General features: G+C 36.0%; 1 protein-coding gene across 1 annotated transcript; it reads right to left on the reverse strand.

Annotated features, from left to right (window-relative positions):
- Positions 1 to 122,063: 122,063 nt before the first annotated feature.
- DNAH5 (dynein axonemal heavy chain 5) lies at positions 122,064 to 243,278 on the reverse strand. The gene is made up of 80 exons (XM_048939792.1): positions 242,609 to 243,278; positions 241,578 to 241,985; positions 230,732 to 230,866; positions 229,046 to 229,130; positions 227,058 to 227,215; positions 226,239 to 226,460; positions 225,546 to 225,683; positions 224,128 to 224,304; positions 223,670 to 223,783; positions 222,657 to 222,764; positions 221,787 to 221,909; positions 219,849 to 220,064; positions 218,201 to 218,308; positions 217,460 to 217,545; positions 216,401 to 216,722; positions 213,667 to 213,873; positions 212,388 to 212,559; positions 210,973 to 211,118; positions 209,720 to 209,879; positions 208,998 to 209,240; positions 207,990 to 208,180; positions 207,806 to 207,905; positions 206,478 to 206,614; positions 205,650 to 205,851; positions 204,124 to 204,359; positions 201,793 to 202,011; positions 201,036 to 201,098; positions 200,270 to 200,508; positions 199,367 to 199,607; positions 198,677 to 198,876; positions 197,972 to 198,125; positions 197,156 to 197,319; positions 196,357 to 196,513; positions 195,471 to 195,683; positions 194,554 to 194,778; positions 193,193 to 193,365; positions 191,992 to 192,170; positions 190,943 to 191,130; positions 188,913 to 189,107; positions 188,452 to 188,586; positions 187,781 to 187,888; positions 185,312 to 185,465; positions 184,598 to 184,744; positions 183,192 to 183,433; positions 172,289 to 172,465; positions 171,599 to 171,803; positions 170,993 to 171,135; positions 170,160 to 170,294; positions 168,273 to 168,395; positions 166,090 to 166,303; positions 165,283 to 165,506; positions 164,153 to 164,348; positions 161,093 to 161,262; positions 159,698 to 159,828; positions 158,121 to 158,274; positions 157,287 to 157,554; positions 156,127 to 156,358; positions 154,393 to 154,507; positions 153,979 to 154,155; positions 152,958 to 153,161; positions 151,363 to 151,542; positions 150,396 to 150,533; positions 149,667 to 149,802; positions 148,422 to 148,738; positions 147,287 to 147,442; positions 145,550 to 145,732; positions 140,174 to 140,417; positions 138,344 to 138,458; positions 137,867 to 138,057; positions 136,659 to 136,780; positions 135,536 to 135,685; positions 133,402 to 133,647; positions 132,676 to 132,895; positions 131,812 to 132,017; positions 130,686 to 130,889; positions 129,940 to 130,155; positions 127,772 to 127,984; positions 125,625 to 125,777; positions 124,862 to 125,093; positions 122,064 to 123,188 (listed from the first exon to the last, which is right to left on the reverse strand). Exons 2-80 carry the CDS (start codon positions 241,725 to 241,727, stop codon positions 123,037 to 123,039), a joined length of 13,974 nt encoding a protein of 4,657 aa, XP_048795749.1. The 5' UTR covers positions 241,728 to 241,985; positions 242,609 to 243,278; the 3' UTR covers positions 122,064 to 123,036.
- Between the last annotated feature and the right edge of the window lie 19,737 nt (positions 243,279 to 263,015).

Consider the following 263,015-nt stretch of genomic DNA (forward strand, 5'->3'; position numbering starts at 1 on the left):
TGTGAAATATGCCTAAAGTTCACATCACTGGAGTGTGGAAACGTGAACTCACTTCAGAAATGCTGCAGGAGGAGCATGCATGTAGAGCATGAGAGAGACAGCAGTCTTGTTTTAAACAGAACAGTCTTTTGAATAAGGACACTCAGAACATTAATTAAAAATTATTTTTTAAAAATAGTAGAAGGCAGTTAATATGGAATGATTTTATACGTGGGGTTGTTTTTTGGGGGGTGATGGCTCTACCACTAGCTAGATACTCAAAATCTCTGGTAATTTCTGTTTTTTTGAGCTAAAATTTTCATGTCATTCACAATAACTTTTCTTTATTTAATGATTTTCTGCAGTTCTGAAGACTTATTCTTTGTTTTGTTCTTTTCTTTTGAAAAGCAAATAGTCCCAGAAATATTGTGTAGACTAAGAAACACTGGTCACTGCTTCATAGAGAGAGGAAAATGACATTATCAGTGAATCTGCACATTCAGGTAGGTCTGCTTAACTAATGATAGATTTGGGAGAAGTGGAGAATAAAGAGACTGTTTTATTGCCATAAACAATAAGAAAGCAACTCAATACGAAAGTACAGAACATTTGGAAAGGAAAGGGAAGAGGGGAATGGAAAACGAAGGGGAATGGGAAGGAAATGGGGACAGGAATGGGGAAGGAAAGGGAAAGGGAAGATGGAGGCATGGGGAAGGGGACAGGAAAGAGGAAAGGCAAAAGGAAGGAGGAGGGGATGAAAGGCTCAATCAGCACAAGAGATTGGAAATAAACTGCAGAAGTAAACAAACAAAAAAATGTTCAAAGAAAAATTAGTTTCATTCATAGCAAGCTTATATGGTTTATTTTTAGGGAAGATGCAGTAAAGTTAATCAGGAGAAGACAATCTGTTTCATGGTGCAAGTAGGTGAATGCATTGGAGCTATCCCTTAATATAGGAAAGGATCACAGTAGTCAGTGAGCACATTAGCAAAAGAGCATACCTAGAAATAGGTAAAATTATAAGAAGATTGAACTTTGCTTCATTTAATAAAGCTATTATTACAAGGTATCATGATAAAATCTCTATTGCGAACTCATTGATCAAGTTCTGCAGTATACAGTTATTTCTCTAAACTTCTGAATTTTTCTTCATCTTCCAGTTTCTTTACTAGGTTTTCATAATGTTCCATGCATTCCTTCTGTTTTTCTCTTGTATGTGATGACTGTTATCAAAAATCAAAATGGCTGTTATTTGAGTATGCTCCCTCTTCCCAGGACAGTTTCAAGGCTCATTAACTGACAGTTCAGTTATTTCTGGAAAAATTTTAGTATCTGCAATGTCATATAGATATTACTTTACAATTCAACATCAGTGTCTTTTCTGGGATCTGCTTCTCAAAAAATTATATTTTTATTCATAAGATAACAAAAAGAAAAGCTATTTGTTCAGTTTGGTCTTGTTATTTTTTTAATGCTTCATTAATTTGTGAAGTGATGACCTTGACTTTACAACAAGAGTATCATTCAAATACCTGAAACTTTAACAGCTGCTTCCTCTAATTTAAATTCCTCTAATACATGTCCAGAGGGATGTGCATTACTGCCCAGGTAAAGAGAAAAAACAAATACAACATTATAATGCATTCCTGCTCAATGCCATTTTTGTCCAGCTATGCTACATGGTAACTTAGGATTCAATATACAGGCACTGTAGAACTCCGTTTTTAGGAAGAATTAGGAAAAGCAGAGTCACTTTATTGTAGAGATAAAGGCTAAATTCCCATTAAAAGTATTTCATTAATATTTCATCAATATCATGAGCAATCAAAAATTAATCATATCTAAAGGAAAAAAAAAGTACAGTTTTATTCAGTGTACACAGACCACTAATTCCTCAAAACATCTTGGATTTCCAAAATGCTGAAATACTTCTTGAATATATAAGTTACTTATCTACTTAACAGTAAATATTTCATAGGAGAAAACTGAAAATATTGGGTTGGCTCATCTCAGTGTCCATCAGTTCATATTAAGGAATTTTTAACAGTACAAAATATTTTGGACTATGTTAATTTTTTTTAATAACTGGATGTGTAATGATCTTGAAACTCAGGGCACTTCTTAAAGTTTCTTACTTTCCCAAGATTTCTAACACTGGCTTTTGCTTTGTTTGTTTGTTTTCTGTTTTATTGCCTTGGTTGATTTGGTTTGTTCTGTCTTGAAACCCCTGCTTTTGAGTTTTCACTTTTGTTTTTGATTTTTTTTTCATTGGGAATGCAGTTTGTTTTCTTTTGAAGCAGCTCATATATACTTTGAACTGTTGAATGGATGTATTCAAAAATCCACTATGTTAATGCTTGAACATAGTTTATATAACTACACAATTAAGTGAGCCTGGTAGACAGTAGGTAGACAAGCAAAACTAAAGCCAGTTCTCTCCATCTTGTGCTCATAATCCTCTTGTAATTGAGACCAAATGCTGTGCTGATGGATAATGAGGAATAAACAAAAAAGACAGATATCAAAACGAAACAGAAAACCTCAAACAAAACAGTGATCTGTATTGTGAAAATTTGTATTTAACTATCTGGAATGTCTGATATTAGGAAAGTACTTAGGTTGCTCCAAAAGTAATGCCTCCTATTTATTTCCATAAAAACTACAGAAGATACAAAGAACACAATAACACTATTTAATAGAGCAAATTCTTGACTATGAAACACTATTTTTTAAACACAGGCACCACTGTTAGCTATGCATTTTTGCCTGTGATGAACAAGAACCTGCATGCCATGCTCATAAAAATCTGTATGGCCAACCTAAATGTGGCTTGTGCCCCACATTGCTGTGGTCACTGCTGAAACACACCACCCACTGCCTCACTTTGCTCACATCCACTGTTTGGTCTCCATAAACAAGTGTCAGTGGGTTGATTTTTTCTACATGGAGGACTCAAAGACACACTTTTGCTCTATATGCACTTCCATGTCTAATGCCATTGTGTCAGACTGCCCCTCTGTTGGCATTCATCACACAGCAGCAAAATGTGGCATAATACTGGTGGGAAGGTTCAATCTCTACTGCCACAACACCAATGTCTGCCTCATTGTATGCCAACATAATAAAATAGGCAGCCCTACTTTTGAAGCAAGCCCTGTAGCATCAGACTTTCTTAAAATATGGATGCACAGAGATACTGAAATGAAAAAGGTATTCCTCAAGATGCCTTCTGACAAACCTTTAAGGTGGATTTACTGAATGATAAATTTTTACTTTCAGGTATATCACTATTCACTATGAGAAACAGTCCCACATGTGATATGACATTGTGTCAAAAGAATTTACTCTATTAAAGATAACAACTGCAGATATCCATTCTTGCTTCCAAAACATTTTTTTGATCCTTGATTGACCTTTCCATAGTTACTGTGTCTGTATTCTTCTGTGTATCATCAGTGCACCAATATGCAGTGTTTGATTAGGGTGTCAACATGTTTATTTCTCACTTTTTCTGATGTACATCTGTGGGATGTTTACTGACTAAGATTGCATTGTGATATACCCTACCAAAATCCTAGAGATGCTTTTAGAACCATATTCTTCATTAACATTCTCAAGAAAACCATGACCACCAATATAAAAGGATCTTGCTACCAGAGTTTGATTTTTTTCTTTAGAACCTACCTAGTGCCTTTAGGGCTTCAATGCAGCAAGCTGGAAATGATACATGAAATAAAATGTGGAATGCTGGTAACAAATGAGTTTGCTAGGGAAAGAAAAAAAAATTGATTACAAGCATCTTTTAAAAGAAAGAAAGAAAAAAAAAGAATAAAGTGACGGTATTGGGGAATATAAATGAGAACTGAAGAAGTAAATGACAAAGAGACTTACAGCAACTACTATGAAAAAATATTGGAATAGATGACTTATTTTAATAGAAGAATCTGTAATAGGTATCAAAATTTGAATTACTTTACTAGGCATTATCATTCTTTATTACTTAGATTACACTGTAAAAATATAATCCTAGGGTGACACAGTATTATTTAAAAGCATTACTTCTATTGTTATACAGTGGGACCATTGTTCCATATATTCTAGCAAATCCTTTGATATGCAGTTTTCAGAGTAATTTGCATTTGAGTAGAAATGAAACTTCACATTCATTTTCATGTTTAGAAAAATACAGTGTTATAAAACAGACTGAGATGTCCTCTGAAGCTATGAAGAATACCTTCCCACCTACTTTTAAAACAGGGACTGTAAAAGAGAGTGTGTCTGAAAACATACTAGTGAAATATTACATACATGGCAATATCTAAATTTTTGGTGGTACAATGATATGGACGTGCAGTGACAGAGATCTTTAATTGTCTGAGTTAGTTGTCTTTAATCAGGAACATAACTGCTCACTGATGGTTCTGTTGGAGAACAAATCTTATCCACAGATCAGCATTTTTGGATGTTCAAAATCCAGTCATTTAAAAGTATAAATATTGACTTAATTGTCTTGGTTCATCCATAATCCTAAATTGGATTTATTAACATTTTTGTCTTGTTTCTACTGTCTGTGAAACAAGAATAGTAATGATAACCATATTGCATAAACGTGGTAAAATTCATTCAGTACTTAAAAATCATGCATACGGTGTCTATTACCTTAAATTGAGCTCTTACACAGACTCATTCATAGAATCATAGTATCATTGAATGGCTTAGGTTGGATGGGACCTTAAAGATTATCTAGTTCCAACTGCCATAGACAGGGCTGTTCCCCACCAGATCAGCCTGCCCAGGGCCCCATCCAACCTGGCCTTAAATGTCTCCACAGGCAGGTCATCCACAGGTTGTCTGGGCAGCCTATGCCAGTGCCTCACCATCTTCTGAGTAAATAACTTCTTCCTGACATCTATACCATAAATCTCCTCTCTTTTAGTTTAAAATTGTTCTGCCTTGCCCAGTCACTATCTACCCATTTTTTAAAAATTGATTTCTTTCCTGCTTGTAACAAACCAAGGGACCTCAGCCACTCCTTATGTGTCTTGTCTTCCATATCTTCACTGTCTTCAGAGCCCTCCTTTAGACGCTCTGTAATAGTTTTATGTCCTTCCTATACTGTGGCACCCAAATGGCAGCAGATCTCTTTGCAAGGCTTCCTCACCCTTGAGAGAGTCAACAGCTTCTCCTCCTATCCTAGTGTCATTCACGAACTTACATAGTGTATCTACAAGTCCTGTATCTAAGGGGCCCAAAAAATGAGCCCTGCGAAACCCTGCTAATGACTGGCCGCCAGCCTGACGTAGCCTCATTTGCTATGACCCCTCGATCCTGACCTGTCAGACAACCGTTCATCTTGTTATTTATTTGTCTAGTTGTATGCTGGCCATTTTATCCCAAAGGATACCATAATTTATAAGCATATATGGGGTGAAATCATTCTTGGCAGTGACCTTTCCTTAGCAGCTGTGGACGGAGATGTACAGGGGCAACAGCTCTCACTTTTCCCCTGCATAGTATCCCATGATATCAGCATTGCCAGAGTGCCAGCTCTTTTCTTCTAAGAAAGTGGTCTTCATGGCTGTTACATGAAAACTCAGTGCTTTTAAGAAGGAAAAAGCAAATGAGTTTTCCCTTACTTTCATTATCAATCCATATGGTTTGAAATACCTGATTCTCCCAAAATCACATATAAAAATTACTTTAGAAGAATCCACAACAGATTATGAATAACCAGTTAACCAAAGCAATCATACCATATTTATAAAGGTGAAAGTGTTTGGCAATAGAGTTTAACTAGATTTCAGATGTTTTCTGTCATAAAAGCAACATTTTAAGGCAGCTTTGTAAAAGAAGCTGTAGGAAGCACTCATTTGCATGGACTTCTGGGAAAAAACATATTCAAGTTTGACAGTGCTCTACTATTTAGGGCAATGATATATTCATAAAAGAAAAATATTCGCGAGTCCATGTTTTTAAAAATGCTTATATTTTTTTTTCTAACATCAATGAATATATATTTACTATTACACAGATATCCAAAGACAGCAGTCCTGTTTTTCATTTCAGACATATCAAAAAAGATATGGTCAGGCACATTTTCTATCTAGGTCACTGACACGAATGACTCAGTTCTTCATCAAAAGAAAACACTGCTATTTGGTATTTGTCCAAGGGGACATGAAATGGATTTTTAATGTTCAATTCATAGGAGAGACCATTTATACATTTAGAATAAAACTGTATGCTATAATGAAACCTCCTACATACCTAGAAAGAACACATTTTGGTAATGGGTATTGTAGTTAACAAAATACGCAAGTTAGAGATGTAGTCAACAAAATACGTAAAGCGGGGGCTGTCAAGGTCATCAGGCGTAACCAGGCGTAATCTGTGTGGGACCCTTGTGTGGTTAGCGAATACGTGAAAGGGGGGCTGTAACAGTCATCAGCCTCTGCGGGGGCTCCTTGACTCATAAGAAAACCATGATGATACATGGCAAGACAAGACATGCCACATGTCTATTGGACACAGATAACCGTAGCAAGGGTGATTGGTAGCACTGTGATATAAGGGACAACTATAAGAAGAGTGTGTTGCTTGCAATAAACGCCATTTGCCGCTCACCACATTGGTGTCATAAAAGCGTGTGATTTGGCCGGGGCTGTCTGAGCACTTCACGACGGGACATTAATCAGAGGTTGCCGAAGCAAAGGCAACAGGGTATACTATACCCTGAACATGTGAGACAAAAGCACTTCTCCTGTTTTGCAGAGGTGGAAAGGGAAAGATGATTCTAGAAATTTCTTCCCACCTTCAGATGCTGTGGCTTTATGGAGCTACTCTCCTGGCTGCCAAAAGGTGACCACTGGCACAAACTCACCTCTGTTCCTCAAGCAAAGCAACCAAAGCGACATGCAACACCTATGCCCAACTCAGAGCTCTGTTCCTGCCGACCTCCCTGCCTCTGGGAAGGGCAACTGGAGCGAAGACTGTGATACCTGCGAGGGAGACAGAAGAAGGATGAGCTTGAGATTACAGAGACATGAACCAGTCTTTAGATCTTCTTGGGTTGCGTGGTGACCATTTCAGGCCCCAAAGGGATGCAAAGGACTGCAACTTTCATCTTATGTGATCAAATGACTGAGGTAAGTCAAGATAATAAATTGCTTAGCTACAGCAGAGCTGCAGCTTAAAGTGTGGAATTCTGACATTTTCAATTTCAAATGACATTGCTCAGTGCTGTGGTGAGAACCAGTATTCTGCCAGAAAAGAGGTTCTTATATGTCCCTCAGCAATAAATCTTTACACGAGGGAAGTTTAGTACTCTGCTGGGCCTTTCTTTGTATCATCTCAGTGGCTGATTAAACATGTAGGTATACAATGAGACCTGTTTCCAGGAACACTGACCTTTGCATTTATATCCTGCTGGACCCAGCACAGGCTGCATGTGGGAGAGCAGAGCCTGCTGGAAGGCTGCTTCAGGCAGAGGCGCAAATCATGGTGCAGCTCATGTCCATTCTGCCTGAAGGCTGCTGATCCCAGCAGTCACCCCTTTGCTTGCATCTGAACTTCTCTGCTTCAGGGATTTACCAGCTGCTTTGCCTTAGACAGTGAAACAACCTCAAGAGTGTTGGAGTATTGGAGCAGAACAGCAAAGAAGAGAGCTGACTCAAAGAAGAATGTAAAGATATCAAAATATAAGTCGTAATTCAGGGGAGTATCTTCACAGGAACTGCTGATATCTCCCAGTTAAAGACTAAGAAAGGAGGTAAATCATTTACTTAGATTTTAAGTGTTGCATCTTTCGTTGCATTAATGATGAAACGTGATGTAGAATTCACACCTAAAACAAAATTAGGGGACACAGATGGCAATTTTAATCCTGTCTAAAAATAGAAAACAAACACTTAAAATTGAATATTGTATCAGAAACTTCAATATATGGGGCTTTTTGACTAGAGCAAATAGCTTTTGGGGGACACATAAACAGCTCTATATTTAAAAGAAAAGTTTGCTTTGACACAGGAAGGTGATAATTGTGTATTAACAAGTTTTGTTTGACTGAAAATTGTTCCCCCTCACCAAGCCTTTATTCAAAAGTTAACGTAATTCATTACACCTATAACCATCAAGTAAAAAGCAACAGAAAAAAAAGACTTCTCATAGGTCACTGAAAGTGTAAGATAATGAATGGAATAGTTCAGTTTGAATTGGAAAAGCCCAATTCTCCTACAATGAATAGGGACACCTACAGGTAGATTAGGTGCTCAGAGCCCTATCCCATCTGAGAGAGGTTCATCAATATCATCTCCTAATTCCTTCAGTTCTCTAGGGTGAATCTCATCAGGTCCATGGACTCATGAACATTGAGCTGATACTGCTGTTCCCTTACAATGAGTAGGTTTTGGAAGGGACGTTAAAGATCATCCATTTGCACCTTTCTGCCATGTACAAAGACACTTTCCACTAGATCAGGTTGCTCAAATCCCCTTTCAGCCTGACCTTGGACACTACAGGGATGGAGCATCCACAATTTCTCCCAGCAAGCTGTCCCATTGCCTCACCACTCTCACTGTAAATAATTTATTCTTAATGTCTAATCTAAACTATGCCTTTTAGTTTAAAACTGTTCCTCCTTATTCTGTTGCAACACTCTATCGCTACCTGATAAACAGTCCCTTCCTCATTTTTCCTGTAGGCCCCATTAAGTATTAGAAGGCTGCTTAAAGTCTCCCTAGAGCCTTGTCTTCCCTGTGCTGAACAACCTCAATGTTTTCAGCTTCTCTTTGTAGGAGAGACGTTCCATTGCTCCAATTACCTCTGTGTCCCTCCTGTGGACTTGTTCTAACAGGTTCATGTCTTTCTTATGCTGGGGGCCCCAGTCCTGCATACAGCACTCCAGATGAGTTCTCATGGGAGTGGAGCAGAGGGAGAGAATCACTTCCATCAACCTGGTGGCCACACTTTTTTCGATGCAGCCAATGACACAATCAGCTTTCTGAGCTGCAAGCACAATTTACTGGCATATAATAACAACTTTCTGCTTGATTCCAAGCTTACTGAGAACTGAATTCTCACTGTCATAGATTTTTTGTTTAGGACTTACCCAGGGAAACAATTTTCATTCTAAATTCAGTGATTATTTTCCTCATGATGGTTTGTAGATTGAATTCCTTTAGGATAGAGGATATTCTTCTGTTCATCAATTGTCACCCCTTTGGCCATAAGGGTCTTCTGAATTTCATATATCCATTTAGTAGATCTGCATTAATTTGCTGTCTCACTCCAATTTATAGGAGGGAGAGGAGGTTCTTTGATAGCTGTATAGCTGGCATGAGATTAAGAAACAATGGTTTAAATGTTGGTCCGACCAGTTACAAATCTTAATTAGGGTGATGGGGAAGGGAAGAAGGGCAATAGAAAAGATAGGAAAGAAGCAAGGAGTTCTTTACAGGAAGCAAGAGGGAGATAGTCACCACCATGGATCCAGTGTGGTTTGTAGCTCCGTCTTCAGCGGTGGTGGGTCATCAGCATTTCCAGTGGTAGTAGAAATTTATTTATAAGTTCAAAGTGGTTGAATCAGCTCTTTTTGGAGTGACAGCTTCTCGCTTTTGGATCTCAGCAGGAACTCCTTTTGTTCTCAGCTTCTGGGCCTTGCTAGCAGATAAGAGGGAGCAGGGAGGCACCAATTTGTATCTTGCCTTCACAGGATATGATGGTATCATCTCCTCATCTCCCAAGGAAGCTGGAGTTATTTGGTCACAGGCTAGATCTTCTGCCAGTAAACAATCCTGGGCACTCTTTTTCAAAGGCAAACTGCTCCAAACAAATGCTTTCAAGTATAAAATTGTCCACACAGTGATGTTGATTGCCACACGGCAACACCCATCTCTCATCTCCTAGACAAGTCAGTCTTATCACAAGAAATACCTCAGGAAGCAAGCTTTGAGCCACAAATCAAAGAAGGATTCATACATTTGCACGTTAAACGTTTGGACTAGCTGTAACCCATTATTAAGATTGAACATTGTGATCTGCTTATTAATAGCAGATTTTATACCATGCAGTGCTTAACAACATTTAAACCCCTAGCACTACTGGCCTACCCTGAACAGCCTTACTTCCTCTTTCTTTATTCCAGTATTTACTACATACAAATTTACTAGTTTGCGATTTACATATTCATATACAAATTTCTCTGAAAAGAATTAAGGTCATGCATCACAGAATATTTTTTACTATCTTTTTTTAATCACCAAAGGTTCTTTTTAAAGAAAACATACTTCATATGTAGATCTACACTTTCCAGTTTTAATGGGCTATTTGAAAACTGATAGAAATTGTCACGGCAAAGATTTTCCATTATATCATTTTGTTTGTTATATAAGCTTTTTCTGCTGTTACGTGAACAAATGTTTAGCATTTCAGGTGCTACTGTCTAAAATAGATGTTTCTTAATACTAAAATAATTAGTAATGAATTAACAAGTTTAAATATTGGTTACTTGTGATTAAAAATTGGTTTTGTAAAAAATGAAAGTAGCCCAGAACACACTAAGTTGAAACAAAGTATTGCTGCTCTGTTCTACATGTTCATTTCTTAAATGAAGGGATGTGATTGATTAAAATTTTCTCTAGCATCTTTTCTCTTCAACATTGGAGTCTAAAAGGAGTGAAATAATGATTTGTCTACATTTGTTGTTTGGGTTTTTTTTACCTTCAAAGTTGGAAAATAGTTGGTTTTTTTTTTTTTTTTTTTTTTTTTTTTTACTTTATAGAATCATAAAATAAAAGCAGATAACCAAATGATTGTATAAATCTCAATAGGAAGAGGAAATACCTCTCATGAAGGTATTCAGTAAGTTCTTGAATTCACATGAGAAAGGCAGATTTTCCACATATTTACAAGTTAAAAACTATAGAAATGTTCTGTTAAGATAATGGAAAACTGTTTTTCTTTCATTTTAAAAATAGTTTTTAAAAGTTTTCTTATCTGAAAACAAGAAGGGCAAAATCATTTTTACATTAATATAGAAGTGGTAAAAAACTGCTTGATGTAAAATCTTAAGAGTGAAGAGAAAGCAGTCTTCAAAGGCCTGAAAAAATGCTTTCTAGTAACGCCTCTCACAACGTAACTACTAAAAATAATGCAGAAGGTAAATGATGCTTCACTTCAGAAAATCTTTAGTGATATATGAATACAAACTGAAGATATAAATCTGAGCTTGGACTGACAGAGATACGAAGTAACCTGAGCTATATGCTCCACAAAGCCTGCTTTAGAACTGTTGCTGCACCAATTCACGTTTTTGTAAGATAGCTTTTTGCCTCTGCAGAGTCATGAAAGAACTCATGCAGATGAATGAATCTCTTATGATCCAAGTTATTTTCAAGACTCAAAACTCTTGAGAAAAAAAGTAACATTTAAAGAAATACCTCTATCCCCTTTTTCTATTTGTACAGTAGAATTTCAGTCAAAGGAATTTACATGGAAAGACAAGATTGCTGATTGAATTTTTAGCACCATAATTTTTTTTTATATATATTTTTTGTAGTGTTAATTTTATATGTTTTCAGTGATTTGTGGAATGGTTATTGATGAAGAAGGTCTGGTGCATGTCTATGCTTTAGAACATAACTTGATGATTCCATGAAAGATCAGTGATTGTTTTGTGAATTTCAGATTTCCATAACTGAGGAAGAGATACGAGAAGCAATGCCTGACTCCAGAAACTCTCTCTAAATTAGCACTGTGCACATAAGTTTGGGTAATGAATGAAAATAAATATCTACTTCAAAAAGAAAGATGAAAACTTATGTTTCATATTTAGTTCTTAAAATTTTATATTTAACTGTTTCAGTAGTAAAATATCAACTAGATTTTGTTCCCTTTTCAGGAAAAGAGACGAAAAAGTGTCACCATACAGGACTATAAGAGGGAAAGAGCAGTAAGAGCTGGAGCAGAGAGAAATTGATCATAATGTCAGTAACATCATCTTTTTGTACTTTTACCTGAACTACCTGGCAGTAAGTAAAATTAATATTTTTAATCTGAATTATGACGTTACATTAATTTTCTGTACTTGCTGTCAAATTGTAAGAATACTTCTGCGAGGTGACTTCTATATAAATATCTCCCACAATCTGTTCAATTAAATGTTTTTGAATGAAGAGATATTACTAAGGTTTTTAAAGTTTTATAACATTTTCTTCTCAATATAATGACCACATCATTACAACATAGTATGTAATTATATTTGTACTTTAGCTTAGATTCCATGTGCCTGGATGGAATGATTCAATTCCTACTTCATGATTATGCAGTGTCATAAAAATTGAAATAAATATGCTACAAAGCAAAATGTGAATAGCATAAGTTATTACATAGAGAACTCATTCAGTCCAAAGTTGCATAATCATCATATGTTCAGTTTATTACTTCATTTTTTCCTTTTATTACTTCAAGAAATTAGAATAAACTTTACAGGCTCTTAAGCTTCTGATTTATTTTATAATGTAAACTAGACTACAGATCCATAGTCTGTAGATTTCCATTATTAAGCTGTTGACTCTTGGTTTGGAGATTAATTTTTTGAGAAAATACTTATCAGTTGATCACACAATAATGTTGAACTTATATTGTAAGAAGCGAGTCAATAAAGTGAAAAATGATATGAAAGTCACACTTACATTAAAGAACCATAAGAACATTTGGGGTCCCAAATAACCAAAAGAAGTTTAAAAATTAAAAATAATAATAATAATAAAAATACTCTGAAGAGTTCATAGTAAATACTTGTTTCTATACGAAGCAAATTCCTTCTCACTTGAGTGAAGCCTTATCTTGGGCCACATAAAATATATAATTATATAAATATATAATTATATAAATAAATTATATAAATAAAAATATATAAGAGTCAGTGTATATTAAGAAACACTACTTTTCTTTCTCTATATTTTTCTATTAAAATGTTAAAAAAAAAAAAAAGGCAACAAAACCAGTGGAACATTTGACCCCATTTTTATGAAACTAATGCATCAATGTCTAGCTCAATGGAAATGGCTGCAACTACCAGTGAGTTATCAAGGTGTTCATTGGGGATTTTGATGACATTTCTCTGTTGTCACGCTTCATATCTCTGAAAATAGCTGTTCACAAATGTACATACTGCCAGAGAGCAAAGACTATAAAAAGGCATAATTAGGAAGTGAGGGATATTTCTCCCTGGTAAAATAGGGCTTTAAAAAGTCTACTAAAGAGACAAGATCTATTTTTTCTTTGAGTTGAAAGTGTGTTTGCAACTTTACATATATTCCATTTGAAAATTCACAGGTAATGTATATATGTTAACTTAAAATTAAGTTGCAGAATATAACAAAAAAAATATTTTTGAGAAATCTTGAAAACTATTCCCAAATTCCTTTATTGAAAAATATTCAGTTATGCTTTCTGTTTCACTGTTCAAAGGAATGTGTTTAGCTAACATATCAAAATGCATAAAAAATTTGCCTTAATTTGTGTTTGAAATAAAGCTTAAATTATGGAAAACACTGTTATGATTTGGAACACATTATATGTAAGTTGATTTTCAACTTGAAGACATGTTTAATTTATCCACAAAAAAACAATCAAATCCACCAAAAAACACATCACAAAGTATTTTAAATTTTTTGTGAGCTTTTTGAAATATTGATGAGAATTCTGGGCGTTTTTTTATGCAGTTAACTTGTTATGAAGTTATTTTAAGAAAAGACACAAACCCAAATTTAATTATTAAACAAGAAAACTTACACGTCTGCTTAATAATGGAAAATATATGCTTTCACAGTCACAAACACATATAACTAGGTTGATACACTGCTATCAGCAATGACTGCATTTTACTCACCAACTGGCTTAAGCATGTGAAACCTGCATGTATTACATATGGCAATTCAACTGAACGTGTGGTAGGCATGAAAGGCAGAAATTAGCAATGCACCCTCCTTTCTGCAATGTTCCTTTGTTATCTACACCAGTCACACTGAAGCTATGCAGAACTGACTCATTAAAAATATAACTTTAAAAAAACCATAACATAATAATGTTAAAAGTTTACAATCCTTTGTGGTCAAATTATTAGCTCTCCAGAGCCACAAGCAGCCCATGGGCTGGACACATCTTTAAAGTTTAGATACTTGTCACTGAGCTGAACAGACTTCTGCTGAATGTTTTTTCTGGTTGAGTATCACAATTTTTTAAGACAGAATTTTTATTCTATATTATGACAGAAGTGTTTATAATGCCAGTTAACACCTATAAGAAGATGGAATTCTTCCTGTAAGATTAATATTGGTAAGTGGTAAAGTCATCCTTTACATGCTGGAAAATGCTGAAGAGATTTAGAAAAAGTTAAAAACCTAGAAATTCCTAAAAATCCTTCTGTGAAGATTTCAAAAATTCTTATAGACAAGATGACAGCAAGACTTTTTTCCCCTCATTTAGTTGTTCCCCCACCTCTGGGTTCGTTTCACTGCTCGCACAGCGTGGCAGATGTGGATGCTCATTAGTGTCAAATCTGTGCCACTCTCTGTAATAATGCACTACATCCTTACATGTTCTGGTCATGTTCCAGTCATTTTAAGAACTACTTCCTGCTTTTAATGACTTCAACAAGCCACAGATGTGGAGACAGTCTTACTCTTCCATGATATATCTGACATCAAGGTAAGTGGGAATACTGATCTGAGGCAAAGTACCTGCTAGTTTACCTGCTAGTTTTTCTTTCTAGAGCTCAGATTGGAGGGAAATGTAATTTTTCTGATGTAGCCTCATAGAACATCAGGCTGTTTGGTCTTTTTATTACCACAAACTGAGAAAAGCTATCTTGATTGATATAGAGTTATCTTTCACTTGTTAAGATGCAGGAAGTCATTCAGGGCCACCATGGACTGCTATCTGCACTCTATTTGTAATTGAAGATTTGATTAATGATAAGTAGGCTTCAATGAGATTAACAAAAGAAGCAAAGGCCAGCTCCTGGCAAAATTTCAGGTTACTCCTTTGACTGCACCTTTATTTAAAAAAGCCTCATTTTTCATAATAGGAGAACAGATACAATTTTTGCTACACTTAATCATAAAACTCAAGCCATTTGCACTACACTTGAAAGCTTTACACAGTCTAATTTGCAGGTAATGTCATCCACCACCTATAATCATACACAGTGTCCTTGTTCTGTTCATTTCTTGTCATCTTAACACTTCTAATTGGAAAAATCAGATGATTTTCCAGCTTCAACTGCATGAGCCAAAGAAAAAACACTGGCACTGAACAATTTGCGACCCTCCACCAGTAGCTGGAAGCATTGACATCAATTAAAGATTGACATTTCAAAACATTTTTTAACCTCATGAAATCACCTACAAAATTGTTGAAATAAGACTGCATGGTTTTTTACTTTTTAGTTTCATTGCTAAAGGAGAGTGATTTCCAAAGTTCTATACTCTAAAATTCAAATTATCACAGTCACTTCATACTTTAGGAAAATACAAAACAAATGTTTATATATCAATTCTTAAAGCATGGATATTTCGTAAGTGTCTGGGAAATTGAATTCCAGTTTACACGTATCTATAACCATTTGAAATGAACATCATCTCTTACAAACTTTTCCCAAATCTGTATTCTTCAATTGCGTTTGGCGTCATACTGCATATGCAACCTACTGCAGAAAGCATATGAAGATGTATTTAAGAAGGACTTGATACTGAAGATGATTCAATAACTTTAAAAAAATTAAAATGGGATAATATAAGAAGGAAATGTGTTTGCTTTTTTTGTTTTGTTTTGTTTTTAAACCTTTGACCTGCTTGGCAGAAACATCTACCACATTATTTTAATCCAGAGAGTTAACTGAAGTTTGTGAAGGTAAGGAGAACACTCTCTTCTCTTGAGTCATTAGTATTTGAAATTAAATTATTTCAAGTGTGTGAAAATGCCTGAGAAACAGAACATGAAATATAGTGTGAAAACTCGATTGTATTCATAGTCACAAAGAGACTAACATTGCTGTAGTGCTTTTTCTCCGAGTTCAGAGCTTCAAAAAAATCAATTAAGTTTATTTGCTCACATGCTTAACCTCCTTAACTGTTACAATGAATAGTAATTCAAATATGGATTAATTGATGAGTTCTCATACATAATTACAGAGTTTGTATCTTAATGAAAATCACATGTAAAAGTGCAGATACATTTATGATTTTTTTTTCTTTTAAGGTTCTCAGTGATTTTATGATGAACTATCTCGACAGACAGCAAGATAACCATCTTGGTCATGCTTTTGTCCAATATTTTTTCATATATCATATAACAGCTATTTTTTGATCACTACTGTAAAAAAAAAAAAAAAAAAAAAAAAAAAAAAAGTCATTGTCTCCTAACTCCAAAATGAAAAGATTTTTTTTGTTCACAGTGGGTACATGAAATCAAAATCTTCACGGATAACAGTTTAGATCTGAAAGGATCAGCTCTTTATGATACATCTAGCAAATCCTGATTATTTCTCTCCAGTAGGAAAAAGTTACAACACTGGTACAATGCTATTTCCTTTCCAAAAGTGCACAGTTTTTACACAGTCCGATAGTGATAAACAAGAGGAATGGTTTTAAACTACCAGAGGGGAGATTTAGATTTTATGTCAGAAGTTTTTTTCCACTGAGAGGGCAGTGAGGCACTGGCACAGCTGCCCACGGAAGCTTGTGGTGCCCCATCCCCAGCAGTGCTCAAGGTCAGGTCAGATGGGTCTCTGGGTAGCCTGAGCTGGTGTGTGGCAGCCCTGCCCATAGCACGGGGTTGAGGCTGGCAGGGCTTTGAGGTCCCTTCCAACACAAGCCACTCTGATTTCTTTCTGCTTTCTAGAAAGAATGTCCATAAGTCACAAGTATATTTCTTACTTTGTGACCAGTGACTTTACATGGGCCCCCTGTCACTCTCTTTCCCTGTATTAACTATCCTTTTGTCAATAGAGGTAAATAAAATAGATAGACGTTTAGGAATATAAAGTCAGAACTGAAATTTAAACAATACTAGCTATGGCTTCTTTTCCCCCTCTTTGGGTGTGCAGACAGAATCTACAGCTCAGCTGTTTTCTGATCTCATAAGTCTTTTTCTATACATTATCATAACTGTTATTATATAACAATTAATTGTTATTATAAACAATTAAAAGGCTTTAGAAGTTTCACTGCATTAAAAATCACACACCATGTTCATTTTCTTCTGCACAAAGCACAGAAATGGAGAAAGATATTTGCAAAAGGTTTTTCTTTTCAGATTAAATGAAAATTTAAAGTGAACTGTTACTCGATTCCAGAACACAATCAGAAATGTATAGTTTCAGGAAAGGACAATACTAAAAATACAATTATCTTGATCCTCTTGCAGTACTAATAGCACAGGGAGAGTTATATTCTTGATCATAGGTTAGTGACAGACCACAGGTAAGGGCCGTATGAACATCCTTCTGTCGAGCAGTTCTGTATTTATGTAGTAAATAAATCTACTGGCAAGTCCATCAGAACTGCAAATGCTCTGATTTCAGAACGGGAACTCTGTGTGCAAGTTCCAAGGTGAAGCTCCTTTTCTCCTGCAAATCTACCTCCTCAACCAGCTTATGAACACATTTCTAATGACAGTATTGCGACAAGAAGTTAAGTGGTTTTTCACTACCAGTGTTAGAACTCATAATATGTACAGAAAAATAGAAAGGAAACATGAGAACCATTCTTAGATACCACGTAAAAGATTAAGTATTTTAGGAGTTGATCATAAGTATTTCTAATATAAGACATGACAGGTAAAGTGGGAAACTAAGCAGGCATGAATTAGGAACAATGTGTTTGTAATCATATTTTGAAAGAGACTAAGTAAGCATAAAGCAAATTATTTAAACATTATTTTCATTTTAAATGCAAGTAATTTTTAAAAATGCTTATATATTGCAATGAGATTTATAGAAGCAAACATACTAAAAAGGGAAAGACATAAATTACAAAAAACCTGCAAAGATGTCTATTTTGTAGATATATGCATAATCCACTTTAATAATGTAACTTAATCTACATTTTAATATATATGTGAGGAAGAGAAAGCATTCAGTCCAAAAGCATGCGTACAAAACTACAGCAGTGGAAGTGATCATTTTTAAGAAATTAGGATAGGAATATGCCAAATATAAAGAAAGGCCAAGACTCAGAATGAGTCCCTCGTGAAAATATTTCTGGAAGAAAAATATTAGCAAAATTGGAATAAACAGGCCATGGCAGATAAAAACATGTGTTGGCTAACCTGAGCATCTTGCTGCTACAGTGATTAATAAACAATACATTATGTTTTAATGTTTATCAATTCTTCTTAACATCCTTAAAATCTGAGCATTAGAGAGAGCTGATTGTAAGCAGATATCTTTAGTGTTAGAAGTTTAAATCAGACATTTGTCACACATATATAGAGATGATCAGATTTTGACCAGTGAGGAAACTGATTGCTTATGGAATTACTGAAGAACATGAGACAGCCATGGCAAATTACCATTTGCTTACTGATTCTGGCTCACTTAACTGATTCACTAACTCACTTTACTGATTCTGACTCACTTGGTTTAGGGTTGGTGACACACACACACACAAGAAAAGTACAGCATGAGTGACTGAGACAAGAATTGTAGTAACAGAAAGGTAGGTTATTGTTAAGAGGAAAATATGTGTACGTCATGTCTTCAGAGTGCAATAGAATTTTATGTAGTAGACATACAAATGTCTAGGCATGCTATAAGAAACTTGCTTTATTGCTACATTTAAAACTTGCAGGAAGAGAAACCCCAAAGATGTTATTTCTTCTATACTATGTAATAAATATGTTTTTAGCAAAGTATAAAAGACTGAAATGAAACTAAAGTTTTAAAGGAAAACTGATTATCGAGCAGTGAACCTTTGCACTTTAAAGAAAATACAGATAGAAGAGAAATTGCAACTAACAGCAGAAACAAAACAAAGTTATAAAAATAAATGAATCACGGTTGTGGTCTCAGAGCTTTCATTATTATAACCAGATTGTAATGGGACCCTGCTGTTTCCTATCCAATAAAGAATTGATACATAAATTTAAGTACCAGGTTGTCAAAGAAAAGAAGTGCTCATCTGCTCCTGCAGTTTGCATCTATGGGGCACTGATCCCAAGCTCTGTCTGAAGTATAAGAAATAATGTTTGATCAGCTCCTTTGAAAGAAAGTGAGAAGATAAAAATCGCAAATCTTCCAGAGTTATGTGCTTTTTGAAGCACACACTTCTTGAATTCAAGAGTATCAGCATGGCTCCTGGTTTGAAGGGTAGTAATAAAGGTAAACGCAGATCACACTAAGCAATTCTTCTAGATAGTGTTAAATAACCACTTTTCAGAGAGTACACAGGTAAGACTGGGGGAAAAAAAGGAACAAAAAAGTTTTCCAGTACTACTGATTCTTTTCTAGGTTGCTTCAACACAGCAGCGAATTCTATTAAATCATAAAGAAATATCAAGAACAAATGTATGGCCAGAACAACATCCAGTGTTTTTTCTTAAATAAAAGGAGTCTACCCATTGAACATGGAACAGTAGCAAATAGAAATACAAGCATTGTCTCTAATACTTGATTTTTTTAAAAAAAGAAAGACACTAATGTTAGCTTTGGTCAAAGATATGGAAGATTGTGATGTGCTACAGGGTAAAGACCTGCCACATTTAACACTCATGTCAAAAAAAAAAAAAAAAAAAAAAAAAAAAAAAAAAAAAAAAAAAAGAAAAGCAGCACTAGTTATATTGAGGTAGTTTTAAATATCTGGACCACATTCTAGATAGGAATATACAACAATTTTTCTTCTTAATCATCACTGAATATGCTTCAATATTTCAAATCTTTATAATTAAATTGAAAGCTACATGCATACATTTATTTATAAATCAACTAACAATATTCTTAAGGAGCACTTAACTAAAGTGAAAAACAAAACATAAGTGAAAATAATAGACCAGTAGATTTCTTAAATCTATTCAAGATAGTTTATAAAAGGCAAGACTTCTTACAAAAGGAACAGTTTAGATAGGAATAGGTATAGAAGTTAGTATTTGGAGATAACAGATTTAAAGATAAAAGACTAGCCTGTTTTCCCAGTACAAGACTCCTAAAAAATGTGCCTGCTTTATAATGTCTCTATACTATCCTTCATAGAAATGGTTCAGGACCAGCTACTTTCAAGTTTCTATTTGCCCTGAATGCCTAGAATTCCCTGAAACAGTTTCCTACCTTCCCTCCTCAAAATTACTAAAAAAAAAAAAAAAAAATCTTAAAAAAATTTTTAAAAAAATTAGCTTCACAAACAACATGGAATTCACTATTCACCGACTAGAACAACACTGTCAGGAAAACAATCACTTGAGAATTAACATATGCCAATGGATAACAAATGTAGATCTTTGTTTTCCTCAATTTTAGCATTATCTTCAGATTTAAAAACTTTATTCTTATTGTTAAAGCATACTGTAATACTATAATGTGATAGAAAGTACAGCATTAGTAGCACAGAGACACAATCCTAGGCTTCAGTAAATGAGAACAAGCCCAAATACAGCAACTGTGGAGGGAGGGAAGAACAGAAAGGACAGGCAGAAAACTGCTTACCTTCAAAAGACTTCAGGTAAGCAGGGATCTTCAGCAAGATACTTTTAAATCCACTGCCAGCCCTTAAATGAGGTGTGAGAAGGAGGAATCCTGGCTCCACCCCTTCTGGACACTCGGGTACATGGCATGCAGCTGAGCTCACCTGGGTTGGCCCTGCCTTCCATCAGGTGCTCAATGACTGGGGTTGAGCTGTGACACTGCATTTTTGTTACATGTGCATCACTTGCTTTTTGTTATTTTGTTAATACTGTAGTAAGGAGTGACCTCAGTTAATAAAGAGATTTTCCAACAATACTATTTCATTATTACTTTAAGACTTAAAAATCTTACACACAAAAAAAAAAAGTAAAAAAAATAAAATAAAATAAAAAGGTTGAATTGCAGATAACAGTCAGAAGATCATTCCCTATCTGTGTTTTTTTTCCTTAAGATTGACAAAGTGAGGTGTGTTGTGTAAATAAAGATTTGACAAATAAAAAGCCCCTCAGAATCACAGCTTTTATAGAATCTTCAGGATCAAGTGATGATCTCTCTGTAACAAAAATTGCTGTGTTACACAGTATATGACCTCAGCAATTGGCTGAGAGCAAATGTTTGTTCTCATCTTGCCTTAATTTACAGACTCAGCTTTGAATTCAGAACACAGCAAATGCAAACAATACTTTTGTCAGACCTCAAATCATAAGATATGTAGTATACTTTTATATATAGATTATAATTTTTTTTCCACTGCAATCCAAAAAATCATGCTGTCAATCAACTCTTTGCTTTCCAACTGATGCATTAGTATGTTACTTTACTATTTCTATGATATTCCTGTGTTATTAGAAGCCCCAGATAAGCTATTTTCATCCAAGATTTCATTTTTTCAACTGAGAATAGCTTTTCTTGGCAAATTACATTACATCTATTACTGATAAATCTCAGAAATTGCTGCTTAACTTGCTATTAAAATCAGCCTGTCTATATGAAATACAAGGACTAACATTATTGTATACGAGTTCTTTCAGCTTTCTGTTGCTTTTGTTCTTGCAGTCATTGAAGAGTTTTTTCAACATTTCTGATCAATTTAAAAGAAGTTTTTCCTTTTTGCTGATCATTACATGCGTTTGCACTCCTCCAATTTGAGGATTAATGATTTACAATCATTATAACTTATAATGATCATTGTAATTCATAACTGTCCCTTTATTATTTCATTTAAAAAAAAACCTACCCAAATCCTCTTTATTTTTTTTTAAAGCTTGAAATCTGACTTTTGGATACACATTATGACTGTAGCGAAGGACATTTTTCTCAAGATAATAAAAGTTTGAGTGCATATGGTTGCAATCCTTTGGTTAATCCACGTTATTCTAGAAACAATTTTAAAATACATTTTCTTTGTTTTTCACTGGAAAGCAATTTGATGTGGTTTTATTGCATCCCTGTAGGGCATGCAAATGGTCGCGCTTTTATCATTTCTAATAATAATGATACTTTCAACCAAATTCAATGTTGAAAATAAAACATAACCACTACATATTTCTCTACTCTTCTCTGCAAATGTTTAATTGATTAAGATTTGCATTTTCATGAATGAGTGTAAAAATTGGAAATCTGAGAACATACTGCAAGTAGAAGCAACTATTGTGAAATAAAATACTCCAGTTCATATGGAATTATAAATAAATTTAACTCTAAATTTGGACATTAAAAAGATTCCTGCAATATACTTGAATATGTGCAATTTTCTTTAGGAAAATGATCATGTGTGTCTAGTGATTTCACAACTGAATACCCTAGGCAGGTGTGAATACTGTAATTCTACAGCTCTCTGTTTGGACCTAGTATTATGCATATATCAAAATTTTCCTCTTAATACAATACAATTATACCACTAAATCTGTTTACTTTTTAAAAAATAATATCTCTTTCAAATAATTTCCAGCACAGGAATTTTACACGTGCATTTTTCTTTGCTTTTGAAGTCAATAATTTTTTTTAGCATGACTACTGACTATCATCATTGAGCCAAAAAAAAATCTTTTTCCACTGGGAACACTGACAATTTACACTTTCTTGAAATAACTCGTCATTTTTCCCAAATGATTTTTTTTTTTTTTTAATGGGAGATAAGACACTCCAAACATTTTCAAATATCAGAGAATCTAAAGTGGTCATAAAAATATGTAATTTGAAATCAAATATCAAATCAAATAATCAAATATTTGTAATCAAATGGTATTTACAAAAAAATGTGGTAGGAAATCATGTCTCAACATTCTTACATTTGACTGAAAGAAAACCTGTATTTTCAAGTGATATTTGAAAAGCTTTGTTTTGACACAACCACATTATTTTACAGTAGTAATATGTTTCATTGTCAGTGCTGTTAGCTTTACATATATTTATTTTACATATATAACCCATTTTCAAAATAAATTGTTCTTTGGGATGCTTAGAGAAGCATATTGTTCCTTTATTCAGGCAATATGAGCCTGGTTTTGCTAATTTGCCTGGTTCTTGTAGTAGTGGGTGTCACCAGCCACCATAATTTCACATTCACACATTCTTAACCCTTCAACTGTTACGTACCTGAACATGACTAAATGTAGCTCAGAATACCAATTTCTTTATTTTTCTGGGAACAGATGGTGCTTATTGCTATTGTGACACAAACTAGTAACATAAAACACCTGCAAAATATAATAAGAATTGCTTATTTGACAACACTACAATGGTAAATGGAATAAATTTATCCATATAGGAAAAGGGATATCCATTTTCATATTAAAATGTCAGCTGACAAGTGCAAATCCACTGTGCTATCTCAAAGAAGCCATATTTCTGTTACCCTTTAACAGTGAATTGATAAGACTTCTCCAGACTGTTACTCTGCTTGTGAAAAAGTGGAGATTGCTCTACATCAGTAGAACTGTATCTCCACCTGTAGTGGGAAGCCAGAGAGCTCAATCATCAACTCTTTCAGAGTCCTTCCTTGTAAAAACTGTGAAGTATTGGTCTTAGAAAAAAGTACCTTGTTTTTCTTCAATATTCCCCACAGTGTATTAGCTCAGGGGTTTGCAAGTACAGCCACATCCTTTTTGAATAATTCTGTCTCTTGAGGTTTGTTAGGAATCATTTTATCCACTATCTCTAAAACAGTAGCATACAAATTTTTTTCAGAGAAAATGCTCAGACTATCTTCTCTGGAACTTTTTCTGAATCCCTGTTTGTCATTCTGATTGGACAACAGCTTGCTTTTTAAACAAATCCAGGTAGAAACAAGTGGATCTTTTTAATTAAAAAATAATAACTAAAAACAATCTTGTATTGTGTCATTACATTGAGAACATAGGGACAACACAAAATGTGTTTATTTCTGCAACCAACATGCCTTATATAACAATGATATCAGGGTGTTTTTAATTCCAGGGACTGTATACAAATGCTTACTCATTATTATTACAAAATCTTGTTATATTCTGATGCGTTTTGAGAGGGGATGAGTCAGAGGGAACCTGAAAGCAAACTCCATTGTTCTTAACCTATGGAAAGAAAATAAGGCTTTTATAAAATTTGCTTAATAAAACTTGGTATGTTCTAATGGAACTTGATGGGTTTTTTAAGTAATTGAAATGTTCTGTTTGCTTTTTGTGGGATTACACTTGTTTTGATTAAAACTTTAAAACACTGTTCTGATTAAAATATCTTTGTATTTCTAAAGATGGGAGGACCTTTTAGAATAGCATGTTTCCATCTGTTTCTACGTAAATTGAAGCAGTATCTGCAGTAGACCTAAGGTTTATGCCTGCTGTTTTAAAAATGCCATCAGAAGAGGTTCAGCCTACAAGGGCAGAAAAGTATAACCTAGAAAACAATTTCCTCCTCATTTAAAATTCTAAAGTAATTTTCTTGCTTTTGAGGATTATCTTATAAAAAATGAATTTGTGACCACCTTTTCACTACAGGATGGAAGCATTTTGGTCAGAATATATATCATTTTTATATTTATTGTGTGCTACTTAGTGCAACCTGAGTCTTTATGAAATTTGTTGTGTTAAAGCATTGCTTTTAAGGTACGGTGTTTTATTTCTTTATACTTCTTCATGTGAATAAATGAAAACTATGATCTTACTCAAAATTAGTAGAATTGAAAATAGTGTGTGTTTCTCAAATGCATAAAGTACTTAGAATGTTAAGGACTATTTTAAATTCAGTTCTTTATTAAGTTCATAAGGTACACAAAAATCTAGTCTGTCTGAAAAATCCACACTAGATGCATTCCCTTGGCATGGTGTTGACTTTGTTGAAGAGAAATTGAACTTGACTGATTGTCACAGCCACATAAAGATTTTAATGTCAGAGATCCTCAGTATAATAATGCCAAATCTTAATTACCTTTCAGAAATGACACTGTAACTAAAGTAAAAACAATTAGACTGTATTTTCTTGGAACTGTCAGTGTGAACTAATGAGTTTCTAATTTGACTTCAATTACTCCATCAGAAAAAAATATCATATAGCCCATAGAAACAAATGGATTGATTCAAAGTTTCAAGAAAAATATGTAATTAATTCCTTCCTCACTAAGGAGTGTCAACAGAATCTTTTGAACAGGAGTCAGTACTGATGCAAATGAGATCTAATTGGCCCAGTTAAACCAATTTTGTTGCTTTCTGAACAGGGAATGACAGCATGAAATCAAGCAGATGGTTAACACATTTAAAACTTCAAAAAAATCATACAGATTTCTAGGAGGATCTGTTACTGGATTTGTCCAGTTGCAAGTACCTTCAATATACAGTCAGGAAAGTAACATGATTATACTAAAAGCACAATATTATTAGTCCCCTCAGGGAGTTAATTACCCTGATTTATCCAAGAAACTGTAATAATCCCCTTAACGGATGAGTTGCTGTGTTTAACATTGCCATGTGTGTCCAACAAATGCAAGGAATTATAGTATTCTGAAGAAAACAGTAACACAGTTGTCTTCAATATGAATGAAAGGGGGAGTTTTAGAGAATGGGGGTGTTCAGACTTGTACACACATTGCACAATCACATCTGCCATCTTGCTGGACATCTGGCACTTCACACGTTCGTATTTTTTTTTTGCAATCACACCCTTTCTGGTGCATCCTCAGAGGTATTTTCCAAACTGTAGATATCTGAAAGAAATAACGCATGAAGTTTCATTTCTAGAGTTAGTTTAATGCTGCATCCCCAAAGCTGATAATTTGTCTGTATTGCTGCAGGTAAATTCTCAAAGAACAGAATCCAGCAGTGACTGGCACAAAAGCAGAAACATACAAAAGAAGAAGCACACTCAAAACAATAAAATCTTCATTAGCTGAAACCTTACTGTGCCATCTCCATCAGAGAGTTCATAAAAACAGTAAAGAAAATTCTGTGACCCAAAGTTCAACAGCTGTTGGCATTGTGCAGTAGCTTGAGGTAGTATTTACTCAACCACAACCTTTTTCTGCAAAGAAAAATAAGCACAATAACTGTCCTAGCAACTAGAAGAGCGATAACCTATTGAAGAGTAGATTTATTTTTTTTTTCGTGAAGACAGCAAAAAAACAGCAACTGGACAGAATTACTTTGGGCTGTTGCAAAAAGTAAAATTTAGGCACATTTAGTCATTTAGTCACAGTGGAGAACTGCAGCAGCAATCATAATTCTCACCTGAATAGTATTTCATCCAATTTGCTTTTTTAAATGAGATATTAAACAAGTACACCCAGAAGAAAAAGACATGTAAAAATTAAAATATCAAACATTGAGGATAATAACGTTTGCGAGAATTACTAAGTTTGAATTCAGTTTCTTTCAATTGCAGTAGAAACAACAGGGCAAATTTGCCTGAACTCAACTTTCACCAATAGGTTTGAAGGTCATACAGAAGGAAGAGCCTCCTACATACCTTCCTTAGCAAACTCTCTGCTTCAGTAACTCATTCACATTGACATTTTCATCTTTAACAATTCCCAGCTCTGCTGGGAACCTCTTTAGAATGAGAGTGAGTGGTGATATGCAACACTTTTCCCTTCGGGATTTCCTTCACATTAAAACTAAGACAAATCTACTGGCTCTTTGGTCAATTTAATAAAGGGCAGCATTCTATCATTCAGAAGCAGCTCACTCATATCTTCATCTGCCCTCTGACATTAGTATCTCTACGTTAACGTTCAAGACATATGAGCTAATAGCGCAGGCTTCATGTGTGTCATACCAGAAATTTTTCACCTGCCAAATTCAATCACATAAGAATGCTTTTCTTGCTTGAATTTTTACTCTTGTTTGCAGGGTAGAAAGCCTGCTATCAGAGTCTTGGCAGATGTTCTATTGTCTGGAATATACACAAAAAGCAGGAACAGACAAACAGCCCGTCCTTTCTCTCTCTGGCTTTCCCTGGCTGCTGCTCAATGAGAAGAATAAAACAAATGTGATCCACGCTCATTCTGCATAAACAACAAACAACATCCCCTGCGTACAACACAGCATCTCCAAAAGGAATTCACATCACTCAAAGCAGTGTTACAGGACAATGTCTGAGTTGCAGCAACAGCTGCATAACAGAAAGAGTTACAGGTGTTGTTTATGATAAGAGTAAATTCACTTTATGCAATTTTGAGTGTAAGTCTGTTGAAGTCAGAAATGTCTTTCCAAAGATAAATCTAATTAAGATGACATTAATTTCAATTACTATCCCTAGCAAATATTCAAAACCTGTAGCAGGTCAGCATGGAGAAGAAAGTAATGCACACATTTAAAACACTTTTTCTACATTTGTACTCATTGCCACACATCATTGTAACTTCTTCACAAGATTTCTATATGAGAAAGTTCATGGATATAAAGAAGATAATGTTGATCAAGTGATTCACCTTCATTAAAAATAGCAAATGAATTTTGCCAGAAAAAAAAAAAAAAGGAGATACTCCAGTAGAATGTAATACTTCAAAGTGACAGAGGTTAAACACTGGAGGGAATGGAAAGAGAGGCTGCAAAATCCTCTACACAGGAGAATTTTCAAAGATCATTATGCTTAACTGATTTAAAGGGAACTAGCCCTAGTATGGGCTGGAGGTTAAAAAAAAAAAAAAAAGATGGCTTGCTATGAGATTCCATACCTATTCCTGTGATCTCTTTTTCTAGTGAAAATACTAACCAGATTTCAAAGTATGATACAAACTGAAGAAAAGTTCTGAATGAGAAGATTATTTGTGTACAATACCTGAATTTAATTTACTTATTTCAAAGAAAATAGCATGTTTTAGTAACAAAACAAAAAGCCATTAGCAACAGGCATGTGTGGGGTGTTTTTTTTGTCTGTATCTGAATAGAGATTAAATGTCTATACATGAAAAAATATCCGTATATCTCCATAAAAGTTGAAGAGGTGATCATGAAACAGCATGACTGCACTTCAGAAAAGAATTCAAAAATTCATTTCTACTGAAGTTTCCTGAAATGATTATTGAAAGAATACCATACACGACTAACCATTCTGCTTTTTACAATGGCATAACTGCATCAGTAGACAACAGATTTCTGAGTTCACAAAAGGCTTTTTGTTCACAAATCTGCTTTCTGAAGACCATGTGTACAGAGATAATATTTAAATGCAGAGAAAGAAAGAACAAGTAACAGTAAGATCAAGAACAAATTATATCAGGTAAATTTTTTATGTTTGTATCAAGGACAATGGGATTTTTTTCCTATCCTGCACCTTCCAGAATTTCCAGTAAAAATCAAAAATCAAAACTAAAGAAGAAGGGATTGGTACAAATAGAATGAATGTAAACTGTTTTTGTTACCTGCTCACTTAACAAGACTTTTAAGACTTCCTTCCTTTCCTGGATTTTCTGTTCTCCAAAATGGTCAGAGTATTCACTGAAAGAAGAATACAAACCCCCTCTTCAGTTTGTTCACCAGAATTTCTAGCATAAGTTAGTAAATGTAGCAGGACTTGAGATATTGTTATTCTGAAATTGGACTTGAAGTTAAGCATCATTTCACCAGTTTTGATTTTGGTGGTGCAAACATTTTCCAATCAAAATAAGATCAACTTGTTTTATACGGCACCCTCAGGGCAATGATTGTGTATCAGACTGTGTATCAGGATCATGCACATGAACTAAATACATTTTTATGTATGTTGAATCTTGATCTCCTTTTATAACAAAAATTTATACTCAGTGTGAAAGAAATCTTATCAAGTGCATCTACCTCTTAAATGTACACAGCCTTATGAAGGGTTTATTATAAGCTGCAATAGTCTGGCAATAATCTTAAAGATTCATTAGGTGCTCATGATTAAACAGTTTGAACACATCAGTTGATTGCTACTGATTTGCAAGTTTGCAAAGGTTATCATTACAAAATTTTCATCTAAATATTAAACTATTTTACGAGATTTATAGTTAGGGAGGTAAAGTAAGCTTACTCACTAAATGATTTAGTATGTATATTTATTTTTATTTGCACCCCAGTAGTCCACCATATTCAGAATGAATTAGGTGAAATGCTGTCTTGATTTGCAATATTATTCTCATCTGCAGTATGTTCTAAACCTTACAATGAATAGAAGTAGAGTAGATTCAGTGATATGTAGCTTTCAGTTCTAGCAAAGAAAGAAAGCAGAAGTCTTGCACATTTTGCAGGCTCTCATTATCCTCAAAGTTGATCTAATTTATCCACTGCAGATGAAGCAGAAGCCTGACAGAAAAACACAACATTTAATGGTCTAATTATTATAATCACTTCCTAATAACACGGTTTTACAAATTCACCCTTAACTTTCATCATCCTTTGTGCAAATAAATTTGATAGATGAAATGCTGACACAAATCCAAGCCAATGGACCAAACTAAAACCTTTTTAGCAAGAGACGAATTTCCTGCCTGAAATCTAATCTTGGAGAAAAACCTACTTTTTCTTTTTTTTTTTTTTCTTTTTTTTCCAAGATATTGACCTGGAAGTCAAGTGAAGAAAACATACATAAAATTGTAGTCATCACTTTCAGCTGTCTTTTTTTTTTTTTTTTTCCTCACTTGATTCTCTGCATTTTGTGAAAAACTATGGAATAACTTCTCACAGAATAGAGGAACACCATTAACACTAATTTTAAAATCTTCAACCGAAGAAGTTGTACTAGAAATGTAGTAGCGTTATCTTGCAGTCTTTCTGGAGATTTACAGATAATCAGTACAACAACTAGACATGATGTACTTTGGGTATCTGCTTGCATTCTGAAAGTTAGCTACACTGCAGTTTCAACTCTGTCCAGTTTTAACAAAGTAGAGCATTCTGAAATACAAATTCATTTCAATATCTGAGGCAATTCTGCTGAGAAAATGTATTTTGTCATCCACATAACTCTATGGCTGTTCTTGTTCAACATCCCTTCTCCAGAGGTTCCACAGACTAAATCAAGAATTAATTACACTACAGCCATAAAAATATTAAGTTCTTGATTCCAAGCATGGAAATAAATTTATTCTATCTATCCTTGCTGCTAGTGATTTGCATACATAAGAGTTATAGGCACATGCTTTATAATTTCATAACATTTGTATAACAAGATTTGTATTTAGTAAATACAACCTCATGTTGAACTATTATAGTATGGCCTAAATTACTGTGTAATGAAGGAGTCTAGAAAAAAATAATCTTTTTTAACCTTTCTATATTGTGCATCCATTTGCACTATTGTTACTATAAGTATTGATAGTATGAAAAATGACATTGATTTCTAGGAAAAATAAACAGCAACAACAAAAAAACCAACCAGATATACATCTGTTGAGTTTTTCACTACCTAAAACAGAAGAGGAGCATACTATTCATAACAAGGAGGAAAGAGCCAGACTAATGGGGAAGAATAATGGTTAAAAAAAAAACCTAAAAACCATTTTTTAAGGAAAAAGCTGAAGAAATCATGAGGTAAAAGGGCAATCAAAGGTGCTGATAGACAACCTGCCCTTTTCTTCAAAAAGTTACTCTTGACTTTGACTAGACAAGTTTTAGCAGTCTACGAGGTTGTCTTGCTCAGAAAACGTTTTCAGGGAGACAAGAAAGCAATTACACTGGTTTCCAAGATAAGCAAATAGTTCTGTTATTTATACATCTGACATTTCTGTAAGATGGGTTTCTGTAAGACTGGTGACCAGAAATACGAAAAAAAAAAAAAAAAAAAAAAAAAAAAAAAAAAAAAAAAACAAGCAAGGAACACAACAACCTAGCTCTAAATATTATTTGTTTTGCTTGAATTCTCTAAGCTTATCAAGAAAATGCCAACTTCCAGCTTTTCTTGACAGAAAGATTAGTTCTCAAATCTTTTCCATTCACGGAATAACTGGGGACTTAGACTAAGATATTTTCTGTGCAATACATAATATTTAAAAGAAATAAAGAAATAAAGAAAAAATATATTCGTGAATTTTCTGATTTACAGAAGTCAGTGAATAAAGAGTATTGCCTTAGGGTTAACATAACACACACAAAGCAGAATTTGCGCTTGCTTCGAAACACCATTCACACAATAGATTTGCTAACCTGCAGTCTGGACATATTTGAAGGAATTCAGTCACAGCACCTTACAGCTCTGCTTCTCAGTTCCAAGATACATATTCTCAGAAGGGGAAAAAATTATTTCCAATGTCATAATTTGCAGCTGTTGATCATATTTTTCTAAACATTCTAGACATAAGCCTAGAATTGGTTGCTACATAATACATTAAAAGAGTTTGTCCTAGAATTGCATTCAGCAGTTTTATCCCACCAAAAGAGTTTAATGAAGGACAAACAATGGAGAAAATTCTTACAGAAGGAAAGTTAGAAAGCTGTTACTGAGTAATGCAGTACTAACCAAAGTAAGTAAACTTCTTTACCCAATCAAAAGGTAAATTTCAAATCATAAAATCTACGGTATCCTGTGATTGAATTTAGACAAATTACACACTCTAGTAAAACTTAATTGGTGTAGATCACTTAGTAACAGAAAGTTACAGTGCTTCAATAGAGAAAAGAAAGAAAGGAAAAGAAAGGAAAAGAGAAAAGATTAAGTACCTTGATTCTTAACACAGAAATAGTGCTAAGAAATTATACTTTGGTGTCAGAAGGCACTGAGGTCCCTGATAGTTCGAAAGAATTTTTGCCACCAGGTGTGCCCCCTTCAGTTCATCTAGAAGCTTTCCTCAACATCTTATTAACAGAGTGAAAGCACATCACTCCAAGAACAACATCTGCAGCCACAAAGTCTGAATATACAGAAAGTGACTAGGAGAAGGGTGGTTGAGTACTGAACTTGAGCATGCTGATCATTTATGGCATGAGAAACCAGTAGTAAACACAGAATGAAGCAAGTGCATGCCAGTGGTCTCACTATGCTTTGGCAATACAAGTGAGAAAATCAGCAATCTCTGCAAACACATCATTAAATGTATAAAAAAATGTGCTAAATATGTGTGGTTTTTTTTAGAAGGAAAAACAATAAAATTGAAAGGAAATGACATGATCACCAAAAAACCTTTACTCATTAACAGCAAATTGTGAGAATTTCTTGAAAATGACCATGCTAAGGAGGTGAGCAAACATGGGACAGGTGCATCACGTATCCAAGTCTATTTTGTTCTCTCTTGTTAGTTGCTACCAGGCAGTTGGGTTTTTTATTTTTTTATGCCTGTGGTTGTGAGGGAGGCCAAATTCCAACTCCACCACTATTAATTAGAACTACTAGTTAATTAATATGTACTTGCATGTTGTATCTGCGGTATTAGTGAGATTGACTGAGTTGTGAAGGCACTTGATACCTCTCAGAGGTGTTACCAATGATAATCCATCCACACTGAATTTTGAAAACATTTGTAATTCAGTCTATGTGCCTACATGTTTTTTTTAAAAGTTGTTTCTGGAAACCAGTAGGGCTTCTTCTCTCCTTCATGTGTCCTAAAGACAGGCAGAAATTTGGGAAATTGATACTGATTGGTCACAGATGGAAACCACATGGAAAAAAAGGGCTATGATATATAGCTGACAAATTCTTTCACCCAAGTAGAGATTTCTCTGGCATACAAGTTTACACTTATTTGAAGTAAAATCAGAAAGGCATTTGTGCAGTTATATGAATGGTGACATTTTTTAAGATATGGGGATACTTCCAGTTCATTTGTAGCCTAAGAATATTCCACTTTCATGAGTGTGACTAACCCATGTTCAATTAATGAACAGCTCAAGGAGAGCTATTAGCTACTAAACCTGAAATCTCTGTTTCCCACTCTGTCCTCCTGTCTCTTCCTTTTATTTCCCCAGCTGAGCCCCTGTAATGGAAACAAACGTGTTAATTTGCTGTACAGAGCTTCCAGTTTTAGTCTCATGCTACTCAGCACAATACTTCAGCCTCAACATAAGAAAAGTTGCATCAGCATTCAGAAGTCTTTTGTTCTGAATGCATGCAGACAGTAGCAAAACTATCCTGTGATCATCAGGACCTCAACCCTTAGAATCCTTCAGCACTCCAAAATGTTACTGTTAGAGGTTATACATTGCCACATTACACATGTGACAGCATGCGGTGTGAACCCAACCTGAAGTCATATATATCCACCAGAAGCAAAGACAAGTTCTGAACCTAAACGGAGAGTATGAGGAAACATGGAACTCATTTTATCTGATCATTTACCAAAGGAGCACTTTTTCTGGATTTGTCAGGGCTTTATATGAGAGCGTACTTTCCAAATAAGCTGCTGGCAAAATGGGCTAATCTGCAGGTGCCTTTAACCTCCTGTGCTCCAGCAGTAATTGTGATGTTGTATACACCTTATTTTACAAAGGCCAGGGTACAAATTCAGCACTAACTGTCTCCTGGTTATGCCAGTTTATTCACAATCAGCTGCATATTTTGCTCTGACTGCATAAAGGGCACAGTCATCAGAATGCATGATTACCGTAATGATTTTGTGGAGTGCTGTAGTCCATTAGGATAATTGGAAGCACATCCATATTCAAACATGCTTTCCTTGGCTAGACAATATTCTTCACAGCATTTAAGAAAAACGAACAGTACTGTCCCTATCACACGCTCTTATTCAGTGACTGGAAGAGGATCAGACAAGACACTGTGTGCTTTGACCTCACATATCAGGGATGGAACAGAGTATTTTATCAGTAAATTTATCTTGCAAGATGTAAAGCATTGAAGAAAGATTATGCCATAAAATAATCCATTATTATGCAAACTACCTTAACATAATTATAAAATAGGTTAAGACAATGTATAGCCAACTGCCAGAACACTGCCAGCATCACATAACTCACTAATAACACTGTAAAGATTACAGAATCACAGCATTGTAAGGATTGTAAGGGACCTCTAGTGATCATTGAGTCCAAATCAAATTTGGTCTGGAGCCAGAAAATCCAAGCAGCAAGCTAAGGAGGAAGATGTTTATCATCAAGGTAGTGCCACTATATCCCATTTATCCCTCTTAATCAAGGATAAATTACTAATGGAAGTATTTTTAAAATTATATTACTCATTTAAAATGTGTTCCTCACTCTCTTCTGCTTTTATAAACTATTTTTGCCACAAGGAGAAAGTGAAGATAAATTTCTATTACATTGATCTTCCCTCAGAACAACCAGACTACCTGTGGAGCAACACCTGCTGCATTGGCTCAGGTTGTGCAGAACATGTTATCTCCTAAACATTGCAGTGACTATTTCCCTGATAGAAACAAGAAACATGATAGCTTAGCTGGCTTCATATGATAATAAATGTTCCATTCAGTGCTTCAAGATGTTAGGAGGAGGTACTGCTAGCTGTGTTTTCTCAGTTCTTCCTTAGTCCAACACTACTACGAGTTAACATTAGCATGCACCTAACATAGAAACTAATAATCTTTACTGCAGTACAGATCACTTCCTAAGGCTGATACATTTCTTGAGACAGCAAGATGACAAAGCACTTGCTTTTAGAACTGAATATTCTTCTTCTGCTATTGGAGTCAGTGTTAACACTGACCCTTGACTAGGGATTCAGTCAAACTAAAAGACTCCTCAAGCAGTAGTTTCCACTGGATTTTATTATCTCAACAACATAAATGGTCCACAGTGATCCAGGCAATCTGTTCATATTCCTTCCAGCTCTATGACTTTTTTGTACCAGCTGCTTGGGCTGTTATGCTTAAAGATTTTGAAATCATTGGACATACATCCTTAGATTTCTTTCCAACATACATATTGGATTTAATTATATTAGTGGCTTCAGATCTGAAATCAACCATCAAGGAGTTAATTTAATACAGTCTTTGAAATCTGATTAAATACCATATATTCCTGGTTGGTTTTGTTTTTTAATTTGTGTTGTAGCAGAAAACTCAATGTCACTTAAATTTTACAATTGCTACCCATGATCATTATAAATAGGATATAAGCAGTTTGTAAATTTATCTGGAATCCAAGGTATCCTACGTACAAAATAAAATAGCCAACAAATAATTTAGTGCAGAAATTTTCATGCAGCTAACCATCATAGCACTCAGTTACTAGACCAGATGGGATGCAATAGCAGCAAAATAACACGTTGTTTTTAAGAAAATCAATGAATGTATTCAAAACATAGTAACTACAGAAAAAGAACTGGAGTTAATGGATAGGCCACTCTCTTGAGGACTGTGACTAAAATATGAAATGATATAATTCTGAATTTCTGATGATTGTACTGGAAGACTAGTAGTATTAACAATTTATCAGGCAGGGGGTGGGAGAACTGTCTGTATGAATCCTTCTTTGGTTTTTGGCTCAAAGCTTGCTTTCTGAGGTATTTCTTGTAATAAGACTCTAGGAGACAAGAGATGGGTGTTGCTGTGTGGCAATCAACATCACTGTGTGGACAATTTTACATTTGAAAGCATTTCTTTGGAGCTGTTTACCTTCGGAAGATAGTGCTTAGGACTGTTTACTGGCGGATGATGTAGCCTGTGACCAAATAACTCCTGTTTGCTGTAGGAGAGTGGGGGATGATGCCATCGTATCCTGTGAAGGCAAGATACAGGGCACTTCCCTGCTCCCTCTTATCTGCTGGCAAGGTCAGGAAGATAGGAACAAAGGAGTTTCTTGCTGAGATCGGAGAACCAGAAGCTGCCACTCCAAGGAGACCTGACTCAACCACTTTGGATTTGAGCTGTCACTCCAAAGAGAGCTGACTCGACCACTTTGAAAGCATTGAAAAGGGGCCATTATCGCCATGGTCACTGTTGTTGTCGTCAACATAACAATGCCGATGACCCATCACTACTGAAAATCAAGGACTGAATCATCTAAACATTTATTCTGAGGGAATAATGCTGACTATTGCCCTATGAAGGATTTACATTACTACACTGCTACTGGATTTAAAGAACAGCAACTCTAAAAGAATGGAGAACAATGCAATGCATCGCTCACCACTGCTCAAGTAGCATGAAGCTTATGGGAGCAATAGATCGCTGAAAGTTCATTATGTTGTCCATGGTGAAATGCTAACATCAGACAGCCATATGTTGCAATAAAAAGTCTCAGAGCCAACAAGTGCTGAACAAAACAGTGGAGACACAGAGCTATATCACAGTGTGTCGCCAGATCAGAGACATCTCGCACCTGCAATCTTGAAAGTCAGGACAGGACAGAATAACTACATCACTGGGTAAATTACACTACGCCAGACGGCCATAAAGGAACACTTTCTCTCCTTTCCGAATCCTCTCCTCCCTTCTGTTCCCTTGGGCAAGTTTAGCATTATTTTTTACATAAAACTCCAACTGTTTTATGTAATATACAGCAACAAAACAAGTTTCTCCTCTTATTAGAATATATGGGCCTCAGACATTAGAAAAGAATGAAAACTCCATTGTTGACAAAAGTATATGCATTTACTGTGGTGGACTCAGACACAGGGCAAAGTTTCAAACTATCCACAAGAAGAAAGGTGCGTTTACAACAAGCCCAGCTGCTCTCTGTTAGCTGTATTACTCCTATATATATATATATCCCTATTTTAATCACAGGAGTTCACAAAGATCCTCTTAAAAAATCATTAACACTCTTCACACAGTAGAAGTTGTATTTTTTTTTTTTTACCTATTTCAGATACAAGGACCTATTCATAATCTTCCTATTTCATATTTGCAAATGGTTTTGCTGTTTTTGAAGTAGCAGTGTCAGAGATAGAAACTGTACTTATAAGAAAGGCAGCAATATATTTACTGATATTGTTTTCCATCTTGGGACTTGAGTAATGCCTTGGGCATCTCATTGTCTGCCCAAGCAAGGCCTTGGGCAGAACAGCAAGGCAGAAGAAAGGAGTTGGGTGGGCAGTAATGCTGTCACAGACACCATTTCTGCTTGGGTAATGTACTGCTTGCTAATAAGTAAATTAAATCTTTGCCAAAACAAGGAAGATAAAATAACTGATGAGGTTGCTACATAAAATAAATATCCAACATTTCATGTCAAGTTTTAACATGTCTTAGCAATTAACTAATAAAATAGAGGTGTAGCTACTGAAGTTTTGAAAAGTACTTGTCCTAAGTGAGCATATAAGCCATTGATTTCTGAATTAGGATAAAACCAACACATTTTCACTTAAGTAATTGGCATAGCCATCAAGGTATAGACAACTGCCTATGAGATTTGACATAATTATATTCTAAGAACCACAACTGGTAACAACAGGTCTTTGGGAACATCTAGTCCAATTCCATACTATAGACACTTAGAAGTGAAAATTATTTTCCACTTATGCTAAGATCTCTACCTATTTAGTCAGAACTTAACAACAGATAAGAGCTATAGAAGTACATGAGATAATCAATGCTCTAATATCAGAATAAAAAAAAAAAAAAAGGAACATAGATTTATAAAAGGAAATTTGGGACAGAAGCAGACAGAATAATACCGTATCTAATAATAATAATAATAATGTGATCTAATGTTAGTAGAATAATGCATGTGAATTTATATTTGTACACATGGCGGAAAAGTTCATTACAGCCTCTAATTTACTGCATAATGCATTTTCATGTGATCTATTGAAATACTGATTCAAGTTCCACAGCAGATTTCAATGGGCAACTATCAAGTAATTTCCTTCTCCATGAAGTTGAATCTGTGATACTTTTCTGGAAATAAGTAGGATAAAATGATTTTTTTTCTTAACTTTAAAACTGTAAGTATGATTTATTAGAATTTGTAATTTTTATATATTCACTTTTTTCTTTCCAGGTTATTAACATCATCAGTTTGAATTTCCTATGTTGTAAACTTGTAAAAAAGTGATGCAGACAACATGTAGAAACTATACAGTGTTTTTCCATTTTCAAAACAGAACTCATGTGATTTTAATTTAACAGGGTAAGAAAATCCATCTTTTAGCTTAAATGAAGTGGAATTATTACTACTATTATGCTTAGTACTCAGAGTAATCCCCAGGCAATTTAACTTCTAAAATTTCACTGTTTAGGAAAATTCCACGGGCATCAATACAGAGCACAGCACTTATGATGAACATTAAATTAACAACTTTTGAAGACAGCAAATGCAAAACATGAAAATATAAGTATGTAATTTGTGGATTAATCAAAGGTAATTTATGCTGAAAGTCATTCTACACAGTAGCTTTCCAGCTGATAGTGGAACCTGCTGTATACTTAGGAAAATTGCTGACATTTGCCAACAAAAGCCAGGAGAAAGGCTCTGCACTGCTATTTTATAGTACAGCCAAACCAATCTAGCAGGCAGCTGCCATGTGAAGTGGTGCTGCAGCCCCCTCACTCTTCCAGGTTCCCACCAGGAACACATCCCCCTTTCATTGCACTCACATGAGTACTAAGCTGACTGTGTGGCAAATTAATCCCAGAAGCTAAACTGTGGAGACCTAACCCTTCAAAATATATATATATTTTTTTTCCATTTAGTTCCATGGCACCAGCTCTGCATAGGATTAGATGAGCATTATTGCTGACATTAGAGAAAGAACAGAAATACAGTTTGCAAAGACAGAAGGTGGAAGCAGAACTGCTCGTGCAAATGAAGGACAGCAAACAAATCATATTATTTACAGCATGAGTTACCATCAGAACAAAATTTTGACAGCCTTCTTATGCAATGCTGTAAAAAAATCCTACCCGTAGCCACCAAAGCCTGTTGTACTGCTACACCACTTAATTACCACAAGAAAACATAACCCTCTCCTCTTGAGAAAATTACAGTGGTTGCATTTTGTTAATGACCTTTGTAAGTATTGGGAAGATTGTCCAGGTGACAAAACACAGATTTTCAGATGGGTGAAAACTGAAGCTGGCACCTAATCCTCTTCTTTGTACAGAGGTTCAAGATCTAGAGCAAAATACCATTAGTTTGTTTACAAAATGAATATTCTTTATGGAATAAACAAACCAATAATAAATATGTTGTTTTCAGGAAAATAATAATTTAATGTCAGAAACCAAGTTTTATACAGCAAACTGTTTTTATTAGAAAAAGATGAAGGAACTCACAGGAGAAAAAAAAAAAAAAAAAAAAAAAAGAGTGGAATTACATTGAAGAGTACTGTAGCCCTTAACCTTTTCTCGACATTCTGTTTGCTCTTAATCACCCATAAGTTCACTTAATATAAGAACCATGTTTTCTTAAATATCATCATGCATTATCCTAGGGGTGAAGATAAAAAGCTACCCTCTTAAACAAACTGAAATCGGCACTCTGGCATTTGTACAGTATGTCAGATATTTGGAGAAGTCAAACACTACCTTTCATCTCTACCTGTCAGCCTTGTAAAGTACTGTTGTCACTGAAAAGATGTTTCTAGGACGAATACAATTCAAAAAGAAAGAATGAAATTATCTTGAAATATGAGAAGACCAACTGATAATTAGATATTTTTTAAGCTTGACAGTGTTGCCTCTGACTTCAGCATGGTATGTAAAAGACACAGGGCATGCACAGCTGTCTCAGGCACAGCTCTGCTGGTCCAAGGTGCTGGGCAATGCAGAAATCAGCCTTTGCTCACACTCATGCACAATAGGTGCCTCATGGCAATTCCTGTTCATCCACTTGTTTGTTGTTCTTGAGCATTAGTTCAATCATTAAACTGACTGGCTACGTTTAAACTGCAGCAGCTGGGGAGGTTTCTGTTCATCCGCTGAGACAGAATTGTAAATGAGCAAAAGAAGAGAAACAATGTGCTGGCTTGCACCGATTACACAGCGCAGTTTGCCTGTCAGACACCAGATGATTTGCCCTGTTAAGTACTCATTAAATTATGCAGAGGGACTTCATGAAAGGAAACCCAACTTGACAAAGAATCTGTACACAGTACTTAAAAAAATGCCACCTAATTCCCACATACAGCAAAGAATTTAACATTCGTCTCTTCTATGCACTTTCCTGTGTCAGTGATCTCCTTACCAGGCAGACCATGGCCATTTATGTGTTTACAGAATAAAAAATGATGTGGAAAGTATTCTTGAATACCATAAACAATTGTGTATAATATTAAAGCAACAGAAGATAATAAGGCAATCTAAGGGATAACAATTTCTTTCATTTCTTCTTTAATCACAAGAATATGTATACAGGAAATATATCACCTGATAGTTAAATCGCTCTGCATTTAACTAGCTATAGAGTTGCTTTTATTCTTCCTTCAGTTATCTGAGAGTTTTATATTGAACTTCAAAATAAAGCTGCAAAGGAAATGTTTTAAAGCCAACTTTTACGGATGCATTAACACATCTTACTAACATAAGTTCATAGAATTTCTTAACTGCTACTGACACAAATGGCTAAAGGCAAGGAAGCCAACTTCTTACTATTCATCCAATATTGTAATTTGAATATTCAATATTGAACCTTGACTACCTCTTGCAAGGAACAACTGTTTTTCCTTTCAGCCCTCCGTAGCTTTGCCTCAGAGCTCTACCAGACACCCCAGCTCTCGCTACCAATTCCTTGGGGAATGCTGAATTAATATAGATGAAAAGTTGAAAAGAACACTTGACAAACGTAGCACTTTTTCTCTTGCAGACCCTTACAGCTATTATTCCATATGGCCGCCTGTTGCAGTTTGAAATATATTTTCTTTTGCTACAGTCAGAAGTGCATATAGTAAAATAGGTACTGATAGTGTTCTTAGTTTGTTGCCTAATTTTGCATTGAAATTTGCTGTCTAGTTCTGTAAATAGCTACTCTGAGTAGCTATTTCATATATTATATACATTCATGAATAATAAAAAAAGGAATTTTAGCTATCTAAATAAAACTAATATTCAATGTCAATAATTGCCTACAAGATTTCAAGTAGTTCCAGAAAGTGATATCATGCTATAAGGATATATAATTGTATCTTCACAACATCTGAAACGCCATATGTCCCATACAGAAGGGGTTTCATTGCAGTTTTCTCTATTTTTCCCAACCTCTATATTGTTGGAATGGAGGAGCACGAGAAGGAATGGGCTTTTAGATTAATTTTGTAGCGGTATGTCTTAGGGCATCCCCTGATGTATCGAGTTTCTTCCTTTTATTATTTTAGCGTTCCTCTTGCAAATCATTCAGACACTTTCCACCATTAGAAGAGTAACCTTTATCTTTTATAGAGTAATGCTGCACAAATCAGAGTACAAGCAGCAGTCAAACACTGCATTGACATTTAGGAAGCAAATGATGCCACTGGGGAGAAAAGGGCCTCACAGCAGGAATAATGCTGCTGAAGTATTTCTAAGATTTTTTAGTTCTATTTCTAGATTTTTTTGTAGCTAATGGCTAGTCCTGTCCCAGGGCATGGTTACCTAGATCATGGTTAAATAAATCTGAGCTAATTAACACCCTTGATATCACTCCACAGCACACTGGTGTTTGATGCACCATCACATCAGATTTACCAGTCACTTGACAGGAGAAGCTATTTTCTTTTTTTTATAATTAGTTCATTTCTCAGAAATGAGATTCAGAACAGGCAAATATGCAAGCCAAGAGAAAAATGCCTCTAACATGTAACTGTTAGTACAAGCAGTATAATTCCTACATTGTCAGAGGTTTATAACCAAGACCAAAGGCATTTGCTCACAGATGTCTCCTCCTATTGAATAATGAGGAGTCAAAGGATGTGACACACATGTTCACACTTCCCATGTAAAAAAGCAATAAACTCCACCCCCCATGCAATTTTATTTAATGTTTCTTATATTTCATACAATATATGAAAATGTAATCTATACGACCTGCTGATAGGAGTGCCAGTACTTCACCAAATTTTATATTCAGGACAGCCTTCCATCTCAGTCAATGTGGAAAGTCCTCCTTGGGAACTCACAGCATAAAGTTCATGTAAAAGTTAGCTTTTTATCATTTGGTCCTTGGCAGTTAAAGAACTATCATCAAAATCTGTGAACATTCAAAAGCTCAGTAGTCATGAAGCAGTCTTGAAAATATATATTACTTCAAGACTATTAGTCAATTAAAAAAAATAATTAAAAGCAGGTCTAGTAGAATGATAAATCATTTACCTGACATTGAATAAAAATTGATAATGAACGTGGATTTTTTAGAAACATATTTCCATTATCTTCAACTTGCTACATATATGGACATGTGAAGCAAACCTTGGGCAACCTGTAACTGTATTTGCAAATCAGTTGTCTATACCCCCCCTTTTTTTTTAAGAGACTTTGGTGAAAGGTGGCAAAGAATCAGACTTCAGAAAAAGACTCTTATTTTACAACCAGCAATATGTCTCACTTTTATTTCTAAAAGTGAAGAATTTCAGAGAAACCTGTCCCTAGCAAGAGCTTGTTTGACATCAAGTATACCAAATGGAGTCATCTCCGGTTAGATACATCCAGAGATTTCGAGTTCTAAAAAAGGCAAGATTGTTAGAAAAATCTTGTTGGACAGATCCTATTTTGAGAAAAGGGGGGGGGGGGGGGGGGGGAAGAGATGAAAGGACTTTTGTCTTGTTTTGGATTGTTTTTTGATTGTTTGTTTGTTTGGATACACTGTATTGTGACTTAACCCAGCAGGCACCTGGCTAAGTATCACACAGTTCACTCCCTTCTCCCCAGTGAAAAAAGCAAAAAAAAAAGCTTAAACTCCTAGGTTAAGGACAGTTGAATAAGGACAGAAATTGAACGAAAATAGCAATAATGGTTATAGGATATACAAAACAAGTGATGCAATCCACAGTTGCTCACCAACCACCAAGCAGTGTCCAGCCAATTCCTGAGCAGTGCTAGCCTCTCTCAAGCAACTCATTCCAGTTCTATTGTTCAGCATGATGCCATATGGTATGAAATATTCCTTTGCCAGTTTATGTTCTGGTTCTGTCCCCTCCCTCTCCTTGTGCCCTTCCAGCCTGCCCACTGGCAGGGCATTGTGAGAGGATGAAAAGTCCTTTACTTTAAGTACTGCACAGCAACAAATAAAACACTGGTGTGTTATCAATATTGTTTTTTCTCCTAACCAAAAATACAGCACTATGCCAGCTAGTAGAAAGAAAATGGAAATGAATCCCAGCCAAAACCAGGACTCTGTTGTCATATGGTTACACAGATAAATTGTATTTTTCTGATGCACCTATGAAAAGCTTGAGAACTGAAAATCTCAAATGGCTATGTTTACTACTTTACTATACTGAGCTGTCATTCCACCCAGTTTTTGCAGGCCTATATTAGAGCTTTCATGCACAAAAATAACGAGTCCCTCCCTACACACACAAAAATCACCTCACTAAAAGTCACACACAGGAAGTCACAGACTGCCTCCAACATCTAAGACAGAAAGACATCTTGTATCAAGTAAAAAAGTCACTCCAAATCACATTAGAATATGGCTAGAATGTTCCTGGAAAGGAACATTACTTAAACAAGCACTAGGAGTGACAGCAAGCTGAGGTTTTTATTCACTGCTTTCCACAAACTCTTCTGTCACCAAAGTTAAAACCATGAACTACATGAAGTACAAATGACATGATTTCCTAAGGATGAGTGCCTAAACCTCTGCATGAGAAAAGATTCAATATTTTTTTCAAGATCTCTATTTGAATAAAACATATATCCAAATCTTCTGAGAGGCAAAAGAATGTTAGATACAACAGCTGTGGGTGTGCCTTATGAAATATAAAAAATGGCATTCAACCTTCCCCAGCTGCTGTTTTCACATCAAAATGGTTAATTTCCATGACCTTTTTATGTATTTGGAGAGAAAGGTGAAAAAGCCTACATGCATTGCTCTTACAAACATCTGTCAAAACCTAGGTCCTCACTCCATGAAAATTCAGTGAATTTTTCAATATGTGATCTCATCAGTAAGGAATAAAACTCAGGACATTTGCTGCAATCTCAGTAATGAAATGACAGTAACTGCAGAAAGCATACTTGTTTCTATACCTTATTAAAGTCGAAATCCGGAGCTGACGTACCACAATAAGCTCTTGACAAGTGATGAAATTGCAAGGATGCACTAGCCAAGGAATCATCCATGTTTGCTTCATTATCCCAGGGATGATGGCTGTCATGACTAGATCACTTTGTTCTCCCATCAAACTGAGTGGCAGTGGGATGTCTTGCTCCATTTCTGGGAGACATACAGACTGGGAATACCTGCAAGTTGAGCTGAGAAAATATTATATGTTACAAAGATGGAAATGACACTTTTGTAACTTTTCCAAGAAAGTATTTGTATTTCGTCAGAAAATAAGTGTAATGTGATTCATTGTTCTGAGAAGATTTACTTCACCAGTACACAAGAAACGGCTATAACAACTGTATCTCTGGGTCGACAGGCTCAGGGTCAAGATGGAGGAGTAGGATACTTCTTTCACCGTTCAGCAAGACCTGTTTATGCTTCACAGAATTGGAACCATCCATCACCCTGCTTCTAAATGCAAGCCCACAGACAACATTGCTAAAAGTAACAATAGTATTTAGCCCAGAGTTTATAAAACAACTTCTTCCTTGCAACACTTGCTAGAATTCATAAGTAATTCAAGAAAATGAAGACAAGTCCTAAAATTAACTTGCCACTTAATGTTAAGCCACTGTGATGGGTAAAGAGTTCAAAATTGGCTCAGATGAATTGACATGAAATAGTTCTCGCCTTGATCTACCCTTTTAAATACAGGTGTGTCTTCAGAGTTAGAATCCTCCTGTAGCCAGTCAATGGAGACAGGGATATTGATGCTGAATCATGCCATCATAAAACAAATGAAGTGAAACTCTTTCTGAAGGTGTGTTTCTTTCTTTATCAAGTAGCAGATCCTAGATGACTTTCTTAACACTAGACAATTAATTTTGCACAGAAATTGTTTTGCTTTCTAAACCTAGTCCAAGAAGGATGCATTAGATATTAGATAGTAGGCAGTTAAGGCAGCTTTCCAATAAACTGAGATGGTACTGAAAAAGGAGAATTTTAAAATACTTTCAAAGTTTCTTCTGTGTAGCTCATTAAGTTGAGAAGCACTGATATTTACATTAATGTGGGGTTTTTTGTTTTTCCTGTGGGTACCCTAAGGTGTCTGTCTTACAGTTGTACTGTAGTGTTAAATCACCTTATCATCTTGTATGATGAAATGAGTGGCTCGTTAGACAAGGAGAGAGCTTTGGAAATGATCTGCCTTTACTTTTCTAGAACTTTCAACACCATCTCCATTAGGATTCCCATGGAGAAGCTGATAATTATGAACTGAATTTACAGACAGTGAATTAGATTGAAAAAGGTCTGAACTGCACAGTTTAGAGGGTGATGACTGTCAGTAGGTGCCATTTTTTCTGCTTGGAGGAGTTTAGTGACTCACCTTTGCTTCATCTGCACTTCCATGTCAGATGCCATTCTGTCAGACTGCTCCTCTGCTGCCATCTGCAACAAAATGTAATGGAATATTCATGGGAAGATTCAAATTACTGCCATACCACCAACATCCACCTCTGACATCATGGGCCAACATGACAAAATAGGAGGCATTACTCTTGAAGTGGCCTTGTATTTAAGCTTCTTAAGGCCAGCTAATAGGTGTTACAGCAGTGAGGTGTGAGTCATTTCTCAGTTATACAGATAGTAAAGCATAAAAATTAGCCCAGTGTAGCTTTCTGCAAAGAGCTCCCTGTTGAATTTGGTAGGAGAACAAAAACTGTGTAAACCTCCAGCAGTTTCCAGCAGACCATTCACCAAGCATCAATGAATGTCAGAGGGTGCCATTTTTTCTGCATGGAGGAATTCAGTGACACACCTCTGCTTCATTTGCACTCCCATGCCAGATGCCATTCTGTCAGACTGCCCGTCTGCTTCTGTCTGTCACACAGCAACAAAATTTGACGGAATATTGGTGGAAAGGTTCAGCCTCTACTGTCATACCACCAGTGTGTATCTACGATGTGTGGCCCGATGTAATAAAATAGGAGGCACTACTTTCAGAGCAGCCCTCATAGGTTTATCTATAGAGATTCAATGGGAAAGACATCACATGATAACTTGGTGCCTCACTATTTTCATTGGTATATTACTGTTTGCAATTTTCTTTAGAAATCACACATAATACCTCACTGTACATGTATGATGTCTCATCCTTTGAGCTGCAGATTCATTAAGACATTACTCCTATGCCATCAAACGGCCACCACAGTTTACGTGCTTTTTTAACCCTGCATGCACTGCGTAGTGACAGAACACAGTGACAACCCACATCTTATCCGTTGGCTAAGATTTGACAAATTGTACAGGTCAAAACTCAGGGAACTCTGTGTGTTCCCCAAGAAAGCTAATATGTTGCTAATGAACATCACATTATAAGATCCTGATCTCAGGTCAGGAGTCACAGAAATAACAATTACAAGACCATATTAATTACCTTCATTTTAAATGCAGTGTCATCACTGCCAATAGTAATACACAATACAGCAGCATAAAACAACTTCCACCTAGAAAGTGCTTTCCTTTTTGCATTCTTTCTAGTATACCATTTTCTTAATATTGCGTTACCTTAGTTGGTACCTAGGTAGTATTTCATTCTTGTCAGATATTTAATCTCATTCATTAGAACATATTTCTTACTTGAATTTTATCCAGTAATATTGTCATCATCGTAAGGTTTTTGGATCTGTCATCTATTATTCATTGAGTATTAACTACTCTCCACTGACAGGAGTCAACAGGAGAAAGTATCCATTGAATATTACAGACACCATCCTTCAAAAAATTAAAATTAAAACAAAAACAGAAAAAGAAGAAGAAGAAAAGAAAGCTCAAAAAAGTAGACAACACTCTTCATTGCCATTTATCATAAATCTTTTGAATCTAAAATCTTACAACAGAAACCATTTGTTTTGTGAGTGGGACTGGGTAGAAGTTGAATATATGCACCAAATGAAAATACTTGCAGTGCTAATTAGTTGATATTACTTCCTGTGTTTCTGTGATCTGAAGCCTCTGATATTTCCTCCCAGACTGTAAACTCTAACTTGAAGGGTATATTTCTTCCTTAGCATTCTACTTAATGTGAATATAGTCCTTAGGATTTCCAGATTCTATTTGATGAATGCAACTAGGATATTGTCATATGACTGTAAGGTCACCTGACAAAGTTCCGGGAATAAGTAGACACATTTTGAAGTGCTAAATGCCCGGGTAGCTGGATTCTACTACCAATTATCTTGCCAGGACACTTTTCCTATGAGGCAGATATGAACAAGCTGGTGAGAAAAGGCGACATTATTCACCTCTGAGTTTATGAGTCTCAGTATATACACTTTTCATGTCATAAAACTCCAGAAGTACTTATACAAACACATACGGTGATATGAAACTCAGCTAATTTCTAGTTTTATAGCGAGACTAAATATAATGGGATGCAAATGACTTACTATATGCAGTGACTGAATCATGAAAACAGCTGCTCAGGACTCTAACTCATTAAAGAGTCATCTCCATGGGAAATTGAGCAGGCTGAAAGTAAGCTGCCAAGAAGTCAGGAATCAGGTCCCTGAACAGTGAGATTTACAAAGAAACAGAGAGCCTTAGCAGAAGCCTCCTGTCCCTCCAACAGCACCAGGCAGCAGCATGCCAACAAAACTGAGAAGCAAGCAAGTCAGTTTCTCCCAAGAGCAGAGACAGAAATCGGTGTGTTCCCATCAAAACATTTTGTCAGATTCAGAATACATTTTTCTTATGGAATTTTTTCAATGATTCTTCCTAAAGTGTCAGGCTATTAATAAATCTCCCAACTGCACCTTCAGGGTCTTCATGACAGCAAAACCCAAAAAGTCGTTATTGTAGTTATTCCTTTTTCTTCTGTTTTCTTCCTTCCTGGATTTTGATGTTGAAAGAGCACTATTCTATGTAAAATGATTCATTAATATTAATCAGAAGAAATAGATGGTGAAGGAGAGCGCAGTTAATGATTGCTTAAAGAAGGTTCTATTTTATATGAAAATTGAATTATTTTATTATAAGTTGCTAAAACTATAATTAATTTTCATAAAAACTGTCAAGATGTGTTGACTTTGCAGTTTTTTATTAGAGAACAAGGAATAGAGACTGTGACAATGGTCTATTCAATGTCAAATTGTGTTTTTTTTTTCTGAGAAACAAAATTTTAATATATATACTCTCATGAAAATACAGTGGTGTCCAAAACTTAGGTCAGTCCTGAAAATGTTCTTGACTTTTTACTGATGGAAAAAGCGACATATAGCTAATTACATGACAAATGATTTGATCACTTTCTTGCATTATAATTAAATAGCTACGTCCCTAAGAATGCTCTCTGAATTATGAAAGTACTGTGGCTAAGGGCCTAGAATCCCCGCACAGTCTATGACCATCCTAAAAACATAATATTAATTGCAATAATATTTTACTCTGGAGATAATTAAGACCCTTGGGAGCTTCTTTCATGTGTTACATAAGTAAGCTCCAAATACTGATGACTGAGTTGAATAATCAATGTGAGTTGATAAATACCTTTCTTTCCCTCCATTTCCAAGCATGGGAATAGAGATAAATTAAGACATTGGCCAACAATACCTTGCAAACATTTCAAAGGTCAAGACAAAAAAGCTTAATTTGAAGTTATATTTTTTGTACTGACTGCAGGGATCATCACATGGATCCACTGCAAAGACAAGAATTAAATAGTGGATTACACTTCCTTCTACAAAGTGAACCAAAAGAAAATTTTCATCATTTCAGAAAAGGCAAAACAGTATCAAAAAGAAACAGAACAAGGCAGCAGAAAATATACAGAGTTGTATTTCCAATTCCCTTAAAAGAGTGGCCTTTTGGAAATGTCAAGTATTAGATGAAAAGCTAAACAGCAGGAGATATTTTTTTACCCTGTCTACTACCATTCAAAGTCAAATTATGAGCCATCAACCCATATTGCAGGTACAATTAGTGTGCAAATACTCTCCTCATGCAACTTCTATGGCCCTACTAAGGGTAAGTCCTTTTTATTACTGCACATGGAAAAGAGTGGTCATTTACATTGTCACACACAATAAACCTGTTCTTACCGAGGAATTAACCTGAATAAAGCACGTGCAATGATGTACAGCTAGAAGGGAAAGACACATCAAATGCCTAATTAGAACGAAGTCTATTTCTAAAGCTCTTCTCAGCAGTGAATAAATTCAGCAAAAAAAATCTGTTTATAGATGGTAATTATTCCTGGACCAGAAAATAGGAAGAATTTCTGGCAGCAATTTCCACCAAGATTCATAATTTCATTGCTGACAGAAAATAATTAAAGAAGAAATAAGAGTCTACAATTTATGGTATGTTTATAAAGAGTTAAAATTTGCAGAAAAAGAAAAAATACAGATGTAAAGAGAAGGAATGAAATGCATGGATGAGTTTAAGGAAAACATAACAAGAAGGACAACTCTCAGTTTGTTATAGTACTGTAAAAAGATAACTCTCAGACATCCAGGCTAAAAATATAGTTGCACTGCCACGGAACACGCAAGCTATGCTCATATTTTGAAAACTCTATTTCTTTTATTTCACACCACTCATTTTGAAAGCCAAAATATAATTTCTATGCCATGCACAATTTTTGCAGAGCAGTGAGGGAATATTAAGGAAAGACTCACACTTGCATGGGTGTTTCATTGCTCATTAGGATTTTTTCCAGTTTAATAACAACAAATTATCTTTCAGAAATTTCAGCATTGCAAAGTCATCTTATAAATCTTTCATTATCTATCAGTTGAAATCTTATACTGATTAGACGTGGTAGAAGCATAAATGGAAGCAGTTCAAATCAGTTTAGCTCAGCTCAAATCAGAAAAATTCAAGTTCACAAGGTCACCTGACCTTAGAATAAAATAACAAAAGAGGAATAACCTTAGGATGGGATGATTTTTTACAGTTACTTTCAAGTACAGAAGTAGAACAGAATAGAGCAGTTCAGCTGGAAAGGATCTTCAAAGGTATCTAGCACAGCTGCCTGATCTCTTCAGAGTAAACCAGAAGTTAAAATATACTTGTGAGGACGTTGTCCTAACACCACTTAAACACTGACAGTCATGGAGCATCAACCACCTCTCTCAGAATCCTGCTACATAATTGGACCACCCTCAAGATAAAAAAAAAAAACAAAAAATAAACAACAACAAACCACATTGCTAATGCCCAGTCTGAACCAGCTGCTCTATGTCTATTTGGCTCCCAGTCTGTGCCTGTGTCCAGCACTACTCCATCTCAGGTACTGATAGTATGGTATTTGAAAAGATGCCAGATAGGACATATCATACTAGGACTGTCTATATTTTGCACACAGTCCCTTTCACTGCCCTGAGAAGAAATTTGGAAGCTACGTTAAGCAGTCAAATCTAGGAACTTTATCTAAATTCCGTTTGACTCCCAAAGCTGTTTGCTCCAGATGTAAATCAAAATCCCTCTGTTCCCTGCAGGTGTCAAATTTCCCATTAGTTGTCAAAATGTACTGAGGGAGAAAATACTTTTGCATGAAGTGAGTGATATTTATCCATTGTATTCCCATGGAATATGTTAGGAAACAAGTGCACAATAAACATCATCAATTTCTGATTATAGTCCTAACTAATTCTGCCACTACATGAGGTACTTCTTATATCATTATGTGAGATGCATCTGATTAATGCAGCAGTAAATAAACAAGCAAATAAAACATGGAGAAAAATGCCTTATTGCTTCAGACAATTTTGCGTTTTTGAGCTAACCTAAGCAAAGACATTTTTCATTCAGTGTTTTGACTATAAGAACTGGTAATTTCATCTCCTTAGAATTTAAAAATTAGAAAAAAAAATTCTTACAGAAACATAATTTTATTCAGATCTTTCTGTTCAGGAACTGAATGCAGCATGAAACATTAAAACCATCGAGCTATTTAAACCATCTTAATCTACAAGAATTGAAGGAAACAACTTCTTGGTTTCAAATTCATTCTGCCAAGCCTCACCAGAGTTGAATTCTTCTTCTAGAAGCTGATCAGCAGAATTCTTAACTAAACTGATTCTAGTGCATTCATTTATTTTTTACATTTTACCAGAAGCAATGAAAATGGATGAAGGAAAAAACAAAAACCACAAAAAAAAAAATCAAACATAACCATTTTTGCTTTTTGAAGCTTCAGAATCAAGTTAAATTAATAACCAGAGATGAATTTTCTCTGTGCAAAAAGAAACACTTGCGTAAACACATTGCAGAATTTCACAGTTCTGGAGAAGTCATTTATTTCTCCTAAGGCACTACGAGATATTTATAAAACCACTTCAAGCAAGAAAACTCTGTCATTTAGGTTTTAGCTTTAGATATACTCTAACCAGTGACGATTTGAAGCTCTATGTACCAACATTTTGATTTTCAGTAGTACAAAAGCATTATATATTTCAGTGTCTCTGGAGTCTTTTTGCATTGAAATACAGCAATACAAGACTGGAAAGCAAGCAAGTAGAGAGTGCTTTTGCTGGTTTATAGTCTTTATTGCCAATCTGACTTCTGCAGGGAAAGATAGGTGTGATGATTGACAGTTTTAATGGTACATTAGTATCTCTACCACATGCTCAAAGTGTTCAGAAGCTGACCTACCATTCAAATAAAAGACTAGTTTTCTTTCCTTTTCTGAATGGTAAAAACATTCACAAGGGCTGTGCAGTAGCTACACAACAAAGCACAGTGTTGATACTGTATCTTGTTTCAAATTTTCTGTTAAAATTAAGTTCAACAGTATTGTGCATTATCTTTTTCATGTGCATCTTACCTAGAAACGGTCCTTTACCTCTTTAGATTTATACTCTGATGTTCCTTTAAGAATTTTATTACCCATAAGAGTACATTCTATTTCTTAACTGAAACAACAAAGTTATGTCAATTCTTACTAAAATTCTCAGAGAATCATAGAAAAATGTAGTTAAACATATAGCAGAGTATGCATCCAAGTACATTAAAGGTTATATTACATTTGCAAGCATACTTCTGATTACGTGATTCTCTGCTTATCTGCTCTATTAGTGGTAAAATGCATCTCTATACTCAATTCATTTCATCTTGATAAAATAACAAGATGATTCACACATTCACACATGATTCAGGTTTGGGTGATAACCCAGTTAAAGGAGACAGGAAAATATCAGTGATGTTTAACCAGATTTGGGTACTTATTTTAAAGAGGTGCTTTTAGACTTAGGAAGGGTTTCAGAATCATGTGACCTAGTAATATGAAGATAAACTACGTTTGTATGTAGAACATACATAGCAGTAATGGAAAGGAAAGCAGGATCAACTTCTGAAAGTAGTTAATACGAATAGATTCAAATAAGCACGTACTTATTTCCATTTTTATAAAACTGATCATTAAACATGCACTGAATGTGAAGCAAGTGGTGTCTGAATAATATAACATGTAATAAAATGTTTATTACATTTTCTATATTGTTGTTAAATTCAAACCCACCAATATTTAAATGTGGTGTTAATGCACACTGATAGGAAGGACCAACAGCTATTATTCTACAAATTATAGTAAAAATTCAAAAAACTGATAAAATATATCCTCTTAAAACTGTTGCAAGTAAAGCTTATATCTAAAATGAATGTGTATACAGTTTTCCTTCTGATGGCTACAAACAAAAGGTACAGCCCAGCTGAGAAACCCAGCTGAGAGAACATTCAGATCACAGGGGAATATCTTTTTCCAGAGTGACAACACTCTTTTCAAGTCAATCTGAGCAGAGAGCAATCAGTTGACAATGGGCCAGAGAATAAGGACAGTCTACAGAGTGACGCTCTCAACAGGAGGTGTGATAGTAGAGGTTCCACTGAATGATCCTCTGGAGACTTTCATGCTGCGAGTTACATACTGATTACATACTGATTTTTCTGAGAGAAAAACTTGAATTTTTTAATTTTGTATTTAAAGAAAGCCAGAGGAATCTCATCTAAAATAAATACTAGAATGAACATAGCAACCCTATAGTAATCCTATGACTAATATGCATTAAATACATTTGAAACTTGACAGCAAGAGACAGAATGTCGAGTAAGTTGAATTTATAACCTTTGCTTATTGATAAAAAAAAAAATTAAAATCACATTTACACAAAAGTTAAATTATACTTTTCAAGAACAGAGTAACAGTAGTTACCTCATAATGGATTTCGGTCTAAAAGCACAATACAGATGGCTTATGCGAACCATGTGATCACCATGGTGGAGCTTTTCATGCTTCTATAATCTGTCAAGGTAAATCAGTTTTATTTTAGCAATAACTTTTCAAACTTTGGAAAAATAAAATTTCTATTGAAAGACTAGTAGACCACAAATAAACCTTCACCCCACTTAATTGTCTTACTGAAACCAAGAGGAACTCAGCATAGGCAAGGAGAAGAACATGCCTCTGGTAACCAGTTAACATAAACTTTGCACACAGGCAAGGCAGTGTAGGACGTTATCGTAATTCAAAAGAGTGTTGATTTTCTTTTCATAAGTCAGGTTTCACAGCCAGTTCATGCCTCCCATAGTGCAGTATAGGAGACAGAGAAAATTGCCAAGATGAAGAGGTCCAGCTATTACAGCAGGGTGCAGAGGCTTCTCCTAGGACAACACAAGACATAAGAAGAGATTCCCTTTTTGCAGAAAAAATAGAGTGATTTGAACAACCCTAGTAATAAATACCTCTTTTTGGTTTGTTGGTTGAAGCAAAAATTAAGTATAAAAATTTGTAAAAAGCATAAAATGTTAGTTTAAATGAAATGACAGTTCTCAGAATGATAAAACTTGTGTTAAAATTTCCCAGCTCACTCATTGTTATTGTGATATTTTATTTGACCCCAGAGTATTATTTAGTGATAGAATTTAGATTGCTTTTAATAAAACATCACATAGGATGACTAATTAGTTGACTGATTATAAACAGATAAGATTGCTTTGCCAATAAATAAAAGCCATGGGAAAATTTTGTCTCAGTAGGCTTATTTTAAAAATCTGAAGCCATAAATGGCTTAGTACAATTAATAATAGCTTTCTGCAGCCAGTCTACATAAAAATAATAATAATCATATGAATAAATAAATAGAATTAAAAAACATACCACCTCTCAGTACATCAAAGACACTCAGAGACACTAAAAGCTAAGCCAGAAGAAGAGATCCACTGGTAAATATGGTATTTTCACTGTTATCTGTAGAGCAAGCAGCATACTGCATGTAGATAAGTCACAAGATCATTTATTGAAAGATGATTTTCTGTAAAGCAGAAGACAGTGCTGAGACAAACTGACAGCTGGTCGGTACAATTCCAGTATGGACAGAAATTGTGTATTTTGACAGCAATTTAGGTACACTTATACACTGATAAATTTGAAGTGCTCAGAAAGTAAAGTTGTCATTAAACAGTACTCCCAAAAGGCATTTCCCCCTCCTTTTTGCAAGCTTTCACACTTCTGGTCTGTAATGTGAGCTAAATGAAGCAGTCCAACCAAATAGTGATTGATAACAGAATGGCAAACGTAATACTTCAGATTTAAGAAAGCCATGCCAGACTTCAAGTTCAGGAATACCAAGCTCTGTACAGAATAGGACTTGATAAACATGTCTCATTATTAGTGTGCTTTATTAATATAAAATAACCGCATCATGACCACTTTGAAAATTATGGGAAAAAGATAACAATAAAACAATGCAAAAATGTGGTCTGAAAAGACATTACTTTCAGCAAAGGACAGTAAATTTGTTCACACGCCATACATTCGATTTTGAGGACTGTAAGAAGACAATACTGAGAAGTTTTGAAAATGAATTTTCAAAAGTGGAAGAATGAGTATAAAATTGGAATTAAGGTTTTTGACTTCAAATAAACCAGAAATTTAGAGATTAGTCCAGCTGAAGTTCAGAAACTTAAGCCTTGTACATGGAGATAGAAGCACAGTACACAGTTGCAGCATATGAGAGTGTGGCAATAGGCTCAGCTACTCAGGCAAAATACTGGAGTTATTCAGTATCAACCATTTGGAGCAAGAACATTTTCTTTCCCATCATTAGTTTAGATTGTCTCCTCATCAGCACAGGCCACAGGAAACATTTTATAGTCATATCCAACTTGATTATATTTCTGTGCTAAAGTAACCTTCCTAGTTCCTTTAAAATATAAGCAAAATCATGCTATAGTTTCGTTCACCCGTGCTTCACCTGGACCACACAGTTCCTCACAAATTGCACAGGACCAGCCTTATGGCATGGTTGTGAGCTCTACTTATAAACAGCTTCTGCACATCACAGCTGTTCCTCTCAGCTTCTGAGTGAGCCTCCTTTCTTACTCAAATACAAGTCAATCTTCATATAATGTAAATCTCTGAACATATTTAAGCAATCCCTACACAAGGTTCTGCTTAGCTTTCTAAATATTACCAAATGGGTATTTACTGAGCTCTTCCATAATCTCTTTCAGTTTCTTAAATATTTTAATGAAATTAACATTTTGGTAATATTTGTGTGCATAGTCTTCAAAGGTAACAGTTTTGGGCATACTTATACTAAACACATCATTCACATTCTAGGATTTCTATATCGAAGTAAGTTTTGATCTGATTCTTTACCTGTTCTGGCGGAAATAACACTAAAATTTCAGCTTTACTATGATCTAGCTTTTAATCTCCTAACAAACATTCCTGTAAGCATGCATTTTGTCATGGCTGAAATTTATGAATCTGTTTGAGTTTTTAGCCCCCATCATTTTAAAACCACTGATAACCTGTGGAATAAAAATTAGAATATGACAAGACTATATTAGGAGGGCTACGGTGAAAGTAATGCCTCCTGTATTACTATGTTGGCCCACAAAGTCAGAGATACATGGTGGTGGTATGGCAGTAGAGGTTGAACCTTCCCACCGATATTCCATTCCATTTTGTTGCTGTGTGATGGATGGCAGCAGAGGAGCAGCCTGACAGAATGGTGTCTGACATGAAAGTGTCACCAAGTGGTACTGTTCATCTCAACAAGCTTTTGAGCAATAATTAAATTTTGATTTTTGATTCCTCCCTAACACCAGAAAACACAATACAACAAAACAAACCCCACATATAGATCCACATGCTACCTGCAAATTACATGCTTTACTACTAAATTATTTTGCTTTGATTCCCACATTTTACTGTAACATTTTGAATTCACTTTACCAATAGTAGAACCAGGATATCATCAGTTATTAGCAATTTCATCTAGTTTGTCACTGACTGATTATAGCTTTTCCTATAGTCTTCCCATTTTATACCTGAAGAAGTTCAGATTTTTATTCTGTCACTACCTAGTTACATTTTAAAGAGATGTTTTTTAAATTTATTTATTACAATTCAAAAAAAAAAAAATAAAGTAAAAAGCTAAAAACTTTTGCCTGCAGATTGGATATTCCTAGTGTCTGAAATCCAACCTTACAATCCTCAAAGGAAAAACGGGATATCAGTACATTAAAGAAAGCCCTAAATATTATTCAGAGTAGATGTTCCAATGCTGGCATTTAAAATGCAGTTTCCTGTGTACATACAGAAGTTGAACTGGCTATTTTGAACTATTATTGAGAAATTTTAAAACTTGGCCATAAAGAATAGTTCCTTAGATCCATTGTGTCCCCATCAGAGACACATGATTTAGCAACAGCCTCCATTCTGCTTTTGCGTCATTGAGTAGTTTGGAAAAAGAAAAATCATGGTCACTCCTAACACAACTTTTTATTTTGAAATACCCATTTAAGCATTCATAGGTTTGTCTGTTTACCTAATGAAGTCATATGTGTTCTAAAATAAAATGCATGGTCTATTTTCATAAATATTTAAGAAACCAATGATAAAAGTTTGGAGACACATATTACTATTTATCTTTCTCACTCTGTTCCCAAGTGCCAGAACATGAAATTTAGACAGCTTTGGAAAAAAGGCTATGGCAAATATACACAGACTGAGAATGTAGTTTCCCTGGCAACAAAAAGATCCGAGAACAACTCATTCCTTCAGGTTGCAATTCAGTTTATGAGCTTCCACATCTGCTTGCATAGGAATGAGGCACCTGGGATTACATTTCTAGAATGATGAGTGAGAAATTAGAGAACAATAGACATCACAGAGCTAATTTTGTGCTGTAATGGAAATGAGTCCTGTGATGTTCATTGTCATGGACCACCCAGAACATCTGAGGACACTAGAATTCATGCCCTGATTAAGCATCCAGCCTTTTACATACTTACCTTGGCAGGAGAGGAGGCAAGAGCTGTGAGAACCAAAGAGGATGCTCTCCTGCTTTGCACTAATAAGAGTTAATGGACTATTTTGTTAAACAAAACATATGCATTCCTTCCTACTAAGAAAGAATACAAACCAGAGGAAGGAGGAAATATAGCAAGTCAGATGGTGATTAGGCACTTCTGCTTGCTATTTCAAAGAATAACAGGTGCAAAAAAGAAAAAACTAATTTGCTAAACAATTTCACTTAACTTTCAAAATGTGCAGAATTACTTCTACTCTCCAGGCTTGGATTGAGGGAATTTACAGTGGTAGGATAATTTTACTTCCTAATGTCTTCTCTGTAAATACCCAGTGTTTGCATTCATTCACTATATGCAAACAATTTGTATGGATACCATCACTCCCTATGGCCTATTTTATTCAGCCCATCATCCACGGGAAAACTACAACAGCTAGGCTGCAATTAGTACATTTGAGAAGTAAGTGAGCTTTCAAAACTTGCATTCAACACTTTTTACTCGGCAGCCACATGGTACTATACCAGTTCAACTGACTGAAATTGTTTGTGTCATTGTTACAAAGATTATTACATAGGTCACTCCGAAAGTAATGCCTCCTATTGATTTCCATGGAAACTACATCTGATGCAAAGAGCACAACAACACTATTTGACAGAGAAAATTCTCAGCTATAAGACATTATCTATCTACCTAGTCATCACCATGTACAAGAGCTTGCATGTCATACTCGTAAAAATCTGCACAAGCAGAGGTGAGCCCACTGCTACACTGCGCTCACACCGTTTGGTCTCCATATGTGATCACCAAGTCTCAAGGAATGTCAGTGGGTGTCATTTTTCCTGCATGGAGGAATTCATACTGCATACACACTTCCATGTCAGAAGTCATTTTGTCACACTGCCCTTCTGCTACCATTTGTCACAAAGCAAGAAATGGAATGTAATATTAGTGGGAATCTAAACCTCTACTGCCATACCACCAACATTCACCTCTGATGTTGTGGGCCAACATCATAAAATAGAAGGCATTTCTTTTGGAGCAGCACTTGTGTTACAGATGAATGTTGTGGATAAAACAACGTCTAAAGTTTTATTCTTGTTTTTTGTTGTTGTCATCATTTTTGTTTTGTTTCTAAGAACTTCTAATATTCTCTCATGAGTTAAAATGAAAGCATGAATGAATGCAATATTGCTGCTTTACCCACTAAACTTGTTCCATTCATGTCTAAATACCCCTGTTGTAGATTTCTAATGCTCAAAAATGTGCTGTAAGCTATTATACATATAACTGGAATAATCCATAGAATCTGTCTTGTGAAGAAAGTCACCAGTAGTTGCTTGCTATGGCATGGTTCTTTTCAATCTATAAGATAACATTTTTCTAAGTGTTTTTTAAATGCAAGGCTCAAGAGTACTCAAGAAAGCATAGGAAATATTTATTTACTACTCCTTTAGAACTTTATTATCTATTTTTCTGACATAGCCATGAAGTCACTCTACCAAACAGGGAAAAAAGAAAAATAAAGTATCAATTTTACAATCTGATTTAATGTTGTTGTGAAATTAATTCAGTGGCATTTCATCAGTCACAGTTTTTCACCTTTTGTATACTTGGACCTAATGAAAATTTCAAACTTTTCAAAGAGCATTAAATGCATTCAACGTTGAAGTATCAATAACCAGATAATTTTCAGGTGAAGTCCTTCTCTTAAACCTCTCATGTGAGCACTTCATCTGTGACCCCTCTTATCACAGCACGACTGTACTTGTAGCAGCCTGATACTGTGCTTCTTTTCATGCAGGTAGAACATTCTCCACAAAGACCCACAGCATATTCACATGAAGGTGAGTACAAAGGGGTCTTTGTTTCCATATTCATTAACACAACTTAAACTCATGTAATCAAAAGTGCAGCTTCCTATTGCATAGACTATGTATCAGATTTAGGAGAACCAAGAAAAGAGGTATTTCATCTAACATGTATTTATTTATTTATTTTTAATTATAATCACTTCACATTGTACAGCAAATTTCCCTGTACCTTTTCAGGTTTTCAGTCTCCAGAGCCTGTTTCACAGAACAGTGTAACTCATGACAGTCTGTGGGGAAAGCTGTATTTAAACTGATTCCTGAGACATGTTTCATCAAAAGCAGAATGTGAAGTGGAAATAAACCCTGCGTTTTAGTTTGTTTTTTAAAATTTCTCACCTGCCTGTGTTCAACTATCAGTCCTTCTGGAGGTTTCATCCTCCCAGCAACTTAGGAGTAGATCCTTGTTTCATATATCACCACCACTGTGAGAAAACCTTCCATCAGATATCCTCTATTAACTTCCACACATCCACACTATAAACTACACTTCTTTATACTGTGCAAAATAAGTAACTAAAATTGTAACCCTCATAATTTCTACAGCAGCAGAACAAAGTTACAAATGTTCAGGCATTCTTGCTAAAATATCTTTCAATCCAGAACTGACTTTCCCAAATTTGCTCTGTTAGCCTTTTCAAAAAAGCAGGCCCCTAAAGTCTGCAGTCTCCTACACTGAGCCCTCTTACCCACCTGCCACTTAATTACTATTTTATACTATGGTTATGGGTAAATTTTGATCAAAATTTAAATCTCTGTTCTTTATTTTTCTTCTTTGTAAATCCCACTTCAGAGCTATGCTTTCCAAAAATGCAGACTAAATTAAAAGCAGAAAAGAAAGGGATTCTTAATAGGATGCTACTTAAGTCCGATACCCTGTCTTAATGTTATGCTCTACAAATGAAGGAACATGTAAGGCACAGAAGTTCACAGTGCTTGAGCTAAGGGTAAGGGTGTACTCAAAAATATATCTAAGTCTGGATGCATGTGTTAAGACACATGGAAAAATAATCTTGTAAGACTAGACAAAAAAAAAGTCTGCTATTCAATGCATTGACTTTTCATCAAATCTGAAATAGAAACTGGGAAACATGGATTGAGAAGAACTGTTCAGAGCTTAATTTGATTATACTAATTAATCTAGGAGAAAATATTACTAGCACCAGCAGTAAAGAGAATAAATATTAGTAAGAGCACCAATTGTAAGCTTCATAGAACATTGGACATATAGGGACAGAATTGCATGGGGAACACCAAGGGCTAAATTGAAGGTGAGAAGAATGAAAAGCTATTACAAAATCAATAGCATTAGGACGGCAAGACATTTTCTCTAGATGTTGCTTTGCTAGTAGAGAAAGCATTCCATGCCCCTCAAACTTGGAAGTAAGTCATATATGAATACAGTTGGAACAAAAATAATTTACAGTCCTACTCCAAGCTGCATTTATCAAGCACTGGGCTGCTCTGTGGGGACTCTTAAATAACCCTGATCAAAAAGGTTTGCTTAACTTTATAGTGCCTTTTCTCATGACTCTTCAGTAATTTCCCCCTGTTGCCCAATCTTGTTCCAAGTACAGAGCAAACCTCTGTTAAACACTTCCATACTGGCACCAGTTCTGCTGATTTTCTGTCATAATCTGCTATTTATTATAAGATTGCCCTATTGCTATTAATTCTGTTAAGCTAGTACCCTACATACACTTTGTTCTCTATGGTATCCTGCTATTTTCATGGCACTACATTGTCAGTAGTACCATAAGTCAAGGTGGACCATCTGCATATGCATCATTCTCCTTTTGTAATATGTAGCAGTCTGAAACTTCTCATGTCTTGTTAGTGATGCCACAGGTCAAGGTTAGTCATCTGCATGCAAACCCTAATTCATGAATTCATTGAATATATGAATTTCAGAAGCCAATAAAGGCATGCATTTCAGTTTCAAGGCATCTCTCCATATGCATCCCTTGAAAACTGGGATTTAAAGGTCAAAAATGCAGGAGATGTTTGTGAAAAATATTTACTTGTTGATAAGTGGGTGTTTAGAACATTAGTTATAGCCTTCTGCAGGTGATGTCAACAGATTTAGCACCTCAGTGTTGCTACTCCAGCTATTTTTTATCTTCCAACAGATTGAGCTACTTTAATCTAGTAAAAAAAAATAGTTTCCTTCTTAAATGCAACTTTCTTTAGTTATACCCAGTATAAAGATTCATCTAATGCAAAAATACATCCACATTCTTTTGAATAGGGGATGTATCAAGCATCGTTGGTTTGCAGCATTTTGATCTAAATGTTGTGGCGGTTGCTAACATTTCGGTACCTATAGCAGGATTTAAGTGTGAGCTAGTTACCGTAAAATTGTCTTAATCTCAGCTGCAAATAACTTTTTAAATCACAAACTGAAAATTCTATTCCTATTACTTAAAGGCAGAGTTATCTATTGCAGACACCATACATGCCAAAAACTATGCAAGCTGCCTTAACAGCTAGAATTGCTGCAGTAAGATTTTACGTTTGAGTAGACAAATACCTTCTTTCAAAGTATATCTTCAATTTCTTCAATATACTTTTTGTTTGAATTTCAAGTTGTGGGATAACATTAGAACCCCTTCTTTGGCAAGTCTATTTAGTCCTTGTTACTCAGGAAAGTTCAAGGTGCAGCAAATGAACTCCATCAACTAAACAGCTATGAAGAACATGAATATTCCAGACCTCTTATCAATCACAAAGTTTTCTTGAATGCTCAAATGTGCAGTATCTAAGATCTTACTTTCCAAGAATGCAAAATCTAGAACATTCTCACTACTGTTTTCCAGAACACAAGGAGAGCAAGAAAGGAGGGGGAAATCCACCTCAGAAGACTGAATTTTAGGCTCTTAATGGACATTTTCTGGTAGTATTTCTTTATTGGTGGATATAATTTATAAATATTTATTAGATACCTTCCCTCCACTCTCATTTAATCTCCCCACAGATATTTGTTGTACCTTTTCATACCTTAAAAAGTATTTTTTTTATTTTCCTAACATGATGAATTACATAACCATTAGCATGTTTATTATACTGTAATACTGTTTGTCTTCTCTTGTTAAATAAGGTTGTGACTTGGCAGCTGGAAGGAACCTGCATTTTAGCTTTGCAGAATTGCTGGTACACTGGATTTGGTTAAAATCCCTATAAAAGGAGGAGAGAACAACTTCCTTGAGATTAGCTAAGCATAGGTAACCAAAACTTTGAAAGAATAGACTGAGGAAGCAGGGAGAGAGAAGAAAGGACAGACAGTGTCAGCCCAATCATAGAATCATATCACAGAATGGATTGGGTTGGAAGGGACCTCAAGGACCATCAAGCTACAACCCTACTGCTGCAGGCAGGCCCACCAACCTCCACATTTAATGCTGGACCAAGTAAGTTCATGTAACACTAGCAAAAAAAAAAAAAAAAAATTTAGAAGCTCATATCAAAGGTTATAAATACCAATTTACAGCTATGAAAACAGACCTGCAACATTACACTAAACACATAGGCAGTCATCCCTAGAGTTTGTGAAGTTGTCTCTTGTGCCTGCCTTTAAAATATTTTGCTTTGAGCGCTACATAGATCAGCTTCTGTAAGTTTTCACTGTGGAAGCTTCCTTGCTGGGAGTGTAGTCTCACTTTACAGATTCATAAAGAGCATACCTAGTAAATACTGACATCTTTACGCATTTGTGAATCCTTCCAGCTAAAATGCACTGCTCATGATTCAGTGAGATCAATTACTACTGCAAGCATCGCTAAGTCAGGAGAACTCACCACATCACACACAGAAAATGAGCCTTTGATACTGCATTCAACTCTAAATACTCTGTCTAAAATCCAAAGAATAAATAATATTATTTTACACTTGCACTTATACTGCCATTATAGAGAAAAAGTCACATTTGTTTACACACTGAGTTCATCATTTCCCACATCTTATAAAATCAAAATAGTTCTGTGTTTCGGGTTATGAATACAGTTAAAAGATTTTTCAACAGAAATTGCACACTCCTATACGACAAAGCCCTAAGGAGAACTTTTGAGAACACAGATGGTAAATTTAAAAACTGCTTCATTATTACTAGTTTTAACTATCTGGCCAAATGGTCCCTGTCATGGCTATTAATCAAGGTAGGAATGGTGCAATTACATAAGGGTTGGTTACAGGTGAAAATTTTTCTTTATTATTATTTTTACTTCAAATTCTGCAAGTGGTCATGTATCACTGTCTAATTATGTGATTTTAGGGACCTGTGAGCATCCCAGCCTTAGGGAATGGAATTAGAAGACCAAATGATTTATTTCGTGGTTCATCACTATGCATACTGTTTTCAGTGCATCTCTATGAAAAAAATGCAAAACCCAACTTTAATAGAAAAGTATACCTAAAATAATTTCTAAAGGGACAAGAATACCACTTAAATCAGATGAAGAAAAATCTAAAATAAGACCTCAAACCTTAAACTTCACCGAGGTACTGGTTCAAAGCAATTTATTAGTGGCAATCTCTCCAAAAGAAGATAAGATCATACTAAAAGGCAAAAATGAAAATATGTCACAGAAAAATCATATGAGAGAAAATAGTTATATGTAGCTGCTTTTGCAATAAAAACATTGTCTAAAACATATTGCAGTAGTAAAGAAAAACTTGAAAAATCCATAGAAAGGTACTGATAGACTAATTCAAGGAATCTCACGGTTCTCATAATTCTTTGAGATCTCTTTACAAGAAAGTTGCTTGATCTCTCAATGATACTGCTAGTGATCTTTCTTCTTAAATGTAGAAGTCATAGAAATACTTTTCCTTCCTTTTTTGAAACACAAACTATGCCCATTACTGATCAGAATGCACTTTTATTCCCAAACTCCTCGTACAAAATGGTTTAAAAACTGTTTCAGAAACAAAGCATAAACAATATTCCAAATAACCTAGATGATTTATTAGCTTAACTACCCAAAGTTAATCAAATTAGGAAGACAAAACATGGAGGGTTTTTTGCTGTGGAAGATATTAATGGTTGTATTTTCTTCTTGCGTACATAAATATACTGCCTATTAGAAACTTCTTTCTTACTCAGATATATTTCAGTCATAACGCAGTACAGAAGTTCTTTCCAGGACTGAAACTGCATTTTCACTTTAAGTTCTTATGCATAGGAATATTACACATAATATACATTTATATATATATATATATTTAATATGTATGCATATTACATTTATTATATATATATATATTACATATTATTATATATATAACATACATACATATGTAATATACATATTGAGCAGGAACATAGACTATGACACGTCAATCACTTTACTTCAGGACAAATGATCTAGATTGATTCTCTTCCACATGGATTTATTTAAATTGCCAGCAACATAATTTCTAAGAGTGTTCATAGAATTTTGAAAATCGAATCTCATTCATATAGAAAGCAAACCTGAAACTTGAATATTAAGTGAAATGAATATTCATGTACTCACTCATTTCTCTACTTTCTAGAAAAGCTATCTTATTTGTCTTATTCATAGCTTCTCTTCTAGACAATGAACCAAGATTTTTGACATCCCACTTATTGAAAAAGATATTTTACACTTTACAAACTTTTATTTTAAATTGTAATTGTCATTACATCATTTCTGTAGGATTAAGATCATTGTTCTATATGTAGTAATATTTCATTTGTTCTACATAAACACTTACTGATTTCTGATTTCTTGTGCCCCATGTTTGCACAAAGCTTTTATTACATACACCATGGGCACAGGAAAATTCCAGTGCATTTGTTCCATCAGATCAGTAACTAGTTCAGTGGTAGAATTACACTAAATGAGAGAATAGGGTATATTGATGTCTAATCGTTAGACAGGAAACAAGCCTGAAGATGCCCAGAGAGAATCTACTGCACAGCATCCAGATCTGCTCTGTTCAGGTGAATTATTTGACAATTCTTTATAGAACAGTTGCTGAAAACTACCCAGAGTTATTAAGCAGAGCAAACACCAACCAGTCTTCTATTGGCTTTTTTTGTTTGTTTATTGTTTTCCCTACTCTGCAGACAAGAAAAAAGAAGCTACAGCCTTTCAGGTGAACTAGATGGCAATCGAACGGAAAACATCTACTTAATACAGTGTCCTAGGCACAAGCATGGTTAATTTTACATGTAGTAGGAATCTGTAGGAAAGAAGCAGAAAGGGCTCTTATTAACTTTCTTGTTTCTTGTTTTATAGAAAGATAGATTTAGATCAAAACACATCTAACAAAAACAGAGCTAACGTAATTTTGCTTCATTATTTTAGCAGGTAGGTTTGAGCTGAAGCAGACGGAATTCTTTCCTTTGTCTTAATGATTTTCTTAAAAAAGCTTTCAATGTTAAAAAGAAAAAAAAAAGTGACTCACATAATAGCTTGATAGGAATAGGAACAAAAATATGTATGTGAGATTCAGGCTGGTTTCCTCTTCTGCCAAAAATTATTAGAATCTTCATTTTCAACTTCTCAGGAAACCTTCTGGCTCATTTTTACTGGTAACATTGTTAAATATTATGTGAGCATCTGATCAGTAAGTATCTGGACTAATCCAAGTTTCCCACGTCCCTAAGAGATCCTCTAACCATCAAACTAGATCACACTCATTTTTACCTTTCAGAAATAAGCATCTTATGAAACAAGGTAAAAATCTGATAGATCAAAAGAACAACACTGTACTAAAAGCAGAATAGCACAGACAAACAGAAGTATCCTTGGAGTCAGGATATTCTTTTACAATTAGGTATATTGCTGCCTACAGAAAGAAAAATAAATTAAATCTCCCATAACCTAGAAGCAATGCTGCAATTTCCTAGAATTAGTGAGAAGTGGCAGTAGCTGCCTAAAGATGTTTTTCCTTATACTCAAAACCATTTGGCAAATTTAATCACATCTTGCATTTAATTCTAGGATGAAAAAGTACTCATGTCCTAGGAGCACAGTTGAACACATTCATTCTAGATCTTGACAAGAATGATGACTGCTGAGATGGGAGTCTTTTACTTACTCGGCAATGTCAGGTATCTCAGAATCCATCCTAGACGTTGCACAGCCAACGAAGGATAAAAAGTTCTCAGACAAAAAGCAATGCAGCAGTGCCTAGGAATATGCCTACACAACCCACTACATGTAACAAGTTATCTTTAACCAGACTGAGTTGTGGCAAAAAATGATGTCTCTAGCATCATATTTCCAGTTGTCCAGTCCTCCAAGCTGCCTATTTTCAGTGGCACTTGAGAAAACTTGTTTTTTCTTCTTCATGGCATATAAACTTTCTATATAAAAGTTACAGCTGAAGTCAGTCAGAACATAGGACTCGTAGGCCAAATTCTCAAAGTTTCTTTGCAGGTTCCATTTCCTAGAAGACCCGTATGCTGAAGGAAGCTCATCCCTTCTTTGTTTCAAAGATTTCAATAGATTAAGTCAGTCAGAAAAAAAATATTAATCAAAACAAACCATATTATTCACAAAACACCTGGTTCTATTCCAAATGGATATTTTTCCATATTTTTGTCATAGTATTATTTCAAGCTGTTTGTAAGGCATCTTTACAAATACTCCCATTGGGCATTGAATAATTGAATGTAATAGCATAAAAAAAAAAAAAGAATAGTGAAATAATTAAGCCACGTACTCTTCTAGAAAGAAAAATTTTGGATTGCCTCAATTTGGAAGAAATGTATTTTGTTTATTCTCTAATTTCAATTTAGAATTCATTTAGAAAACCTCCTATGTTTTAGAAAATTGAAACAATTTTCTATCCTCCCATTATTATCATTCCATATTTCCAGTAGGTTCATGAAAAGCTTCAGAAACAATCTAAATCACTTTGCAGTTTGCAAAGGATTATTTTTCTATCTGTTAGTCTTTGTCCTTATACAACCTTTCTTTTAGAATATGCAGTGTTATAAACAGTCAAAGGAAACACCATAGGCAAAAGCTGTTCAACCTAAAAAAAGAATGTTCTCACACAATGGGAAGCTCTGTTGCTTATATATAATACAAACTGTTGCTTATGCATAATATGACATTGCACTCAGAAAACTTTAAATTTGTCCGCATTTAAGTGATACATTATTGATTATATTTTGAAAATTAAAAATTGCACAACATGCAAGTGAATGTGTGAAGACCATCAATGACCCTCCTATACAGAATATCAGGAAACATGGAATGTATGATGTACTAATGTTAATGAGGATAAAAGCAGGAGAAATAAAAAGATCATTGACCCTAGGGCCATGAATAGCTTTCTCATTGCTACAAAATAGTGCTTTGTAATGGCAGCTGTTTGGTAACTAGAATGGAAAAGCACAAAAGAGTAGTACCTTCTGAAACTCATACTGCTGTTCCATTGCCACATTAAGAAAGATTTTTAGACCTTCTAAAAGCATTTTCTATGCTCTTCAATAGGTGGCTGTAAAGAAGGTGAATATGATTCAGAAACAGAAAAGTCTTTAAAATTATTGCTAATTAAGAGATCTCAGATCAAAACAATGACCAATGTTTCTATTCCTTATCTGTTAACAAGAAATAAATTCTCCCTCATTTAATGAAACAGCACACTAATGAGCAGCAAAAGCCTTGCCTAGCAAGATTGTAGACAAAATTATGTATTCATAAAGTTAAAAAAAAATCTTTGTCATTCAGTGAATTATTAGTAATGGAAGTAAAATTCACAGAACTAAACAAATGTTGCTTGGCAGGCAATTCGAGAGTCCACACTCCTAATCACAGTTGGTTTATGCCCAAATGAAGTCAGCTGAGGCCTTGAATAGCAGTCTTTGAAAAGTTCTAAGAACAAGATATCAACATCTATTCCACTGCAGTACTAGTCCACAAGTGCAAATATTCTTTCCAAGTGTCCAACTTAAACACTCCAACTTGCAACTTGAAGCTATTACTTCTTGGTTACATCTGTCTCTAAAGAGGAGAGTTTGCATTCATCACTTATGCTACACTTTGAAGAAGCTGTGGGGTTTTCTTCTCTAGACTAAACAAGCTTATATATCTCAGCCTCTTCTCATTGGAATGAGTCTTAGGCTTTAAACGATGGACCCTTCTCTCCTATGGAAGACGAAGACCAAAAATTGACCGTGTAGGCCAGGTGTCTTCACCACTAATGAGTAGAGATGAATAAATCTCTTCAATTCTACTAGTCGCAAGGAAATCCACTGAGTGTTTTTCCCTCATTCAGATGAGAATGCATTGCTGATTTATATTAGGCTTGTCATTTGCAACTATCTACAGGTCCTTTTCACCAGGGCTATCTATCATCCAGTGCCTTATACTACTGCATGGGATTGTTCCATCCCAAGGACAGACTTTTTCATATCTTATGTGTTTAAATTAACAGTATCTGTAGGCTCAAGACACAAATTTCCCAACATCCTTCTGGACTGAAGTTGTACTTTTTGATGTGTCAGTTATTTCCTCTTACTTGCTGTCCTTCACAGATCTGATATTTGTTCAGTCTGTCTCGTGACCAAAGTCAATGATGAAGATACCAAACAACTTTGGTGTCAGTGCTGAGCCCCGGAGCACTCTGCTTCCAGCATCCAGATGGATGCTCACGCGTTGATTACTACATTTTAAACACAAATATCCTGTCAGCATTCAGTCCTCTTAATTTCCAGTTCATATTTTCTCAGCTTCCAAGAGAAAATGCTGTGGCAGATGGTCTAACTAAAATTAAGGTATGTCACACATCCCTCTCTTTCTGCTTCCCCTTCCTCACTTCATTGTAGGAAGCAATTACATCAAGCATGATTTAGCCTTCATAAATCCATTCTGACTACTCTTGATGGTCTGTTTGCTTAAGCAGCCAAAATTTAGACAGCTCTTAAAAGGATGTGAAACTACTTTGTGCAGAAGCTTACTAAAAGAGGGATGAATTTGCCAATCATTGACAAAGTATGGACAATTCAGACAATTCTAAACACTAAGGACAGATATCTAAACCATGAAATCTGTAATGGTATGTGGCTATTAATACAGAATTGTTAAAATGTATATCACCTGAGAGAATACTTTACTACTAATTAAGTTTTATAGCACACCATAATTCTAATGACTCATGGCTCAATTACAAGGAAGAGCATTTGCTAACACAGGTATTTACTCATGCTAATTCCATGGCTCAGCATAGAATCAGAGATCATTTATCACTGCTATTAATTACAAGTTTGATTCTCTCTTTCTACCCTAAAACTCTGTCTTAAAACACAGATTCATACATGTTGCTGTATGGAAGTAATGCTTTTCAGATGAACACCCCTGCTGAAATTCCTAGATTACATCATCTAGTCCATACGATTGCACACATTCTTCTGCAGCCAAAGCTATTTTGTTTTAAGCTAGAAGATATTCCCTATAAGGCTACTCCTTCTCCTGTAATACTGATGTTAATGAGTAACAATTAGAAAGCAGATATTCAAGTACAACTTTTAGTAAACTTGCTGAATTTACAATCAAAACTTGCTAGTTTATGCAACTCCATGGGCTGTTCAGAGATTTTTGATTGATTTCATAGTGCAAGTCCTCTACCATTTTCATTTTCTGCTCTGATCCACAGTAGAGGCTGAATAGAATCAGGACTATATCATAAGACAGATCTCTGTGATAAACTGAGATACTGAGTTTTTTGAAAACATCTTGACTATTACCTTGATTATGCCACGTATGTACATACGTCTCTACAGCACACTGGTATATCTCTCTGGCAGCTGATTAAAGGGGAAAGAAAACACAGAATTACAGCAGCTGCAACTAACAGAAAGCTTTACAGAATGGATTCTGGAAGCCTAGCAAAGCAGGAAATTATATTCCAGAAACATCTGTACACTTGATTTCTAAAATGCATCAAAATTGACCACGAAATAATATTTTTACTTTTTTAGTGGAGAAAATTTTCTATCTCTGAATTTGATAACTCCTTTACAAAATCCAGAAATAACATTTTCTAATCATCTTTAATTACAATTTAAAAATATAGTTTCACTGAGCAAGACTTTGGCAATCCATTTGCAGTGATGTTACAGCGTGCCACTCTGAACAGGATATAAGAAACAAAATTAACACAGGAGTGGAGGGATTAAGAGTAACAAATAAAATCTGAGTAAGAGTTGTAATGAAAAGGATTAAGATAGGAAATCATCCAGAGCTGGAAAATGTATTTCAAATATTTGTGCTCTTTCAAAGACATGCAAACGACTAAAACCTAAGTGAAAGAGCAAAGAGGAAATAGTTTCACTGGTTTTAGGTGAATACAGTCTCTAGCAAAAAGCTTACTCTGGAGAAATTTGCCTGCCAAATGCACATTCTAACATTTGGTTAAACTATGTGAGTGGAATGCAAAACATTCTATATCAATTATTAGTCTGACAATTACTATTTAGATAGCAAGATTTATATTTCTGTGACCTTTAGCAAAGCCCTAATTACATTGGGAAATCAGAAAAATAATAGGAATTACCATTAAGAACTCAGCTGTGATGATAACACTGTTTAGAAATTTAGACAATAATAATGCAACCATTTGTCTTACTGATGCTAGCACATATCTTTAATATAATTGTTGTCATTTAAATGAGTTATCAACATTAGGTTATTAAACTTTCTATTCAAACAATAAAAAGGCACTACGCAAATAAGTACTTTCAGATTTTCCAATGGAAAAGGACACAGATAACTACTCTGAACCAGATTCTCAAACTGAACAAATGCTTTTAGATATTTTTTTCCCAATTGATGGAAGTAACATTCACATCTCAATCTTTCTCTCTTCTCTCAGATCTCTCACCAAAAAATTTCAAAATCAGACGGAAAACCTAATGAGAAAAATATATTTCTTCTACACCTTTCAAACAACTGGTATATTCCACTACAAGAAACAGTGGAAAAAGAGTCTTACCTGTGTTTCATGGAAGAGATAAGAACACTATTTCCTAGTTATCACAGTGCCAGTGTCCATTCCTTCCACAGTATTATTCTGCCTTGTTCACCCACAGTTTACAAAAGACAATGATATGTAAGAAGGTTTTTGTATCACCTCTCATTCAATTAGATTTGAAAATTTTCCTACAGTAATATCACTCAGACTCACTTCTCAACTCAAATGCACTTAACTGAATTGAAAAGAATTACTGTCATTGAATAGATATTTCTTTAGAACAACTGCAAGTTGTACCTGCATAGGTCTGTGAATATTGTTTCAGAAAAAATGTGTTCTAGTCACACTAATCTTTTTCAAACCTCATGGCCATACAAAGGACTTGCGTATTTATTTGGCAAAAATGGCTTTATAAACTTGTTAGCTGGGATTACTTAAACTTTCAAATTCATTGCAAGTATGACTGACATAAGGACCTGGACTATTTAATTTTCTATTCTGTTATCAGACCTTCACAAAAACTGTTCTTCCTCAAGTTAGCAAAATTCATGTATCTAAGTTTTTTTTTTGGAGTATAATGGTTATACATACCAGGACAAGACATTCTTACTTCTCACCAGAATGTGTGTTATTGCACTTCTATCCTGTGAGTCCAGTTAAGCACTCACAGGATAGAAGTAAGGAGAGGCTGAAAGAGCTGGATCTTTTTAGCCTGGAAGATCAAGGGCTCAGCAAGGGTCTTATCAATGCTTACAAGTATCTGAAGAGAGGATGTTAGGGAGCTGGAGCCAGTCTGTTCTCATTGTTGTGTTGTGAGAGGACAAAAAAAGACAATGGGCACAAACAGGAATGGGAAATACATGAAATTCCCATCTGAACATATGAAAGCACTTTTTTACTATGAGGGTGTTCAAAATTGTACAGTTATTTATCTGTTCTTCTTTACGGAAAATCTTAGAAAACAGCTGCCCAAACTCTAGCTTACAACTCAAACTGCAGCTGGCATTTTGACATGGAAAAAAATAATTTTAGAACAAAGTGTGATCAAAATCAATCTTTATTCTATTTTACAAAAAATCACGATTGTAGTCTCAAAATACATGCCATAGAATCATTTAGCAAATTTTTGTAATTAGTAGCTTAGCATTTTGAGTCCTTAGTTACTAAGTAATACATTATATTTCATAACAGCAGATCAAAATTTGAAGACACTTAGGTCATATAATAAACTTATTTCTATCCATAAATCCTTGTCAACTTAAGACAAACAGCTTCACAGATCCTCCTTAATATATTAATATATTCCAATTCCAGCATCTAAAGTAAATTCCTATGCTTCCAATTTCTGCTCTCTTACCTCAGCAGGCAGTAGAAATTCAAGTTACCAAAAAGATAAAATAAATTTTATCTTGACCCTATAGTATGTTTCACCTAATACATCAAAAATAAATGAGCTTTAAATATGTACGATATTAAGGAAAACATCTAGGCCTTTACACTTAAGAGGAGAAGCACCAGCTGTTATTTATTGTCCAGTTTTTAATTTAGTATAGAGGTGCAGTTAAATACTTCCACGTAATTGAAAGGAGATTGCTTCTATGCTGTAGTAAAAAGCATCATGTAGGGGGAGATGATATACTTTTTTTAAAGTAGACTATAAGCAAGCCCACAAAAGCATTTTGAAGTACTGACCTAATACTTGATTGTTTTCATATTTATAAAACATAGTGCAGCAGAAGCTCTTGCGTCATCTCTCACATGGATGCATTCTCATGTGAGGGCATCATACCTAATTCATTAAACACAAATGAAAGCTATAACAAAAACTCAAAGCTACTGACTTGGTAGGTGACTAACAAGTGATTCTGAGTATGCTTGCATTTAGGAGTCTTACTTTATAGATCTGATATTTAATTAAGACAGTTTATTATCATTATCTTATGTAAAACAAAATAGCTGTAATATTTACTAATATGCAATTGCCTATGTGCACATGTATTCATACTCAAATATGCAGTCAGAAAATTACGTTCAAATGTGCTCAGCAGTTCTAGAAAATGAGCTAGAGTATACCTCAGTTTTTCAGAAAAATGAACGTTTAAGTATCCCCAGTACCACAGTGACGAAGTGCTACATTTTCCCACTCTTAAATAGCTGGTTAGTGAAAGTATTTTGAAGGCAATTCAAAAAAATCTATCTAGTTGCCTCACTTCAAAATCATAATAAATATCACATTAAAAGTCATTGTGAGAAGAAAAAAAGAAGATAAATAAAAGATAAAATAATGTATGTCATTTCCAATGCTGTACAGAATTGAATGAGACTGACACAGTTAAGATCTGCTGTGGCATTTTCTTTTTAATATTCAAATTTGGGGTTGAAATTAACTGCAATTTCTTGGTACTTAGATTTCAGCAATTTCTTAATAAAAGAATTTTCCTCTGCCTATTTTATTTAATCAGACCTTTTAAAAGAAAATTTCTATGTATAATTTTTCCTATCGTCAGCATTGAAAAACAAAGCACTTTGCTTCCTGAACTTTCTACCATAAAACAAGATTTAAAGCAAACAAATCAAACGAAAAAAAGAATTACTTAAAAAACACAAACATAGCATGTGAAATACCACAGCATTTACTGTCTGTCATAAAGTTTTATATGTGCACACCTTATTTCTCTCTCCTTACCTATACTTGAAAATAGCTGGTGTACTAAATGTTTAACAGTGACAGAAGACAATCCATTAGTTCAGAAGATTCCATTAAGTCAAATTATGGTTATCATCTATTCCAGAAACTTTTCTAATTTTGCTTATGATTCTTTAAAATGCATCAACTCTATATTTAAATGAAAATAAAAATACTAAGTACTAAGAATTCATTTTTACTGTCTGGAAAAAGGTGAGGGAAGTCCAGGAAAGCAAACCTAAGAACAAGGTTTCTACAGAGGCAGGTAGATAAAGTAGACACACTATATAGTAGAGTGCTAGAAAGTCTCTTTCTTGCCGATCAATCTAATTAGCACTTTACGCTAATGCACTAACAAACAATGTAGATAGATAAAAATTCCATGACATCTGCTTTACGTATTTGAACAGAACATTTTGAAAGTAAAGAGAAGAATTTAAATTCCAGGTAAGAACCCTGGGCCATAGATTGCTCAGGTGGAGAGAAATAATAAACAAAAAGTGCAAGAGCATTTTTTTTTTATGTTTAAAATAGAGGCATTACTAAATATTTTAATTTTAATATACATCTTTGTCTTGAATTCAAATTGTCATAGTAGAAAGATCAGCTAAGGACACGGAAGCTTGCAAGTTTGGGGCTTTATTTCTGAATTCTGTAGGAAAAGAACAAAAATTTATTTCCAGAAATCAAAGTAGAAACTTATTACATAATACTAGAACTTAAAAAAAATTCTATCCTCATTTGAGCAAAAATAGAAAAACATCTGGCAGCTGATCATTATACTTTCCTTGAAATTCATAACCCTGCAGTAAAATTCATAATCTCTGCATTAGAAGTTAAAATCATCACAGTGTATCTGTGTTTCCTACGTGGAAATATCTAACACTACAGTACAGTTAAAGTAGCTTTCCTTAACACACTATCGTACACGCTAATCTACAAGGGCTGTTCCGAAAGTGATACCTTGTAATTTATGATGCTGGCTCAATGACAGAGGCAGATGGTGGTGGTATGGCAGTAGGGGTTAAACCTTCCTGCCAATTCCTGTTCCATTATGTTGGTATGCATCAGATGGCAGCAGAGGGGCAGTCTGAAAAATGGCATCTGATGTGGAAGCGCGTATGAAGCAAAGGTGTGTCACTGAATTCCTCCATGCAGAAAAAATGGCACCCACCGACATTCATCGACATTTGCTGAATATTTATGGAAACCAAACAGTGGATGTGAGCACAGTGGTGGGTGGTAAGTTTCTGCAGTGGCAACAATGTCAGCGGGCCACAACTGCTGGTGCAGATTATTACTCACTCAACAGGGAGGCTCTTGCTCATTGCAGCAAAAATGTATATCAAATAGTGGTAACACTTGAAAAGTAGTGTTTTATAGCTGAGAATTTGCTCTGTCAAATAGTATTATTGTACTCTTTGTTATTTGTTGTTATAGTTTCCAAGGAAATAAATAAGAGGCATTACTTTTGGAATGACCTATATATATATATTAATATTCATTGCTGGAGCTTCACATACCTTCTCCTAATAAATGTATATGAGCCTTTATAGGGAGAATTGTGGTACTGTGATCTACAGAATGGAAGCAGAAATATCAGAAAGGATCACAAGCATGACTTCCTAAAATGACAGTAGAAGCAGCTGATGACAGAAATAAATGCTTTAGTATAACCCTTCTGCAGGAGGTACTGATGTGTTAACCACACTTCCATAACACACAGATATGCTCACATTATGAGGATACAGAAGCTTACAGGATGCCATTCAAATCACTGATACATGAAGAGCTTACAGACAGGCTTGCAAACTAAAATGCTAGTGCACAGTAATATTCAGTGGGAAATAGGCAGTTAGTCTTTTTTTTTTTTCAGCTGTGATTCACTTCATAAAAAACATGAAATTTGCAGGCCAGATATACCCAAGAATGTTATAGTTGCTGCAAAAATAGTGTACAGGCTTGAAAAACATCTGCATTTAAGTCCTGAAAGTTATTAATTTGTTAGTAGGCAGCTTATGTGACAGAGTAAGATATGTCCGTGCTGAGTTACAGTTTCTATTTGAATTCTGTTGAACACTAGCCTGACATTGTCTAAAAAATCTACTATATTGCATTGCAGTCACCCTACCTGGAAATTCACTGAAGGAATAAAACTAAGATGCATCTGGGACCATCAGCTTCATTACTGGCCCACCTCCAAGAAACAATTTATTCTGTCATCTGGACTAGTCAGTAGGCAAAATAAAGAAACTAAAATTAGTGGAACTATTATTTCTCAGGCTCAGCATGCAACATCAAGAAGACATTTGACTAGCATTTTTAAGGTAGAAGACCCAGAAAACTAAAGGCACTGAGCCTCATCTCTGTGCCTGGAAAAAATCATGGAGTAGATCTTCCTTGGAGAGATATTAAGGTAAATGAGAGATAAGGTGATTCAAGACAGCCAGCATGGCTTCACCATGTGCAATTTTTTTAATCAGAGTGGTGAGGAACTGGAACAGGTTGCCCAGAGAAGTTGCAGATGCCCCATCTTTGGAAGGCCAGGTTGGGTGGGATTCTGGGCAGTCTGATCCAGTGAATGGCAACCCTACCCACAGAGGGAGGGCTGGAATTAAATGATCTTTCAACCTATGTCATTCTATTGTCATTCTATGTCATCATATCTCAAAGCATAACTATTCTGCACCAGGGGCAGACACTAATGCAACTTAAAAGGATGTGAAAGAAAGAGGAACAAAAGGGGCCAATGTCAAAGCTCAAACTTAGAAAAGCAAGTCGTGAGAGAGCAGCTTCCTTCAAGATTTAAAGTTCAGTTCAAGTTCAGCCAGACATTTCAATGACTAAAAAACTTTGATAAAATATAATTTTACCAATACTATGACACTTAAAATAGATTGTACTAGAAATTCAGAGTATCAGTCACCTGAGTAGAACATCTTTAGGCAATGTGAAGACTGAAGAGCTTACACGCCTGTTTCAGGTGAGGTTGGTGTCAGCAGTCCAGATTAAAATATCAACCCTAAAAAAGCAAAACATGATAATGTGCTGCAGAGTCCCAAACATATCAAAATAACTGCATTTTTTTCTGAAAAAAATGAAAAAAGATGACACACCAAACATCCAAAAAATGAAAGATGGAAAACATGCTTGAAATCAAGTGACAGAAACATCCAGGAATGTATTTTCCAATGCATCAAGGAAAGAAAAGGAAACACTATTTTTACAGTGTGACTGACAGACTGAGTTTCTATAACACTGAATTTGATGAAGTAGTAGGACTAGCAGAGGCAGAACCAAACTATGGAGTTTTAAATGAGTAGTGGTGGAAATGCAGTCCTGGGAGGCCTTGCCACAGAAAATAAGAAACTTTAGGGTATTTGCTTACACCTATTAACAGTCTGAGTTTCATAATTTGTCACAATTTCTGAAATTCAGAAACCTTTTTTGACTCACTTTAATCTCCATGTCCAATTTGAACCAATAGCCTTTTCCATAATTCCCTGACTAATGGACCCTCTAACACTTGATTGCAGGCTCAGGTAGGTCCATAATTCTGCATCTATCCAGCGTGCTATTTTTAGTAAAACTTATAAGATTTACGCAGTTCTCCGTCATAGCGTTGGCACTAGAATCATGCGAAATAAGAGTCTGACTGACAGCCCAACCATTTAATCACAGAAAAATGTTCATGCACAACGAATTTTGTGCATTTGACGAATAGATGAATAATGTTTACCTCTTTCCTCCATGCATGACATTATCACAAGCTGCAGTAAAACATAAGAATATCAGTAAGGTTTTATCAGTAAGCATAGCAGAAGGGGGAAAAAATCCCAAAGCTTTAGACAGTAATTTATGGAGGACTGAATGCACAGAGTACATTTCATAAAACATCAAACTAATGACATAAATAAAGTTTGTACTGCAACAGAGATTCCATGAATAGGGAAAAGCAGTAAATGAAGGCATTCTGTTCTTGTTTCCATGCAATAAAATCTTGTGTTAACAGACTTTCAGCCATTATCCAGAAATACAAGGTCTCTTATTCAAATATAATGTTCAAAGAAAGCATCCATAACCTAAATAAAATAGTCACTTTATTAAATTATAAGACTTTTTCCACCTACTATACAGAAAAGAATAGGGACAAATGAAAATCCCATTAAAATATCTCATTCACTGATCAAAGAAACTATATCTGAGTAGTAATAAAAATTTCCTCTACTGCATCAATCTGCAGTCTGTTATATTTCAGCTATCAAGATTCAGGTCTTGAATATGAATACATTACACAGATGGACCTCTCTTTTTGTTCTAAAGTACAGTGTACTAAGGATGCTTATATTACATGATAGAATAACGCTGTAGACGTCTCTTCCAAAAAAAAAAAAAAAAGTAACAGTAGATGTCAATTTAAACATACTCCACTTATACTGGACATGATTTGCTTCATTCAATACCTGTTTTTTGAATGCAATCCTACAAGAACTTGTAATAAAATCTAAGCTTTTACAAAAATTATTGCCATACCTCCTTGTATTTACAGTGCTTGAAAAGTCAATATAAAGTAAAATCAGTTTTTGGTTTTTTTTAAAATAATATTGGTTATACAGAGAAATTGCTGTAATTTAATCTGAGGGTTAAAGAGATTTTACTTTCCACAGTACTTGTTACCATTTTGTCAACAGTTTAAGGGCTAGCTCAGCTGTTAACTCTTTAACTTCCAGTGCACTACATGATGTTACGATACCAATAACCAAAAACCATAAAACCACGACACATCTGCACAACAATTCAAAGCAGAGGTCTGTAGAGATGCTAATCAGAACTTCAAGGATTAATATAGTGCCACTCCTGCATGTTGCTGGCATTCTGACAGATGTCTCCACTTTTTGACATAACAAAATTGTGTACTATATTTCAGTACTATTAAATGAACAGATGTGTCCACATAACAGTTTAGAGGAAGACACTTGGTAGAAAGAAGAGCTTACATCCTTGTGTTAGTAGTCCTTTTATTCTTGAGCAGTTAATTCTGAGTCCTTTTCAGGCTTTGCTTTCCACACTGGAGGGCATAAATAGCCAATTACGCTATTTTTTATTTCCACAGTTCTCTAGCAAATGCCACGAGAGAGTGTTATTTTCATATCGCACTCCTAACTCTTTGTAACTTGATAATCTGGAGAGCCATAGAAGTAGAAATAGGGTTTGCTACAGGATCTGCCATCATTTTGGTTCTCCACCTGTCTTAGAAGTCATATAAATTGTGAGTAGACAGTATTCTTTTCTTCTGTGTGTTATCAATCAATTCAGACACCAGTACAGTTTGTTTAAGCATGTTTTAAATATAATGATTAATTTCATAACGTCTGAAGAAGACAAATCCAACTTCTCTCTCATTTTTCTTTATGGCCAAGGGACATAACAGTCTTCTCATTCTCTGTCACCAAAAAAACCAAGGATCCCGTCAGTATCATTTGATAACAATCTAACTTATTACTCTTCATGTTTGTAACCTCATGTATGTCAAATAATTTGATTTCATGTTCACATATAATATATCCAAATTTCAGCATAATTATACAAAACCCCCCACCAATTTCAAAAGGAAAGAGTTCTCCCAATAAATATGAAGAGAAAATAAAAATAAAAGCAATTCATGCTTTTTTTCCCCAAGTATTTCAGCACCTGAAGTACTTGCAGTGTTTGATGTTCATGCAGTATCACAGCTGTTCCCATACAGGGTAATGTATAATTTTTCTGGAAGAGGATTGTCAAGGCTGACTGCATAAACCTTGAAATATTGTTCCCTTAGGTTATAAATTTCTGCAAATCCAAAGCATGAAACTCTTCAGAAGAAAAGGGAAAAAAATCAGAACTGTAAGCTGCATTAGTAGCCAGGGAAACAATTGTCTGACAGTAGTCCAGTCAGAAATGCAGCCTGGAACTAAACTGTCCATTAGAAACTTGACACTTCTCAAGTACTTCTTACTTTGTATCAGTGACCTCCAGATATTAATATTAATGCCAATTAATACTAGAACCACAGAACTGGGAAGGACCTTTAAGATCATCTAGACCGACTGTTCTCCTACCAATAATCTGTTGGAAATCAAACCATGGTAAAAATAACAGGTCTGTCCAAAAATCAGAAGTCAGAGAGTTGTTTGAAAGTAGACATCTATTTAAAAAGAACTTAGCAATCATCCAAGATATGAGGAAAATGAAGGAAGAACAGCCCTTACATGGCCCAGTTCCATATTCCCAGAGCATCACAGGAGTACAGAAGCAACCTTGGAAAGTATGACACCACTGGAGATTTTCTGCTTATTTCAAAGTCAATTTGCTTGGTTTCACTTAAGTCACTTAAAGCTGTTAACCCATGTATTAGTAAGTTTCTGAGTATGCTACAATGGACCTAACCTCTGGAAAGGTCCAGTTATAAAAAAGCTCTGTTTGGTCTGTTGATTGGGCTTTGTGGATAGGGGGTACTGTGGGTATCGAATACAGTTATCCAGAAGCTTTCTTTCCTAGAGAATAAAGGAAACCTGTCTACTAGGTCAAATACTTCTAGAAAACCTACTTGTCTTGGCTTCAGCTGGGACAGAGCTGATTTTTTTCTCTACAGTGTCTGGTACAGTGCTATGTTGTCACTTAAGGAGTAAAGCAGTGTTGATAACACATCGATGATTTAGCTGCCTCTCAGCAGTGCTGCACAGAGCCAAGGACATTTCAGTCATCCTGCCATCAAAGGGCTGAGGGATACAAGGAGCTGGGAGGGAACAGAGCCAGGACAGCTGACACAAATTTGCCCAAGGTATATTCCATACCATATAACACCATATGAAAAAACCTTGAAAATTAGTGAGGTGGGCAGTAATTGCTTGGGGACTGGTTGATGGGCTCAGTGGGTGGTGAGCAACTGCATATCCATCACTTGTTTTGTGTACACATACACAGGATGCTCCAAAAGTAATGCCTCCTATTTTATGATGTTGGTCCATGACAACAGGGGTAGACAGTGGTGGTGTGGCAGTAGATGCTAAACCTTTCCACCAATATTTTGTTCCATCTTGTTGCAGTGCGACAGATGGCAGTAGAGTGGCAATCTGACAGAATGCTGTCTGATACAAAGTTTTGTCAATGACTTTCTTCAAGCAGAAAAAGTTGCATCTACTGATGTTCATCAGTACTTGCTGACATTTGTGGAAACCAAACAGTGGATGTGAGCACAGTTAGGCAGCAGATGGTGCATTTCAGCAGGAGCAGCAGTGACATGAATGATGAGCCACATTCTGGATTGCCATGCAAGCCTGTGTTGATTACTGGTGAAATGCATAACACATGTTGGTAACTATGCTGAAAAACACTGTTTAGTAGCTGAAAGTATCTTCTATCAAATAGTTTCACTTTGATCTTTGCATCTGTTATAGGTTCCATGGAAGTAAATAGGAGGCATTACTTTCACGGTGACTTACATGTGAGAATATATATTATCATTACCATTATCTTTTTTTTTTCTCTTTCTCTTCTGTCTTAGCAAATAATTTTCATCTCAGCTCATAAGTTCTACTTCACTGGGTTTTGGGGCTGTTTTATTTTTCCAGTTCTCATGAGAGGTGAGCAAACAACTGTGTGGTGCTTAGCTGCCTACCACGTTATACCACCACTTGTAAACTATTCTTTCTTCATTTATTCCCATTACACAATATTGTCCTTTTCTACCTTCATTTTTCTGATCACAAGAGCAAAGTATATATGTTTGCATCCATATATTCACACTCATTTATCTCTTCTTGTCCTCAGATTACTGAAGATTTGCCAATATCTGCATCAGAACAGTAGAACTGGCCTCTTTGGGAAGAACTTCACATGTTTGGTGTTTTTTTCTTTTGTTGCTGAGGTTTTTTCATTATTATTCTCCTCTGTGTGCCAATTATTACTGGTAACATCTGTAAACAAAAGTTTTAGGCCATAGCATATTTCTGCATAACAGAATGCCACTTTTAAGCATGCCAGAAGTGAAGGTGGCATTTTAAATGACTAAGGTCAAGTTTTACACACAGAATTATACACCTAAAAATTGGTGGCTGGTGAGGGATCATAAGAACAATTGTCTCCCAGAGACAGTTTGTTTTTCTTCAATCAGCTTCCTATGCGTATTCTCCCACTCAAAATTTGTTCATTACACTTCAAAAATTGATCAAATTCATTAACAGAAATGGACACAGCTGAGAAAGAACTGAACAACAAAGTAGACAGAAAAGAATCTTGGAAAAAAAACGGAATAGAATAAAGGATCAGAAGTGGCAGTGATCCAAAGGCAAAGAAAAAGATATCCCACTACTTTTTTTTTTTTTTTTTTTTCCACAGAACAGACAAGATTCAGATGGAAATAAATAAATTTAAAGACCAAGAAGGTACAGCACTGCTTTAGCAAAGAAAGTAGTCATTGTGATTCCATGGAGAGACGAGCAGTTACAGAATGAGGATCCAGAATAAAAGCTTCAAGCAAGAAGGCAGTGGAGACCATGGTATGACAAGTATCTAACATACTCACTTCCTATTAGAGTCCTTTTTCCACAGATGCAAAGGGACTATGCAGTCATCCTGACAGGACAGAAGATTAAAGAAATCTCTTTCTATAAATAATGCAGTCAGAATTTTGCTATTTCAGCTTTTGCCATCAAGACTTTAAACAGATTTTCTACAGATGATTGGCAGTGGATCTGAGTGCTTTCTAGAGAGCTGTAGTATGCAGAAGGGTATCTGATATTATCAGTGTGAACTGTTACAGAACCTGGAATATTCTCTCAGATCAAGTTCTTGACTCTTTGAGCATTCCAATATTTTTTTTATATCTGTATTTTAATTTAGCATATTAGAAAATTGGAATGGGCAAAAATTGTGATGTGAATCCCTTCAGAACACTATGATCTTTCAAATGGGCATGATATGTCTATAATACTGGGTACTACAAGGAAAAGTGCCATAGAAAAGTCTATGTAAAGACCGGCTTTACAGCAGAATCTACAAATATTGAACTATAAACAAACTTAAAAATGAACCAACAAAATTTTCTATATAGCTTTCTTGATCCACTGTAACTGTTCAAAAAGACAAGGGGATGACTAACAGTAGAGAGTTAGTCTTCAACAGTTTCTTCAATGTATTTAGACTTCAAGACTGAAACCCAGTCAACATCACAAATTGAAAGACATTTTTTGTCTCAACCTAACTATGGAATCTTGAAGGTATTCCAAAGGTACATTCAGTTATATCACTCTGCTTAATGCTCTGCAAGATAAAAAAGTTCTTCTAACTTCATACCTACAGTTCGTTTGAAAAATGTATCCTTTATTATTCTTTTTTCCTTTTCTTTATTAGAAGTTTCATTCAACTCCCATTTTCTCTCCCTCAGCAATCACAATTGCACATCAGAAGTACAATTATTTCAAAAGCTCACATGCTGTGGCACTTTAAAAGAACATAGATGAAATGATTTGCCATTTAAAAGACTGAAACAGCTATCAAATATAAAGGGTAAAATCCAACTGTCATTTCTTTTCTAAGTTGTTATTATACCCAGCACATAAATGTCCAGTAGTTCATAGCTGCAGGACAGCCCATTAAAATAACTCAGAAATTTTTTTTCCACCTGATAATAATCAGTACAACCTCAGTTCTCAGAGGTGACAAGGAGTAAGGCACATCATCCCCAGAGCTCACCTCTGCTGATTTGACATGATCTGATAGTCTCCGTTAATTATTGAATGATGCAATACTTTTTACATATCAGTTAGCCACCCACATTTCTGCTCCATAGTAAAATTCTGGTCTGCCCAGTAGATTATCTATTAACTTTACTATCCATTGCTACAATTTTGCATGCAACCTTACACTGGTTGTGTCTGTGACCAAGAACTAAGCACATCCACTCTAAAACATGACTGGTTTCCCTGATATTTATCTAAACCTAAAAGAAGAAAGTAATCTCTTTACATTTCTCACTTAACAGGAAGACTATCTTCATCATCAACAGCTGACTAAATGGCTTAAACTTTTGGCAGGTGTTGCATACACATTTGAAATTAATTTAGAGCATTCTCTAACGCATCAAATGTAAATGTAGTAAGGTATAACATTTAATGTTCTAAATGTAGAACTCTGATTAGGGAGAGATGAGTAACTGACCATGGAAAAGTCTAACAAGTAACGTGAAAGGATGGACCTTATATTAAGCTTTCTCTTTAAAAAGAATTTAATCTCATGAAAGTGTGTCTTAGATGCCACACTTGCAGTTAAAGACTTCAAAGAAATAATTTCTCCTCTAAAAAGTGTCTAAAACATTTAGAAGTTGTTAAAAATATGCCTTCCTGACTTTAACCTGCACATGCTATGCTGAATTTGCTGTCTGAATTCCCTTAACCCATATTGCATGAGAGCTAAATCTAAGGGAAAAGAAAGAGACACAAAAACACCCTTAGATTATCAAATCCCAAGGTTCAGTTGATGCAAGGCTGACCAAGCTGCCCCAGACACTGGCAGTTTCAGCCATAACAAAAAACCTCACCTCAAGGCATGGCCAGGAAATTTCTTGGTCTTAAACACAAATGAAATCCCTACTGGACTGTAATGAAAATGTTTAAAAGATTTTTTTTTTTAAAATTAAAAATAGCCTATTCTGTTGTTAATTTCTATTTTCCTTTTCTAGATAGAAATTGGCCTGTCATTCATTCTTTGAGATAACATAGGAAAAAAATGAATTGAATAAGCAAATTAAAATACCAGGTTATACAAAAGTATCATATTGTCCTTCACTGCAATTAGGTAATGCACCTATGCTTATTTTTTCATCAAATAGCTAAAAGAAATAGTTGCAGCCAAACATATCTTGTATAGAACAAAGATGATATAATACAAATTTCCTGTATTTCCTGTATGTTGGGCATTTATAATTATGGAACATTTTTAACATTCTAAAATTTATGAGATCAGTAATTTTAAGCCTGCAAAGTATATTTATTTGGCATATAATAGGACTAAGTTATACAGTTATTGAATATTGAAACACTGTTTTACGAGGTAGCTACCTATCTACTATTTTTCCATATTATGCTGTTCAATAGTAATAGCAATTCAAAGTTGGATCTGTTGCTCAGAATAGCCTCATTCTATTTTCTAAAGATCATAAAATGCTTATTAAGCATTTATTAAGCATTATCAAGCAAATATGGAGAATCAAAAAGCTTTTGCCTCAGGGAGCTTTGCCTTCTTTTTGATCAACAAAATTAGTTTCTCTTTACTTTTTCTTCTCTTTTCGTAAAACTATGTGGCTATGCTGGTAGTTAAAGAGTTATCTCTTAATACATATATATATATAGTGCCTGGGCATTTTTCAATTGAATGCCTCAAATACATTCTTCAGCAATGTAAGTGTAAATTAAATTTTGAAGATCTAAAATCAAGTGCAAAAATTAGGGGATAATAAAGGCCTCTTATGTTCTTTATCTCTCCAGGCCCAGTCAGTAATGACCATTAATAAGTCCCTTTCACTCTAAATGCTTATAAAAAGCCTTCTTCATCATTTCCATTTTGCAAAACAGCTACCTATTTTTCCCCCTGTAGCTCTGAAAAACCATCACAAGGAATCTGATTCACAAAGTACTTAAAGAATTATCTAAGATCAAATATTACGAAGAATAAAATCAAATTAGTAGCTATTCAGCTTTCTTCCTTGGTTGAGAGAACTTTTTGAATGTCAAAAATGTAAGCTTCTCCTTTAGTTTCCCTTTCAAAATTGGACTTACATACCAGGGGAAAAAAAATAATAACATTATATAAATAACGGAATGAGTTTTTTAATGTATAGTACCAAGAAAATGAACTCCAATAAATAATGATCCCGAAGTTTTACAATTCAACTAGTATCAGCAGATGCCAAGTCACAGGTTATAAAATGACATTAATTTATCATAGAGGTGCTCACAAAAGAGGCATAATGAAATGAATGCTTTGCAATCATGAAGAAGTATCAGTGTAATCAATTGTTAGCTATTTCTAATAAATTCTAATTTGAAACAACTGTAATCTATTCCTGAACTATTCACAATGCATATCTTTACATACACTTTTACTAAAATTCATCACCAAGTGAATTATCATTGTAACACTATGTGAAACACAAGTAATTACAGCAACAACAAGGTAAAGATTTATGAGATGTTGAATTTAGGAAATGGCATTCTAACATTACGTTATAACCAATAGACACACAACAGATAAATAGCATATGAACTGCCCAGGGAAATGTATGCAGGAACAGAAATGAAATCAATTATACTTTAATTCCTAAGGGAACATCAATTTCAAATTTGATAGAAAGACTCATGTAGGTTGCTCTGAAACCTACAATGAATAGAAACTACAATGGATACGAAGAGTACAATAACACTACTTGACAGAACACATTCTCAGCTACAAAGCACTCTTTTTCAATATAGTCAGCACCGTGAGCTATGCACTTCACCAGCCATGAACAAGAGTGTACAAAGCACTCGTCAAAATCTTAGGATGCTCCAGAATGTGGCTTGTGATTCACACCGCTGTTGCCACTGCTGAAACACACCACCCACCACCTCAGTGTGCTTACATCAGCAAGCATCAATGAATATCAGTGGGTGCCATTTTTTCCTCAAGGAGGAATCAATGATATGCCACACTTTCAAGTCAGACACTATTTTGTCAGACTGTCCCTCTGTTGCTTCTGTCACAAGGCAATGAAATGCAATGGAATGTTGATAGGAAGGTTCAACCTCTACTGCCATACCACCAAGGGCCAACATCATAAAATAGGAGGCATTCATTCTGGAGCAGCTCTCATAGAAAAAAAACCTCAACCTCTGATTTACAGCAGGCTGTGCTTAAGAACGAAAGCAACTAATACAAAACTAACCAGGAGTTTCTTGCATCACAGACATTACTAGAACAAAATTTCTAACTGAATTAGTAGTGGCGAGCATAGTGTTACAACACAGTTTTAAGGCTGATATGCTAATAATTCTCAGAAAAGGACAGCTACTTCTCTAATAATCCCCAGGCTAGTTTGAGTCTTAATCTCTCCTCAATTCTTTCAGTGGTAAAACTAAATTTAATGTTAAAAATTATCCGTGTTTCATTTCTTACGAATATTTGCATACAAGAAGGATCAGCATTTGTATACTCTCTGGCTAACATTTTGTTTGCAAGTATTTTGATGGAAAGAAAAACTGAAAGGTCAAGTTGTTTATAAATAAGGAAGCTATTAATTTCAGCTAACTCCTCGTAACAGAGTGGGTGAACTTTCTTTACAAATATAGTGTTAGTCTTATCTCATTTTAGGTCACTGATTTAATAAGTCATAAACATGCACTTGGTCACTAACATATCATCTGAAGAACAGAAGTGCTGCAGACAGTGCAGCAAAGACCAGTAACAATACCCAACCTCTCTAGAAAAATAGAAATACTCTAACCACAATTACTCTCAGATCTCTCCATTATGTGTCTGCATGCTCATTGTTCCCATCTTCAGTGACCAAGACTGGTAACATCAATGGAAAATCTCCAGCATCTTTTTCCAGAGATATCTGGAGGAACTTTTCCAGTGTACACAAAACAGCAAGCTTTTTTTTTAATCAAGAGAAATAAAGCCCGTAGGAAAGTATTTGAGAATAATATGCTAGTCAGTAATTTTCAGCTATACAATTAACTGGATTTTACACAGACTAAACCTGAAATAATCTTAACACTTTCAGTGTGCACAATCTCATAATTAATGTTTTGATCAAAATTAGGATATGGTATTAGTAAGACTGGCACCAGTCTGCAGTTGCTTGTAGATCTGGCAAACTTGCACACCCTGCTGAACTTTAGAAAACAATCTTTTCCAAAATTTATGTCTAAGGTACATTTTAGCAGGTCACCTGTCCTGTGCTGAGTGATGCATTGCTAAAACCAAAACAACACAGATGGTGCTTCAAGAAGAAAGAAAGTGTTAAACCTCTTTGAAGAGGTTAGCAGAGCTGGCAAGGATGAACAAGCAAGAGGAATACCCGTGAGTCTAGAGGTGACAGAAAAGAGAGAAAATGTATTTCACAGTGTGAGTTAAGCCAGGTGTAAATTAGTGGGACAAGAAAATAGATGAAAGACACAACTTACCTTGTGAAAAAGTAGAGAACAACATTTTTGTTGTTTTGTGTGTTTTACTCTCCCTTCAGTAATAAACTTTCAAAAGATGCACTGAATCCATTGTCATAGAAAACAGTACTTCTTTCTGCACTTTATTTGCCTACCCCTTTCAATAATTTAAGTCTAACTAAATTTTCTGCTGCATTACTTTATTATTCTGAACGCTGAGATGCTTCAGTGACACCTCTAACACTATTAGGATGTGCAAGAACTAGCATGTAGCTACAGAAGTCATGTTCATGAAAGACAGAAAGCTGAAAATAACTGTATCTTCAGCTTCTGCAGCCATCAAAAACAGATATCAGATCCAAATTTAATGAATTACAACATCTGATGGAATGTCAATAATACTTTTCCGTTTCACCTGGAAACACCTTTCCTTCTGTAACCTAAGGTCATAAGTACATTTTGCAAAGACAGATCACATGGACAATTTAGAATTGATAGGTAATTGAATAAGAGCACACACATTCTTACACCTTTAGTTATTTCTAAATTACACATTTACTGAGCCTAGTAAAATTTTCCTTGCAACCACACGAATGACCCTCGATTTCATACTAGCCAGTTCAATCTAATTTCTAGTAACCTACTCCTTAAAAACATTTAATTAATCATGTCTAAAATTCAGTTATTTTATTTATACATGAGTTCTCTAAATTTTTAGGTAAAAAGTCTGATTAATCTATTTCTACTTATCTTTTACTCCCTAGTATGGTCGACCTGCAGTTCTTAAGGATTTCTGACTGGATGACCTTGGAAGTCCCTTTTAATTGTAATGATTCTATAATTCTAAACCATGAGCAGATCTGCCACACTCTGTCTTCAGCAGATACCATGTCTTTACACTGGCACCAAACAAAACAAGTTATATAATAGTTTTAATTTCATCCAGTTTGAACTACTATTTTTTTTTTCAAATGAAATGAGTCATTGAAATTTCACTGATTCTGATCTTTTTTTTTCATCCAGACAATGAGTTATATTTCAGCAAATTACGGATGAGTCTGATATAAAGATTAGTTATATAAAGCCAGTGTTTGTTGTTATATATAGTAGTTATATATAGTTACTATATTTGTTGTTTTCCATTCATCCACCACCACGTAACAGAATCTAAATGTAGCTACTACAAGAAATATAATTTCATATGCTTGTAAATAATACTTCTGCTCAAAATGTGATTCATTAAGTAACAACAAAAAATTTAATGTCTAGCAAAAGCTTTTAAAAGTTATTTGCTGCTGGACACCAGTATTGCCATACTTCAAATTAAAGTCTGGGAATTTTACAAGGAATTGATGAAATATAAATATTCAAGAACTTTGAGAAGGCAGATTATCATCCTGTTTTGCAAACCAATGAAAAGAAATTATTCCTCATAAACATTGAGCCTTCCTGCATTTAGCATATGCTGAAGACTTAGAAAGACTTCATAACACACACATCTTCTCACGTCACACGTGGGAATAATGAAGAAGCTTCTCGTGTATATCTACCTCATGGATCAAAATCCATTTATTGCATTTCATGCCAAGTTATATAACCCTTCATATCGTACATAAAAACTGGTAGGAACGAATATTTCAATTTCAATGAAATATTTCAGTGTCAATTTATTGACAACACTGAGCGCTGCAAAGAGCCAGAGCATGCAACTGAGTGACCATTTCTTATTCAGTCATATAATCTATAAGCTTTTCAGTGCTAATAAGGCCTAAGGCAAAACACTACTCAAAAGGTCAAAACCACTACTTTGTGTAGCATGCTAGCAAGACAGGTTTAAAAAAAGAAGTTAAACTTAATGATGATGTGATAGTGTAACTCCAAGCATGCGTCTTACACTAGCTTATCTGAGGAAGATCTTCATTCCATTTTAGTTAGCTACTTGTAGCTTAGTCGTGTATCAACAATCTAGTTACAAGCAAGATCAAAACAGGTAGCTTAGCCCAGGCTTAATAAACAAAATGTCTGTGGTTCGGCCAGATGAGCTTCTTAGAAGATAGATGCAAGACATTCCTTCCTCCCAGAACTTCTGAAAAATGAGAGCTCTTTACAAAAACTCTGCCAGGACAGTCGAGGCATCAGTACAGAATAAATATTTGGTGCGTTCTATAAATTGCATATAAGTAGTTGAATACATGATCTAAAACATACTCTAGTTAAGACATAGAAAACCTTGAAGGAATGTCAAAGTGATACTGAATTTATAATTTTGACACTCAGTTGTGAAGATCAGTTTGTATCCTCTCTCTTCTCTTCTCCATACTTGTACATACAATGTAGCCAAAGCTACCAAGCTTCATGCTCTTTTTTAAAAAAAAAAAAAAACAAATGGAAATATCTCTCTCCTTCAGCAACTGCCAAAGCTGCATTGAGAATTACATCTCCCAATATACGAAAAGTTGAGCTACATGAGTGAGTTTACCTCTTTGACACGTAATAAAAAAGTCTTTAGAAGCAGTTCACATAACTCCAGGGCCCACATTTCAAGTTTTTTGTGCCTTTACTGCAATACCAAGGTCAGCATTACTTTTTTTATTCCATAAATCCCTTTGCCAGCTTGAATGAACACTGAAAGTTTTTATATCCTACAGTATTATCATGACACCAGGGACTTCTTTTACTCTTAACTAAGCTCAACCTGGCAACATGACTAAGCACCATTTTCATTAATTTGCATAAATATGCAAGATTTTCTATGATCTATTCCGAGTGTCAGTGAAGACACTGGGACTCTTGATAACCAGCTATGATTCTGATGACTTAGTCAAATCTGGTATAACCATCTCTATCACAGAGAATGATGATGCATGGCAGAGGTCCATGTGATACAGTCACATCTGCTACCATTCTGGCTTTTTTTTTTTTGTCAGTTTGGGTTCTGTGCTGACACACATTTAACATTACATTAGAAATAACTTCAATATGTATACTCTGAATGATGCAGGTTTGTGGAAATTATACCCATCTATTTTATGGCTTGACCAAAGGCAAAAGTAAAATTTATTGTGCCCATTTTTCTTACAGGTTAGAGTTTGAAATTCACAGATTTTGAATTTGTCACAAAATGGCTATGACTAGTTTGCTGTAATGAGATTCCTTCAGGAAACTTCATCTATGACTTCTTTTTTCATAATAGCACTAGCAGTAATGCAGGACACATACCTTTCATTCCCTGAATAATTTAATCTCCTAGTACAGACTTGTACTTGCCACTCAGTAGCAATGCCTACTTATAACTGAAAATGCATCAGCCTTTTTTTCAATTAAATGAAGGTTCTGCATACCAAGGTAGGAATAGGAGGAGGAGTGAGTGGAAGAGGAAAAATACTAAGATGTAAGGGAGCTACAGTAACTGTTGTGCATACTTTCCTTTTCCATTTCATATGGCTGTCAGAAAAGACAAAGTTGCAGGAAACTTCATAGTGAGTAGGATAAAGTCCAAGCATCTTTTTTATGCATCAGCCAGCACATCAATTTATAGTGAGTTTGGCATTGTATTGTTTGAATAGGCTCTTATGTTACAGATAAATATTCTGTGTTTGTAGTATGAGGCAGTCTATGAAGAGAGATTTATTTCCTCTTTCAGTGAAAAATGTCCAACTAAAGCTCATCATTCACCATTTAAATGGCCACCAGCCACTAACTAAAAACTAGCCCATTTGATCAGAGGGTTGTAGCTTACTGATATGCTGTCATATTTCATGGTGGCTGCAGACTGAAAAATAGAAAGAAAATACAGGGCTCACAAGAGGGCTTTTGACAGTTGCTGCCATGAAATGCTTTCATTTGTCACAGTGACAGTGAACAAGACAACACTGACTGAAAAAGAGTACATGAGAATACAGCTGGCTTCAGCTAACTTCCAGTGAGCCCTGATATGCAAGCAACTGAATGCTGTAGGTTATCTGCATTTTCTTGATTGGTTATCAATACTCATATTGATTATTCATATTTTCAGAACTATTAATGTATCTCAGATGCTGCAGACATGCATAAAAGCAATGGATACAGTCCCAGTTTCATTAATATATGCCTACATAAATTTTTTAATCACAGCAGTTTTTATTTTGTCTTCATTATTTCCCAGGTACAACAAAGTCTTCCATGTTTTCCTCTACTATTCTAAGACAAGATTTAAAAAAAAAAAAAAAAAAAATTCATACTGCATTTCTAAGAAAAATCTTTCCCATTCTACTTCAATAACATTATATTCCTACTCCTGAAATCATTTCTAATGTAATTTATTCTCCAGATAATACTTAAATCAATGAAAGCATTAAACGAGTTACAAGCCTACAATCTAAACGTGAAAAAACCACCTTATTATCTGAAATCATTGTTGCATCATGCTATCTGCAGTATATATACAAGACTTCATATCACTTTGTGTCAGAAAAAAACATACAGTTATTGTAGCCCTTACATTTTCAGTAATAAATGCTGGTGAAAAATAGGTCAACACGACAATGCCCAATAGATGTATTTTGAGAACAGTGTTTTTAGTTATTATCCACTATCATGTTAACATCACTGCTAATTCTATTGAAAGTTAAAAAGGAAAGAACTATGCCAAGCTATATGATTTTCCACTTAGATGTGGTGATGGGGAATGATTATCCTACCAGTATCACAATTTATTTCAGGTTTCTCAGTAGGAGTGCAAAATAGTATTTATTAGAGACCCTCAGTATTTGAACTCCCTGAGATTATTATGGTCCTGAATGAACAAGGAGCTACTTTCTTTACGTACTTCATAGGCTGCAAATCATTTGCCAAGCCAGAAATATTGCAGACAAAAATAAAATAAAGTGGGCAGAGGGGAAAAAAAAAAAAAAAAAGGAAAAAAAAAAAAAAAGAAGAGTAGAGCAGCACAGCACACTATCAAGTTAGATCTCCACTGGAACTCTGCACATCCTCTACATGAGTATCTCTAACAGACCTTGCTCACCTAGTCATGGCCCTGAACTTCAACTTCAATCTATATAGCCACGAAATCTCATACTTGGTGTACAATTAAGCTTTAGTTTTAGTAAATAGAATGACAACTGAAAATATCACAGTTCATGTTAATAATACCCTGTTTATAAGTTCTCTTGAACTCCCTCAGATCTCACCCCAAGCTTCCCAATATGTGAAGGAGTCAGAGCCAGGTTCTCCCTCCAGGAAGCTAATCCACAGAAGGCTAACGTACAAGTGTTTGATGTCACTGGCCTAAACAACTTTCCAAATTATCGTCATTATTCCACCAATGTAAAAATGTGACCGTTTTATCTCTTCACACATTTGCACCTCATGTTCCCATTTCCTCAAATGATTTTACTTTTCATCTTCTATACCTGTATCTCCCACACATTCATCAGAAACTATTTGCTCTGTACTCTCCATTTGCTTGGGTCATTCACTGTGTTAGAATAGTTTTCTATTCTAAACAGGGAGAAAATGGGGAATAATTTCTCCATTTCAATAAACACTTCAGAGAAAGCCATTTTAGAATATCAAATTGTTCCCAAGAGCACAGACCACTTTTCCCTCAAATAAAATCTGATTTAGTAAAGGGACTGGAATTATCTTTAATAATTTTATTTAGTAGATGATATATAGCAAAAAGAAAGAGAAAAAAGCTACATGATCAATTTCTGAGTATATCTTGCTTCCATAAAGAAACTGGGCTTGGTGTCACTTTACTATGTGAAATGGCTTTTCTTCACATTCAGCAAAGCTCTCTCAATACAGAGTCCCAGAAGAGTATAATATGAATTCAGCCTTCTTCGGTCATGTTACTCATAACCTGAGGGCATTTTCTTTTAAATAGTGTCAAAATCCAATAACTCTAATAAAAGGTGTAAATTCCCAGTACAAATTAATGTGAAATTTAAAACTCCCACACACAAAATAGCTAATAATACTATACTGCAAGTTATGATCCATTACCCAGAGTCTATCATTAGTCAATATCTCAATGTGACTATGGTGCCTTTTTCACTCATGGTTACGTGATGAAAAGCACATACAATTCTTTGAGATTTCTCATCCTCAAATTTAATGCAAGTAGATCTCAAGAGAGAATTGTGACCTGGCTTATGGAATTATCTTTGCAAATAAAAGGCAAATTCAAAGCAGGTAAAGGGCTTCATGCTACTAAAGCAATTGAACACAGCCAGTTAACTCCACAGAGCAGCCAATGTCCTAGTTCTTAAGGTGCCTTCCCAGTGAGCTGCTTGAATTGTAGCCCTTGCCTTGATGGTTGAGGACCTGCCTGCAACAGCACAGACTGATTCTACATTTTGCAATGTCAGAGGACCATGAGGACCATTGGCTCACTCGAGCTAGGAATATGGGCTCTATCCAGGAGGGTCAAGCAGGGCCTGGCAGCCAGAGTCTATCCCAGCTCCCCAGAGATGAGCAGGGCAACTCCAGCTTGATCACCTCCTTGGGGATGGGCAAATTGCACGTGGGAGTCCCATACGCACGTGGGAGTCCCATACGCACGTGGGAGTCCCATACGCACGTGGGAGTCCCATACGCACGTGGGAGTCCCATACGCACGTGGGAGTCCCATACGCACGTGGGAGTCCCATACGCACGTGGGAGTCCCATACGCACGTGGGAGTCCCATACGCACGTGGGAGTCCCATACGCACGTGGGAGTCCCATACGCACGTGGGAGTCCCATACGCACGTGGGAGTCCCATACGCACGTGGGAGTCCCATACGCACGTGGGAGTCCCATACGCACGTGGGAGTCCCATACGCACGTGGGAGTCCCATACGCACGTGGGAGTCCCATACGCACGTGGGAGTCCCATACGCACGTGGGAGTCCCATACGCACGTGGGAGTCCCATACGCACGTGGGAGTCCCATACGCACGTGGGAGTCCCATACGCACGTGGGAGTCCCATTGGGGCCCATCAGGTCAATAAGCCCATCAGGCACAGGAAGGGCTGTAAAGCAGCTACAAGAAGCAAAAGTTGTGTCCAAAAAGCAGCACCCTGAGGAATGCATCCAGCTTTCTTCACAGCAGATCTTGGTCAACCCTCTTTGGACACAACAAGGAAAGTCCTAGATGCCATGGCATCCCAAGTTGTAGCATTCTCCTTCTTTGGCAAACACAAGCAACACTACAGTGCAAGAAGTCATATTGCTACTGGCTTCAGCAGAAGATAGTTCCAAGACCTTGAGAAAATCAAGAATCCTTTTCAGCAGTTTCCTGTTACTGTCTCTCCTTTATTCTCACGAATATTTATCATTTTCAAGGTGTTAAGTTTTATCTCTACTGGCTGGTAGTTACTGAAAAAAAATCCACTTTTATCTTTTGAAATAGTAATGTTATCTTTTAAGTGATAGCTTTAAAATTTTTCCATGATTGTATGTGTATGAATTTTCTAATGCCTTATTACAAGTGATGCCATCATAAACTTTGGCTTTGTCAGAAATATCATAATAAATACATTATTTTCTTGTATAAACTGTAGAAAGATTTGTTTTGATTACTACAAATTACTCATATTCCTTCTATATACTTTCTGTCTATTCCTTATTCTCTTGTTTAAATCTATATTTACTTTTAAATATGTTAAATTCATTCACAGTTCCTGGCTTTTGCACAAGACATAAATCATTAAGTTCAACTGCATGTTGCAGATGACACCATAAATAAGCCACATTGTGGTGCTTTGCATTCTTTATGTATTTCCACCTTCCAGTCACATTTCTGCCGCTACTCCTTTGGTAGTACCATAGCACAGTATAACTGCTTTCTCTTCTTTTTTTTTTTTTTTTTTTTCTTCAATCTTCTCATTAAGCTATTTTATAGGAAATTGGATATAACACAACTGCTAGCAGCAGCAAAGCCTGTTTTTACTTGCCTTATTCACAGGAAGTCATCCATGAGAAGAGTAGTAGGATGGACTTGAAACACAGGGTAAGAGTTATTCAGAAGCATGCCATGGTAAGTTTCTTTCTGTACAGAAATTACCCTAAATTCTGAATTTGCTACAGTGTAAATGGATCCCAACTTTATCTATTGCCTATTCACAAGAAGATGCTATTTATTTCACAAAACTGCAGATAGTCTTTTGATGTTCATGGAAAGCAAAAAACACACTTCTTTTCCATAGGATTATAATCCTCGTATTTTAGATGATTACAATTAAATAATGATCTCCCAGTATTCCTCCAGGCCTCCCAGTTCCTAGAAAACTTTACCCAAATTTACTGAAAAGATCATAATATAGAGATTACTTTTCTCAAGTATGGAACTATTAAAAGAAAACTCCCAAAACGTTACACGACTAAGTACAACTTCAAAACAGATCCAAAAACTTTCACATGCCAAAGCTAGATATCTGATACGCAGTGCCAGTTCATATCATCTCAGCACTCAACCATGAGCTTCAAGACTGTGAATACAGCTTCGGTTTGTAATAAGCAGGGGTCACATTTCTCACTTTCAAAACATCATAATTCAGATTTCTCAAATTTTACCCCTGGAAAATTAAGCAAGTGTCATCACCTTCCTACAGTTACCTAACATCGGTTTATGTCCGTGCTTTGTTTGCTTTTTTAACAATTTGGCCCATTCTTGGTATCATTAGCAGTGTTGTTCAAAAATTTCAAGTACTTCATTCTCAGAAATGAACTACATAGATCTAAGCAATGGCATGCAGCTGACAGCAAATGGAAATTGCTTCACTAGACTTTGCTCTGTACCATAATATTTACCTAGTTACTATGCTTTCTTTGTCATCAACATATCCTCTGCATACGAATAAAAAACTAATATAACTCTAAGAAATAATCCAAAGCACATTGCGTTTTCCTGCTTGTTGTTAGCTACAGAATAAAAAAATAATTACTGTCCATGATTTATTTTATGTTTATACAAGTGTTCAAGGAAGGTTTAGATCTTGTGTTGAAGGACACGGCTTAGTGAGAACTACTGGTGATAGATGGACAGTGACTAGATGATCTTGCAGATCTCTTCCAATCTTCGTGATTCTATGATTCTGTTAGTGAATTATAACATCTTTTTCTTTCCTTACTCTAGTGTTAGTTTTCTGCTTTAAAATACATATTCCTCATTTCTTCTGTTACGTGAAAATTGCAAAGTTTCAATATGTTGTTTTCAAAAGATAAATAAATACGTACTCTCTTATTTTATAGAATGAACAGCTTTTGCTTAAGCCTCACCCAAACCTATTATTCTGCATTAGTGTGTAGCATTGATACAAGGGGATAATCACCATCAGCCGAAAGCATGACGCTTACTACCTATTAGTGTTCCTCTTTAGCTTCAGCAACGCGACAAAGATATTCTTAATTACTGGCTCAAAAATACAGCATTCAGATCAGCTAGTCTGGGTGTTCCAGAGGTGAACGTGTGCCTGTTTAATGAGCAGAAATATTTAACCGGGAGCTTAATGCTTATAGAGAGATTTCATTCATTTTGGTTGGTTTGTTGAACTAAACATATATAAACCTTGAGGTTAAATTTTGAAACAAAAATCCACATGGTTCAGTAGACAATACTGTACCTATTAAAATTGCATAAGCAATTTCTTCAGTTTTTAACTAGCTTTTCTATTTTAATGTTTTATTAGTACTGAATGAAAGCCAGCAATTTCTTCTCTATTGGTTGTTCATTTCTGTTGCAACAAATTACACATCTATCCATCTGAAATGATGGTGCAGCTGTTAGAGATACAAATCTCCATTTTAACTCTAAATTCGCATAGTGAAAACCATCAGAAATTCAGTCAACCCATATTCTGAGGTAGCAATAGCAGCCATTGGTGGAACTCAGACACATTGTCCCTCATTTAACACCCTAGTGCATTAAACCTTTCCATACTCCTCTTCTTCTCTCCTTTAGAATCTCTACAATTCATTTAAATATTTTCTAGGAAATAACAATTTACCAACTAACAAAAGCTACTTTGCAAGTTTTTAATATCAACACTCAGACAGCTACTCACATATATGGAACCTAATCACAGCTTTTGTTACTCAATCACAGCACTAACCATCAGTTTTTTAAAATCTGTCTCGTTCCTGATTTCATAATTAGCGATGCTCATGATAGCTTAATGCAAATACTGTAAAGAGCTGGTAATACAACTATCACAAACCTTCCTTTGATTCTTGTGTCAGTTGAGGCCACCATGGCAAATAAATACTTAGTATATGCATCATCGTTCAGTGACACAAACAGCAAGAGGCACATAGCAGCAGCACTTAATTTTCATTACTGCACACACCATTACTCACTCAGTTTGTCACAGTTGCATCTAAGCCTTCAAATTTGCAAACTTGCCTTTCCCACCGTACACTTATTGCCATTTGTTATCAGTTCAGCTTTATTCGGCAACCCTCAACACCAGCTAATTACTTACACTACTCACTGTTACATACAATGAGTTAAACTAAATCAAAACTGCTATCTCTAAATTATTGTACAGCCTTAACACTTAAATATTGGTAACACATTAAGAATAGATTGCAGATAGCACTTTAAAGTTTGCTGTTTTAAATAAAACATTATCTGCGTTCTCGAAGGTGACAGTCTTTGTTTTTCACTTGCTGCTCACTTCAAAAAATTCTAGTCATCTAATAAGAACTTCTGCAACACGTTCACATTATTTGACTTGTCCTGTCTTTCATCATTTCTTTTATGCACAGTTGTAAATGTGTATATGCTTCACCAATAAACTAGACTTTTCTCCAGTGAAAACTCCTGGACATCATTCTGAAGAATGATTAATCTAAAAATAAAAAAAAACATGAAATATTACAAATTATTTAGCACTAATTAAGTAAGAAAGTTTTTACTATACAAATAAGGATTAACAGTGTTTCTATAGAAAAAAAAATGGAACTGATATATCAGTTGTACTTGAAAGCAATTCTGCAAATAACTGAAACTTCACATAGGAATGTGAAAAGGTGGGAATGGCCACTCATAGGGCAAGCTAATGCATATATTAAGAGCAAGGAAAGAAGAGTACAATGACAATGAAATCCTATAAGAAAAAGTTACATGTATTATATTCACGTCAAATGCAGCAACTATGAAGTTAGGACCAATGCTTACTTCATTCCCTTAAAACGTCACCAATTCAAATATTATTGAAATTAATAGCAAAAAAAGTTTTAATCCCATACATAGAGTGCTCAAACTAAAGCTATTTTAGAATTGATCCTTTCCATCAAGTTCTTTTTTTCCAGAAGTCTGATGTACAAATCTGGCTTGTGTTTCACCGGTGCTGCCATGAAGTGACAGTGCAATATTACGTTATCGTAACTTCAGAAATCATTTGATTGAGATTGCTACACACACACACACTTTATAATTTCAACTTTTTTTTGTATTGTAATGCTCAGATTTCCCTCACTTCCCAGCCTCCCGAATTTGAACACTTCACTCAGATGTGTGTTAGTGGGTTACAAGATGTCAGCTGCCAGCATACTTTGCTGGTAGTAATATCAGGCAGTTGATTTATATGAACAAGATGATTAGAACTGATTAGAATCCACTTGGACTCATTTCACTGTTTTTTGTTTGCTTCTTTTAAGATTGTTGTTACAACTTTCTACTACAATCTCTGTAAAGTTATGGTTGTTCCATACAAACATAAGGACAGTAAAATAACTGAAATAACTGGCCACAGTTAGCCATAAACTATGGAGAGAAATTATTGGCTAAATCGAGTAAAAAAAACTAAATTCTAGGGACACCAAGACAAGTTCAAACAGAGCAAGCCTGGCATCTCCAGAGAGAGAAAGCCTCACTTTTGAGATGTAACATATACAATAATGAGCCTGTGTCCTGTTGCTATCAAGCGCATCACTGTATTAATGAATTATGGAATCAAAATACATATGAACAAAGAAACTACAGTAATCCTTCCATGCAATACAATCATTTAATATCTCTGATCAGACCTGATTTCTAGAGCAGAGTTCGCTTTCGGCATCCACACCAAGGCTACACGAGCCAAATAATGTTATAAAAAACATTAAATTTAATTTCCAGTTTTGGAGTAAGTCTCCAAAAAAAAAAAAAAAAAATTGAGGTCAAAAGACTACAGTCAAGATGGTGAGCACTATAAACAGTTTATATTGCACATGTGGCTAGTAGTAGGATGGTCTGGAGACAGTAACGAGTGCCTGTGTAAGAGAAGCTTTTAAATCCAGCCACATCAGAGCAATAATCCCTATCTTCGGTCTACTACTTACTACACTACTACACTTACAGCTGTGAAACCAAGTACCAGCAAAGTTTTGAACTTCCTTTGACCTAGTGAAATAAATCATACTGCTGTTATGACTCTCTGAGGAGCCACTTCTGTTGCATGACATGCAGCCAAAACTAAATCCTCACAGGACAAATAATTTCTAGATACTACCATCACTGAAGTGCTGATTAAAATCTCGTGCTTTAAAATAAGCCAATAAATAAATAGATATTTATTCTGTCAGTTTGTAAACCATTAGAGGTCCTCAAGTGGGAAAAATTACTCATTTACAGAATCACTAAATAATGCACCTGTAGGATCCAAACTTGCTATTATCTAACCAATCTGTACAAAATTGAGAAATTAATACAGCAACTTCATGTTTTTGAAGGACAAATAGAAATGAAGTAAAAAAATACATAATCAGCATTTGTCTGGAATTTATCACTGCAGAGAAGTATTAGTCAAATTAGTCAAAGTTTTCATATTAATAAAATACTTTAAATCTTTCCTGCCATTGCTGAAATACATCTTTTTCAAGAACAATTAGATTTAACCATTGTTTGAATAAAGAGGAAATTATTATTTTTTTTCAAATAAAGAGGAAAATATTAACACAAATTGATTGATGAAGTTTCCCATCAGTACTTAATAGGAATTTTTTTTTATCCTCAGAAGATTAAGCATTTTCTTTCAATAAATGAAATTATATCAAGTCTCTAGAATACAAACTTTCCCAGCTTTAGGCTTGACATTCTGTTTTATTGCCACAGAGGATGATGATTACTTCTTCATCTTCAAATGTAATTAAAAAGCAGTCAAAGTTCTTTAAAGTAAAGATGACATTTCCTAAAGGCTTTATTTACTCTGCTCTATTCCTCTGCCCTCTCATCAGTCCCTCACTGCAGCTGGACTCATGCAGTCTGTGCAGGATCTTTAGCTTGCGTAGCATCCAAACTTGCTATAACCTTTCCCATCTCTTCCACATACAGTTCTTTTGTAATACAAAATACTTCTGATTGGCTATTTAATTAAACAGATATCACTTGCCTGTTATTCACATCCCAAAAATTGAAACCCTGTCTTTCCCCACCACTTTCCCCCTTCCAGAACCTCAAATACGTTAATTGTAAACCTGTCAAGCTGCCTTTCTTCTTCCCTGCTTACTGTGGGGTCTTCTTTGGTTAGCATTTGAATTCAAATTTTTTCCTATCCCAACTTATCTCACAATATGCAGTGCTGAATGTTCAGTTCTGACATTGAACCTGCATCTCCACTACTTATGGCTGTAATTATTAAGGTGTCAATGAATATTAAATAATAGGCTGCATCTCTTCAACTTTTCATCATATTTCTGATAGAGTTCACACAGTGGTGAAAGGTTTGTTTTCTCAGTTACTTAGCTGCACAATAGATCATTTATATGCTCACTAAATAGCCAAGCTTGATTTAATTCATGCTGCAGTCCATTTCACACCTTGTTGAACTCTCTTCTGCCTATCATTAGAAAAGAGTTCTCTCATTAATTTGACTCGGACTGCTGAAATATTTTGCTTAACATGTCACCTAGTATTACTTAGAACAAATAAATTAATTTGTTGTAAAATCTTATGACCAATAATGTGTCATACATTAAAAGAATGACAAGTTATGCTTCACTTTCAAATAATTATCAGTTCAACTTGATTGTAGGCTTTTGAATTAGCGATCCTGTAGTGATATTTAACCACAAATAACTAACATGCAAATAATGAATATTTTACCTGTTTCTAATTTCATTTTCTTTCATATGTTCCCAGCAGTTTTTAAGATTTTGAGACTTCAGGAGAGTAGAGGTGGAAGGACAGACAAGTACAGGCATCTTTTTGTGTTAGATGCACTAGCAATTATAGATTTTTAAAAATAAGCAGTAGTATAATACTATGCTTTGCAAAATTGTAGCCATTTTGGATTATAACTCGGAAGATCTGGGCTCACATATCAGCTTAATCATGCTTTTACTGCAAAGACAGAGGTAATTTATCTTTAGCATTCCTCACTGTTTTCCTTGCTGCATTTCATGCTTATTACTTCATATTAGTTTTGGAAGATAAAGACAATCACCAACAAGAAACTGTGCTGTTGAAGGAAAGCTTTTAAAACATAACATAGTTTTTACAGACTCTACCACAGATACAGAGAAGGAATACCTACTTCCTAAAATGTTGGTCTTTTGTCCTATTACTAAACCAAGCATAAACACAGTTATGATTTTGAACTGTATTCATGCTCGCTGGAAACTGAGCATGAAACACTCAAAAGATAGAAGAACTGCAATATCTAAGAAGGCTGATTCCAGACTCTTGGCCTCACACATTTGGGTGCAACTTCATTACATCATTTTATATTCCTTTGGCACAGGGTATGCCCTTCAGCAGAGGATTAAGATGCGGAAGCCCAGAACACACTCATTGGAAACAGTGCAAATAGGGTATGTCCAACTTGAAGCCCACAGGCTGCATGCAGCCTGGCATAGCTCAGTGTGGCCCACCACATCACGGCAACCAATCTGCTCTGCCAAGCAGCCCAGCCCAGCCTCAGACACATAGTCATTGCTCAGCAACAACTGAACACTGATGCTCTATTACCACTGTTTCAGCTGAAATCAAAGCAGGAGGAGGACGTTGTGGAATCCTGAGTCAAGTTATGTCAAATAATCGTATGCATTTGGATACGCTGGCTAAACACAGTCTTATGAACAGTGAAAAATATGCAACTGTGCTGTTTAGATTAAGGAATTTGAGAAATGTTTCAAAATTACTGAAAAAACATTAATTTATATTTGTGACTCCATTTCAGCAGAAATAAACACATTAGCTACACATTTTCGAATAGATTGTATGGAGCTGCAATCAGATGTTCAACTAAAAACTTGATCGTGTCCCTTTACGAGGCTGTTATAAGATCTCTCTTAACAGAGAAAGATATATCTCACTTCACAACCGGCCTTGTTCAAGTCATCACTTTTCGGCAGTACTCACATTTGTGAACAAATATTGTTAAGGATAAAGTACAGGAAGAGTAAAGTTTTAATAAAAAAATCTCTGACAAACATCTTGACAGCTCACTAAGAATGGCAACAACTGAGCTAGACTACTGCGTTAGTCTCACAAAAACAGGGTCAAGTATCTCACTAATTTTACGTTTTTGTTGCTTTCTTTTTTATATATATTAACAGTTCATGTAAGTCTTGTTACTTACATATGTTAACTGTATGTTTTACATGGGCTGCTCTGAAAGTAGTGCCTCATATTTCATTATCTTGCCCCACAGTGTTAGAGGCAGCCATTGGTGATATGGTTAAAACTTCACACTTACATTCTATTCCTTTTTTTTTCCCCCCCATGTGACAGATGGCGGCCAAGTGGCAGTCTGACAAAAATGGCATCTGATATGGAAGGTCATGAGACAAAGGTGCAGAATTTAGTTCCACCATGCAGAAAAATTTTCACCTACTGACATTCATTGATGTTTGATGAACAATTACAGAGAACAGGCAGTGGATGTGAGCACAGGGAGGCAATAGGTGGTAAGTTTCAGCAGGGGTGACAGCAACAGTGTGTCATCACCTCTGGTGCAGATTTTGACAAGTATGGCATGCAGGATCTTGTTTGCGGCTGGCAAAAAATGCATAGCTAATGGTGGTGACTGCTGAAAAAATAGTGTTTTGTAGCTGAGAAATTGCTCTATCAAATAGTGTTATTGTACTCATTATATTTGTTGCAGTTTCCATGGAAATAAAGAGGAGGCACTACTTTCACCACAACCTACATATATGCTGCCTAAAATAATTGCTCTTCATCCACACACCACACTTCTCCCAGCAAGCTCTTTAGACATTGTTTCAACATTATAACGTGGTTATCAACAGAGGAACTTCTTGAGGCAGTACACTGAAGAAGGTGCTTTAAAAATCACATTGGACTTGTTTAATATGTGCAAAAAGGATTAATAACTGAAAAAACAACTGCAAATAAAGATGTTGTAGACATTTAAATGTATTGAGTACATAGTGATTTGGCAACAGATTTATCATCTTCACTCTACTGGTGAAAGTGCTTACTACTGTAAGTCTAAGCTACAGGTCATAAACAAAGCTTTTTGGTCTGATGAAAAACAAGTACATCCCAAATTGATCTGAATTTATGACACCTGTTCACTTTATAGCAATTTTCAATACTATGAGCTATCATCACCAGCAGGACTCATAGAGGAACAGAAATTTGTCAGATAGTGGGACCTTACTCACACCCCCTTTCACTTCCATAACAAAAAATTCTGGCTCAGCATTGAGGGAAGTTGGCAGATCACATCAGCCTGAGCAGCACCATTTTGAGCACTGCACTTCTTCCCTGATTAAGCAACCAACATTCACACAAGCTTCTGCCAGTCTGGCACCAAGTGAATGCACTCCACATTATATATTTATCAGTGTTCTTTCTATTCACCAGCTAACATTAAATGTAATAGTCTGAGAAATGTATCACTCAGTAAGCAGTACTAGTTAGACATAATAACAGTCCAACCATTAAGCAACATGCTCAGTATCACTCAGGCAATGATTTCTGTGGATAGCACCTACTATATAAATTCCAAATTTTAATTTTTACAGAGCTTCTGCTGTGGGAAATTTAATAGAAAATCTGCACAAATTTGGAATAACAAATGTGGTCTTACTGTAATATTATCAATTTATACAGATGATTTGTCTAACGATGCAACTCTGACAGACACTGATTAACACAAAGACAAAAATGATACTGATTGTCCTTCAATTGCACCATTTCAGATCAAGCAAACAGACACTACATTAGTCATAAAATAAACAAATTGCTAAGCATATCTCCTAAAACAGTTCAGTATTAACAGAAATGTAATATTACAGTTCTAGAAAGTAAATCCCAATACACTGATTTTCTCGGAAAGACCTGGATTTCAAGCTTACAGTCATAGCTTCTGAATGCATAAAGTAAAGTGTACAGCAAAATATATCAAAAAACAACAAAAATTGACCTCAGAGATATATGAATTGATCCTCATGAATGCTCTTGGTCAGATTCTGTTTTTCTTAGAATCAAGCAAAACAAAACAAATCCTGGTAGAAAACAATCCTGTAACTCATATTTCAAGGTATTTATGAAAACCCTAATGGACGATACTTAGACTACATTATCCATAAAAACAAAAAAACTTAGAAAAGTCTTTTACTTTTAAACTGGTTAGTAAGTTCACATACATTTAAACTCTGCTTCTTCAGTAAAACACACTGGTTTTCTTGTTTTGTTAAATGAAATATATTCAAGTGGAATAGGAGTTGACTTTTTCTTTCTTCCTTCATATTCCTACTTCGTTCTGTATGTTGTCCTTAAAACCTAGTCTCACAGTCAACAGAGGAATATCTGACTAATAAGTCTCCCACCTGATCGGGGAAATAAAAAGCCCTGGAGCAACACATTGTGTGATTGTTATGATTGTACCAGAACTAAAGCACCGTTCAGGACAATCCTATAACACTTTCACATGTTCCTTTAAAAATAAAAAAAAATAAAAAAGGGGGGGAAACTAGTACCTGTTGGTGTTGTTATTACATACTACGGCAATGTAATTAGTGTTTCTGTCTACCACTAATGTACTAGGGTAACTAGAGGAAATTCCTTTTTCCTGATGTAAAAATTGAGTAAAGTCCCAAGAAAAATCAACTGTAAAAAAATTCTGGTTCTCCATTGTTGCAAAAGGAAGCTTTCTAATATTTCAGTTTCCACTACCACACTGCAGGACAATGGGTCACCATATAAGAGCAGATCAAACTTGTTACCAGGAGATTTCAAATAGCTCTACAATCACTGGTGAAATATAATACAAGAAGTCTTCCACTGATTCTGTAAGGAAATACCCTGATTCTGTAAGGGAGGCCTCTGGATGGAATATTAATTCTATAAAACTGCAACCCCTCTGGATACCAGTGCAACAATCATGACACAGCTTGACAGCTAAACCATTTTTATCTGTCTTCCAGATGGATAGTGGAGGGAAGCAGTGCCAGGAGATGAGATCTCCCTTAACTGCAAAGCAGTACTATAAGATGGAGAGTTGGGAAACAGATGTTTTCCATTCATATTCTAAGTTGAAGTTTTAGAATTATCTCTAGTGCTTGTTGTACAATACTATACCACATCTTATGGAAAGAAAATGTTAACTGTCCTAAAGAATGCCAAATGTAAAAAAAAAAAAAAGCTGTCATAAACTTATATGCATTGCGAGAAAGCATTTATATCTCTTTGCACAAGACTTTCTCACAAAACAGCTTCCCAAAAACTAGACATGTCCAGGGAACCACCTGCTGTATTTCTCAAACACTACAAAAGAATTGAAGAGGATTAGGAGAGAATACCATTAATTAATAGTTTAATCTCAAAGTGCATAACTGTAACACACTACCTCAGCATGTAATCTTTTCCCATACATTTCACTTCCTGGTGTAAAGGGAGCGAAGTGTGTTGTATATGCAACATACTTCTCAAAACTATGAACTGTACTCCACAGGGAAAGGGTTCAGGGTACATCAGGTGATCAGCATTGTGCTTCTCATTCTTCAGACACAGATCCCTTCTAGTAAGTCTTTAAAATATAAATAAAGGAAAATTTTATGCTACACAGGCTAAATAATTTTGGTAGCAGATTTACTGTATACACATCTCTTTGCAACATCAAATATTTATTTGCAATATCTGATATTGTAATGAGTTAAGTTATAATAAAGAGAACATCCATAAAATTACAGAATCACTTAACAGAAATCTTAATTTTCTGTTTATTTTATTTCTAGCTGTCAGGAATAAATGCAGCTCAGCTCAAATTAGTGGATGCAGTCTCAAATCCATTCAATAGCTGACTTCATTGTATTACTTCCCATCATGCTGTTACACTTAGTAATAGCACTACCTTTGCAGCAGAACTCTTGTCCAAATAAAGCTTCACTTTGCCTCAGTTGCTAATGATTCTGCGAAAGAACTGCATAGAATATTTGAATTGGAAAAGACATTTAAAAATCACCTAGTCAAACTCTGCTTCAGCAAACAGGGACACCTACAGCTAGATCAAGTTTCCCAGAGCCCCATCCAGCCTGATACTGAATGTCTTCAAGGATAGGGTTTCTACCACCTCTCTGGACAACCTGTTCCAGTGTCTCACCATTATAAAAAAACTTCTTCCTCATATCCAACCTAAATCTCCTCTCTTTCTGTTTGAAACCATTTCCCCTTGTGCTATCACAACAGATCCTGCTGTAGAATCTGTCCCCTTCTCTCTTATAGCCCCCCTTTAGATACTGAAATGCCACTATAAGGTCTCCTCAGAGCCTTCTCTTCTTCAGGCTGAACAGCCCCAGCTCTTCCAGCCTGTAAATTTATTTGGCTTAGTCTGATCCTCAATAGAGAAAACAATATTTTCTTTTTTTTCTGAGGGGAGGAAGTGGCTAGAACATTGTACAGTCTTTGCCTTAAGCTGTCTTAATATGAGCTCCATAAAAGCCAGGTACTGGGAGCCTCAAGTGATGTTAATTTTGGTAAGCATTTCCTATCAAGCACTGACTATACCATCGTCATTTCTTTTCAACTGGAATTCTAAGTAAGCTCTTTAAGTTAAGTTGCATCTTCACATTTTCCAATTTTCTAAGAAATGTCACCTCTTTGTTTACAGGACCTTTGCATTTACTGAGTGCATAAAAGAGTGTATTTTTAAACCCACCTTTGGAAATCCATTTTTTTTTTTCCACATGCACCATGATAACAGACTCACACTTGTTATGGTTCCTTCTAAGCTTAGGCCTAATTTGAGAAAAAATGTTATAATGTAGAAGTTATATATCAAATTATACCTCTCAAATCTAAAGGTCACATTGTACCATTTTAATGAACTTCTAAGCCTAAAGCAAATAGGAAACAAACAGTGGATATCAGATATTCACTGTTTAATAACTATTCTCAGATGACCATGGTGTCTTTCCAATGTGATCACTGTACCACCATGTGTTCATTATACATCTGGCACAGGACAGCACACTCGCACAGCTGACACTGCCTTCATTTCAATTCCTTTGCTGATACCCTCTTATTTCTAGCTAATTTTATACTGGCATTTCTATTGTAAAATTTTGAGATTGTGCAAACAGATGAGTCTTTGCCCTGTTGTATATTTAAAATGGTCTGGGCTAAAAACACTGTTCTCCCTGACATGCTTATGCATTCTGACTCCACTTCCTATTGTAAGCTGCTACTCTTTTATTTTACATCCTCTCTTTATGAAGAGGTCTCTAATAATTCAGAGGTAAATCAGTATTCACAGAAGCCTTAACTAAAAGGAAGGTTGCAAGCATGAAATCTTTTCTGCTGATAGGAAGTTCTTGGACTCCTTAAACTTTCTGTGGGCTGAATCCATCTCTGCTGAGCCTGTCTCTGTAGAGCAGTCAGAACTCATCCACATCAGCACTTGACAGTGCAGATCAGCATCTCTCATCTCTGAGCTGCTTCATCTCTATACCACATTCTGTTTTGGATCCATCTGGAATATCTTAAGGCACTTTCTCTGTCAGCAAGATATTCAAGATGACAAAATTCAGTTTTTTGCTCAAGCATGCTCTGAGCTGCAAATGCTGTGGGATGTGGCTGACTCAGAAATTCAGTGCTCAAAAAACTCGTGAGAAAACAATCAGCACAATATTTCTTTTTTCTCATTTGTAGGTTGCATTAGCTATTTCTCATAATAAAAGACCATTTGATCAAACATCAATGATAGAATACAACACAAGAAGTGGAAGAGGATGCAACACACTAGCATCTACCAATGATATATTCTTAGTTTGTTTTCATCTCAGTTCTGTGAGAAACAACTCTTTAGCTCTTAAAACTTGCTTGGCTCAAAACATTTCTCAGAAGCTTGGTGTTGGGCACCTGCATGTCCTTTAGCTGAAAGCATCCCTTTGAGTGCACCTGTGAGAACATAGCCTGATAGAGGTTCTTTAGTCTAGTCAGCTGTGGCAGGTTACTACTTAACCTGCCTGACTGCATAGTATCAGTTAAAATGGTTAAAGGATCACTGCTTCATTGCTTTAGACATTTTAGACTGACATGCATAAGCTCACCGCATGTAGTGGCAAAGTTGAGGACACTGCAGTATTGAATATTGCCCAGATTTACCCCTTTCCCCTGCTTTCTTCCCAGTGCACCTCATCATAATTGACTGTGCCTCATTTGGTTAATTACTCATGATTTTGCCATTGCTAGAAAAATTAAAACATTATAGGGATTTCTCCAACACAGAAAACTGTATTTAAAATACCTCTTCTAATCAAGCAGCAATTATGTTATCCCGTACTACCACTATGAGCAGGTTGACCCAGCCAGTCATGTTCTGGCAAAGACAGAGGAAAAAATACATAGCAACAGTAACTACTCCATAGAAACAACAGCTGTAGAACAAAAGGAAAACGCACAGAAAGATTTTGAATGCTTATACTTGGCCATTTCACTGCTTTGGCTTCTATCATTTCAGCAAAAAAGATTCTAGGGGAAAAAAAGGTTTTGACTGAAACAATAGACACATTAATTTTATTAAAAGTATTTAAAAAAAAAAGAAAGAAAAGGTTAAAATTGTAAAGCCAGATGATAGTCAATTGGGAAACCAGCCAGGGACAGGTTATCTAAGAGAAACAAAGAGATGCAATGCTTATCACTGGTTCTGAATTGAAACTGCAAAATAGCAGCCAACCCTTCAGGGTGGCTAATAAGCCGGAAATGAACTTTAATGATTTTTATTTTTTTTTTTTATTAATGCCAGTACATGAGGGAGTACATTTATATACTGTTAAGTCAGATCTCTACTTTTCTGTTAATACTAGTTCACGAGTCACTGGCACAAAGCCAAACTTTGCAATAGAACCCTACAGCTGTTGGAAAAGACTCTTCTTGCTTCTAATCCCCTTTGCTGCTATTGTTTCCTCCTTTCTACATCTGTTTTTGTATCTTTTGCATCTGTTAGATATCTTATTCTCTGTTCCCATATCCTACACCAGTAAGTTTTCAATCCCTTCTCTTCTTCCCCTCCTCCCACTTGCCTATAACCGTACCCTGGATCTTCCTAAGGTTGCTCTCTGCCTCCTCTGTATGCCAGTAATAGCTTTACTCCCCAGTCTTTTACTCCCCCCAAATTTTTCTATTTCTTGATATACTCAGCTGCCCTCCTCTCAGCGGATACCTTTGCCCTCCTGCACATAAGCCAAGGTAAACTTTAAGAGTGCAGGTCCCCACAGATTATTGTCACCATCTGTCCTGAAGTCCATTGTCACAGAGGCCCCAAGGAGCAAGAAGAAATCATTGTGGATAAAGTGGCTTCAGTTGGAAAGAAATGTAGCTAATTGCCAAATTGCATTCTCAAGCAAAGCAGCTCAGAGATTTTCTGTGAAGCTTAAGACTGACAGTGTATCCAACATTTCATCAAATACACAATTCCCACTCAGGCATTCCCTATCTTCTGTGAACAACAGCACTCAATATGCATATTTCCTTATAGTCTGGCACTTCTTCAGGAATTTCTGTCTTCTTTTAAGAAAATGCAGCTTTTCTGATGTTAGTAGTGGGTTTCAGCACATAGTGCTCAAGAGGCTGTACAGCTTAAACCAGCATCTCTTTACTTCTACTTAGTGTCCATTCCAGATGGAACCATTTGCAGGTACATTGCACTAATTTGGGCTTTGCATTTTTTATTGCTGCCTTTAGTTTTCATTAAAAATAGTGTTACAGCTAGACAGATTATCATGGCAAAAATGGGAAAAGAAACAAACAGGGAAGGAATGCTCACCTGTGCCCAAAGATCAAGATCCACAGGAAAGACTCTAAAGAGAAGGGAATCTCCAGAAAGAGACCCTTCCCCAGTGGCAGTCAGCCCTTAAATAGTGTCTAGGAGAGGTGCAGCCAGGTTCCACCACTTCTGGCTGAATTGCCTTCACCTGTGCTCCGTGGATGATTCAGTCCTTGCCTCAGGTGATCAATCAGTGGTTCAGGCTGTGACTCAACAGTTCCCATACAGATAGTTAAAGAGTAAATTTGTCTTGCAGAATTTCTGATAGACAAATTGCTCATTTGTTATGCCCCTTCAAAGATAAGCTAAAACTCAGCCATACTATGTTGATTTGAAAATCCTATGGTATATTTTTTTATTGATGCAAATGGATATCCCTTGGCTGGGTTTCTGTTTATATATTCCCAGAAAACAGAAGATGCATGTTTGTGTACGGCCTTACTGAACGTATTACCTGTTTTCATGGATGTTATGATCAGGAAATTTCTGTTTTAAAAAACACTGCCATATGCCTTTTCAAGCACTCATTCAGGAGATGGTTACATCAAGGGTTTTGCCACCTGTTTTTCTTTTTTAAATAGTAGCATGAGGGCATAAAGTCATTAAGAATCCTCAACCTCTCTTCATTTAAAGTGTTACTTCATTTCCTTTCACACTGCCAAATCATGTCAGTAAAGAAAGGGGAATGGCAGGAATGTGTAATCCTGACATTTTGCTTTAAAAATGAGATTTCATACTAACTATGCTGTATGGAAAACAACATTACCCAGAGGTTTAGAAGAACAGTAATTCAAGGAATCCTCCCAGACTACTATCTACAAAAACAGGGGGGTTATTTCCGCTTCAATATTTTTCTCCAGAATGTTTTGTTCTAGTATTTGAAGGAATGCACAATATTTTCAAGTTCTTTTTAATTTTGGAGGGTGGTGCTTTTATAAAAACTCAGTTAATGAATTTTGTTAGATAAGGAATAAATCTGTGTTTATAACACAGTTCTGCCCTAATTAGTTAGCTTCACAAAAATTTACATATAATTCAAAGAAACAACAGCAGAGGCCTGAACCATGTGTTTGATTCACTCAGTAAAAGTCCTGTGAGCAGAGGTGCTCATGGAACACAAACCCCAAGATTTTATTCTTTTTTTCTCATTTTTTATTGTTATTGTTCAGCTAAAACAGCAAATTCCAGAAGTCAAAAGGTGTAGCATTATAGACAAATCTTTGTGCAGACAAGTTCTCCTGAACAAATTAATAATGAAAGTTATTAATAGCCAGACAAGATGTTACAGAAGCCATGTCCAACCTACAGCCTGGCCTGACCCTGTGGCCACATCCTGTGACCTTTCAGAGGGTTGCTCCAAAAGTAACGCCCCCCATTTTTTTTATGATATTTGTCCACAACATCAGACCTGGATGTTGGTGGTATGGCAGTTGGGACTGAATCTTCCCACCAATATTCCATTCCATTTTGTTGCCATGTGATGGATGGCAGCAGAGGAGCAGTCTGATAGAATGGCATTTAATATGAAAGTGCTTATGAAGCAAAGGTCACTGAATTCCTCCACTATGAAATAATGATACCCACTGTATTCATTAATTCATTACCACTTGTTGAATGTTTATGGCAACCGAACAGTGGAGGTGAACACAGTGAGGCAGTGAGTGGTGCATTTCAACAGTGGCAACAGTGACAGCAAGTCACCTCAGTTGGCACAGATTTTAAAGAGTTTGTTCACTGCTGGCATGGTGCTGACTATGTTGAAAAATAGTGCTTCGTACCTGAGAATTTGCTCTACCAAATAGTGTTGTTATGCTCTTTGTATATGCTGTAGTTTCCATGGAAATAAATAGGAGGCATTACATTAAAAGACAGATCTGTGTGCTACATTGCTATACAGAATTATATCCTTTGGAAAACACCTCTAAGGTTATCAAGTCTGACCGCTAACCAAGCACTGCCAGGTTACTATTAAATCATGCCTCGAAGCAACCCACGTGTGTGTCTTTTAAATACCTCCAGGGAGCAGCAGTGTGCATATGGCAGCACCAGCTCCATTTTGGGTAAGAAGAAGACATTATCTATGGGCCTCCAAGCCTCACAGAGTCACTCAGCAGGATGCAGAAACAAGTCAGAGTGAGCCAGGCTCTGTCAGTGACCCAATAAAAGCAGTGAGGGCCATGCAATCAAAATCTATCTCCTGGTGATGTGATAGCCTCACTCTCAGTGATACCATTTGGGTTGGTACTAAGGTCATCAAGCCCAGTCAGAAACCTAGAACTGCCAAGTCTACCATTAAATCAGACGTCCAACCCATGGCCCTGGACAGCCAGTGACATAGCCCTAAAAGCTTTAAACATTATTATGTGATTTTTTGTGATATTTCTCATGAGTCAGCTGCACGTAGCACAAACATGAAGTGTGCAGATGACAAAAGAACACTGCGGAGTGGAGGGCAGAGTGCAGTGCTAACCCCACTTCTCACACTGCCACACACATCAGTTGAATCAAAACCTGCGTGTGCCACACATTATATGCCCTTATGCTAATTGGCAGGTAAAAAATCATCACGTTTTTTGTATATTTGCAACTCCATTTTCATTCAACATAAATAAGTTACCTGTATATTTTGAAATGGAATATACAGAGCTGCAATCAGACATTGAACTCAAAGAAAAAAAAGTATCATGTCACTTTACCAGATTTTTATAAGACCTCTCTTATCAGAGAAAGATATCTCTCTCTCTTCACAGTCACTCCTTACTCATGTCATTGCTTTTGGCAACATTTGTGAATAACTATTTTCAGGGATGAACTACAGGAAGAGTAAAATTTCATCAAACATCTCTGATGAATACCTTGAGAGCTCACTAAGAATTGTAACCACTTCCATCAAACCAGACACTGATGCATTAGTTTCAAAAACAAGGTCAAATATTCTGCTAGTTTTATGCTTTTGTTGCTCTCTTTTTATGTTTTAATTAAAAAAAGTATAAAAAATAAGTTTTGTTGTTTGTATACATTAACTATATTATATATTTTAAATGCAGCCCAAGACAATTCTTTACTCAATGCAACCTGGGCAAGCCAAAATGTTGGACATCCATGCCTTATAGCTTAGTATTGCCACCTATTGGTCAGCAAGTGACATTTTTTTGTTTTTACCCTCTCTCCAAAGCCTTCCTTCTATAAAATTACACACCAGAGACCAAGTCGGAGTGTTCTGATAGCATAAAATCCCTGAGATGATGGAAAGCTGCTCACTTCCAAGAATAAAACACATTTTATACGGAATATCCCTCTTCATCATATTCTTGAAACTAAAGACTGTTTCACAGAATATGCACTGCAACAAACTGAACACTTGAGCCCCTTATTGACTCAGCCCTGAGAAACATCACCAGCTAGATATGCCTGCTCTAAAGGATAGCTATTCTCTCGCTTGGGTACTCTGGTACTTACTCTGTAATTAATGACATTATCTCCAACACCAGTGTATTTATACGCATCAAAAGCTGAAGACATCATGTTGCAATCACACTACACTTGTCTCGTCTGTTGTTCCTATTTTCCATTTGCCAGCAAAATTGATTTCAGACAATAATCCCTACGATATTTCTTACAATATTAAAAATTGTATGTGGTGTTCCAAACTTAACTATGGAAAGATAAAGCAACTACATTGTCAATGATTATTCAGTGCCCTGTTATTCAGGGCACTTTCATCAATGTTAGATTAAAAAGAAATCTCTTGCTGTATTATGAATAATGCCAACGTGATTTGAAATCAGCCTCATGTAACAAAACCCCAACTTGGGCCACAAGAAATGATTTTCTACACAGCATTTGAGAGATACACAAACAAAATAGTTAATGATTTTTATCACAAACACAGCTCCCTTAAACTTGGTTGAGATTAACTTGAGGGGATTTGAACATGGGTGCACATGACTTTTACAGAGTGAAGAAACCACTTCTCTCAATATAATATGGTACACATAACCATTCAGTCTTATTTATTATGTTTTAAGCAGAAAGTGCCCATACAGAAACATCAAGCCTGGGAATTAATTTTGATCAAAAGAGAATATACATTGAAATGTGCCTCTTGACATTACGTTTCTAAACAAGCAAGCATGCAGTCAGTTGTGGTGGTGTTCAGGGTTATTTAAAATGATTTTTGGAAAATAATACAGATCTTTCATTTGATTCCTGTATTTCTGTGCATACTTAAAACCACAGTTTTGAGGAATTCTTTCTTGTGAGCTACACTTATCTACATATTTGGTCACAGTTTGAGACTTACAGGATTCTTCTTTTGTATTATTGACACTGACTCTCACATCACTTCCACATTCTCAAATCTTAGATCACCAGATCTTTAGTATGTAGTTGCTTATTTTTAAGCACAGATATTATTTTGTCAAAAATAAATAATATACACACCTTTTCTCACATTAAAAAAAAAAATTAAAACATCATAACCTTATGAACACAGAAATTCCATATGTTCCTTTTCTGAATCACCATCAAAGGAATTATAGCATCGTGGACTTTCTCAGTGTTCAGAAAAAATGTTCCAGGCAGGGGAAAAGCAAAAGACAACATTTATCCTCTGTTGTGCGTGCAGTAATTCAGTAATAACAACAATGCTTGCATTACTGGTATCTTTTAAGTAAGGCTGCTCCCTCCAACGCAACAGAAGTTAAACACTGCGCTAGTCTTGTGACGCGCAGTCTTCAAAGCTGTATCTTCAAAAGTAAATTTGAAACCTTAAATACCAGGCAGTAGTAATTAAACTTGGTGTTTTACTTCTTTAGAGAATGCACCTTCACAAATATTTGCAATAACCTAACATTAAACAGCAGTTTCACAGACCATATTTAATATTGCATCACCTTAGATTTGGCCAACTAATTTTTACTGGGACTCTATCTTAAGCCTCAGAGGTCATTAATTCTTGCCTTATAGCATCACACATCTCTAACTCAACAAATTTCATCAGACACAGAGGATGAACTTTTCAGCCTCCTCAATAAGCCAATATATATGTTTTCCTGATCAGATGGAGGTTGAATCTGTTCCATAAATAAATACAGCAATAAGCTCCACTTTCCACAGACAATTCCCTAAGCTACTCAGCAATCGCTTCTACATGAATACCAAGAGTTCAGTTTAAAAAATAAGTGAAGAAAAAAAAAAGCCATTTGAGAGAAGGTCATCTACCCAGCATTTCAATCTTTTTAAAACATACAATTTGAATACATATATTCTGATATTTATGCAGCTGCGCACCCTACACTTGGATAGTATCAGTTCCATGTTGTTGTGTATCATGAAGTACAAGCATCTTGTTCTCCAGATGCAAGCTGTTGCTGGTGCTATGGTAATCCCAGGGAAAGCTGATTTTGTGATGAATACAGACAGGCTTTTCTGAACTGTCTGGTTCTACTGAATAGCAAGGCAAGCATTCACAAGCATCCCTAAGCAAAGACCGAAATGTTAAAAAGGTGTTGGGAAAGAAAGGAAAATTTCTGAGGGGGACTGATCTGTCAGATGATATTTGTCATGGAATAAAAGAAAAACTCACTGTTGAGCCCAGTGTTAGCCAGAATTAAGAGTACTCATGGAAGATGACATCTGCATGGCTGGCAAGCACAGTTGCCTCAAGCATAGGGGCAGATGCAATCATCTGTGGCAGAAGCTTGCTGAAAGCCAGAGAAAACAAAAAGCTTTTATCAATAAGTGGAACCCAAATCCAAGCAGTAGAAGAAACAGTAGAACTTGATAGCAGAGAGAAATGGAAGAGAAAGTTATTCAGGTTGGACTACAAACCTCTGAACTCAGAAGACAGCATGTTTTAGAAAGTGATAATTTTTCTAACAGTAGTCTTTCACATTTGCTGCTTTAAATGCAGCACTTTAACACTCTTCCCTAGGCACCAATGACAAATGCAGAAAGCCGTTTGTCTATGAAATAAAACCAAGTTAATGGCATGGAAAACACCAGTTTTCTAGGTTAGGTTACTCTGATCTTAACCCAACAACTTAATAGGCTTTACATTTCCAGCTACCTGCATGAAGCTGTAAGTACTACGTACTTTTTTATTTCTCAGGGAAAAAAAGCTTGTTTTTCTGCACTGCTTTGCTGACACCTAGTGAGTGAGCCTCTGCTCCAACAGCTCTGGGCACATGAGCCCCCCAAAAAGAGATGGTGACAGAACAGCCTCTCTTTGCATTCTCCTTGCAGTGAAATGTATTTAAACGGCCCCAACTAAGATTCAGCAATGTGCTGAGTCATGCATCAACTCACTGCAGAAGACTGCAATGCTGATTATGTTGATAAGAGATGAAAAATATGGAAGTGTGTTAAAGAGGAGAAAGAGAAAAGAAGCACACTGAAAATAAGTAACAGTAGAAGTTCTCTCCTTGCAGCCTAAATGCCTTTTACAAGGATGACTGACCCAAGGCAACCCATCACTGGTTGGGACTTGGGTCTTTTCCTGCCTCACGTATTTAACTGGGATATTTCATTGCCCGTAACTTTTGGTTATTAGCTCCTTTGTTGTATGTTTTTGTGTATGTAAAATATGAACTATAAGCAACTGCTTATTAATGTTTCAAAGTTATTTCCACTCTAATCCTATCATTATAATAGTATAAGCATGACATTTGATCCTTGGCTGAGCTTGAAAGAAAAGCAAGTTTGTCCGCTTCATTGAAGCTGCTTAATATTCCTGGGGGATGGCACGAGTTGGATGTCACAGCATTTCCCGGGGCTGAGGAATCCAGCTCACCACAAACACACAAACTAACATTTTTAAATACAGCGCTCCTGTTTTAAGTAGAAATTGATGAACTTAATCAAAGTGCTAACGATCTGGGATAGCAGTGATGAATAAGAGGGCATCTCACTTTTCAGAAAATGGCTCAAGTGAGTGACAACCATATTACAAGACTCACACTTTTCTGGGTGCTTAGAAACACCTGCTCTAAACTTTCAAGGATAACAAGTCAGGGTAAATGAGCCTGAACTCTCAGATAGATAGACAAGTAAAAGACATCTCCAAAACAGCATTACATCTTTCACAGTTTCATCAACAGCAAGTACCCTAAGGACTGAACAGGCCAAATATGAGTACAACACAACAGAGAACACACATGAGAAGGTGCCCATGGAGGGAGTGGATGTACTTCTATGTCTGCATAGCTGAAACTACCTACATCAGCACTGCTGAAGTCCTTCCTCAACAGCTTGGTATTGGCCACAGTGCTTCAGCCAGTCAGAATGAATCCTGCATATAAATGGGAAGCACAGACATTTCGCTTCTATCTCCAAGGCACAATGATATATTTCACCTTTATTTGTGAAAACATTCAGGCTCATAATCCACTGCACAACTCAACAAAATCACTATCATCAAAAGCCAATTTAAAAACACTCAATTTTTACACTGGTATATATTTTTCTTTTAATTAAAAATATTCCTTTATTCAGAAATTTGTTACGGAAAACAAATTTTCCTCTACTTATTTCATATTTGAATGGTTTAAATTCAATAAAATATTCTACTTGGGGCAGTCACACATGACTTTTTGTAATTAAAGAAACCTGCAGAGAATCTCTTTGGCTGGTTTCTATCATGCATAAGACACAGCTCTGGATAAATTAATTCTCAGCACTTCTCCTGTAGTAATCACACTCTTCTTTAATAGTTTTTTCCTTCCAACAATAAACACGAAAACAGTGCCTGTAGATGATTACAAAGACAAATAACTTTTAATTGCTACTAAAGGAAACTCATTCAGGTTTGTATGAATGTAAATACCTTAATGCCATCTTATAATCACGTATATTCAGTAATGTTGGTTAATCCTGAGATTGAACACAGGCAAATATCAAATCAGATGAACACCTCCATTAGACAAACTGAATCACATTCAGATTTTTTCTTTCACACATTATTATTTTTCATACATCACTTTAACAGCCTGAGCCACAAAAGGTTATTGAAAAAAAAAGGACCATTTAATACGTCATTCACTGAACTCTCTATTAACAGTAATCAATCCATCCAAAATTATTAGTCACTTCTGCTTTCACCCTTCACCACAATAATTACAGTTTAAATACTATAATCAAGGAAATAAAATATCCCCATTGGGGAAAAAAAAAAAGAAAAGAAAAGAAAAACCAGATAAAGCAAGAGAGCAGAGGGCAAACAAGATTATTTTATCAGATAAGTTCAGGCATATGGCTTTTTTTTTTTTTTTTTTTTTTTCCCAAAAGCTTCCACCTCTGAGCATTAACCTTATTTAACTGAATGACTGAAACTTCTCTCTACTCAGTACCTATTTCGATTGTCTTGATCCCTCCTCAGCCCCTATCTCCCTTTCACACAAAGAACATTCTCTTCTTGAGAAAAAGTACAGAGATGGTTTTTATTGACTGCCCCAGTGCCACAGCTTGCATAGTAAAACCCACAAGATGTGATAACGTGGACCATATCCCCGAACTAATTATAAAAATATTAGTGCTGTTCCTGTTTTTCACTGTCAGAGCTTTTGCTAATACCAACATCAAAAATACATGGAACATATCTGATTTCCATATTCCCAATGGACAGGTGCGAGAAAAAGAAACAAAATCAGTGTGTTTTACTAGAGTGAGAACTGCATCCAAAATCCAGATGCCCCCACCTTAGGATATACACTGTGAAATCCTGCTACTTTCTGTATAGCCATCACCACTGTGACTCTACCATCCAATCAAGTCATCAAGACAATTTAGAATGGTAATAGAGTTCTTGAAGGTTTGGTACAATCACTGGAAGCAATGTTTATCTTAAAGTTTCTGATACATTTTTTGAGAAAAACAGAAGTACTCTATACATGTCTAATATCCAGATCTTCATACTCACTATATCCACAGCTACCAACCATGGTTAGAAGTAATAGATCTAGAGAAAATATTTCTGAAAATAAAACTAATTGAGTAAATAGAATGTACAATAAAATATTGTGGTGATTTTGATCCCTTCTACTTCTTCTCAGACTTTTTTTCCTTCCTCATTACAAGAATTCATTCAGTCCCATGAAAATGTACTGCCCTGCACATAAAGTACTATTTTGAGACAGCCTCTGGCTGTACTGGATTGCAAACACCAAACACAAGGATTGGATGATATTTCCATGGCCTGATTTTCCATCTGGTCATTTGTGTGTTATAGAGAACAGAAACAACTGCATATCCAGAGCAAACAACTAGCTCATGAAGCACTACTTTTTTTTTTTTTTTTTTTTTTCCTCTCATAAGGATTTATTTTCTATTGCATTTTGTCATAGACCCTTCTCTTCTAAAAATTCTCCTAATTTCATTCAAGCAATATCTTTATTGGTCTTTCCCAAGTAAAGATTACAATGCAGAATTTGGAGAACTAAATGAGAAAAATAAGCATGAAGTGATTTCTTATTCTTCATAAGAATTGTTTCTTTGTTGGGTCACCTTTTTCCAAAATGATAGAATAACTTAAAAATATTTAAAAGTAAAACTCAACATGTTTCTGTCTACTCTGATACATATTTTTGAGCTTGATTATTCCTCAATAGAATGTCAAGAAGAAATGTGAACCAACTTATTTTAAGTGTGAAATGAAGTAAACATTTTTTTCTTTAAAGGCACAAAGTCATTTCAATTTTGACTGCAATAATTTTTTATTGTCTGCACGTTTTCTGCAAAACATCTCAATCGAAACAATATTGATTTATGTAAGTTAATACAAAAGAAATTGATTTTTATGTATGATGACTTAGGAAGGGGAGAATTTTTGAACACGTTTTATTTCACAAAGCATTTCTTAGACACTCTTTTTATAATCTTATACAAGAGCTAACAGGTTTCACCATTTCTCATTATTTACTTTCCTAGTAAATATTGATCAGATTAGCAAGGAAACTGACAGATTTGGTTTGGAAATATTGGTGGGGGGTGAATAGTTGGTCTGGGTGATATTGGAGATCTTTTTCCAACCTTAGTGATTCTATGATTTCTTACAGCACCTTTCCCAAACCAATCTAATAGATGAGTCCATAGCAATACAGTAGATCTGATGTCATGCCAAAAAGATGGATTTGCAAGGCAGAGTAATCTGTTGAAGACAACCAGTATACGCACAGGTCAGTGATTGCCAGGCAAGCCCATTGCATTGAAGCAGATCCAAGGTCAAGTCAGAAAGCCAAAAGAGTAGGTGAGGGGCAAGGTCTGGACCACAGATATGGGCACAGGCACAGCTGCAGTGTAGCTGCAATTCAGCTCCTTGATGTGGACCAAGTACACAGACTAAGTCCTTGGTATAGACCAAGGGCAAGAACTTCACTTTAACAGCTTCCACTTGCAAGGAGAGGCAGCCTTCAGTGAGACTTCCTACCAGATCTTCAGTTGTACCAAATTGTACACAAGCCCAGGCCACAAAGCCCCTCAGAGAGCAGGAGTATGCACTCAGCCTAGACATGATCCTGCATTTCAAAAGAGCTTCTCATAAAACCTTTCCATCCTTATCTTTTTTTGTTTGTTTGTTTGCAGGTACCTAAAAAGTTGATGCCAAACCTTATAAGAAATGGAGGTAGGAGAATAGAAATAACAGTAACTGCTTCACTGATCTATCAGCCTTCGGCATAACTAGTATCACCAACACATATTCATTTGGGGAACTTCCCTAATCCCCATGTAAGCGTCATAGAAAATACCACAAAAAAAAAAAAAAAAAAGCACGTGAAGTTCATTCACTGACAATTACTTTGTGGTTTGACATCATCACACAGTATTTCTTATCTTCTTTACATTACTAAATGGTACAAAAAAATCATGATCTGAGATGTGTCATTTGAAATAGAAATGACTTGAATATTCTTAATGTAGATGATCTGCACAAGAATATTGTGTATCTTTGAAGGAGAAGAAGGACTTGGTGAAAGACATGAGTTTATGGTAAGTTAGAACACTGATGAGCAGTCAGAGGACTTCCTGGAAACTAAGTAGAGGTAACAACATTTCTCTTTGAAAATAGATTTCTATGTGGACCTATCTAGATGAAATGCAAAAAGTCTGCAGCAGACACATAAAAACTTCTTCCCCTCCAGCACATACTTATAAGTCAAGAACCAGGTAATGAGGAATTCCAGCAGCTGTCAAATGTTATACCATGCATTTGTTCTCCAAAATTAGTGGAACAGATGCAACATTATTTCATTTTTACTTTCCGTATTTAGACAGCAAGCAAACTATAAACAATCAGCCACAAGTCAATCATGGAATGTCATCATGAAGAATATTAACTAGTACAAGTGATCAACTCAACTTAGTTTTTCAGAGTGGAATAAATTGACAAATAATGCATTTAGTTGCTTAAAGGTAAGCCTTGATACAACCATAATTAAGCACCAAAAGATAACTATGTTCAAGTCAATCTTTATTCAAGGTGAAATAAAGCACACAGTAGTGAGATATTTATCATTAAAAGACAGATATCAAAGAGGTGCTTGAATCAGTTTAATAAATTATTATTACTCTAAGTATTAGCCTACGTAAGCCTGTTGCACAAGTTCACTGAGAATGATTAACTAAAATTACCATAATGGAGTCTACGACTTAGTAAATACATTTTAATAAAGTGATCCATCCTATATCTAATTGATACAAACATTTAAAATCAGAAAAAAATACTCAGAAACCTTTTTTTGAACACTATTTGACATCACAGAGAAGTGCTACCCCACGCAGTACCCAGTGCTCTGGAGGCTGAAGCGTCCTAAGATCCACAGCAGCAATGTAATTCACATCTGTTCGAATAGCCTTCTTGTAGACTGGACACGAATATAGACGTGGATCTTTTGAAGCTGAGATGACAGAAAAGATGTAGAAGAAAATCAAACTGGGTTATAAAAACAGGATCTTAGCAGACTGGGCACAAGGAAATTAAAAAAAAAAACACCAAAGAAAAAAATTTTACTTGATTCTCACATTGTTCACCACCATGCTATTGCCAATGAAGGCTACATACTACTTGAAATTCTGGGAGATTTAGGATTTAATGTCAGCCACCAGTAACAGGATATAGCAAGAAATGTATATGGACACTCTAGCCTGATTAGCACAATTACTAGTTCAACCTGTCCACTGAATATTAGGTATTAATAATATATTATTATTGTGTTAAAAAAAAAAAAAAAAAAAAAAAAGGAAAAACAGTGAACAATTTGTTTTGAAATGCGTTTAGTATTTCAGAGTATGCATCACTGTCTTCTTCACTTAGGAATCAGAACAATAGTCTAGTCTTGCTTAGTATCTCAGAGCTCATTACTTGGTACAATGGCTGCTTTCACAGTGATTATGTCTCTTATAAAATATTGCCTACACAAAACCCTGGCAAAATATCATGTAAGCAAGCTCTGCTTCTGGAGATGGAATACTTTTCAACAGAAGCTTCCAATTTTAGACTCAATATTGGGTATTCCCGACCTACTGCATGTTTCTCTTCAATGGCCCTTTCTATTTTACACACATATGCCACAAAAGCAAACATTAATCTAAATCATACATATCCACAAAACAATTTTTTTGTTGTCCTTTGGCCTCCTAATTTCCTTTCAGTTCCTACAGCCCTTTTCTGCCTCAAATGCCAAAATGTGTGATATTCCATCATATCCCTCCACTGCTTCCTTACCTGTCTTAACTCAGCATAGCTCAGTCCAGGAAAAAAAAAAAAGTATAATTTTATATATAAACAGTACACATATAAGACATTATTTATAAATACTTTAAATGTGTGATACACATTATATATACATACATCTATGTTGTGTATACATATATTTATACATATATTGATATATATGAAAAACTTGTATATTACATTGGCTTTTAGTGTATGGGAAAGGTTACTTGTGTTGGGGTTACAGAGGCTAAAGAGTTTGTACACATAAACTTTGATTCAAACATCTTCTCAATCTAGGAGCTGCATTCTGCAAATATCCAGATTTCTGATCTTTAAGCTATCATATAAACTGTTTACCAATTACTTCAAAATATCAGTGAGAAAATAGACTAACTCACTCCAGTGCCACACAATACCCAAATAATCTGAGAAAAGTAAGCAACAGTATCTCCAAAGTTGTATATTAATAGCACCACTAGCATGTACATCAATGTTAAAATTATTAATTTCTACTGGGAATTAAGACCTTTAGTCACAATGGAAGACTGAAAGCAAGCATGTTTGTCATGAGGCAAAGAACAGTTGATCTGCAATATGTTTTAGAAGTTCTTAATGCAATTAATCTATCTAAATATTAGGGCAAGAAGTACTCATTATTTATTATCAAGAAAGTCAATAGCTTGCTTTTTGTGGAAGACTAAGAAGTCTCCCTTGTTCAAAAAGACTCAAGATGTTTACATGAATGGGATACAGCCTGACGAAATTCCTAATGCCCAAGAGTCTTTCATGCCATTGAAATAAAAGGGTGACAATGAAGTCTATCAAATTAATGTCTTCTGCGATACAGCTACTTACTGTTATTCTCTGCATATATCCTTATAACCGGCATCATCTCGAAGAGCACCTTGGGCTTAGATTCAGTCAGTCTCATGTTTTTTCTGTCCCAGCTAGCTCCTTCCAAATACAGCCCATACACGTAGACACCTTCCACAGGAGGGCTTGTGATATCATCCTTCATCCATTTAGTAACCTCATTGCACAGCACTACACTGTCCAGAGCCCATCCTTTGTTAGCCCTTGTTATTTCCTGCCCAAAACAGATAGAACTATGATCTATGCTGATGAACATAGATACTTACTGTTCTCTTTTAAAGCAAAAAGTGGCTCACTTGCTAAACTGTGCTGACAAAACACAATCACTAAATCCACAGAAACACGTACAGTAATAAATGCTCCAAAGTTCATACTTGACAAGTATAAATAAATAAAATTCAGCTATTGAATTGCAGAAGTGTAAAAAAAAATAAAAGAGGAAAAGAAGTTCATGAGATATGAGACATTAATTATCCACTCTAACCTAATAATATTGTAAGGCAGTGTCTACATACATAAGGCCAGACTCAAGGTAGGAAAAATAAATTAACATACAAGCTGTAGATAATGAAAAAGCATGTGGCAGAATAACACTCAGAAAGTCTTAAACAGTCAAGCATTCTTATGTCTTCCTGGTTGATAAGATAGAGTCATGCGCATAACTCAGCATTCAACACAGCCGTATATATATAAAAAATAAAAAGTATATCTAATAACACAGAGTGAGACTTTAAACACTGTTTACCTGTCTCATTGCAGTTAAAAATCCTTGAGGATTAAAAAAACCTGTTATCCAGAAGCAGTTTGGTCGGCCTTCAAAAATCCAACTGTAAAACTGGTTGTTTCTTTCTAGAAGTTCAGTAAACCAGAAACCAAGTGTACTGGAAGCCCAAGATGCCTAAAAAATAATAAACAACATGTTCATTTTCTAATCTTGTTCAGCAGTTTTAAAACATCATATTCAAGTCAATAGAATGCGACTCTTCACAAGGTAGTAAACAACGTGATATTAGTAAAGCATATTTAAAGTTCATTTCTCATAAGTTAACTTTTAGTCTGATAGTTGCCTCATACAGAAACCTGAAGAAAATTCTTGTTCTGCTCAAATTCATGGCTAGTATCCCATTTAGATATGCTTAATGCTCCCAGAGATAATTGTCTATTTTAAGACATTTTTGCAAAATTAGATAACTGTGAGAACTAGAAAGAATCATTGCCTTTCTAAAGTCAGAGTCAGTGCCTCAAGTTATTAGGATTTCTGCTGAACCTATTTGGTTTTTTTTCTGAAAAAAAAAAAAAAAAAAAAAAAAGGTAAGGAAAATTGAGCTTATACTATGGAAAGATTTGTGATTATTTCTCTCTTTGAGTAGTCCTATTGTACTTGTGCTGTGAAGCATCTATTATGCTCTATGTTTTGTACCATGAAAACACTTAGTTAATAAAAACAAAGCAAAACAAACCTCTCTACGTTTATTTCCATCAGTTGCTATTAACAGCTCTCGTTCTCCTTGAAAACAATTTATATTTCCGATTTGTAAGTGAGAGAGTGGAATAATCTAATTACATTCTTTAAATCAAAGAGAGCTGTCAGAATTCAACCCATGGGCTGAAGACAAATGTAATACAATGAAATCTTTTAAATTAAAAAACTTAATTGCTTTTAAAGAAAAATTAGCTGGATGGCTGGTTAATGTTTTCAAATATAATCAAATATTCACACTAAAATACACAAGTGGAAGGATTCTTCCATTATTCTAGCAGTTAACTAATTCAAAGGAAGCCCAATTCTATCTGAAGTTAGGGGAGCACATTTATGTCCATTAAACAAGTCTATTGAGCTGTCCAGTGAGTATGAATTTCTCAATATATAAAAAAATTACAGTAAGCAGCTTAATAAAACCCAATGCCACTTGTATCCATCAGACACTCTTTCCTCTGAGACAGATAGCACTTTATTTTATTCTGTATCAGTGTATAATTATTACAGAATATTTAATTTTACCTCAGTTTCAAGGTACCAGGACAGCTAGCCTAGCACAATGCTAGAATATGAAAATCAATTTAATTGATCTTAATTGATGTTGCAGTAAACACCACTTCAATATCAACCATACCAAACCAAGCAAAATGACATGATCAAGACTTTGCAAGTCTTCAGAAGGGCCATGACAATGGGTAAGGGACTGGAGCATCTATCATATGAGAAAAGCTGAGAGAGCTGGGACTGTATAACATGCAGAGGAGAAGGCTCAGGGGAGATACTGTCAATGCTCATGAAGAGAGAATGAAGGTTACAGAGTTCAGACTCTTCACAGTGAAAGGACAATAGGCACAATACAAAACATGAAAACCTTCCTTTTAGATTTAAGAAATCTTTTTTTCCTCAGTGAGGGTGATTGAACACCAGAATACAAAATGGATAGAAAGGCTGTAGATTTCATTCTTGGAGAATCCTATGATACGTTCTCTAGTCCTGCTTAAAGTAGTGTGATTGGACTAGACTATCTCCAGAGGTCCTTTCCAACTTCTACTAGTCTGTCCTAATCTCAAAGAATAGCAACACTGTACTCCATCAGTGTGGGTGCTATTTTTGAAAATCTATCATTACATTTAACGTTATACTCTTCTCTCTAGCCTTCTAACCACCAACAAGCAATAGTTTGTCAAAATGGGAAATGCCTGTATCTCCCACACGCATTTCTGGTTTTATAAATTAAAGAGGACTTGCTTTGACTATGTTTATTTTTGCCCAAATTCTATCCCAGCAGTTGCACAATATCCTAATTAACATGTACACTTGTGTTTAAAACACATTATATGTGTTATTATATGTCTAGAAGGTTATAATAATTTCCTCTAACAAAAAAAAAAAAAAAAAAGATGTGCACTTACTTTTTTCCAGCTTGCAGGAATCCTCCCATCATACATGCAGTCTAAAGCATCCCTCAGATTTTCACTCATAACAATTGTCCCATCAATGGCAAGTTTTAGATCAGTCAGAGTGCTTCTTACTAATGAAATAACTCTCTGCATTTGTTCAATCTCCTGTCGCAAAAATATGTTCACAGGCTGAAAAGGTCCCATGTTCTTCAGTTTCTCTTTTACCTATAAGTAGTAAACCAAAGATTCTTCAACAGAAATAAAAGCCAAGGGTGTATATATGTCCAGGTCAGGCATCGAAACAATTTTTAAAATATAATACTAAAGAAGTTAAACAGTCAGCTTGGTATATTTCTCAAGTGCTCTGCAAGACAGAAATACAGCATTTGTTCTAAGTAAAATCTATGATACTGAGACTGGTCGTAGTTTTAGTTTGAATTATGATTCAGTCTCTATATAATTCTATAAGCTAAGGTAATTTAAGCAGCATTTAGGCCATATTTCATCTCAAGAACTTCAACTTTAATGCCAACAGGTAATTTCCATGGTTCACTCTGTACAAACCAATCAAGAGTGATTACCCCAGCCACTCTGCATCAGAATATCAGCACTATTTATCAGCAGTGTCTGGGAACTATTACAAAGGCAGGCAATCTTGTATTCTAATAAAAAGTGCTGATATATTTTTATCAAAAGTGAAAATTTAACAATTTAATAACAAGAGATAACAATAACAATAGATATTTTTTAATTTATATGGCCTTCTACTCTGCACTTGTGCGGTTCCATTTGGAGTTCAGGCCCAGAGCCCCCAAGACAAGAAAGACGCAGAGTTGTTGGAATGAGCCCATGGAATGAGCATTCAAAACCAGATTGGACAGGGCCCTGAGTTGCCTGATATAGCTGGTGGCAACAATGCCCGTGCAAGAGGTTGGAACTAAATAATCTTTTTGGTCTCTTTGAACTACAGCTATTCTTTGACTATATGATTCTATTTGTGAGGTAGGTAAAAAAAAAATTACATACCAGTTTATTCAGATTTTGCTACACATATATTCCAAAACAACAACAAAAAAAGGAATTCATATAGTTATTGACAAATGAAATATTTTTGTATTTCACATTCACTTTGATTACTATAAATTACATTTGAATTTGTCACTTTAACCCTAGTTTACAACAGAATCAGGATCACAGCTGATCCTCCCCAAAAGATTTTTCTAAGGCTAAGTTTACTTATATAATGACAACGTATAAAATACACCTTTATTAACTGTCATATCTGGAGATGATAAAAAGAAGCTGAAGAGAGATGGGCTAACAGCTACCAGGAAATTTAGCCTATCATTATAGCAATACAATTCTGAGAAGCTTACAGTCTTCTGCAGATCTCAGACTTCTGGTTCGGTAACTATGGCCTTTCGGAAAATCACAAAATTCAGACTTCTAGGAAGACTATAGTTCAGAACCCTCAGCAAGTACAAACCTTTGAGAAACTGCTAAATAGTTATTCAAAATTCAGATAAATCATCTTCTCAGACAAAGTACATTAATATAATTATATCATTTGAGTGAAGGGAGGCTACGTAACTAATAATGGGCTACAGAAAATATATAGCAGTGTGGGTACCTAAAGAGAGTATTTGAAAAGCTATTACTATGAAAAAAAAAAAAAAGAAAGCTGTCAGACTGTACAAGTCTCCTTGCTCCTTCTTCAAAGAAAACAACAACAACAACAACAAAATCAAATCCTTTTGCTGAAAAGTGAAACAACCTAAAACTACCTACATGTTGTAAGCAGAATCCCAGAATCATACATGTATTAATGTCGTAACACTTCTAGAAGCATAAGTACACTTGTAACCTACTACAATGTCAACAACCTTACCTGAAACACTAATGACTCATTCTACCCTCCCTAGTGCAAATGACAACTTGAGCATTAAGTGGTTTCATATTTTTGAAAAGCTCTTTAAAAAAAGTCTTCAGTCCATACTTAGTGACTTCATTATAGATGTTAAGTATCTGGTCAGACCACTATGAAATATGTTTTTAAAGTATAGTCTGGATGAATGAGTATAAACACATTTTTAGAACATCCAATATAACTTTTTTTTTTTTTTTAAATTCATACAAAGTAAGATATAGCAAATGTCTTTGACAGAATTTCAATAACTCACTTCAAACGGTACATAATCAGCAGGAAGCTTTCCCAGCATATCATCAGCTAGTCTGGCTACAACTGCCTCTCGGGTTTCACCTCCTCCACCAGAGCTGTCCTTTGGCTGAATACTGAGGATGACGTCCAATATATCTTTGGACAGTTTACTTTCATAAGTGATATCAGCATTGGGGTGCAAACCAAATACCTCTGGTGTGTCATAAGCAGGAAGACTCTATAAAGTGAAAAATAAAAAGAGCACAACTAGAGATAGATTTATATACTAATTATATTCTAAAAAAAAAAAAAAAAAAAAAAGGTCAATTAAGAGAATAGATTTCTTCAAATGGACTTACTGCAAATATCTTGCTTTGAGCTATTTGTTATGTCACAGTTCAAGTCACACTAAAGTTAACAATAAATTCAGGTTTTACCTCCATACAGTATTTTAATAGTCACCTTGTTCTGCCATATCTCAACATTGTTTCTGTGAGGATGTACTCAATGTCTGAACTCCATTCTATACTCTCTTTAATAACTGTATCCTTTTCAGTACATCCCTCCAGCAAATCACAGAAAAGAGTATTGATGCAATGATAGCAATAACTACTGCTCACACAAACAGATAAGCAAACAGTTAGAAGGCAACAAAGAGTCTGTGGAGACAGAATACATAACTCAGAAGACAAAATTCCAGAACTCAGGAACTTGTGAGAAACTTAAGGGAAACTTTTTCTTCCTGTTAAGCAGCTTTCATTTACCAACCTGTATATATTGAAGGTATTGATCCACCATAGTACATTTGGGTATGCCATATCCTTTGTAGAAGCAGAATTCTTGACTGAACATTTTTTCATTGAACCAGACCTTAACAAAGGTGTTCATCAGCCTTTTGTCATAGTCATCTGTCACACGGCCACCATACTGGATCTCACCTATCATGTAACAAACAGTACTCCAGGAAATCCCCTACAACCAGACAGAAAGAATTGACTTCAGCTAATCCTCTTCTCTCTTGTTTACATCTCCCTTAGTATGATCATCTGATACAGTAAATCTTGCATTTCTGTCCCTTATGGAAGATAAGTATTTTCTTACTACTATTGTGTTATTATAACACTGTGTCTGCAGAACACCCTCAAGGATTTCATAGAATCATGGAACGGCTTGGGTTGGAAGGGACCTCAAGGATCATGAAGCTCCAACCCCTCTGGCGCAGGCTGAGCCACCAATCCCCATATCGAGTACTAGACCAGATTTCTCAAAATGGAATACCTTGACAACTAACTCAAATGCTCTTGTGGCACCTGAGAAAGAGGGATATAACTACACTCCCATCATGCTTTCAGGTTCTTTCGAAAGGTTAATTGCAAAGTGATCTGCCATATATCTCTCTCTATATAACTGACAATATGAAAGTGAGGAAAGTAAGAAGTTCTATGCTACCAGTAAAGGCAACCGTCTGCTTCATTATGCTGCCAAAATAGCTTGGAGAAGTCGAATCAGTTTGAGTAAAAACACTGACTCAGACAAAAAAGTATAAAAGTGGATTGTTTTTAACTATCTGATATAGACAGCATTGAAAAGGAGATCTATATTTTTATTTTTATATTATGCTTGTGAAGTTTTAGAAAGAGAAGGCTTGGAGCGTTGTTTTTTGTTTCTGTTTTGTTTAAATATACAGTATTGTGAATTGTACATGCACGTATTTAAAAGTCTAATTTAAACCTCCTGTGCTGCAAGCATGTATATTTGAAATACTGAATATTTGTGGAAATTAAATAATAATTTAAAATTGTGCTTGAGTTTCAGTTATTGGAAACTATGTAATACATTCTACTATTGAAAATATTCATGGCATTAATCTACCTTCGCCAGAAATGTTAATTACCTTCTTGGAATCTGTGCCATCCAAGTGGTTTTGAATGAACTGCACAGTGGCATTGAAATCAGCTTGGTTAAACTCATAGGGTATATTCCAACCCAGAGATCCAAATTTGCGTCTTTCTTGAATAGTGGAGTGTAGAAAAGCTACAGCATACAGCATCGCTTTCCACTGTACCATGTCACTGACATCTAGCAAATCTTGGCTGACACCTATTGGTTATAAATGAGTTTTATAAGAAGGAATAGTATTTTAAAAAGTACTTCAAATCAGTACTAAAACATCAATCCTAGAGATATTTAGTTGGCTATCTGCATCACCCAGGAGAAAATTACTGTCCTACATATTGTTCTATGCCGGAGATTTTTCATTCCAATAGCACAAATTAAAACAGTACTATAAATTAGTCCAGACAAAAAGAGTAAGCTTAAGAAAACAAACAATTTACTACTAGTTGAATCCACATTAAGTTGCTTTCTCTGAAGACTCTTTAAATACAGACCTTTATTGAATGCAGTAAAGAGCACTTAATTGCCAGCAAAGAAATCGTGTTGCTTTTCTGCCAAAATACACAAGGAGATTAAAAATTTAAACATTCAGAACTGTGTAGCAGCCAATATTTGAGAACAGAAAAGGTAATTCCTTGCTTTGCTATCTATATAGTTCTGGTATCAGAACTTCAGTAGATCCTCTCTTCCTTCTAATTTTCACAATTTCTAGCTCAAAGAATCAAGACATGTCCTGATATTGTTGTGATCAGTTCCTCATAGTTGTTTCCAGGCACTACCAGTGGCTATTGAGTGACCACATACTAACTGTGAAGAGTCCAAAAATAACCAAAATTTAATTTTGAATCACTCCAGCACTCACCACTGTATGTTCTCTTTAGTCCAGCTCTCAGCCCTTGTGGTGGTTCATTGGTAAATTTAATACACATTTGGAGCAGGCTGATGGGGAACTGTTCGTGGATTTCAGTTGTCATCCATAGTCGAAAGCCTTCGTGGACAGTCTCTGCCTCTATTATTGTGTCCATCAACTCCTCCAAAAAGTCAAGTCCAAGGTGGCAGTTCTGCAAAAGTGCCCAACCTCCCTAGTTTAAAATGGCAGAATCAATATATTATCAACAGTGTTTGCACACTAAAAGCACTGAAATCAATCTTGGTTTATGAAGTAGGTTAAGAACAAAGACAATGTATCTTAATCAAATCAGAACAGAGTATAAGCACTCTACGTGTTTATGAAAGAAATTAAAGGAAGAAATTCTCCACAGCCAGTTTTGCCTGATGACGAAAATGTAAAATTCATGCAGTTCATGAATTCATGAACAATTCAAATATGCTCATCAGTCAAGAACTGGCACCAAAAATTCCATTTTGTATAAAACAATCATGTCTGCACAAAATCAAGAAGTTTATTATGTTCAATTAAGTGAATGTGAAAAGAAAGTTCAATTGCTGAGGATGTGTATTTATGCAAATAAATACAGTTTCTTAAACCAGTATTAACTACACAACAAAAATCTTTGTTTTATGGCAAGAGTTTCAGTTGATAAGTTTCCAAAAAAGCATTCAGATATTTGTCATATTTGTCTCTTACATGAGCCATTGTCTGCTGCAGAAGTTTACGAGCATGGATTTCTTGCCCCTGGCCCATGGAAACATAACGTGTCTCTGTCTTCAGCCTTTTTCCCAAAGCAATGATGGAGTCTGTTGGATCAGAGCCCATGGAAAGAAAGCATATGAGAGGAACACGTGGATCTGACTCTTCCCATGTCTTCTCCAAGTCCAAGATGACTCCTTCTGCATATTTCTCCCCCATAGTGTCAACAACATATTTTCTTGCCTATATTAAAAAGGGTAAATTTACCATACTACATAATCACTTAATATCCTTTTCTTCCCAGTGCAAATACAACTGCTATGTGTGCTGAAGAACAAATGATGTAAAATTTATATAGGCCTTACTCTACATAAAAAAGTATAAAATATAGAATGCTATACTGTATACATTTTAATAGCAGAAATAAAAACACGCAACTAATCTGTTTTATTTGTTAACATTCCACGCTGTCTTTGAAAGTTCTCGCAGCTTTATAAAATCACTTAAAACTTACTAAATAAATATTCTATTGTGTATATCTCCATGCATTGTTATATATATATATATAATATATCACATATAATACCTACATATATTACAGACTAATAAAAAAATAACCTTGACAAATAGGGTTTAAATATTTGAAGATCCTATTTTAGGGAACAGATAAAAAAACATAATAAAAAATAAAAAAGCTAAGCCTCAAAGTCATTAGGTCTTTCCCACCTTTATGCTTAAACAAATTATAAATAAATGGTAATAATGGTGAAAAAATCAAGAAGAAGTAAGAAGATCACCTCTGTTATACCCTATTTATTTACTGCAAAAAAAAACACATTATTCTTCCTTTACAAAATGTAAAAGACTTTCTAAAACAGCTTCAGATAATCTTTCTTGTATGCTTTCCCAATACATTGCTTGTCTCTTAGAGTAATCTTCCAATTAATACTTAGAATCATAGAATGGTTTGGGTTGGAAGGGATCTTTAAGATCCTGTAGTTCCAACCCCCTGCTATGGGCAGGCACACCACTCACTAGACCAGGTTGCTCAAAGCCCCATCCATCCTGGCCTTCAATGCTTCCAGGGAGGGGGCACTCACAGCACACAACCTTACTGGGCAACCTGTTCCAGTGTCTCAACACCCTTACAGCAAAAAATGTCTTTTTGATATCTAGTCTAATGTAAGACTTCTGTGTTACTTCCCAGAAAAACATATTTAGCATTTGATAATTTATTAGTTTTCATAAAACAATTGTAAGATGAAAAGATATCTTGCCCCTATTAGCAGAACTGAGGAAGAGCTAATTTTGCTTGACTAGTTTCAGATTCACTGCACGCATCTAAGACATTCATTACACAGCATCGCTTAGCCTTTCATTGACTATCCCAATAAATGATGAGCCTTTCTTTTAATTCAGTTGCAATGTCTAAAGGTTTGCATCCATAAAATGAATAGCACATTATTAGTGATGTATTCTGACTTCAGTAAATTACCAGTCATCACTCTGAAATTATCAGCAGTTGCATAATTTTTATTCTTCTGCACTGGAGCAACACAAAGACTCCTAGAATAGTCTCCTAGAACCTGACTTTAAAAAAAAAAAAAAGTTTTATTATTTTTTTAAGATTTAATTTTACATTTATCTCTTTTCTAAATAGATTATTTGAAATTAAAAATTTTGAACAGACACTAACATGGATTTTTTTAAGGTTGGTCTTACAATTGTTCCATGCAAGAACTGATTCCTCAGTTCAATTATTTTCATGTTATGTTTTTCCTCAGTCAATAAAGTAATGAAAAGATTTTATTTCAGCCTAATAAGAGGACACTTCTACAATACCAGTGAGTAATATTAGCAAGAACAGTTAAGAATAAAGCCTGAATTGATAAGTGATAAACACATCAGCTTCCAGATGAAATCCCATATCCATACTAAACTATATCAGAATCATTTTGAGAACTTGTAAAAAATGCATAGGTTATCTGTCTGATAAGATTTTCAGAAAATTCAGTGCAAAGGTCCATTAGAAAAATTCCTTTTAAGTATTAAATAAAAAGGTACTGAATTTAAATTCTTTAACTATTATCTAGCAACACCTGGATAGATTATGCTGGCCGTATAAATGTACCTGAGCAATGGTCCTGTCAGGGCATAAAGATCTGATAAGAAGAAGATGTCTGAAGCAATCCAGGGTTTGACCATAGCCACAAGGAACTGGTTCTTCTTCGGGATTCTCTTTATCAAACCAGATTTTCCACTCTTTCTCTGCTCTAGAAATCTGTAGTTACACCAGCAAAGGCGTAAATGTCATATACAAGTCATATAACAAACACTGCAAGCTCGCAAGCTTTTAGTGAGGGTCAAAGATGCTTAATCCACACACAAAGTATTTATCAGCGTTATTCACAGATTTAGTATGGTTATTAAGAAAAGAGAGGACAAGCTTTCAGCTTTTCAGTACAAAACTTCACAATGCAACAGTATCTTTCTAAGCATTCATATTCTGAAAAGAAGGGCTACTGCTAAGTACTTTCCTCTAATGAAATAACTACATACAAAGATCAGAAAGCAGATAGCTTGATTGGTAGCTTTGAGAACACTAGGTACATATCTACTCCCCACAGTACAGAAGGTATTATTCACATGTAATACTTTCAATTTACTTACTCCACTTTATTAAGTGGAATAAGTAAATTGCAAGTATTATATGTGAAAAGGACTACAGTACTACAACAATAGTACTTTACTACCACACTTAGTATCATCACGGCTCTTCAAGGTGCATATAACCAGTAAAATACTGGAACAAACATAAAGCATAGTTTAAGAAAGCAAGACAGGGATGCAAGAAATTCTAATACTCTTGAGGAAGAAGAGTCAAATTCAAATGTGAATTGGATAATGGCAAGTTTAAAGATGTATAACTATAGTGTGTGAAAGCTTCTATTTTTTTTCAGTTTTCCTGTGTTGGTTTTGTTTTGTAACTGTTTTTTGCCTGTTGTTATAGTTTTGGTTTTGGGGGAGGGGATTGTTCAGTGGTGGCTTTTTTTTTTTTTTTTGGTGCTACTTCTCATTTTCTTATTTTTAAGTCTTTTTATACTGTTTGCTTAGCAGTCAGGGCCAAAACTAATTACACTGAAGCCATCGTTTTCATTCTGTTTACAAAATAAACCAGTTTCTCTCTCTATGTCTTGATCATTATCAAATAATCATCCCCAAACAACAGATTATTTTAAAAAGCTTTTGCTTACTCGGTCAAGAATATCTGAAAATTGGCTAAGTTTACTAAGCTCCACTAAATTCAGCCAAGTCATATCCAGGATCCATTTAGCTGGTTTGGGAGGACAAGCTTTAAGGTCCAGGGAAGCACCACCTGAAAGAAAAAAAAAGAAAAAGGAGCAGAAAATTTGGAACACACATAAGGTAGATACCACAAGACAATTTCACATGACTTCCTGTCCTCCAGTCTGGAGATATACTTTATAATATAGGATACTCATCAATAAATTTCTGAGTAAGCTTGAGTTTACAGAGGAAAAAGCTCTTTTTCTAATACTTTTCTTCAAACATTTATTGCTGTAGAAAACGTGATGATTTATTCAGTATGTGTATTTGCGTTCCTTGGAATTCCAGTCAAATTAAAAGAAAGCAACACAAATAAAAATGAGGTTACAGGGATTAACCATCAGTAAGTCAAGCCAACTTTGGTGAAATACAGTCTGCAGTATGGTTAACTTACACAAATTTGGTTTTCTTTGTACCTTAATCTTTGTTTCTTTCATTAAGATTTACTTAGACATGTCCTTGTACAACGTGCTTGAAAATAAACATTATCTGAGAAATACATATTTGAGAAATTAAGATTTTCTGAAGATTCAACATGAAAAAAGTAACAGTTCTAATCCATAAATAAATGTTGCCTAGAAAATTAAGAGCATATTAGAAACCCATGGAAAAAAAGTATGAAGCCACTCCACAATTTTCACCGCAGGTACCCTGTTTGCATGCCATGAAGACTAATGCCATGAATGTGTCATGTTCAGCGAGGTCAGATATTCTTTTAAACTGTTAGTTTTGCTTTTGTTTCTTTTTTGCTTGCTTGTCAGCTCACAGTTACCAAATAAATAAAAGGTTAGTATAATTATTTTTCAAAGTAAAATCACATACATGGTGGTATTTGAACAGCAGACATAAGTATCAGCTGAATGATAGTTATCAATTTTTCTTTTAAATTTCCATGATTCTCATAGCTAAACATCAAAATTTTATGTGCCCCTATAAATTAGAACTACCATATGAAACTGTCTGCCACTAGTACAGAATGATAAGCACGTATTCCTTTGCTTGACTGACTTCTCACGTTCAAAAAGGAAGCACTAGGCTAGGAGACACAATCACAGCTCATAAATTTTCTGCAATAATATATATACTCCACTTAAAACTGTTCTGTAGTTTCAACCTTTAATAAGCGTCAGAAATTCTTCATGCTTCACTCTGTTTCTTTGTATATCAATCTTCAAAGTAAGTAATAATGTGAAAAGAAATTTGTGCTCCTCATAGAGTCCTCGGGCTGCATATTTGAACACTTCGTATGTCATATGTTCGATAATATTAGTAATCCTCTTGCTAGTTATAGGGCTTTTGGCAGACCTGTTGGAAAAAAGATCTGTGGTTGAATGTCAATTTGGATAGACCTTACTAAAGAGAATGCTATGTAGAAGAGAAAAAGGCATAGCTCAAAATTCTGAAATATCAGACAGCAAATTAGCAACAACTTTCAGACTGAAGGAACAACAAAAAAAAGATTTCAGTTCCTATGAAGTCATTCCACATAACTGAAAATCAGCACAGTATAATGTTTCCTAATAATTTAATAGCTAATCTATTACACCTCCGTGAATGGATAAGTATGAACAATACTTGTTAGCAAAATTACCTGGCTAGGGAGCTGTCAAAAAGCCCCAAAAACTGTCGAAGTGAAGTCTGATACATCACATTGACCATGCTCATCTCAGTAATTAGGAAGTACAAGATGCTACCTCGAGTTGCAACTGAAGAATAGAAAACATGTTTTCAATGTAGAAAGCTTTAAACTCTACAACAAAAACACTGAGTTTAAGAATACATGTAATCTGAAGGTCTTTGAGTTGCTCCGCTCTTTACTGGCCAGAAAAACACTATATTAAGTTAATCTTCATTTATGCATGCACAAAACAAAATCTTTACTGTAATTAATGCATACCATATAAAGTTCAGTTTACAAATATGAGCATATTTAGAGAAAAACTAGTTGTTGGGATATTCCGTTAAATGTTTGATTATAAAAAGTATGATAGTTTCAAGAACTGCTTGAGCATTCAAACCAGTTTCTCTTACAGAATTTTATAAGAACCATAAAAAAGCCAAATGGATTAAATTGATTTAACTTACCCAGCACTGATTTAAATTACTTTTAGAAGCCATTTGGTTTTAAATACAAAGATTTTACAAAAACCACAATGATTTCTGCTACATTAACTGTACCATTTTATACATTTCCTAAAATCCAAGTATAACATTCCAGATAGCACCTTGTTTCATGTTTTCACCTGCCAGTTAAAAGCCAAAAGACTGATGAAATGTGTTGACAATAATTCCTTAAGGGTCTAAAAAAATATATCAACAAAACAGACACAAAGCATTTACCTTTATACTGCTCCCTAAAACAGTGCTGTTTTGAACTCAACCGTACAGTTACTCAAATACCCTAAAGACTACTTTCACTGACAGTCCATAAAAAGTGTCAACATTTTCACAGTTGAGAGAGAACAATCAAGCCATCCAAGTTTCTTCTGCAGTAGATTAGAAAGACAGGTACCTTCCTATAAGGAGCAGCAGGAAGTTTGGGGAGAGAATAGATGATTCAAATTTATAAAAATTTGACATGAAGTATAACATTGATTATTTTGTCCACCATAACTCAATACACCATTTCCTAGATACATTTTGCTTACAGGAAAACACAAGTGCTTCCCATCCATTATGGTCATCCTGATTTCACCCGGTCATTTCTCTTACTCTAGGTATTGCTCTTTTAATCATATGCTCCAGCCATTTCCCTTCTATCACTACCTTCATAGAATCACAGAATCATAGAATAGCCTGGGTTGAACAGGATGCCAAAGATCATCTAGTTTCAAGCCTCCTGCCATGGGCAGGGTTGCCAACCACCAGACCAGGCTGCCCAGAGCCACATCCAGCCTGGTCTTCAGTGCATGCTGGCATCCTTGGATTCCTTGTGGAATGCATCCACAACCTCCCTGGGCAACCTGTTCCAATGCATCACCACCCTCTGTGTGAGGAACTTCTTCCTAATACTTAATCTAAATCTCCCCTGTCTGAGATTAGAACCATTCCCCCTTGTCCTTTCACTATCCACCCTCATAAACAGCTGTTCCTCCTCCTGTTTATATGCTCCCTTCAAGTATTGGAAGACCACAGCAGGTCTCCCCAGAGCATTCTCTTCTCCAAGCTAAAGAAGCCCACTTCCCTCAAGCTTTCCTCAGAGGAGAGGTGCTCCAGCCCTCTGATCATCTTAGTGGCCCTCCTCTGGACCCATTCCAAAAGATCCACATCTTTCTTGTGCGGGGGGCCCCAGGCCTGGATGCAGTACTCCAGATGGGGCCTCACAGAAGCTGAGTAGAGAAGGACAATCACCCCCCTCTCCCTGCTGGCCACTCCTTTTTTAATGCAGCCCAGGATACAGTTGGCAAAACCTTGCACTCACCAGGTCTGTATTCTTCACGAGCTGAATTTATCTGTACCTCTGTTTCAGCAGAATTTTGCAGTTTCTGTGTTACCTCCTCAGCTGTCTTTTTAGTATTATTCAGTACAATTATTAAACTGTCATCATCTGCCAGAGAACCCTTAGTGCTTGTAAGTCGGAATAGAAGGTTATCTTCCAGCTCTTTCATCCTCCTTCTGTTTAAAGTCACGTCTTCCATAAGATCTGTTCTTTCTTTCTCTAATTCCTGTTGAAATACATGGTAATAATTGGAAAACAGAAAAGAAATCAAAAGCAAAATATGACAAGGTACTTAGTTCTAAAAGCGCTATTCCAACTGAAATAGTGGATGTCTAGAATAACTGCACTAACATAGAAAGAATTCCAGTTATATTTCTGACAGTAGGTCTATTGCCATCTTTCCAAACTTTCTATGTAGATACGCATTAACAGATCATTCCAACAAGCAGGATGGAGAATGCTGATGTCCTAACAGATCTATGAGTCCAAGAAATTAATTGCTTTTCTTCTATTTCTAATGAAGACAGGTGCAAACATCTTTCTAAAACCATCCTTTGAATTCACTCAATCTAATGCTGTCTTCAGTTATGCCCTGTTTTTCAATTACTATATTGTAAATATAGTCTGTTCAACAAGGATCTTTCTTATCAACTAATCAAGCATCAAAGCTTTCCAGCACATCTAAAATACTTCTCCATCAGACAGGAATAACATTAGTCTCAATAAAATGCTTTACTATTTAAGAAAAGAAAGAATATAAAGCTCAAATTGAATTTTTTGCTACATTTATTTAGCTTGTTACTTTTAGTAAACACAAGTAAAGTCATGCGTATACTTTGTTTTCCAGAAGTCATATTTAAAAGTTAAATATATGTTGACCAACAGCTTTACATAAAGGCAAAAAGAAAAGCTGCTTAAAACGTTCAAAAAAATGTTCAGAGATACAATGACTTTTAGATTATTCTTCTGTCTCTCTTAAAATAAAATTTAAAAAAAAAAAAAAACTTTTTAAATATAAATTCCTCAGAAAGAAAAATACTCCATTGAAACAACATATATGTTTCAATACAATGAGGTAAGAAGGATGAAAAATGTGAAAGGAAGGGTAAGGGCCTTTCAGAAATAAATATGAATCTCTGCCCAGTTATCAATAATTACTGAGAAAGATGATAGAGATATTAGCTACGTCTAAAGAATAAGTCTCCTGCACTGTTTACAAAGGGCTGGTGGATGTTTTCAAAGTTGGAGACCGTGTTCACTCCACCTTTGCCAAGTCCATCCAAGCACTGCATTTAGGCTGCTGCTTCTTCCAAGCAGGTATAAAACCAGGATATGAAATCCTACCTTATAAAGTGCCAGAGGCATCATGAACCTGAGACCTTAGCAAGGCTTACAAACAATTTTTGACTCTACCATTCCAATAGCCTTCATTTAAACACAAGTGCTACATACTTTTTTCTGCTTCCTGAACTTACAGTATTCTCACTCCTACATTCTGCTTGACATTCCTAAATATTTGAAGGATTTTGTTTTTTGAAAGTAAATTCTTTAATCTTAAAAAGGAAATTAAAAAATATATATTCTAAAAATAAATAAATATTAATCTCATTATCATATTTAGTTCTTTTTCTTGTCACTGTGCAAAAGGTCCAATGAAACATATCACCACCAGGTAGAAAAGATTTACTGGGACTGTTGTCATAGAGTAATGTAAATATCAAACAGTGTAACAGATGTAGAAATAAATTCAATGATTCTGACAAAAGCAGATAAAAGACAAAAAAACCTGCTATTAACTTAGTTTCAATCATCTGATGTCTAATGGAAATGAAAAAAAAAAAAGCAGGTAGCAATTACAAGCAAGAGAAGAATTATTTCAGCTTCATGAAGCAGAAACAGTTTTTTAAAGTATAGCATTAAAAGAAGGTTAGCATTCAATTAAATAATTATGCTGAAAAACCAGACAAATTAAATTTCATGTTGCACTGAGTGCAACTGAAAAGGTTAAATATATTTTAGAGTGCAACATATTTAAACAAAAGAAAGCTGTTTTCCTTGCAAGAAGAGCCCAAGAAACATATTTGATACAAAATGATCAAAATAAAGCAAATGAAGCAATACTGGATTTTGAAGTGAAAATCCATTCATTAAGCTTTCAAAATACTTTGTGCAGATCAGAAAGAATACACATGAGAAAGTTTTCTGCAAATCTTCAGATATTTCTAGTTGTAGTATCTGGAATGCAAAAAAGCAAGCCATGTTGCTAAACTGAAGGAACTTGCACCAAAGAAGCTATTTCAAATCCAGTGTTGTCTAAGTGCTTTCAGATGTTGATGTCACTTTACAAGCTTCACCAAGGAATGTTAGTTCTTAAAATTATGTATCAAAAGCTGCTAAATAGCTTTCATGGCTGCCACAAAACTATTCACAAGTGCAAAAATTTTCATCAACTGTGTGCCCTTCCCCACCACAAATCTAGAAATATCAGTGTAAAAATGTACACAGCTTCAAATATTTCTAACTCTATTATAACTATTATAATTCTATTACTAACCTGTCATAACTATTTCTAGCATGCTAAATAAGAAATTTCTTTTGCAAGTTACATAGCGACCAATGTAGTAAAGAAAACAATCATATAACTAAAACAGTATAAGTCACATATCATTCAGACATGTATCAAGTCTCTCAAAGCCAAATGTTCTAAGAAATGAAGATTAACTAAAATTAACTTAAGTAACTTCACAGAAATACCAGCTACCCATTGACAAGCTTAGCTCATATCTTACAGACTGGTTTAACACTCTGAAGGAAAAGAAGAAATCAGCATCAGTATACTTCCTGGTAATCAATACTCTTTTAAATGTATGACACACAGATTCTACCAATGGGCATGCCAGAAAGCAAATAAATTAAAAATCACACTTGGCAGAAACCCTCTATTCCTCACATCTACAGGTCATTTGTTCTCAGGGCAGATCAGTATTAGAGACAGTGTAATGGGAAGAAAAAGATCTACATGTGCATGCCGAAGAACAGTAACTCTCCTCCATTTTGCTGGCTGTGCTAAAGTCACGGTGAACAAAACATTCATTGCTTTCCCCTCCTACACAGAGTCATTCTCACTGAATAATGCAATAGGTCTGGGTTAGGCATAATCTGCCTTCAATAATTGGTGGCTGCCTTTCTGCTTGATGTCCCTCATGTACTTAGAAGAAGATTCCAGGGGTATTTGTTCCATAACTTACCCAAGTACTGAAGTGAGGCTGACCTGCATGTGGTTATTAGGATATACCTTGCTCTTCTTGCAGACAGCTGGAGTCACTAAGAATTGCTCCTGAAGTTGCAGCCTTTCAAAAATGATAGAGACCAGAATCCAATGGCATTAGCCAGATCTCACAGCACCCTAAGTAACACCTCATCTGATCCCACAGACTTGGGTATGTCTAATGAGCTTAAGAGATCCTTAAAGCTATCTTCGACAGTGAATACTGCTCGATTCTTAAGAGACTGCTAATAGATTTGGGGACCTAAGAGGCCTGCTGGCAAATCTTACCTGTGGAAACTGAGGCAAAAAAGACACTGAGTTCCTCAGCTTTCTCTACAGCCCCTGCCACTGGGTTCGCTGACCCATGGAAGAATGGCACCAAATTTTTAAGTCTGTGCTCTGCTGCTGATGTACTTACAGAGACTTTTCTTGTTCTTCACCTCACTCATTAGTTTAAGGTCCTGCTGAATTTTAGCTTTCCTAACTTCATTCCTACATGTACAGGTAATGCCACTGATTTCATCTTCACAGTACTTCTTTTTTATGTCTGAGCTCAGTCAAGAGTTCTTATGTTCAGCTGTGCTGGCCTTCTGCTATGCTTGCTTTAGTGTGTTGGAGAAGAACGAGTATATAATGGAATTATTCAGCATTCAGACTGCCAAATTAAACACAATGAAAATACTGTGGGGAAAACAAAATGCCAACAACTCAACAACAATTCTGATAGTACAGTAGGCAGTGACTCTTAACCACTCTATAAAAACAAAGATATTTTCATTTCAGAGCTCTCAGCTTGTAGAACAGACCACTAGAATGGGCTCACTGATTCCTTTTCAGTGATTATTTTTATTGGCAGAAAAAGATGAAAAAACATATGCCTTCTGATGTGCATTTGCCTGAGTGATCAAAAAGAAACTGTGATAACTGAAGGAATCTGCTAATAAAACAACTGTCATTCTGAGGAGTATGTTGTGTTGCAGGACTCAGAAGTAAAGTTTGGCCATAAGTATTTGTGTACATACACATCATGGGATGTTTCAGATGGTGATAATGCCATTACATAGTGAGTTGACAATCTGTCGCTGGTTGAAGTGAATCTAATAGAGCAATGAAGCTGTCTGACAAAATGCTAGCTTTCACAGAATAAATATTGTTTCTCTTATGAGCAATATGGACTGATCAGGGAGGAAATGTAACTACTTCACATTAACAAGGAAACTCAAGCCATTAAGTAGGAAAGTCTTCTATCAAAAAATAAAATAAAATAAAATAAAATAAAATAAAATAGAATAAAATAGAATAGAATAGAATAGAATAGAATAGAATAGAATAGAATAAAATAAAATAAAATAAAATAAAATAAAATAAAATAAAATAAAATAAAATAAAATAAAATAAACAACCATAAGACCCCAATAGCTTCCGAAGTGCAGGAATGCATTCCTCTCCAGAGAAAGTAAACTGGAACCACTGCCAAAATTTTAGTAAATGTGGTCATAGATTCATAGTGTTATAGATGCATAATATCTCTTTTGATCTAACACCAGTTGACTTTATAGTCTGAGAGATTAAGTGTCCAGTAATTTTAAAGATACCAACCAGCATTCAGAGCCACTGGTGGTACATTTATTGGTACTGCCATTCTGAACTTGGAATTGTTTGATTATTATAGCTGCATTTTCAAATTAACTACTGAGCTCATTTCTTCTCAAAATAAGGAAGTAAACTATGTCCCTTGCAACAGTTTATGTTGTCATGAGCTCCACAGTATTTAGATGGATAGATAAGAGTTTCTGTTCTGGATCATTTTCCTTTTCCTTTTCACAGATCATGCTCATCATGTTATATGTCAGCAAGGCAGGAAAAATAAAATAAAGTATCATTGCAACAACAACAACAACAACAACAAAAAAAAAAGTCATTTTTTTCCAACCCAACTTTTAAACCATTCTAAATAGGCTATATTAACATCACAACAGAGAGAGATAGAAAGTTACTCTACAAACTGGGAAGAGGAACAAACTAAAATGAAAGTGAATTCTTCCAGAGGTAAACACATAAAGTAAGGAGAAAGTAATTATTTCTTTTACCTGTTTCTCAGTCAGAATGACTCTACCCAAGAGTTGATTTTCAAGACCTTTCATGGTCACAGTAAAGTCAATGATGGAAGTTCGAGCACTAATTTCAGGAGAGTAACCTGGATTTGGCAGTTTTGTAGTAATGTAAAGTCTGAAGCCATTCATCACATCTACTTCTTTGTCACCAACTTTCACCTTAAGAAAAGTACGAAAAAGAAGTCTTGAGACATCAAGGGCCAGTACACATTCTTTCAGTCACCACTTGTAGAAACAAATGTATTTTTCTATTCAAAAGCACAAACATACAGCTTAAAATTACAGGTCTGATGCAACGAATTTGTTGAAAATATCCATTAAACACTTTAACTGATAGGTTAACATATTCTGTCAATTCTGATTGAGACATCCCAAACTGAGAGCACAAAAGCAAGCAAATGGGAATGTTGGTACTTTCTCCACTTAAAAGTTACCATAAACAAAGGGATAAGAAGCAGTATAGGTTAAATGTCTTAATTATATGTTAACTTAAACTCTACTTTGCATCACAGAATCACAGAATCACAGAATCACAGAATTGTAGGGGTTGGAAGGGACCTCCAGAGATCATCGAGTCCAACCCCCCTGCCAAAGCAGGTTCCCTACACCAGGTAGCACAGGTAGGCATCCAGGCAGGTCTTGAATGTCTCCAGAGAAGCAGACTCCACCACCTCCCTGGGCAGCCTGTTCCAGTGCTCCGTCACCTCACTGTAAAGAAGTTCTTGCGCATGTTTGTGCGGAACTTCCTATGCTCCAGTTTCTGGCCGTTTCCCCTTGTCCTGTCTCCACTCACCACTGAAAAGAGTCCGGCCTCGCCATTCTGCCCCCCACACCTTAGATATTTATAGACCTGGATCAGGTCCCCTCTCAGTCTCCTTTTCTCAAGGCTGAACAGACCCAGTTCACTCAGCCTTTCCTCATAGGGGAGATGCTCCAGGCCCTTCACCATCTTCGTGGCCCTCCGCTGGACTCTTTCCAAGAGATCCCTGTCTTTTTTGTACTGGGGAGCCCAGAACTGGACGCAGTACTCCAGATGAGGTCTTACCAGGGCAGAGTAGAGGGGGAGGATCACCTCCTTTGACCTGCTGGCCACGCTCTTTTTAATGCACCCCAGTAATCCATTGGCGTTTTTGGCCACAAGGGCACACTGCTGGCTCATGGCCAACCTGTCGTCCACCAGGACACCCAGGTCCCTTTCCGCAGAACTCCCCTCCAGCAGGTCATCCCCCAACCTGTACTGGTGCATGCAATTATTCCTCCCCAGATGCAAGACTCTACACTTGCTTTTGTTAAACCTCATCCGGTTTCTTTCTGCCCAGCTCTCCAGCCTATCCAGGTCTTGCTGAATGGCAGCACAGCCTTCAGGCGTGTCAGCCAATCCTCCCAACTTCGTATCATCGGCAAACTTGCTGAGGGTGGCCATTATCCCCTCATCAAGGTCATTGATGAAGACGTTGAACAAGACCGGACCCAGCACAGACCCCTGAGGAACACCGCTAGTTATAGGCCTCCAACCGGACTCTGCACCACCAACGACGACCCTCTGTGCTCTGCCAGTCAGCCAGTTCTCAACCCACCTCACTGAATAACATCACTGTTAATCAAGCGTTAATGACTTTTAACATTTTAGATGCATATCTTTAACAGCTGTTATTTTGTGGAGGACAGAGAGGACACTGCTTCCAGTTGTTTGATCATTTGTTTTGTTTTTACCTTATTGGTGGAACCAGATTTAATGAAATTTCTTTCGAAAATATTATCTAATGCTGGGTCAAGCTCTTCACCAACATCTTCTATCAAAAGAGGTCTTCCAAGAGAAAGGCTGTCTTCTAAATGATTTCTAAAATACTTGTGATTCAAAGAAGTGATCTAAAAATAGAATCATGGAGATATATGGTAAGTTTTGTCCAGAAGCCAAACATTTAGCCTGTTTTACATTTAAAGATTATTTAATTTTATTCAGATAAATTACTGACAACAAGAGTCCTATAGCTTAATCAAGGCAAAGACTGTGACTCTGAGAGAAGATAAGTTTAAATGTATTATATTTTCAAATGCCACTGAATGCAAACTATTAATTTTCAACTGCAGGAGTAAAACAACACTCAGTATGTAAAGTTTCGATATCCTACAAGTGCAATGAGACCAGAAATTCACAGCATCTCCTGTTAGCCACAGCCTTAGTTGGTTGCCAACTATATCCTGGGCTGCATTAAAAAAGGAGTGGCCAGCAGGGAGAGGGGGGTGATTGTCCTGCTCTACTCTGCTTCTGTAAGGCTCCATCTGGAGTACTGCGTCCAGGCCTGGGGCCCCCCGCACAAGAAGGATGTGGATCTTTTGGAATGGGTCCAGAGGAGGGCCACTAAGATGATCAGAGGGCTGGAGCACCTCTCCTCTGAGGAAAGCTTGAGGAAGCATATAAACAGGAGGGGAAACAGTTGTTTACTAGGGTGGATAGTGAAAGGATAAGGGGGAATAGTTCTAATCTCAGACAGGGGAGGTTTAGGTTAGGTATTAGGAGGAAGTTCCTCACACAGAGGGTGATGATGCACTGGAACAGGTTGCCCAAGGAGGTTGTGGATGCCCCATCCCTGAAGGCTTTCAAGGCCAGGCTGGATGTGGCTCTGGGCAGCCTGGTCTGGTGGTTGGCACCTCTAGCAAGGTGGTTGAAACTAGATGATCACTGTGGTCCTTATCAACCCAGGCCATTTTATGATTCTATGATATTTCTCAAGATGTCCTTTCTCACATAAAAACTGCTTTTTAATTATTATTTGAATCACAGATTTGCCACATTTTGTCAGCTGAGAGTTTCTAGAGGCTATGAAATCACAAGCATTCCTATTACCTGAAGTTCATTTTTGCCTTCCTTGTTCTTAAGCCAAATTTTACCCTGTGCCTGTGGATCAATTAATAAAGGATAACGAGATGCTTTAGTGACAATGATTCCGTTCTGTATGGATAAGTCATCATTTGGTAATCCTTGCAGGCTCCATTCACTAATAGTAGGAGCATCAGTCAACATTTCTATGAGGTTCAGGTTGTTACCAAAGGGAATTCTCCGGGTTTTCATTTCCTTTTGCCAGTCATTTAATAGCAGATTGCGGAACTCTTCATTAAAAGGACCAGAGTAGGATAGAAATGCTGTAGCCAACAGAACATCACCTGAAAAAAGAAAAGAAAGTGAAGCAAAAAGAAAGGGAAAAAAGAAAAGGAAATAAATAAAGAAGAAATAAATATAAATTTTCAAATTCTATTCTTGATGGAGATTCTTCCTTCTCAAGTTTTTAATGTTTTTGATGGTAAGTGGAGGAATGTACTTTGGCTCATGCAGATGACACATGAGCTTCTTTCCCCAGGATCGTTATATAATAAAGCAATGATACATTCCACTAGATAACATATTTACACTTTTATTTACATGCACCTTTTCAGTGCAACTCTAGGAATCAAGAGAAGAATATGTTAATACAACATATTATATTGTTTTTATGTGGCAAGGTTTTGATAGCAGGGAGTTGCAGGGACAGCCACATACCCAGAAACAGACAGTTAAACTGGCTCCAACAGCTCCATTGCCACTGCATTTCCAAGTGTTTATTTATAAAATTAAAAATTACTTCCACGAAATAGAAGTTTCATTAACATTAATAACTGCATTTAAAATTACTGACTTCTATAGTTAGAAGTCAGTATGACTTAACATTAGTGTTCATTTTCTCCACATATATCCTCTTATACAGATTGTACTTGTGCTTCCTAACACATCACTCTATGGACTACTAACTACAAACATCAGTCAAGTTAAAATACCAGTGTCACAAGTATGTACTGCATCTTATGCAAGTAACATCTTCTGCATAGCATAAATAGACTATTGTATTGTAGGATTTAAACAAACTTCAGCCTGATTACAGACTTCTCCTAGCTGTGTTTAAACAAGAAAATTAATAACAATTGCCTCAATTTTTGCAATGAGAAATTTGAACTACAAAGGAAACATTTGAAATTCCAAATGTTTTTAGTTTCACTACACATTACAAGTAAATCAACTAATTTACTTCCAAGATCAAGGACATGAACAAATGCTTACCCACTAGCCTCTTGGTTTGCAAGGCAAATTCTTTACTCTGTTTTGTCCATCTATCTTTTTCACCTGCTAGACCACTTATTAGACTTGAAGCTGTTTGCATTTTATGCCGGCAACGATCAGCATCTTCAAGCAAAGCCTATAAAAAACCATAAGCCAAGAAATACATTTTTCAGCTATGTATCTGATAGGCCAGAAAAATCTCTAAATCTAATGAATCCAGTATAACAACAGCATAACAATTTATTTTTAATTACATATCATATCACTTTATAGATTTGGAGGGAAAGTGACAGGGAAAAAGAACATCAAAACTCACTAGAAATACCTGCCATAAATATGGTTCAACCTTAGTATATCTCCTCATAACTTTCATGTTGGCACATATATTAAAGCATGGGTGATAAAGCCTATTAACTACTAGTTATGGGAAAATCTGCCCTGCATTTCAAATACATTATACTTTTATATCATATATTAATGAAACTTGATGTTACAGTACTGGACACTAAAATAGCACAAATAAAATACTTCTTGAAGGGGTGGGGACAGGAAGAGGAGGAGGAGGGGAGAGAGGGATCCAGAGAGGAAGTACCCAACCACTCTTTTCCACTGTCTATCAATGCTTTTTCCAAGGAATAATGAAGAGTTATGAGGGAATACATTATGTTTTGCTCAAAGCATGGGTGGCAGCCATCTGTAACAGTCTCTTTTCTGCAACGATACGCTCACCTGTTTTTCTCTCATGGCTTTTTCATACTCTGCCTGTACAATATCTAATTCTTCTTGCTTTGCACTCAGTTCTTCTTGAGCATTCTGCAGATCCAACATAGCAGTGGTTAGGCGGTTCTCCTGGATTGCTAAATTAGCCTGTGAAGCAAATAAATAAAATAAATACATTCCCACATAAAACATCTCAAAGCATTTGCCAAAGAGAGTTTCATTGCACTGTATTTCAAAATCAATAGAGATTTCATGATTCATTAAAACCTTTTATTTCATTTCTATAATAAACTAACTCCTTGCAGGGAGCTGCAGTTAATTGCTCTAATGTAAATTAGAAAAACAAATAAAAAAATTTCAGGGCAAACCAGCCATTTCCCAACAAAGTTTGGTCTGAACTGGCCTTTAGAAAGACCAGTGTCACCAAAAGCTTATGCCTAGTCTAATGAAAGATACTAGCACTAGCAACAATTCTTCCTTCACTCTAGGTCACCTCCATTACACCCCCATTTTGACATATATTCAAAATCATGCCTGACCATGTTCTTTCTGACTTTCATTCTTACCTTCCAATGACTAGTTAGGCCTGTTTTCCCCTAAATAACACTGATGAGTAAAGTCTCTGTACAGACTCTTTATGAATTAAAATGCTGAACATTAAAAGAACTAGATCCTGAGTTTTTTTCTTAAGATAAAGCAATTGCAACTGTGAATTAAACTAGATGGCGACTTCAGCCCTTCAGTTCAGGAGCCCAGAGGCATAAAACTGCATAATCTATTTAACAATCTTTACAGCCTACGAAAAGTAGTACATTTGATGCATATTTCACTGTAGAGTTACTATTTTCAACATAATAAATTCCTATAGAGGCATGCACCAATTTGAATAAGACAACTGATGTTTCCAGTAGATTAAATCCTCAGTTGCACTTGGGTAGGGAGGAGAATGAGCAAAAGTGTGTATGTCGCTTTTTACCTTTAAGGGTAATACTTCTTTGTTGATGGAAAAAAATACAGCCATAGCTTTGGTCCACGAGCAAAGCCCAGCAACATTCCCACATACTCTCTTAGCTGTCTCAATGTTGTAGTCCATCATTTCAAAATAAGGGCTCAAAAGCTCTACTACTTCCTCATTAATGGTGTCCTTCGGAAATTGCTAAAAAAAACATATGCAATATACAAGTAATACAAGCAAACTACACAAATATGTATTTTAGTGCAAACAAAACACTACCAGAATCAGAAATGTTAATTAAAAACAGCTAATATAAAGTTGTCTATCTTGTGCATATCTGGGAGATTTCCAAAGACATTCTACTCTATTCTGTTTTCTCATAAAATTGAAAGAGTTCATTTCTGATCGTCTTTATCTTATCTGTTAATGTTACACAAACTAGCAGTCAAGTATGAAATATCACTGAGATTCTCTTTGAAATTCCATTTCCTTTAATACTGAATAAATAAAAATCTTCTAAAGGAGAGGATTAACGGGCAAACATTCTATGAGATAGTCCTTTCAAAGAGTAGCCAGCTTCCCCTTAAATTACCTTATCTCATTAGTAGTACAATGTGTTTCAATTTTAATTGTTTTGACAGTTTATTTTTTTTTAAACAATGCCTTTTCTATGTTCATCCCCATAGCTTCCAACTTTATACTAGAAATTTTGACCAACAGATATTCTACTCAATTATCTATTTTCAAAGATTTATTTACAAAGTATAATAAAAGTATATCCTTGAAACTGAAAAATAGCTGTTCTCTGTGCATAAACAATAAAACCTTGAAGACTTTCAGTAAACAAAGATCCTGACATGAGTAGATGCAACAATGAACATCGTATAAATAGTATCCATGGTACTATGAACCAAACCAGTTTGTATGGTCAGGCCATTCATCTGTGATTTTCCACTGGACCAGAAACAGTGTGATCATAAATGTAGAACTGTACTGCTATTTTATAGAGATGTTTTAACCAAAATATACACTTCAAGATGAGAACATCATTTCTCCAAATGAAGAAATCAGGTTATTATGTTCAGTGGTACAGTACAACATAAGAAATTCTCAGAGTAGATTAATACTAATATTAGTAGTTTAAAACATGGACCAGTGTAGATTTATTCACCAAATACTCATTTCATTTCTACAGACATGATACAAAGCTGAAAATCTCAAATTTCAAAAAATTCTGATTTTATCTATCCTAATAATCACTGATTTTGTGTATGCCACTAAACATGTTACAATGCTCAACAGGTAGGAAAAAAAAAATCTTGATTAGCTCTAAACAAAGGCAAGTAATAGCTGTTCAAATGCTTAAAGCTTTGAATCATTTGTCACTGAAGTTAATTTCATTTCCTTACTTAGGAGAAGCTATAACTGACTTATGACCTGATTTTCCCACATGGATTTGAGTTCTATTTCATTATATCATACATTTAAGCCCTTGACATTTCAGATTTCTTGCGTACCTGATTTCTCTTCCAAATTGTTCTCCTAGGAACACTAAAGAAAATACATTTCCCTATTGTCTTAAGGTTAAAATGACACAAAGCAGGTTATACAAATACCTGTAGGTTCTGTAAAAAGTTCCCTGCTGTCATCAGTTTCAAAGATTCTTGCCATGATGGGGTGGTACAGCTCTTTTCCTGATCAATTTTTACACTGTTCAATTTTCGTTGGAAAAGCAGTAACACACAGTCCATGATACGCATAATAAGGTGAGGAGGTCGACCAAGTGTTCGAACTGTGGCAATATCTGCAGGCTTTATAGTCTACAAAATTAAAACAAAAGAAAATACTGTTGTTATTTATTAAACATGGGAAAAGGTCACCAACAGCATTAATCCACTTCAGAAGAAGAAACTTACTCTTCCTGATTTAAAATAATTTTATCTCTCAGAAGCATGAAACTGTACAGATCCTTCAACTATAATTTGACTACTACCTCATAGCACCTGCTAGGAAACAGCAGCTCAGCCACCTCACAGCAGCACCTAAATTCTTAAAATGACTCCAACCTAGGAAGACAGAAATATTCTGAAATTTTATATTCTTTTTCTATTTTAACGCAAACCTATTCACACAGGAAACTCAGTCTAGAAAGGAAAATGCATTCTGTTGATAATTGGTAAGTGCATCTCTGCAACTTCTACTTTATTGTTCTGGACAAATTCCTGACGTGGAAGTGAGCCTTTGAGAAAATTAAATAAATCATAATAGTGTATGAAACCTTTGTCTTATTATATATGGCAAAGTCAGTCAAGGGTGCAAATCTAACACCATAACTTGTACATTTGGTTATTGACACATTATCAACCAACAGCACAAAATATATCAACCGGAGTTTCAATTGAAAATTAAAATTGTCCATTTGCTGAACAACTGATTGCCCATTTTGGATTTGGCATTTGGGTGGAAAAAGATAAACAAAACTAAACCTAAACAAACTCCAGATAGATGTATCTATTTGTATACATCTTCTGCCAATCAAGGAGTTACACAGAACATCTGAAACCTTACATGTTTCAAAGGAGCACATTTTCTTGGGTGGAAAAAATGTTATACTCAGTCCGAAGTTTTAGTACCAACCTGTAAGGCTGCTTCTGCCTCTTCCAAAGCAGGCTTAGCAGCTTCTAACTTTTCTTCAGCAATGGCTTTGTCAACTGAGATGCTGTCCACAATAGCCTGGGCTTTGTCTTTCACTTTCTGAACTTCAGCCTTCACCTTCTCAGCAGCCTGTGCTTTTACAGTAACTTCCTTCAATACCTACGGAGAAAATTCACTAACAACATATTAAAGAAAATATCTCACTGAAAGAATTTATATTTTCATTGTAATATTTGATCTGTTGAATTCAATTTTCAGAACCAGAATGATTTTTAAAAAAGATGGTTTTGCTGTCACCTTTTTAAGCTTCTATTATCTCTTCTTTTCCCACAGCCTAACCTCCTCTTACACACACACACAAAATTAAGTGCAATATACTTTAATGTTTGTACATACCATGTCAGCTTTTTCATTAGCAATCTGAAGTTCTTTTTCTTTTATCTCCAGCTCTTTGCTTAGAGCAGCCACTGACACAGAGGCCTCTTTCAACTTTTCCAGCCCAGTATTAACTCTGGAGTTAAAAAAGAAAAAATAAAAATAGTAGTACATAATTCCTTTTAGAATTTACATTTTCCTTTCCAAAACATTTCATTGGTAGAATGAATCAGATGGATTTAATACCAAAATCTGTCCTACACAAAAAAAAAAAAAAAAAAAAAAAAATTCTTCAGAAACTTCCACATACATTTCTGTTGTTTTCAGAATCAAGAAAGTAAACAATAAACAATTCTCTCAAAAAAAAAAGAACATATGACATGAAATATTCCACACTTTAACTCAAAGTGAATGCATTCATTATTACATTCAAATCCTAAATTTTGGCTCCATTTATGTCAATGACCCTGCTGAGCTCCAACCTGATACTCTCATAGGACTGATTCATAGCAGAAAGCATTTTGGGATCACTAGAATCCTAAGAATTTTTGAGAAATCCTGAGATTTCTCAAATCACTATTTCTTGTTTGAAGAGGATATTAAAAAAGTTAATAAAATCAAAACATCAAAATCAAGACCAAACAAGAGAGATTAACAGGAAAATAGCACTAAGTTAACACTTCTCTCATTAACTTCTCTCATTAACATGCCTTCAAAAAGTGTTTGTTTGGTTTTTTTTCTATCAAAATCTAAGTACTCGTATACAGGCTCTTCAAAGAAGTTTATCTGTAATCTAGGGAAACACACATTTCGAACTGCAGAGTCAGAAAGAATGACAAATGTAGCAACTTCAAAGTCTAAGCAGGACAGGAACAGGTTAAAAATACGTAACAGATAAAGAATAACATATGCTAAAGCCCTTCAGTTTATGCAATTAAGGTGAAGTGAAACAAATTTATGAGTATGGAATAATCTGGTGCACTTCAGAATGTGTAAGGGTGGATTAGATATCTCCCATTTTATAAGTCTTCATTGATACCATGAAGATTATGAACTCAATTTGACTTCTAAAACAGTGTTTCAAAGTGAAATAAATTAGTCTGAGTATTTCTTTAAGGCTTTTAGAATTTTGTGCTGGTCTTTCACAATCAAGAAGATAGGTTTTCTTAAGGGTGATGCCAACTGATACAATTTCACATTCTATTTGAGTATTTCTCATATATCATTATATCTGCAAATAGATTGTAGCTTAATAAAGCATTTGAAAAGCATAATTAATATATCAAAAACGCCTAAAAATCCATAAGCAAAGTTTCAATAATCACATAGTTACACTATGTGATGACAAAACCGAAAATGCCAGGGTTCTTTTTTACCTGTTCATATCAGAAAAATACAACTGTTCAGCAGGAAAACAGAAGTTGTTCTCAGGTAAACTGAATTTTATTGTGAATTTGTTATCAAATAACATGCAAATATCTTCTTTTATTCATTAAAAATACACGTTAATAATTTATATTCATATCTTTCCACCACCATGTTCTTCAGTGCATCACTACCCTTCAGTCTTCAAGTTACGTGTCAAGAGCACCTCTAATATTTGTTCAAGTAACATCTTTATACTATTTTAGGAAACTTCAAAGAAAACTTTTGCTATGCAATGAGACCAGGCAGGCATTGAAATAAATACACCAGAATATATCTATCTGAGGGAGAAAACAACAAAAAGACAGCAGTAAACTGAGTAGTATATACCTGTTGGCAAATATCTGCAATTCTGCACGTTTTTCTTCATATGTAGTTTTATAACCTTGAATAAAAGACAGATAGGATTTGGGAGTCACATGTGTAGAACGTCTATATCTTTGAAAGTAATCAGAACACTTCTCTGCCACTCCATCCTGGAATGAGCCCATACACTGCACAATTTCTCTCTTTGTCTCAGCGGTGCAGTCCATATCATATGAAGACAGGAAATGTTCAGATACTTAGAAAAAGAAGAAAAGCATAAATGTAAGTAAATCTTCAGGAAGTACGTTTAGTTTATAAACTAAGCAATCAATATGCACACTACCTATCATGACAAGCAGAAGTGTTTCACCTAACTTAAATCTTCATTTGCTCTAAGTAATTGATCTGTTCACCACTTATGCATATTTAGCTCAATATGTGTCTAAACTTTAAACAGCATTACATTTTTAACATTTCTCCATCCAATATTTTGTCATTTATACGATAGTATTGATTACACCAAGTAATAGCTCCAGAGAAGAGAATACCTCTGGAAATAAAGTCTTCATACTAAAGTTATTGAGGATATAAGATTCATCTTATCATTGTCTTCTATAAATTTAATTTTGAACATAAGGAAGAATTACCAGTCAATTTATTGATAGCTATGACATGGGAAATGCTTTTACATTGCATGAGTGAGATACAATGCCAAGCTCACATAGCTTCTAAAACTCTAGTCTTCCTCAATCTGCACCAGCAGATTCTTAAATTATTCCATACATATCTGCAAAAAATGTATGGCCAAGGATCTGGTACCCTTTAATTTCCAAAATGTGCATCTACTTCTCTGTGAACCTGCCCAATTGCTAGCTACCACGAATTGGGTAACCACAGCCTCTCTCTGTCTCATCACAGGCATTGTCACCAAGTGTCTTTGGTGGTATTTTGCTTTCTTTAATAATGCTTTCAGTCATTTTTAAGGAGAATTTTTCTTCTTCATATCTTTTCTTCTGTCAAAAGCATTTCAGCAGCATAATATAGCAAGAAGAAAACACCAATACCTAATTTATTCTGCCAGTGTGCTGGCAAAACAAGCTTTGTTTGCATTCAAAGCATTTAGAAGAACTTAATGACCATGAATCTCAGAATTAAATAACTGCAGAGAAAAAACCTACACCTACCAGCCACTAGAGCATCCTTAGGCCATCGGCTGAACCAATCTATAGTGCATCCAGAAATGAGGGCAGGGAACTTTAAGGCCCTGTTTCGGAACTTTTCACCTACTGGTGAAAAGCAAAGAACTACATGAAGGTTCTGACAGACTCGAGTCATGAAGTAGTCATACAAAATTTCACTGGTTGGAGGTCTACGTGGATGTTCCTTCTTGAAGGTTGTTATGAGGTCACTCAGGATTTCATCTATTTCATCACGAGCAAATAAGTTTGACACCTTTGAGAAAAGAGAAGGTTTTTTTCACGTTGTAGAAGATGACCCAAAGGAGAATATATAAACATATGATTGATTTAATACATAGCCTTTCAGGAAAGAACACTCATTTCAGATACAGAAGTTCTTAGGACCCAACCCACTTTTTTTTTTACACAAGAACATTTTTCTGAAGTGACTCTGTTAAAAACACTGAAATCAAACTTGCTGTAAAGTAAAATCTGTTCTTCCACGTGAAAATAAAGCAAAAATAAAAATAAAATAAAATACAAACAAAAAAAGCCATCCTACCCATTCTAAACACATTTTCCATATAAAAACTAACTGCAAATTAATGAGATTTTTAATCTCATATAGTTTTGATAAGCATCAGTGATGTTCCCTAAGTTGTAAAAATTTTTTTTAAATTGTTATCATGTTCTGCAGTTTATCAACACTTAGGAGGGTCTGACAAGACAATTTCTTTGTATGGTATGATGATGTGCATTCATTAAAATAGATTCTGTTATTTTGCTTCAGAATTATAAAATTTAAAAAGCAATGAGAAAGATCATAAGAATGTATCCTACCTCTCCTGATGATAGAACATTATTCAAGTATTCCAAGAAAGACTCATCTTTGACCTCATTGTCTGTAAAGAGAAAACATATGCCCTTTCCCTGCAATCCTGAAGTTCTGTAAAGAAGTTTCAGATCTTCCATCAAGTTTGAAGTATTGTAAGATCTACAGAAGAAGAGTCATGTTAATCTTCACTCCCTTTAAAACAGGTTTCTGGGTAAAACAAAAATAACTGGAAAACTTAAATAAGAAATAATTTCTTGGAACACTGGTGGATAGATACCACCTACAGATACAGTACAGTGCAAGGTACTGTATAGAAACAGAGTGTAAAGATAACTTTACACTGTCAATATTACTGGCCACCATAGAAAATAAAAATTCACAGAAAATCAATCGAATTTAGCCAGTATGAAAGATTTTCATGACTTTACACTTCAGGCCAGGCATGTCTAACCCGCAGCCCACGGGCTGCATACACAGCTCAGTTTACAATGTGGCCCTCACCCCCTTCTGCTGCATCATCATGGTGGTGGTTCTGCCCTGCCAAGTAGCCCGGCCTGGACACAGGACACAAGGAAGTCACAGTGCAGTGCTGACAAATAATATGGCAGTGGAAGGAAATCGAGTCAGTTTTCAAATACTACAATTTTAAAAGACATTATATGCAGAAATATGCCACCAAATCCGACGCATATCAAGGAATGGTTCATAAAGACAAAATAGCAGAGCTGATAAAAGTGCGTAATCTCAACAAAATATTTTATAAAATAAGTTAAAACTCAAAAGGACTGTTATAAAAGCTAGTTAGGTGATGGCAAATCTGATTGCGAAAAAAAATCAAATCAGTCACCATTTCCTGATGCTGAGTTTATTAAGCAATACGGCTCAACTTGACATTTTTATTACAGGCATTGATAACAAATACGACACTGTAGAAATGGCTTCTTTGGCACCACTGAAAGACATAACTAAATCTCCTGATTTGTAAAAAGCAGTAAAAAAAAATAATTTAAAGCAATTTTCTTTAACCTTTGTCATCATATCTGGTATAGCTACTGATGGTGTCCCAGTGATGGTTGATAAAAAAAAAAAAAAAAGAAAGACTTATGACACAATTACTACCAATACCTTGCATTTCATGAAATATCACTGAATCAAACATCAAGAAGATCTACACGCAAAAACTTCAAAAATAGATAATGTCATGCCAATCGTCACCAAAACTGTGAATTATGTAAAGTCCAAAGGGCGAATCATTGCCAGAAACATCACACAAGCATAGTTTTATGCTTTTTGTTGCTGGTTTTTTTTTTTAACATTCTAATTAAAAAACCATTAAAAAATAAACTCTGTTACTTATATACATTAAATTTATTATATATTTTACATGTGGCCCAAGGCAATTTCTGTTTGCTCAGTGTAGCCCAGGCAAGCCAAAACGTTGGATAACCATGCTCTAGGCAATAGCCCTTGCCCTATGTTGTGCTTATTCTTTCTTCCACTGCAGAGACTGGGAGCACGTTTTATTTATAGGAGAACTTCAGTGAGTAAGTACTTAGTTGCTTAAATTTTAGTTTACACTTACCGAGTTAACATGATCTGGAATGTATCATAGCCGGCTATGAATGATGCTAGTCTTGTCAAGCTCTGCTTTCCAGAGCCACCAACTCCAACTAAAAGAGCATTTCCACGAGGAGTACGAATCACTCGAGAAATCTGTATAAGTCATTTATTAAATTCATTAATCATCGTATCATTAATCTGTATACAGTCATTTATTGCTGAAATGTGTAATGGTTACACACCCAAAAATCTAGTGCTACTGCAATAATAGAATTATACTAGAAATGCAGAACAAACCAAAATTTTAAGTTTGCATTAAAGGATTCTATACTACTATCAATATACCTATGAGCATTTTCACTTTGAAATATTTTCTGTAAACCTTCCAACAACAACCACTTTATTCCATCACTGCAAACTTTCAGTTATCAACAGAACTGCACTTCATACTTCCAAAAAGCACAAACAAACCTCAGCAGTGACAGGCTACAATAGTATGAAAGATCATTAAAATTGGAAACTAAATTATAGTTTCCCTCATACAATACCCCTGGACCACTTCAAGTAAGTGGTCTGTAAGACTCTAGCCTTCTTTGTTGTAGCCAGACAGATAAGTTGTACCACGACTAGTAAACTCAGGAAGAAATGCACACTTTGCAGTAAGTAAAAATATGGCCTTTACAATCAAGCTTCTTATCAGCATAAATATTTGTTAACCATGGAAAATTCCACAAATAGATCCCCCTCTCTTTCTTTCTTTCTTCCGAAAAGAAGAAAAAGAAAAAGAAGAGGAGAGAAGAGGAGAGAAGAGGAAAAAAAGAAGAAAAAAGGAAGAAAAAAGAAGAAAAAAAAAAAGAAGGAAAAAGAAAAAAGAAGAAAAAACAAGAAAAACCTGCTTCTCTTTTGTAAGAAGTTTATTCTATGTGAACAATCCTCTCAAGCTGAACTGTACTAAAAATTATGGTCAAGTTTAGTCTATCCTCAAAGGAATTTTAAAAGAAGTGAGCATATCGGGGATCTACAAAGGAAGTTTGGAATACATTTATTCCTACTTATACTCCTTCATCAGCAGCCAATTATGTCCTAATTTGATTTTTATTTCACTCATTCCAAAGAGAGGAAAGGCTCTCAGAAGAATTAATAAGAAGAAACATTGAAAAATAGTTAGGATACTTTGGAACATGACTTCACTAGACATGAAAGACGGAATTTTTCCATCTGAGGAAGAGCTGAGTTTTTAATATTTGGTCAGAAGGTGAAACACAAAATAGCAAAAAATGACCTGCTTCAATAATACAAGTAATTTACCTTGATTTGTGCATACCTTCATTCATTTTGAAACACAATTGAATTCATTTGTGCTGAAGACAAGTGAAAAACAGCAACAGCAATAATGAATTGCAAAGCAAGATTGTACCTTTACTAAATGAACCATGGCATCCTCAAAGAAAACCATGTCCATTCCAGTGCCACGGACATTCTCATTGTATGTTTGTAAAAACGTATTTAAACGATTCCGTAGCTGACGAAAGCAGTAAACTGGCTCATAAATTTTGGGAATCCTTACATCAACTTCTGATTTTTCTCCTAGAACAAAAAGCGCGTAATGAAACCTCAGCAGATCAAATGACTGACGGCGTTACAGTGTAGCTACAATGAGCAAGGGAAGTTAACTGAAGGACTCTGAGTATTCAAAACTAGTTTTACTATACATAATATTTCATATTAGATATACATATGACAGTACTGTGTATACTTTCCTATACAGAACAGCAGTCCTTCTTTCTCTGCCTCCAAAACCTGAATAGTGAAAATCTGAAAATAACATCGATGCTAGAAGCAACAGTCGCAATGGAGAATAAAGGTAAATAAATATTGCAGTTAAAAATTGCAAATATTTTTTTTTTTTTTGTAAAAGAAATATATTCTAAGCCGATAAAATCGTTTCAGTGGTTAAAAAAATTTACTAATAAAATGAATCATTTAAGCACTCAAAGAAATGTACGTTCACTGTGAAAAAGCATATGCTTGCTTCAGCAAGGGATCTGAAAACCACATAGTGCTTTCGACACTTTCCAGTCCAGAGAAAAGGAGGAAATTGCAGTATCTCCCATATCCATTCATAAGCATCAATCATGCCTATAGGAGACCAGCCTTTCACTAAACAAAATTGTTACAGCAAATAGGATCACAGAATGGCTGAGTGACTTCTGAAGGCCATCTGGTGAAAAACCTAGCTCAGTTAGGGCCACTTCAAACCCAGGAGGCATGTCTAGACAGCTTTTCAGCATCTGAATATTAGAATAATCCAGATGTAAATAAGTTTCTTAAAAGCTGAATGAGACTTTTAAACAACTTACTCAGATATTTGATAAGGAACTAATAGGGAATACAGCAAGGAGTTAAACAGTAGTGATGTTTTTACATTTTTGAACCATTTAAGAGAATGATGCCAGTTTAATCCTGTTCCTGCAGTTTTATTATTGATGACAAAAGACAGCATGGTCAAGTACCAGACCTAAGAAAGGGCAGACATTTAAATTATTTACAGAGGTAGCAACGGAAATATATTGTTTTAAACTCTTCTCTAGCTCAAAGATTCAGAATTATAACTACTAAATTGCAACATCAAAACTTATTGATAAAAAACACATTTGAACAGCTTGAGGGTTGGTAGAACTCTAGTACCTCTAACGACTTTTGTGAAGCAAAGGTCTGAAGGTTGATGTTTGGATTACTTCATCTCAGGTCTCTCAGGGATTAATATGTTGCAGTAGTACAAACCAAATAAACATGGGGCATGTATGTCAACTTACCTCCAGTCTGAGCACATAATTCAAAGTTGATGTTAGATGAATATTCTATGCATTTAAGAGCTCAGAAACCTGATTCTTGCTGTTATATTTCATAATAATGAGCAATACTAAATTCCATTACAGGGACAATTAAAACAAAATAACCATTTTTATGCTTATCTCGTAGAGTCAAAACAGGGAGAGGTTCTCTAGACTGCCAAACATATTGAAGACAAAACACACCCTTTCTAAACAGAGGCCCTCTACTTTGTATTTTCATGAAATTTCATTCCAGATGGAGTATTACTCAGGCAGGTACAGTTAAATAGTAACAAAAGCTAGTCTGAGAAATACATACTTCTTTTCACATTCATTTTTCAGATTAATGTAATACTTTCTAGTTTAAATTTCCATATTAAAAGTCACTCTTCAGTCACTCAGTATGTATTCTGATTTACATTTCAGTCTTCTTTGCATTCTCAGTTTCCATGTAATTTAAAGACATATTTAGCTACTTTCTCACACCAGATCGATTTCTACTAGTTTTGGGCCCCTCACAAAAAACATTGAGGCCCTGGAGTGGGTACAAAGAAGGGCAACAAAGCTGGTGAGGGGTCTGGAGCATAGGCCTTATGAAGAGCGGCTGAAGGAGCTGGGAATGTTCAGCCTGGAGAAGAGGAAGCTCAGGGGAGACCTTATTGCTCTCTATAACTTCCTGAAGGGAGGTTGTAGTGAGCAGGGGGTCGGCCTCTTCTCTCGTGTAACTAGCGATAGAACTAGAGGGAATGGCTTCAAGCTGCACCAGGGGAGATTTAGGCTGGATGTTAGGAAATACTGCTTTTCTGAAAGAGTGGTCAGGCACTGGAATGGGCTGCCCAGGGAGGTGGTGGAGTCACCAATCCTGAAGGTGTTCAAGGAACGTGATAGGTGATAGGTGGATGGTTGGACAGGATGATGTTGTAGGTGTTTTCCAACCTCACCAGTTATGCCAACCTTTTGCAGCTTCCACTACCCATCAATACAATGACATGAACAGATAACTGAATCATCCAACAGTTTAATGACTTTCACCAAATCCCCCCAAAATCTGTTTTCTGTTCTTTTTTTATCTACTGAGAAGTATTCCTGGGTTATTTAGCTAGCCGGGTCTGCTGCAAAATTTTTATTTAAAATAAACGAGAACATTGTTATAAACCAGACGCATAATCCAAGAGCTTTTACTAGTATTCCGGAGATTCTGAAATAATACTGATTCATTACAAAATAATATATTGCGTACTTTTAAAAAAGTACTGGGTAAGCTCAGTGCTACTATTCATACACCACATCTCTGTGTTAGCTATAGTGCTATGTTTTATCTAATACTGCAACTCAACTCAAATCATGCAACACCTTCACCATTTTAGAATAAACAATTCATATTTGTTATTTGCCAGTTTTACTCACTTTGATGGAAATGGAAACAAGACCCTTCTATACAGATTATCTGAATACAAATATGGACTTAAAATCCCCTGAGCATGTTCCAAAAATTGGTAATATCCAGTAATAAATGTAATATCTATCTTCAAAGTCACTGGACAAGACAGCCGCACTCAAAGTATAACCTTACTTGTGCATTTTTTAAATTCTATCCTTTTCCCCACTCCGGCCACCACAATGACTACCAGAGCCCATCTTACCAGTTCTTTGAGGTACATCCCTTAGGAAGTCAACAAAGAATGCATCAATTTCAGGATTCAACAAAGTTGTCTTTCCTTCGAATTCCTCCTCAATGAGTTTTGCCACAGCTGCGTCAAACCACTTTACATCTTCCAAGGTTGTGAAACGATCAGCAATAACACTCTTACATTCATGCTTCCACAATTTTATTAATACCTTTTTAGAAAACAAACAAACAAAAAAAATCTCCATGATTTCAATCAGGTAAGGCTTGCCAGTAAAATTATGTCAAGTCAGATCTGATATTTAAATTCATATAATGAGATTTTGAACAATACTCACATGTAAAATCACATTTGGGCTGCTTATTTTTGATTTTGGAAATTAAAATCAATTCTAACAATCAAATTGTAGATACAGTAGGAGGCAGGAGCTTGCTTATTCAACAACTAGGAAATTACACTAAATATTAAGTGACTGCATAGCCCAGATATAAAACATTTTTTCTGTGATTACCATAACCATTGCTTTTCCAGAATTTCATGTTTCACTGCTCAAAAAACTGAATTAATTTTCCTTAAAATACTTGAAGAAGAAATGATGCATAAAGTATTTTATTTTTCTGAAGGAAAGGTGAGTTATGAGAAAAAAAAAAAAAAAAAAAAGAATCGCTATGACTTGTTATTTCCTCTTGCTTTTAAGTTGAAAGCCAGAAGTTAGTTGTTAGACAAGTATTAGGCAGTGATTGCCAGCCATAGGATACCAGTGAGGGAGAGGATAAATGTTTATTTTTTAATGAAGATATATGCCTTTTCAATGAATTAAAACAAAAGTGAGTTGTTTGTCATAATTTTCTTTGTTCCCTGCTTTTAAATAAGCATTATTCATTTTAAATAAGCATTAGTCAGCAACAATACAAGCAGACAGAAGCTAAGCCTCTTCTGTCAAAAAAGTTTAACTTATAGTCAGGAAATGAAGTTTTCATTTTAAGTGGCACTGTAAAAGCCGGACAAAAATATTCCCTCCAAAAAGCTGAAAAACGTTTTTCAATCAAAAATAATTTTTTTCTAATGTAATTTTAATGCCATCTAATTATACACTACCTAATTATGCACTAACTTTGACAAAATCACTGATGTGCTGCACTTACCTTTGGTTCATTGATCACTTCTGATGTAGCGTTCAGCATTCCCTGCCAAATTCTTGAGAGATCTCGAAGGTTGAAGACATAATGGAACTTGGCGGGTGTGGGCAGCATTTTCAGCTTGGTAACCTGCCACAGCCTGCGGGTCAGCGGTACTAGCTTGGATACTGTTTCTTTTACATCTTCTGAAAATCCTCGCTCACTACAATAGTGCCCTTCTCCAATTACACCTTTGGAAAAGAAAATTGCCAAATGACAGGTTTTCTAAAATTCATTACCGCAACATCAAGGGCTATGATCTTTTCAAGCATATCTGTTCCTTTTTATTTCCTTTTTTTCTTTTTCTTTTTTTTTTTTTTTTTAACCCCTTTCTTTCTCTCATCTTGATTCAGTTGGTGTTGCAGAATCTTGTGCCACAAACACACCAGATATTTAGCTCTTACAAAGCATTTGTATAGTGAATCACTTCACTGAGAGCACTGTGATCCTGTCTTTTTCTGAAAGTCTGGTCATTAGCACCTTGCTCTTAACACCAATAGCACCTTTGCAATTCTCCAGCATTGTCACCAAAACAAGGAGCAGCCTTCATGCCATTTCTTCTTAACTCTGGCATACAAATAGATTCTGAGGTCTAACAATTTACAGATAATTAAGTTGCAGGTGCAGAGGGATTACTGAAGGAAAAATGTGCTGGTAAGCAAATTAGAGAGCGATTAAGTTTTAGTGTTAATAATAATGTTTATACATAGAGGAGTGGGAAAAAAAACTAATATTTTCAAAAATCATACGGATACAAAGCTAATTTTTCTTTACCAAAAATTTTGTCAATAGAAGAATTAGAAGGCAGAGTACAGTTGAACACAGAAAACTGTCTCTTGAGTCTCTGTGGAATGTCATTGCGACCTCCCCCAGGATGGATCATGGCAGCCAAAAACTGAATGTCCACAATGTTGGTAAATTCTCCAGGCTTTTCCAGATTATACAGTCCATTTTGTTCCATGAGCTGCCTAACTATCTCATTAGTGACCTGTAAAATAAGCAGGCAGTATGTAACAGAACACAAAAAAAGGGAATAGAAAACATACTTCTGTGCTTGAATGTCCCAATATAGAATATAAATATTATTTTCTCTCTAAAGCTCCCACTTTTGTGTTTGTTTGTTTCTGTAGAAAAATGCACTGCTGCAAATAATTTAGACAGTACTTTTCACTGATAATACCTATGAAGAATAATCCTGGTGGAAGAAAAGAATTCCTAATTTAAAATTAATCATTCATATCTCAGTTCAGTCTCACTGGAACACTGCATGATTTCCAACATAACAGTATTGAAAACAGTTTCAATACTTCTCCCTTTTAACATAAAATTTCCAGTTTTCACAAGCTCAACCTCATGTATCTTTACATGTTGCATCTGATACCAAGTATTTTGACGAAACTTCCATGTGCAACAACAGCAAATGGTTTTTCAAGCTGCAAACGTTGGATTACTTCCATAAAAAGCAATGGAAGATTCTTTTTATCAGATATAGATGAGGCCCCCTTCTTAATCCTATAGAGAGTTTACTATGGGAGTATTTTTCTCTAGAAATTCTAACATTAGTTTCCAATGCATTAAACTTCAGAAGTACCTTATCAATGCAGACAATGATTACTTCAGTTTTTTTCAAAAGCAGATGGTTGTGTGTCACAATATTTTAATTATCACCTACACAGTCATGATTTGTGTTCCAAGAGGTTTTTTTGTCTAACTGAAGGTTTTCAATTTTATGAGCAATAAATGAATATCATTAAAAACAATTCTAAAATCATACAGCCATATTTCAAGGAATACCCAACCATCTAAGTGAGCCTCCCCAGGGCTCAGTTCTAGTTCCAGTTTTTATCAGTGATCTGGATGCAGGATTAGAGCAAATCCTCAACAAATTTGCTGATATTAAACTGGGAGGTGCTATTAACTCTCCGAGGTAACCAGAGGCCTTGCAGAGAGACCTAGACAGGTTGGAACACTGGGTGACTAGCAACAGCATGAACTACAATAATGGAAAATGACAAGTTTTACACCTGGGACAGAGTAATGCCAGATTCAGGCACAGACAGGAGATGAGTGGCTGGAAGGCAGCTCAGCAGGAAGAAATCAGGAGGTGCTGGTGACAGCAGCTCAGCATGAGCCAGCAGTGTGCCCTGGCAGCCAAGGGGCAAGCTGCATTCCAGTGTGCATAAATAAGAGCAAAAGCAGCCAGCCAGAAGAGATGATTCTCCCACTGTGTTTACTGTTGGTGTGGCCTTGACAATGCTATTGAATATTGTGTGTAGTTGTGGCCACCACAATATAAACAGGATGTTAAGATCCTTTAAAGTGCCCAGAGGAGGACACCAGAGCTGGTAATGAGGCTGAAGGCATCATCTGTGAGGAGACCCTGAGGACATTACGCTATCCAGTCTGGAGGACAGGAGGCTCAGAGGTGACCTCACTGCTCCTTGCAGCTCCCTGAGGAGGAGAAGCAGAGGGAGGTACCAGGCTCTGCTCCTGGTCAATGATGGCAAAAAGGGAAGGGCACAGGGCTGCTAAGACAAGATTCAGACTGTGCACTAGAAACATTTTTTTTTAATCAAGAGGGTGGTCAAATGCTCAAACAGGCTTCCTAGAGAGGTGTCTGTCAGTGCTCAAGAGGTATTTGGATAATGCTCTCAGTAATATGCTTTAACTTTCAGTGAGCCCTGTTGATATCAAGCAGTTGGTCTAAGTGATCTTTGAAGGTCCCTTGCAACTGAACCGTTCCATTTTATTTTAGCTGCTTATTTAGTCAGTATATTTATTCTACTTTAGTTTACGAAAACATAGAGCTGCATGTGTTCTTTAAAAATACCATTTAAAAATCAAGTGTACGTACCTAGTTTACACCCCATTGGCTGACTGAACAGGCATTTTGCACTGAAAGAAAGAAAGGAAGAAAACAGCCTTTCCCATCTTATTTTCTCTTTCACAAAACTAACCTGATCTCCCCATTCATTTATTACGGGCATATTCACATCATCAATGAAGACTGTCATCTTTTTGCCTGCAGGTGGACCATATGTTGTGCCCATGCGCTTGTCCATGTAACTTTCTATTGTGCGCTGTTAAGAAACAATTATCAGAAAAATTACAAAGAGCCACACTTTTTCATATGAGTCACTCATTTAACCACATTACAGGTAATTATATAGTATGTGTAACTCTTGTAACACAGAGTTTTACAAAGGAGAATTTATACAGCACTAAGTGCTGTTGGTAATAGCAGTAATCCAACAGGAACACCTGAAATATCATGCTATACCATGAGGTTGGTATAAAATATTCCAAATATTAAGTTTAGACAACTGTGCCTCAGTTTTGTAATTTTGAAACCACCTCAAATTATTTTCCAGTTTCAAACTTGTCAGTTTGCTGAGCCTCTCAATTTTAGAATGGTACTTTAACACATAATTAACACACTTGTTTGAGACTAATGCAAATAAAAGAGAATCCATGAGGCTTAATTTTGTGTATACAAACAGTGAAATGCACTGAGAGATGTTTCAATTTCAGTGATGCTAATGAGGATCATAAAGTGTATGCAATATCTTCATCTACATTTGTATTCTACTGAACTATTTTATAGTCCATGTAGTTGAGGAAGACCTTAGATAATCATTGCATCCACTTGAGGTTTAAGAGAAGAGTATTCATCTTGAGATGAAGGGGAAAGCAAAGGAGGAGAAGTGGAGAGGAAAAGCATAGAAGGGCAGTCATGCTCATCTGTTTGAGATGTCATGCCAAAGCTTCCAATTCTGAAATTCAGTTTTTTTAATGCTAGTTGGGCAGTATGAGCTCCACCAAAGCTTTTAGCACTACTTTTTGACTTATTCGACTGAATAATGCAAAATATAAAACTTTTAATGAATTTTAAGAATCTTTTATTGTGATACATATTCATTTTATCTATCCTCTGTCAGTTCAACCACCTGCTAGCTAGCATCTGTAAATACTGAGAATAACAAATTAAATATCTGTTAATATTGCAAGATCAAACTAATAATCTGTCAGGTCTGACAGAAGCGATTCTTAATGACCTTTCCAGTAGACATCAATACACTACATAAAATCATAAGGTGATAATTATATTCATACATGTAAACTGAATAGACTTAATGAAATAATTTTATTTTTTTTAGAAGCATGCTTGCCACCACTATTTTTTTCAGCTTCTCACCATGAAGCCAGCTTACAGATGACACCTCAGGCTCAGGGACAGGACTTATGCTTACAGCACAGACAGTGCTTAAGCTAGGCAAACAGAACTATATAATAAACATTCACTAGATATATGCAGATAGTAGGTTAAGGAATCTTGAAATAAATCTAAGTAGCTCAGCAGAAATTTGGAGAGGCAGTACAATTCAGGATTTAAGTATTCACGGCTCTGTTTAGAGCAGCTGTGCTGCATGTGTTACTTTTTAATGAGTAACGTAATTTACTTCAAATTGCAGACAGCACAGACTTTATGACAGATTGTTGCGGGTAGCACTTACTTTACACATGGGTTTTAGTGAAATCTAAGGAAAGTCGCTGACAGCTCTACCCAATTAGTGAGAACCACTACATCTGATGTAAAATCATTAAGCATGGTGAAGCAAATAATAGGCATGTAATAGTCTAAGAATAGCTCAACAACTAGTGAGACGGTTTACAGAAGTCTTTCAAATCAAGCGCCTTGTCCATCTGAGTAGGTAATTTTTTGTTTCTGTGCTCATTTGCAGCTAAATAACCACTTTCAGAATTATCTTGCCAAAAAATTCTCAATACCTCAATTAATCTCTGAATCCAGTCACATACTATTGGAGAGCGAATGACTACTATACCTGGAAAATTAATGGAGTAGTTGCAGAAGAAAAATTCAAACTCTTAGCCATGTGGCTTTCGGGGTTATATTTCGACATAAAACATTTTATGATAACAGTCTTTGCAGTTCCTTGCTCACCAATTAGTAGAACAGCCTAGACAAAGACAACAAGGAAGTAAGATAACACATAAGAGCGGTGTATTTTGGCAAAGCCTCACTAATTCCACATATCTTCTCAACAAAGAACATGTGGAAGCAAAATAGCTAACATTTCATAGGCCTTTGCAGGCCTCAATTGTTCACCTTTGGCAGCAAATGGTCTTGTCACTCACTACAATTTAAAGAACAAAGAAGGAGATTAAAAAAAAATGATGTACTGTCTAGAGTCTCATCATTTGAACCACTTCAGTCACTGGTGTTATTTACCGTATCCTCCTTATTTGACAGTTTTAGTAATGAAAGAGTTTTATTCTTTAAAAAAATGTCTATGAATTCTGTCATTGACCCGTCTGGACAGAGTTCCTAGCAATTGAGCCTGGTGCTCTGCTACTCTGTGCTCTCTTCTGAACCACTTCTGTTCCACCATGGCTAGACTGCATTCCCATTATTTCTGGAATAGGAGGGATGGATGGCTGGAGGGATGGGTAGTGAGAAGCTACAAAAGGCTGAGAGCAGTGAGAGTAATAGAATTCAAGTATATTCACATGAATACAGCTCCAGAATCACGATTATGGTTTTTTATCACAAAAATGATGTTCTTCCTGTTCAGTAATTTCCTATTTCTCTCCTGATTCAAAAACTCCACCATGCATACTATTAGCAGTATTTAGATGTGAAATGCAGATGAAGTACCTTGCCCTGTTTAGCAATGGTTTCAATAAGGAAATCCATTCTCACGTTGTCAACATTTGGCACAAGAATGGAGCTATACTCTGGCGTGCTGCTACTAGGATATACATACTCTTCAACACGTGTATTCCAGTGCATCCAATTACCTAATAGGAAAGAACTAAAGTTAATGTTTATAAAAACTAGATATTTTCACTTATTTTCTATCAATTTGATTTCTCTGTCAGTTCCTCTTAAGTAGAATATTCTCACTCCATAAATACAAATTATCTGTCTCACTACTCTCAGACCCCTGAGAGAAGCAACAAGATCCACTGTTCCAGCTGTTTCCTAAAATTATGACAAGAACATGATTTTCCAGCTTGACTATTTATTCACTTGATAATTCATTCACACAGCCCATGTAGCTTTCTGTAGCAATATTTCCACATTATAATTTGTCAAAGGGAATAGAAAAAAAGCTTTATACAATATCACCAACATAAAGTGCAACTGTAAAACAAAAAACAAGGTAACTTACAAAAAATATATCTAAATTAATAATTGAAAAGCAAAATTTAAAAAAGAAATTCTAAGTTCTACCCCGAAGTACTCAAGTGGGTAACTAACCATCAGATGCCACATAATAATCAAATATGGTATTTTCACTGCCTTCTGGAATACAGGGAAGATCAAGCTTTACTGTTGCACAGTTTCGAAGCCAGTGCTCCATTTTGCATCTGTCTTCCAGTTCTAGTAATGCTCCTATGCTCCACATAAGAGAGAAGATATACAGCCTTTCCAAGTATTTTGCAGTCAGTTCCGCACCTTGCTCCTGAAGGATTAAGTTAATTTTTTATTATCAATAGCCTTAAAATTCTGCTTGATAATCACTAGAAACAGTAGGTTAGAAGCCTTCAGTCATGTTTAAATTTAATGATGTCTTCATCAACAAATAGACTGAATAATTATCTAGTGGACTACAAAATAGAGAAAACGATCCAGCAAATATCCCTTTTAACGACCCATTACACTGTTTGATCTGTTTAAATTCTAGTTTATAATCCAGTAACATCTCTTTGGAAAATAAAAAACACCCCAAAGGAAAGCTGCTGATGCATGCTTTGTGTGAAAACCAAATTGAAATGTGAAAAGCAGGCACAGGCTTACTCTTGCTTTAAAATGAAAGAAAATATTCCTAACAACCTGTACTTTCATTAATACTCCAAGAATCCAAAAAAATCTCCTTTCTATATAACTCCATGACTTAAATTTTTTTCCGTTAGATTACGAAAATATAAAAAATCTACACTACTTTACCTTAGGTGGGATAAGGCCCTGCATCATATTAATGCTCTGCATAATCACAAAGGCTTCCAGCATCTCCGTCTTGCTTTGCAGAGACTGAATGCTAAAGCGATATAAGTCTGGGAATGATGAAGAGTACAGCCCACGTAGAATTTCAGCTTCTTGAAAAGAACGCCTTTTCAAAAACCCCTGCATAGCAAGAAAATAAATGTTATTTCAAACGCAAGATAATAAAGTCAATCTCTACTAATTCAAAAAGTCCTACAAACATGGGAAATTGATATCTCTTGGGGAAAGTTGATTTCTCTTGTTGTAGGGCTCAGATTCCCTGCCTTTTGGGCAGAGTTTGGCAAGCAGAAGGTGGATGTGGAAATAAATAACTCCTACTGGATGTGGATAGAGAAGCATAAAAAGCATTCACTGTTTTAAACAGCAAAAAAAAAATTCTTTCAAATATATATATATTTAAATCACAACAGCTGTGATTAAACTCCGCAAAGAAAGAATATGCATTTAACAGAAGTTTCATTTTTTCTGCACAATGTTAGCCTTTAGCTGTGATAGAGAGAGCCTCAGAAACATCTGGAAGTTGGAAAGAAAAAGGCTGCATTTCAGGGAGGATGTCTGCTGAGTGTCCATAAACTTATGCTGCGTGCTTGACTATTAATAGTATTTTTATTGTGCATCCCCATATATGTTAAAGTGGGTAAACAAAATATAATTAAAACTGCTTTATAAGGTCACAGAATGGTATCTGTGCTTTAATGCCTTTAGCTTAAAGTCACGACCTGCTTCTTAGAGTTACTCTGAAGTCTTCCCTCACCTGGGTGGTAGAATTCTTTCTTATTTCCCATCAGTTTATTTCCTATATAGAATACACATTTTTAAAAACACTTGCAGGTGCTTCTCCAAAATTCATACTAAATGTTGGAACAAATTGAAATAGAGGAAATGCTATTTCAACATGGCTTTTTTGGTGCGCCTATGGTGTTACACTGAAACAGGGTTCTAGGGCACTTCTGGAGTTTTAGTGTATTGAGATTCTCAAAACTCAGCTGGATATCCTTTGCAATCCACTTCAGCTGATCTTTTTTGAAGTAGGCTCAACTACATGGTCTCCAGTGACCCTTTCCAACCTCACCTATTTATGCACTTCTGTGATTCTCTTTCACCTGTCTACTTTCATTATTTTCTGAAACTCAATTTTTCACTGCCCAAAGTAAATAACTTATTACAAATAGGTAGATGCATGAAAAAGCTTTCTGGAAACAGGTAGATGGAAAACAAAGAGCTAAAGATTAAATGGCAGCACTTTTTAAAACAGGTAACTGGAACTTGACCAGTTGACCAGAAGATACTAAGACACAAAAGCTGATAAAATATTGTTTTTTGAAGAGGTAGATGACTTTGATCAATTTGTAAAATCTGCTTTAAAGTATATTAGACAAGACTACCAATGTAAAATGTTTTAGATCGCTTTCAGCAGTTGCTTATGCATTTATATTTAGGTATTTATAAATTATGACAGAAAATCTAAATATATACAATGCTTTCTTGAGCTACCCATATTTTTTTTAATTAATTTTCAAAGTTCTTCTGTTCTTCAACCAATATTGCGTTTCTTTCTGCATCTGAAAAGTAGGAACTAAAGAAAGAAAATTCCACTTAATTCTGTTGGAAAAATCAGTAAATCCTTTATTAAAAAGAAAGAGAGAAAGAAAGAAAACAGCTTCATGTTTCCCTTTGTTCGTAGCTGCCATTGAAACAAAAGATTGAATTAGTGAAACTTCCTTTGTTCAACACTTAGTCCAACACAACTTCATTTAGTTTCTGTACCACTCTGAAATGATGAGGTAAACCAGGTCTGATAAAGCAGAATATAATGCCCATTTTCTTTGTTTTTGCTGTATTTTCTGATGAATCCACAGCTCAGTTTAAACTGAAACATTCTATGAGTGTTGTGTGCAAATAAACAGGAGAGAATACCAATGTATGGAGGCAGAGCTGTGCAATCCTAACATCAATACGCCTTAGGCAGTGTTGTAAGTATAGAGAAACTGGAATCTCACGGGAACCACTGTCCTAGATGCATAATTTTCACTTACACTTTTCCAAACAGCCATATGAATTTAAAAAAATAAAACAATTAAAAAGCACAGTGTTGCAGTAATATACATAAGGCACTTGGGTTCTCTGCATTTGTTTGTCTTGGTAAAAATTGAGGAACAGTCATGTATAACCAAGATGTTATAATTGCAATATAATCAAAAGAGTATGGCAAAGCAAACAGGATCACAAAAGAGAATAAGTAGAAGAGCTTACCCTTGGGTTGAGCTCACTAGAAGATATCAAAGAGGAGGATCTCCAGAAGAGATCCTTCCCCTCTGGTAGCCAGCTCTTAAATAGGTCCAGGAGGGGTGGAGCCTGGCTCCACCCCTTCCGGCAGCACAGGTGAATTGCCTTCACCTGTGCTCCTCTGGCTGACTCATGGCTCACCTCAGGTGATCAATCAGAGGTTCAGGCCGTGACTCAGCAGTTCCCATACACTCCACCCCTTCACGGCGTGAACCAATGATCAGGTTAACAAAAGGGTAAGCTTTCCCTAATACAGAGATCCGGTATATCGCGACGCTTATACAATTTTATCGCGACGTATGTTGGTACAGTTCAAGACAAGTGATGATTAGTGGATGTCCATACTCTTCTATGGGCCAGTGCTCGATGATGTGCCTGGAGGCATGAGGTCCTGAGGTGCAAGTCCATTCTATGTTCCATCAGTCCCATGCAGACCATCACCGGGTGTTGTACGTGATCTAACAGCAACACTGGAACGCTTGATGGCATTTTGTTCCTTCCGGTGGTCCTGAAGGCTCACAGACTCACGGGGAGTAATACAGATGTTTTACAGGTACCAGGAGGGGAAGGTCTGCTCTCCAGGGCAAGATACAGGCCGTATTTCTGTCTTGGGTCAACACTTCCGCTTGTACTGGGGCACGTCCTGGCCGCCTGTACCACACCTTTTTGCCGGATATCTGCGGCTGCATAACGATATCAGGCACCAAAGGAGGTGTCCTGATCTGCCATAGGGACATGATGGGGGTCCCTTTAGCAATAAAGATCGGAGTGTTGACCATAATATCAGTAGGCCATGTACCTATTACTGGAGGGACTACTGAGCCTCCCACCTCCAATAGTCTCCCCCAAGGTGCAAGTAGGCCACACCACTTGGGTCCTACCTGCACCTTCCAGGGCCATTTTATTTTATGGGTACCTGGCTCTAAGTTTTCAGGGGCAGGGAGCAGAAGATTATTTTCATTACCAATTTGGGGTCTTACCTGATGATCAGTGCCCGTAATTTGGATCCTAAGCGGGGTGGCCCATGTCGTCTGCAACATTCTCAGGGCACTGGGTCTGCCATCTCGAGGTCTTTCATTCAGGTCCCGCAGGGTTTCATACAGTCTTTTTGTCCACCCCTGCAAGGACTGGGAGTCTGTCTTCAGGGCAGCCTTAAGAATACCATTATAACGTTCGATGAGGCCTGCCCCTGTTGGATTATATGGCAGGTGGAATCGCCATTCGATGTTATTTTCTTCTGCCCAGCGCTGTATCGTTGCACCAGTAAAATGAGTCCCTTGGTCGCTCTCGATGACTTGAGGTGTCCCGTAGGCAGACATCAGTTTAGTGAGTGCCTTGATGGTATATGCCTGGTTTGCTTTCGGTACTGGATAGGCCTGCAGTAGCCCACTTGCAGTGTCGACACAGGTCAGGGCATATCTTGCCCCTTCGGAACGAGGAAGGGGCCCGATGTAATCGACCTGCCATCGCTGGAGAGGATTGTGTCCCCTAGCAAGATGGGCTGTTGTTTCGGGCAACGATCTCGGTCTCATCTTGGAGCAAGCGTCGCAATCCTGGCATGCCTGGACGATATCAGATAGTTGTATGGGCAGCCCCCATGCTTTAGCAGCTGCCCACATTGTCTTTTGTCCAGCATGCCGTAGCTTCTGATGTAGCCAGCGGGCGATGTTCTCAGATGGTGAATTCTCAATCCATCGAACTCGGGCCAATGTGTCGGCTTCATCGTTTCCCGGTGACTGTAGGGGCTGATGACCAGAAACATGGTAGACACGTACAGTCCTGTGTTTGACCGTATTCCATATATCTAACCACATGTCTTTGCCCCAGATCGGTCGGGCGTGGATAGTCCATTCCTGGGTGGCCCACTGTGCAATCCAGAGAGTGAGCCCCCGGTACACAGCCCAACTATCTGTGCAGATGTTCAGGATACCATCACCGGGTTCCTTGGTTATAACCATCCACACGGCTCGCAGTTCTGCCCATTGGCTGCTCTGACCATCCCCCTCATCGAACCAGATTGTCTCGGTGGAAGGATGGTATGCTATTGCTCTCCACTTGCTCGGGTTGCCCTTGCTGGACCCATCTGTGTACCAGGCATCTTCAGGGATAGGATATTTTCCCTCCTGAATGGGACTCTTCTCTGGTGGAGCGACCAGTATTTCTTTTGGTGCATCACTGTGATATGTAACTGGGCCTAGGATCTTCTGAAGTTCTTCTTTCAAGGGGGATGAAGACAGACTGCTCCTTTGGCTGAGATAGGCGACCCATCGTGCCACTGTTTGTGCTTGGGCCACCCCTGTCTTAGGAAGGTGGGTCAGATCCTTCACCCACCCCTGAATTGGCAGAGTGGTCTTGACTATAACTGCAGCTGTCTGAGTTATTGGCTCTACTGCCTGTAATGCCGAATAGGCAGCCAATAACTGTTTTTCAATCATACTGTATCTTTCTTCTGCTCCGTGCCAAACCTGAGACCAGAAACCAATGGGGGTCCGAACAGAACTCTGGCGCTGCCACAGGCCCCAACCGAAGCCGTCTTGAGTAACATGAACGTCCAACTCGGCTGGGAGGGTAGGATCGAATATACCCAATGCCTGGGCTTGTTTAACTGCCAGTTTTGCTTGTTGGAAAGCATCCTGTTCGGCTTTCCCCCAGTCCCATAGCTGCCCCTTTTTTGTGAGTCTGTATAGTGGCCTTAGCAGCTGCGCTAGGTGAGGTATAAAGGAACGCCAATAACCCAATATACCTAGAAACTCTTGCAGCTGCTTTGATGTTGTAGGGACTGGAAATGCCTGAACCTTATCTATAACAGCACTGGGTAGCACTTTGGTCTTTCCTGACCAAACCACCCCCAGGAATTTTACGGACAGGCCTGGACCTTGCACCTTTTGGGGATTTATAGCCCATCCCCTTTGTTGCAAATAGGCAGTTAATGAATCAGCTGCCTGTCCTACTACCTCCAGTGAGTCGGATGTCAACAGGAGATCATCAATATAATGATATAGGTTAACATCATCAGGTTTTCTCCAGTCAGCCAGGTCACGCGCCACTAGATTATGACAATACGTTGGTGAATGCACGTACCCCTGTGGCAGGACCTGAAAGGTCCACTGCCTGCCTCCCCACGTAAACGCGAACTGATCTTGCGATTCCTCAGCAATTGGGATACTGAAGAATGCATTTGCTAGATCTAGGACACAATGATAGGTTTTTATCTCCCTACTCAATGTGTCCATTAGGGAAGCAATATTGGGTACGGCCGCATGAATAGGCGGCGTGACCTTATTTAATTCTCTGTAATCTACTGTCATCCTCCATGTGCCATCCGACTTTCGCACTGGCCATATGGGGGAGTTATACGGGCTGTGTGCAGGTCTTATAATGCCCACTTTTCTAATTCCTGCACCGTTCTCGATATTTCATCTTGCCCACCCGGGAGTCTATACTGTCTAACATTTGTAATCCGGCGCGGTTTTGGCAGGCAAACAGGCTCATGTTTCGCATGGCCTCTTAATATTGCCTGCACCGCCCGGATACTGATACATCTTTGTCGAAGTCTGAACTCTCCCACAGTTGTTTGGAGAGCCAGACCCCATAGAATGTCTATGCCCAGGATGTATTCTTGGACTGGGGCAATAGACACCTTGTACTCCCGGGGTGGGAGACGCCCAACCCCCAATTTTAACCATGTTTGGGTGACAGGAATAGTCTGTCCCCCAAAACCACCAATCATCACTCTGTCGCCATGAAATTTTCCTGGATCTCCATAGATAATTGATGTTTCTGCTCCAGTATCCACTAATGCCATAACTCTCTGAATATTTTTTCGGGACCAATAAATTGTTAATTCTACATAGGGCCTCCGGTCCCGTCTGGAGGCCCTACGGGGACTAACACCCCTCGTCACTGCATGAATTGTGCTAGGGCCAGTTCTTTTGCTTCTGATGGCTCAGGCATTGTGGCCCGAGACACCTGAGGTGGCTTCTTTTTCCTGTTTGGAACAATAAAATCTTCTAGGTTCCATGTTGTTGTTGGAACCCTTTCTATAGCTCTTACCCTGGATTTCTTAGGGTAGCTCTGGAATTTTTGATTGTCCTTTAGTTGTCTCCAGAGCTGGAGAAGGACGTGATTGGGCTGGCGGTCGATCTTAGCAAATTGGACCCCAGCCCGAATTAAATCATTAAACATTTGTTTTCGGGATACCCTTATGGGTCCCGATCGAGGAGCTCGAGTAGCCGGCATTCTGGTTTTATTTACCGGCAGGACCTCTGCTTCCTCCAAAAACCGAATATTGCGCCTAGTCCGCAGGCGTTCTGTTTCTCCCAAATCGGCAACTAACTGGGCAACCTGCTGGACTACGGCTTCTGATGCTACAAGGGGATTTAATATTGAAACTAAGGTACCGTACAGATGGGAGGGAGCTTGTTGTAGAATTAAATCTCTCATCCCTGCTGAAAATTTAACCATATCAGGGCCATCAAATGTATCTTCATAGATGGCCTCTCTTACACCCAGTTCACGGATATAGTTCTGAAGGTCCTCCATGGAGGACCACATACCTGTATGTAACGGTATGTCTGATTTATTCGGCCATACCATACGGCAGGCCGCCATTAACCATTCCAGTATGGAATGGTTTTCATCACGATATTGATTGCCCACGTATAACCTTTGCCTAAGAGCAGGATGGACAGTCATGGTGGCCAACTTAGATATTTCTGGGCCATTCACCACGACACTTTCTGCCCCAGAATCCCACAGTCTCAATAACCAAGCCGGCACACTTTCTCTGGGCTTCTGCCGAAATCGTTGTACTAAGTCCATTAATTCTGTTGCTGTGTATGGCCGAGCTGTCACATGTAAATGAGTGTGGGCAGGGGGCCATTGATCAGGCGGCACCCCTGCCGGTCTGTCCTGTACTTTTTTTGTTTTTTGGGTTATCACAGGACGGACCTCCAATGGATCAGTTTGAATTGGACATTCAAGGTCTGATTTGGATTTCTTGTTGTCCTGATCAACGAAGTCTGTTGATTCAGGAGCCTGGTCATCATTTATTGAAATATTACGAATTTGGCTTACAGGAAGATGTAGAATTGGCTTCTTCCCCGTTAAAACGCCAAGTTCGTGCTCTAACTTTTCAATGCGATCTTTCAAAAGTTGATTTTCGGTTTCTAAAGTATTATTTCTTGAGTCCGCATGATTTAAAGCGGTTAATAGTGGCCATGCCACCATGGAGGCAGCCAATTGTCTTTCTTTGGTGATGAGAATGTCCTTGCCAAGTCCTTGAAAATAGTCTGCCATGCGATATGGGGAGAGATTGCCCATAACACGTAAGGGACCCCATTTTTCAATGATGGCAGCTAACTCGTAATAGGGCGATCCCTCAAACCCTGGGATCTGCCCTGGAATCATTTTCTCTAGGGGAGTATTGTTCTCCCCCTTGACCCATTTATAGAAATTCCACAGGAAAGACATGTTAATTTTAGTATATTCAGCCTGCCTGGCTCGCCAAACGTATAACCAAGATGTTATAATTGCAATATAATCAAAAGAGTATGGCAAAGCAAACAGGATCACAAAAGAGAATAAGTAGAAGAGCTTACCCTTGGGTTGAGCTCACTAGAAGATATCAAAGAGGAGGATCTCCAGAAGAGATCCTTCCCCTCTGGTAGCCAGCTCTTAAATAGGTCCAGGAGGGGTGGAGCCTGGCTCCACCCCTTCCGGCAGCACAGGTGAATTGCCTTCACCTGTGCTCCTCTGGCTGACTCATGGCTCACCTCAGGTGATCAATCAGAGGTTCAGGCCGTGACTCAGCAGTTCCCATACAAGTCAAATTATTAGAAAACTTACCAAAAAGTATTTTTTTTTTCCCCAATAAGAATGCAAACATTTTGGTCTTGGTAAAAAATATATATATATACATATATATATATATATATATAAAATAAATCATTGATGATTGTCAAGTGTTGCAACAACTTGACAGCTAGATTCTTATGACTTCATATGAAGAGAAAGGAGAACAGCTCCTAGACACTACCAGACAGAATGGTGGAGATCATAAACAGGCTGGAAAGCAGAAAAAATGAATATTTCCTGTTGTTCCCAATCTTTGAGCACTGCAAAGCAAATATATTTCTGAAATCATGGTGAAAATTTTGTAGAAATCTGCTCTCGCCTTAGTTTTACTAGCAAAATAACAGTTTCTTCTGTCTTTTTGTTGTTGTTGGAATAAAAAAAATGAATACCCCAAAATTTTAGGTCAGAACGCTAGAGGTATTTTACTCAGGTAGAAAAAAATAATGTATTAAAATAACTAGGAAAGAATATTTGATTGCATCACTAATCTGACAAGGGCAAAAAAAAAAAAAAAAAAAAAATCAAGAAAAAGATCCAGACATTCTTTCTTTTGCTTCTGGTTGAATTTCACTAGGTGAACAGGATTGTAATTGCCTAGCTATAATATTCATTTGCAGTTTTTAGCTAGAGTTTGTATTACAGGTTGGTGTGAACCTTACTGAATTATCAAGTCTTCTCAACTCTTCCCAGAACTTCACCAGACTCATGCTCAGGACACACCTTCCCCAGGGGCTTCACCATCTCCTACTCCCTGAAGAGCACCAGGCTTTGTCTGCTGCTCAGGACCTGAACTGATAGATACACCCTCTCTTGGTTTCTGTTTGCACTGAAACCTTCTATATGTTAAGAACAGCTGATCCAGGCAGTACCAGAGACCATCTCCTGGGGCACATCAACTTTTCCTTGACTGCCAGACAAATCAGGAAGTTATAAGCAAGGAACCCTGTCAAAGACAGCTAGTAAGACTTACGTGCATAAGGAGTTTTATGGGTTAAAAAGACAAGAAATCTGAGAATGTAGAGTAGGACCTCTAAAATTTGAAATGTCTGAAAATTAATACAAAGCCAACTGTATTTGTTTCTGACTAGTTAAGTAGCATTGCTTAGATGAGCCTTAATTAAATTTTCCACAGGTATTCTCTACTTGAATTGGAAAATAAAAGAGTGAAGGAGATTATAAAACTCATTTTAAAAGTGATAAACAACTTCTTGAAAATGAGAACAGCAAAATTCAGCCCCTGAACTCACAGTAACCCATTAAGGTTTGTTGTTTTGAATCTGCAAACAGGGAGTAAATTATATTCTATTTTCTTAAACAGGAAGACTACATTATTCCTAGCTTAAAATTAAAGTTGAAAGTCCAGGATGAAGAAATGTTAATTTAGGATTATACAGAAGAGAAGTACATTAAATTGGTTTTCAAAAGAAGCTAATTAAGTAGCTCTCATTATGAGAACAGGAATTACTCTTAGAAGAAAGAAAGTTTCAATTTCTGATATTCATGAAACATTTCATGTTTTATCAAAGCACAAATCACCTAAAATTTTGGGAAATTCATTTTTTTATTGCAACAAAAATACCATCAATAAGACTGCCTAAATATGACAAAAAATGAAGATAAATAAATATTTATTTTAATTTAATGAAAGAAGCAAAAAGTATTAATCCTGAGAAGCTTAGTTTATGGATAAATTTCTAAGACAATAAATGGTTTTATAATAAAAATAAAAGTAACTTGAAAACTTTTTTTTTCTTTACTCCTATTGTCTCCACCATTTCAGAAAACTGGAGTTCAATGTTGAAAGTTCTGTTGAGAGATACTACTGGGCAACATTATGTTGATTCTTGTCAACTCTTGTATTTCATCAAGTCTTTAACCAAGACATTTATGCTCAAGTCTCTAAATGTGTCATTCACTATACTGATATCATTACTAGTGGTCAGTCAAGATGAGGATTTTTTTTCTTTTTTTTTTATGAGCTTTGGCCATGTGGAAGACAACATGAACAAGAAAAAACCTTTATAAATCAGATTGAAATGTGAATATGTTATACACTGTTCTTCCCTCTAAAACACATCTGTAACATGTTCTGTTTTCCTAACAGTACCATTGGACACAAAACTGCAGAGAGAGAGCATAATCACTGCTTGCTTTTATTTTTTCTTAAACATTTTGCTTCCAGGAATATTAAACTGACAATTTAACAGGTAAGAATACACATTTAAAAACCAAAATTTGTAAATCCTGCGTTGACTTTGTTTATGGTTCTAAATGCCAACTGCAGTCAAGTTTATGAAATATCAAGAGAACCTCTATTTTCTTGAGGACTGCAAGATTCCTGAACTAGCCTATTGGCTCTTTATTTTTCCTTGCTCTGAAATTATAGCAGGAGCTGCTACAAAGTTGATATTTTGACACTGGAGTTGCTCTTCAACTGCATAGAATACCTTGAATTGCAAATCTGTTGAGATGTGAAACATGCAAGTTTTTAAAAGTGTAGTATGTTGACTATGTTCTGAAAAAAATCCATCTTTGTACCTCCATAAACTCTGCTATTTTAAATTCTCAGATATAAATTTATACAGTACAAAAGCTGTTTCATATCTAACCACAAAATTAAGTCCTAAAGTAACAGCAGTGAACTGCTGAATGCTAGAAATAAAGCTTTCCATACATAAGCAAATATAATTATTTGCTACTGTACCTCAAGGATAGGGCTCCAGTTGAGAACTGATGAGCTCATGAATACCATCCCATTCCTTGAGACTGTTGCTGGAGAAGCATTATCAATATTGTGAGGTTCAAAGACTATTTTACAATTTGGTGCCATAGGTATACGATCTCCATTTGCAAGTGTTAGAGTCCTGTTGTCATCCAAGACAGAATTAAGGTTCTCAATCCAAATAGCATCAACTGGACCATCAAGAACTATCCAGATGTGGTCACCTGCAGTCCAAAATGATTGACAAAAATGCCTATGAAAGAAGTTTCAGTTTCTTTCAAGGATCAGTTTCTTCTGTCTTTAAATATATTTTTGCACTAATTCTGAATTCATGAACACAGCCACAATCTCATCTTTAAATACAATTTCCATTCGCATTACTCACTTTCAATTAAGTACTTCATTTTTGTCACCTTACCATAATAATTATCCTTTGCTCAGTATATAAAGCGTCATAAGCATAATTCATCAGTCTGTAATAGCCTGAAACACAGTTTTATGGATTCAATCTTCAGTTTAATAATAAACTGAGTTTATTTCAACTTACAGAAAGCAACATAAAGATAGAAACAATAGACCTATTTTAAACCAACATTCATCTGTTTCCGACATGCTAGTGAGATTAAATGAAAGAAACACTTGAAAAGCCACTCTCTCAAGTAGCACGCTTAGTTTCCTATCTAATGGATGTCAATCAAGATTCTTGTTTTTTATACTTATGCTTATGAACATGACCCTGTTCCCTTTGAAGTTTCTCAAAAGTTTCCATTTAGTACTGGAAATGTATCTCAGCACCTGCATGTGTCTCCTAGGAGGAAACAAGACCCTGTTTGCATGACTTAAATACTGGGCAACACTCTTGCCCTGGCAGCTCCCTTGGCTTCCAGCTCCCCACCTCTTAGGTTTCCAGCCCTGCTGGGCATTTCCAGATGGCTCTGTAGTCAGAGATCATTCCAATGTCATCTGCCTCAGAGTCCTTACTTCCTAAGCCTAGGTGCTGTATTGCTAGGCACAAACCAAGATGGTTCAGGCTAAGTAACCTCCTCACCTCTGAGCCAAATACCTTTGTGCAGGTTTCTCAGGCATGAGATGTTTGGGAGTTCTATGATATGTGCAGGGCTACCAGATATGACACTACCAAAGGAAATTCACACCCTTCTGTTATGGCAGTTTGAGACCAGGTAAAAATGCTGACAGCACCAAAATTTTGTCACAATTCATTGCTGGGGGAGAAGATTTTGATCCTTCACTTTTCTTTTGTGAAAGAGCCTATCATGTCAAAGAAAGGGATCAGCAAATTCTGTGAAACAGTATTTGCTCTCCACAGTTTGAACATAAAGCATTTAGAATGGAGAATTTTCAAGTACAATTACACTTTTTTGTCATACCTTTCTTGGCTCTTAATGTTTTCCTCCAGAGAGAGGAAAATATTCCATCTGTCCAATCATTTGTTGCTACATCAAGACGACCAAACATCTGCGGTGCTGTTATAGCTTTAGGATTCATTCTCATTTCACGATGTGGCTGTCCACAATCTAGGCAAGCACATCACCAGTTAGTTTTGGTATTTATACTCAGTAGGCAGAGAACTTTTAAAAATTCAAAAGCTTTACATCCAAATGGATAGTTTAATAAGTATTCAGCATTATAAGAAATGGTGTACTTATTTGCTAACGTTCGTAGCTGGAAAAAACTGATAGAAGTAGCAGCTATTTTATAATGCAGATGAAGACAATGTCTTGTTAACTGTGTTCAAAAAGGAAAAGGGCTAAGTACTTATGATGATGAGAAGCTTTGAGCATTACCTCAGCTGAATCTGTGAGACACTTCAACCACTTGTTCCAGCTGCCTACCCAGACAGCACTGCTCTCAGTGTCACTAGAATAAAAATTTCTGATGTATGCAAAACTGGATCTGTATGTTATATGACTTTGAATGTCAGTGAGGTGTTTTTAAAAGATACCACCACAATACTATTTAGATTCACAATATATTGAAATTAATTTTTCCATTAACTTATCCTCACAGTGATATAATTTAGGCTTTCTATAAAGAATCAAAGCAAAATGTTACAACATTTTATAGTAAAAGTGCTCACATACCTGTCATGGCTTTCATCAAAATGTGGATACAAGCAGTTTTTCCTGAACCACTGGGCCCTAAAGTCATCAATCCATGTCTTACTCTCTGAGTTTCAAAAAGTTGGATAACTTTCAGTTTCCAAGGAGGATGACAAACAAGTCCAGCATCCTCCACCTACAGATAGCATCAGAAATACAAAACACCGCTATTTCAGTCCACAGTATATCTTGATATTTTATAAATATTTCATCAAAGAAGACTCTGTAAAGTGTTTGCATATATAACAGCTATTTGGAAAAAGAAATTATTTGGTGTTCAAATTTGTATTCAATACAGTAAGCTCTGATAAAGTATTATCTTTTTCTAGCTCTATGAGAGTTACTCTATCGTTTTAAGAAAAGGCAGGAACTTTAGAGACGCTCTTGCTAGCAATGTCTTTCATAGCTACTTAGTGTCATTCACTTACCTCTCAGAAAGGTTTTTTTTTTATTATTGTTGACATTTCTAATTATAAAGTTCTTTAAGTGTCTACAATACCCAAAAGTTCTTCTCCAAAAAAATTTGTTAGATATTTATCAGTGTACAGAGAGACCTTTGATAAACTTCTTCACATGATCCTTCTGAGAAAAGATGTGATGTTTTCCCATTTTTTACTAGTTACAAGCTTAAATAAGTTATCTCACTACAATGACATTACTATTACTTGTGAAAGTGACTTAGCTGGAAATGAGTAAGAGAAAAATTGGAACAATTTCTAAAGGATTCAGACCACTGTATATGTCTTTGACCAAGTAAAAAAAAATTCTTAAAACTCACGATCATATCATACAATTGAAATTCCCAAAATAACAATTATAATTTATTTTAAAAATAATTCCTGTGTTTAAAATATGCTCCAAATATGTTCCAATTTCAGAAAATGTTATCAGTAAAAAAAGCAGTAACCTTTTATTAAGAGTTGGGTGGGGGTTTTTTGAGTTTTTTTATTTCTCTTCTTTACTGTTACATAATTATCTGAGGAATTCTTCAAATTCTGGAGGAATGTTCAATAAATCTGATTGTGTAAGTGTTCATACTTCATTAACCTTTTCTATTCCCACTGATGTTCTTATGCTAATCCTATCAGTGTTTCAAAAGATCTAATGAAAACCAAAATAGAAGAAATGCCATTTTCCTTAAGCTCATGTTCTCTGTTAGACTTCATACAACCATTAAATCCAGATTCACGTAAAGGCAAATGTACACAGACATGTTTTCCAAACTGATCACCACAAATGATTCACACAGAAAACACAAGCTGTCACAATCACAATTCAGTGACATCTGTTAGAATAAGACTAATAATTACGTGCCAAGAAATATTTATTAGAGGTGGCTTATTGAAACGTCCACACCTCGTGAGTGAGAGAAGGCAAATAGTCCTGGTGGAGTTTGCCCTGGGAAATCCATTCCATGATAGTCCCCTAAGTGGCATGACCTGTGACCTTAGCTGTTAGCAAACACCAGGAGAACCTGGTATGCCAACTCTAAGGAAAAAATAACATGGATTGTGAAGCAGAGTGGAGGTCCCGTGGCCAAATGTGATCATTCTGCAGGGATGGAGACTTGATGATACTGATGGAGCTGATCAATTATCTTATTTCTCTCAGCCAGCCCCAAGCCAGCAGTTTTCCACCCTTTGGTCAAAAACAGGTTATCTGGGTTAATTTTGTAAAACAAAGGTATGTTTGACTAGAGTCACTCAAGCTCCACCTTAAAGTAAGAAAATAGTATAAAAATGGCTTAAGAGAGAAGGATTTCGGGGGAAGATACCGTCACTGGTAAGTCAGCAAGACCACAGTTGATTTTTGGGACCAGCTGACAGGCTGGACCTCTCTTTCCCCTCATAGGGATTTCTACTGGATGAGATCTGCACACTCAGCAACATCAAGTGCTTCTGTGGGAAACTTAGAGGTCTCTATAGAGTTATTCAATAATTTAGCACAATTGCAGTCAGCTGTATTATTTGTGATCTTGGTTAATCTCACATGTTTTGCAGGCAATGTGTTTGTCATTGCCAATCCAAAAGAATTTATAATCTGGTGATTTATCAAACCGGACTAATAACTGATCTAGCAGGAGAGTTCTCGTCCGGTGTGGCTAAATGCCTTAAAAGCAGTTGTGAGAGCCCATTTAGAATAATTGGCAGTGCATTATTTGTGAATCCTTAACAGCAGTAACTCATATATTGAATTAGATCAGATTTATACTACTGAATTGGACAGCGCTCAGAATCTAAGCTAAGCTGCCACTCTGATATCTGAGGATGAGCTGGAAAGCAAGGGGGTTTATTTTCTGCCAAACTTCTTTGCCTTTTCACACAACACATGCCAATGGTAAAGATTGACAGAAAAGCTTACTATTACTGGATACATTCAAAACCAGTTATGTTCTTAGACAAGTCATCATGCTAGCAACACCACAAAAGTATAAATCAACAGAAATATTACCTGTTTGTCAATGGCAGCTTCCAGTTCAGGATAGCTTTCTTTATCAAGATGGATATCTGGAAATAGATCTTCAATTAAACTCAGGAATAAGGGTTCATCTTCATCAATCTAGTGAAAGTCAAAAGAAAAAAAAAAAAAATTAAAACCTATTTTACTTTTCCAAGCATCTTGGAAGACAACCCTTAACCCCTGTGGGTTGAAGAAATATTTCTAAATGTAAGGAACCACCTATGGTAACCCTCCAAGTGGTAGACGTACTAGCAGAACACAATAGAAAGAGATCATGACACTTCCAATAATCAAAAGTTATTGAAAAGAGATTTCATTAACAATTTAAATCAGATGAAATGGTACTCATTAGTACAAATAACATTGTTTTAAAAGAATGATTAAATACAAGAAGCAGAAAACATTAGGCCAAAACTTCCATAGAGGCTCTTACACACTCCTATTTGGTAATGTATTTCTGTAGGTGCAGTGGAAATATGTTTACTACAAAAAATCTGAACAGGCCAAGTTATACAGGGAATGCAACATTTCCAAGATAGCATCAGAGTAAAAGGCCATAGGCAATATTCCAGTGAACACCTGAACAGATTTAAACTGTGTTTCCCAAAAATAAATGGCTCTGAAGTACAGGCTAGTTAACTTACCAGATCCTCAGAGCTTACCAGTTTAGACAGGTTCATGTCTCTCAGCACACGCATAACTATGGTAGATTCAGTATCTGAAGGATTTGCTCTTTTTGCTGCTCCTAATGTGCGTAGCACTGACAATATATTCCGTAAGCCAAAATCATAATGCACCTAGAAGATACAGAAAGTTTGGAAAAATTTTCTCCTAGTTTGTAGGGATGAAACAATTCTTTTTTTTATCATTTAAGGTATAACAAGTGATACATGCAGCACAAATGTCTCCTAACATCTGCTGTGGGTTACTCACAACAGATTCTCAGCACCTCACAGTCACTCCTTTAGGGGGATGTCAAAAAGAACTGGAATGCTAAAAGTGAGAAAATTTTAAGGTTGAGATAAAGGCATATTAATAGGTAAATACACAAATTAATACTAATAATTTGTGTCACTATTTATAATTTTTCCTAAAGATAATTCTTTCCTCAAATGAAAATCACCTGCTTTGATAGCTGTTCTTCACAGAGCTTGTACAACGTAAAGAATTTCCTTGCCAACACAACATTAGCAATAAAACCACAACTAGCCAATTTGACACGAATTATAATTTGATGATCAGGAACCATCATGGCCACTGAACGGAAGTTGATCTTCAAGTTTTCAGGAAGTTCTTGCCGTCCAGCATATCCTGGATTCTGGAGAAAATAACAATTTTTGAAGTTAATTGCATCTTGCACAAGTTGAAACAACAACAAAGGAACGTATTATCTGATTAGACAATGGGTGTCCAACATTTTGGCTTACCTGGGCTGCATTGAGAGAAGAGTAATTATCCTGGTCCGCATATAAAATATATAAAAGTTAATGTATATAAATAATGAAACTTATTTCATTTTTTATATTTTTACAAAAACATTTTATTTTAAAAGAAGGAAAGAAAAAATATAAAACTAGTGGAATACTTGACCTTGTTTTTGCAAAACTAACGCATCAGTGTCTGGTTTGATGGAAGTGGTTGCAATTATCAGTAAATTCTCAAGGTTCTCATCAGAGATTTCTGATCTAACATTTATTTTTGTGCTTCATCTTTGAAAACAGTTCATAAATGGATGTGCTGCCAAAAAGTGATTACATGAATAAGATATGATTGAAGTGAGGGGTATTTTTCTCTGGTAAGAGAGGCCTTACAAAAGTCTGGTAAAGAGACACGATCAAATTTTTCTTTGAGTTGAATGTCTGATTGCAACTTTATACATTTCATTTGAAAATTTGAAGGTAATGTATTTATGTTAACTGAAACTGGAGTTGCAAATATACCAAAAAATTGATGATTTTTTTTTTTTTCCAGATTTGTTTACCAAAACAGAAAGCACAGCTGCATATTTTCTACTGTACAAAGGACAGTCTTCGATTTTCATGTTCTGGGATAAATTTTCCTTTTGATTCCATAAATGACTTGACTTCATTTTGCAAATCACAAAATCTTTTTTTTTTTTTTTTTTCTTTTCTTTTACCTTTACTTAGCCACCTTACTTCAGAAAAGTAAAGGATGTCTCCATGATCAGCTTCCAAACTTTTAAGGATCTCCTGAAATAGGCAGTGATTTAACCCCTTGGACTTCATGAAATTCACAGATTTGATGACAATTTGCAAAAACGTTAATCCAATACACGTTGCAAAACTATTTAAAATCATATTTTATACTTCCTCTGAGCTTTTGAAGATGTAAGAGTGCTCTGGATGTTTCTTCCACAGTGAATGTGTTAACTTATTAAATTACATTAAGAAATGACAGAAACCCAAGTTTAATAATTAAATAAAAAAACTTACATATCTGCTTAACAACAAAAAACACGTGTCTGCACAGGTGTAGATGTTATTGAAATATTATTATTGCTAACCACTGTGTTTTATTTGTCAAAGTCATGAAAAATATCACAGAAGAAGTTTACAATCTTGCGTGGTCACATTACTGGTTGTCCAGGGCCGCAGGAGGCAGCCAGTGGGCTATGGGTTAGACACACTTAGATTAAACAAAAGTCACTTTCAAGCTTTAAATTACATGGAAAAAGTGAATTATCAGGCAGATTGACCATCATATCCCTACAGCATTTTAGTCACTTTATATCCACAAGGTATGAAAGATGTTATACCCAAACACTCCAAATCTAGATTTCACATGTCTTACAAGTCCTGTTTTGACTGGTTATGTCCAACTAAATCTCTACGGTCATTTTTCTACATTTGTAATAAAATACATATTTCGGGAACACAAATGTAGCATTCAGAAGTTATGGGACACTTAGATAACTTGTCTTTATAAGAATGGCTACTGTAGCAAATCAATTTCTTAACTGAAGATGTTTGATGTCAGTGAGAAGACTGAGTAAACTGTCTTTGTTGTAATACTTACTCCTCAAATTGTCACTGAGTACAAAGAGCTGACTGAGTTAGAAAGTGCAGGTAACATACCAGTTTAGAGACAATCATACAATTATCACTGGTGTTTACAAACCTACTGAATACATACCATAGTAAGAAAGATGCCAAATTCCGGGTTCATTTCCACATTATCTCCATCAGTAAAAACAAAGCTTTTCTTATGCTCTTTCTTGCATGTCAACACAATTGCAATTTGCTGTGCAGCTACTGATAGTACTGGTAAATCAATACGATTGAATTCATCAAAGCAACCCCAGGAGCCAGATTGAGCAAGACCTTCAAAGAAAAGAGCAACTAAGTATTTGTCCAGCATGTTGGTAATCCTTTTTTCCTGAGCTCCTCTGCTCAGGAAAAAAAAAATTCTGTTGAGACATTGGGGAAAGGAAAAGCAAGAATATACAAATTTTCAAAAATCTATAAGCCCTTCTTGGACACAACATGATTAGATCTCTGCTTCTTCTATCAGTATCTTCAAGGTTTTCCTGTTCCTCTCTACCCAAAGAAAATCCCTGTAATAAATCTTTGAAAATATGACAGGATATTAATAGCTTATTTTTCAGATTAAAATAAACAGCAAAGTCAGTTTCATTCAGAAAAAAAGCTGAGGGTCATTCTGTGCCAATGTTCCATTCTTCCTCAGGTATAATCAGGAGTTGCAACAAGAAAACAGTAAAGGACCTCCACATGATCTCTAACATGTCATCTGCAACCACTGATGGATATCACCTTTTGGTGCCTTCTTGTATCTATCTACCATCAGTAAGGTATGCCAACACTTGATTTAAACATATATACTGCTACTCATTCATTTCTTTCAAATGACAAGAACTTTGACATTTGTAAGGAGAAAAAAAAATTGAAATCAGAAACCAACACATTCTATTAGTACACAGCTTTTTCTTTTTGTATTGATAGTCCTCCTTGATTATTTTAAAGATATTTATATATCCTTTCATAAGCTGTCTAATCTTTTCAGACTTTTCTATTTCTTGGAGTGTTGCAATGGTATTTTACATTAACAAGGTATTCATTACTTGCAGTTATTAAAAGGCAGAGAATTAACTGCTGATTACATATTGATCTTGATTTATAAAGCCATTCTGTGAGCATTTGTAACTCATATAGTCCACATCTTACCTTTGAAGATCCTCCCAAGTCCTCGGAAATCCATCTGATCTGAACAGTTGAAGACAACTACATATTTACCAAGGCACCGTCCCATATCTTTGATGGTTTCAGTTTTTCCAGTTCCTGCAGGCCCCACAGGTGCTCCACCCATATTCATGCCTAAAGCTTGAGCCAGAGTGATGTAACATCTAGAAGGAAACAAGCAATTATTACCTAAAGGACTGAAACATATGGTTTTCTGTGCAGTGCCAGAGGCTCTTACTCAAGTGTGTCATATGAGGAAGGCTTTGTTGATGGAGATGAGGAAGTGCAAAAATGCATGTGAATATGATTTAAATCAATCAGAAGAAAAACCATGATGTGAGTAGTATTACGATTAGTCTCCTCAAATATAAAGTGGAATATGCAGAATGAAAGAAAAAATTACAGAAAATCTCCATAATCCATTTGGATAGCTTAGTTCCTAGGTTACTCAAGCTGATGCAGCTCTTAACTATGTTATACTGTGGAGTACAATAATGAAAGAGAGCTATTTTTGTTTTGCTATCCATCTTTAAAATTTGATCATACAATGCATCTCATTTTCACAAACAAAACCTATGTGATGTAATAAAACATGTTCTATCAATTATATATAAATAGAAGCTCTAGAATTTGCTATGTTGTTTAAAAATATTTTCTTCAAATCTCTTATTTTGTTACTGTTTATTTATAATCACTTTGTGTTATTAGTTAGATGAGTGGATCTTTCCTTTAATAGTCTTGCAATTACTGCTATATCCTTCTAGATCAAAAACCTGCAATATACTGCAGCTGAATGAAATTAATTTCCCTGTTTATTCTTACTTAGCTATTACCATTAGCTTGCTTGTAAACACACACCTTTGTCCTCTATCTGCATATTGTATCTGTCGGATGTATCTGACACACAGTTTTATTAGTTACATGAGGATCATAGTCTCATGCATCATATGCATGGGAAACATAAGCTTGTGGCAGAAATAAATCTTATTATACATATAAACAGAAATATTCCTTATTATACCACACAGAAACAAAAATATTAATGCAAATTTATTGGCTTCAGTAAGACTGTGATGGATAAACTCTGCAGAGATCCATTTTGCATCCAGAAAGTATGACTGAGTCGCTCATGTAAAAGACCAGATTTGGAGTCAAAGAAAAAAGGAATAAAATCAGTCTTTGTCACCTGTCTGTAAGAGGTGTGATGACAAGCCTGTCAGTACAGCCCAAGAATTCATTCTGGTATGTGAAACCCACATCAGTGATATTAATCATCATTTTATCATCATCTTCATTAAAATAAAATCTACACTGTTTCAGCCACTCAAAGTCTGTAGGACTCTTAATATGCATGCAAACCTTAAAAAAGAAAAAGAGGAAAAAGACAAGACTGGTGCAACATTTACTCTTGCATTTGTGTTATCTAAGTAGTACTGTAAAGGTAGCACTACAAGCACATTGGAAGGCAAAGTATATCCTAGTAACACAAGAATTGTGGAGACCTTACTTTGATTATTACCACAAACATTCTTGAAGTGTTACTGCTGTCTCTGAAACTACACTAAAGCAAAGGAAATAGCAAAGTACAAAATCTACAGTTCAACTCACACAATCAATCTTCAACTCTATCATTTTATTTTTACATCTGAGGAAATATAATATGACTTGCTGCTTTATGTAAAAACACAAAAGTCATTCTGTACGCAAAATGGAAGAAAATGGTATTTCAAGACAATGTGATACTGTGAAGACATTAGTCAAGAAATTCAACAGAGCTGGAAGGTGTTCAAAATTGACCAACTGTAAAGTAACTAAAAATGATACTTTTCATAAGATCGCTGTTAAGATGATTTGAAGTCGAAACAACTGGTCCTATTTTGGCACCTACCTATCAGCAGTGGGTAAAAAAAATCAGTAATCCCTTCCTCAGACAACATAATTTCAGTCAAATCCAGAGCTTCCTATAGAGAAAAGGCATGCCAGTCTAGATTTTGAATGTTTAAGGAGTAAATGCCTTCATTTTCCTAATTTTAGTATCCTGTGGCAGCATGAAAAGGTGTGAAGTGAATAAATAAATCCCTAAGTAATAAGATATTCTATTGAAACTAGAACAGAGACGACAGCAGCTTCAACCAACTTCAAGCCTTCTTCTGTTATTATAACACTACCTATTCTGTTTATTCCTTCAGAATCACAATGTAGCCCACATAAAGGATGATTACTTTCAACACAGTATACAAGAAATTTTTTTAACTGACCACACAACAGCAGCATCTAACTTAGATTGGCCAAGACAGAACATCATAAAATTCTTCTATTGCTGGGGCAGACCACAACACAAAATTTCCTATAGAGAAGCTGTGACACAGATTGAATAAACTCCAACATTTCTGTAAGACTCAAGTCACAACATCATTACAGTCCTTACAGAAATTATTTGGCTTAACAGGCAGGCATTCATTTGTCACAGCTGTGCTGTCTACTTGACATTTCATACTGTTTTACATGGCTACCACCTCATAACCCAGTACATTTTTCAGTGCTTACCAGACCATCGAAGATGTCCCTCTGATGCACGTGAATAGTGATCAATGTCTCATATTTAATTCGTTCGACTGGGTTAAGGTCTTTTGTTGTCATATCTATCAATGTGTTTAGAAGATCCAGGAAAAACTGGTTTGTCTTTCGCATAATTTTTTTATCATACCTGGCATTAGTCAAAGCTTCTTCTGAGTCTCTTGTCCAAATCATTTGGATTCCCAACAACCCAACCTTAGGAAATATAAAATGGTATGCTTCATCTTTTCACTTTCCTCTTAAATGAACATTCACAGACACAGATAGTAATAAGAAGAAATCGTTCTATTTGTATAAAATTATTTTTCTATGCTTCCTTTTAGAAGTCACAGAATCCACGCATTTAAAAGTTCCAACTCCATTTATAAACATCTATACAAGCCTGCAGTTCAGACTCAGAGACACAGCCTATCAAGCAACGGTAATACAACTGTTCAATATAATTTACATCATAATGTATAATAGCCAATAGGTTATCAGAACAATTAATGTTTCAATTTAAAATATTTCTTTAGTAATTCAGTAACTTTTAATTCCTTCTCTAATCACGTTCCTGATCACAAGTGAAGAAGCTTTTCCTGAATTTATAAACAAACATACAATCCTACCACTTGTCCCTTAGTAGTTATTAAGTGTGAAAAGAAGTAGCATTAGCTCTATTGCATTAATTTACTGTATTCAGCCTTTTTTTTTTTTAATCAGGAGCTTCAGCATAAGTTTTAATCTTTTGTTTTCAGATATCTAAATTGGAATTCAAAAGATTGCACTGATTAATTTATATGTCAGTTTCGAATCCAGCTGCAATCTTAATTTCAAAGAGAAGAAAATCCCACCAATGTACAAATCTATATATGAGCAATTTTTCATTGATATAACAGTGATTTTACCTGGGCTGGGTAGGTAGAAAGAAATTCAATCAGTTGGAAACTAGTTTCCTGGATATGCATAGCTGCCTGGCGAATAACATGGTGCAGTGATAGCTGAGACTCCTTCAACAGAGAATTGAGCCAAACTTCCACATTACCTTCAGCCATTACAGGTCTACTCAGCTCAACAGTCTCACCCTCTCGCGAACTAATTGACAATATACGATCATATATCTAATAAAAGCAAGAAAAAAACAATTTGTGATTAATAGACTGATTATTACGTCTATTACAACTGGTTTTCATGCTAGCATTTCATTAAATTTATTTAGATACATACAAAATTATACCAATCTATTAAGCAAAATGTGAACACAATAAAACTATTGCTTTAAGTATGAATAAAGGCTTTAAACAAAACATTGCCATCTAAAGGAGACAAACCTCAGTACACTGCTAACACTCAAATTTCACTTCATTTCAATGAAGACACTCATTTTCCAGTAAGAAGAGAAGGAAACCTCTCCCTATTAGTGCATATCCTAACAAAAGATGCAGACTTAAAATAAAAAACAATGGAAACATGGAAGTTAAGGAACATGGACAACCAAAAGAATTTCATGCATGGGGAGGTAGCAAATGTCTAAGGAAATACGTATATACACAGGAAAATAAAACCTGTACTGCAATCTATTCTTTTCATACAGCGTAAGAAAATTGTTCTTCAAACAACATTTTTCCAGGCAATCTAAGCATACAAATATGCTTATAAAACATCCTCTCTGGTGAGCTTCTGATTCTAGCCTATATTAAGCCACAGAAGACAATTCAGCTTGCTATTTAACAGATATCATGCATTGTTTAACAATCTGAAAGAATGCAACTTCAAGGTTTGGGGAGTACACACCCTTTCATGGAACTTAACAGTTTTAATGTTGTCAAAGACATTCAGCAGATGTGCTTGTATAGTGTGAGAATCTGATGCCTGGCCAAGAATTTCTAATAGGGCAGGATCTGATACAAAGAAGAATCGTGGAAATAGGAGGCGCTTCTTCTCCAGGTACCTGCATTTAAAAATATTTGTTAGGAGGAGAAGGAGTAGACAGAAAATGAATTAGGTTATTTTATACATCTTTTTCTTTTTAAATGTGGTATTTCTCACTATGCATTATTGCTTTTATTTTTTTAATTTGTGGTAGCAATAGCAATTCTTATCCATCATACCTCCATTTTAAGCACCTGCTTGAAGACTACTCTTTTAGTACCAGAAATAATTTCACTGAAACCTTTGCTGCTTTCTATAATGTAAACACTACTAAAATGAAAAGAAATTATTATGAAGCTAGTGTTTTTAATTTAGGTCAGTTACTTGCTGCTTAGTTGTCTTATTCTGAATTTCTCCTAGACCTGTGAAGGATCTGGAAAGATATTCAAACTTAGACTGTGCCTGCTGGATTGAAACCAGACACAGCTTTGATGTCATCAGAGAAAGACAGTGACAGCTTAGTCACTAATCAAATACTTAGCAGTAAGGTACTGGCAGTATCTTTGGAAGACTTGCATCAGCCTGCTACCTTGTTTACTCAGTTCAACTGAATTCATAGTGAAATAAAAACAGGATCTTTATGAAGTCCATGGGACTTGATCTTTTGCTAGTTACACAATTTACAAACATTCCCTTGAGACTGCTATTGTAGTAATCTTACCCTGTGAGTGATTTCTGACAGATTTCAAGCTGTTCTAGTAAATGTGGTAGTAACTGTCCCATGATTTCATCTCCAATGCAGCACTGAACAACATTAGGTGCTTCATGAGCTCTAGTCATGATCCTTACCCAGGATTTATCAATGTTAGAGAAACGCTTTGCTTCCTGTTTAAATATAGAGAGATGAAGAAATGGAGGAAGGAAAAAAAAAAAGAAAAGGAAAAATGAACCTTCTGGAAGAATTGGCACCAGTAATCCTCTCACAAGTAATCACAAGAGTCCAGTCCCAAAGATTTTTCAGCTTAGAAAAACAAATCTGCTTGCATAATAGAATTTATTTTATACTTCACTGACAAACCTGATATCCGCTTTCAAACATTCTTAGAGAAAAACATAGAAAATGTCTTATTCTGGAGAATGCACGCTCCAAATTTGAAGACTTTTTCTAAAAACTACATTAATTTTAATTCAAAAAGCAATGTAGAAAAGTTTAAGATTCCTAGCAAAACTGCAAGTAGTACTGGGCTAGTGACAAATATTACTAGATTAACCTAATACTAGTACTAGGCACAACACTTACACAAGTACTGGTTAATAATTTAACAGTCTAGAAATAAAGAGATCAACCTGAGGACCTTTTATTATTCTTTCTAAGGCAATATTTTGGTAGGAATTTGTTACCTAATGTCTTACTAAGTCTAATTTTGCTAACCATTAAGACAGTGAAGCATAAGTTACTTCATTCATTATGACATCATAGTTACATTTTATTCTTAAGATACAGAAGCTCAAACTGAAAAAATGCAGATCTGAAAACCTTTGGAAGCTGCTTTGCTATGTCACCACCAACAAAAACAGCTTCTAAATAAATCCACAGGTTCTGCACAGTTATCCAGTTCTCAATGATATCTGTCGTGTTGGAAAGATAGTGCACCCATTTCTGAATCTGTGTCTTGAAGGGCGTGTTGTATCTAAAATAAATAAAAGCAACTTGTTTTAATTTAAGAAGGAAACAAGTCTCTTAGAAGCCAGCACAGTCCTCAAACATGACAAGGAGGAATATTCTTGCCATTTTTATTTTTGTCAGGATCTGTGTTCCTTGTTTTATCAAGGGGCTTTGACTTTCTGCACTAGGTAATATGTAGATCATTTTAATAGGGATTTTCAGTACCCTCAGAAAAAAATCTTTGTAAAAGAGGAGGTGGCCTCACTGGGGCAAAATAGCAATGCCTGTAATCCCAACAGGACCCCTGCCACAACAGGACAGTGCTCCCTTTTATGTCTGTCTCTACTCTTGCATCCATGGAAACTGTTCAACTAATTAGTGAGGAAATCTGAATAATCATTTAAAAATATTTTAATGCAGGAATATCGACAATGAGAAGTAGCCCATGAACAGCTCAAGAACAAGAAAGCTTTTAGTTTTTATCTAGATGTTTACTTTCCTTCCCCTTTGTGAAATAAAGCCTCTTGCTTGTATTTATAACTCACACATACAAGTAGACTCTGCTCTTCTTGTTACCTGTTACTCATGAGAGAGCCAAGAATCATCAAGCTGTCCTCCATGGTAGCAATTGTTTCTGATATGCTGTCTCCTCTTAAAAGAAGTTCCCCACGGGTTTTAAAGTTTGCAAAGACAAATGTTCTGTTGTCCCATTCAGCTATCACTTGTTTTAACTTCTGTTCAATGTCTCTTTCCTTCACAGCACTTATGCAGATATCCTTTTAAATAAAAAGAATGTCAAAACAAGTTATAAACTATTCAGTTCTTTGGCATCCGAATCCAACTGTTATTTCCTTTAACCCTAGTTAGGCTGAAGAGCAACTATTTAAGTGGAGACCCCTTCCAACCCAAGCCATTCTATGATTCTAAGTGGGAAGATCTAAAGACATGAGAACACCATAGCTAATAATCCATGTATCAATTCACAATATGGTAAAGTTAGTGTAGTTACTAGAATGATATAATGATTATTTTCATACCTCTAATATTGTAAACCATCCTCATTAATGAATTAACTGTGAGCCACACTACATGTTTTATACAGGGTTTACACTACAATATGCGTCATTATTTTACACAGAAAACTTTACTGACTGCATATTTCTATGCTCTTTCTTTGCAGTGTTTTCCCTCTTAATAGTGCTACTCAGATATCTTTCTGAGCACACTGTTTAGTTTCATGCATCCATTTCTCTTCCTTCTAAATACCTCTATTTCCTCCTTATATTTGAGTAGAGGAGCCTCCATAAAATTCTTCAGTCTCAGTGTTTCACCTTCTACAACAAAGTTGTGTTCAGTGAGTTCTGTTATCTGCTTCCAGTGCCGAGGCATCATTGCCTTACTTGACATGCGTTCCAGCAACGGGCAACATTCACAGAGGTCTTCAATAGTCTTCTTTAGGCCAAAAAAGGCCGGCCACTCCTTTACACCACGAGGAAGCTTATGACATCTACATTAAAAAATCCAAGCTTTTTCACATATATTCAGATATCCCACTTCCCACTTAACCATCATACTGTTTTAACAGTAGATGACTTATCAGGTTCCCTGTATTTTGAGGATTTTGTATGTAACTAAATCTGCTACCAAATTATTTTGCTGACCAATAACTGAATACTCACAGGCTCGATCTAAGGAGTGTATTGCATAATTCTATTGAAGGTCCAAGTGAACCACCAAATACAATTGAATCATTTTATATCTTGATTTCATCTTTTGGTGAGGTTCATGATAAGGACTGCTCTAGTCTCTTGCAAAAACTCTGTTCCTCTAGTTTTGTAGCAAATATATTCTAGCTACTTCAGGCATCTCAGGTAAATCTCTACCTCTCATGATTAATAATGTTAAAAGAAACAAGGTAAATTTCCTTTATGAACAGAATAAACTGCATAAACTTTAACGTATGTTCAAATGAAGAGAAGAAAAAATATATATCCAAAGCTCTCTAACAAGCAATAATCAAATAATCCTCATTATTTAGAGCATATTCTAGCTTCCTTAATTTAGGAAATTAGTAATGAATATATTTTTTCAATTAAAATTAATAGTGCTATTACATTTAAGAAGTAAAAAAAAAAATTTAGCCATCTTTTCACAGAACCAGTTTCTCACCTGTTCTGAAATTCCGTAAGTTCACCACTAATTTTTCCAACATCCAATTCTGACCAAAGAATATCATAGTACCCACTGACTGTGTCAAGAACACTATTATATAGACTATAGAGTTTCTGTAACAGATTCAGTTGCTTCTTTATTTCAAGTAGCTGAGGATATTGTGTAGCAGGCAAACCAAAAAGATCTTCTCCATCAGTGTAAGTAATGTATTTCCGAAAGAGATTATCAAATCGATTCTAAAGAGAGAGAGAGAAATGAAATGTATTTAAGTAACTAAATATTCAAAATCTGGCATTATGCTTAGAGGTGCATTGTGGAAAAAGGAGAACAACTAGAAGTCATCATTACAGGAACATAAATTAGCCCAGTATAAATAAATATTTGAACAGGAGAACCAGACAGTATTTTGTTTTAAGGGAAGAAGAACAAACAGAAATGGGCAAAAATGCAGATGTGAAAAAGACACAATAATAAACACAAGAACAGCTTATAACCAAATACACTTAATTTGAGAATAGGCTCAGCTCCGGACATCTGTATGTAGTTACTGTTACTCAGGTCTTAAAAACATAGTTTTAATCAGCTTGAAAATGCATGGAAAAAATGTTACCTTAGCTTTCATTACACTAAAATAGTTTTGACCGATCAGTAACCCTATGTACCAACAAAAATTAGTTCAACTAATTCCCAGTTCATTCTCAGAGCCTTCAGTTGTTAGTTTATTTGCATTAAGCAGTAAGAAAAATCTTAGAATTAATAGTACCTGAAACATGGTAAGCCTGTCACTGGCTTCCTGAGGCTCTAAACCAACCACTAGCGGCCCACTCTGAAAAGAATGGATATATATGAAATTAGAGCGAGTTTAGAGGAGGGGGAGAGGGAAGGACATCAAATTAAACAACAATGCTGATTTGAAATGCAAACATTTTTGGTGTTGCAAGACCTCATACTTACATCAGGTAACAACTGATCTGACAGATGACAGAATTACTAAAACAACCATTTTATTTTCATTAAATAAAAGCAATTTGCTTTCTTTTAATATAGAAGTTTTATTAATACTGGAAAAGGTAGACAGTACCAGAAAAGATAGGCAGTAGTAGCTCCTTTTTCAAGAATAAATATTAGTTAAAAGACTGGTTTGGCTTGACATATTCTGCTGAGAAGGAACATAAGAGTTGAAGTCACTTGTATTAACATTCCCTGCCAGAAATCTCTTCTTACATTCTAATTTAATTTCTCTTAAATTCCAACTTTTATATTTGCACATGGTAACAAGCTATGTATTAGGAACTTTATATGTCTCCAACCTTTCAGAGCTGATTACCAGCATAAATTTCAGTCACACACAAAAAATAACATAATCTTGTCCTGCATTGAAACTCAGCTACCACATTAACAAGAATAAGCATAGTTTTCAGATAGTAGAGAATCATCATGCTATTTAGTCAACTCCACAATCTTTCCAAGCTTCCACTGCTCTTCAAAAGCTCCTCTAATCCAATATCGCAAACTCTTACCTGTTCATAATCTGAATAGAACTGTGCACAGTCTTCAGTAAAAGTCTTCAGAGAGCTAATAAGCTCTCCTCTGAACTTTGGCTGCAAAGCAATGAGCTCATTCTGCACTTCATTTGCTCGGAGCAGCAGCTTTTCCCAAGTATAGTGCAAAGTATCCACCTTCTCTGACTCTTCCTTAGTCACAAGGAGATCATACTTGTTTAATATAGCATAGGATTCCTGTCAGAAGGTTGGATCAAGATAAACAAAACAGTTGCAGATGCTAATTGTACACATTTAAGTGCTAACATTTTAAATACTTAAGAGTACAGAAAAATATTTGCTAGAAAGAAAATTTGTTCTTTTTATTATAGTATTGGCACAATCTGGCAAGACAATACCCAACTTGAAGAAATATAAAAAGAAAAAAAATACCTACCTCTCCTTCACTTCTAACCTTCCCACAGACTCTGTGAAGGCTGGCTTCTTCTCCCAAGTAACTAGCAATAGGACAAGAGGGAATAGCCTCAAGTTGCATCATGGGAGGTTCAGGATGGATATTAGGAAAAATTTCTTCAAAAGAGTGGTCAGGCATAGGAACAGGCTGCCCAGGGTGTGCCTGGAGGTGTTCAGGAAATGTGTGGATGTGGTACTAAGGAACACAGTTTAGAGGGTAATATTGGTGGTAGGTGGATGGTTAACTAGATAATCTTAGAGGTCTTTTCCAACCTTAATGATTTTGTGATTCTATTATTTTGCTTTTTTATCTTTGCTCCAGTGTCCTACATCTCCCCAAAAACAATTTCCAGTTAAAGTACTTCTCAATTTTACAGGTTTTAGTTTTATTTTAATAGGAATATTATTCAGATCCATGTCTTCCATTGTACATCATGACCCAATCTGGATATTTATTACATGATGTAAGCCATGAGAAAACAACTAACCAGAGGCCTGCAAATTAGCAAAGAAAACAAGCATCTGTCCATATGGATACTGAAGCCTCACTTTTTGTTTTCAACAACAAAGCATCAATAAATCATTTCAAAAGTTACAAAAAAGTAATATGTAGCAACAGATTCAAACATTAAAACTGTTCTTCATTCATAGAAACACAGAATCACAGAATGGTTTGAGTTGGATTGGTGCATTAAAAATCATCTAGTTCCAACCCCCTGCCATAGGCACAGACATTTCTCTCTAAGTCAGGTTGATCAAAGCCCTGTCCAAACCACATCAAATGATGGAGCATCCAGAAATTCTACAGACAACCTGTTCCAATGTCTCACCATTGTCATCACTGAAGATTTTTTCCTTATTCCCAATCCAAATGTCTCTTTCAGTTCAAAACCATTGCTCCTTGTCCTGGCATTACAAGACCCAGTAAAAGTAATTCTCATTACTATAAATTTATTTAATGTTCCCTTCACTTATTATGAATTAGTTCAGCAATTGAATTTTGTGGGCTAGCAGTTTCATTTGAATTTTTTTCTGAAAAGAATTATTTCTTTATATGTTTATGTTTAATATGTTTACATTTTTCAGTTTGATCAACTTGCAAACAAATTATCAACATGAAATCAGAACTATCTGCCCACCTCTGTGCGGAAAATGGTTAAACTGTTCCAAAAATCTGACCCATGACTTCTTGTGCCTACAGAATCCAAGAAGCTGTCTGCAGAATTGGAAGTTTAGGAATCCTTGACTACCAAAGCTCATTGCCTAGGCTCATGGTAAGAGCAAACCACGACAGTTCTCAGAACTTCTAAAACGTCAGCTCCCAAGAGATTCCATTAACAATTCCATTGATAGTTCTAGCTGTGGATGTGCTTCTCCTTTTACCTACTAGTCCCCTACTTTGCTCCTTCATGGAACTATGGAGACCTTCACAAGGCTGAGTGATTCACTACTTCTTTGTAATGAAATACAGAAGGGCTCTAAGCTGATTTTTAATTCTTTGCACATAGAACATTTCATAAATTTCCTCAGGTCAGAGAAAATCAGGTGAAGAAACAGCTGTGAGAAATTTGTCTGGGAGCAAGATGTCAGTTTTGCATTTCCAAAGCAGAATTTTGTGTTGATCTACTTTAATTAAAAATAATAATAATAATAATCAACACAAACAATATAAATATGAGTAACCAGGAACTATCACGTGTCTTGGCAAAAAAATTTCCTCTGAATATCTAGTTAATCCTGCATTTTGCCAAACTACAATATTCTACAGAAATAGCAAGTCTGCAACCCAGCATTAACGCACCTGAAATCATGTTTTCAATGTGCGCTAAGTACCAACGCAGAAAACAAATACTGTGCAGAAACATTACCCAGAAATGCAACATTCTTTTTAACTACCTCAATGGGTCCAACTTGAGAGTCTATGGAAATCTGTAATTCTCTGATGTCTTTTAGTGCAGACATGGCTGTTCTTATGTCATCCAGATCCTCAATGCGACGATTTAACTTCCTGTCAGTTTCCTCTATAAAAGTGAAAATTGTTTCCATCTCTGTTCTGTACTTCTTATTGCAATGATGACCCAAAACACTCATCCAGTCTTTGATTTCTGCTCTCAGTGCTAGTTTCAGATCAGCTGAAAACAGTGAACATTTATAGTTATTTCAATATTTTAGATATTTTTTAAGATGTACTTTTAATCTTATTTCAACATGTATTCTTTTCACTCCTTGTTCTGTTTTTGCTTTTTTTTTTTCAGTCTAATTTTCCATGCAAACAGAAGATGAAATTATTTTGACACCTTTGAGTAATTTATAGGATTACCTGCAATTCAGGATTGTTTTCCTCATAACCTTCTCAAAATACATCATCTTTCCAGTAGGAAGCTGGACTCCACATTTCTCTCATTTTGTTGATATAGCATTACATACATTTTTGTCCCAAAAACTACTAATAAATTCATTAATAGTCTTATCAATGTCTAAAACTTTTCAAAAATAAACTTTAAAAAAATCAGGGGCGAATGCAGGGTAGAATCAAAAAGTCTGACTATAGAAGCTGAAGCTGATATTTAATGAAACCGTTATATCCACCAAATGGATACTTTTTTAAAGATTCCATTGCATCAGTGGAACCAAGGACCAAAATGTAGAGAAACTTGAAATCTTGCTGAGTTCCTAAGCACTACATAACATTTTAGCTGGATATAAATTCAACTCTGTTACAGCTAGATGTTCATTCACTGTGCATATTTCACTAGTGCTTCCTCCTTTTTACACAGTATCTCTTTCCATGCTTATCTCTTATACCTGATGGTATTTTCAATCTATAAAATATCAGACTCACCCTATCTCCATCGAGTTTTAATAGCCAAGTTTTACATGTAACAAAAGACATTTGTTTGATACTTCCTCCTAATGAAGAAGCCATTTTGCTCTCTCAGATTTGTCATTCACTGTAAATCAGCTGCATATATTTCTTACATTCCATCATAGTTCCTGTCGTATCCGTTATAGCAATATGAAATGCTTATGTGATATGGAAACTGAGCTAGAGAAAAGTAAAGATGCTGGGCTTCCACAGCAAAAAGGGAATCAGTAACAACATGTATGCATCGCTTAATTAACTGTATTAAATAGACAACTCTCAAAATATATATACTTATTGAAGCCAATGACATAAGAATGAATAAACTCTACTATCCACTCCATAAGTGAACAGAAATGTCCAGGTAGGGGAAGAAACATCAAATGATCCTTGCAATACCCTGCTTAATGTATTTTTGTATGCATTTACATCCAAACAATACAGCCACTCCACATTTCTGCTTCATATCTTTAACCTAGCTCACTCATCCACAACTAAACATCATTTCTCCTCCCAGAAAGTATAATACTCTAGAAAGAAGTGGAAAGTTGAACTTTACCAGTGTACAGTGCAATAGCTCCCACACAGATGTATTCAGGCTCAGAACTGACTTTCATCTCCAAGTCTTTGACAAGTAGAATTTGAGATTCCAATTCAGAGAGTAATGGGTTTCCCATCATGAATTTTTCAATGGTCTTCTCCTTGTCTCTCTGCCATATATGGTGGTAACAACTAAAACTCTCCATAGCTGTAAGAACTTCCTGAAACACATTACAAGTTCACAAAAAGATTAGCAAACCACACATCACACATAATTTCTTAGTGTATTAAGCATTCATTCATAAGAGGAGCAGGTTTACCTCATCCTAGTAAAACAGAAGGCTGCTGGTAAACTTATGCTAAAGTAGGCTCATCAGCAATCATAATCCTTAGCACTGTTTGCTAGCCACAGTCAGTTTGTCTAATCAGTTAAAGTATTTTACAGTAAAGTGATTCTTCAGTCACTAACAACTTCTATATGAATAAAACTGTATTTAACACATTCGTGCAATTACTACCATTTCTATATTAAATATGCAGACCCAACTACAGTTAAGATATATTTCATGGTGTTTTAGTAATTGTAGATATGTTTTCAGACAGACTTAAACATTAAATAATATGCAAAATCTCATGCATCTTTGAACACTGAGAACACGTTACCCAACATTACTTTCAAAGCAGAACTGTAAATTTGCAACACATCTGCCATCCACCACTCTACACTTTCTCATTCATACGCTTAACCAGGGCTTTCAATGCCTATCCTTTTTCCCCCAAAGATATTAAAATCGGTACATTTATATGCTTTAGACAGTAACTTAAATTATCATCCCTATTGTCTTACCTTTTTTGTAGAATTAATAGCAGTGGTGAGTAAAGATACCAGTTTAATAATTTCTTTGTTATTTGAAACACTCTTGAAGTAGTTCTTGCTCTGCACTGATTCAGACAAACTGAGAGATGCTGTATCTGACGCCCCATCTCCAAAGGCAAAGTCAAATACAAAAGCAGGTTTAGTACAAATTGCTACCAGCAAAAATAAAGACTTTTTCAATAAGCATATATTTTAAAATTGTGTTTACTAATCGAAAAGACAACTAGAAATCTAGGAGGCCAATGTATTTACCACACATTCACAAACTTTTCCACTGTTGGTAAATTTGCTTCATCCAGGCTCTTTGTGAAATTTGAAACAAGTTCCTCCCTAATTTTTCAAGTGTAATCTTCCTCTTTTCCACCCAAAACATTTTTCTAACAAAACTAACTCATTTTTGTCTAAACACTCTGGTTAATTGATCATTTTAAATAGAAATTAACATTAAATCCTAGCAGATTATTTTGAAAGGGTTAGGCCTGAAAATAAAAGAATAACAGATATATAATAAAAGATAAGCAGAATGTCCTTTAGCTAGGAAATACCCACAGGATTGAAGTTTTCAGAAATTCATATTGCATCTCAAGCAAGAGAAAATCTTGGTTTTGAAAAACTAATTTAATTCCTCATGCAGTTCAAAGATTACTTACCTACTTCTTAGATATACTAGAGGATGTTACCCTAAAAACATTCTATATACTTTTCAATTACCTGAAGTACAAAGTAGAAAAATTAATTTGGTTTGATTCTAAAAAATCAGATAGGAAAAAAAAAACAGAAACCTAAGACAAAAGTATCATAAATTTGCTTAACTGAATGTCTTTGATAACTTAATTATGTTAAAAAAATGTTAAAAGAATGTTAACACAATTTTAAAGATCATCTTGAGATGCCAAGTCACAAACCACACTGGGAAATCACAAAAGATTTTGTGCAATGGCAGTGACTACAATTGTTTTCCAAATTCACTCAAAATTTCTGCTGTGCCGCCAAAGCTGGCAAACTAACAGTTTCCCACACACTCCAAGTAGAATCCAAAGCAGGACAACTCTGAATTTTACAACAAAATCTCCTTACTCAAATTCCCACAAGAAAATATCTTCATGCCACCTTAATTGCTATACGTAGGAAAAGCTCTGGCATTGTTGCATCCTAGTTCTTCTCCAAGGTGGATTAAAATCTGTGAAGTCTTTATTCCCTTGCTTTTGATGTATTTTAGGTCTAAATCCTTTTACACATACTGTATAAATCACATTTACCTAAAACTCAAATTGAGCGATATCAGAGCTTATCATTACCATGCATGTTTTTCATTCCAATCTCTTTCATTCCATCTTCAGAATCACTGTCTCCACTCTCACACTGCAACATAGCTAATTTTCTCTCTAATAGTTCTTTCTGTGGAAGAAATAAAAGTTCGTTTTCCATTTGCAGTAGTTTTTAAACCTTAATTTTGTATTAAGGACAGTTATAAAGACAAACCTTGGATATTCTCTCCTTACTCCACTGCCCAACTCCTTTCATTACTTTCACAATACTGTCTACAGCTTTGTTAAGCGTTTGCTGTACCTCATCCAAAGAAGGTTTCATGACAATATTAGGGATAGACAGGTTAATGCTAGTCTTAATGATAGGATGAGCACTTGTTTTCTTCTTAGAGGCATCGTGATTTTCTAAATGAAAGAAAATAACAGCAACAAAAAAAGTTGTTCACATTTATTTCAAGACCTCCATCTAGGGTTTATGATTATATAAACCATTTCCTACAGCACAATATTGAGTAATGAGTGTAATTTCTTAAAGAAAAAGTCATGAGTAGTTTACAAGATGTATTGGTTAAGTCCATAGTAGCACAAGCAAAAACTAAGTGCCGTCTTATTTTTGTTCATGAAACTCCTTGTTAACTTGTTCTCTGCAGCTAAGCTCAATTCAACAGAAAACCTTGTTACCTGGCCTGTACTCACAGACAGCATATTAAATTGGGCAAGAAAACTCCACTCTTCATATTGTTTGGTTTATGTTCCATAGAGACCAAAACCAAATGCCCTTATTTTTATTTCTTATAAGTAACAAAAAAATACTTCAAAAGAGTACATCATCATAATCTATAGAAAGATCTGAAAACAGTTAGTAAGAGAAAGACAAAACACTCTCTTGTCTTTTTTTTTATAGTTTTATGTAAAAGTCAAGGTCAAACAGGTAAACTTAAATGTCAAGTCCAGCTCCAAATATACTAACCAGTTCCAGAACATAGGGTCTGTCCTAAAAGAAACTTTATCAAAATGATACTTTTCTGTGTTTACAGGGGAAAAAAATATCCTCTGGAGAAATACTGTGTTATCAACTGTGATTTAACAAGACAGCTCGCTTAGGCTTGTCTTCCCTTCTCTTACTTATCTGGCTCTTTTTATGATATAGTTCTTCAATACTACATTTACATATATCTTTCCATAGGCTAAATAAGCAGGCAAAGTACTGCAATATGGCTACCTGGGAGGCTGATCACGGAAGACGCATGGACACGCTTCCGTATGTTCTCCAGAGTATTTCGAGTGAGTTTCAGAAGGGCATCAACATTACAACCATTGAAGTAAGAAAGTAGTTCATTGGCTTCTTCCTCTAATATTTCTGTATCTTGTCTCTTTTTCTTTGCCGACGGAGAGAGTCCAGCCCATATCTCAATTGAATTGTTGGAGGAAGTCAGGCTTTTTGATCTTCTTTCCTCCTCTGTTGCTAAAACATCATAAATCAAGTTAGTTAAATCTATGTAGGAGAACTGAAGACACAATAAAGCAGCACTTCCATAGGTGTGTGAAACATAGGTAAGTCTTACAGAAGTGCAAATAATACTCATTTGTCATCTGTACCTATATGTGCTGGTCCTTTTATTTCTAACTACCTTCTCTACTCAGTTCAAACTGGAGTAACAATCTTTCTTGCTTTCTCTAGGAAGTCCAGCACTTAATCAAGGCCTGTAAGTAGCTGTTTCCAATTTATCAATATTTGAACATGAAAGTTAGACTGACAACACTGTCCTATTTCGCAGATGATTGTTAGGTGATCCATCATTAGATGATCCATAAAGCAGAAGTCTTTAGACATCATATATTGATGGATACTACAGCCAGCTGAGATACAGCATTCCCCCCTCTACATTCCCAACAATATCGACCACGCACAAGAATAAGCACAGAGGAGCAGTACAATCTTACCTGTGCTTTTTCCCCTTCTTTCACCAGTGGAAACAACTGACTTCTCATCTTTTTTGACCTGTACCTCTGTGTCCAGTAACATGTTAATCAGCTCATTAGCCGCTTCTTCCACCAGTGAGCTTTTAAAATGTAAAGTCTGGGAACCTTTCATACAGAGCTCCTATTTATCAGATCAAAACAAACATATATTCTTATGGTTCCTGGTTTTTATTTCTCCTTCACAATCATAGCATCCTTTATTAGCACAAATTTCAAGGCTTCACATTTGTGAAAAACACAATCAGTGTACAACATTATTTTAAAATCTGTTCTGATTTTTATTTCCTATTTCTATTTAGTTGTTGATTTTTTGTTGTCCCAAATAAAACATCATAAACGTATTATAAAATTGCTGTGACTTGTCTCCTAAATCACACAACTAATCCAGAGTTGCTATTATGAATTAATGTTTACAATACGTAACTGTGTTAAAGGGCTCTCAAAAGCAAGTACTGCTTAATTTTCTTATTTTTCCAAGGTAGGCATGGGAGACATTAACCTTTCATTTGATCATTTCTATTTTGCAATATTTGGCTGTGCCACAGGGAGTATTAGCCAACTGTATTTTCCTTTTACACTCAGATAGGAGATAAAATCCATCCAAGGTTGAATTCATGAATGGAATAAGCACAAAAATTATTAACTGTGTGAAGGGAAAAAAAAAGTGAGATTTAACAAAATTCAGAAATATTTTTTTTGATGGTGCAAATGAAGTGGCATTTCCCAGAATACTTTCACTCTGGTACTTCTGAGCATATTTTGCATATACAAACTCAAGACAGCTTCAGATTTTGAAAGATATTCAGTACACAATCATTTCCATAGTATTTACTCTCCCAGGAAACCAAGTGCACTTATTATGGAGTTATTCTCAAGCATCAGACAGGCAATTCTGTTATGTAAGGGCACTAACAAGCAAAAATGACCAAAAAAATACTATCACAAAAGAAAAGAACTTGAGAGGTATTAAAGCATAGAAGAAATATCATGCAGAAGTTGGCTTGACATTAATAAAGTGAGGAAAGAATGCCTCAGCTCAGATATCATAGCATTTTGTATTTTTGTTCCTATTTAATGTTCCAGTGAAAAAAACAACTGCAGATGTCCTTTATCCATTTTCCCACCAATGCTGCAATTATTATATCTCATTTAGAAAAGGAAAATATGTTAATTTGAAATATTAAACACTTCTTTACGAAAATCTTATCTATAACCTTAGTCTTTTGGAGAAATTCCTCACAGCTCAGTGGTTCATCTTCTGGCAATTTACAGAGCGGCACACTACTCATTTCTTGAAGGACAGCATCAATACGAAATTCAATCAAGTCATTCACTCTATCAAGCAATAACTCCAGTTCAGCTTTTGAGGCAAAGAGAAGATTCAAAACAAGCTTAAAAGTTTGAAATAACAGTTTTGCAGAGCCCTGATTAAATTCATACTCAAACAAGATAACATATTCAATTTCATATTAATTTTACATCTTATCCATTTTATTTCAAACACCTAAACTTACATGGCAAGGTTCACCAGTGGACTCACAACTAGTGTTTTGCACAATATATGCTCATCTAGTATATTCTGTACATATTCTAAAAGACAGTAGGCAAAAATTGCACACAAATATATAAGATTAACTTGAAATATATGCATTTCAAACACAAACGGAAAAAAATAAAGACATCAAAACTCAACTGAGGCATTCCAGGAATACTACTCCTATAGCGTGAATAAATTACCACTTAGAGAACCCAATAGCAACAGAAATTTTTGATAAATAAAATGACCATCCTTCAAAAAATGTTAGAAACCAAATAATAGTTAAAGGACACCAATAACTAGAATTTTCAGTTTTATACCAATTCGCTTTCAATGCTGAAATTGAAATAACAGCAAGGTGCCTCTTCCAGACTCAAACGACTTATGTTTTTCAAAATTAAATTGAGTGTAATGTCAGGCTAGCATCTGAAATGCATTTTAATTTGCCATTTCAACTAAAGAAAACTTCCGCTATGACCTACATCATTTTAAAAAACAATCTAAGTTGATGTAATAATAGAGATTAAGCAAAAGGAATTTAGCAGCTTCAGAAACAATACATATCAGTGCAATCTTACTAACAGAATAAAAGCTCATCTGTTTTCTAAAGCATGCACATCTTTTGGGGAAACAACATCAGTGTTAAAGAGACTCATTTAAAAAAAAGAAAATGTAATAGGAAAAGCTATTGAGCAGTAACAGTGCCAACTCAGGGAAGATATTATTTCTTGAGAATTTTTATTGAAGAAACACAAGGATAGACTACAAAAAGTCTGAAACCTTGATATTATTAAAAAAAAAAGAGGTATCTTTCTCTGATGTAAGAATATACAGGAACTTCTGCATCCTACCTTATGCTTGGTTAAACCCTACTGCCATCTCATTCACATTAGTAAAAAATTTCAAACAGATGTCAGAAAATAAAAAAATAAAGATTTTTTTTTAGAAGCAGAGTTTACATGAAGTAAAGGAGACAGGTGAATATTCTAATTACAATTAAGCAAAAATCATATAAATGGCAGTAGGCTTAATAATGAAATTTGCATTTGTACAGAAACAAGCAGAAATTACTGAAAGAGGCAAATGACTTACCTAGCTTGCTAAAAATTGTATCAATATATTTCTCAATATTCAATGATGTCCAGGTCAGTAACATCAGACCTGGCTGGATAGCATCATCTATATTTGCTAACCAAGGGATCATCAATTGTTCAACAGGGTGTTTTATTTTTAGTTTAATTCTTTTATACTCTGCTAGCATCATCTGAAACAAACAGAGGATTAAAGCATTTTAATACACAGTGTTCTAAACCTCTTCAAATACATACATTCATCGTGACTTAAGACATAAAATTATTCCACATTACTGAAATTAGTGAGAAATAATAAAATTCTTCGGATTTTTTCCATTATTTTTGGCACAAGTTCAAGGTTTGCTGCTTTTTACAATAGTGGAATTACTAATTCATAGGGAAATTCACCTTTTCTGATATAAAGAAGGATTTTTTTGTAAATATCTTACTCCCTAAGTGGACGTTGCCAGAGAAAAAAAATCCCAAGGAAAAAGTCATCTAAGTTAACTTTTCAGCGGTTTTATTAGAGCTGTCTTAAAAGAGCTTCAATATGGTGTTTAGTTTTAAAGGCCTCTTTAACCCACTGATCTATTTTCACATTTTGGAAGAAAATACCCTTGTAATAGCTTTATGATGTAACATGACACTTTTATCTCATTTCAGAATCAAGTAGCCCTTTGAAACTCTATTTTTCCAGACATGCTTTATCTTTGAATCTTTGTCTTCACTCATCTAGAACTTTGTCTGTTCACAGGGAGACAAAATGACCCAAAAGAATTATAGAATGAGAGAAGAGGAAGCTTTAGCTGCTCTATTTTAATCTCCTCTACAGACATTTATGTCTAACACTGATGCAGGAACTACGTTGTTACACGATGTCTGCCGGATCTTTTGAACTTTTTTAAAGCACGCCATCTGCTAACTATTCTCTTAAAACCAAGTGTATTGTTTGACTTGGAGTCAACGATAATTGACTCCATTGTTGGATGAGAGATAAACTGATTATCATTTAGAAAGCTAGCAATGGAGTGAGGCATCTTGTAAGTTCCTTTCCCTCCCCCTCTTCACCTCTTTCCCAAATTCTGCAGTACTTTCCTAAACCTGTGCAACTTTTAAGCAACTTCACAGAACATGCAAAGCCTGGAAATTCATTTTAAAAATGTCTTAAGAAAGAAAAGAAAAAAAACCCAACTTGTCAATATTGTCTTAATATTGATCTTTTTTTAACTCTCATGTGTATAGAGCCAAGTTATTTTAACATATGCCATACATACATAAAACAACTAAAATGAACCCACCTGCAAATTGTGGACAATATTCTTATACCAGTCTCTCTTCTGTTGAATAGCACTTGCAAATGGTGGGATATCAAGGCACATGTGAGCCATGCAATCTGTTTCTCTAATTAAAGTTAATATTTGAGGGTCAAAATTCACAAATAACTCTCCTGTTTCTGGAGATTTTACCAAGAGAGCTGTCTGAAGTCTTGTTTTAGTTAATTCAATCTGCAGGAAACAAAGTCATCAATCCTGATAAGACAAGCTAATACAACAAAACACTTTGATTTGGAGGTAAATATCAATTTGGTACAAAGAGATAATAAAATCAGGTATTGCTGACAATCAAGATTGATATGGCGAATCAAAAATAAAACTGTTGATGCAATCTGTATGCACTCAAAAACCTAACAGTGAAATGAACTTTCATCATCTGACAGACATTTTTTCTGTTGGGTTCCTGGATACCCTAAGTCCCATTCCATAAGGAAACATTAGATTCAAAACCATAGAGATTTTGACTTCAGTTCTCCTAAGTCTCATTTTCATAAAACTTAATGCACATTTTGAAAGCTGCGCACCTCCTTGATGAATTGAACTTAGACTTGGATAATTTCTTTAGACTTCTTTTATAACTGATACCTGGTTTCTCCTTTAGCTTCTTTTCCATTGTCTAACAGTTATATAACTCTGCAATCTTAACAGCTTTATAATCCCTAATTATATCAAACTTTCTGGCAATTTGTGACCAAAAAAAAAAAAGATTAAAATTCACATTTGTCATAATTCTTTTATTCTTAAAAGGGAAATCTAGTCACACTATAGATTTAGCTGTTTCATTTGAATACAACAATATCATTTGTTCTCCAGGTAACTAGAGGGGAGAAGATTCTTAAGAAGATCACTCATGGAAAATTTGGCTGACATCAGTCATTTCTTCCTGTTATGCCTGTTTTCAAGTTGTCCTTTTGCTGACATAACTTCAGCTCATTGTTCACTTCTCAAATGTCATGCATCACTTTACTTTTAGTTGGAGATTGTTTTAAAGTAACAGTTTCACAACCCATTGCTTTTTTCCATGCACTTCATCCTTCTTTTTGTAATTCCCTGAAACTTTGCATCCTCTTTCCATGTCTAAAATACAGTGGACAATACTCCTTGCTTCAACAGTTTCATATGTTACAATGCAATTTTACACAATTTTCAAGTTAACATCAAATGTTGTAAACAAAGTTGTCACGTTCTACCCACTGACAGCCAGTTACTCTGTACAACTGCCTCAAATGGCAACTGACTTTTTTCTCAAAATGTTCATCACCAGATCTTACTCAATTCTTCTCTGGGCTTTGGAAACTCATTAATCTTACTTTCACTTTCTTCCTCTCCCATTTACGTTTGTAAACGTGGGGCTTTTTTTTTAGGCAGTTCTCATTACTAAGATGTTACTCACTGTTAACAAAAATCAGGGGTATGTTAAATGCAAGAATCTTACACTGTCATAGTACTATAGTAAATTTCACATCTTCTATTAGTTTAATATGTCCGAGTAGAATTATGCATAGTATGAAAATTATGGCTTTAAAACTTCTGCAGTAAAAAGAAGCAGATAAACAAAATGGTTGGTATTCACAAAAGGTTAAAAAATAAAAAAAAAAGAAAAAGAAAGAGCCACTAAACCTATCTATTTCCACTGAATAGAAGGATAAAAATTAGTATGCCACAGCCCCATTTCTACTGCATTTGTATTCTACGTATGACACTTGCCCATCTCACATTTTATTTTTGTTCAGGAGCAGAGCATGAGCTCCACCTTGTGTTCTCTGATATTTATGTCTACATCAGTCTGTACTTCAAAGCCTCAAAAAGAGACTACTGAGTAGGCAAGCACTATTTCAGGAGAAAGCCCCATGCTTTTTTTTTTGCATGTATTAGATTGGACAAGAGACAGCAGAAGCTTCTGGCCTCAGATCTTCTTGTCTAAGACTAATTTTGAGAAAACTGATATTTATCAGCCTCAGAGTTCTTCATATTTTACATAAGATGGAGTTGAGCTCCAAGAACAAGTAGCTGCATTGATAACTGAGCCAGAACCTTCAAGAGAGTTTTTAGGAGATTTTGACTCCTTTCTTTTGATATTTAAGAGTCTGAGGCCAATTTTTCTACAGTGTGATTTTGCCAAGGCAACAGAGAAACTGCAGGAGAAAAACGTGTGTATAGCACAGTAGAAACTTGCAGAAATTTCAAAGCTAGAAAGTAGTGTCTGAAGAAGCCACCTGATAATATGAAGGCAGTCAGAGGTTCTACATACAAAAACCAAGAAATCGAATTGGTCAAATGAGATTTAGAAGTTAAGGCAAACCGTGTTTTCTGAAGAATATTATACTACAGTGTTCTACTTGAACAGATGTTTGATAGGAAGTAAATTGGTACAAAATACATTTGCATACTTAATATCTTATTAATTCTATGAGATGCTCTATTAGTTGAGACTGGATGCTTTTTATACACATGCCCACACTGAGGGCAAATGTGGATTATCACTTTAAAACATAAGAATCATACTTTTAAAGCCAGCTAAGCATACTTGACTATTAACCAGAGATTTCTTCGAACTGCTGCTACCCAGTGTTTTAGTGATGCCTAGCACAATCAGAATCCAGTCTGGTCTGCAAACCTAGATTGTACTGATCTACCATCAACAAAAACCTAGCATATTTTTAAAGAGAAATATTTTAATCAAGATCAGCTATTTTACCTGCTGAAGCCATCCCCTGTGATAGATCACCTCAAATTCCATAAGAACTCTTGCTACTTTGTTGTAGTTGTGGATTATGCGCTTGCCATCCGGCGTTTGCAGAACAGCTGGCTGCTGCTGGAAAGAATCCATGGGCTGCTGGATCCTATGGAATAGGTGGCGTGCCCACAAGATCTTACCAGCTATTGGAGGCAGATTACGAGCCAGTGGAGGATCCTGCTTCTGCTTACTGTAGAGTTTACAGACTGCTTCTATGTCATATCCATAGTTTTGAAGGATTTTCTGATACTTTTCATTAATGCCAAGATTAGGGATTTGTAATCTGATTAGAAAAATAATAATTAGAACAATCACTGAAAAAATCAGAAATTCTTCTCATGTGTTGTTGGAACTTTTTCCCAGACAACCTTGCATTCATTTGAAAATAACTACTTTAGTAGCAGATTTTCCACTAAAGCTTGAACAAATACTGTCACAACTTGATTTCAAGCAACCAAGATTTAGGCCAGATGATAGAAGTTCCCAAGTAAGCCTACACATTTTCCATTTTGCCACTGTTTTCAAACACTGAACTAAAATTATGTGCAAACTGTAACCAATCTGCCACTAGCTGTCTATTCTACTAAGCAGAATATTGTTAAAAAAAAAAATTGGTGCAAGAAAAATTGAGACTGCTTTGAAATAATCTGAATTTATCAAGACAAATTTTAACATTTCCTAATATAAGCATTCTAACAGATTAGTTTCGTTATTCAAGAAGAAAACTAAGGTAAATATGCTAACAGAACAAAGTTTTCCCATACATATGATAGTTTTAAAACATGAAGTCCATTCATTACATTTCTGATAAATAAAAATATATGGTTTTTTTTTTTTTATTAATCTACATAACTGAACAGACATCCCTTACCAGAGCTGAGCAGTTGATGGAGTGGAGATTAAATTGATTTTGCTTTGTATTTAAGGAGATACCTGTTCTATTTCCTGCTTTCTCACCATTCTCAAAGTATCATTTCCATTTTCTGGCAGAATTCCAACAAAGTAAATAGGACATAGTACCTTTCAAATTTCTTCAACATACACAGCGCTCTTTCAGTGTTCATAATATTTTCAAAGGTGTTGTCCATAAAAGTCTTTAACTGATCCTGAAGGAGAGCAAATAATTCTATAGTAGACATAAGGCACGTACCTCAAATATACCAGGTGTGATTTTACATGATTTATAATGTATTATATTGGAACAAAGTTTAAGTGAAAGTTACTCAGTGAGTATCAGTTTTCACTCTTTCCCATCCATTTCAAACAAAATACAGTCAACTTTCAAGGCATTTCCTTCCACTGTTCCCTCTGTAGCTATGCAACCAGAAAAGGCTTTTGAACCATCAAAGGTTCCACCATACTGGAACCCTAAAAGAATGCTGGCTTAACTCTTGGGCAGACAAAGCCAGTGAAGTGTTTCATTTAAATTTGCACTTAAACCCCTACACATTTCTTCTATCACTTTGTGAAATCAGAACAAAGGGAAAGTTAATTGTCTAAGCCATTTGTACTGTGTATTTCCATTCAACCAACTAAATCAAGCATTTTTATGTCAGTCTTCCCACTATTACATTCAAATAGAATAACAAGAAACCCTTGCCTATTCCCTGGTTAAATGCTGGATAATAACCAGCATTCAAGTTATTTCTCAATTTCAGAATAGAAATCTTCAGATTTCCATAATTTTTCTGTGGTAACTCAGAGGTACTATTTTTTTCAGGAATTGTTAGTAAATTCAATTTTTTGATTGATAAAACCTACATGTAGATCATTTATCTCTTTGCAAAACTCTTCATAGTCTCGGTCAAAATCAGCCTTCCGTTGATCCAAGAAATTGTAATCCTTTTTCTTCATGATGTCAACAATATTCTAAATAGTTTTACAGAAAAACAGAATTATCACCATAAAATTGTCCCAAGAAACACATTAAAATATTTATGAATTTTTATGAGTTGTGCATACTTACATTTTAACTTAGTCATTAGTTATCTTTATTTGATGAGCAATATAAGCAAAAGACATAAATGACATACTTGCAGGAAACAATCTAGAGCAATGGCCATATGAATTCTAGTTTTTTTTTAATTTACTTTTGCTTTAAGTCAATTAGAATTGGCAGGATATTCAGACTTCCACTCCATAAAAGGCATTTGTTACCCACTGCTTCCCATTAAACATTTTCTCATGCAGGAGATCATTAGATTTATTTCAAAATTAACAGTTTATTTTCATAATAGTATTTTCCATGTCTCTAACTCATTTAATAGAAAAACAGACTATTTAAAAATCACAGTAAGATGCAGCATGCTAATAGCCCATGTCTTATCATTCCTTCCTTCACATAGCTGCTGTTCGCTCTAATGAAAGCACATCTTAATCAGCATCTCCCATGAGCTGTACACACATTTAAAGATTTCTGATAATGAATCACTGCTCAGGTTGCTAGTAGTTTACTAGCAACTATAAAGTTCAACACATGTTCAGCACAGCAGACTTCTACCACTTTACCATAAGCCAACTGAGCCTCAATTTTATTACTTTGCTGTAAAGAAATATCCCAGGAAAAAAATTAAAAAAAAAAAAGAAAAAAAAAAAAAGGGTAATAAGATAAGTAACTTAAAAAGAAAAAGCCTAAATTTGGATAACTTTCCAGAGCAAACAAGCTATATCATTTCTTCCCCTCCCTCACCCTAAAAATCTATGACTTAACACTTTGTTTCTTTCATGAAACACAAAGCTATTGGCAATGCTCTAGATGAGTAGAATTTTACATAAATTTAATGATCTGCTTTGCTGAAATAAAGCTATTTCTTTAATGAAATGGAGTAAATCTGAGAATCCAAGTTGTTTTTCTTTCTGTTTGTTAAAAATAACTTATTTCAAGAAATCAAAATTTGTTTGCAGAAATGCATCATTGAAACTGGACTGGCTGTGATTTCACTTCAAGCTGTAAGGAAAATCTGACTGCAGCAACAGCCTCCAGAGTAACAGAACTGGCCTCTATGGCAGGCAATGACCAGGTGCCCCATGAGCAATGGGCCAGAGATGAAGTGGTCACAGTACACTTTCATAGCCAACAAAACACTGTTAAAGAGAAAAATGTTGTATATCTCACTTTTTTGTCTGATCATAACACAAAACTAGGGCACCAATTACTCTTCTTATAAATTCTTCCTATTTCATTGATTTTTCAATCAACTTTGATTTTAAAACAGCTCCTTCACAGGGCCACCTGCCCTTTTTCACATCCCAGTAATATTGTAATTCACATTACAATATTAACTATTTCCTAGCAATTTTAGCACTGCTTGCAGAATTATTTTCTCTCTTGATAAATGCTGATTTTCAAAATTATTTAACGTTTCAATTTCAAGTCAGATTGACATGATATCCAAAAGTTACTATGTACCTCATATTTTGTGATCATTTCTTCCAAACCTTCTATCTTAGACTCTTGTAGAACTGAGTAGGTTTTCATAGTATTGAAAATATCTATTATCTTTACCAGACGTCGGTTAAAGGTTTCAAATTTTCCAAAGATATACACCTCACTGAAATCAAACTGTCTTTCAGCTGAATTTTGCTCCAGAGTTTTCTTCATGTTACGAAAGCAATTTTGATACTCCTAAAAATGAAGAAGTTCAAAGAAGAATTTCAAGCATGTAAAAAACAACATTGCTAACAGGTAGAATAAAATTTATGCAGACAGATATGATCTCCTCTAATTCAACAGTAAGTAGAATTTTGATCAGTAAACAAACATTGCAACAGTACTATTTTGGGGTCACACATTTCATCAAATGAATAAACTGCATAGATGTATTTGTGCACTCCATCCTTAGTCAGTGTGGTATTTTCTTCCCTTCCTTTTAAAACAGGACATGGATCTACTGACCATCTAACATGATAAACCAGATTTCAGTTTTCAGAGACTGAAAATAATGATTATGTATTCAGCACTTTTACTAAGTAAATGTATTTCCAACATCACTTTTCAGAATAAATCCCTTCTGAAGCTGAAACGCTATTCCACTGCAACTTAAATTTTCCATTCTGCTTCATTAGCTGAGCACAAACTTAACTCCAAACCTGTTAAAATTAAATTATTCTCAAATTAAATAGGCAACAAACTTGCTGGAAATGGTTCTTTCAAGAGTAGTACTTCAAATACAAGCTCCATTATTTTCTATCAAATATACGTATCAATAATCACAACTGACAGGTATTAATACAAAGGACTCAGATTTTTATTGATTTTATGAAAGCTTTTGGACTTGGTAATTATCAAAACCTAATCCCTCAACATATTTTAATCCCCAGATGAAAAATCTGTTACATATTAATAGAAATATACACGTTTACAGTTTGTTCTGATGGTAAGAAGTCATAAATTTATATTAATTTTTTCAATAACTATGAAAGACCTGTTGCTTCAGAAAGGTGTTGGGATAAAATTCTGTATTTATAAATGCATGTTATTATCAAGAAATGAAAAAGTAATAACAGAGAAAACCTGTTGTGAGCCTTCTGATACCTATAGGGAGGTTATTGAAAAGACAAAGCTAGTCTCTTTCCAGTAGAGTACAGACAGTGGCCATGAGACAGTGTGCAAACTGAAGCAGAAGAGGTGTTCTGACTGGTTGTTAAGGAGAAAATCCTTCACTCAAAGGAGAGTCAAGCAGTGGAAGATGTTGCCCAGAAAGGCTATGCAGAATCCAGCCTTGGAAAATTTCAAAGGCAGGACTGAAGAAAGTCCTAGACTACCACATTTGAACTCATACTTGCCTCTGCCTTGGCTTAGAGTAAGAGATCAGATTAGAAAACTGCTGAGGACCCTTTCAACCTGAATTAGCTAAATTCTAAAGGGTAAAAAAAAAATCCCCAAATGATCATGGAATTGTTTTTAAAAAAAAGTGTAGCCTATATTCCCAATAAGTCTAGTCAACGCAAACAGCCAGATTTTTGTTTGTTACATCATCCTTTCTAAAGCCTGTTGATTTGTCTTCAGAAAACATTTAGCACAGCGAGGCTCTCTATTTTCATTTCTATTACATATATGAGAATAAGCTTTCTAGAGAAACTCAGATATAAAAAAACAAGTAGACATCATTTAAGAAGCATAGTTAAGTTAGCTTAAGTATGGAAATCTGTGTTTCCAGAAAATAATCAGATACTGGACTAACTTTTCCATTAGCTCTAACAAAAACAACCCAGTGTCAAAGGACATTTTTCAGTTGCTTCATTTTCCTTCATGATAACATTCCTTACTTGTATAAAATTAACAGTTTTGCTAATCATGCACACTTAGATCTCAGTCAATATTCTGCTTTTCTCCTGCCCTACCTACCTGTTTAAGCCGAATGGCTGCACGTAGTTTTTCCATAACTCTGTCTGGAGGCTGATTCCAGATGGTGGCAGTATCATTGTTAGTGATATAAGATTTACATGCTGTGATCATCTGAGTGGTGACCTAAAAGCAGTTTTAACCTTGTGAAAAATCACTTCAAGACAAAGCACTTCTTACCCTCTTCTTACCCTTCTTTCAGTCTCATTCCACACCTCTTACTCCACTGGCCTAAGACCTGCAAATTAGCAACGCCAAACACCATCAACACAAACCACATGCCTTCCTTGCAGGGTTCAGCCTGTAGATTACTGCGCTTCCATAGTGTCACTGGTTAGCTACATGCATCCATCCTAAACCTGAACACCTTGTAACAACCTTAAAATGGCATTGAGAGTAAAACTTTTCAAGATTTTGACATTTCTGAAACAAAAGATAAACCAAGGGTCCATGGGACCATGAAAATAACAAGTTGTCTCTCCAACTCTAGTTTATTCTGCAAGCAATCTAAAGAAGGTGGGAATATAAAGGTTATGTTAACATAAGCACTTTTGCAAAGCATTGTTTGTTGTAGGAAAAATCATTTTAATAAAAAAGTTCCTCAAATCTACTCATGTCAGGGTTGATACTAGCCCTGATATTCAAGTAGCATGAGATGATTCTTACAATTCCATATTATTCCTAGTGAAATAAGTTCTAACTTCAAAGAAAATTTATCATTATTCCCAAATCTCTCTACATTCAAAAAATAGCATTATACTGACCAATAGAAGAGCTCTTTAATCGCTTTTTCCTTTTGTATTCTCTCTCTCATTCAACCAACAACAACAACAACAAAAAAAAAGTGACAATTTTCACACTGTCTGCACCTACCTTCACAAACAATGAGGAAATCTTTTCAGAGGTATTGTAATACAGTGAGACACTCTGAATCATTTTAATTGCATTTATAAGTCCTGGAATGGCATCCACCATGGACACCTGCAAAGACACACACAGTATTTGAACTTAGCAAAATATTTCTGTTACCATACATTAGCTCAGCATCTATTTAGAGAGTCCAGGATAGTTATAAACACAGTATTTCTAATGTGTCTGACTCTTGTTTCTCTGGGCTTCTCCTGCAGTGAATCCTGTCCTACCCTCACCTCCTCTACAAGTCCAATTTGGGGAAAATAATTTTGACGTCAGCTTGGCTAGAAGAACTCCAGCCAGTGAGATAAACATGATAGTGACAAGGGCCTATTTCAAATTTGCAACATTGCATTAAGCCTCACGGCCTCTCAACGACTGAACAATTTCCTTACAGTACTGGTATTTATAACAAAATCTGCAATGGGGAGGACAGTGGAGATAAAATTCAACAGGCCCTGCTCAGTGCCAGTAGTAAGCATGTCTACTTGTGCTTTGTTCTGTATCTTTAACACACCAATCTTTCATTAGTGAACCTCCAATGCTGGACTCGGAATCACCAATGCAAAATAGTTTTATCATTATGCCACAATGGGAAATAAACGGACTGCACTGTGAGTCTGTACCAATAAGCCATAAACTGCCCTATAAATGTTAGCCTAAGCATAACCTGTACACCAACACAAAGAGAAAAACATAACCATCATCTTCTACAAAGTGTTTTGTTGTTTGTTTGTTTTTTTTAATTGTCAAATATTTCACTTGATCCCATAGCACAGAATCCAGTTTCATCATTAGACTGAAATCTTTTATAATCATTTCAGCCAACTTTCAGCATATCTGAACAGTCTCAAACTGAATATGCATAACTAAACTGCTAACTATGCAATTTATAGACTGATTCTATAAATGACAGACTGTTCATTTCAGTTGGCTCCAGAGATTAATGATGAGATTGTAAATGTTTTGCTTACAGGGTCCATGTTGTACAATGGGTCACAATGTTTTTCCAGGGAATAGAGATATCTCACATTATCTTTAGCTTCATTTACTGCATCTGTGATGCGAATGTCCAGCACTCTCCAATTCTAAGAACAGAAAGTTTGAAGAATAATAATTTTAAATAACATATTTCAAATACTATTTTGACCATGAAATTTTGAGATTATCCTTTTTCGTCAATAACCTTTAAATTAGTTCAAAAGCACAGATCTTGCACTTTAGACAAAGGGGATTTCCAGTCGTTTGCAAGAAATTAAACTAGATTTATACTTTGTATATTTAAAGTGAGGAATATGTAAGACAGAGGAAAACAAAAGTCAAAGATACTTCAGTATTTTGTTCACCAGCAATATTATATACATTACCAAATTGAAGTAGGTTACACAGAAAATTTCTAGTCTTTACATCTGTCATAATTCAAAACAGAAACCTTCAGCAGCTTGGATTTAGCAGCAGTGAGCACCCCAAGCACTGCTTTCACATCTGGGCTCTTCAGCTGGTCCATAAGGTAGTTGAATTTAGACAATCTTTTTTTCCAGTAATCAAGCTCTGCTCGTGGTCCAAGGTTGTCAGCTTCCTTCCTCAACTGGTCATTTTCTGCAAGAATCTTTTATCATACAGTATTATTAGTGATTGACACTAATACTTTTATCTGTATGGATAGTGTGGCTTAATTCATGATTTAATTCCCAGTATTAACTCCTGTGATAAATCACCTAGCCTAGCCACCACCTAATATACTCAGGCCTTTATTTTACCTTTTTTTTACCTTTAATTTTGTCTAGCCTTCTTTTGTTTTGAGTTTTGAGTTTGAGTTTTGAGTTTCAAGTATTTCAAGAATGCTGGTACAGAAATTTTCTGCAAATAATCTACAAAGCTGGTTTCATAGTATGATTTTGACCATTAAATCTACTAGGAATTAAAAACCTATTTCTTGGCTAAGGTGAATCCTTCTAGTAGTCCATTTGTTCCAAGAGTATATTACAAAGTAGAGAGGAACCTCAGTAACCATAATATAACCACAGTCAGAATATTTTCTCTAATGCAGTATGGACAGATGGAAATTACAGTAAATGCTGAAGTATTAATAGGAAGGAGCATAATTACTGTGATCCTTATCTAGTGGGTACCACTATCATTACTCTGCTTTTCTACTTTTCTCCACCATCAACTGTTTCCCATTTCCAGAGAGATGGCATTGGTTTAAAAGGACCTTTAGTTTGACTCAGTAATAGTAGTTCTTACAATAATTTGTTTGTAAAAATGATGAAGCTACAGTCGTAAGAGGAAATGCAAATTCAAGTCCCTTTGAAAACAAGACAACATGAGAACATATATATTATATATTAACATATATATATTAATAAGTTATTATAAGCTTAAGTATAAATAAGGCTCTGCTTGCACATATCTCTCATTGTAGAAAAGGCTTTCCTTTCCCCAAAAAAGCAGAAAATAACTAGGACTTTTATATATGCATATACAAATAACTCTAACTTCTACTTATTAATTTTATCAGCACTTGTAAAAAGTACACTGACCTTACAGTATTTTAAACCATGTGAAGAGGTTTCATCAATGCATGGATGAAGCAATTAGTAATAACAGGGAACTAAGCCTCCAAATAAAACTGTACTTTCCATATAAAAATGGATGGAAAAAGCTCTTTGTAATATTATGATTTAGAAAAGAAAGCACACAAAACACACCAAAAATAACTTAAGATAAAGGTATCAATCACATTTATCTTTATAGAAAGGTAGATAGCTATATGCCAAAAGGATTAACTTCAACATCTGCTAATATGCATATCAGTCATATTTCACCTCTGTCCAGTGTATTATTTACCTGCTGAATCTGTTTGGTCCATCCTTTCATGCAGACTTCTATTCTCTCAAGATCTTCTGTGCTGTTAGCAACCATCAGATAATCTGCAGGTCCTTTCAGATTCTTCAGATCATAAGTTTCACATTTCTTCAGACTGATCTACAACACAAGTTAAGGAACTCCAAAATGCTGAAATATTTGTGACAAATAATCCAGGAACTTTGCACAAAGACTGATTTTCTTACTTGGGGTATCTTGTTTCATCTTCCCACTTCAATTTAAAGCAAACTGTTTTGAGCCTAGAACTGAACTCCAGAATCTGAACAACTCACCAACCCAGCAGCTGTGCTTCCTTGTCATTTCCTTCAAAAAGACTTAACAGTTGAAGTAACTGTTTGTTTTATGTTAATTGTCTTGGTATAAGAAAGGCCACCAAAGAACTGAATAGCTCAAAGGAACTGGCACCAGAATGAAAAAAAAACCAGAAGCAGCTGCAGAATTGTTAAAACCATAAACTTTCACAGATGCTAAAGCCACAGATCCACGTATATCAAGTTGTTGATGACAACAAGCAATATTTAGAAACACTGTTTCTTTTCACCAGCTTAACAAAAGCAATTTTACAAGTATTCTACAAAAACAGTAAATTTAAGAACTACAGACCAAGACATTCCACAGCTAGCTTGTTTCCCAGCTGCTGCTTGAATATATTACCTTCTCCAGCAGACTTTGCTGAGTTCCTGAGAGCACACTAACAAACGATTCAATGGAAGTGAGGAACTCTTTCTTAATATTGTCATTTTGTTGATGTTCACCAAGTCCAACCCAGCCATAATCCGTAATTCGTAAGGCTGGAATGAAGATTTCTAATATCAGCTGCTCAACACTTTTTAGTAAGCCATCTCGGCCTACATCCATCATATTAAAATTTACTTCCTGTAAAAGACATAAAATAAATATTAAAATGGAAAACAACATTTTGTTTTTTTTTCCCAGTCCTACAGCCTAAGCATCTCAAAAATTACAAGTATGTGTGAGTGCACTACTATTTCATGCAATAACAAGAATTCTTCTTAGCACGGCCTGTGAGATTTGCAGAGGGTCACAGTTTGTCATAAAAACTTCCAAAATATAATTTTATAAGAGACCTCTCTCACCAATAAAAAGTTGTTTGTGTATAACTTATTTATACACTCATAAAAATAAAAGCATTTTTGTTTGCTTAATGTAGAATCCAGTACTGCTTTAAAAACTTGATACTTAGGTGACCAGTTACTTTTCATCATCTTGCACGATCACAAATTGTCATAGCGTTATTTCATCACAATGATATACTTCAAATTGCTGCCACTGCACAATGTCAGCTTTCCCATTCCCCTCCATTTTGCCCTGCATTTCATGTAGCCAAACTGTCCTTTTGCTCATTTCACCATGTAAAAGGCTGTCAACTTATGTGCTGAGAGTAAATACCCCAAGATGAAAAATAATTTTCAACAAGATTACATACAAAGAACAGTAGTCACTAACTCTCACCTGATAGATATTCTCAGCTGTGATGGCTTTCAGAACACTAGATCTAATGAAGAAAACACATACACCAGTTAAAGCAACTTCCTTCCCCTCTGTCACAAATACTTTAGGTTTCTTCTTCTTTGTCAAGTGAGAATTAATTCCTGGAAAGCTAAAATGCTCTGTAGGTTGAAATAAAACAAATATTTAATAAACACTTATCATTTATTCAAAGAAAAACTTTCTAAATTATGTATCTATGAGTCCCAGTTCCTTGGTGCTTCACCACAACTTCCCAGTGAATGCACACAGCACCGAGAGTCTCAGAGCACCATTAGAATTATTTCATCTCATTTTGTCATTTTCGTATCAAAAGCCTTTTCTTCCTATTCATTTATTTGTTTTCTGCTCACTCTAATAAAAGGTTCAGGGTCAAGGTGCTCTTGCATAGCAATCCCTCTCTATCATGTAGTTGAAGATAACGCTCTATTGCTTAAAATAAAATAAAAAAATCAGCAAATATTGTTTACCTCAAATGAGCTGTTATCAACAGTCCATCCTTAAGAAAATGCAGACCTAAGTCTAATGCAGAAAAAAATAGGAGCATTTCTGGAAACAAGGAGTGTCATGCCACAGAATATTCTTGGGGGAAAAAATAAATGAGGGAGCTACAAAGGGCTTTCCTGACCTTTCTTATTCCCCAAACATGAATATGCTGCTCACAGGTTTACACTGTTGGTAACAATTGTAAAGAGTCACCAAGAAGTAGCAGTGTCTTTTCTTAAATTGTCTGGGTTTTGACCACATTATTTGTTTGTTAATGGTTTTCCAGCATTGCCTCAGAGAAAAATTCACATGTGCACACACATGCATATATTTTTCAGTGAACCACTGTAATAATAAAAAGATTTTTAAAAACAGTTGTTGGTATCTGTAATTAAAGGAAAATAGTCAACCAAGGCAAAATGTAACAGTGCCACTCCACCTTTCTTGTTCAGTCATATGATCTGAGTGGCAGAGATCCCCCATTTTGGATCACATGCCCATACATCTGTCCCCTCACTTCTGTTCATATAATCTTCCTCTTTCCCTTCTCCTGAAGAAGTTTCTTCTTTACTTTGCAAGTACATCGCCTAAATAGTTTTGACTTGGAGATTTTTACAAATTTGATTTATTGTTAATTAACACAAACTTTCACAATCCTTGCACTTCAGTAATTTCAAAGGCCAGACCATCAACAGTAATTCATTTTCAGGACATCTCCGTGATGTATAAAGATACAGTAGATAATCTGTGATGTCTTAAGAAGAGATGCGCTGTTACTGAAAACAGTGTTAGAAGCCGTTGAGCCACAAACTAAAAGTCACACTCAAAACATTGCAAAAATGTGATCAGGTGCGTCTCTCAGGCAAACACAGACATATTGAGAACTTCAGCAATCAGGATGGCTTCCATATATTCAAAGACAGATCTCTAAAATAAAAAATAGATACTTCACACCCTGGAAGAGCTGACTCTCCTCAACTCTTCGGAAGTACTTCCGAAGAGCTTCCTTAGGCTTTCCCTGAGATGGGTTTCATTCATAGCTGTTCCCAAAGATGTGCCAAATTTAAGCAGAACTGGCTCCAGCACAGACCAGCACTGAGAGAAGTCTGTTCCAGATTACTCTGTGTTTGGTTATTGTAGAGCCAGAACTATCCTTCCTTCTCATAGCAAGGAATGGGCACAGTTAGGTATCTGAACTCTTTTCCTGCAACAGTGTTAACGTCAGCTATGTCTTTTCTTGTACATCCAGGGTAAACAAGCGAGGCTCTAAAGACCCACATAGAAGTGCACTAATAAGCCCTAGTAATTCATCAGTCCTTATTTCATGAGCAAGGACAGGTATTCCTGAGTGACCAAACTTGACTCGCTTTAAGCCCCAATAAATAAAAACATCAGCTTTTTTTTTTAATTTGCACACCTGCTCAGAAGAAACACAACATGTTTCAGTAAACCCTATGTAGCTTTACCCGTATCAGTTGCCTCCACATCTTGATAGTAGAACATCAGATGGCGCAGACCTCCTGGGTCCAAGAATTTGTCAATGCGCTCTATCTGTTTGAGATGACGTGAAAGTATTTATGCCTGGCATATCCACTACAAAAATTTTACATGATCAAATTTTTAACAAAAAGTGCTTATAAATACATATCACATTACCAGTGCCTACTACTAACATTACATCAGGATCAGTTACTGCCTTTTCGAAGAAAAAAAAAAAGGAGCAAGTTTTTTCCTTCAGTAGCACACACTACTTAAGCATTTTGATTTTTTTTCTCTCTGCTGAACATAGTTCAGTATAGTCAGGCCACACTCCTATTTATTGAAACCACTTATGCACATACTGCATGCCATCTCTCAGAGGGCATTTCTCCATTTGTCAAAGTGCAGCAGCAACTCACTGAAGTCCTTCCCCCATTTTATTCTTGCCATCATTCAGCTAAACAGCTGAAAACAGAGAGCATACATTCCATAACATAGCAACAGAGAAAGCCCATGTTTATTTATACTTTAAGCATCATGCCAATTTTGCAGTTCTCCATCAACCTCAGGCTGTCATCAGTCTTCCTTGAACTATACATTGGTAGTGCAGTCCAGGAATCTCATGTATAGGCTACACAGAACTTGGAAGAAAGTTAATTGCTCTATGTTCAGGAAATTTTGGCTGAACCCTCCAGGAAGGTCAGAACAACTAATAAAATTGTTAAACAAAGTGTAATAGCTTTACTCAAGAATATTTTCCAAGTATAATAGCTGGAAATATTTTCTTCATTGATAATTATTCTCAGGCAATAAAATTTTTCAGGAAATCCACCCAGAGATAAAATGCCAAAAGGTTGAAACAAGTTCTGTGCTTTAACTTGAGACAGTGTTCAGCACAGCTCATTATCCTGTCTCATACAGAATCACAGAATTGTTGGAAAGGACCTTATTAGGTTAAGCTCGTTTTTTGCCAATAATAGCTCTGCTCATCCAAAGCCTTGCCGAAGCTGAGTCTCAAAAGTCTCCAAGGACAGAACTACTTGGGTAACCTACTACCATGCCAATTTACATTCCTGGTGAAGAAGGATCTCTAAGTTGCACAACCTGCAATTTGTGGCTATTGCCCCTAGTTACATGTTCTGCCACTGCTGAGAACAGTTCAGCTCCATCTGTAACTACTCTTCAAACAATTGCAGGCAACCACTTGACAGCCTTTCAATCACTTGCTCTTGCTCTTCTCATACTTCACACGCTTTATGTCCCTGACCATCTTTGTAGTCTTCCACTGGATCTTTCAGTATATTCATACTGAAATCAGAATATCTACATTTTAAAACTTTTATTTATTTTCAAATCACAAAATATATGCATCTCCAATGCATATAATACTTACCTAGTAACAACACAAACACTTATGTCTTTAGTGGGATCGCTAGCCAGCCTATTTTGTCAAGTCGTTTTCCACTGATTTAATTCCCTAAACTAGTTCACAGTATAGTCTCACAAATGCTTGTAGCAGTCTAGTGAAAACAACATTAATATGCAGCCTAGCACAGACAGCACTCCCCTGCATCTGTGAAACCACAGTCTGGCAACTATCTCACTAAGTATTCAATGGTGGCATCAATTTTAAAGCACCCTCTGATCTTCACTTAGCAAATTAATCAGATTACCTGATTACCATCAAGAATAGCTTCTTCTATTTCTGCTTTGTCGAGATTCACACAAGTGGCAACAATATCCAGTAAGTAATCATGCCTGTCATCCAGTCGAGCACGCTTAGCTTCCCTTTCCTCCTTCAGCTTTTGCTGTTATAAAACACAAAGTGTTTTGAATTACTCAAAAATCACGATTTTGAAGACAAATATAAGGAAAATCTTGGAATTTATTTTAAAAATGAACAGTATTGCATCTTCCATACTTGTGGTTTAAAATTTTAGGCACTTAAATTTTTAGAAGCAGACTGTTGCAATTTTGCATATGATTTCCTGAGTTCTATTATCATATTTATCATAACATTTTTATCACTGGCCTTTTATACAGTATTACTTATTTGTTGAAAGCCTCTCTAGGGGGGAAAAAAAATGGTATTTTATAAGTACAGCTCCATTACCCTGCTAGTCATCTTCAATACAATTCAAGCTTTTGGCTTTTCGGTCTATTGACATAGCACCACCAAATCAACACAGGATTGTGACCCGTATTTGTTACTTGTGGAAGATATCATAAGTGTTTACCAACAAAGATAAACGCTGCTGGAGGAAGCTAAGATTTCATGCATTATCTCTTAATATAATTAGAACAAGCAACAAGCCTCAAGGTACTCAAGTGTTTATAAATGTGCTTAACTATTGCTATTATACCATACTTCAGGCAGTATACCTACTCTTCTAATTAAATTGAATTCCCATATGAAGACACCTCATTATATTGCAGACAAAATAGCCTTCTGGAATAGTTACTGCTACTATTGTGCTTGTGGATTACAAGATTTAATATAATTTCATTTTCAAAAAAAAAATTTAGAATTAAGTTCCATTGGTATTAAGTTCAATCTTTATTTCCTTGGTGACTGTCAAAAATCTAGTAACTGTAAGGAGTATGCACAAGTGACTTATCTACAGGCTTTTACAGAGTTAATAGGACCTGCATAGCACACTTTATACCATTAAGTAAATTTCTTTGTTACTTCCTGAAGGAATTTTCAGATATTTGCTAAACACATAACTGCTAGGATATCTGCATAAACACTGAATGTACTGGAAATGTTTCTCCAGGTTAATGACAAATATACAAATAGCATTTCTCACACAGATATGCCTGAAGAATGCGTAGTACATTAATTTGTATACATATTTTATGTTTTTTTAGCTGTGTTTTAGATGTAGGCCTTGCCTATATCTCAGAGAAGGAATGAAATTTTTCTGCTAATTAGATACAAAAAGCAACCTTTTTTGGCCAAATCTGTTCACAAGAGCTTAGCTATTTCAACAGCTTCAGCACAACTGGCTGTGCACCTTGAGCATGGAAAAATATAAGCACTAAGCCAATTAGTTTCTCTTTAATTCACAAAAACTTATTTGTATTTTGCTCAAAATACAGTCAGATTAATTTTTGTACTCTGCAATGTTTTCAGTACAGAGTTCCAGATACACTGCAGCAAATAGAATTCATCATACACAGGTTATCAGTTCCCCCATAGGCATAAACTTTCATATGCTTACAGCCTCCACTCCTCCTCCAAGCTGCTGTTTATGAGCTAAAATCATGAGCATCTTCTCAAACTAGAAAATCATGTCTTGGTATTAATTGCAGTTCTTTCAACGTTTTCTAATTCAATCCTATAATTGCAGTCTCCCAAGTCCTACAGCATTTCTTTTAACTGTTGTATATAGGAGTTCACATAGAATTAAACAATATATGATGTCTGAGAATTTTTTAATACATCATAAATCTCTAAAAGACCAATTAACCTTCCCTAGAGAATACAGGCAATTACGAACAAGATAGTAAAGCTACAGTTCTCAACAGTCTAAGACAAACTTGCACTTATCATGTGTCGCTTCTGTAAGGCATTTGCATTGTTCTGGTGGATATCTCCCTACTTGATGTTAGTTACATGCATTTTTTCCCTGATAAATTTTTTTCCCTGATAATTTTCTACAATACAGTTCAAGAACACACAGTCTGTCTGTCATGCTTCCATATCTTGATGCTCACCATCAAATTCCCTCGGTTGCAGAGCCCACACTTGCTTTGTTGTCAAATGCAGCAAGAAAATGTTTACTGTACTATATTGTACTAAAACTCTGGTGATTTTATAGCACTGAAGCAATCAGGACAAGATTTAGGTATCAATACTACAAACACATGAAAGGGTGTTCTGAAATTAATGCCTACTATTTCACGATGTTGGCCCACAATGTCAGAGGCAGATATTGGTAGTAAGGCAGAAGAGACTGAACCTTCCCACCAATATTCCATTACATTTTGTTATCAGGACAAACGGCAGTAGAGGGACAGTCTGACAGAATGGCATACGACATGGAAGTGCAGATGGAGCAAAGGCATGTCACTGAATTCCTCCATGCAAAAAAAGTAGCGCCAATGAACATTTATGGAGCCAAACAATGGATGCAAGAGCACTGAGGCTGTGGGTGGTGCATTTCAGCAGTGGCAACAGCAACAGTGGATCACTTCCCCTGGAGCAGATTTTTGTGAGTGTGGCACGCAGGTTTCTGTTCATGGTTGATGAAAAATCATAGCTAACGGTTGTAACTATGTTGAAAAATAGGGTTTTGCAGCTAAGAATTTGCTTTATCAAACAGTGTTTCAAACACTGTTATTGTGCTCTCTGTATCTGTTGTAGCTTCCAAGGAAATAAATAGCAAGCATTACTTTCGAAGCAATCAATGTACAAATACCTGAGCACAAACCTGCCTTTCCAAACAAACTGTGCAACTAAGCCTCGGTTGATATCATACCAATTAAATTATCAGACTGGCTGATCCATTTACAAGACTAGACAAACAAGAGAACACCTATCTTTGACATACACCTATCCCAAATGCTATACCTTGCTTTAAAAAACAAAGTCTAATTAGAGTGTTTTATGAAATTAATACCATCCACTTACACTGTTTTAAAACAGACATTAAAACAGACCCTCTACCCCAATTTAAGCATTTACTCAAGCTGCATGGTTACTAGTCTGGACCTAATCCACAGTTCTGTTTTCCTTACCTTTATAACTCTGCCAATGCTCTGCTTCCAAAGTTGCTTTCTTCCAGCTCTAAACATTGTACTATCTGATATAAACATCTATTTTCAACATAAGCCTTAAACTATGATACAAGATTCTTCATTCATCATTTTCCACTCTCCCCCCAGCCTTTTGTTCATATTTCTTTCATTCCTGTTCTGTAGGAACACCAAAAAACACCTAGAAAATACAGTAGACCTAAAAGGTTAACAATTACTAAGATTAGCACTGCATCTTTTTTTTTTTCCCCTCAATTTAGTTCTAACATGCATTTAAGTTACTTGAAGACTGAACTGAGAAACTAGAGAATATACTGCCTGCGGATCTGCAGTTGAAAACCACTGCTACCAACCTAGTGTTGTTAAGGTGATATTGTTTGTATATAAACACCACTTAATACAATTCATCATGCTCAAGGGCAACATAACCATTTGCTAAAGTCAATATCTGATTTGTGTTCAGGCTTCTTAAGTAATCCTCATGTCAACAGACATCTCTGTTTCCTTGTCACAGGCGATTGTTTAAATATATAGCAACAGCAGTCAAGCAGCTTTCAAATAGCTATTACCTACAGACTACGAAACTACCAAATTTTTATTCATAGTTTTTATACAAGCACACTCAGTCTCAATTATTTTTCAGTTGCACAGTGGGTGCTTAATGAAAATATTTTTCTTCAGCAATGAATATTGGGTTTTTTCTTCTCAAAATCACTTCAATTTTTTCCACTTCAGTGACAGAATCCAAATCCGATGTCATGAAAATTCCAAGCAAAACAAGATAATCATCCAATATGAGAAACAAGAAGGCCCTTTTTTTTTTTTTTTTTTTCCTAACAGCTATTTCAGGCTTAAAACGCTTCTAAATATTTTTCCCCCTACTGATATCAGTGTGAATCACATTTACAATCGTTCAACAGCCTCCTTATTGATAAAATTTTCATGAATAAAAGCCATTTTCCTTGCATTACCTGAATTTCTTTGCAATTTTCCTCATCTACTACAGTCAAACCAGATTTATATATTGATAGATACATAGACATATTTGAAAGAGAAAGATCTAAAAGAAATGCACTTTGTGTAAAATTAAACATTCATTCTCTGAACTCTTTATGGTCTCTCTTAATATTAAAGATGTTATTAAATATTATACAATGAATTGCTTCCTGGATATATTTGAGATCACTGAAGAATTATTTTATTTTGCGTGTGATTTCTAATGTAAAAAAGTCAGCCCAACAGTCTGAACTTGCATCAAGAGAAGTTATCCCAAGAAAAACATCTCTCAAAGAAGAACCTAAGAAAGTAGAGATTTTCATAAAATGATGTAAGGTCATAGCAGCTACCTTAAAGAAACAAACAAACAAACAAAAAACATTAGGATATTTGTATATAATCCAGTCTCCTACACAACAAAAGTACAATTAGAGAGGGGTAGCCGAGACAAGTATGCAGTTGAGTTTTGAATAGATCCAAGGATGGAGATTTTACAATTTCTCCAGTGGTATCTGACCATCCAACATGAAGACCATTCTCATACATCTAACTGGAATTTCCTCTATTTCAGCTTTCATCTTGTTGACTCATATTACCTTGCATGTTCATTAAAAGCCCAGCTGTGTCTGCACTCTGCCTTTAAAGGTAGACTGGAATACAATCTCCCTTACTCCTTTCTTCCTAGTGCAGAACAAAGCCAGTTCTCTCAACATCTTCTCATATATCATATACTCCTGTATCCTGGTCATGACACACTGCCAAACTTGCTCTATCAACCTGTTGGCTGTTTCACCCCAGCCTGTGGCACCTTTGCTGCAAGGTGCATTATTGGCTCATGTTCAAGGCAAGTCCTTCTCTGTAAACCTGGCATATAGCAAGCTGGCCACTAACATGTACTGTCATACAAGATCATTCCATCCTTGCAGGACTTAGTATTTGCTTATGTTAAATTTCTTGAGGTTTCTCTAAATCTATTCTCAAGCCTGTCCAGCAGCCATGCTCTTTGGTACATCACCCCCCTCCAGTTTGATACCATCAGAGTCACAGCGTGCTCTGTCCCATAATTAAATTAACTTTCAAAGGCACTAAACAATATGAGCCTCAGTATCATCCCTGAGAGTTCACTAGTAACTGGCCATCAGCTTGGCTTTGGTACCACCTGCATGCCAGCCAATTTTCTACCTAAATTAGCTCAGACAATTAGCACTTAAATCACCAGTTTGACTTTAAGGATGCTAAGGGATACCACATCAGACACCTTGCTAGACTTAAGACAAATAACAACTGTTGCCTTCCCTTTGTCCTTACAGCCAATAATCCTGTCACAGAAAATAATCAGGTTGGTTGTACAGGATATGACACTTGGAAATCTCTTTCAGTGGTTGGCAGTCATCATTTTGGTTCTCCATGTCCTATCGTGTCTTTCAGAACATTCAGTTCTCATATTAGCTGATACATTATGAAAGTTCATTTGACTGTGCCAAGATTTTTTTGATTGTGTTACAATGCAGGACTCCAGCAGCAACTTTTCTTTCATTAGGGGTAATTAGCTGCCATCTCGTGGTTGAAAGCCCTAAGTGCACATTACATTTATGCTGTTTTTTCAAAGACCACAAAACAGAGCCACGGTAACATTTGAAAACTGAAATACAAAGTTGTCTTTTATGGAGATGATTACTTATAAATCCCAGATGATTATCTACACTGAATAAAAGTAGAGGAACCTAAAGAAAAGCATATCATTCTCTGCTGTTCTATTTTAATATAACTGCAATGAAAGAAATCAAAGCTCATAGTAGACTTTCTTAATGCACTTGAGCTTCTTTAAAAGTTGAACAAATGGAGTTTTCAATACTTTTAATTGAGACAAGGAATTCTAAGCTGCTTTGTTGACCAAAACTAAAGCTCCAACATATTCAATCGATCATTGCTGAAAAATACAATTTCTACTGAGTAAGAATATCTCTTCAACCTATTTGTTTGATGAGATAAAAGATATGCCTAAGGCAAATAATGTCATCTTGCTGCTGAACAGGATAATTTAACTATCATGTAGGAAGTCCAAATGTAATTCCGTTTTGCTTTATGCAAGACATTAGCTCTCCAGGCTCTGTTTGCCTGTTTCCTGCACTGTTAGGAAAATAAAACTCAATTTAAAACGCAGCAAAAAATACTGAATATATAAACAGGCAGAAACACATAAATAGCCAAAATAAATTAATTAACCTTCTGTTTACAGGGATAGGATGTTTGGGTCTTACCAAATAATTACTAACTCAAACTAACTATCAGATTGGCAGCCATTACAGTGGAGATATTTCATAGAATAACAGCATTCTGAGGAACAGATGGATTTCAGTTCAAGTAGCCATGCAAAGTAATACATTTTCCATTTTGAACAGCTACAGAATCTCTCACTCTCTCTGTCATTTCCCACTATCAGTTATTTGGATATTGTACCCATCATGTTCTTCAAACACCCCTAACATTGCTCAAATGTCCTTGCTACCTCAAACAGAACTGTCTAATAAGAAGGATAAATCCTCAACACATAATTTAAGACTGAGAGAGAAACAAGGTCTGAATTCATTGGAAGCTGGAGACACAGCTAAAATTGAGTGGCTGTGAAAGAAGCAAGTTTAGGATCTCTGACCCTTGAGAAAGTGGGCCAGAGGGGAGTTTTTAAAACCATCCTGAGGAAAAGCTCGTAGCCATTGAAAAGCATGTGGTTTCAATCAGTATACTCATTTGGATAAAATGTCAGAAGCCTTGCATCCTCAATGCATGTCACAGAGCAGAGGCTGCCACTTGCCAAAGCAGGAGTCATACCAAGAGGCAGGAAGAGAACAGGTGGAAGAAAACAGAAAATTGAATAGAAATCCTAAAGAAGTGCACATCAGCTTCTACCTAAGTGTAAGAAGTTCTATAGGACAAAGTTAGAGGAACTGGAATCCAATCACTAACTTGAGATGTTCTATAAGAGCAATAAAGTTTAACATAAAGAAGGTATTATTGGAACACTGCATCATGTACATCAATGTATTTACAAAATGAGAAGGATGAAAAAGCTTACATCAGTGTAAAAGAGCTCATGTTCAAACAGACAGTAAGTTAAAGGCCAATGAAGTCAAGTTTCAACAATTATTATTAAATAGACATTATATGGAATATTGATAGTAGCAATCATAGGAACCCCTATGGCAGGAAGCAGTATCAGCAGGCAACTTCAGGAGTCTTCACGTATACTAGGGAAACATCACATTACTTCAAAAAAAGGAAACACTGAAAATAAAACGGTAAAGACAAGCTATCAAACAAATAAAATGCTTGTAGACAACATGCAAACACGTACTAGAAATGCAGAGCAACTGCATAGCTTCTGCCAGAAACACTTGAAGTGTAAGTAAACCAGCACAGATAAATAACAGTAAAAGCAAAGAGGACAACCTCCCACACTGAAGTGACATATAACCTGCATCAGTATCAGAGGACTTATAAAATGAACCTATTCAGTCTTGCAAGCTGAATGAGAAAATCTGACTAGGTAAAATAACAGGCATTATAATCAGAGAATTAAGTGCCAGGCAATTGATTTTATTTCCCAAGAAGAAGTGAACAAGATTTTTGAAAAAGGGAGAAACATCTATAACGATCTGGTGAGTTTCATTGAAGGGGTTAATAAGCATTCATGTAAACAAGATTGATCTAAATGACCTGGATTTGCAAAAAGCTTTCAGAAAGATCCATTGTCAAACGATTTTAAGAAGAGCATAAGGGAAACGATCCTTCAGGGAAAGAAATTGATTAAATGGTAGAAGAGGATAGGAATAAAATGAAGAGCAAGTCCTTACATAAGCAAGAGATAACCAGCAGAGTTTTCCAGGCGACTGCATTGTTCAAAGCACTTGCATGGGAAAGGGGAAAGCTGTAAGAACAAAGCCTTAGATGAAACTAAGTTATTTGAGGAACTACCACAAAGAATTATACAGCCTTTCAAGACTGAACAACTCTGTCAACTTCTTAACTGGTGACACAGAAGCTGTAGTTCTGTATTCCCAAAGACTGCTTTGTCTTTATGCCATGTGGGGTCAACAATTCAATGCTAAGAGGTGCTGTTGGTGTGTATTTTCTAGAAAGCCATGAAACGTTTCCTTTCCACCATTTGGAGAATTTCAGTATTTTAAGCAAAGTATTTCACTATTTTATTGTAAAGAAGTGCTAATTATCTGTGTAGCATGTAGTGTTAAGCCAAGTAGCATTTCTGTTCTATCTGCTTCATGTTTGGAGTTAACATTCTCTCCAATGGACTTTCAACAGGCCATACAAACCTGAACAATCGTGTCTTACAGAAATGTTGCTTACAGAAATCTGTACATCCAAGACATCATCCGTACATCCAAGAGCTGAAGAACTGGTATGGCTGTGTTTTGGGTCATATCTTTGCTCTACAACTATTTAAGCATCTCACAATCTAAAAGAGTTAACCACTCTTTGTAGCTCTGAGTATGGATCTCCAAGACTTAACATTGGATAATTTGTTATTGCTTCTCTCCCATTTAAGTCTAAGTTGGCATCAAATCTATAAAATACAGATGATTCCTGCAGACACGTTTCCAAAAGTAAAAACTTGTCTGATTTTTTGCTACTATTCAACTCACGTAAGATAATACAAAAGTTGATATATAACAGCTTGTGAGTAGCTTGCTATTAACAATAAAATGCCCATTTGAATAGTTTGTTTTTCATGGAATTACCAACAAAAACCACTTAAAAGCACACATTTTTGCCTGGTTATCAGTGGCAACCAGACAAGACCATTTGATTCTGGCCAGGCAACTCAGACTTAATTGCCAGCACTAGAAGCTCAGACAAGTGCACACAGAAGTAAAATAATTTAATCAATGGAATTTTTATGTCCCTTTCATATGCAATACCAACACCCTGATGTTGTTAATTACTTGTGCTGAATTCAGGCTTTTCGACTGCATGCACTCAGCAGTACTTCTGCACTACAATCAAAAGTTGTTCAGACACAGCTGAACTAAATTGAGCTAAGTTTTTAGAAACTCCACTCACAGCTGCACTAAGATCACAAGGGTAACTCCCATGACCTATGGGTCACAAGACAATTGTATCTTATGCTTCCAGGGACAGATCATCCACTACCTCTCTGGGCAAACTGTTGCAGTGCCTTACCAACCTCACAGTATTTAATTTCTTCCAGATAACTAGTCTAAACCTACCCTCTTCCAGTTTAAAGTTATTTCCCCTCATCCTGCTGTGATGTGCTCTTATAAAAAGCCTCTCCCCAGCTTTCCTGTAGGCCCCTTCAGGTACTGGAAGGCTCCTGTAAGGTTCCCCAGAGCCTTCTCTTCTCCAGGTGGAAGAGCTACAGCTCCCTCAGCCTATCCCCATACAAAAGTGCTCCAGCCCTCTGATCATCTTTGTGGTCCTCCTCTGGACCCACTCCAACAGCTCCACGTCCTTCTTTTGTTAGGGGCCCCAGAACTGGATGCAGTAGTCCAGGTGGGGTCTCATGAGAGCAGAGAGACAGAATCAACTCCCACAGAGAGAGAAATAAGTAAAAAAATATTTATTTTTATTGCATATTTAAAGATAAGGTCTGTCTTTTCACACATTTTTTTTTCTTTCCACTTTCCATAGCTGAAACTGTCTCTCCTAGTGTCTTTGCCTATGTTCTCAGAAAGACACATATCATGCAGCTTTCTTCCCTGTTCAGTTGCTGAATATGGTATTATTCTTAGGAATTACAAGCTATGTTATAACTGCTGAAACATAGGTCTGAACAAAGGTCTCCATCCCATTAAGGTATTAAATGTTAAATATGATCAGACTGCACACTGAAGTAAAAACAAAAAATGACTATAAAATTACACAGCTAGATATCCATGAAAGCAAAAAGAAAATGAGACAGTCCAATTTTCAGCTGAATAAAGGTATGATCAAAATGTAACTTTTTAATAGCTTATCTTGAGATATTTGCAATTGTATAGAAACATTAGCCAGTTGGTGTTTGGATTCATCCTGGAGTTATTGTAAAAATTAACTGAGGTGTATTTGTATAGCTGTATACTTGTATAGCTACGGGAATCTAAGGGAATCCAACCATCCCTCAACATTGGGAACTTCATGCATACACTTCAAGTACTGGAAGGCACCAGCGAGGTCTCCCCAGAGCCTTCTCTTCTCCAAGCTAAACAAGACCAACTCTCTCAAGCTTTTTCCATAGGAGAGGTGCTCTACATCATATTCTCTTTTCCCAGCAGCCCCCCAAAGCATCCCCTTCCCCTTTTCCAGTGAGAGCTACAGCTTAAGTCTTCCCATGCCTGAAGTCTCATCACCAGCTATTGCCAACAGCTGCCCACGAGAAATTTTGTCTGGTTTGCTTGGGAATTTTATTACAGAGTAGCTTCTCAGAGAGATGGCACGACGGAAGTCACCTCTTCTGACCTTCTTTTATCAAACCACAGCTATCTCGGCAAACACAAGCAGGTATCTAGCAGCTGCTAAGCTATAAGGAACGAGCACAAGAGAGCAGAACACACGCGATACGTACAGTCCTACCGGGACGCAAACTTCATTTTCCACTTCAGAAGCTGCAGCGTCCCCCTCACCAGCATGACCTCCCCCCTACACGCTGCGCCCCGGGGCCGCTCACGGGATCCCGTTTGTTTCCCTCCTCGTCTTCGCCCCTCAGCCGCCGGCCCCACCACATGGCAGAGTCCGCCCCTAGCCCCGCACCTGCACCTCCTTGCCACTCTCCAGCTGCGCCGTGGCCGAGCCGGCAGCCTCGTGACGGCAGCCCGACGCCGCGGGGGTCTGCGGCCCGAGACGGCGCCGGACCGAGGGGGAAGCGGCAGTGCCCAGCCGCCGCTGCCCCGCCGCCGCCATCTCCCGCCGCCGTTGCTATAGCAAGGGGTCCTGCCGCCGCCGCCGCCCCCTGCCGACCCCAGAGGACCGCAGCTCCGCGATGGGCGGGCTTGGGGCTGCCGTCGCTGTGTGCCGGTGCCGCTTTCCCGGCTGTGCTGCTATGGTAGAGTCGCAACAGCGGTACAGATGCTCAGGAGCCCCACGGCGAGCCTGCCGGGGAAGTAGCTTCGTGGATTCCTCGTGAACCCCTCACGGGCAGTGCTTGTACTGGAGCGTTCTCTGGAACGAGAGAGACCTGATTTAGTCGCAGTAATAAATCCTGCTAAAAGCCTATGCGAGGTGCAGCCTTAGCACCTGAGACATAGCAAAAAGCTCCCCATCTTTTAACATTGTATCTTCAGTGACTACCAAAAATGTGCGTTTCTGCAGTCTCACAGCTGCCATTACAGAAGTTAAGTAAGGAACTGGGAAGCTAGCAGCTTCAAACACTGCCCTTCTGTTGCACAACAAAAAAGCAAGGAAATGTAGCATGCTTGGATACCACACGAACATAAAACCTTTCTCCTAACTGGGTAACACACTGAGTTCTGCCCTCCTAAACGGCTGGAGGATCAAGTTATCAGGTTTCTCTCCCATAATCTACCAGTGAAAATAAAGATCTCTGACACACAGTTACACAGAGCAATCTGTTAATTGCCTATCTATAAGCCAAACTTGTTTGTAAACAAAGAGGCAGCCAAGGAGGTCTCCATCCCCTCAACATCTTAACAGGATGAAGAAGTTAGGATGATACACTACAGGAAATACACAACAGTACAGAAAGCTATGAAAGATTAAATATACATGAACAGCAGACTAATTATGTGCAACCTGACACTGAGGCATTAACAGCTTTTGCTCACCTGGAATCCAGGTCCACACAACAGCTGAAAACTAAGAGTGAAGAGCAGACAATAGATTCATGAGCAGCAAAAACTGAAGCTCTTTTAGAAATTGGTAAGAAACACAAGCCTAAACCTGAGGCTGATATTTCACCATCTCTCCTGCTCCTTGTGATGCAGCTGAGGACTCGGGAGCCTCCTGCTCATTTTTTGGTGGAAATGTGCATACACAGGGCTGCAGCAGACTCAGCATTTAGGAATGAGTGAGTCAAGACAATCTTTAACAGGAATTTCCAGCTTGCTCTTAAAAATTTTAGGAAGGTAGGGACTACACAAACTGCCCAGAGAGCCTGAAGCAGTTCTCATTTTGTTGATTTCATTAGTTTGCTACTAACATCAATTATTCCTTCAGAGTAGACATTTCATCATATTTTCTTCAGTGACTAGTATCTTCCTAGTCATAATTTTTAGCATGTTGTTGTAAGTTAACTCTGAGAGGACAGCTAAGTCCTACCTAGCTCTTCTCTCATTTCCTTCCCATGGAAAATGTTGTTTTCTCTCTACGTCCTTTTTCTCCTGGACAGAAGCTGACTAATTTCACCAAGTCATGCTTGATCATGTTGGAAAGAGATAATTGGAAATAGGTGAAAAATGCTTAACCACATTGAAGGCTTATAAGAAGAACCCCAAGAGGAGAGATCCCCAGAAAGAGATCCTTTTTCCACTGGCAGTCAGCCCTTAAATGGGTCTAGGAGAGATGCAGCCATGCTCCACCCCTTCCGGTCACACAGCTGAATTGCCTTCACCTGTGCTCCCAAGGCTGACTCGATCCTTATTTCAGGTGATCAATCAGTGGTTCAGGCTGTAATTCAACATTTCTCATACACACATTTTTTTAACAGCTGCTGGCATTCATCATAGTAATATTGTCTAGATTGTATCTCTCTCATTTCTTAAAAGTATGTTATATATATGTAATGAAATTTGTGTTGGAAGGTTTGCTATAAATCAGTTTCCACTAGCTGAATACATGCCCGTCAAGCAGCTAAACTGTCAGGGAAGATAGCTGGCTTGATTGGACCCACATTCTTTTTGAAAAATCGGGGTGATATATTTTCTTTGTCTTGTCCCTTGAACTGCTAGAAAATGGTAGCATAATAATTTGTTCTAGTAACACTGAGAACTCTTCTTCTCTTATTCCTAAAGAAATTTACTGTGCCTGACATTTTTTAAGTCCCTGAGATTCTACCTTTCTTTACCAATATTTCTCAAAAATAAAAAAAAATAATACCTGATCTTGTTTTGGAGATTATTCTCAGTAAAAAGCATATTTCAATTCCTAGGTTTTGTTTCTTTGTTTGCTTCAGTGTTCATGTGTATGATTTTTTTTGTAAGGCAGGGTTTTTGTTTGTTTGTTTGTTTGTTGAGGGGGAAATTGATTTTTTGTAATAGCTCTAAATTATGTAAATATTTCACAATATTTCTTGAATGTGATGCTGTTCTGTTCTGACTGTATTCTTACATCTTCTTATTACAGACTTGTCATTCGCAGCAATTTATAAAGACCAAAGAAAAAGGCACTAAATATTGTGGTGTTCCCTAAGCCACTCACTTGTTGCAGTATACTCTGCTCATTCTGCATTACTCCTTTTTTTATTTTCTCTCTCCTTGGTTTGCTCATTATAACATTTCCATATTTTGCACTCCTCCTTATCACTAATGTTTTCTCTATAATTTTTTTTGTAACTCTTGGGACAAACATATCATAGTCTCCTCATTGAGACTAATATCAATAATGGTACTGAAGATTCCACTGTAATACGGAATCACAGAAGTGCTGAAGCTGGAGAGGACCTGTGGAGCCCCTCTCAAAGCAGGTCAACAAGAACAGATTGCCCAGGACCATATTCAGCTGAGGTTTTAATATCTCTATTAGTGGAGACTTATCAAAATATTTTAGCAACCTGTTTTACCTTCATAGTATATTTTTTCCTGTATTTGAGCAGAATTTTCTGTATTTGAATTGCTTCTGATCCTGTTCCTGGTCACCACTAAAATGAGCCTGCTCATGTCCATCTCCGTTTGAATTTATCTAGCCATACTTTATCAGACTACCTGTGAAGATCTTAGAGGAGACAATCCCATAACTAAAGTGGGAGAGTAGAATCAAGATAAACAACAACCACTGCTCCTTTCTCATCCAGTCAGCTATTCATGTCATTGTAAATTGGATGCCAGGTTGTTTTTCTTTGCACAGTGCTGATGCTTACAAAAACAGAAATCTATTTTACTGAGATAATTATTACCACACATTTCTATAAGTGAAGATTACTGTGCACGTTTTACAGATGTTACCTACAGAAAAGCTTTAAGCATGGAAATATTTTTTGTTCCAATTTTAATTTCTAGGAAAAAAAACAACGTTCCAGATGTTGCTTTACTAATTCTGAGTTGAATGAAAGAGTTGTTCAGACATCATCACTTGCTCATGTGTCAAACTCAAGACAGCCTTTGGCATATTTAAATCTACCAAGCTTTCAAGATACTCAAGACTTTCAAATCTTATCCTGTTTTTCATTACCCTTTTACTTGAATCCAGCGAAGTAAAAAAGAACTGATCAATTTGTTTGCTTCTATCTGGAGCCGTGAAAAAATAAAATCAGAATAATCGTAGTTTTCAAGTTTTTATATAAAACGACCACTAGAGGGAGAGGTAATCCCAAACACTGGAATACATCTAATCCTAGCTAGAAAAGGCTCTAAATCCTAGTCTGCTGTCACCATGACCACAAATCCAAAATCTACTTTTTCCTTTACAGTACAAGTGTTCAATTACAATGGCTTTTCTGTCCATGTACTGTGATCATGAGAAAAAAATCTAGTGATATCTTAATGATAATGGTGATGCCACCCACTTCTCCGCCTCTATATATGTCAGCCAGATTAGGGTGGTTCTACAGCAGTTGCTAGACCACAGTATTCAAGGTAAGGCATCTTGTATTGTATTGTATCCCAAAGCAATCAAAACTAGAAGAGGAACATAGCAATTATCTGTATCTCTGATGTCAATAAAATTAATAAAACAGAATATAACTATGATAAAATCTTCACCTCACACATCCATGGTCACATTTGACTATGTGAGGATTACTTTATATTTTATTATAATTTCTTAAGCAAATTATAAGACCAATATGAAATTGTACTTTGTTACAGTTCCTGAAAGGCAATCTGTCAAACAAAATCGAGGAAGATGTACTCTAGCAGAGTTCTGTGCATCCGCATGCCATTCTGGGCATTCCAAGAGTTCCCTAGTCTCATTTGTTTCTCCATCAATCAAGGCAAGGGAATGGCAGGCCTGCAGAGACTTAATGTCCACCATAATTATGATCATAATCTTAGTAAAGAAAAGAAAGTACATTTTGTCTTATGACTGAGTAGGAGGAACAACAAGCTGAATTTTTTATGATTTATTCATGATTTTTTGACTGGATGACGTAAACATCTGGAACTTTTCTTTGTTCTAAAGATGAACCAGTAATTTACATCTCTTTTGGACATGATTGTCATATAGCAAAAATTAGCTTACATGCATTTGTCAGAGGAGGAAAAATAAATATAGATGGACATAACAGTTACTTCAAGACAGGAGGTCTAAGCAGTAAACATAATGAGAAATTGTGGTTGTGGTTTGAAAGGTCAAGAAGTGGTAACTGGAAGTTGTCACTGGTGTTATAGTCCATCTCAAAAGCAGACCAGATGTTTTTTATGAAGAATGTTTGGGCTTGTAGAGAGGTGAGTAACTTATGAAACATACCTTAAGAAGAGAATGAGAAACTATGCTATAGTTGGAGTTATAAATGTGATACATGGTAGAAGCACACTGATAATAACATAGAGTATCAGTGTGCTTTAAAGGAGTACTCTTCTGTCCCTCCTTATGGGTTCTCTAAAAAGGAAGGCCCAACAGGCAGAGCAAGGAAATAAGGCAGAGCAGTGAGAGCAGCAGAGCAGCGCTCGTAGAACTGACCCAAAAGTATTCATGCTGAGAAAAATGAGAGGAAGCTCTAAATTAATTAGTATTGTTCCTGAGGGGTTGAGAGCCTTTTCATTAGGAAAACTATCTGGTAGCGGGAATGGTTGTTGTTACAGTAGCTATAATTGATGTGATGGAAGGATATGAGAGTCTGTATGTGATTGCTTTCCAGCTGCTGAAGTAAGCCTCTAAAACAAACTTAAATATGTTACATTTAAACAAAGGAGAGAATATATAAATGTCTACATGGCTGTGACCTAACAAAGTCCCATTACTAACATTCAGCCCTTCACTGCCAAGGAAAATCATACTAGAGAAGAATACAAAGTCAACAAAGAGGACAAACCTCTGGTTAGTGTGAAAGTCAAGAAACTCACAGAAAGTTAGAATTTAGCTGGAGATAATTAATGTAAAATAACAGGAGGGAGCTTATCTTTGACAAATCAGACTATTTTTGAAAAACAAAACTGTTTTATAGAATAACTGTGATTCTAATTTACCTGATGTTTTAGAGCATTTTTCCCATGCAACCACTTTAAAGAGCTTGTCACAGTCTCATTACAAGGTAGATAATTATTCAATTGCAAGGGTCAGTAAGCACAGAAAAAGAGCTAGCTTGGGTAGCAAAGGCAGAGAGAAATAGTGTAAAATAAGAATTTGAACAGAAGTATGAATAGCTGTGTGACCAGTGACCAGTAATGACTGGGAGTGACTTCATTCCTCACATACACATCTTTGGCCAGGGTGAAGGAATATGGACATAAGGGAGTGAAATCTGCTCATGACACATAACTGGGCAGAGATTCAACACAAGGGAAAAGAGTAATAGACATCAGAATGTCTTGGACAGACCTGGAGCAACAGGATATGAGTTACTTCTGTACTTTTACTGGGAAGAATGGTTGAAGACTAGAAGAGTAAAAATGTAGAATGTTGTAGCACTGCCTCTAAACTGTGCTTCTCACAAACTTTTTGCCAATCAAATACAGTGAGGCAGCATAGCTGTTGGTGCCAAGGTTGGAAATTCTCAGAAGTTTAGCAGTGGGCACAAATACAGACATGCTATCAGCCTCAAAATATTTTAAAGAATTTTTGAAAAATCTTATGCATATAAACCTGTTTTTTTTTTTTTTTTTAGTTTGTTGTTGTGGTGGTGGTTTTGTTTGTTTGTTTGTTTTTATAACAAAAGTCAGGCCTAAAGAGAACATCATGTAGGACTCTGAAATAAAATGTTAAGGATGCTACCTTTATGCCGAAGAGCCTATAGCTTTGACTTTTTAAAACTACTTAGCAATTTCATTTTGCTATTTAACAGGAGTATGTAGAATGTGTGCCACAAAGTTCATTGTTGTGTCACAGAGGCCTCTTTGTTCGTATTTTTAGACCATCCAAATATTTGTTTACACATTTCCTGTGGAGAACATACCTTCTGTAACACTGCTTCTACATCAGCCCACTCCCGATTTATTTTAGTATCCCCCAGCTGATGGGGGACAGATGGGTGCAGGTCGCGAGCAGAGGAATGTTGCCCTGCCTCTGATGGCAGTGAAAGGCATGCAGCTCGCCTTCCCCAAACAGCCCTTGGGAAGGGGGCCAAAGTGACTCCCTTAGTCACCGAACAAGTTAGAGACCAAGAAAAGAGCTGAGGAAAGGCTGACAGCCTTGGACAGGAAGGTGCAAGTCACTGGGAATCTGTTTCTCAAGATTTCCTTCCCAGAAAAATTGTTTAAAGTAGAGGGAACAGAAACATTTTCATACAATTATGTAATACTAATTTGAAAATTGATGTATACTTTCTGTTCTGTCTGTAAACTTTTCCTACTACTATTATCTCCATCTCTGTCTGTGGCATTTAAATTCAATTCTTGTCTTCACAGACTGGGAATTACATTTTGGATGAGAACATTTTTGATTAACACTTTGTAAAGTTAATGGAGTCTAATCTGCACCAATATCTGCAGTAATTTTTGTGTGCAACACTAGCTGTTTTGGACTGTGATCCTTCTTTCTGACTATGATGGTAGAAAATCCCTCCATGCTAAGATATATTTGTCTGTGTCTCTTGATTCAGGTGTCCTGCTCAGCCTCCCAGGAGATTAGAGCAGCTGTAGGAGAGTTTCTTCAGCCAAGCTGTGCTATCCACATCCAGCATATACAATTGGTAGGGCAGGAAGCAGAAGAGAGCCCTCTGGGAGCTTCACTTAGTGCTGCCAATTTAGATCGATGACTGAATTCCCTTGGTGTAGCAGAAGTCAAACCAAAGAGTAGGACTCCAGCCCCACAGCTTTCTTTGGGAAATGTGGACAGCCTCACAGATAAATGCTTTGAAAGATCAAGACTTTAGAAAACAGTGAGTCTTAGAGTAGAAATTATTCTATTGCCTCTAAACTGTTTGCAAATTTAGTTTATATTCACTGAATCCTGTAACATAGTGAGATTGCTAATTAGCTTTTGCCCTATGAGAAGTACCATGTATTATTGCCTATCCAAATAGAAATGCTGGGCTGATTCTGAGGAAATAAATGCTAGTATGAATACAAACAAATGTTAGAGTTTGTACATGAATGCATCCTTCATGCCTACATTCAAAATCATGGCACACACTAGTGATGGCTAACAGTAAAAACCCAGGATACAATTAGGCCAGGTCCACAGGGACGACCTCATAAAACTGAGTTTTTAGACTCTTTAATAAATCAGTACTCGAACTTGCAGTTGGCTCCTCCCATATTTCTCCTGCATCCTCTGGAAAGTCAGACAAACACAGCTGTTTCCTGTATTATGGTGTCTTTGTACCTCAACAAACAGTATAAGCTTCCTGCTGTCTTCTCCCCCGGTATACAGGATTTCAGGGCTCAGACAGAAAACTTTGCTGCCTGGCCATGCGCTCAGTCCCACGTGGCCTTCTGGCTCCTCCAGAACTACAGGTACTGAAAAATTCTTGTGCTTTCCCTCACAGCTTTGTGAACACATAGAGACAGCAGTGGAAGGGCCTGGATGGAAAAAGCCAGAAAGAGAGCTGGTAGTCTACCAGATCCTCTGGTATGTATCTGAGAAAGGGAATTTTGTGGAAAATGTTTTGTGGGATACAGAACTAAGTCAAATGGGGAGCAAATAGAAGACCTGAAATCAGAGAAAGAAAAGAAAGAAAAGTTGTTCTTCCTCACATCTTTCTGTATTCCCAACCAGAAGAAAACATCTCAGATGATCTAGATCACCAAACTATTAAGCCTTGTCTAATATGTAGTTCCCATACACATAGGAATTTTCTATGTCAAGAAGAACATAGAGACACTATGTCAAATGATAAAATTGTATATACTTCTGTTTACACTTTATATGTCTAGGATTTCTATTTTCAGAAACCCTATTGTTAATGTGAACATGTCACCAGTTTTTGATATTCGGAGTTGCTGATACGAAGTACATAACCATAAACCAACTAATCTTATATAATTGTCAGTTCTTTCTTTCATCTGTTAATTTGTACCTTTCTTTGTAGTTGCTCCTTTTATCATTTTATAATTTTCTACTTGAATAATTTGTTATTCCTTAGACTAAGATCCCTTTCAAAATCTGAATCATAGAATCATAGTAAGGCTTGGGTAGGAAGGGTCCTTAGACACCATTCAGCCCCAGTTCTCCTGCTGTGGGCAGGCTGCCACCCACCTGATCGGGCTGCCCAGGGCCCCATCCAGCCTGGCTTTGAACGCCTCCAAGGATGGGGCACCCACAGTTCTCTAGGTAACCTCTGCCAGTGCTTCACCATCCTCTGAGTAAATAATTGCTTCCTAATGTAAATCTTCATTCTTTTAGTTTAAAGCCATCCCCACTTGTCCTGTCACCACACTCCTTAATGAAGAGTTCCTCTCCAGCTTTCTCATGGGTCTCCTTTAAGTACTGAATGGAATGCTACAGTGAGATCTCGCTGAGACCTTCTCTTCTCCGAGCTGAACAAGCCAAGCTGCTTCAGCCTTTCTTTGTAGGAGAGGTGCTCCAGCCCTCTGAATATCTTTGTGGCCCTCACTCCAACTGGTGCGTGTCCTTCTTATGCCGGGAGCCCCAGGGCTGGATACAGTATTTTGTGTGGGGTCTCATAAGAGTGAATTTGAAGAGGACAAGCATTTCCTTCACCCTGTTGGCCACTCTTCTTTTGATGCAACTCAGAATAAGCAGTCCTTGAGCAGCCCTGCAGAGAAGAACTTGAAGGTCCTGATGAAAAATTTAACATGATCCAGCAGTGTACTCTTGCAGCTCGGAAAGCAAATGATATCCTGGGCTCCATCACAAGAGGGGTGGCCAGCAGGGACAGGAAGGTGATTGTCTCTCTCTGCTCTGCCCTTGTGAGGCCCCACCTGGAGTACTGCATGCAGGTCTGGAGCCTACAGTATAAAAAAGAAGCTGTTGGAGAGAGTCCAGAGGAGGGCCACAAAGACGATCAGTGGTCTGGAGCACCTCCCCTACAAAGGCAGGCTGAGGGAGCTGGGCTTGTTCTGCCTGGAGAAAAGAAGGCTGCGGGGTGACCCCATTGCAGCATTTCAATACCTAAAGGGAGCCTACAAAGAGGAGGGAAGTCAACTCTTTGAAAGGGTAGGTAACAGCAGGACAAGGGGAAATGGTTTTAAGTTGAAGGAGGGAAGATTTAGGTTGGATGACGGGGGGAAGTTTTTTACTATGAGAGTGGTGAGGTGCTGAAACAGGCCTAGAGAAATTGTGGATTCCCCGTCCCTGGAGGTGTTCAAGGCTGGGTTGGGGCCCTGGACAGCCTGGTCTATATTAAATGTGGAGGTTGGTGGCCCTGCATGTGGCTGGGGGGTTGAAGATTCATGATCCTTGATGGTAATGAATTTCAAGTCAAACTGAGCCATGGTAAGTATAATATTTGTTCCTTATTTTTAACCAACTAAGATCCTATTGTTTGTCCAGAATTCATATGCACATTATAAAGTCAGTATATATTTAGTCAATGGCTATCATCACAGTGAAACACTCCACTCAGTTAAACAGTATTCAATGTTCACAAGACAGAATCATAGAATAAACTGTATATGTTTAATTATTTTAACATTTTATACAAAGTGTTTACAGGTCACAGTTTGTTGCCTAAAGTTCTTGAATACTACTGAAGTGCTGAAGGCTGCAGAATTAACAAGCAACTCACAGGAAACACCAATGCAGAACTGGAATTCCATGGACAATTACATTTCATAACTCTCTTTGATTTTCCAGGTATAGACCTGCCCTCTCAATATACAAACAAAATTATTCACTGGGCAGCAAAATCTCAAAGTAAGGTTAACATGGGCTTTGAATACCAAGCCACCTTGGGCATATAAATATTGCTTATTTTCATACTGAAAAACATTTTTAATGTTATTTTTCATTGTATAAAATATTATTAAAATTTTGCTATTTTCATAATGTTGCATAGTACATTTATTAAGCTAACAATCCTTACTTTGACAAATCAATTATAAACCTGATTTCCATGTTTGTAACATACAGAAAAATACAACAATACAGCATTATTTTAAAGCCTGTAGTGTAGTTCTGTAGGTTATTCTGACCAGAAGCACCATTCTCAAAAATCCTACCACTTAATAAAGCCTCATCCTGCATTCTCATGTATTCTGAGCTTCCACTTAAAATACAAAAATCTGCAGCATGATAGATTGAGTAGCTCAGTAAGTAATAATGTTACTTTGACAGTATTAATATGATTTATATTTCAGCATATCTGATTATTTCTGTTTCATAGCAGCAGAAGGATAAAGCGGTCCAAAATTTGCTAGGCTTCTGCTGAGCTTTCCTTATTTTTCTTTGGCTGAGGCAGGAAACAAAAGTACTAAGCTATTGTCTCAAATTGCGCAAGTGATTGCATTCTTTGAAAACCATTATCTGCATGAAATCTTTCATGGCAGGAAATTACAAACAGAAAGAAATTCCTTCACAATGAAAGAAAAAAGACTATTTTCAATGCTTGTTTTGAAGTACATAAGGTGCCACAAAAACAGTCAGTGGTCTCTCTGATTCCAGATACACGCCCTGGCCGAAGACTGATTTCTTTAGAAAAAGACTAATGGTATGACAAAGCAAAGAAAAAGAAAGTTGTCTGAAATATCTGTAGTTAGATTTTCTTTCAATCAATCTGCAATTTCTGATCACTGAGAAGAAATACGTAAAAAAGGAAGAGAAAAATACATATATTTCTAGTGAATGTAACAGGGAGAATAACAGGGCAGTGAAATACTGAGAAAACCACACCTGCCATTCACATCAGCACTTACTATTGCTTTGGAAACATTTGCCTAAGAAGAATATTGGATCATCTCAGGCTCATGTACAAGACAATTTAAGCTCCAATGGATATTATATTGTGACTTGTTGCAAAAGTTGTTAGGTCGCAAAATAAAACTTAGAAAACACAGTGGCCTAGTCCCTGGAAGTTACATTTTTTTCCAATGGACTTTTTTAAGCCACACAGTTTACATGATTCATCTAAAGGCCAATGATTCACACTGAGACTGACTTTTGTCAGCTTAGGCTGCTTCGGACATTCTGAAGCCTTGGTGAGTGTATGACCTTCCTGAACTCAAGTGGTATGTCCCAGGAAACTTCAAGTTTCTGAAGAAAGGAAGATTATCTTCAGAGCTGGGTCATATCCTTATCTGTTGTGTCACAATGATAGTTTTAGCAACTTGTATGATACACGTTTAAAAACAACAACAAATAAAGAGAATCCCACCTGTATAAAATATTTCATCTTTCAGCTTCATAAAGTTGCAGCATTTTTGTCAAGTTAAAATACTCCTGGCTGTACCAAGGAACTGCCGTACTTCAGCTCATTTCTCTAAGGACCTTAAAATGTGAAAGTCACCTCCATTTTCACTATTCCTTGGCAAGCTGCTTTTATTTAAGACTTCTGAACAACCACACCTCACTTTTCACTTGCAGCCATCTTCTTACTCTCTGCCCCCTCTGATGCTGTCTGTCTGCCAATACCTGCTGTTACCTATTTAACAGCACTGCAGAATTCCGAGTAGTCATAAATTACAGTCTTTGCACTTGATGATGACTTCTTTAATTCATTTATGTCAGTGACATAATTGATTACCCTTTTTTACCACCAAATGTGTTGTCCCACTGTTCAAAAGAATAGAATTTTACTGAGCTTATTTCTCACTCAATTACCAAGGTAGGATAAAAATGAGAAAACTGTGATTTTCTGTGCCGTATTTTCTTTCTTCTGCTGTCTTCGAGCATCTTTCATGCCTGTATGACCATATAGCAATCCTCAATAATTTATTCTGTTAAAATTCAGTGTATCACCAAATGAAGGTGAATAAGCTAATTCTGAAGTAATTCATACAATCTGCTTGATCACACTCTGCCTTCAAGAAATGCTGCCTTTGCACCTGTATTAATCATGATTTAAATGTGTGTGTTCTGCCCTCATATATCAGGAGTGGTACACCTGTCCACAGAAGTAATTAACAGTCTGGCCTGTGGCAAATCATGAAGTGGGTATGTCAGTCTGTGAGTGGCTGATTAACCTCACTCTCATCCTTTTGTGATTCTTCATGGGCTTGGAAGCAGGCACTCAGAAAATGCTCATTTTCAAATTATGCTGGGTGGCAGCCCTGCCCACAGCATGGAGTTGGAGCTCAACAGTCTTTAAGATTTCTTCCAACCTAAGCCGTCCTATGGTTCTATATGATTATGTAAAATAAAGCCCTGAACTTCTCATAATAGCTTGATATGATACACAAATATTTATGCAGTAACATGTGCTATGCAATGATTGTTCAAGAGTTTTGAGAAAAATATAAATAATGAGGGAAAAATATAGCTATACTGAGATGGCTGTTTTTTTGTGGAACTGGTTTCCAAAGTGTATGGCTCTACTGTTCTCTCTTTTGCTCCTGAGGACCACATTAAGTGTGGACAAGGCTGCTTGTAGCATCAAGGAAAACATTCATCCAATGCAGCACATGGCTCCACAGGAGGCTAGCACATCCCAGAAGTAGAATGGGGAGCAGAGGTTATGGCTGAGGGCTGTAAGCCCTCTTGGTGCCAAGAGGAAAAAACCGCTTGGAATAAATGCCCTCACTACATAGGCTTATTTAAGTTAGAGTCAGCTCAACAGTAAGGGAACAAAAATATCTGTTGTGAATACCCATGGAAAAATATGAAGAAAAAAAACATTTTACTCAAAAAAGTTTGAATTAAGTAATTAAACCCTTGTTGTTTTTTCACATGCTCAAAAATACAAGTGATATTTCTGATAAAGAGTTGCTTTCAGAATGACATAGCTAATTCATTTGGCTTTGCTGGCATCCGGGATGCAGAGAAACAGCAGATTTTTTTTAATAGTAGCAATGCTGTATGGAGATTCTGTAACATCAGAGAGGACACATAGGTACAAAGGCACTTTGTGTCCCACCTTCTCTGTACATTAGTTGAGGCTAAAGTGGTTATTTAATTTGCATGTTTAGGAAATGATTATGCCCTTATGCAACAACAAATATTTGATACTTGCACAAGAAGGCTTTTATTTTAACATCCAGAGAAAAAGTCCTGTGGGACAGTAATTTCACAGACAGCAAAATATTGTTAGCATGATTAAGCATGGCTCAGAAAATTCTTATTTCTTTAAACTGTTAAATTAGACAGACACATTTCACATCATATCTGTCATGTGAAATAGTTTGAGGAAAAAATGGATAACTGGAGAAGTGGCTTTACATAGGAACAAATTCTAATTTCTGAAAAGCTTCCTAGGTTGAAGGAGAACATGGAAATGAAATAAAAATGTAATTGCAACAGCATGCGTTTACTTAAACAGGTATCCTGTTTCTGTGATTATACTTCAGTTCTTAATTGCTGGTGTTAACAGGATATTTTATGCCATTATTCAGAGAATTATGTATCAAATATGATGACCACATACATGTATATCATATAGCAAATATCACTCATTTTTTCTGCTCACAAAAAGGAAACAAAACAAAATTAGAACTTTACAATAGATAAATGGTTAGATAGATAGATAGACATAGACAGATAGATAAAACTTGATATCTAACACACAACTAAAAAAGTCACACTCTTAAATCCCTTTAGTAAGTTGTCATTGCTTTGTAGATCATGCCTATAGGAAAAAAAAGGAGAAAAACATGTAGTTATTGTGGCTAATCCATGAACATATGCAACTCCATGTGCAGCTGGGGCAATTTGTGGTCATTGTTTCCAGGGCCAGAAGGAGCCCCCTGATCACCCACCATGTAGGACTTAGCTAGCTTGTTATGCACAGAACATTGCAGGCATTGACTCAGCTGAGGACTTTTGCTCCAGAGCTGCAGCAATTGGCCTGCCACACAGCAAAGCCCTGGCTTTAGGGTCAGGCCAGAGCTGATAAGTTTTGTATGGCAGCTACAGTGCCTTGAGCCTCGCAGAGACGACAGCCAATGCATTACCAGGACCATTTGGGGACTTATAGGTGAAGAGGACTGGTGGTACCCCAGACTTATGCACTGGACTCTGGAGTTTATCTGGGTTTTGTTTATGCATTGTGTTTGTGCATAAAGTTTTGCCTTGCTGAATCAGGGAAGTATTTTTGTCATCTCTGCCTACAGCTCTGCCTCAGAGCCGGCGTCATTAGGTGCGTTAACTACTGAATCTATGTGCTGAGTTTTTGATCTCACCTGTTTTCTTACTTCTCTTGTTTGTTTCTTTGGTTTATCCACTCTCATGGCCTGAGTCAACACTACATTTAAGCAGCAGCCCTGCACGAGTTCAGTGACATTTGGTACTTGCTTACTGTTGACCCTGTAGTGATAGTTTAGCTCAACAGCAAGCTCTAAGCAGAGCCCTGGTGTGAAAGAGAAACCAACGTTTCAGTGGCATGGGCTACAGGACTTTACACTTCCACTTTCTGCCACACTGAGTCTCACAAAGAACTTAATTCTGTGTTGTTCATTGCTTCATTTATTGCTGGAATCAAAACTTACATTCGTGGTTACAGAACTAAATGTCTATTTTCAGATGTCCTTGTTTAAAGAGTGTGTTCATGAATAAAAAACTTCTGGGTGTTTGCTGCTGCATTCCAACACAGAATGTAAGCAAACAGACAAATTAAAGTGAATTGGAGCTTTCAGTTCCTTCTCCAGCACAGCCATCCCCGGTGAATTTAACTGAATAAATGAATAAATCTCTTCTTTTAAACAACTGCTGAAAGAGAGAAAAAACTGAAAATAGTACCAGTGGCTGTTCAGCACTCTCTATTCAAAAGTAGTCTGTGAAGAGCTCTGAGACTCTAAATGGATGTCTGTGATTCAAAAAGAATTTTTTGAACAATAGGGATTGTACACAGTTTTCCACAGGTCTAACCATGAATACACTGTATATGTCTGATTGGTTTTCATTTATTCTGTAGCTCTTTCACCTCCTTCCAGCATTTAATAACATTTAGGGAACTTCGTATGTCTGTTATACGTGGTGATGTGTATAGGACCTCTAATTAGTCAGATTGTTGCAAAGGACACTCAGCATTGTAATGAATAGATGAGAATGAGCTGCACAACAGAAGCACACTGCGTTTTGGGACTGTAGGTGTTGTAGCAGATCTTTGGTTACGACACCTGGGAAATTGCTAATGACAGGCAGTGTATTCCTGAGCTGCTGTACGCCCACGGCCGTGGACCCTACAAAGAGACCTTTGTGGACACAAGCAAGGCCTCCTGCTGCTCTGCTGCCAGCACACTGTGATCACTGAGCCCACATTTCAGAGAGCGTTAACCCACCCTCACACAGAGCAAGAAGCTAGGAGACCTCACACTGAGCATGCAGAGAGGAACAAGGCTCTGAAGGGTAAGTGTGCTGCAGGCCCAAAGTCCATTGCTGGGAATGGATAATATGAATCTGCCTGCTCACTAGTGAGTGGTAAGCTACAGGCAGCACTGCCCACAGCTGCAAGTAAATGTCTGCTTCTGTGTGCACCTCCATGTCTTGCCTAAGCTGTGTGTGCAAGAGGCTGAGCTTGTTTCTCCTGTGCTTCACTTCCAGGTGGCACAGTCTCACCCTGGGTGGGATCAGAAAGAACCAAGACTTACAGAAATGTGGGTCTAAATGAGAGCCGCATGCAAAACGATTGCCATGCCTGCCAGCGGTCTTTTCAGTCCATGTTTTCAATTGGTTTGATTTTCAGATGTACAGAGTGAATATCTGTGTCTACACAGGGAACTGCAGTGTATTCTGTCTTTGAAAAACAAGATACAGACATCTGTGTGTGTGTATATATATACAGACACACAGACTGCAGAGTCTAATTTCCTGCTTCCAGGTACAAATATTTTGACTCGTGTCTCCTGTATCCACATATCCCATGACATGTATCCACGTAGCATATATACTTGAAATAAACATACAGTGCTACTCATAGCCCCAGGTGTTGTTTCCTGCACGGCAGGCACTATTAGCCGTGCTTTAAGGAGCGCCTGCCCTAAGCCCACAGCTTCTGTGTAGCTGTTCTGCAATGAGTGCTCATAGCAAGGCTGAGGATGGGCACTACAACAGCTGACGGCCAGGAGCACACAGATATGCATCCAGTGTTGGTGAGACCAACCTGGTTCTTTGCAAGGAAGGTGGAAGCAGCTGTCCTTTGTGTCTGCACCTACCCCAAGAACAAGACTTACAGCGCATGAGGCCTCTGCAGCCGCAGAGATGGGAGGGGGAGCATCACGGGTGCAAAATAAAATTAAGTAGCTACAAGTCAACAACATTCACCGAGAAAAGTGAGGCAGCGTCATGACACTCCACACTCCTCTGCCTCCCCTCAGTCAGACGGAGCAAAACTGGTCAGAACAAGTTAATTTGTCTGAACAGGTCGGCCGGGGCGCAGAAACCTGTTGCACAGGCTCTCTTCTTGTCCCAGAGGCACATCAGATTCTGCGAAACAAAGGCCTAACTCCCAAATGCCATGCAGCCCCTGTTTTTCTGGATGGTATGAAAATCTGCCGAATAAAGGAACTAGCCCTTTTTTTGTACAAAGAGCATGAATATTGCTCATGTCTTTTAAAACACGATCCAAAATGTCCTGCAAACAATGACAAGGAGTTTCAAAAATTATCTCCATATAGAATGTACATCCTTAGGTCAGGACTGCATGTATTCACACCACATTGAAGAGAAACACTGTATGAGCTGTAGTAATTCACTGCTCTGAAAGATTTGAGTCAATCGGTGTCATTTTCTTTGTTATCACACATTTCAGTCGTACTCAAACTCAGAAAAATCTACATAAAAATGAAGTAAGCCATCTAAAACAAATCGAGGTGCTTCAACTATTGTCTTGAATCAATTTTTATTTAAGTGCAAGCCATAATCCAAGAGTTAGCACTGTACATGAAGTGACCAGTGCAATTAGGTGATGGAAAAACATATTTCAGTACAATATACATGTCTTTGAAGCACTTAGCTGCTCAGCAAATCAGCTGAACAAAAACCACAGAGGGAAAGCATAGCAATATGGAGGTATGGGAAGCTATGCCAGTCCTTCCTATAAACAAGATCAAGTTGCAGGTAGAGCAAGAAAGCCAAGAAGAATTTTAAAAGTTGATATAAGAGAGTATTAGCAGTTCTTAAAATGCCCATCAGGTTTTCTTGCAAACTAAAAAGTCAGATTCCTGTTGTTATAGACATTAAAGGAAATTTTGTAACAAGGTTTCCAAGAATGAGCTTCTCACTCCGTCTTTTAGTGATTACTGAAGATGGATAATGGTTTCACATAAGCATCTCCCCACCAGCAATGAAACTATTCAGTCCCTTCCTCTTCCAGTGCCAAATCTCATGCTTTTAAGACTGATTCTTAGTTATACTTAGAAGAAAAGAAAGTGAAATTCTAGGTCAGCTGTAGGCACCTTGTTGAAAATGGTGATTTATAACAGAGGCAGCATGGGAAACTAAGGAACAGCAAGCCAGCTTCCTTCCTGCTCCAGACTTTTCAGTAGCTTTTATTGTGCTTTTGTTTATTGAATTAACCCTTGAGAACAGTGAAAACAGGGAGGGTTTTGGAATATAACTTGCATTAAAGAACTGAGCCACAATGTAGCTGACTTGTGCTCGGCCTGTGAGTGTAAGAATGGCACACAGATGGCTTTAAGGAGTTTTATGCCTTCCTATCTGTTGTAGAAACATAGCCACCAAATAAGCTACCTGCTGCTATAAAGGCTGTTATGGCATCTGAGGACAGCTGAGACATTCATACAGTGTAGTCTTCCACTTTTCTGTGTGCCATTGCCTCCCGCATTGTTGGATATGAAGCTGCTGCGTGAGCCCTTCATGCTCTGGCGCTCTACGTAGGGGACATTTACTCAAGGGGAGTATCAATGTCCGTGTATTTACTCTGCAGCTTCACCAGGACAACGCACTAAAAGCACATGAATCCATGTATCACCTATTTTTAAATATACCTTTTAAGCCATTTAAAATGTACTTTGTAACTTCTTGGTACCTGAATAAACACAGTCACTTCAGTTCTCAAAGTTTCTTAAAAACTCCAAGCTCGGGAACATGCTGTATTATTACCCAGATTATATCAATGCATTAATATCCTGCCTTCTGCCATCTCAAATATTTTTTATTTGGTCTTTTGGAGGCATTTTATTATAAACTTGACTCATCAAATAAAAAGTGATCCTCTCCATGTACCCTTCAAAACTCCTCACATTCTTTTGGAAGAATTTAAAGCACAATTGAAAAGGCTTTGCTTTTTGAAAAATATTACAGAATTTTGTATAGTGCTTAATTTTTAATTAGAGAACCTGCTGTCTATTCTAGACTTTTAAGATATGCAAAAATGTTTTGAAATAGTAATGCTTTACCACATACTATCACTCAAATTGTAAATTACTAGTTGTGTTGCAAGAGGTAAATGAGGAAATATTCCCAACCCAAATGAATCACATGGGCCAAATGGTCGTATGTTTTAGAGAGCCAAATAAAAAGCTTGCTTTTATACATTTTATTTTATTCATGTACATGGACATGTTCTACACATTACAAAGCAGACATGTTAGGAACGAGTAATTGATGTAATTCTTTGGTGTCTGATTTAAGCCTGCATACCTAATTCCTCAAATAGCTTTCACTATTCAGTAAACTCTAGTTTAAGAGACTGCTATTTAAAATAGAAAAAAAAAAAAAAGCAGATTCTTTAAATTTCACAGTGAACCCAGAATATGATTTCCAGGAAGAAGAACTTCATTGCTAACAGGCACTTTCAGACATTCACAGGCATCAGGATACTCTGAGTTAAATGATGGGCAAGTAGGAAAGCTATGAAATAAGAAATTACAGAACTTGTCAGGCAGAAAAATGGTTCTTTGCCAGCTAGAGAGTGGTCTGTAACTTTGTCCTTGCTAAGATAAGCATATATACATTTATGAAATGAAAGCTTGCAGCTCTTTGATGCAATTGTCCAGAATCTTTGTTTTAAAGCATGTTTATGCTTTAAATGTATATGCTGCAACTGAATAAGGTCTTTCTCTTGGGTGTGTATTGTGAATAGACTACCGATTGCACAAGTGAAGTTCTCACAGTTGATGAGCCTCAAAATTTAGCAAGTATTAGATCTTAGTCTTAGGTGCAGTAGTATCTTCCTTTTTCCAGTCCCAAAGATATCTCAAAGATAGGTAGGTATCAAAGATACCTATGGGGTGAGAACTCCAAGGAATTTTCACTTCTTTTGGCCAATAAAGAAGACTCCATCTCTTGCACTAATTCTAAGAAATAAAGAAGGAAATCTTTTATTTTTGCAATTTTTTTCCTCTTCTTTCAATTTGCTGCCAAAAACAAAGAAGAAAAAATGCTAGAGAATAAGATGAAAATGTCTCACAGAAGCTGGAAAGGGAGTGATGCCCCATGATGATTTCAAGAAAAACATTAAATATTATAACCACAACAATTCATGGAGAATGGTAAATGTTCATTTCATGAAGTTTAATGAAATGTCAAAAATATTAACCTACAAGGTCCACTCCAAAAGTAATTACTCCCATTTTATTATGTTGGTCCACCACTTTGGAGGCAGATGTTAGTGATATAACGGTAGAGGTTGAACCTTCCCACCATTTCTCCTTTGCATTTGGCTGCCGTGTGACAGATGGCAGCAGACAGGGAATCTGGCAAAATGGTTTCTGACATGGAGTGTGTATGAAGCTAAGGTGTGTCACTGAATTCTTCTATGTGGAAATAATGGCTCCCATTAACATTCACTGATGCTTGCTGGAAATTGATGGGGACCACATAGTGGATGTGAGCACCGTACGGCAGCAAATGATGCCTTTCAGCAGTGGTGACAGTGATGTGAAAGCCAAGCCATGTTCCAGAAAGCCATACACAGCTGTCACATCACAAAATGAAGAGTGCCTCAATCAGTTCACACATGTGAATCAGCTAATGATGGTGACTATGTAGAAAAGTAGTGTTTTGTAGCTGAGAATTTGCTCTATGTAATAGTGTTATCATGCTCTCTGCGTCTATTGTAGTTTCCATGGAAATGAATAGGAAGCATTACCTTTGGAGCAACCTGTATACTTCCTGGACAAAAATTGGATCTTCCTTATATTCAAGGGATCTGTGAATAAAGATCTTCACTCTTCCGCTCAGCAGTAAAACTTGTTTTCAAAACACGTTCTGCTATAGAAAATAAAGTGAGAAGGAAGCTGAAGTCAGAATAAAAGTGAATATTATACTTTAGAAGATAATTTGTGAAACAACAAATTATTTTCATGCTTTAATTTTGGAAATATTCCATAAGCTCGTATTAATAATGGGCAAAACCATCAATTGAACTTGTTCTTAATTATCCTACTACTTGTTTTATCATCTACACTTCTCTGACAAGACATTGCATGTCAATTAAGAATGGCAGTCATTTCTGATGGAGAGAAATAATTTGTAACAGTGGCAAAATCTTAAATACCATGCTAGAAGTATCAAAACTCATAAGGTACCAGATGTTCATCAGAAGGCTCCCCATGTAGTGAAACAGGATCTCATTATAAAATCAGGAAGTATGTAAATAATCCCAAAATGGTGGAAAATTTAATAAAGATAGCTCATCAACAGACTGATAGGAGTAGCAGTAATGTTATGCAAATTAAGCTCACAGTTCTACATCAAAGGAACTTGCAAAGCCAAATCAGAGAGGAAGGAACCATTACTATCTGCAATTCAGATCATTACTTACATCCCCACCATTAAACTTAAGAAACATTGGAGCATCCTACTATTAATTCTTAGCAATCCATACTCACAGTGCTGAGCTCTCACCTGTTGTCATCCACTGCTTGGTGGCATCGCACCCACATGAGATTAATATAAGGAAGTCTT

Source organism: Lagopus muta, chromosome 3, assembly GCF_023343835.1.
Source record: "Lagopus muta isolate bLagMut1 chromosome 3, bLagMut1 primary, whole genome shotgun sequence".
Lineage (NCBI taxonomy): Eukaryota > Metazoa > Chordata > Aves > Galliformes > Phasianidae > Lagopus > Lagopus muta.

Bases quoted from the DNA above. Each gene is read 5' to 3' on its own strand.
- DNAH5 (XM_048939792.1), bottom strand. From the start codon at position 241,727: ATGGCGGCGGCGGGGCAGCGGCGGCTGGGCACTGCCGCTTCCCCCTCG. The intron at 165,507-166,089 runs GTAAAGAAAAAT...TCTTTTCCAAAG, and splicing joins TTCTATTGACAAAATTTTTG to GTGTAATTGGAGAAGGGCAC. The intron at 135,686-136,658 runs GTAAGCAAAAGC...GTGTAACTACAG, and splicing joins TTTCAGATATTCTTGACCGA to ATTTCTAGAGCAGAGAAAGA.